The sequence below is a fragment of the Macrosteles quadrilineatus genome, unplaced genomic scaffold (genome assembly GCF_028750875.1).
Source record: "Macrosteles quadrilineatus isolate MER2022 unplaced genomic scaffold, UCM_ALF_1.0 Scaffold_7__1_contigs__length_78375512, whole genome shotgun sequence".
NCBI lineage: Eukaryota > Metazoa > Arthropoda > Insecta > Hemiptera > Cicadellidae > Macrosteles > Macrosteles quadrilineatus.
The window spans coordinates 42330635-42557150 of record NW_026542600.1 but is presented as its reverse complement, the minus strand read 5'-3'; the positions used below and the strand labels follow the sequence as shown (position 1 = coordinate 42557150).

General features: G+C 34.9%; 5 protein-coding genes across 21 annotated transcripts in view; 2 read left to right on the top strand and 3 right to left on the bottom strand.

The window, feature by feature from the left end:
• Window positions 1-385: 385 nt before the first annotated feature.
• Window positions 386-141228, bottom strand: LOC128997791 (CLIP-associating protein 1-B). 14 transcript variants are annotated; one of them, XM_054423489.1, is made up of 36 exons: window positions 141116-141228; window positions 133861-134139; window positions 133159-133264; window positions 131275-131446; window positions 128371-128565; window positions 126940-126995; window positions 95157-95203; window positions 94235-94291; window positions 93016-93075; window positions 82872-82943; window positions 80320-80383; window positions 75572-75652; window positions 73386-73546; window positions 72149-72258; window positions 71158-71287; window positions 70110-70366; window positions 68640-68830; window positions 67453-67557; window positions 63517-63666; window positions 59600-59710; window positions 57838-58012; window positions 37060-37159; window positions 35020-35172; window positions 33226-33288; window positions 29550-29717; window positions 21882-22045; window positions 21039-21244; window positions 19358-19491; window positions 10078-10259; window positions 8554-8725; window positions 5773-5854; window positions 4545-4722; window positions 3627-3816; window positions 2852-3058; window positions 2275-2489; window positions 386-1223 (listed from the first exon to the last, which is right to left on the bottom strand). In XM_054423489.1, exons 2-35 carry the CDS (start codon window positions 134089-134091, stop codon window positions 2283-2285), a joined length of 4737 nt encoding a protein of 1578 aa, XP_054279464.1. In that variant the 5' UTR covers window positions 134092-134139; window positions 141116-141228; the 3' UTR covers window positions 386-1223; window positions 2275-2282. The 14 variants fall into 14 exon arrangements, with proteins under 14 accessions (XP_054279464.1, XP_054279463.1, XP_054279466.1 ...); XM_054423488.1 differs by lacking the exons at window positions 93016-93075; window positions 94235-94291 and adding exons at window positions 85564-85623; window positions 87891-87950; XM_054423491.1 differs by lacking the exon at window positions 93016-93075.
• Window positions 141229-145721: 4493 nt separating this feature from the next.
• Window positions 145722-167674, bottom strand: LOC128998224 (ataxin-7-like protein 1). Its single transcript, XM_054424260.1, has 10 exons — window positions 167240-167674; window positions 161652-161720; window positions 160393-160461; window positions 158147-158251; window positions 157527-157747; window positions 155229-155450; window positions 154406-154567; window positions 153250-153531; window positions 151648-152689; window positions 145722-150255 (listed from the first exon to the last, which is right to left on the bottom strand). The coding sequence occupies exons 1-9, from the start codon at window positions 167322-167324 to the stop codon at window positions 152006-152008; spliced, it is 1899 nt and encodes a 632-aa protein (XP_054280235.1). The 5' UTR covers window positions 167325-167674; the 3' UTR covers window positions 145722-150255; window positions 151648-152005.
• A 6716-nt stretch (window positions 167675-174390) lies between these two features.
• LOC128997977 (O-glucosyltransferase rumi homolog) lies at window positions 174391-187161 on the top strand. 2 transcript variants are annotated; one of them, XM_054423855.1, is made up of 6 exons: window positions 174391-174990; window positions 179840-179996; window positions 181890-182091; window positions 182966-183247; window positions 184258-184490; window positions 184818-187161. In XM_054423855.1, exons 1-6 carry the CDS (start codon window positions 174855-174857, stop codon window positions 185005-185007), a joined length of 1200 nt encoding a protein of 399 aa, XP_054279830.1. In that variant the 5' UTR covers window positions 174391-174854; the 3' UTR covers window positions 185008-187161. The 2 variants fall into 2 exon arrangements, with proteins under 2 accessions (XP_054279830.1, XP_054279831.1); XM_054423856.1 differs by lacking the exons at window positions 174391-174990; window positions 179840-179996 and adding an exon at window positions 175603-175696.
• A 7553-nt stretch (window positions 187162-194714) lies between these two features.
• LOC128998007 (solute carrier family 35 member G1) lies at window positions 194715-207544 on the bottom strand. Of its 2 annotated transcripts, none has more exons than XM_054423929.1 (2): window positions 207261-207544; window positions 194715-203375 (listed from the first exon to the last, which is right to left on the bottom strand). In XM_054423929.1, the coding sequence occupies exon 2, from the start codon at window positions 203162-203164 to the stop codon at window positions 202112-202114; it is 1053 nt and encodes a 350-aa protein (XP_054279904.1). In that variant the 5' UTR covers window positions 203165-203375; window positions 207261-207544; the 3' UTR covers window positions 194715-202111. The 2 variants fall into 2 exon arrangements, with proteins under 2 accessions (XP_054279904.1, XP_054279903.1); XM_054423928.1 differs by having other exon boundaries at window positions 207378-207544.
• An 8816-nt stretch (window positions 207545-216360) lies between these two features.
• LOC128998351 (putative ankyrin repeat protein RF_0381) overlaps window positions 216361-226516 on the top strand; it is an 11443-nt gene continuing 1287 nt past the window's right edge. The window contains exons 1-3 of one of the 2 annotated variants that reach the window (XM_054424454.1): window positions 216361-216516; window positions 220850-220954; window positions 225310-226516. The exon at window positions 225310-226516 is cut by the window's right edge and continues 1287 nt beyond it. In XM_054424454.1, the coding sequence (XP_054280429.1) occupies window positions 220933-220954; window positions 225310-226516 (1229 nt within the window). In that variant the 5' untranslated portion in view covers window positions 216361-216516; window positions 220850-220932. The remainder of the gene's footprint in view (window positions 216517-220849; window positions 220955-225309) is intronic. The other variant, XM_054424455.1, reaches the window with a different exon arrangement.

Genomic DNA, 226516 nt, shown 5'->3' with positions numbered 1-226516 from the left:
GTCAAGGTCAATGTAAATGTCATGGTTGATTCTAACAAAGAGGTGTGTTTCTGTCAAAAACATTCTAAGCAAGGAATTTGATACATATTAACTTGTTTCCCAATTGAAGATAGGTTAAATGTGTGTTAGAAACTTATTGTTCAAATATTTTCCTGCCTTTAGAAAAATGACAGCAATAGGGAAATATTTGAGACCTGATGTCAAGCGCATTATGTTGCTATCTATAAAACTTGTGACACTTTTTTTAAACCACTGGATCATAGTAAATTACCTGTGCAGTGAGCTTGTAATATTAAGACTCCTGCATGACCTTTGAAGGAAATTGACAAATCAGATAGAGGAATTAGGAAATGGAAAAATAAATAATAAATGCCATTTTCTTTGGTTCAAATTAACAGAATCGCATTTTATTTATATGAAGATTTTATATTATAAAAAATACAAAATGCCTTGTTAGAATATTGTTACATAGAGCAGAACGGTTAAATCTCAGTAATAGACTAAAACTCAGGTAGAGTGGCATCGTGGAGCCTTCAAAGATGCAGTGAGTGTTGGCAACACTTGAAAAACTCCTAACAAAACTAGTAGGTAATAGTACAAAATAGGAAATCAAATGCATCTAAAAATATCGATAAGATAAAACAAATCACATATTTAAACCTATCCTAATCTTACACTACGTAAGGTATGTCAGAACGAGTGATGTAAAAAACCGAAGAAGGATTAAACTTTATTGTTTTCATGCTGAGAAAGCCGTTCTCTTTGCCACTCTGATAACAAAAAACAACAAGAAATTGAATTAAACAATTTACATTCAACAGCTTGTTCGAAGGAACGTGTTAAACTACTGGCGACTTAGTAAAGACTCGAATATCTTAAAGATAAATATTTTTGTTACATTTTCACAGTATTATTATGTACAAGTTAACATTAACATAATTTGGCTTAGTTTTGTACAAGGATAAAGCTTAACGATTTAACACCATATCTCTTGCAGGCTAGCTCTCTGACATAATACAAACATGGCACGCACTCTGGTCACGCTAGCACCGTTTTATCTACATTTTGATTTATTATTTGTTACGATACATGGATAAATATCAAAGCTTGCTAATAAATTATTTAAACAAATTCAGCTTTTAGTGTTAAATATCGTTAAATACTTTTAATAGCGTAAAAAATACATATGAAATGATGTTCGTCCAGTGCTACTCATCTCATACCTGAAAAGAATACATATATTAAAATCATGTTTAACTGTACCCTTTTTATTTTATAACCCAGTATTATACAGCTACTCCAAAGAACATTAGTTTAGTTAAAAAAAGATCCAGTGCATTGCGAGATTCAATTTAACTTGGACAAAGCTTCAGGAAGATGGCTCCACTTTTGATTGATGTGTAATAAGTTTACGCTACCTGAGGCAAGAGGAACACAGTAGCTAGGCCCATAAAATTTTATTTGGAATTCCTAACAAAATACCTTTTTAAGGGAAATTGACAAACTGTTACCAAAAATTTTAGTTTTGTTTCAAGGTGTTAGTTTGAAGGTTTATGTCATGGTGGTTTAGAGAATGGTTAAATTATGGGTTTTCTATGAAAAAATTACTGTTTAAAGTGTTATAAAGAGTTATCATTTAATATACTTACTTATTAATTTTACCTCCAAATTGATGAAATCATGCTATTAGATAGTGGGGCTTATATTACTCATGTTTTAGCATTTGAAGGGATGGTTAACTTATTTGTGTTACTAGCTTATGGAGGATAGTTGGCTTACACATATTATTAGCTGGCAGGGGTACGATTGACTTACAGTAGACTCCCTCTTATCCGGACACCTTTTCACCGGACTACACTCGGTGAAAATGACATCTCTTTAACCGGACAATTTTTATCAGCACATCGGTTTAACCAAACTAGATCGGCAGTGGGCGGTACTAAAACGACTGTTCTCATGGGAAAGATTTGAGACCAGTGATCACGTGACTAAATACAATGCTCTCCTAAATTTAAGTCAAATATTTGGGTTAGTTTTCAAGCGATTCCCGTGGTGTGCACATGTATCGTTAGTCGCGTTCATACAGTGTGTACAGTAATCATTATTGGCTTATACATTATGCATTCAAACGGTTCGTTTTAACGAGTTTTTGGGGATGTTGTTTAACCGGAAAAACCGTTATCTGGACTGGTCTCGGTCCCGAGGAGTCCGGATAAGAAGGAGTCTACTGTACTCATATCACTATCTAGAGGGGGGGGGGGATTATTTACTTACGCATGTTATTAGCTGGTGGGAGGATGGTTGCGAGGCGACGTTGGGGCAGATGATCCTTGTTGGGAGCGCCGAATGTACAAATGTAACAGTTTCAGCTTGCTGCCATTTAAAGCTGCCAAGTGTGGTTTCAATCCCTCCTCGCCTATGGCAGAGTGAAGGGACACCATACAGAACACCGCAGACTTGCGAACCGAACTCTCCTGGTTGTCGTATGACTGTCAACAATTTTATTAGGTTAAAAGTGTTAAGCCAAGTGTTAAGCCTTCCAGTCTCAAGCATATTTCTAATTTGCATTCACATGTTGTTCAAAGAATATTTAATGAAGAGAGCCAAATAAGAACCAATCTTTTACCACTATTCAATGTCAGAAACAGAAATGTTAATCATTGTCAAAAAATAAACTCAAATGTATAAAAAAATATAATAAACTAACTTAAATGCTCCAGATACTTATCAATAACCAAACTAAAAGAATACTTAGTTTTGTTCATTAGAAAATCTACTAGAGTTATGCATTTAGAAGTTATTTACAGAAGCAATAAAGTTTGAATTTTATTTACTCCAGATTTATCTGTACCTGCAAAAGGCCAGGCATGAAGTCAGGAAGATGGGCCATGATGGGATCCCGACCGCAAGCGTCTACCAGTTTGGTCAACATCTTGATGGCTGCCAAATTGAGAGGGTACTCTCCCGTTTGGATGAGTGGAGTCAAGACTCGAATGACAGCATCAGCTGGTAATGTGGTGGCAATCATATTGGCACACGTCTCTCCACTTCGAACAACCTGTTACAAAATAAATGTACTGTCAAATATTTGCCTTCAAAACAGAAGTCAAACCCACATCAGGCCAAACCCCGAAATACCAGCGGAATGTCAAAAGGGAGCATGATTGTTACATCTTCGAACATTAACACATTTTAAGCTATACTATCTTGAGATGACGGATAGTATCTAGAGATGATCCTTATTACTAAGTAAATACATTTGTAATACATGTGTGTCTAACAAGGCTGTATAAATTATAATGCAGCTAAACAGACCTTTCTTTCTATTTTGTTGTGTCTTGGCTATGCTTTCTTAATTTATGTATTTTCCTAAGGGCCTGGTCGGAAGAAGTATTCACTGTCAGCATCATTTTATTGTAGGATTTACATTAATCTAGCTCATGTTTATTAATTTTTAAATCTATCACGCTAGTTTGTTCCAATTGATAAAAAGTTTAGAATTATGAATTTCTTAGGATATGTTTACATGCTGAGAGACTTTTTTGTAAATCATAACCAGAATCAGAATCGAGAAAACTGGAACCAATACATTACTAGTTTTTAAAGAGAGGAATAGCTCACAGTACCTCTTTGCTATTATCCTTATAGCAGTTAAGGACCTTCAGAATGACAAGTTCGGTGAAGTGAGTAAAGCTTTCAGTGATGGCTCTTTTCTTGAGCAGTTCTGTGAAAGCGTTCAAAGTGAGGATCTTGGATTGAACATCTCTGTTGTTGGTTTCCAGGGTCAAGTTGCCCAGAAGAATCCTCAGAATCGGCCTAAAATCAGAAAAAAATAATTTTGTACAACAAACACTCAAGGCTAACTTGCAGTCAAATATGATTTGTCTTTGCTGATTCTTACGTGAATGATCAAATTCTGGCCTACCTTGACAAAACTATTGCTATTTCATCATTTACAATCACTTCATAGGTTTTTTTAAATACACATTCCATCATTTACTTTTATTTATAATTTACACACTACGTTTCATTTGAGTTGATTTTCCTTCTCCCAAAAAACCAAACAGTAATGATGCTGTAATTTTTTTATCTGCTTTCTGGTGCCCAATGGCAAAATTGTTCTTATAGTGGTGAACAGAGGGGAGGGGGAGGTTTGCAGCGGGAGGGGGGTTCTTATAAGAGGGGGGGTGGAGGATATGGTAGTTAAATTGTATGTAACTAAACTAGGCCTATTTGTAACTAGTTGTAGCATTGTTAAGCTGCTTTATATTACCTTCATGGCGGGTTTTGTCAGAAGTTAACAATAAGGAAATTGGAAACCTATCATATAATAGTAGCCAACCAAACCGTGACTTGGAGGTGTTTAATAAATGGTAAATACATATACCTGGATGTGGAATAGATGCTTAGAGAGCCGTGACATGCGTAAGGGGGGGGGGTCTCTCACATCATTGGTACACAATCCTAACACTACTAATTAAGTTAGTTTTTTGTCATCAATAGTTTTTAATCTACAAGATTTATCTGATAGTCAAGAAGATTACCTGAAGTTGTCCTGTAACGCTTTGACTGAGCTGTCTCGTATCAGTCGAGTCAGCTGAGTCAGAGATGCTCTCTTCTCAGCATCAGACAAAATAGAAACGTTCTCTCCATTGTCACAGTCAGGCTGCGTAAGAGAGTCCACAACCTTGCGCAGAGCTTCATCCTCATTCATCACACCTCCTATAGAACCAGCAAATTTAATTAGTCAATTCATTAGAGCCTAACCTAGGTTATAGGCTTGAATGATTGAGTACCAAGTCAGAAAATTAAGTTTTATTCTTGTGATCCCAGAAAGCATACCTGCAAAGATTGTGCAACCACTGAAAATTGTCATGTCATCACGATCACAGGAAAACGATCCATGATGTCACCACAATTACAGGAAACGTTCACGATCACATATTATAGTCATGACATGATGACTTTGTGATTAGGGACGGATGGATGCCAAATGATAATTCTTAACTTCACTGATTCTTGGCCTTAAACCAAAACCAAGAACCAATCGCCAAAGTCGGTACTGATTTTAAATAAATATTTCAAGATAGAGAATCTAGTACAGGAGGTAGGTATTATGGATAATTGATATACATGCATGTAGATTAACTATGTATTAAGTTTTCCCATTACAAGAGTTTTATAACCTTAAGATATACTTTTACTACATTATTATTCTTAAACTTAAACTCTTCTTACACTTAAAATGTCAGACAAATAAAGTTTATAACCAAAGTTTTGTAATCTGAAACGGCCTTCTCAGATTTCATTTTGGCAAAAGAGGTTCTCGCTCAATAAAAAATGCATTTATTTTTGACATCCTGCTGTTAAAGAAAATTTTACATGTCACTATAAAACAATGGTCAAAGACCGCCTGCTTGGTTGGCCTGTACATTGCATTAAATAATAAATATCTCCTTATCGTAAAAATTATAAAAATAATGATAATAGCTTAGTATTTAGAGTTGGATCTAGAGGTGCAGAACAGTTTGAAGCTAAGTTTACATCGTCTCACATATGTAGTACTTCCATCAGTAATTAGACAATTTTAAAAATATTTTCTACAAATACAACGATTTAAATATTTAAATAACCCTAGTATCTAAATGTTCTTCAAAGAAATACAACTTATTGACCTGTCCCTTTTGTTTAAGTACACTAAAAACCCTGAAAAAAATACTGGTGTAATTTTTGCATAGTTTTTTAAAGTTTGAGATAAATCTGCTTTCTCACCTTCGGATTGAGCGTTGTCAGCCGCATCAACACAGTCCCTCACAGTCAGGACTCGATTGGTGAGGGTAGTAGACGTGGTACTCTGAACACACAACAACAGTGTGACGTATGGTTATTATCTATTAATTATTTATTTAAATCACAATCTAGACAATCCTACTTAGTTAGGTATGCAACCGAACGCTTCTAGAAGATAAACAAGGTAACTAAAAACTAGGGATGGGCGGATCCAAGAAAATGTCGGTACACACTGTCATAAGGGCGGGTTAAAAAACTTAATTAACAGAATGCCAATTTAAATCATACTGTTTAAAATTAAATTGGTAATGTTTAAAGGTTAATATATCTTATTATATAGAGTAATCTCCAGTTGAGCCCATAATCCCTAATTTTTTGGGGACACTAAAACTTTTCAAAATCTTAAATAAAATGAAACTATGTGCTAAGTTCCCACAACCACCAAAAGGGTATCTGTGTATAATTTTACTATAGTTCGATCGTGAGTATGCTATATCGTGGTTTTTGCGTGCAGCATCCAATTTATTTATGCCTGGATCACCCCTTGCTTATCTCTTCCTTTAATTCGTTCCAGGTCCACAGTACTGATAGCCGGGTAAGTGAAGTTCTACAGGTAAAATACCCTGTGTCTGTGTACAAGAAGACTATATTGTGTTCTAACAAATTAGATGGGGGAGTCTTGACTTTTTATTCACCCTGTATGTACACAGAAAATCTTGTACACAGACACAGGGTATTTTACCTGTAGAATTTCACATACCCAGCTATCAGTACTGTGGACCTGGAACGAATTAAAGGAAGAGATAAGCAAGGGGTGATCCAGGCATAAATAAATTGGATGCTGCACGCAAAAACCACGATATAGCATACTCAAGATCGAAGGTAGGGATGTGTCGAATCAGGATCTCGAATCCACCGAATCTTAAGAAAAGATTGGGATTCGAGAATAATTTTTTTTTAGAATAGAATTATGAGGCATATAGGCCTAATGTGACATTGACTAACCATAGAGGTTATTGACGTTGTAATATACAGTGACGTGACATTGACTAACCATAGAGGTTATTGACATTGTAATATACAGTACTGTGACATTGAGTAAAACATCGGGACAAAATTGGTCTTTTATTGAACCTGTGTGGTGAGTGTACTCAGTATACATGGATACAGACAGCTTTGTGTTAGTAAAAAAATCGGGAAAAAATCGGTCTTGTACATGGATACAGACAGCTTTGTGTTAGTAAAAAATCTAAAAAATCGGATCCATCAAAACCGGATCCAGCCCAAGATCCGGAATTTTTTGGATCCGATCGGTTGCCGGTTCTAGCTCGGATCCGGCGGATCCGGTAGTCCGATATCCGACCCGAGTCACATATATCCGGTAGTCCGAGTATATGTATATGAAACAAAATATATAGTAGATACTAGGGATGGACGGGTCCCGAAATTTCGGGAATTTTTCGGGAAAAAAATATTCCCGATTATCGGGACGGGATTACATTTGACTCGGGAATTTTTTGGGACGGGATTTGGTCCGATCGTCGGCGATTTTTCCGCTTCGCGAGTGCCGATAACGCCGTTATTGTGAGCGATACGTCCGCGAACGCAGGAGACGAAGTCATACCGACAATCGCGCCGTGAACACGGAGTCCTACCGACTATCGCGCCGTGACCGCGGAGTCATATCGACGATCGTGCCGTGACCACGAGTCCTACCGACGATCGCGCCGTGACCGCGAGTCATACCGACGATCGCGCCGTGACTGCGAATCATACCGACGATCGCGCCGTGACCGCGAGTCATGACGATCGCGCCGTGACCGCGGAGTCATGCTGACGATCGAGCCGTGACCGCGAGTCATACCGACGATCATGCCGTGACCGCGAGTCATACCGACGATAACACCGTGACCGCGGAGTCATACCGACGATCGCGCCGTGACCGCGAGTCATGACGATCGCGCCGTGACCGGGGAGTCATGCTGACGATCGAGCCGTGGTCGCGAGTCATACCGAAGATCATGCCGTGACTGCGAGTCATACCGACGATAACCCCGTGACCGCGGAGTCATACCGACGATAACCCCGTGACCGCGGAGTCATACCCATGATCGCGCCGTGACCGCGAGTCATGACGACGATCAGGCCGTTACCGTGAGTCATACAGACGATCACCCCGTGACCCGCGAGTCACAAGTTACTATAGGTACCTGTAAATTGTTACCCATTTTTTGGTTTTTATAGATCAGTGCCACAAATGGTAAAAATTGATTTCGTATGTCTTTTTTGGTAACTGAAATACAGTACTTTCTTTTTATTCACAGAAAAAAATCCCGTCCCGTCCCGTCCCGAAAATCGGGAAGGAAATAAAAATCCCGTCCCGTCCCAAACTAAAAATTCAATCCCGTCCATCCCTAGTAGATACCTAGTTATTTTTTATCAATTCAAACAAACAATGTGACCATCAATCACCTCATTATTTTCAAGAGACAGGCAGAGTTGAGCACTGTCACAAACAACTATTGACAACTGTTGTGAGGTGACCAACGGCAGTTGAAACTGACCACATTGCTCACATCGGAAACTAACATCATAAACCAATTTGAATTTATTTATTAAGCAATATCGGAAACAATATACAAGGTTTGCCATGTAATCCTTGTTGTTTTATTGTCTGCACTAACAGGATAACGAAAAAAATTATAAACTATACGGAGTGTGTATACAAAAACAATCCATAAACTCTCAGCATTGTAGACTTACAGAGGAGTTTGACTGAAGTGAAAGCTCGTCCATAGCTTCTTCTAAAGCTTCAGTACCGGAAAGTTGACTGATTCCCGAGTCTTTGGATGTTGTGTTGTCTTTGTCCGGAGGTTTGTCCATACCCGTCTCATAAGTGTAGTTCTGGATCTCAGCTGTTGTCTTGCGTAATGACCTTTAAATAATTTGTTGTGTCACTGGCTTTGAAATGCATATGTTTACCAGAATTTTAAGCTAAGATTAGAACACTGAAAAATTACCTAAGCCCAAACATAAATCGTAAATTGTGTACATTTATTATTTAGAGCATTGGTATTTTATCATATGCAGTATCAGAAACAACATTTTGGAACAATACACTAAAGTTGGGTAACCTGAGAGCCACAACTCCGTCTATTAATGAAATACAAACATTTTTACATTAAAATTAAATATTCAAAACTAATTAAAAATTGATGCTTTTTGTTAAATAAAAGTGATAACTTGGTGGATAGTTGAGACAATGGGTCAAGTGCTGTTTAATACTTTTGGTCTGGGTAATCTTCAAATCGAGCTCAAAATAAAATATATTAAACTTCTAGGTAGTTTATATGAATTTTATTTTTATATTGAATGAATTATGATTTTAAATGTTTGGCCTTAAAACGACAAGAGATTTTAAATATAATTTCATCCATAACCTTACAAATTTTTTCAATTTCATCTTTGAAAAATAAGATAATAATTAGAGATCTTCATATTGAATTAAAGTCTGTAAATGTACCTATCAACAATTTCAATACCTACATTACATCTATTGTAACTATGATAACAATGAGAAAAATTAATTTGGAAAACAACTGACTGGACACGCATCCACTAAAGAAAAACACTCATGATTCTTTATTCTGGTACCTTTCCAAACCTTCGCAGAGCCTACCCAAATCTTTTCTTCTATGTTGAGTAACTACAGACCAATAAAACAGAAAGGAAGAACCATTACACTAAAAGCGGACGTAATAAGAATAAAGGGTGCATAACTGTTCTAGGAAACCTAGTTTTCTGGATAAGCAATGGTTGTATATAAAAATCACTATTAGGGAATATTATGTATTTAATCAAAGTTTGATGCCTACACACTGCAGTCAGAAGATGAAAATCAGATTGTCAAAACAACCTGATGTAGACAACTAAGGTGTCATATGTAGACGACTTATTATAGCTGAACCTATTATGCCCTAAAGGCATTGTATATTACTGATTTTCTCTTTTTCAATCCAAATAACCCAAAATCTGGTTGAGGGATGTCTGATTAAGCAGGGTTCAGCTGTAGGCATGACTTAGCATGATGCAGAGAGAATGAAATTAAGAGAGGTCACTTTCAAACAAAACTGGTCAGTTTGCACATGAGTTTTAGTGTGAAACACGCCTGCATTTAAATTTTACAGCGCTAGAATAGTTTTTTTTTATTGAGTAAACATTAAACAGTTTTGAAAAGTGTATGAGCGAACATGGATTTTTTTGGTGAGAGAAAAGTCCTTTACTCACTTATAGATCTCTTCTGGATTGAGTTCAGTCTCGGGAGGAATGGAGCGTGTTAGGTGTCGCTGAGGTCCTGGGGAAGCCATACGAGCAGAGGGTGAAGGAGGTGAACTGTTCACCGTTGAGTTACCTGGGCTAGATACACTACTCCTACGAACTCGGCCCTTCAGCAAAGAGCCAGCTGCCTCCTGCAACAAACAAAACAAAGTGCTCTGTAGTACTGGTCTGGTTATGTACTTAGATGACATGTTATTAGCAACACGTAACCAGATTTGTATAGGTGGAGTCGCCACCAGCTTGTCCATAGTTTTTACCTGGGCCAATATTGATTGTGAATTAATCTGCATCTACAGAAGTCCCTCCTCGTCCCTAGTTACATTTAACGACGGTCTTCAAACATTTCTTAGTATGACAAACAAAAAGTCACTTAAAATTTTTGCCGGTGATATTAACTGTGACATTCGTAATCCATGTTTAAATTCACAAGAGGAACGATATCTTGACTTGCTTTATGAATTCAGATTCATTCCTTGTATAGATAAAATTACTCGTCCAGTTAGTGATACATGTATCGACCATTATTTTATAAAACTGCCAAACAGGCTGAGTGTCAACACTTCGGTTTTACAAACTTACATTACAGATCATTTTATTGTTTCTCTTGAACTAAAAAATAATACAGGTATTAGTAAGGGCAACGAGTTTACATACAAGAATACTAATTGGTAAAATATAACAGAAACTTTGAAATCTCAAAATTGGTAATAAGTTTTAACTTCAAACGACTTAGATGCAGCAACTATAAGTTTTAATTTGATTTCTCAAAATATCATAGAAACAAAACACGTCCCAACACATATTAAGAGCTAAAACGGCTAAATTAAAACCATGGATTACAAATGGTCTTCTTACTTCTATCCGCAATCGGGATAAATTAAGTAAGAGAGTTAAGCAAAACCCATTTAACACACAGCTTTGTGCTAGATAAAAATATTTATAACGGTATATGTCAGATACCGTAACTCATTGAAATCCTTACTAAAACGTGCAAAAAATGATTATTATAGAAATAAATCAGACAAGTCTCAGGGAAATCCACGAAAATTCTGGGAAATTGTTAATGATGTAGCGGGGCGTCCTGCTGGAAAGTCTAAATTTCCCAATGGGGGATACTGCCCCCACCAACGATATTAAACACATTTGTGATACTTTCAACGAATACTATGCCTCTATTGGATCTTAGCTAGCCGGAGTGCTGCAGCCCGCCAGCCCCTTGGAGGTCGATGACGCTGACCACGCCACCGATTCCCAGTTCTTGCTAAGGCCTGTCACTGTTGAGGAGCTTTTAAAAGTTATAAAAGGTATTAGAGGCAACTCTGCACCGGGATGGGATGACATTCCCTCAAAATTTATAAAAAATAATGTAGACTCTCTCATTTTACCAATATTATACATAATTAACCTTAGTATAAGGGAAGGGAAGTTCCCAGAGGTGTTTAAAGTTGCAAAAGTCATACCTGTTTATAAGTCTGACCAAAAAAACCTAACAATAAATTACAGAACAATTTCATTAATTTGCACAGTGTCTAAAATTCTTGAAAAATGTGTAAAACTTCAGCTATCAGATTACCTTGAACAAGAGAAAATTATGTGTGACGTGCAGTATGGATTTAGACGGAACCGCAGTACATCACACTCATTATTTGATATAACCAAATTTATTTCTGAAGAAATAAATAACAAGAAGCGTGTATTGATAACATTCCTAGATTTGGCTAAAGCATTTGATTTCATTAACACACAATATCTAATTTCTAAATTGAGACTAGTTGGCATCGGTGGTCATTCATTAAACTGGTTTATCAGTTATTTAGAAAACCATTTACAATATGTGTCCATCAACAGTGTTGATAGTGATAAAACTAGCATTGACTATGGAGTGGTCCAAGGTAGTAAACTCGGGCCCCTCCTATTCTTGATATATATTAATAACCTTTCAAAAGTCAGAATTAAAGGGAAATTTTTTTTGTTTGCTGATGGCACGGCCATGGTATTGTCTGGACGCACGTGGGACGAGGCATATGAACACGCATCTACAGACATTTATAAAATTAAACACTGGTTAGACTCTTAACATAAGTAAAACAAAAAGTTTACCAATATTTTTAAGAGTGAAAGTGACCCTAGCCCGAGGCAACTATTTCTTCATACCTGCGGCGACTTTCGGTCAGCGGCTTGTACTTGTGACGTCGATAGAGCGGGTAGAGAAGTACACTTACCAAGGAATTATAATTGATCAAAAATTTAGTTGGGCTCACCACATTCATTATATCAAACAACGACTTAGAAAGCTCATATATGCATTTTCTCAACTTGCTGGAGTGCTGACCACGGAATACTGTTGTAGGACCTACTATGCCTACGTGCAGTCTTTGCTTCAATATGGTATATTGGCGTGGGGCGGTGTCTCGGCCTCTATGCTTGAACCTCTGGCTGTTGTGCAGAGGTCATTAATCAAAACCGTCCTAAGCAAACCATCGAGATATCCAACAGAGGATCTGTACTCAGATTTTCGTGTTCATGATATACAACAGTTATTTGTAAAAACTCTTTTAGTCTTTATTAGGTCAAACAAAAACATAATTTTTACCAATTCGCAGCATAACTATTCTACAAGACATTGAATCAACTTTGGTTACCAATTTCCTAGATTTAATATAACCTCGCTAAAAAGTAACCAATTTTTTATCGCCCATATCTTATATCGCAATCTTCCGCCACAAATCCTGCAGTATGAGGAGAGCAGTGTCCCGGTGTACAAAAGAAAGGTGAGTACTTGGCTTGCCAGCATTGGCCGGACGGCTACGGAGGTGCTGATAAAATCCCATATAATTAGGCTCATTAGAAAAAAAACCTAAACATGTTAGTAATCTGCTGAGACCCTGGCATTGTAGCTACATCTTTCAGTTGCTTATTTTAATCTTTGGTTACATTAGGAAATTCTACTCTAAATTAATTTTGTGTTATTGTGTCCTAATTTTGTACATATTAACTTTTAAATTATGTTTTTATTTAATATTTACTTATTTTTAAGGAATTAGTCACCCAGTAAATTGTTATATGTACATGGTTTAATTAGACAAATAAAATTATTGTATATCCACAATGTAACAAATATTGTTTATAGCAGATTTAGAACTCTTTTTCCGCACACGGGCTTATGCCTATGCGAAAAAATATATTTCTTTTAGGGGTCTGCGGTGCACCGAAAAAGTCGTACAGTACAAGCTTAATTACCGTCATGGGGTACAGCCTATTATAATAATAAATTACTTTCAGTTTACTATCGTAATAAATTACTTTCAGTTTACTATCGTAGGACAGTTGGTTTCCAGCACATAAAAGTCTTATCAGATGTTTGTTTCAGTTCGGTACAGCCTATTATAATAATAAATTACTTTCAGTTTACTATCGTAGTCAACGACAGTTGGTTCCCAGCACATAAAAGTTTTATCAGATGTTTGTTTAGATCTTCATAATTTATTACTAGGGTGATGATGCAATAAAAACCCCATTAGCAGTCCCAAATCCATTAACATTTTATCACGACAATAATTGTTGTTTTCAAGTACTTCCAGGAACTGTTGAGTTTTAACACTTTTATTTCTTTACGACTTTCTCCAATTCTATTTTATCATAAAAATAATAGTTTTATGAGGACTGTTAAATGTTATCTCTAACTCAGTCAGTATTTTCATGATATTCAATTTGCCGCTGGCCATTGCCTACTGCCATAAAACTGTTTATGGCTACATATTAAACTTGTAACTAATCTACAATCTTATTTTATAAGTTTAAATATTTATTATAGATATTTTATTTTTCTATTGACGAAACCACAAGCATAGTTGTTGTTGTTTGCATAATCTTTTTCATTATTCAAGCCTACTCGATCTCAAATTATGTCATTGCATGTTCTGTATTTTGTCTTATATTGTTAGATGTGGCTGTTATGTGGCCTTATACTGATAAGGCTTAAATGTTTTTTAGTTTCCTGTATTTTTTTTGTGTTGAAGGTACTTTATGCAATCTAAATCTTATGAACTAGATACTGTAGTTATTTTGCTACCCTCATTGTAACCTGATCAATTTATATATAGGCCCTCCTAAATAATTAGGTCCAGGCCTAGGTCTTTTGATTCTTTGGAAGAGCTTTAAAATATACTAAGAAAATTGGATTGAGCCTGAGATAAACTAATGATTGATATGATTGATATTGTGGACGTTAACTTTGTAAATGAAAAGACAATAATCTTACTCTGAGATAATCCAAATTTTAGTTTCAGAAAAAAACTTTGCAAGAGTTGTATCCATATTATAACTAGTTTTGAAGCTGATAAAAAAAGATGCTCTTTGCCATTACTTCATCATAACCTCCAGTGAACAGCTGGCAACTACACTGTCATCGTACTGAATGCTTTTATATGTTTTTAAAATTGTGACATTGTGTTGGTTGGAAATAATTTACCAGTTGTATGAAATTATCTTGTCAATAAATGTTTCAAACATGTTTATTCCTAAAAAAACTCTTATCCTATTTTTAAAACCACTTTTATCATGGCTATTCAAAGTATCTCAGAGTAAAATAGGTAAAGCCTTTATCTTAACTGTGAATTTTCTTGACACAATCCTCGTAGAAGTAAAAGGTTTTGTTTCAATAATGTGTGGTACAGTAATTGTTGTTAGAAAACCATGAATGTAGGATACTATCCATTTTCATAGTTATGTCAATGTATTAAAGTTAAAAATAATGGTTTGAATACAGTTCTGAGCAGAAAACCGCAAAAATACGGGTAGCTGCAAACCGTACCGATTTTGTACCGAGAACCGAGGTACAAAATATTGTACCGTACCGAACCGTACCGACCTTAAATTTTCTGTACCACAGACCCCTAATTTCTTTATAATTTATATCTGTGTATTGTATTGTTTAAATTCTGGAAATAAACCATTTGACTTTGACTTTGAGTTGAACTTTGCTAGTCATTATGGGTTTCCTTCACAAAAATGATGAACACCCAAAATTCATCATGAAGAATAATGTAGGCATAGAGCATAAAATGCTCCTCGTTAAGTTGGCTAAATTCTACATAATTATGCCGCTTAAGTTCTCAGATTAGGAAAAATAAATATAACAAGTCACAATAATCTATGAATTGAATAATTTTTGAAAAGAAAATTCTTGAACCATTTTAATTGAGAAAACGTAAAATCATCGGGAGCGTTTCATAAGGTCCAAATTTCACAAAGTCCAACGTTTAAAATATTAAATAAACAGAGCGTTTCACAAGGTCCAAATTTCATAAAGTCCAAAACTATAACATTCAAATAATCACCGTTTCATAATGTCCAAATTTCACAAAGTCCAACGTTAATATATCAAATAAACAGAGCGTTTCACAAGGTCCAACGGTACAGTCTGGGCCAGAAGTCTCTACAGTGGTTGCCCCAGTCAGATAGCAGGCACCGTCCGCCGGCGCTCAACTACTGATTACTGACGTGCATTTATTGATTGAAGAACACTTATCTGTGTGACTGATCTATGTGTTAACACATTAATGTGCAAATCAAATTTACATTTTTAATAGCTTTAATTCAAGCTTTCAGCTGAGTTTCTTAACTGTTCCGTCTCTCAATTAAAAATCCATTACAAATATCGGAAGAGATCATTTTACCGATGAAAAAATTTGAAACGTATAACTATGTTTTTTAAGTATATTTTCTAATTCGTATTATCATAGATTATCCTTTAATCTATGGTATTATTTAAGTTCGAATCATATGGTTAGTAAATTGTTGTATTTCGTGTTTTGTTAAGTGTTTTTAATAAAGTGTTACGACGGAATTTATTGAAACTGTGAGTGTAAGGGAAAGCCAAGTTTGCATTATAATGGATGTTCTTATCGGATATATCAAGAAAACAAACTTATGGAGAATTAAAAAAACTGTTGTGGTTTGCTTGCTTATGAATATACTTTGATCAAATTTGGAAATGCTTTTACTTTATACTAAACTATTACCATAAAAAAATACCCTCCCTGTTGCAACAAACCTAAGTACGGTACTTGTTAAACTAATGCTATTTAAATAGGGAATAAATATGATCATTTAAAGGGGATATTCTAGTGTAAATCAAATAATGGAAATAGAAATTCTATTAGTCTGCAGGTTTGCTGCAGAGGGGGGTAAATACCACTACTTTACACTCTTTACAACGTATCTACGGACCCACAATGATGTTTTGTGACGCGCGGCAACAACACTAGATCGTGTAGTGCCTACATACCGAACCACGGCAACCTCTGCAGCGACTTCTGGCCGAGACTGTACCGTTGGACCTTGTGAAACGCTCTGTTTATTTGATATTTTAACATTGGACTTTGTGAAATTTGGACATTGTGAAACGGTGATTATTTGAATGTTATAGTTTTGGACCTTATGAAATTTGGACCTTGTGAAACGCTCTGTTTATTAATATTTTAACTGTTGGATCTTATGAAATTTGGACTTTATGAACCTCACCCAAATCATCCAAAAATAAGATTTATAATCAACTTACTATCACCAGTGTCACGGAATTTTTTTAAAATAATAAACACACAAGTTTGGAGCTCTACAGAAAAGTAACTAAGCTACTTAAAAAAACACGGAGTACAATAACATTTCCATCGTCTTATTCTATGTACTCCTATGAAAATAAATATTTTTTAGCTTGTTTAAAAAAAAGTGTTATGATAGTCGGATTGTAAAAGAGCGTAGTTGTAAGGGTTTTGAAAACCATATTTTCACTTTGAAAATTTGTAAATCAACAGTCAGAACTTAATTTAACTTTAACACAACATAGATACATCCATTATAAATTAATTTTTATGTCTTCAGAAGTTTTGCTTTGCCCAAAAAGTTGTTGTTATTTAGGTAGGCCTAAAGTAACTTTTCTTAAAAATGGAAAAAAAATTAAAAAAGTGTTTTGAAGGGAATTGTTTTAGTTAAATTGGAATATTCAAAATGCTACGCCATATTAGTTTCATATTTTATTATTAATATCAAATTAATGTACTCCGTGATTTTCTAAGTAATTTAGTTAATTTGCTGCAGAGCTCTAAACTCAAGTATCTAAACTTTTTCCACGACTTCATGTTGTGTTGTTTATTCCGAATCACGTTGACAATAATATTGTAAAAAGGTTAAAATACCTGGAACAGAGGAATCACGAGGCAGTTACAGGTATTTTAACCTTTTTACAATATTATTTTTCCACGACAGTAATCAAGAATTTTAATCTATAAATAATTTTTAAGAATCTAATATACAGGATAAGTCACTACTGTATGCATTAATTCTAACAGCTTATGCTACTCATTAAAAGGAAAAAAAAAGTATATAAACCCTGGTCTGACCTTTAACCGTTAAGCTGTTATGGCGTAATTTGTGATTTTTTCAAATAACATGACTTTTCACTGTTAATTTGACGTTATAAGCCAAACCCACATTTGAAAGATATTAAAACTGTTATCATTTGAAAGAGGGTTAGATTTACTGCAAATTAAACACAATACCAAAGTAACAACTCTTCATAGCAGGTTCGCAAATAGCTTTAAATGTAAAATTTACTTTTATTAACATTTCCGTTCAAATTTTATAGCTAAAGAAAATAAAGTCAGTAAAATGTTTGATATTCTAATATTCAATTAACTAAAAAACTTCCTTATTTATCTATCTTTAAAATGATGTATTAACATTAGGGGGTTATGTAGGGAAAAAATGCAGCTATTTGTTAAAAACGTCATGAAGGCGCAGCATTTTTTATTTTTTATTTTTTTTGGTCGCTGAGTGAGTCTATCACACACAACGATCAGTATTGAGGTTGGTTCAGTCTCAGTGAGTAGTGTAGGCATACTCACCCTCAATGCTCAATGGTTTATTTGAACAGCACAAGTGATTTTGTACAAGTACAAGTTGAACAGTACTGTATTATAAAAACGTCTCGTAAATCTACTCTTATAGAATTCAGTTTTCAAAATTGTTGTACAACTTAAGATCTACAGTTATACTGGACTGATTTTATTAATCAATGGGTCGTTAGAAAGCTCACTTCCTAAAAATGTGTTCCATCTTAGAAATACATTAAAAACGGTGTTTTCAAATTTTTATTTGGAGGCAACTTTTGGCTGCCTTTATATATTATTTTAAAGAAATGCAGTATAGTAATTTGTAACAAATTCTATTCCCTTTCAGAATGTCACTTTTCACTCAGGTCTATTTCCTCACCGTTTAAAAGTTATTTGCAAAAAAGCTTTTAAGCAACCTCTGAATTTAAGTGGTGATTCAGTTTTATATCTACTAATCGAATTCAGTGATTTAATTAAGTTACCGTATGGATTCAGTATTGAACTCTTGAAGGGCCATTTTAAACTCAAACAACATTTAACACGAAAGCTACGGTATACGGAATACCCTTTACCACAGAGAAATAATCAAAATTACTTCTCTGTGCCTGTTTGGAATAGGAATGTGTGTAGACAGTCCAGTCAAGTACCGGGCGAGTTAAACAAATCAACAACTGGGCCGAATAACTCGTCTGACATACTCGACCCGTGTAAACCAGGCTTAACTGTTACTGTATTGTTGCAGTGTATAAACTGTTGTTCAACTGATGAACCCTGTTTTAATTCGTGGGCAGCGCCGCTCTTATCAGCTCACCGAACAATTGTCCAGCCATACAATGTCTCGTGCATGTGCGAAATATAAGGTTAGCTTACATGCTCTGAGACTTCTGCTGCAGTTCAACAAGAAACCACCTCCCTTTTATAGAGTAAAACTCTATATTTAATTGAGGGAGGGCATTTACAGGAAAATCCTAATTGGATTCTTTATAATGCCTAAATTTCAAATTCATCGGATGAGTTTAAAGGTTAGTAGTTCCAAAAGTAAAAGTGTTGAACTATTTCAATTGCAAAAGATCTAGGTAATATTTACCATGCTGTTAGAAATTTATCAGTTATTTAATGTCATGTAAATCAATAACTAAATCCAGTAGGGGTTGTCCAATTAAATCAAATTGGGATAATTGGGTCTAGCAGGTTATAAGACCTCAGTTGGGGAACTGGATGGCATTGGTTATGGTTCATATATTACCGCACAAATGTTGTACTACTCAACGGTGAATAAATAGCTTGACTCTTGAAACAATAAAACATGTTAAGTATCCACTTTTCTCCAAGATTACCTGATACTCCTGGGGTAGCTTGGCCAGTCGCATGGTAACTGGTCCTGGGTTTAGGTTGAACAGGGCCAGGATGGCCTCTTGAGCAGCCCGTCGAAGTTCGTTTCCGTGCTTTAGACCGTCTGCAATGGTCCATCCTTGAAAACATAAACTAAGTCAATGGCATGAAACAGATTGGCTGAAAAATGATAATACTTATGGTAGTTAAAAATCACCATTCACAATAAGGTTGTTTATAATATTGATTTTGATTCCTCGATATTTTTCTTTCTTAGGTTTACTATAAGAAAATATATATAAAAAATCAGATAAGGCTTGATTTCTTTAGAAGTAGGGACTTTTGAGAATCTTTAGGGTTTTTATGATGTTAAGTAAAAACCTTGTGGCATTTTGACAATAGATCATTTAGAAAAAAAACCAAAGGTCCATACAAACATCCTCTTCTTTTTTAAAGATTTAAGCAGTTGGGTCCACCAAACTCATTAAAAAAAGTACTTGTGCGGTTTTACCTCGGTCAACTAACTAATTTGGAGTCATCACACAGTTATAGAACAAGTGGGACTTAAGAGGACTTCGTGAACTTCCCGTCATAGAAAATATAAATCCTATCCTTTATATACCTATGCCTTCTTCAGTCATCACACTTTAAAAAAATCAATCTCTTTTGATTGAGAGTGAATAAACTGTTACACTAACAAAATGACTACAACAAAAGTTTGATCAAAATTAGAGGTGTGCGGATATCCGAAAAGTCGGGTCGGATTTGGTTCGGTTCAGATATTCGTATCCGAACCGAGCCCAAATTTGATATCCGACACCATCCGGGATATATCCGTTATATATCCGATGGACAGAAAACTAAATCTTCATAACCATCATTAGTTTCCCGGGACAAAATTACAGCAATACGTTTCCAACAACGTAACAGCAAACGACAAAGAAGCCGTATGATGCAATACCGATATCTAGTTTGGTCGTTATCAGCTGTTTTGCTTTACGATTAGATTCATCTGGAACAAACAGACATAAAGCAGAAAAGAACTACCATGGTCAAATGAAAGTCAACTCGTGCTTGTCTCCTGATACTAGGGGCGCTGGTAATAGTTTTTTTTACAGTACTGTTTTAAAGTATAAAAATCTAGCCTAGTTCTGTGCTGTTACGTAAACAATAGATTTAATCTTTAATGTTTCCCGAAAAAAAAGTCAGAATAGAAACAATAGAAAGGCAACACAATAGAAGGGTGGGAGGGGTTGGGCAATGACTTGCCCAGCTTGCACTACTTCCCTAAACCTAAAGGACTGGCAAGTGGTATTCCAATCACAGGACAAGATACGTTGTTTTTCGGGTATTCATTGCCCGGTTTGACTTTGGATTGTCTTATTGTGTAGAAACTTTGAATAATCAAAAATTAAATTAGAACTAACCACGATTATTTAGCATTGATTGTGTATATTAAATGATTAAATGATAGGGACCAGGGGAAACATACAAACTTTTGTCATGCCACATCGAACTATCCGAATCCGAAAATATCCGAATCCCAACCTCCCGATATCCGATCCGATCTGAACCGAGCCTCAACTATCCGATCCGAATCCAATCCGAAATGAAATTTCACTATCCGCACACCTCTAATCGAAATCAAGCCAAGTTCAAAATAACTAAGCCTGCTAGTTACCGTACCGATCATCTTATGAAGGGCGGAATGCAGAGAATCCTTTGAGTAGCTTGGTGAGCTCGGTGGGAAAACAGTCTGAGGGTCACATATGGCTGCAAGCTTTGTCAAGTAGTTCAGAGCCGCAGTCTTGACCTTTGGCCCTGGCGTTTGCGTAGGATCCGTCAAAAACCTCAGGACCGACGACATCTGGAGCTCAGGTGGGAAGGACTCCCTGCAACGTGCCAAAAACAATTTAATATATTCCTCTTTTTATTAAAATACATAACTTCATACTGCCATGCAATTAGAGAGATTGCCTGATGGAATTTTAAGTTGTCTTGAATTCTGTGAGTGACATAATATTTCACTGAAGGTACAAAATAGGACAAGTTTCAACATATTTTTAAAACAACAATGATAGAAATATTTATTTCAGCGAAAAAACCTACTCTTCTTCAGGTGAATGACTTGGCTGACTTAATTGTTGTCTCTGAAGCTGAGGGTTATTATTTGTTTGTGTTCTATAGGTATTTAAAATCAAGTTAGATCATTAAAGAGGAAAATTTGTATTTGTATAAGCAGTGATCACCAGGATATCTGACAAAACTGCAGGTTAGCGTTCTTTTAAATTTGACAGTAATGTAAATCCTGAAGATTTAAGATTTTGGAGCTGAAAGTAGTTGCTTAAAAATTAGTTGGAATTATGAAAAAAATATCGTTAAACAAGTATTTATACCATTTTAAGCTTTTTTTGTTATTCTTCCCTTTTTAGTCTAAAAAAAGGTCTGGTACCTATATAGGTACGGACAAGAGGGAGTCTGCTAAAAGTTTAAACATAAAATGACCATTACACTAAAAGTGTACACTACCTGATCACATCCAAACTCTTGATGATTTTGTTCTGGATGGAGCCCAAAAGATCGCCCCCGAGTTTATTGAGCAGTCTCGTCAAAAGCACATACAACCAAGAGTTCAAGTCTGCTCTATGCATCAAGATCAGTTCATTGAGTGTGTCCAGGAATAAGCTAAACACCTGAAACAATGAATGTAGGCATTGTTGTAGCTTGTTGGATGCACTTTTCAAAGAGAATATATTGACTAAAAATTATAAAAACCATATAGCAGAAAATATAAGTTTATTACAAGAAACACAAGGCATGTTAGGCAACAATTTTCATGTTTTTCTTTAGGTATGGGTATTCTACACAGGATATGTTTGGGAAACTAGAGGTATGAGGATGGTAATCAAAAGTATTTTGTCTAGTTGAGCAGTAAAACCAGCTAATCTTTGATCCCTAACACTAATGTCGTATATAGATCTGTAAGGCTGTAATAACTTTATGAGGTTTTTGATTGTTTATAGTAGAACCTCGATTAACCATCACTCTCTGTTATTTGTCTTTATATGTGATATTATTTCATTGTACGAACATTAAACAAGTAAAACATACAAAATAACAGTTCTGTATTACTGTATTACTCTTGTATTATATTATTCTGTATTACTCTTGTATGTAAGTAATTTAAATATGAATATGTATTATTCACTACTTAAATACAGTATACTTACTGTACAGGTTTATAACAGGATTTCTGTTATCCGTCTATTCACCTTAAGTCCCGAGGGTGACGGTTAATAGTGGTTCTACTCTACTAAAAGGCACTATCCTTCGGCAAAAGTAGAAACTCTCAAAACCATTTTTACTACTTGCCATCTCGACGTTTTTGCAAAAGCTCTTTGAAATATTTTAGTTTTGGATGCATTGCACGACGTCCAAGTGCCACGACGTCCAATAATATTTATTCAGTGCCACGACGTCCAAAACATAATTTTTGAGTTGTTGCACGACGTCCAAGTGCCACGACGTCCAAAAGTACAGTAACTGCCAAAAATATAGCCTTTCTACAAGCTTTGGACATCGTGGCACTTGGACGTCGTGAAACAGCATACTATAGGATTGTAAAAAAGTAACATTTGCACGACATCCAAAGTCGCTGCCAGTTGCACGACGTCCAATATAGCTCAGCGCTGTTGCACGACGTCCAAGCTTCTTCATGATGACCGGTTACGATGACCGGCTACTTGTCGAACAGTGTTCTCTCGTGTAAAATACTTATAGAACCTTTATTAGTTATATATACATGGGTATATGTTCTTGTTCAGAAATATATATACTATGAATATTTGTACCATTAATTGAAACATCATAAAGTAAAAAAAACATAAAAAGAAAAAATAAACAAGGCAACAGTTGGAAAACTATAAGGTTTACATGGTTTGAAAAATTATGACATTTTGTTAACAACCGATAAACTTCATTATGTTTGGAGTAAGCTTTTAAATAGTTATTTTTTCAAGACTAGATGAATGTACATTGATCAACATGAATAGAATGCCTTTTTCGAACTGTTTTTTAGGCTTCAATTAAATGTTCTTATGTCGCAAATATGTATATTAATAGTATTCCCTTAACATTGACTTAATTTTATTTCAATAAATTTTGTGTTTGTGTTTTGCTACACCACTGCAACAAAAAAAAAAAATTAAATTTATTTAATTTAAATTGCAACCAATGAGAATATCATATATAAGTTGTACACGGGGTTCTTTTGTTTCCCCAAATCAAAAATACAACGCACGTGAATTGAAAATGTTATAGGTTTTAATAGTACTGCAGCAAATCGAATATCAATAAAGTTAACGTATAACAATAAATTTGCATATTCCTAGATTATAATTGAATGTGTTTACGAAGGAACACCACAACCTCAAAATTGGACATTACATTATATTTACTCAAGATTTATTGTTTTCATATAGCACAGTTGATGTTGCCAACTAGCGTGGGAGCGGAAGTGCTGATAAAGGCTGGTTCTCGGAAAAGTAATAAACTTGTAGTTTGAATGAAACATTTTATTTTTATTTTGTACAGGCGTACAGGATTCATGGGATCCTCAGCATCAAGTACAAACCACATACAAACTGCAAAATGTGTGTCGAAGGTCTGATTAGACCTTCCGAGATTTAGACCTTCAGCAACTGATCCGTTTTTTACCTTAATTTAATTTATTCTTTTTCATCTTGTGCTTCATGTAACATACATAGACTAGAGGGCCGCTCATGCCCTTGACAAATAAATTAACATTTTGGCACAAATACAAATCAATATTGTCATTAGACAAGAATTAAAAAATAAAATTTATAAACAAAACCTACCACGGCATATTCTTGAAAAAGTATGCCTACAAACCTACGATAAGCATGTTTGTTATTATTATACTTAACCTACAAATGCTATGACTTAGGGCATACCTGCTTTCCTAGATAAAATATCCGAACTAATTGCGAGTGCAACGTGAACTTAGAAAAAGACTAGTAAGAATTTACAACTGTGAATTTCTCAGAATTGATTGACAGTTCAGACGAACTTATGGCCACAGACTACGGAAACCTACAGTATTATTGTATTAGTATACTGTATTTGTATTATTGTGTTACTAGCAGAGTACCCGTCCTTCGTACGGGGTTGGCATATAAGTATAAATGCTTATTGCAGTTATGGGAAAGGACACAATTTAAAAAAAAGTTGGTCTTTTAATTTATACGGTATCCTATAGTGTAGCACACATCTACCATATTCCTGATGTTCTACCACTGCACCTAAACCATGGAAAAAAGTTAAGTTCCATTGTGTACCACAACTTTTTTTTTTCTAGTTGGTTCAAATTAGCTGTGGTCATTAATGCAAACAACATAATAGTGCTGCACCCTGTTTGGCAAGCCTTATAACTTTTTAATGCTGTTTAATATCATAGAACCAACTTGTAAAATTTCTTTAAATTAATTTCTTTAAATATGAATACTCATAAGGTTAACATGAGAAAGTCCAGAGCCAGAGCCACCGGGGCGGAGACTGAAAGAGTTTTTGAGGTAAGAATATGTTAATCGGGGCTGTCATCTATCATCATACCAAATTTCAACCTTGTCGGTTTAGTATTTTTCGCGTTTGCTTGTCACAAACATCCATCCATCCATCCATACATCCATGGTTTGCACTGTAAACATAAAGCTATCACAATAGTTCCAAATTGACAAATAGAAAAAATAGGAAAATATAAATAAATATGGAAAATAGGATAATTTTCTAACATATTTTAGTGAAATTATATAATCAGGCAAATGGAAATTCAGTCTATAGATTTGCTGTGGCAGGAGGATTATATTACGGTTTACACAAAAATAAATCAAAACATAAACCTCATAACACTCAGGAAAAGGGCCTGGGTTGATAGGGCAACGATTATAGAATCTTAATTATTTCCTATATCCATGATGAATGATTTCTTTTAAAACAAATTATTCCCAGTAAAATATTATTACAGCATTTCACAAAAATAGAACAGACTCAGTATAATAGATCATGAACATAAACAAATAAAGTAGCTGAAAGAATCATATACTAATTAAATTACATTAACATATGGTTTGACAGCTACTGTACTTAAGTAATGTAAAATAATGTTTACATTCGGGCTAGTAACATCATTATTTTAAATTTATAATCTTTACCCTCTCTGTTCTAATATTCGTGCATTATTTAATATGTTTGAACCAGCTGTGTGGAATTGTGAAATCAAAATTCATTTGAAAGTTAGTTCTGGTTGTTTACATTTTTAAATTTAAATTAGGTGAACCGACATATTGACCCTCTGATCCTCAAAAAATACCAGACCTTCTTGATTTTTTCGTTACGAAAGGTGTATCCCGAGATTGTGTGACAATCGAGCAATCTCTGGACCTTTCCTCAGACCACTCACCTGTAATTTTAACGATCGCTTCAACTGTTATATTCAAACCTATTCCACCACATTTATGTAACAAAAATACAGATTGGAATTATTTTCGTGAATTAATGGATCAAAATTTAAAGATTTCTGTGTGTTTGAAGAGCGAAGAAGATTTGAATCTTGCTGTTGAACATTTCAACAAAACAGTTCAAGACTCCGCTTGGAGAGCAACTCCAGACCAGAATAAACTTAATATAAAATCAGGAATAAGCTATCCAATTGAAATTAATAGGAAAATTGCCAAAAAACACCGACTCCGTAGAATATGGCAAAACTCTAGAGATCAGACGGATAAAAGAAATCTAAACAGGGCCACTCAACAACTAAAAAGGTTACTGTTTAAATTAAACAATGACAGATTTCAAGATTTCACATCAAACCTTTCTCCATCTGTAGCTAGTGACTACTCCCTTTGGAAAGTTACAAAAAACTTAAAACGTCCACAAATTTGCATTCCACCTATTCTAAAAGAAGACGGTTCTTGGGCCAAAAACAACATCGAGAAAGCAGATGTCTTTGCTTCATACTTCAAAGAAGTGTTCAAGCCATATAATATAAATTCAAACGTTGAACAAGAAATTTTGGAATTTCTCGATTCTCCAAATCAACTTGATTTACCGATAAAATTGTTTACACCATCTGAAGTAGCTAAAGTAATAAAAGACAATTTAAACGGCAAAAAGCCCCCGGTTATGATCTGATAACAGGTAAAGTATTGAAAGAACTGCCTAGAAAAGGAATAGTATTCCTTACAGTACTTTTCAATGCAGTTTTACGCCTCGAATACTTCCCAATACAGTGGAAGGTTTCACAAATTGTTGTTATTCCGAAAACTGGTAAACCTTTAAATCAAGCATCCTCGTATCGGCCTATATCTCTTCTTCCCGTGGTTTCAAAAGTTTTTTAAAAACTTTTTTTTAAAAGACTCCAAATTATAATTGACGAAAAAGAATTGTTGCCTTCCCATCAGTTTGGATTCTGCCGAAAGCATTCCACCATTGAGCAAGTGCATAGAATAGTGAATGTAATCAAGGTAGATCTTGAAAATAAACGTTTTTGTTCGTCTGCTTTATTGGACGTAGCCCAGGCGTTTGATCAAGTCTGGCACACAGGACTATTGTTCAAAATTAAAACTTTGCTGCCCCATACACACTATGGAGTGTTGAAATCGTATTTGTCCAAACATTTTTTCAAATTAAATATCAAGATGTAGTTACAGATGTGCATGAAATTGAATCAGGTGTACCACAAGGCAGTGTTCTTCGACATATTTTGTATATATTGTTCATGTATGACCTTCCAAGTACTCAGGGTATTACAGTTGCAACATTTGCAGACGACACTGCTTTTTTGTCATCAAATCAGGATCCTATTCTAACATCATCAAACCTTCAGGCTGCATTAGACAATTTGTCTCAGTGGCTACAGAATTGGAAAATTAAAGTAAATGAAACAAAATCCGTTCAAGTTACATTTACTATGTCTACAAGAACTTGCCCCCCAGTAACATTGAATAATGTAATGCTTCCACAATCCAACGAAGTTAAGTACCTTGGTATGCATGGCTTACATGGCATTCACACATTTGGAACAAACGACTTATTTAAATTTAAAACAAACAAACTAAATTGGCTTATTGGTCGAAATTCAAAATTATCTGTTGAAAATAAATAACTTTTATACAAAATTATATTGAAACCTATTTGGACCTAGGGTATCCAACTCTGGGGAACCACTTCAAACTCGAACATAGAAATAGTTCAACGATTTCAATCTAAAACACTAAGACAGATTTTACCAGCACCTTGGTTTGTCACAAATAAAGTTATTCATCAAGATACAAAATTACCCTATGTTAGAGAAGAAATAAAAAAACGAAGTGAAAAATATCAAAGAAATCCATCCAAATAGTGAAGCTACATATAGGCTCAAAAGAGTTAATCCAATAGACATTCCAAATCGTTTTAGTTAAATTTTTTTAAAGTTTTTGTATGTTAGTGCACTTGATGGAGTGTATCTAACCCATGTTAAAATGGTCATGAAATTTACTTACTGTTCTAGTATAGAACAGATTGTAAATAAATACTTGTAAAAAAAAAAAAAATTGTAGGTTAGCTCTTGTTACCATGGATACCATCAATCAATATTTTAAAATCTCTCACCTCAAATTTTTGAAAGCCCACGGAGCAGAGCCCTAGGACAATAACGAAGAGGGAATAGTTGTATAATATGTATCCTCGGAGCTGTAGCTTCATTTGCGTGCAATTTGAGCCCAGTCGGTTCAGTACTTTTTGAGATTATCTCATACAAACACACAGACACACATACACCACCTCTTCTTTATAATAGTATAGATAGATAGATAGATAGATTACTATTATATTATAGTATTATATATTGTCTGTGCTATGGCTAAAATACGTTTTTATTACTGCATCAGCTGGAGACACTCTCTGAATATCTGCTTCAACCATTTGTTGTCAAACATTGATCTCGTAAAATAGTGAAATTATTTTTCGTATGCACTAATAGAGCAAGGTTTGTACTAAAAGAAAACCTTGTTTTAGTTTAAAAAATATATGTTTCACAGGAAACATTTTTAACCATTGTAGTAACACCATTATAGCTTAAAAAGTTGACAAGTGATAGTTCACATAATATTTAGCACATTTGACGGATAAACCTTTTTTGAATTCGTCATATTATAAGTGTATAAAAATTCATATATCTGTGTATCAATATCTACTTATCTCATTTCTGTTCAATGGAAGTTATGCAATTTCAATGATACCGGTACTTAAATGGGAAGTCTTACAACTGTTATAAAACTGTTCATACATTTTATCTTACGAGTAAATTCGCTACCAATTGATATAGTACGACAATTCTATTATACTGCAGTACTTAGAATTCTACCACTACTCACTTTAAACCTACCATATTTACTTTTGGGCTAGTGATTAATTTATTGTATTAATCATACAATATAATGAATAGTTTAGTCATTTATTTATCTCGTTTCTATGACATAGCTCTATTTTGTAGAAATCAATTATGCAATCATAACAACAGAAATACTGCATCATTACATTTTACGGTGACATAGTATTTATTTTACATATAAAAAATTTAAGCTAATGCAATAATTAGTTCAATTAGAACCATTGAATATTGAATAATTTAAACATTAATCGAAGACAAAGCGGTTGACAACTTTCAAACAGTTGACTAAGGCCTAGTTGCCTTCAATAATTGCAATGCGAACTGTATGCACTGAGGTCGGCAAACAGTGTTCACAGTGTGCAGGCACTTTGGACGTCGTGGCACTTGGACGTCGTGCAACAGTCAAATATTGATTGGACGTCGTGGCACTTGGACGTCGCAGAGGCTTTGGACGTGGTGCAAATAATACTTTTTTACAATTCTACAGTGCGCTGTTTCACGTCGTCCAAGTGCCACGACGTCCAAAGCTTGTAGAAAGACTATATTTTTGGCAGTTACTGTACTTTTGGACGTCGTGGCACTTGGACGTCGTGCAACAACTCAAAAATGATGTTTTGGACGTCGTGGCACTGAAAAAATATTATTGGACGTCGTGGCACTTGGACGTCGTGCAACACTCCCTTAGTTTTTTATGCATTAGCAAAATGTGAAAATGCAGCCACTGTTTAAAACTTAGGCTATTTTACCTTGGTATGAGAGTCCATAAACATTCTAGTAAAGCAGTCTGTTATTCGTTTGAGCTCCGTGGCATTCAAGGAACTGCCGGCCTGCAAATATGCCTGAAGACCGACCAAACCTTCCTTTCGATCCGTCCATTGTGTGCTTTCACAATTAGCGATTATCTCACTTATATCCTGAAACAATCAATCACAAGAATAATACATATTGCTCTCTATAACCAACGTTGCTGGGGGAAAAACTCCAATTCAAACTTCTAAATTGAGGAGAGAGTTTCTTATAGATAAAAAAAAAATAATAATTTGATACAGTTTTTTACTGTTTTGGTAATTTGTTATACATTGGGGACCAGGACTGCAGAATAACCAGAAACAGAATAGAGGTGATAAAAAATCAATAACTTATGGGTTGGGATAGAAAAATTTAAAATTTGAATTAAATTTTGATTATCAACACATGATGGACGTAAATACTTTGATATTTACAGAAATTACCGTCTTTGGGAACAAGATAATTGTAAACATAAAAGTTCTACAATGTAGCCTATCCAACAATAGATCTGTACAGTAGAACTTAGCGAACACAAAGAGACAAGGGTAGAAAATGGAAGTTACCACGCAAAACCAACATTAGCAAGTTTAAATTGGGAAGTAAAACTCTACAAAGCTTCTTGTAATCAAAGACTTATTAGTTAGCTGATCAGTGTTTTTATGACAAGGAATTTTTATGATAGGAACAAGAGGAAATCACTCAGCCAATCTTCACAAATATTTTTTTCTCAACATTAACCCAAAATGATTGTTTCTGTTAATTTGTGAGTTATGGCTTCCCAGAACGGCACAAAACTTAGATAAAATCCATTGGTGACTAGACGGGGATCGAACTCGGGACCTCAGGGACTGAAGTCCCACGCTCTAACCACTACGCCAGCTTGCTCCCCAGCCCCCAGAGCAATAGATTATTAGCAATAGAAGTGGTAATAAATTAAACTTTGGTTGGATTAGGTTAGGTTAGTATAGAGTTAGAGAAACCTAACCTAACCTAACCACATTCCACTAGTGGTAGTGAATTAACGGAAAAGATCCATGATTTAGTCTCAAAATGAATAAAAATATTTTTTTATATTTAATAAGATAGTTTTAGGATAGTCCTATATTAGCCATTACAAAGACTATATTGATTTGATAAGGCAAATTTGTTACTAATGTTAGTTTAAGTATAAAATTAATTATTAGTGAATTATAACTTATGATTGAAATGGTCAGGTTTCAATCCATTCATTTCTGATGTTTAACACATTAGCTACCAACTATACTCATCCCTCAGTTACAGAGAAGTGTGACAGTCGGCAGGGAACGTGCTAACACATTAGCTACCAACTATACTCATCCCTCAGTTACAGAGAAGTGTGACAGTCGGCAGGGAACGTGTTAACACATTAGCTACCAACTATACTCATCCCTCAGTTACAGAGTAGTGTGATGGTCGGTAGGGAACGTGTTAACACATTAGCTACCAACTATACTCATCCCTCAGTTACAGAGAAGTGTGACGGTCGGTAGGGAACGTGTTAAAATGTTATTTTTACTTATCAAAAAACATAACATCATCCCCTACCCGCTGTTTCCTTCCTCCCCCCTTACCACATACTGTTATATCTTTTGAATCAGAGATTACTACACAAGTTGGCCATGCTTCGCCACTGTTCAGTATAACAACATGCAAAAATAAGTTACACAAGTTAAGTACAAACAATAAACAGGCAATGATACAAAAATAAGAACTACTTAAGTGCACAAGCATACAAACTAGGACTTTCTACAAAGCACAAGCAAAAATTAGAGTGAATTTTAAGTACGTACAACACAGTTGAAAATGGTGCATCTGGATTACTAGTGTTTTATTGTTGAGGCGCTAAAAAAATGTACTTAAAGAAATATTCAGGGTGAATCCCATAAGGTGTCTAGTATTGATTTCAGACAACTCGTTGGTACTACAATGAGTAAATGAAAATTTTCCCACTAAGCCAATCCTAAGGAATAAATTATTAAATGTTTTTTTTTAACTAGATGCACCAGAAATAAAGATCCAGTAGTTTGGATGTCAAAATTGTCATAGTAAACTAATTAATTATAAATAATTATAATCACATTCACTCTGTCTAAATGTATATATCGCCCACCCTCATTGTTATTGTGATGTTATTGTTTTGTTTACACTGCATCAATAGCAAAGATGTATTTTTTTTTTTATTGTAACTCATATTTCAAACTTAGCATTAAACATATTATTAACATTAACATTAATAATGTGTTTGTAATGTGGGCAATTGACTGTTCTGAGAGCCCTTTTCAGAACAGATAGTTCTCAACAGGGCAACAGGAGAATTCGTAGCATAACCGAGTTTCCCTGTACTGAGAACCCTCTTCAAAACAACAGAGAATTTGTTGCAGAACCGAGTTTCCTTGTACTGAGAACCCTCTTCAAAACAATATAGATTTGTAGCAGAACCGAGTTTCCCTGCACTAAGAACCCTCTTAAAAAAAACGGAGAATTTGTTGCGGAACCGAGTTTCCTTGTACTGAGAACCCTCTTCAAAACAATATAGATTTGTAGCAGAACCTAGTTTCCCTGTACTGAGAACCCTCTTCAAAAAAACTGAGAATTTGTTGCAGAACCTAGTTTCCCTGTACTGAGAACCATCTTCAAAACAACAGAGAATTTGTTGCAGAACCGAGTTTCCCTGCACTGAGAACCCTCTAAAAAAAAAACGGAGAATTTGTTGCAGAACCTAGTTTCCCTGTACTGAGAACCATCTTCAAAACAACAGAGAATTTGTTGCAGAACCGAGTTTCCCTGCACTGAGAACCATCTTCAAAATAATGTAGATTTTTACCATAACCGGGTTTCCCTGTACTGAGTACCCTCTTCAAAACAACGGAGAATTTGTTGCAGAACTGAGTTTGTCTGTATTGAGAACCCACTTCAAAACAATGTAGATTTGTGGCAGAACCGAGTTTCCCAGGTTGTTTCACAATCCTGTGAGTAGGAGGATGATGGCCAATTTCATTCCATACTAAGGTTGGACTAAGATTTGTTTCAATTTTTGTCTCAAATGCAGCTTTAACAATCTTCTCAATTTCTTTTCTTTTAATGTGTTCCATAAAATCTGAGAGTGGTTGAGAATGCTGCAGTTTTTCTAAAACAGGATGTTTAATCAAATGCTATCTTCACTTTGCCTTGATCTTTAGTGACCTGCACTTAGTAAACAATGTGTTTTTAGATTTAGAAAAGGGATATTCTTAATTCTTTACAATTTTCTAGTTTACACTTATTTTATGAGTTATCGCTAACTATCCTCATACCTATTATTTTGAGCATTTAATTAACTTTATATAGGTCCAATGCTAAAACACTTTAAAATAGAATAAACAAATATAATTATTTGTCTTGAAATTATATTACAGAATTCAGCATTCATTCATTTAATATTTCAAACACTGAATGTTTAAAACAAGGAGAATGTTTGCTCAATGCAGTATTGGACACCATAGTGGAGATAAGTTTTGTCAACAGTGAATTGTTCAAGTATTAAAGCGGATGATAGGCATGGCTGTTAGAATTACAAGGAGCAGAAGAAGCAGATTTGCTTGCTTGAGTAAGCAAGTAGGTTGACAGACTTACCTTGGTCCCTGATTCCCACACGTCTCTGTATAACCTCTGCTGTGATCCACTCCACGAGTACGACTAACAACAGATTATGTTAGTGACGACATTTACGTGCAACACACTAACAAACCATGCACTCACATCTAATAACTATGGAAACTTCAATGTTTTATTGCCATTCTATTTAGTTTAGTGTTACAATTTGACGAGATGCAATAATCTATAGAGTACTCGTATTTTTTATTTAAGGCACAGACGAGGCAAGGTTAGGTTAGCTAACTCCATTTTTTACCTAAACCTAATACAAACTGACTCAATAAATTCAAATTTTGCATTACCTAATGTAACCTAGTCCAACCTCACCTACAATCAGTGTCTGATTTAACACTAGGTCGACTAAAAGGGGCCACAGCGATTTGTACAAAACAATGTTTTAAGAAGCAATTTTTAATTTTTATTTACTATAGTTAGTGATTTGCTGCGATTGTAGTGACGATAATAATGTCCCCATGATCACTGGAGTATTGATTACCATTCTGCCACGATTGCGGTTGACTATGATGATGTCTCCGTGATACCGGAGATGTTCCGATCTAAACAGCCTTTTACTTTATTTTCAGATTTTTGTATAAATTTAGTATTAAAATTGTTTTTTCTATTCAAGATGCAATAAACAATAATGACAATAAACAATTATGTTGTATTTATTAATCTTGTAGTACCTATATTTAAAAAACTGTGATTTATAATGTAATTTTTAACTACACAAAGTCAACTAAATATTGTAAACTATATTTTTTTAATATTAGTGTTTAAGTCTGCTCTAATTTTTATAAATTAAGTACTACACTACGTTCAAACTTGAAGATCTTCAAACTAAAACTCACCTACTCAACAAATCTAAAAGGAATCATGAATGCAAGTTTTTGTATAAAACAAGGTGTCTGTTTTTTTAGGGAGGGTCGGGTCTCAAATTTTCAAGAAATTTGTCAGATTAAAAAAATCTTGTTAGTTCAAGCGCAATTGACTTTTCTCCGAGACTTTTTCTTTTATAAAAAAAAAAATGTAGAACACCTTTGCAAGGGAAATGCAGTATACGCACTCTTATATTGCGGTTTTGCAGAGACTTGCTGAAGGCTTTTTTTTCTTCTCAAAAATCGGTAAAATCGGTTTATCTGGTAATTTGTTTATCCATTATGACCCTGGTCCTGTGTATACTGGATATAATAGGTTTTACTGTATGATATAAATATCAATATCAGAAGTAACATCGTACAAGCTACTACAATTTCCTACTAAACTTCCTGTAAGCTTATCTTATTTTGTACACTCTTTTTGTATCAACCTTAGTAATGAATAATTAGTTATTGTACTTTTGTTGGATTAACTAACAATAACAATACAAGATGGGGTTATAAAATAAAGATCAAAGGAACTAAAAATGTAAGAACTCCTTTGTCACTTCTTTTTCGTATCCACGGGAAAATAGTGCTTTTGTGAATTTATGAATGCATGGAATGCAGTAAGGGGTCCATTATCATTAATTTTATATTTTAATTAATCTCAACAACCTATATTTCAATGATAATTGTACTGTTTGTTCATTTAAAACTACTTACATGCTGTTTATCTTGTCAGACAAGAATATTTATATACTCTTTGTCATAAAAATATATGTTTTAACTCTTATATAACCAAAACAGAATGTTTCTAGCAGTTGATATATTTATAGCTAATTGATTTGTTCAAACATTTTGAAATCCTGTAACAGCCAACAAAGAAACAAATATGTACAAAAGAGTCACTTACATCTGAAGTGCGTCTGTAAGAGTCAAACGATCGCTCAGAACACAAACTGGAAGCGTCACTGTCGTCGCTGTGGTCTTCAAAAGGGCGATAACTGGTTTTACGAGGTGACATTTTGTGAGCCAAGCCATCACCGCCTGCTTCAGTGTCGTACAACTGCAATATATATATATGACTTTTAGCTCAGCCAATTAAAATAGTTTCAAATTACTAGATAGACCAGGCCGGGGTTGGGGTTGAGTATGCAAAATTATTCGGACGCACTTTCTCTTTTGATTGTTGTTAAGGACACTTTGGACAGTAAGAAAACGCATGTTGCCACGATCGGCGTTGGTCGAGTACCAATATGGCTGCCATCCAATATGGCGGACCACCTGACTTGACCTTGATCGAGAAAAATACAAATAACTCCATCCTTTTTTGACCGATTTTGATAATTCTTTTATTTTTGAAAAGAAGAAGAAATTTTCTTTAAGAGTCTTCAGTACACTTATGGTTATTTCTCGTTTAAAAAGTGATAAATTAGATTTTAATAAAGATTTTACTTTTAAAAAGGATTAAATATACATTGAGGTGATTATATTTGAGTTTTTACTGACGAAATATGTCCAAACTCAACCTGTAGCTGCTTGGGTAACAAAAACGTAATTATCCTTTATCATTTAATAACCAAAATCTAATAATTTGTAATTTAATAATCCATATATTATTAATGCTATTAATTTACAACAAAACACAATTGGAGAAGGTACGTTTTTAAAAAGAGCAATGCAAGAAAAACTTTATGTAACGATTGGGTAAACCGATTTTTTAGGGTAATTCGACCCTGCTGAGTACAAATCTGCGTGTTGCCAAAGCGAAATTTGAACCGGAAGTGCGGTATCCAAGATGGCGGCCAGACCCTGTTTGCCCCATTACTCTTTTGTTATTTGGCCTAAAATATTGGTCAACATAAAGGTTTTTCTTCTGATGCCAAATGGATTGAAACACTCATTATATACTTCATACGATTGTGTAGGACCTAGGTTCTAACATCAGCTGCCAAAACTTCTGTCCTTGGAAGAGAACAAGAAATATGAGAAAAAGGCCATCTAAGAGAAAATAAATTGTTTATTGCAATATTTAAAAGAAGATATGAACAAAATAAATGAACCATTTAAAAGGGTCAAACATTGTCGAGAACGGTAGCACATTTTACATTCTTATTCTCATTTTTACATTCTATGTTTTCTATATTTGCTTGGTATTCCTATATCAATTCTTATCCAATAAATTCAGGGTTTTATGTTTCCGGCTGCCCAGAGTAGGTTAGCTTTATTATAGCAAACTTTTTGCTAATTTGTTCTTACTTTGTTGCTCTGTCATTTTGTACTGATTCTTTGAAATCAAATTAGACTAAGGGGATTTTTTACAAATTTATTTATTATAACTGGTTTTTATGTTTGTAGCGTATAATACAACTGGTGAAATAATTCAAAAATAGCAACCTCTTTGTGAAACACCTGTATGTTTACATTTAATTATTGGTCACTTTGGATTTTTTAACTACTTCCCTTGACTCTTGATAAATAATATTAATTTACAGTAAAATACCAATTTTGAAAATGTTGAATGATTTAAAAGCACATACCGGTAATAATTAGTCTACACAACATTTTTGGGATCCTCCCACTCACCCACTTGTAGCAGAGCTGAAATTTCTAGCCCAAGGAATTGTAAAAAAAAGTACGGCACACCATCAAAATATCTTTTCGGAAAAAAAAATTGGGGGATAATGTGTCACTTAGAACTTCAGATTTATTAGTTTTGAAATAATGACAATTGTCTGGGATTGCTAGTATCTCAATTTAACTACAGAATTGTAATAGATAAAATTTCTTATAACATAATCATGGTTATAGGTCTTGCTAAACGTGATGTTAGGCAGAATTCTACTTACCTCTGATTCAATTTAACTACAGAATTGTAATAGATAAAATTTCTTATAACATAATCATGGTTATAGGTCTTGCTAAACGTGATGTTAGGCAGAATTCTACTTACCTCTGATAGCAATGAATTCTCAGCCTCTAGACTTTGCACCAACATTTTTTGAGCCATAACTGGACGATTAGTGGGCTGAATTGGTGGTCTATGTGTACCTCTGAAAAACAAACTTATTGTCAGGTTTAAACAAGTTATTCTTAATTTTTGTTGTTTTTGCCTCCTGATCACAATATCTATCTATATATTAATAGGCAAGCATGTTTCTTTAAAACCTTTTTTCTCAGCTCGTGTGAATCGTAGGGAAAATCTACGCATACCGTTGGAAAGCTATTTTCCTGTAGGTGTGCAGAATCCCTTTATAAATTTAAATAGGCTCAAAGATAAGCACAAAAAATGAGTTTAAAAATTTGAAAAAATTAACATGGATCTTATGCGTTGCTATGCTGGTTACGAAATAACAACGAAATATAAACAGAAAATCAAAACAAATGGAGGAAACTCCAATCACATGTTTTATTTACAGTGTGGGGTGAAAATAGATAAGTGAGTACATTACATATTTTTGGTCGAGTTTCGACCACTGGACGACCTCTCGTATAAATTATTACTAGAGGTTAAAATACCTTATAATCCGTCAGTGTGATCAAAAAGTCACCGATGAAAGGCGACCGGTTTCAACCCATCAAAGGGGTCATATCAGGCGTTGAATGGACACATAATTACACCGAAGAGGTTGTCATAAAGTCAATAAATACAAAACAAAGAACAGTTAAAACACTTGAACACATTTTTACAAAAACACGTGTGGCCACAAATTGACTGCACGGCGGACGGTATGTGCACATTAAGTTACAAGTCCAGACTGTCGTCACTGCTGTCTTGTCCATCTGTCATCCCCGTCCCCTTCTTCCAGCTCTTATCAGGTCCTTTCCGTGTTGTTATCATTCTTTCAATACCGACTGCTGTTTTATATGATGAATTGCTTTCAAAAGATGCTTTTTAGTTCAAAATGTGTTGAGGATTTTTCTTGCCAGCTTTGTAGATCGCAAGAAAAATCCTTTATTATATGAAACAGCAGTCGGCATTAAAAGAATGATAACAACACGGAAAGGACCTGATAAGAGCTGGAAGAAGGGGACGGGGATGACAGATGGACAAGACAGCAGTGACGACAGTCTGGACTTGTAACTCAATGTGCACATACCGTCCGCCGCGCAGTCATTTTGTGGCCACACGTGTTTTTGTAAAAATGTGTTTAAGTGTTTTAACTGTTCTTTGTCTTGTGTTTATTGACTTTATGACGACCTCTTCGGAGTAATTTTGTGTCCATTCAACGCCTGATATGACCCCTTTGATGGGTTGAAACCGGTCGCCTTTCATCGGTGACTTTTTGATCACACTGACGGATTATAAGGTATTTTAACCTCTAGTAACAAGTTATTCTCTTGACCAGTGTTTGTAAGAGACTAGCCGGAACTTTGTATCACCTAAGAATATTAGAAGTTATCATACCATCAGATCCACTATCGTGGTATATCTAGTTTTATTTTTAAAGGAGGCAATATTGCTTAACCCATTGGGGAAGGAATTAATCCGCTACCTGCAGCACCCTCTGGCGGCAATTAATTTTACCAAATTTGTAGACTTTTACTCTAACTGCTATAGAAAGAAAACCTTAGGTAATAAATTAATAATTCTTTCACCATTTTGTTCACAGTAAAATTGTCTACAGAAAAGTGTTAATTGGATAGTCAAAGTTCTAAACTAAAAAAATATATATATAAAGATTATAAAAATAAAAATTTTAAAAACAATATTTTGAAAGTGAACTTGATATACAAATTCCAAGATGAATCCAGACACCAAATAACACTACTATTATAAAGGTCAATCGATTCCCTACGTAGAAAAATCAAAAGTTGTGTACTTTTATAAGTAATAACATTTAAAAAAAATTGTTTGTTTACCTTACCGCAGATGATTTTTGGTGATATGTGGTTTCCATAGCAACACAAAATTGTTTTTTATTCGCTAAAATAATGAGTAAATACGCAAATCAAGAAGCAAGATATTTATAAACATTATAATAGTAAGAAGAAACAAAAAGAGCAAAAAATAATAATAACTAAATAACAAATGGCGCTGCCTAGCGGTGACACGAGCAGCTCTCGTAAGTCGGCCTCCGGGCCTGCAGCGGCCGTACGAGTAACGCTCGTAAGTCGGCGCCAATGGGTTAAGGGATCAGGTTATTACTCAGTTGGTATGAAAATAATTCTAAACCTACTAAACCCACTTGAATATTTGCTGATGTAGGACCCTTTCAGCATTGTAAGCCTTTTTAGGAATTTCGCAATTTAAATATAACAAACGAGTATATTTGTAATTGTAACTGTCTCAGCAGCATTACGGCTAAAGTTTATGAATACCAAAATGTAAGTTCTTGGAAATCCTTATGTAACTATAAAAGTACTAATCCCCATGTCCTGAGATACTTAAATCTATACCCTCCTTAAATATACTTTCAGAAGGAAATCAAGAGTTAGACAACCTACTTAGTAAATAAGATTCTTACCAAGACTTCCATTAAGATATGTCACTTACCCTATTATAACTATAGTATGTTAGGAATGACCCCCACTTTCAGACATTGATTTATGATCATGGCTAGGGGATATGTACAATTTCACTAAGAACTATTGTGGTCATCCTATAAATATCCTGGCTATTTTTTTAATGTGTTAACCAAGAAACCTCAAACTAGGGAGAGGAGGGGATGAAGCTTGTAGAATGAACCGGTGTTTGTTTCGTGTTCTTATTAACTGTATATGTTTTAGGTCTAATCTTGGAATTTTACGGAGTAATTTGTACCCACGGATAGCTGTAGAGATTCTCAGTGCAGAATCGACTTTAATCCGATGAACAGTAAGATATTTAATAGTTTTATGGCATTTCCTGTTTAATGTTCTGGTCGCCACCTCATCTACATTCCAGTGCAAAGGCCAGGCTAGTACCATTGTTCAATTCACATGCTGATAAGACCATTGTTATCTGCTGCGGCCACGCCAACCAAGACTCTGACCTCCATGATGTCCATAAACCCTAGCTACATCCAGATCTGCGTCACCGACTATCTCGCAGGGAGCAGTGTGCTTGACACCCTTGTTATCAAGCTGGTCGACAAGATAAGGGTGGTGGTCGAGTTGCACCGCCATGTCAGCCACTAATGAAGAACTGGAGAGTTTGCACAGCAAGGTGATTGAACTTTGGGACACTCTGCAGGGCGTGGAGGCAAGGCTGGAGAAGAAGACAGATAAGCTGGAGCAATACCAGCGACACAACAACATAAGGATATTCAGCGTCGGCAGATTGCAAGATCTGCAGAGATAACCGAGGCCAACTTGTGCAGATCGTACAGAGTCAGGAGAGAGTCTGGACTAGCACCCAACGGGAGAAGACGACAACCCCCTATCTTTGTCTGATTCACAAGCTACCGGGAGCCTCGGCAAGTGTTTGACATTTAGAAGAATCTGAAGGGAACTAGGATCACCATTAAGGCTAGGAAAAATTCATTTAGTAGGCTATTTTAAACATGATTAATAAATTGACAGCTATTTTTAAATTCTTTTCAATAGGTGAAGTAGTTTATTTTTAATTAATTTTTTTATTTGACTTTCAAAAAGGGGCCAAAGAATTTGTTTGTTTAGTTTAATTACATTATTTCGTTAAGAGCCTAATATGAACATGTTTATTAGCATTGTATTTCACTATGTTGGTTACGACTGAATATAGATATAAGTTGAATGTGATTATTTTTTTTTTTATATAAGCTTTCATGACTGTAGAATGAGTGTGAATGAGCCTGTTACAGCTACGCCAGTGCGCGTCCTCCGCCCCTCGCCACGGGTTTCCGCTGTAGGTCCAGGATACCAGACCAGCCGCCCCCCCTGCCTATTCCTCCTACCACGCCTGATAATGCGTAGATCCTCTCTGAAAAGCTCGCTCCTTGCACCAAATAGTTCAAAGCCGAGCACATTAATGTTCAATCATTGAAAAGCTCAGAGCGATTTTTAGGTTTCAAAATCATTCCTCTTTTTTAAACATGTTTAAAACCAAGTATTTTATCCGAATTTGTTGCACTGCAGGGCTATTCTCTTTTCAGAAATGACTGGTTGGGCAAGACCGGTGGCAGAGTGTTACCATTTATGATAACATGCTAGTTCTATAAGAGTTTTATATGCAGCAGTTAACAAATGATCAATTTAAGCAAAACAATCAGCTTACAGCGTAAAATATTGTAGATTATATTTCATAAATTGTAAAAGATCCAAATGGACTATACAGACACATGAAATAATATTTAACTAAGCATATAATTAATTTCTACTCTTACTACACTTTCGGCAACACTGGTCCATATTCTTCATGCTTGGCTCCCATAGGGTGGGGTCCTCATCGGTAGTTAGTGAGTTCCGCTAAGGGACCGAGTTACCCAGTTTTGTACTCGGACGAAGACGAAACTCACTAATCCAGTTTTAGAGCAGGTTAGCAGGTTCCAGAGTGAGTCAATTCCGAAAATGAACAAGTTAGTGGGTTTCGCACAACAACCAATTTTGGAAATAGGGAATTGGGAGCTAGAAAATTTTCCATACAAAATATTTAACATACAAGTTATGACAAGTTCTCATAAAATGGCATTGAATCTACAAAGTGAGGTCAGATAAGTTTTGTTTCACATATACAGGGTGTCCCGGCAATCTCTACCAACTTTTTCATGGATTATTCCTGGACTATGGTCAAAATATCATGTTCAAAAACTCATAAGTTACTTTTATAGGCTGCCCGTTTTTTTTACAAAAACCTTTATATTCAAGAACGGCTTGTTATAAAAAAAATTAATTTATTCTATGACCTTATTTACCTTAAGAAATAAAAATAATTAAAGGAAAAAAATATTTGTTTATAGTGTTTATTTTCAAAATGGCAGCCGCTTAAAAATGTTAAACGTAAATATATCAAAAACTGCATACGAAAATTAATCAAATCACCTATTATGTTTTTTAAAGATAATTCAATTACAAATCTTATGATTCAAAAACTAAGAAAATTAATTCATAAACAAGGGAGAAAACTTATTTTTAAGAAAATGTGATCACGTCAATATTATACTAACTGTTACTATTTAAAACCACTATTAGTGAGCCACGTCAATCAGCTGGTTTATGCTTATTTACAATAATAGACATAAATCTTGAGTAACATTCACATATGTAATTAGAATGTTAGTGTTCTAAATACATATCTATTTAGAACGTTATACAAGTAGATGTATGTCATACTTACTGTACATTCAGAAGAATTTTGATCTTCTTTGTGGACAGTAGCATTTACATGCATACAACACAAGGAGCAAATACAATTTTCGAATTTTCCATACCGAATACATAACTTAACAATCTATGAAAAAGGTCCCAGTTACATGGGTATGAACGAAGTTACTCAATAATCTACCTGCAAACATTAAAACCCAAATCCTTTCAAAGAGGTTTAAGAATAATTATCTTTTAAACCAAGGATTTTACTCTGTAAGTGACTTTTTACAAAATTAAGCAGTATTGTTATAAATAACTGTTATATGTTTTAGATTCAGACAAAAATGTTATGTAACTGTTTTTAAGGTTAAGATTTAATTGACAATGTAATTGCTATGTACAAATGTGTTATGTGTCAATATTTAAAGTGAATTAGAATTTGTATAAGATATTGTACAACTAAATACTATTTTGTATGGTAATATATTATGTCTAAATATTTGTTGTGCACTTGTTTTTTTTTTACACAGACATCACTTTGAAAACACTTTTTGTGTCCAGGATAACCCAAAACGGATATTTCCACCAAAACTAAAAAACTTTGACAAAAACAATACTTTCACCTTATATAGAGGGAAAGTAAAAATACAAAAATACTTAACTACTGCAAAACACAATGACACATGAAAGAAATTTTACCATTAAGTTTTATTAAAGAGTTAAAGAAGAGTTAAAAAACAAGAATAGCAGAACTTTCAGACTACATTGGAGTACATGGTTTATAATTAAATCAATTATTAACTTCAAAGGGTTTTGTTCAATGGAGCCTTTTTTGAAGATTTGTTTGTTTTGATTGAAACTGCTTTCGTCGATTTTGCAGGAGCTGAAAAATGTAAAAAAATAATTGGCATGGTTAGAAAAAAAAATGTTGGCAAATATTTAATATGTCTACACTGGGATATGATGTAATTTTTAGATGTCTACTTTTTCACGCTGAATCCAAAAATGCAATCAGTTTTTGTTGGAGGGATTCCTAAGTGGTTGTAAAACGAGGGTTAAAATTACCAATCTAAGGTTCAATTAGCGGTACTGATGGTAATCTGGACGGGTTCGTATGTGGGCTGAGGACTGAGTGAGGAGAGCAAACAGCTGTTTATACTCGACTTAATGTGGAATGAAATAAATTTGTTTTAAAATTAAAACTAAATAATCAGCTCTTATTTAGGCATGTGGGGAAGGTAGGTCGGGTTTTAAGTGGATTCATGACTGTATTAAGTGTTCTTGCATTTTTGATGTTGTCATTTCATTTTGTTTCACCCAATATTTCAATTGTGCAAAAACAGTCTGGATGTAAAGTAAATTAATAAGTTGGTTCATTATAACCTAAACTTTACCTTCCTAATCTAACCTAACTTCAAAACACTTAATACAGTCACGAATCCGCCTAAAACCCGACCTATCTTCCTCGCATGTCTTTTCTGTCATTAAATGGAATTTTTGAAAATTAAGAGTTAGGTTAGGTTAGATTGGATTAGATTAGCTGAGCTTTAATATAAAAGGGATTCAATAATAACTTCTTTACTGCAGAATGTCTTAGGCTAAAGAAAATATTGTCACCAAGCATGGAATCTCTCATTGTTGTGGTTTCCTTATTACACATGTAATATCATTTATTAGTTGCTGATACATGAAATTATGCACTATGGCACGTTAGTTAACAGACGTTGATGATTGAAATGAGGATGGTCATGTTGTTATTGAAGTGGCAGATACATAGCTTCTATTACTTTTATTTAACGAGAATAAATTATTCAATTTTTTATAATTAATGTCGTACACATGTTTATGTATCGTAGTTGGGTTACTGTATTTTCTAACGGCATAAAAGTCATTTTGCTTTTACAAATGGACTCGTCCAAACCACAAATATCGGAATAACTCAACTAAACTGAAGCTTGGTATTAATTATTCAATTGTACGGCCACTTAGGAATCTCTCTGAAAAAAAATGATTGCATTTGTAGATTCAGCCTGATAAAAACTTTAAGTAGACATATAATAATTACATCATGTCCCAGTATAGGCATATTAAATAATTACCAAAATATTTGTAAGATAACTTACTGAACTGAAAATCTTCATTTTTTAGAGTAGTATCTTTTAAATTATAGCCTAGAATTTGTTTTGCACATAATGTTAAATCAATAATGTTTTTATCCCCAGTTATTGTTGATTGTCTAAGCCTTAAAATAAAATATGCATAACGATTTGCTTATCTATATAAATTGATTTAAGGTGAAATAGAACTGTAATTTGTACAAATCCATTTAAGAACAAAATATAATTACAATTTCAGTCTACCTATATATTTTAATATCAAAGCCAAAATTGTTTGTAAAATTGTTATTTTATAGTAGTTATAGTAGGCCTACTTATGGATACAGGGCGTTTCAAAATGAAGAGCAGATTTTGCATGATCATCACTTGAGACCTATTAATCGACCAAGATGAATTATAAAACAGCATTGGATGGTAAAGTAAAAACTATTTGATCCCTCTCAGCTGATTTTCTGCAATTTTCGAACACAAATTTTATTATTTTCATAAAAATCTTGTAATTAAAAAAATACAACTCCTTGAGAAAAATCATTTTGTGTTTCAAAGCCTCCTAAACGCAAGATTTTTGAATTACATAGGAAGTTCATGGAATTTGGTTGTGAGTGCAAAACAGCACCAGACATCTGATTAACCTGTTGAAAAGACAAGCAAATAAACAAAATTTTGTGATAGGAAATAATAACATGCGATCAGCTGATACAACGCCATCCGATTGATGGTTTCACTGATTGATAGTTTTAAATTTCAAATTCTTTATCAACTCTTATCTGTTGTAGTACAATGTACATAGATAGGAGTTCTGTTAATACTTATTATGATAAAACTAATTTCAACTAAAATTTTCAAAAGTAATACTAATAAAAAGTAATAACATAGATCAAGCAATAAACAAGTCAAGTAATAAACATAGATTTTGCACTTTCATTTTGAAACACCCTGTGTATAAACATTTAAAGAAATTTAACTTGTGTTTGATTAAAATGGTTTTTATTGTCTAGGGATATCAAAACAAAAAGAAAATCAGTCCCAGGTTTCGGTCTTACCAAGCCACCTACGGAGTTATTACGGTAATAACTTATTCCTTACAGGGGAAATTCGCTTAGGAAAAACTAAGTGATATTATTTACCTGAATTATTTTCCCATTTCCTCATGTTTAATTATACACTACAAAGTCAAAATTCTTGCAGGTAAATACTACTATATGAATTTAGAATCTAGTAAATTTTTAAGAATAAAAATAACCTCATGTAGTTAATTGACTTTTTTTATATTGCATCAACCTATATACAAAATAAGAGTTGTGGGGCTTTCTCCCTAGGCTAAAAGATAAGTGATGTCCTCATGTGTTTTATTGTTATACTTTTCATTTCACTCTAATTTTGAATAATTAGATTAACTAGTACAGTTAAATTATTTGTAACCTTTGTTTTCATTTGCATAGGATAAAACCAATATTATTGAATATGGAAGTTTAAGAATTAGTAATTTAGTAAAAATTTATACTTTCTGACCCAACCTGATTTTGGGCCGAGACTTGGCTGTAGAAAATTGAGTATACCACAACCCGACTTGACCAAACATGTATTGCCCACCCATAAATAGAGTTTGATAAACTGGAATGTAAGTTATATTAAGTTAACAGAACCTAATTAAAGTTTTTAAGTTACCAGTTTTCTGTAAAAACAATCCATGGATCCTTTTGACAGAAAGCAGTTAACCTGAATTAGTCCATTCATACGATCCAAAAGCCATATCCATCTCAAAATTCTTCCAGTAAAAAAATTTCTTTTTAAACAATATAACCAAAGTATGTTTTATCTATTATCTGACAACATAGATATTTCGATAGCTAACCATAATTATAAATTAATTAATCGTCGAATCCAACTTGAACTGAAATTGGTGAATAAGTTCTTACCTACGAGTTGTCTAGTATGATATATCTCAAAACAACCGTCCGGGTGCAGGTACGGTTTGTCAGGGCAAGACCGACACAGATATATCACTGTGGAGCCACACATATGACATGGCTCCATTTTGCTGGCTCTCGCCATCCAGTGTTGTTTACCATCCAACCGGGACGGTGGCTGGACGGGGCTCAGTTTCTTGCCAGGAATGTTAGTCCTGGGTAGTGGTATAGGAGGAGTAGGAGAAGGTTCTAAGGTTGGTTCAGGTTCACTTCTACAATAAAAAAAAATCAAACTAATAGCATTTATACAAGTTTGCAGAAAATGAGAGTGTGATTGAAGTATAGTAAACTGATAGAGTATACTGGTCTTTGGCACATGAATACAGTCTACATACAACAGGTAAACAATGCAGAGTAAATATGTTTAAAAATGAGTACAGTCGAACCTCGTTTGTACGAACCTCGATAAAATCAATTCCTCGATAAGGCGAATTTTTTTAAATCCCCTTTAAACTTTCATATAGGTCAATGCTAAAAACACCTCTATACAACGTAGTAATTAAGTTAAAAACCTCCATAAAACGAATTTGTTTGTGATATGGGCTAGGACCGATTAACCTCTATACAACGAATATTCTTGGTACAAAACCTCTACAAGACGAACGTGGCCTCTATAAGACGAATTTCTCATAATCTTAACCTCCATAGTACGTAGTTTTCAAAACAAATAGAAGCTTGTCTCAACATGAAACCCCCACCCATCCCTCCTCCTTCCTCAGTCATTGTTTGGTGAAACATTGGAGCGAGGAGAAACCTCTATAAGAAGAATAACAGCAGCATTAAACCTCGATAAAACGAACCTCTTTATTAAGAATACCTCTATAGTAAGAAGTTTTCCCGTACCCCTTGAAATTCGTCTTATAGAGGTTCAACTGTATTGTTGATCTTATAAGACAAATTGGTTGATTCATGACCTATAAAACATTCTTGGTATAAAAACTGTTTTTAATAAGTTATAATCTGTTGATTCAAGATTTTTTATTTGCAATTAAAAAAATACAATTATAAGAGAAACCATCAAAAAAACAACAGATAGGTATAAAATTATTCAGTATAATCAATATCAACAATCAATCAATCAACTAGAATCGTCAACAAGTTAAATACTATGTTTAACCATATTTCTCTTAAATTCTAATCTATATATTAATTTGAAACTGTTTTTCTTTGTCACAGCTATTTTGAGAGAACGGCTGGGCGTAGAAACTTGGTAGAGGTGTCTAAAGAAAGGTCTTGGTCTGTAGATGAGCCATCAAAAGAGAAACATGGTGAATTCCCTTGGGGCTCTGCCCCAGTAGCCTTTGAATTCCCATCCAATGTTATTCTTATGGAGGAAAACGGGGTTTTTGTCACAGCTAATTTGAGAGAACGGCTGGGCGTAGAAACTTGGTAGGGGTCTTTAAAGAAAGGTCTTGGTCGGTAGATGAGCCATCAAAAGAGGAACAAGGTCAATTCCCTTGGGGCTCTGCCCCAGAAGCCTTTAAAGTTGCCTCTTCAGATTTGTTTACATTACGACCATATGCATAATTCTACACTACTTTTTAATGAAACAGCTGTTAATATTTAAATTGTGATTTACTAAATTTGTCAAAATTGAGTATTTGCAGTGGTTTTTTTCTGATTTTAAAATCGATTTTCTTCTGAATCGTGCCATGTTTTGCAATATAATGTTCTATTACCAAATCAGTGGAAAATCCTAATATCACAGTAACTCTTAAAATTATTTCTTATGGAGTTAACTTATATCTATTGTATGGGTTGGTTTCTGTCTTTTTTACCACTTCTTGGAGATTACACGTAGACGATATTCTTTGGCGTATTGAATCTGTAGTAGACGATACTTGGTTGGTGTAATTTTTATAATTACAATCAGGGATGGACGGGTCCCGAAATTTCGGGAATTTTTCGGGAAAAAAATATTCCCGATTATCGGGACGGGATTACATTTGACTCGGGAATTTTTCGGGACGGGATTTGGTCCGATCGGCGATTTTTCCGCTTCGCGAGTGCCGATAACGCCGTTATTGCGAGCGATAGGTCCGCGAACGCAGGAGACGAAGTCATACCGACGATCGCGCCGTGACCGCGGAGTACTACCGACGATCGCGCCGTGACCGGGAGTCATGACGACGATCGCGCCGTGACCGCGAGTCATGACGACGATCGCGCCGTGACCGCGAGTCATGACGACGATCGCGCCGTGACCGCGAGTCATGACGACGATCGCGCCGTGACCGCGGAGTCATGCTGACGATCGAGCCGTGATCGCGAGTCATACCGACGATCGCGCCGTGACCGCAAGTCATACCGACGATCGCGCCGTGACCGCAAGTCATGACGGCGATCGCGCTGTGACCGCGAGTCATACCGACGATCGAGCCGTGATCGCGAGTCATATCGACGATCTCGCCGTGACCGCGAGTCATACCGACGATAACCCCGTGACCGCGGAGTCATACCGACGATCGCGCCGTGACCGCGAGTCATACCGACGATCGCGCCATGACCGCGAGTCATGATGACGATCGCGCTGTGACCGCGAGTCATACCGACGATCGCGCCGTGACCGCGAGTCATACCGACGATCGCGCCGTGACCGCGAGTCATGATGACGATCGCGCTGTGACCGCGAGTCATACCGACGATCGCGCCGTGACCGCAAGTCATACCGACGATAACCTCGTGCTTGCGGAGTCATACCGACGATCGCGCCGTGACCGCGAGTCATGATGACGATCGCGTTGTGACCGCGAGTCATACCGACGATCGCGCCGTGATCGCGAGTCATGACGACGATCTCGCCGTGACCGTGAGTCATACAGACGATCACTCCGTGACCCGCGAGTCACAGGTTACTATAGGTTACCCATTTTTTGGTTTTTATAGATCAGTGCCACAAATGGTAAAAATTGATTTCGTATGTCTTTTTTTGGTAACTGCAATACAGTACTTTCCTATTATGTACAGAAAAAAATCCCGTCCCGTCCCGTCCCGAAAATCGGGAAGGAAATAAAAATCCCGTCCCGTCCCGTCCCGAACTAAAAATTCAATCCCGTCCATCCCTAATTACAATGGAAAAAAGTGAGAAATACTGGACAATTTGATATACTAAAAATAAAACTGAATTAACACTGTGCTACAATTATTATCTTGAGCAATAATTGAAAGAGCCGATTTGCAAACAATGGAAACAGGAAAGTCATAGAACACAACCAAGTACAGTAGAAGAAATAGAAATAATATTTGGTTTTTTTTTCATTTATAATCGTTATTATAGACAACCTAATGCGGCTATGAGTGGGGAAAATTTGTAGAAAACATTAAAAAACAAGGCCAGCTTTTGAAAAATGATAAGATATTTAAAAAAAAATTTGATTATATCTAACTGCTGTGTACATCTTGAGTATTTCCATAATCTTTGAGTCGACTCTTATGAAGTCATCGGAAATTATGACTGTTATTCGTTTTAAAATAACGCCTGTAATGCTTCGCAATTGCTCGAATTCGAGCAACAGGTACACTAGTGTTAATAAATTTAGTTTAAACGTTTTTCAGACATGATCACCGCACACCTAGCGCACTAAACATTCACAGCTCACAAGGGAAAACAACAAAATACTCGACTTGAGGTAAAACAATGGATAATCAGTAATACATTAAAGACCGCAATGAATAAACACGCTAATGATCTGTCGAAGATAAAAACATTGTGAAAAATGGAAGTTAGTTGCGTAGGGGTTTTAATTGTTCTAGTCTGAATTGTTGTTTCCTCCAAAACATCCGTTCTGGCAAATTCCTGTTTCATATAGATATTGTACTGTAGAGTCATGTTATCAAAGTTGACTTCTTAAAACAACTTGTCATATAGGTCTGAGTTTCCTCGTGATTTGGATGAAAGGTGTCTTAAAGAGGTTGTTTTAATTGTAATAGTCATAATATAGAAATTAATTTAACATAGGGTGTTATGGATTTTTCGATGGGATTTGAAAAGTGCACTTGGAATCGAGGTTGTCGGGTCACTTAGGGTCGTGTAAACAAATTTCTTCTGTATATGCAAATAAATTGTAATAGCGTTGGCCTCTAGAGACATCAAAAGGTGAAAGTAAATTGGTCCCAGGTTTAGATCTTACCATGAGGCCAACGGTAATAGCTACTTCCCTAAATTCGTGAAAATATCTACTTACTAAAACCTATGCAATACAGTTCTAAATTCACTAACAGACATGTAATGAATATTTAATGGTCACTTATAAAACATTTGTACAATGATATAGCCAAACACAATTTTGTGTTAAGCTTAGCCTAGGCCAACTAAAATTCTCTACTAGTGGCAGGAGGTACAACTTGCACAACCAGGTGTTTCACTTGACCTCTGGCTGCTTGAAATACCAAATTGATGCATAATTTTCTGTTGCACATTATTACTCTTAATGGTTAAATTAATCTTGGTTAAATTAATCTTTAAAGGACTTGATCAAAAGTATTGTCTTTGAAAAAGTGTTTAACGAGGCAGAGTTTATAAAAAAAATTACAGCTAGCAGCAAAAATGAGACTATAGAATTGGCTAACTCTGGAACGTGCCTAATTATTTCAGGTGAGCGGAATTGGCAAACCATACCACTCTATAACCCATTCACTTATGATTTTTTTTTTACCCGCCTAGGCCAAAACAAACGAATTTGTTGTGGCTAGTTTCATTCATTTCTGATTTAATTTTTTTTCAGGCAACATTTACTATTTATATGCAAGATATTATTATTTTCTTATTCAAAATTAAATGTAGATTCAAAATATATAAATATTTCCCAAAAAAATATAACTATAATTTTTTATTATACCATATAAAAATAAAATAAAAAAATTAAAAAATTAAAAAAAACTTTTTTATTGGTAATTTTTAGCTACATAGGGCTCATATATGTTTTGGAACTAGTCTATAATACTGTATGACACTTATAAAAACTCACCAAATGTCAAGCAAAGTTCATTTTGGTGTGGTATGCCTTGAAACACTCTGGCATGTGAAGTGCGACAAGGCAGAGCTCACACTCCCATCGGCTGTCACTGCGCTTTCCCTGGGCACTACACACCTTACATCTTCTTGAAGGTGTTTGTTTGACTTCATTTGGAGGAATAGGCCTAGGAAAATGTCCCCAAGTTGCTGCCTGGAGCCTCAGAGGTGTTTCTGAGTTGGATGATCGTCCTCTTCGATTGTACGGTGGCAGTTGTCGCGACTCAAACATTTGCTTGACAAACCTCTCCTTGAACTCACTGAACCCCAATTTTTTTCTGGTTAATTTTTTGAACACTACATAAGAGTTAAAAAGGCCAATGTCCATTATGTAAAAGAAGATCTTCTTGTATCCCTTAGCATACCTCCTCATACTAGGAAACGACGCTAATTGCTGATCCTCGCGGTCAATTCCACCCATTGAACGATTATAGTAGATCACTGGTTCTGGCTTTGTTATAATTTCTTGGGTAACTCTGTCTTTCTTGCCAGTTGATCTTTTGTCAGCTTTTTGATGAAAGGTAGACAAAATGCAAACTTGCTTCTTGTCCTGCCACCTTACTGCTAACATATCGTGGCTATAGGCTGTCTCGTAGTCGCCCAACTTAAGTTTACCCTCTTTGAAGCTCTCTGGCATGTTTGATCTCCACCAGTTAGCTGTTCCAATTACATTGAAACCTATTTGCTTAAGTCTATAGAAGAGAAGAGGTGAGGAGTACCAATTATCAATTGTCAGAGTATGTCCTTTTCCTGCCAAATCTTTTGTCATTTCAACGACTATCGCCTCACTCGTTAACAGCTTTTCCTCCTGTGTAGAATCCCCACTTCCTTCTTCAACCGGTACATTTTCTTTGACTTCAGCTCCAGTATAGATCTTAAATTTAGAACAATAACCACTTCCAGATTCACAACACTTGTAAAACTTTATGCCAAATCTGGCTCTCTTCTTGGGATTAAATTGGACATAGCCCAACCTCCCTCGGAACTTCATAAGACTCTCATCGACAGCTATGTTTTCATCAGGTATGTACAGATGGGAAAACTTCCTGTTCATGTACTCAATAACGTACCTTAACTTCCACAGTTTATCATTCACAGGTTTCCTATTATTGTCTGTAAGGTGGAAAAATGTGGACAGTAGCAAAAAACGGCGGAATGGCATCACTTTACGAAAAAAAGGGGTCTCAGTTACAGCATTAGGCGACCAGTATGATTGTATGGTTCTTTTTTTTACAAGCGACATAAGGACACACAGTGTATAAAAACAAGCCATCTCATCTGCAGTTGTGTCAAACCATTCTGAGTATATAGTTTTTCCTACCCCGCCTGCTTCGTTCTTTTTCTTAATTGTTTCTTTGGCATAATTATTAGTCTCTGTTGCAACATGTTGCCAAAAGTCATTATCAAGAAACGCATTGAAAACATCTAATTCAGAGGGAGCTGAGCCTAAACTTCTAGCCAAACTTGCTCTAACACCAGGACAACCAGTAAAAGGGATTTTATTTATTATATTACTTTCTATGGTACTGGTCCACTGCCAACCCTCCTTTTTCTTCTTTTTTGGTGGAGCTGTATCGTTACTAGTTTGAGTTTTGGACCTTTTAGTAGGCTTAGATGGTTGTGAAATAGCTTTTTTTCCTATAGGCCTACCTCTTCCTCTAGACCTGCCCCTAACAGGTTTACTTTTAGGCCTAGGGTCAGGAAAGCTAGGGTCGTCAGCTTCCTCACTCGGTGTAGGTGAGAGGGCAGGCACGATTGAAGATGCAAGCTGGTCAAATAATTCAGGCCTAATAGGCAAATCTAAATCAGATTGGACATTTGGAGGGGTCATAGGCCTATGCCTGCCACTATCTATATCATTTATAGGCCTAGAGTCAGGGAAACCAGGGTCGTCAGCTTCCTCACTCGGTGTAGGCGAGAGAGAAGGCGCGCTCATACTACCGCGGTATAACCGATCAAGAAACTGGACTGATTTAGGCAATTCTTCATCACGTGATGGAGAAGATACATGCTGATCAAATATTTCAGGCCTACTAGACAAATCTGAATTATATTGGACAGTAAGGGCATCTGGAGGGGTCATAGGCCTAGCATAGCTGCAAGAAGGCTGTTCAAGCAACAACTGGTCACTTTCTAATGGCCTAGGCCTAACACAATTAGTATTATGTTCTGGGGAAACTGTGGTCTCATAATCAATAGGCGTATTAGACTTATTACTCACTTGAATTCTGCTCCCTTCCAAATCATCATCATCACTCCAACCACTCTCCTCAAACAAGTCACAATCACTGTCACTGTCACAATCCCCTATAAGTTTTATGATGTCACTTTCATCTAACTCTTTTCCACATTCATCCACGAATACCAAGTTATTTTGAAGACTCATCGTATTATACAAAAGCTTTTCAATTGAATAATATAGTAAAACAAGATACTGTAGCTCAATCTTTATCACGACGAAGTGAAACACGACATGATAGGCCTAATAACTCAGTCATTATAACGACGAAAAAGTAAAATACTGATAAAAACTTACACTAAGTAAATTCTATAACTTATTTTATAAGATAACTACACTTTTCAATAAAATAATAAAGTAAAACAAGGCTCTAACACAATGTTTACATCGTCGAAGTAAACACAACAACGTATCAGCTGTGAAACCAGAGTAGACGTCGTCAGCTGCTAAGTTGCACCATTTCAACTTCAGTTTTTTTGCCGATTGGACTGGACTGAGATGACGAAAATATAACCAAAAGAAAGCCTGGAAATCATAGAACAAGAAGCATATGCGATCTATTGGATTTCTGGGGAACTAACTCGGCACAAACAGGTTTTAATAGCGGACGGCGATTCGCCGTCGCTTCACACAATGGCTAACGGGAGCGCGACGGCGGATCGCCGTCGTTGTAAGCGAAGGGGATAATAGCCTAATCCCAAAATTTGATTACTGCGACAGAACTCACAAACTCAGAAACTGGTTGCTCTGGCCATGCCCACTGAACTGAGCGTTGCCAACCTTGTAGGACAATATTATCATATACTGTCACATGACGAAATGATAGCAGTGGTTATGAAGACTTCATGTAATTTTTGAAGGGTAATATTTTCTAGACGTAATTGTCAAATTGGAATTATTCGAAATGGCTATTTATATAATATTTTAAAAGATATTAAATAAAATAGGTGTGTTAGTGTAACAGTAAAACATAATTATACTCTCCCTTTTCTAAGTAATTTGATTGATTACGTCTAACTGTACAACAGCAGTTAAATTATTATAGTTTCTAGCTCAAATATCTGCCAGTGTTGAACATTTGACTAACATTGAGAAAAGAATCACTCAACTAGGAACACAAAACTTATATAATGTTGAACAAAAAAAAAACACGAATAAGTTCTCTAATACAATTCTTAAATTAACTATTAATATTGTAATAGTTCTGTAGTTACTAACAATAATATTACAGCTGGTGACAAATCAGCTGGCACTTGGCCTAGCGCGGGCAGTTTAGGTGTGGGGGGGGGGGGTGGAAGTAAGGAAAAGGCTGGACTGCAAATATATTCTGCTGAATCTACGGGGTTGACTCCCCGTATTTCACGTACTGAGCGCCTTCAGGAGGTCACGAGGACAGTCAACACAACCCGCATGATGGCATATGATGTTTTTGATCTAGATGCTAGTACAGGGTGTATACTACATTCTGGATAAAAAATTCATGGACAGTTCCCGTACATTTAAGGACCTTTGTCGGTAAGATTACAGAATAATATTCCTGATTTGTCAAACTGTATTAATCTTGTTCTTCATTTTAGTTGTTCCAGAAAGAAAAGTAAATAATAATAGACAAGAATTAAATTTAAAAATAGAAACTTATTGTTTAGTAAACAAACATATACTTTAGGTACAGCTTTTATGGTGTAACAGAAAAACGCAATCATTGTCTCCTGCAATAGCGACAAAATCCTAAATATCTCCATTGGTCACAGAAACATCATAACATAGCTTATCCGATCCAGGCGGATTAATTTGGCATTATTCGTCCTGGCATAACATTAGGTTCTCGACTACTTTAAAAAAAAAATTTGTAATGCATAATGAATATATTATTGTAACTCGGTTCTAGGTACTAAATCGGTATGGTAAGCGGCTACCAGTAAGCACAGAGTACGATTATTGTCTTTTCATCTGCAAAGTTAATATCGACACATAGCTATCATTAGTTTATCTTAGGCTCAATTACATTTTCTTAGTATATTTTACAGCACTTTCAAAGAATCAAAATACCCAGGCCTAGGCCTAATTATTTAGGAGGGCCTATATAAACTGAGTAACAAACAATGAGGTTAATATCAGTAAAGTCACTACAATATCATCATTCTAGTTCATAAGATTTAGATTGCCCTTAAAGCATACAATAAATACACAATAAATAAATATGGGAAATAAAAAAATTGAGACCTGACCGCCAACAATGTACAAAGATACAGAAAATGCAATGGCATAATTTGAAACCAAGTAGGCCTACGTAGTGATCAAAATTTAATGCAAACAACAATGCTTTTGGTTTTGTCAATTGAAAGATAAAATATCCATAAAAAAGGGTTTAACTTACAAAATAAGACTGTAGATTAGTTACATGTTTTATATGAAACCATAAATAGTATTATGGCACTAGGCAATGGCCAGCGGCAAATTGAAGTACAAGTAAGAAGTGAAATTTAACAGCCATTATAAAACTATTATTTCCATGATAAAATATGTTTGGGATCTAATAATGATTACTCTAGTAATAAATAAATACTTGTAAAGGAATAAAAGTGATTCAACTTTTATGAGCTAAGCTACTACTGAGTCAACAGTTCTTGGAAGTACTTGACTTGACACTTGATTGTCGTGATAAAATATTAATGGGTTTGAGACTGCTAATGGGGTTTTTATTGCATAATTACTCTAGTAATAAATTATCAAAATGTAAACAAACATCTGATAAACCTTTTATGTGCTCCTAACCAACTAGCGATTGATAAAATTATGGCCCATTAAAATTTAAGGACATAGTCTGGCATTTAAGGACATTAAAATTCATTGTTGTAGCCCCGGAACTGTAATATATAAAATATCTGGTTTTACATTACCTTTATCAGTTCCAAAAGTAACTTTCGTCAAGTGTGTGTTACATGTTTCGGCGAGCTGCCATTGTCAAACACTTCACCCTTACTCACAAAAAATAGCTGCTTACAATCGTATGATTCACAGATTGTTAAACGTCCCTCTAAATTCGTGTAATGCATAATGAATATATTATTGTAACTCGGTTCTAGGTACTAAATCGGTATGGTAAGCGGCTACCAGTAAGCACAGAGTACGATTATTGTCTTTTCATCTGCAAAGTTAATATCGACACATAGCTATCATTAGTTTATTAGTTTATTTATTAGTTTATTTAGCAACCCCTTGCTAAAACGTGTACCGGCAATGTTACGTATTCATGATAGGCCTATCAAACTACATTTTTATTGTTTTTATGTCGTACGTGTCGTGTATGTTGTATGTCGTGTAATGTGTTGTGAAAACGAAGCTATTCAAGCGGATCTACATCTTCCTGTATTGAAGTGTTTGACAATGGCAGCTCGCCGAAACATGTAACACACACGTTGACGAAAGTTACTTTTGGAACTGATAAAGGTAATGTAAAACCAGATATTTTATTTAAGGACAATTCCCTGTACATTTCATGGCCAGTAAAAAATTAAGTACAATTCCCGGTTTTCCCGGTTGGTAGACACCCTGTAGTAGCAATCGGTCAAGTGCCGGCTTAGGTGTCACGAGCTGTACCTAGGTTTCATGAAAGTTTTTGATTCATTAGTTGGCCTATTGTTAATTTGATTTCACTGGGTATTTAGAATTAACCACACAAACCATTTCCATACTTGTTTGAGAGAGATTTTCTACTAGCATTTAGTTAAAAGTAAAGTAATGGGTGCGTTGGGACAACCCCTTGCTAGACTGGCTTTAGATAGCCACATTTGACTGTTCTCTCAATTTTCACATGCTGAAATACCCCCATTATTATGTCGAGTGTGTCAAATCCTCATACTGTAAATCCCACTGATACCCCTTGTGTCTTAGTCTCATTCGTAGTGGAAACAGATACCATTGTATGTGAATGGTTTTGAAAAATGTTTAAATAATATTAGTTTAATTCATGTAAAATTTAATAAATGTTTATTATAAAACTTTGAATGCTGCAAAATTATATTAATAAAAATTCAGATGATTATTGTTCAGTGTTGCCCAACATTCCCACTTATCCAACCTTGCCGTAGCCAAAAGGTTGTCTGTTGGGTTAGGACATGTTAGACTCTCCATATTTGTGGTTTGTAAACATGGCGCTTTCCACATGTAAAAAAAAAATTGTAATTACCTTTTAGCAGAAATTCCAGTAAGAGACGACTTGGAACCAAAACGGTTTGGGCTTGTCTCTCGGCTTGCTCCCTGACTCCTAGGAGTTTGAGGTCTTCGGTCTATCAGCTGTGGGACATATCCGGAGTTGTAGGGCTGATACCCCCTAGATGATGGTGATCCAGATCGGCTGGATGCTGTTGAACCAACCACAGATAATTAACTCACAATATTAATAAACAAAACAAAAACTAAAACTTTTAAAGTAAATAATAATAAAAACCTCTACTTAAAAACAGGTTTGTTTTAGTGAGAGAGACAGCGTATAGTTCATAAGAGATTGCAAACAATGGCAGCGCTAACGATTCAGAGGCTTCTTAAAAAAATGAGGCCCCATATAAGCTATGTATATATAAATCGCCGTTATGATTATTACACATGTTTTATTCTTTAATGGAATGGGAATTAAAAAAAAAAAAACAGTTTTACATACATATTAATGGTGTAAAATTCGGACAGTCAGAATGCAAGTACAGTAGGACTCATATCCGACTACAAAGAGACCAGGCCATAGCCTGAACAGTCAAAACGTCGGATATTGAAAGAAGCACATCTTGCGGCCTCGGCAACACTGATGATTGTTTCCCGCGATCACAGCAACACCCATTAGGCCCAGCGCACACGGTGTGACTGTTTTACATTAACTGTTGCAAACCAGTTGCGTCTGGAACCAGTTTGCAACTGAAACAAAACTTCTGTCCGCACACGGTGTGTCTGTTTTACAACTACAGTTGCGTCTATTAGGCAATCAGTGGAGTGCAAATATAGTGCAGTTACGTTGTTTTAAGGCCTTAAGTGCGCTTACTACGTCGGGATCAAACGCAGAAGACGTTATTAGCTATTATCAATACCGAAGACAGTGAAGGGTACTGAGAGAGCAATGGGTTCACTCTTATTTGAGCAAGAATGTTAGTACTAGGCTGTTTGTAGCAGCTAGAGCTAGTCGTATAGGAAATTATAAACACTAAAAACATTATACGGCCGTCAAAATTCCACCAAAATACCACCAAACACCTCAAAAACACCCCGTGGTCTCGTGCAACTGAAGTCTGCAACGCAACTGCAACGTCGGGCCCACGGTTGCATGTGACTGGTTTCAAACATTTTTGGAAATCGCAAACAACCAGTTGCGTCGTGTGCGCCTCCCCATTGCAATACATTGCCGAGGTCACAAAACAGTTGCACGTGCAACTGGTTTGCAACGACAGTTGTAAAACAGTCACACCGTGTGCGCTGGGCCTTAGCATATCTTGCAGTCTTGATGACACTAGTAATCGTCAGTCTTCAGTTGTCAGTTGTCAGATTACTTATGTTGCACAATCGTAGCCACAAAAAAAATTTACTTGTTAACCTGAACAACAATTTACTAAGAGAGTGAAATGAATAATTTTACCCCACCATTTCAGATGAGGCCCCTAGTGGTAGGTCGTGGACATCTTCTTGTGTCCTCTCAACCATTGAAAAATAAAATGGTTGGCTCAAAATTTGTTTTAAAAAAATATTTGAATAAACATTCTAAACAAAATTTTTAATTACATTTTTTACAACAGAATACCAGCAGCAGTAACAAAAATGGCATTAAGTTTTTCTGCTTTTTAAAAGATGTTATTAATTCCAATGAAGTTTCAACAGCTAATGTAATGTATTAAAATGGTTTAGTTTTTTTGGAAAAGCAACTTTATCTCAAAATTGAGGATTGAAAGATAGTAGTACGAGGTACTTACGTTGGCTTTGAGTGACATTCGCTCGACTGCGAGTACGACCTAGGCGCTCGGTTACAAAACCGCCAGACGCTGGTCCCGAAGTCGTGTTGGTACTAGTTTTCTTTGGACGAGCTGAAAAAAACAAGACACAAATACTACAGTACCATTTTTTAGTCATTGTGAGTGTAATCTGTGAGTACCATTTCACATGGTAATTTCAAAGACTAACAAAATGTGAGTCTAGTGTTTGAAAACCAGGCCCAGTTCAAATGCAGCTCCCTGCCGCAGGCAGAAATGGTATAGAATGTAAGAATGATGAATGCTATTTTTTTATAGTTTTTTTGTCTCTTAACCTTTCATTTTCCTGTCCACATAGGCCTCAGGCTGGTGCGTGGACCGTATCCAGCAAAGCAAGGGGTGAGCCAGTACATTAAAAGAGTTGAACTGTACTGATAAAATGTAGTGGCAGGTACCAGCATCCGAACTCATGACATCGCTGCCTTGGATCCAAAGTAAGTTGCGCTACCGACTTACCTACTAACTAAGTACTACTCTACCGACTAAGTAATATGTAGATCACCTTAGACTGTTAATAATCAGACTGAAAAAACAAAAATGGACAGTTCTCAAACGCAAGGACTACCTCTGAATGAATTAAAGATCTCTCTTCAATAAAATCGAAAAAATTTTTGTCAACTGAACAATAAATAAAAACACACACACGGACATTAAAAGGCCTAACATTAAAAAGACAGTAAAACAAGAAATAATACATATCTACTTTCTTTCAACTACAACTAGACTAATGTCAACAATATATTGTGAAAATCCTGCATTTACCAAACCACTTATTCAATTTAAATACATTAGATGAATTCAATATTTACAGGTCCCTTAAATTTGAGGAACATTATTATTATCAACAAGATTTTATTTACATCAGATTATATTTATGATTTGGAATTAAGATTCTAATGGTTCGGATGGATGTGTATGAAATCATCAACTGATAAAAACAAAGAAACAACGCCATCATTGATGATTGGGAGTCTATACATAACTTCCGCCTGATCAGATCACATTGTATACCACACATTAACCGTATTATTTCTTGTTTTCTTGTCTCTTAAATGTTTGTCTGTGCATAAACGATTGTTCATGTTGACAACCTATAGATAAAGCAACAAGCATAGACATCCTGTACTGACTTGAATATGACTTGGATGTCAGTTGAATCAAGTCACAGTTGTAAAATTCTGGATTGCATAATTGCAGGTATTTACACCAATGTTTAGTATTTAAAGGTAATTAGGTAGCTAAAATTCAATATAATGAATTTAATAGCTTTTATTTACCTGAATCATCTCCTAGTTGCAAAAAAACAGATAACCATTACAATATAAAAGCATTAACTGATTAACAATAATACCTGTTTTTAAGCATGTATAAAATAAGAAAACAAATTTCTATGATACTTAATTTTAAATATTGTTTTAATTTATTAATGGAGATAGAAATATAAAGTTTGTAAACATCATTTTCTTTTACAGTAACAATTTTTCTTCCAACTTTCTAGAAAAAAAATTTAAATCTATTGAACCGACTGGGAGTTGACCAACCAATGGTTAAGTGATGTTATGGATGGTAAGGAGGTAGGAGAGGAGAGGACCTCACCTTGACTGACAGTACGTTCAGAGTGCACACCGATTCAGATTTTCGGCGGCAGGAATGGCACTTGCATTCAAATGGTAGTAGCCATAGTGGCTGCCAGTTGCCGAGCCCGCGTGCAGGCATCTGCTTACCGGAATTAATTCTTCATTCTGGTTTCAAATTCCGATTCAGATATTGCTCATACACATACTATTTAATTAAATAAATTTAGTTTTTAGAGTAGAATATTTAATTTTTCATCCTACCTTTTAGGGTTACCACTAAACACTCTTTGGGAAAGATTCTTTGTTTACGTAGGTTACACTAGTTTCTTACAATACAATGTTCAATTTTAATAATGAGTTTCGGGCTTTATTCAACAATATAGAAAGAACCGTGCTCTATTATTTCTAGCTAAGGGAAATGAGATATACTATCATGAACACCATTTATCACTGGCTGAAACTTCACAACAGTTTCAGACGCTATAATTTTACATGTTAATTCCTCATCTGACAATTTCATAACTACGATTGACTAGCTAACCGAGTAGTACCAGCGGCGTATTTCCTGCTTCCACCGTGGCCACCCACAAAATATCTGACTTAGATTAAATATGCGCCGAAAATATGAATTAGATTCTGAATCTGTATGTCGTGCACTCTGGACGTACCGTGAGCTATAAGGTGCACACCATTACGTTGCATTGCAATGCAACATAGCGCGGTTTTTCAATGCCAGTTTTTCTGCAAATCAATAACATTCAGAAACAACACGCAGGAATTTAAAACCCAATTGCCATTCATTAATTGTTGGAAAATATTGAATTAACCGTGATATTTTGTCATTTATTATATTGCTGCAATGTTCGTTAGAGATTCTAAATATTTAACCCCAAACTTATTTGGAGATAGATGCTGGTCCAATTTTTGAACAAGTTAGACCTGTCCCTTTAGCAGTGAGAGATAAAGTAGGCAATGAATCAGATCATTGTACAAAGAATGGTGTACTTGAAGAAATAAAATATTTAGAAACCAAATGTACACAGCCTCAGTTTTCGGTTACTGGAGTCTCTTGTTCACCAGTGAGATGTGTTCTGAATGCTGAGATCCAGCCAGCAAAATCAGTGCAGGCTATATCCATGCTTCACAGCCAAATCTTGTACGACACTGACAGTAAACTCTCAGTAAGAATGTACCTGATAGGCCTCCTGAGCTGCTCCTGCAATGAGCATTGGTATCGCCGTACACAAAAATTCCTTGCGAGATGTCACCAAAAATCTCTCTAACATCTCTTTCTAATGGAGTTTACAACAGATAGAGCTGAGGAAGAAAGACTGGGAAAGAACTTTGGCAAGTGAAATAGGTGGTCGAGTTTTTAAGAATGACGCTGACCAGCTATAGATCAAACCTTTTTTTACAACCCGAGGAAGGAGCTTAACTCAACAGAGAGGTGGAGGGTATAATGGATTAGTTTAGGAATAAATCGGAGAGGTGGAGGGTATAATGGATCAGCTTATGAATAAATGTTATTGTTTTGTTTTAGCTTGTTAATAGTTTGTGTTTTATGATAAAATGTAAAATGTTGTCGTTCTTAATTTCATGAATATATATAGATCAAAAGGCTTGTATATTTAGTCTCTAAATGAGTTTAATGAATTCTAGTATCAGCGTTAGGTCTTATACTTAAAGAATCAACCCATCCAAGACTAGATATAATTCTAAGAAGGAATATTATTTTGTACAACGTGTAAAAATGACAAATAGATAATGTGCACAAGAAATTATTTGGTCACAATTTTCTTTAAAAGATTGTCAAAATGTGTTTTAGGGTTAAAAGCTCATTAATTACTTGATGAAATGCTAAGGAATAATGTTTCTAAACACAGTCATCCTTAAAAAAATTTTTAAACTGTTTTTGTTGAAATTTATAAGCTCTAATTTTTGTTGGTATCACATGTTTTGGTAATTTACTGTTTGTTCACATTGTTAAATTTGATGTTATTTATTTTTTAGTAACCAGCTTGTTGTACGTTTCCATTTAAAATTTGTTGACATTTAATGAATAGTTTAGAGTTAGTTTTATGAATATAAGTTTTACAGAGGTAAACATGCAATTCCTTTTAAACTGAATAAGACTTATTCCGATTAAACATGCAATCAACTGAGGCAATACCCAGATTAATAAAACCAACCTATTAATAATTCTTTCGACTCTCTATCATAGTTATATTTCTATCATGCAAAACCGTGTTTTGTTTACAAGCTCAGGAACCTGACACCACTTACGTAGTGATGCGCCAGAGCCCACCTTCTGGCGAGCCAATTGCGCATACTGCTGGCGTGCATTGGCCCTTTGTACGGCGTGCAGGTCTATAGCGCTGTTGGACCTATTAGTATGAACAGTCCCCGAATGTGATGGTTGTACTCGGGGGATTTCTGAAATCATACACAGCGATCTCAACCTCTATACATTCTAATAAGTTGTGACAGTTAATTCCCAACCTTAACAAAGACACATAATTTAACAACAACCGGAATGGTTCGACCATGAATGAATGATATGGGATTCTATAACTCTTGAGACACAAATTATGATTTACCATGTGTTTTTTTAATAATGAACTATGGAATAAGTGTATCTGATTTAGCTGTCCAAGCAAAAAAATCTTTGAAGAAGCTATCAAGCTATAGCTAGATCCCTAAAGGAACAAACTGGAAACCATTTTTAGTGGTGGACGAGAAGTGGCTTTTTCAGTCGAGTAAAGTCAAGTCGACCACAAAAACATTGTTAGTTTATCGTTTTTAAATATTAGCCTAGTCATATTTTCATGAAACGAATGTGATGAGATCCAAACAAAATCCGCTTCCACTATGTTTTTTATATAGTGATATAATCAATTAGTATTTTTAACTAAAAAATGTCAGAGTTTATATTTGATACTGTACCAAGAATTATTTTCATAGAAATGCGATTAAAGATACAGGAGCAATTGATAGAAGTAGTAAAAAGTCATATATTGGTACAGTAATGTTTTATAGTTTTTAGTAGAATAACCTGTTTGAATTACAGTTATCAGTAAAATGAGAAAGATTAGCTAGAAAATGCATTAGCTCAAGTAAAATGATATAGCTTTTACTCACAAACTTAAAGGTCAATATTTACATATTTGGACTAGACTGCCACATACAGAGGCTTTTTTTAAGATTTAGAAAATAAAGCCTTAAAACTTTTGGGGATAAATATTGATTCAAAATTAAACTCGGGATCCCATATAGAACATGTATGTAAAAAAATATCCAAGGTTAGTTATCTTATCTGGAAACTAAGTGATTTTGTTTCTGTACCTTAGAATGGCTTATTTTGGACTTCTGGAATCACACATAACCTACGGTCTCCTCTTATGGGGATACTCACTGTTTGTGAGTATTTTATATTTGTATATTTAAAATTAAAAATTAAAATTAAAGTTTGTATTTTTTTTTCATTAATGCACATCAAAATGAATTTACAAGAATTTGTAACAAAAGAGAGCCTACACAACCACAACACAAGAGGAAAGGTGAGACTTGATATTCCAATGCACAGATTAGCCAAAACTGGGTCATCTAAACAAATTCACTGCATTAGATTTTTTAATAAACTTTCTTCAAATGCTAGAACTGCACTAGTCAATGTTTTCAATGTTTTCAAGAAGAAAATTCATGATTGGCTATTAAAAAATCTGTTTTATTGTTTAACTGAGTTTTTAGAGTGTCCTGTGATCCTAGATTAATTTGTAGATAGAATTGACCAAGAAATGTTGTTGTTATTGTCAGTTATATAGGTTTATGATTGTAATATGTGTAGATGTTCTTTTCCTTTACTATTATGATAGATTTAGCCTATATTGTATGACGAAGCCTATTTCATGTAATATAATCAATGGTGAATCAAGATTTCTGATTTCTATATTGCCCCTCAATACATTTTTGAATTAGAATGTTTCTAATCAGTATCCAACTCTGACAGCAGTATCAAAACTATCATTAACATCAAAATGAATTATGAGTTTAAGAAAAAATAAAATTCTTACATATCTCTTTTCTCAAAATTGAGGGAATAGCCTACAGTTAGACAAATAAAATTGGATAACCACTAAATGAGATTCTCATGTCTCAAGGTTACCCTCAACATATCATTAGTTTATCTTAAGCTCAAATACATTTTCATAATATATTGGACAGTTCTTTCAAAAAATCAAATGGTCCAGGTAACACCAAAAGATGGTCAAAAAACACCTGCATAATCTTTAATAAAATCTTAACCTACCAATTAAGGGGCTTGAATTTTAGAGCACTTGGAGCTGTTCAACTTGACATTAAAACTTGATTACACTACACATCAGTACTGAGTACGGCTAGAAGAAGGTATTTTATTCTTTAAAGTATTTATGAGGTAGCCATCAATCAAGTTTCTTCTGATGGTGTTTTACTATTATTATTTTTATTATTTTAACTATTAATACTTTATTAAAAATATTTGTTCTTTAGTTTGAGACATATAGATTTGAAAATTTGTTCACTATTCTCCGGTCAGTTTTATTGATGTTTTGTGGTGATTTTAATAAATAAATAAACAGAAGATAGCAGTAAGCTGTTAAGAACAAGTCTGTTTTTTTGATGAATGAGTGACTGTTTAACTGTTCTTAACTATTTTGTCCGTTCCTTACTTCAATTTAACAATTAATTGCAAAGCATAGCAAGTACAGCAGAAGCTAGAGGCAGATACACTCACAGATGAATTTTAGAGGTTGCACTTCTTTCCAAAGCAGATTACTTAAATAATTATAAAGATCATAAAAAACAACAACAAAAAACCTATGACAAACAACACAAATCAAAGTAAACAAACAAAGGACACTAAAAGTGATTTCAGAGGAGGAAAGAAAACCACCTTCTGATTAGATGAAAAAGTAAAAACAGAAGACAAGAAGAAAAGAATTCAAAGTAAGGACAACCTATCTGGGAGGTAGTCGCGACTTGTCTTCCACCAAATTACATGTATAGTTACTGTCTGGTCGATCAGTTTTCAATGTTTCGTTTGGTTTATTTTTTATGTCCCGTGTTATAGGTATAGTTCAAAACGTCTAATGAACTCCACCATGATAATATATACACACCAAAGGTTACACTCTGCGTAGCAGGGAATATCTGGAGTCGTTAACTACCACCAATCGCTATGACAGTATCCAGGTAAATGACACTTTTATTAGTTAATTAAGATGACACATAGGACATTCCATCATGATACTGTCTCAGTTTTTGGCCATGTTAAAACCGTTATTCCTCATCATGCAGACCACATCACACTGAGTCTGTGGTACTGTACTGTGGTTAAGCGTACCTTCATTTGTAGTTTTTTGCTTGATTTTTACACAAAACCCACATTGCAGCAAACCTGCAAGAAATCTAATTTGTAGTTTTTTGTATTTAGTTTTTATTAAAATGGGTCCAATTAAGAGTAGTTTTAAACTGCGTCGGTTTCTAGGGACCATTAAAAATTAAACAGTTTTAGACCTTACTGTAAACAATACTGTATAAGCTACTTTCCTATGGAATCCACTAAAACATCATGAAATTTAATAGACCAGTGTAATTGGACTTAGCTGCTAAGGGTGTGAGGGTGTGCAATTTTACAAACAACTAGAGGGATCCAAAGGGATAAGTTCATGCAAGGGATGTTTAAATAACCTCTGGCGGACTTATAAAAAAAATACATTATTTTAAATATAATATACCAAAAAATTGCTAATTTAGTGTTTCTTGTTTTTTTTTTTTTTTTTTTTTTTTACGAACAGCTATGTGAGCCTTACGATTGATTTAATTTACAATAGCAATGTCCTTCTCTTTGCCCCTCCCCTCTTATGCTAGATTCTCACAATTCATCTTTTGAAGCAAATATGTTTTATTCAACCATTTGACTAGATTTTAAACTTTTCAACATTTGACACAATATAGTAGTAAAATAAGAATTGGGAAAATAGCTGATTGATTTAAATTTATACTGCAGTTTTCATGTATTTTACAGCATTGAAAAAGTTGTTAAATATGTGAGTGTACAGAGGTAATAAACCAATAAAAAAAATGAATACATAACAATTCCTGATCTCAATAAATTTAAAACCAGTTTTGACTGTTTACACATCTAGGAACAGCTTCGGGTAGGAGGGGGGGTGGGGGTACCTGAGACATAAGTTCGCCTGAGCACAGGAATGGCTGATCCCGAGGATCGACGGAGCGCAGTGGGAGTCCCTCCCCCACCACTCAGGTCCTCCACACTTCCGCTGCCTTAGTACGCACACACACACACACATACATCATGTTAAACAAGTTAACTTACTTTACTGTCTCACAGATAAAGACAAACTGTTGATTTCACTACCAATGTTAATGTCTCTGAATCATACAAAAAAGAGGGTAAAATAACTGCCGCAGCCATACAAAAACATATCAATTACGCTACATTTTACTGAAATAAAAATTTGTTACATCAAAAGTCTTATTTTCCAATTGCATATCAAGTAAACTAAGGCTATGTATAGCGAAAATATCAATAAGAATTGACCACCACAACCAAAGATAGCAAATAGCAACCAAACACATCACATAAGTAAGTAAAACACAAGCCCACTCAGTTAAATGTAATACCCAAGCTGCGCTCAAGCTCAAGTCAAGTTTATCACAGCTCAAGTGCCAAGATTTACTGAGGAAAAAGGGTGACATAGTTTTCATGTTCTAATTCATTTCTCAGTGTGTTTATTACCTCTCTAGCAAGAAAGGTGTTGGATTACATTTCAACATTTGCCACTTAGCACATTCAACATGAGCATTACAGAATGAAGTAGAAAGAGTTTAAAGAGAGACTTCTATGATCCAAAGTTTTGTATGTGCACTATTTGTAATTTGAAGTAAGGTAATGAAAACATTTATAATTACCAGGTCCAGATAGTAAAGCGAGATACCAGAAAATTTCACATGGTTTGGTAATTGTAATTATTGGTTTTGGGAGAACATTATTTTTAAATCCGATCTTGAAGTAATAGTTAGGTTCAAATACATTATTAAGAATAGAAGGTGTTAATTAATAAATTACAGGTCCTAAAAAAATTTTCGGCACAAACAGCTAGAAAAACACAAATTCAACAATGTGTCAGTGCCAAATAGAGCCCTGCCAGACGGCCACTTTTAGGGTCTAGTAAGGTAAGCTAGAGCAACCAAAATCAATATAAATATTGATAAGATAATCACAGAGCAGTGCAGGCTTAGTAGCCTAATGGTTTGTATTAGATTGAGCACCAGAAAGGGTAACAGACTACGGAAGAAACAATTACAATACTGTAGTACCTATGCTGCTGTATGAAGTTACTTACCCAGAGATGGCTGTCGAGGTAGAGTAGGAGTTCTTTGACTAAGGGGTTGTCGTATCTTGGATACTGTTTGAGTTTGTGGTTCCTCACTTCCACCCTGGGCTGCCATCACCTGTTTCTTTAGCATTATGTCCATGTTGCTCAGTAGAAGTTCACCTTGCTCCGGGAAGTGGTTGTAGAAAGCCCAGAAAGCCCTACACCAAATCAAACATTAGCAAAATTCATCATGATTCTGCACTTGACCTTATCTCGCTCAGGGCGGGAGATTCAATAGTTTAAAAAAAATTTCAAACACACAGCGAAGTGCTACAGAGCTGCAAATGGTGTCATTCTGTTCACAAATGATGCCAGTAAGTGGTAAGGAGTCTCATTGCGGCGTACAAAAGAACTTCAGATTTATACGCAAAAACGGCCCTTACTCTTAAAACCACCCTCGTACAAAAAAATTCAACTATGCTGCCAGAGTCAGACGTAGATAAACATTTCTACTAAACTAATATCAATTATAATTAGTACCAATCTCGATGTTCCTTGGTGGCTGTCAAAGAGAGCAGTTTTAATATTACGAAAAATTAACATTTACCAAGGACCCTTAAAACCATTTTGGAAAGACTTTTACATGCAGAATATGAAGACTTGCTTGTAGGCCAGTCCTTAACAAGTGTTGTGCAATTCTATTAGCAACCCACTTTTCTTTCACTTGGCCTCCCTGTTATGTTTAATGGGTTATATAAATTATTTCATTGGGGTGTAGGCACATGACCGAGGCTGTAATCCTCTTAATCATGGTCGGTTGACCTGTCAGTTTTAGGTTGGTGTCGAATGCTTCCGCATCATACCGTGCATAGCCGAACTGTTCACGGCAAATTGTTAGCTCTATCACCGTCGCTGTGAAAACGTATCGTTTGTAGGTTAAATTTAAATTTAATTTAACTGTCATAACCTAACCAAACTAACCAAACTTGCTGATAATGAAAAATCGAATGAAGGTTTACTAATAAAAAATAGTTCTGTTCATAAAATAAAATTACAAATGCCTAACATTTAATTTTATAATTTTTTTATTATAAAATTAAACTATCATAACCTAACCAAACTAACCAAACTTGCTGATAATTAAAAAAAAAACCGAATAAAAAATAATCGAAAAATAGTTTTGGTCATAAAGTTATAAATTATAACAAAAGATGTACAGTTAGGAAGTAATCGCATTCTAAGCGAAATCTTTGACAAAAAGTTAACGCCTCCGGTGGGTTTCAGAATTCTCGATTCCCCACCCCTCCTCCGGTGACCACTGCCCTCAGGCCATAAATCAGGGGATTAACCCAAACAAAGATCTGGGACGCTGTCCGTCTCCCATTTCTTTGTCATACTTTTTCAATAATTTCTGATTAGCCGACACCTAAACAAACTACCCACATTATTTATCTGAGTAACCAATAACCAATAATTGTTTCAGCCTGAGAAACTTACTTTCTAGCAGCCATTCGGCCCTCTGGAGGACCGTCGTGCATTCCTTTCTTAATACCCTCTTGAAGGTTTGCGATCTGGTGCTCCAAGCGGTGGACTGGCCAATGTTGCAGGATGACCACGAGACATTCTGCCCCAACAGTCCTGAACTCTTTAGACTTGCTGCTTATCATTTGATTCACTAGTGTGCTGATCAGTCTGGTGTGATTTACGTGCATAAAGATAAACTTCAAGGTCACTGTTGAGCATGTTGATACCACCTACAAACAGTCAACTCTCAATTTAATACCCACTTATATATGTACATAACCAACTTATACATATGTAGAAAAAATTAATGTTATGATTAATCAGTAAAATGGGTAAAAAAGTGATATCTCGAATTTAAAGCTCCAACATGGTGCCAATACAGCACTATGAGTAGAGTTGTTTGGTTTAATATACATTTTTACAAGTAAAAAATTTAAAAAAATATGCCTTCTGATCAGAAGACTAAAAATATACACAAGTTATCATAAGTTTTTTTTGTATTTGTGGAAGTAATACTAGACAACAAAGGAGTTTTAGTTTAATAGTTTGCAAAAGGTAAGAATACCACCAATATTCTACGTAGGATAGGGATGAGTTCAACCCCTACAATTGATTCTTAATTTCATTGTTAAGGAAAAAAATTATAAGGATTATAGATCAAGATTTTATTACAAGTCTAATTAATTACACTAATTGTGATCATTGTTATCCTACACTGATAAAACCGAAAAATCCATAAAACCCACGACAGCAGCACTAATCAACGTGCAATTATCACCTACCTAATTTGACAAATGCGACAATGAAAAACATATTTAATTTTATATCAAATCACTTTTTTTAATTCATTGTGGTAACCTCCTATTATTTAGTTTTTTATATATGTTGAAAAAAATTATTCTTTTTTACTTTTCTTTTAACATTGACAGAGAAATATCGTTTAACTGAATAGCTGTCTTGAGTTTATATTTAAACCGACCTATCCCTGATTTAATACTCCTTTTACAATCTACAACCATACCTTTGCCGAACTTATCACATTAGTCATTAGCACAGGTAGAAGCATGTCCAATGTATGGCTGTCTGTCTTGTTTTTCAGCATTTTACAAACATAGGATAGGGTGAGACACGTTTCTCTCACAACTTGCGATCTAAACACACAAATAAGTCAATTATTGAACTAGCAATATAAACTTACATGAATGTGACATTGGTTCTACAACTAACTGGTCATTTTAACGTAATATAATATAAATATGACTTTATAATTTACTTTACATATCGTGGAATGTATTCAAGATTTTAAATATTAGATACTTAAAAGTAAGTTAAAAGATAATAATGCTTAAACTTAAAAAAGGTCAACTTGCAAATTTTAGTCTTACATTGAAACCAACTCCTATGACACTACTACTATCACCTAGAAAGTACACTAGAGTCTGGCTTACCTGAACCCCGCTCATCCAAACATGTGATTAGTCGACCAAGAAACCACAGAAACCGAAAGGTTTAGGCCTATGTTAATTTTGATTGCCATGAAATGTCCATGAATTGTAAGGGTATCTTATTTGGAATTGGGAAAATGTAAATAATCGTCTATGGCTGAGCATTCTTTAATTAATATAATTTTGTTGGTTCTTTTTGAGTTCTAAGAGAAACAAGATTGCAGGAGATGATAACAGGAGTTGTGATTGTGAAGTTAGTAGTATGATATAAGTTTGGTTATGATATAATAAGTATAGTGTGGATAGTTTACTTGTATTTTTCATTATCTCCAGGCCCAAGCCTATGTTACCTTGCACGTAGCCAAACATAAGGCTAGCATGTGGACTTAGGTGTAACCTACATGTTGGATGTAATTAGGTAGATCCTAGTGTTTGCATACTAGCGTGACATTTTTAATCCCCTTCCCCATCCTGTTCATTATTTTTATTTTCCACAATAATGGTACAATTGTATTATAAACCATGTTAAGAAGTATTAGTTAATAAATTTAAACAAAAAATGCATACCTCAAGTCTTTTAAACAGTTCATGAATAGTGTTCCTATATTTTTGAAGAAAGGTATAATGTTATCTTCAAACCCTTCATCATGCAGAATCAAGGATCGGAACTTCTTTAGCTGCAAAAAACAAGGTTAAAATAATTTTACATCCAAGTTCGAAGGACTATATTTAGTTTTGAAATCTGGACAAAATTTAGTGTTCTACTGACTACATACAGCCGTAACACTTTTATTCATGAATAGCATCTAATGAAGTCATCATTGACAACAATTCAAGGAATAAAAAAGATTTAACTAAGCCACTGGATTTTTTTACAATTTCACTATAATTTTTTACACAATGATTTAAAAATTCACATTTAGATGTGGGATAGACCTCCCATTACACAACACTCATACCCCAAGCACCTCTTTTTTGGCAATTTACTTGTGTTAATATCACATTTCTATCACTTTGTATGATGTCAATGAGATTAAAAAATATTTAAGGATCTCTAAAGAAAAGAGGATTTGAAATTGACAACTAGTGAAATAATGTTGATATTTCAACTACGATCATGATAATAATTATGTTCATGATCAAAACCATACAGTAGAACCCCTCATATCCGGCCTTGGTTTTACCGGTCCTCTGTTTATCCGGCCCCTTCCAGGAAGCCAATATCAAAATTTTTTTCTCACAGCTTACAGACATTTAGATGCAGCCACTAGTCTTGTGACTGCTCAAGTCATAAAATAAATTGTTCTCATTATTTATCTGTTTGTTTATACATTTATTTGCTGAGTCACTATACTCAGTTGAGCTAGTAGGCCTAACCTCTGATCAGTTGGTTGATTATTTCCAAAGTGGGGTTAGTACAGTACAGTATGAGTACATTAATTTTTGTATTTCACAAAATGGTTAAGAATGTTGCGTAGAAATGCATGTACCATTTAAGTCCTAATGATCTTTAAGTACAATTTATTATCATTTTTACCTCCATTTAATTTGAAAAGAGGATTTGAAATTGACAACTAGTGAAATAATGTTGATATTTCAACTACGATCATGATAATAATTATGTTCATGATCAAAACCATACAGTACATACAAATAAGAAATATCAAGCCTAAATCGAAATCCAATATATATTATTAACATCTACATTCGTTTGAATAGAATAGATTACAGATTAATATTTTATGAGTTTAAATAATTCTAAAAACAATACAAAACTTATAGACAAAAAATTGGTTTGACTCACAGCTTCTAGTTTCTTCTCCCAGTATTCTGTTCCAGTTTTTAAATCATCCTGTATCTTTTTGGCAACCGAATCAAACTCGCGAACGGACATCAAGTGAATCGGGGGAACATCTTCAAAGGCACTGTTGAACCACTCTTCATCAGCATCTACACCAGCCTTTCCTGCAAATAAAAACGTTGGATTGTAAATTAAAATTTGCATAACATTTAATTAATAACTGTATACCTGTTAGTGGCAGAGTTCTCCAGTATAGAAATGATTCTTCTTACTTAGGACGCTGTTTCGTTTTCGAAATAGGTGGAAACCTTCAGATAATAATGAGATCCAAACCACCGGGTTTTGCATTATATTAAATGCTAAAAGCCATTGGTGACCAGGAACTGTAAGCTGGTCCTTAAAGAAATAAGTCCTGCACTCTAACCACTAAACTGACCAAACCAGTGGTGCGTCACTTAAACAATACCGGTAACGTATAACGTAATATACAAATTTTATGACCAGCTGATTCCAAGGAAAACTCTTTTTTTGTTATATTGAGGGCTAACAAATCTAGGACTTTCCGATAGGGATGGTCAAGTCTCGAAATTTCGGGAAATTTTCGGGAAATTTTAAATCTCGTTACACGAGACGAGATTTCTTTTTGGCCGAGATTTTTATCGAGACGAGAATAAAAAAAAAAAAAAAATTAAAACGCCTGCAGAAAGTCAATGCAATACCCGCAATACAGGAGCGTGTTGTAGTTGCGTTTCCTTTGCGAAGGCGTTCTTATTTAATTAATTCTTCAAAAATGTAGGCTAAATATTACTTTAATTATTTTAATAACATTTGAGAAGTTTTGTTAAGTGTTAGCAGTGTGAGGAATGTTTTATTACTATAAAAAAGTCAAAACAAGTAACTATTTTATAAAAATTAATATTTTATTTTATGATTTATTTTATTTTAGGATAAGTTGAACTCTATCCTAACTGATATCACTATGTTTCCTAATCGTAGGCATTTTTAATAATTTAGGTGTGATTAATAAAAAATGTTATGCTGATGTTTTTTAATAAAAGATAGTAAATATCCTTGCCTATTATCATTATTTTTGTATTTAAACAGTCATCTAACAATGTTACAAAATCAGGTAAAAATTCCGAACGTGCATTTCTTGTTGTGTATGAGAAGGGAAATCCCGTCTCGATCTCGTCTCGAAATTTTATGAGAAATAAAAAATCTCGTCTCGTCTCGTCTCGAACTAAAAATCCAATCTCGTCCATCCCTACTTTCCGATTAACTTATAAAAATTTTACTAATCATTTATTAGCCTGAGGGTTTTTCTGAATTTCCAATTGTTGTTTTAACATAGGCCTACATATTTCTTTGTCCTGCATAAAGTATCATCTACATCAGAGTATCTCAAACATATAAAACCATTTAGATTTGATGACAGTTAGTGCTTGATAATCCAAAAATGGATAGCCTGACACAATAACTAATCTCTCACTGTGCTAAATGAGTCATCGTCTTCCGTATAATGTATATAAAGTTCAGGAATTTTATTTGGTTTAATTTTAGTATTAAAAACATTACTATTTTGGAAATTAACACTGTAAATAATATGAACCCCTAAAGTTTAAGATATTAGTTGATTTTTTAAGCTTGTGGATGAAATATAGTATAGTTTGAGGTTAAAAGCATTTTTTGAAATGGGACTTCCGTCATCTGTACTATACACATCTGATTTTCAAGAATAATCTTGTATTATTTTTTGGACTGTACAAAAACCCTTTCCCTATTCCCACCAAATCCCGTTCCCACGGTCCGATCATGCTGGTTTGCGAGCTCGATCAAATAAATGTGGGTTTACATGTTTGTACCAAATTTCATTGAAATCGGATGATTTTTGCTTTAGTTATAGTGCTAACAGACCCACAAATATGAATCTGAACGGATGGTGTTTTTGGCCTCTGGGGACATCAAAACTAAAACGCAAATCGGTGCCGGGTCCAGGTATTACAGTGAGATTTACGGTAATAGCTTATTCCCTATATGGGAAATTCGCTGAAATTGAGCCAAAAAAGGCCCAATTGTATGGATCCATTTGTCTCCTAGTCGCTTTGCTCAGTTACCTTCTTTTTACTATCTGTCACGTTCTGCTTGTCCCAATGAACAAATAAACTACTATAACAAGATCAAAAATTTACCTGAGTGAAGTGCATAAGCAGCACCTTCTCCTAACTTTGAAGCTTTTAGACCGGTTGGTCGGGCAGACAGCTTAGGCATCGCTAGAACATATTATATCAGAGTTTATTTAGATACAATTGTGCATTATAGTCTCCAGATATACAGTGCTGCTTTTACATATCACTGTCTAACATTACACCCCAGATAATGTACTTTTATTATCAACAGTTTTGAACCATTTAATTATTTGTCGACAACATTGCATTTGATAACGATTCACCTAAAAGAATACAGAGAATCGTTATTGTTTAACCTTTCTAGCAGTTCAAATGCAAAAACAAAGATGGAAACAGTCCAAAGGTGTGCATCGTTTGTGCTACATGTTGTTTGTGAATGTACTTATACCTAATTATGTAACAGTAACAGTAGGTTAAGAGTTCATTCTTATTGTAAACAATCTGTAAAACGAGTAGCATTCTCAAATTCAAAAAACTCCATTCAATTTAAAACCTAAATTTAAACAACTACTTTTTTAAATTTTCAATGTACTGAACAATAAATAACTTAAAGACCTACAATGAAATATTTTCAAAGGGATTGACAGCCGTAATTATTGTTATTAATTAGTCATTTCAAGAGTGGGCAATGGGCAAGGCTTAAGAGAAAAAAAAAACTTGAATAATTTCTTCGCACCATAGTACAGTGACTAATACAGTGACCTTTTCTCCCCGACAGTTGGTTTGGATGACTCGGACATTCAGATTAGCAGGACTCCAGTATAAAGACATTTCTAAATAGCACTATTCAGTGAATGATCTCAATGTACAGTAGACTACCTCTTATCCAGACACCTTTTAACTGGACGTTGGTTTAACCGGACTACACTTGACAGAAATGACATCTCTTTAACCGGACAATTTTATCAGCAAATCGGTTTAACCGGACTAGATCGGCAGGAAGTGGGCGGTACTGAAACGACTATTCTCGTGGGACCAGTGACCATTTGTCTAAATACAATGCTCTCCTAAATTTAAGTCAAATACTGTATACAGTATGCATTTAAACGGTCCGTTTAAACGATTTTTTGGAGACGTTGGTTTAACCGGAAAACCCGTTATCCGGACTGGTCTTGGTCCTGAAGAGTACGGATGAGAGGGAGTCTACTGTAGACCTGTAGTGGCTCTTAGAGATGGCGTAAATTATTGTGCATGTTTATGTGTTATCATCGAGGGCTTGTCAGGAATTACTCTTGTGTACGCATATGGAAGCTTTTTATCACCAAAAAGTAGAATTTCTCCTCTTTTCCCAAAACGCAAGGACGGTCATAGCATGGTGACTTTTTACCTAACAATCAGTTTTACACAAATTGGATAAGGGAGAAAATTTTTACTTCGGATTTTGAGGATATGGTCTAATTGTACTTATACCTTTTATAGAATTAAAAAGTTTTTCATCTGTGTGAAAATAATTAGGACCAAAAGATGTTTTCAAGACTCTTTTGTTTCTCTTTAAACGTACAGGAAATTTCACAACACTAACTGCAACCCCTTGCAAAGAGGTAGGTGGTAAATATTTGGTTCATCAAATTGTCATACATTTGAGTAAAATAGTTATCATAATTGAACGGCTCCCCGGAAAAACGTTCCAAGCGCCATAATTAGAGTTTGCAGGTTTTTGATAGAAAAACGTTCCTTGTGCTTTTGTCTATCAAGTGGTGACATCTTTTGGCCGATTTTATAACTAAAACATTGAATTATGGGTAGGGGAATTTGGCACTCCCTGGAAGAACGTTCCTTGTGCAGCGTATTGGGCAGACAAGACCATGTCTTCACCGGTGTCAGGCCTTATTAAACAATTAAATAGAGGCAAAAAACTAAAGTTAAACATAGATTTTTGGAAGAAGAAAGTTAAAAAGAGTCATAGAAATAGCGGGAAAGAGTAAAAAAACTACAAAAATGAAGTAGTGCCTGAAAAAGTACCTATTTCTGAAGTAATTGGAAAAACGTTACTTGTGCTACAATGCACACTACAGTTGAACACTATAACGTTTGTGATACAGAATATCTACCAGGACATAGGAATTTAATTTCCATTTCTAAATACTTATTATTAGTAAATTACAACCTAGCTGTTGTTAATTTACTGTTTACTGTCTTATATGTTGTTTTTGTTAAGTGAATGGGCTGATTTTTTTAAGGATTTGTCACGATCCTGCACACACAACGGCTGCAAGACTATACCTTTTGTGACTGACTATACTGTTGACTATACTGTACCAAGATAATACTTTTACTTTCTCCCCCTATACCATAGTATATGGAGAAAGTATTGTTTTCGTCAAAATTTTCGAGTTTGAGTTTTGAGTAGATATATTCGTTTTGGGTCCCCCTGGACCCAAAAAAGTGGTTTTCGAAGTGATGTCTGTGTGTGTGTGTGTCTGTGTGTCTGGATGTGTACAGAGCTAGAGACTACAACTGTGGTCCGATTTCGATTAAATTTGGTATGTAGGTTCTAATCCATGGTATCTCCAGGCGTTTTTTTAATTTTTTTGAAATTTTGATTTTTAATGGGGATTTTCCCATAAAAACCCATAAAAACCCGGAAAAATCGGATTTTCTCAAAAATGGCCCGAACGATTTTGATAAAAATTTAGTATGTTGTAGCCCTTTAAAATCTGAACTAAATGGTACAAATCCCATTTCTGTAAAAATTACGGTTCAAAAGTTATGGTAAATTATGTTATTTTCCCATAAAAACGCCATAAAATAACGAAAAATAGGATTTTAGACAAAAATCTGGTTTTGATTTAACAAAGTATGTTATGGTCCTTACAATTTTGATAGTTTTTTCATTTTTTAGAAATTTTTTTCTAATGGGGATTTTTCCATAAAACCCCATAAAATAACGGAAAAATAGTATTTTCCCAAAAATGGCCCGAACGATTTTGATAAAAATTTAGTATGTTATAGTCCTTTATATTCTGAAAAAAAATGGTACAAATCCCATCTCTGTAAAAATTACGGTTCAAAAGTTATTGTAAATTATGTTATTTACCCATAAAAACCCCATAAAATAACGGAAAATCAGATTTTCCCAAAATTGGCTCGAACGATTTTGATAAAAATTTAGTATGTTATAGTCCTTTAAATTCTGAAGAAAATTGTATAAATCCCATTTCCGTATATTTACTCTCACCGCTTACACATGATAAAGGTTGTTGACAAACTTATGGGAGAAAGTATGTGTCAGAATGCTGATACCGTTTATTTTTTACAAGATTTTGTGTGTTCTTTTAGTTAAATGATGTGCAATATTGTAAAATTAAAAGTCCCAAGCACACAAATAATATCAACTTAATACAAAGGCTAGGGGTTATGTACGTTTCATTAACAAGATAGTGTGTATTCTTTTAGTAAAATAAGATTCAATATTGTAAAATAATCTTTCACTTGCAGTTTGAGAATTTCTGTACCTAAGCAATAAAAATAATGAATTATTGCAGCTATTAAAACTTCATTCTTTACAAAACGTTTCAAACGCCAGTATTGTAGAGTGCTATTTTTCAGTAGAAAAACGTTGCTTGTGCATATCAACTATGCCCAAGCAACGCTTTTCCACTACATTTACACTTAAAATGTCAAAAGCTTAATAATTTGTTTTTTTACTTGAAAAAAAAATCCTTATAACATTGTTTTGACTAGACCTATCAAGTAGAATCTAAACAAATAAAAAAATAATCTTTAAAAAATTACTCTCTTAAAGTTTTTTTTAGTTTTTGTAAAGTTTACAAAACGGCGCATGGAACGTTTTTCCAGGGAGCCATTCAATTATAGAAAATTTCTATTCTTATAATAATTACAATGATATGAATTTTAACCTAATAAATGTTAGTTATGACTTAGTTGGGTTGCTGACATGCCAGAACTGATCGACAGAACTGATCGACAGAACTGATCGACAGAACTGATCGATTTAGTTATGTACTGTATCGTTACTTAGAAAAACAAGAGACAAAATTTAGTTACCAACACACAAGGTAAAATGTTAATAAAAAGGTTGGATTTGTTCATGTTGGATTAGCTTTGCAGGATACAGAGTGGTTAATAAATGTTAACACTATTTTGTATGTTGAAAGGATTGGATTTATAGCTCAGAATGTTGATTTTACTATGCCTTTATTTAACTACGCTATTGAATAAATATTATACAAAAATATTGTTTACTATGATTCTAGGTATATTTAAAAGCCTAAATATTTTTTATTGAAGTAATTGTTATTGAACTTATGTTAACAGTCAAAATTAAATTTGGCAAAACATATAAGCCTACACATTTTGTGTAGGCCTACAAATTATCAATAAACCTGGGTATTTATCTATCTGATTCCATTTGTTAGAGAATTGTTGATTTGCTGTTAGCATTAACCAAAAATAAACAGAATTCCTAACACATTTTAGTATCTAAAATTTGTGTTTACTTGGTATTGAACCAATGGTGAATTCAGAACTAATGTACCAAGTTACAACTTGATTATTCAACTAACAAACCACTGTAAAAACCCTCTCAACATTTTTCATTGTTAGATAATGTAGGTTATTCACATATAAAAAGATCAACATGAAATAAAATCAAGATCAGATCACAATACAAATAGCTCATCATCACGCCACAATAAAACTTACGCTCAGTAGAATGGTCAACAGATTCATTTTTATACTGAAACAATAAATAGATATTGAATTAGTAAATAAATAGGAAAAAGCTTTACCTGATGCAATTTTTCTCTTAACCTCTTTGGGCTTTACTGACTCTACAGCTGTCTTCGGAGTTGTCTGCAACACAGTTTTTATAGAGTGAGAAGCATGTGAAGACACGATACATGGAAGAAAATAATACAAACATTGTGGCAATAAATGGGGAAGTAAACATTGTAGACATACATGTACAGTTTACTGTATCAAACATGACACAATTGAGTATTTTGACAGAAAGTGTTGAACCAACACATTTTGTTTTAATATCAATGGGGCTAGACCAGAAAACATTGAACAAGACATAGAGGTACAAGATTTTTGAACTCTTAGCATATCTGTTTTAGTTTATGAATTTATTTCACAACAAAAGTCAAAGAAAACAATTACGGATGTCAAAAATTCATTCTCTTGCCAATCATGTGTTATTTATAGGGACCGTTGTATGTTATTGTGTATTGATGGAGCTCTTAACAAGAGAACAAAATTCAAGAATTGCAGTGTTTTTATTATTATTATCATGATCAATATAGTGAGCAGCTGGTTTCAAGGATATAAAAGCATTTTGCTTTTCAGTCAGTTCACCAAGAATCCTCATTTTCACATGGGAGACTATCATGTAACTAGAATGTGAAGTTTAATTAGTTGCAAAAGTGTTCTGCTACTAGTGCTGCTTTTATATTAAACTTCACTATTGATAAGATTGTTAAAGTTTCTAGCTCATTTGCTGGATGCCAACATCCTAATTAGTGATGTACCTCAGTACCACCTTTTTTGGGGAAAGGGGCGATACTTCGGTAGTAACATGACGCGGACATAGACAAGATAAGCGATATTACTTCTTTTGTCTGGACGCAGGTCTTGTATTCATCGGGCGAATTTCAGGCACTATAATTGTAAATCAATCCCTGGGTACGGTAATCAGTTATTTTGCTTGTCACAAACACTATAAATGACAGAATTAGACGACTTTGTGTATTCAACATAAAATGTAAATTTTTGCAACTCTTTTTCATAAAGTGTATTATATAGTTTGGTACCAAAAGTAGAGTTGAAAACCGATTTTTGTGAGGAATCATTACTGGTTCCAACTACTGTATGTTGTACCAACATATCACTAATCAAATTATATGCAAGGTTTTACTATTGAATGAAGTAAAAACTTTAAAACTACGTTGTATTCCTGGCATCCTTAACCCTATCAACAACTTTTGAAGAAACAAGACAAAAACTACAACTAACAAGACGTGCAAGATGCAAGGTGCTTCTTCCCTCGTAATCCAGATATTTAAATATCATGCATCTATAAAGATTTGACATATTTTCAAGCAGCCAAATATTAATAATGAATAGAATAGCAAGATTGTAGACAACCAAATCCTAACTTAACATTTGCATAGCAAGCCACAATATAAATATATCAAAAGATCTTTACTTACTGTGCTTTCTAGGGACTGACCTCTTGCAGATCATCGAGTGACCATTTTTTAAAGAAGCAGTTACCAACGAATACAAAATTAAAGTTATACTATTAGTGCTACTTATTAGTCTATCAGGTACCTATTGATTTTTATTAATGACTTGATTCCCTAGTCTCAATAAAAATCAAAAAAGTTATCTGTGCACTGCTTATGATGTTAAGAGTTGCTCCAAGAGTTTCTGAACTAAATTTACTATTTTATGAAATAATCCAATGTAACAAACAATGTAGAACCATACTGTATACAGTATGATCTGCTCTTTAGATTATACAAGTTATCTGGTTGAATAATTTGTCTGTTGTTTACAATCTCAAATAATTTACAGTTAAAAAAGTAAATTTTAAGAACTCTACAATAGCTGAAGAGGATATGAACTAAAAATATATTGTGATATTTAAATTATACAAACAAGTAGCTTGATTGTTGGTTGTAGCAAATCATCTAAAGAGTTTTTTGGGATGCAGATAATCTAAGGCTTAATAGCTTTTTGTCTTTTTCAGGTTAGGTTAGTATTAGCTTAAGACATATACCATCTTCAACTACAGTTAATATTTAAACCAAAATGCAATAAAAAATATTATCAAGACCATTAAAAAGTTATGTTAACGCTAATTCCTTGTTGTCTTACATCCTGGTAGACAAGATTATAGCTACAAACTATTAGAAATTATGACCAAGACCAAGAGAGAATAAGTCGCATTTCTGCTAAACTAATCATATCTTGAACCCTTCTACAGCAGATCCCCTCTAGTCTATCAGGTCATCCCATGGTCAGATAATCTTAGGAGCAAAAGAGAGGTTAGGGGAAGCAATAAACTTAATTTCATAGCGGTAAACAAATCATTAAACACGTTAAAAAAAGTATTTATTCTACAAATAAAATCCAAAAAAGCAAGCGACTAATTTCAGGGCATGTGCAACCCACAGTCGGATATTTCAGTAGTCCTATAGTTGTGTATAACTGTAATTTGATCGCACTTTAAACTGAAAATGAACATGTTTTGACCAATCTTCGGCGGAGTTATCTAATAAATTTATTGATGATGACCTTATAACTAATAGAATAAAAGAAATAAACAAAAACTCACATCCTTGGGTGGCGCAGATTTTACGGGTATTAGTGCTCTTGGAGGCAAAATACTCGATTTCAGTTTCTGTTTCTAAATAAGAAGAATGAAATGTACATTATTAGTTTATGATGATAGATTATGGATGATGATGATGTTGATGAAAATCATCAAGGCATTGAGAGTGATAGACAAAACTTATATACAGGGTGTTGAAAAAGTCTTAAACACACCCAAAAATGAATTAAACGGTGTAAGATAAAATTTTACAACTTCAATATATCATTATATGAAGACTTTTATAGCTTTTTGCAAGAAATCAAAATTTTGCCCCCCTCCCCCTTTAACCCATTGGCGCCGACTTACGAGTGTTACTCGTACGGCCGCTGCAGACCCGCGGCCAACTTACGAGTGCCACTCTTGTCACCGCTACGCTGCGCCACTATTTATTTAATTATTATTATTTCCCCCCCTTTTTGTTTCTTCTTACTTTTATCATGTTTTTAAATATCTTGCTTCTTGATTTGCGTATTTACTCATTTATTTTATCGAATAACAAACAATTTTGTGTTGCCATGGAAACCAGATATCACAAAAAATCAGCTGTGGTAAGGAAAACAAACAAAAAATTGTCTACGTTATTACTTATAAAAGTACACAATTTGATTTTTCTAAGTAGGGAATCAATTGAACTTCATAATAGTAGTGCTATTTGGTGTCTGGATTAATCTTGGAATTTGTAAATCAAGTTTACTTTCAAAAAATTGTTTTTAAAATTTTTATTTTTATAATCTTTATACTTTGAATGGCTGCCATTTTCAACTCGGTTATCCATTTTAGTTCAATTTGCGGCATTGTATTCTACTAAGACCTTTAAAAATGAGGGGTCAGAACATGGGTCTTTACATTTGAAAATGTTTAGTTTCCCCTATCTACCCTTAAATGAGGAGGGGACAAAATTTGGATTTTTTGTAAAAAGCTAGAAAAGTCATCATATAATGATATATTGAAGTTGCAACATTTTATCTTACGTCGTTTAATTTATATTTGGGTGTGTGAAGATTTTTTCAACACCCTGTATTAATTTATTATTATTAGTTATAAATATCAAAATAGCTGAAAGTATATTTAATTTGTGGATAATTTTTCTTCACTGTCTGTGACTAACTATTAACTTGCTGATGAACTGGCAGCAAAGTGAATATTAATACTGTAATTATAATGAAGCCATACAAACTTAATAGTAGTTTACGCAACGATTGCGTTAAGTGAGTCTTTACGACACGAGTAGAAAATTTAGGCGAGTGCCTTAAGAACTTCTACGAGTGTCGTAAAGACTATTAACGCGAGTTGCGTACACTACTTTACCTACGACCGTTTTTAATTACTATCAATCTGGATTTAATTACTAACAATTACTACTGATAACTTTTTAGAGAGGTTATGTTTTCGTGTATTGTCATTGCCACTGAAAGTGATGCAACGACTTGTTGTATAATCAGCTGATTTCCTGTAATTACGTGTTTGTTAAACTTCGTTAAATATTACATTGCTAGCAGCATTCTTACCACAAATAATATTGTATCAGGTACAATTCGGCAAATATTTCATTTATTTTTGGACTTCCACAAACTTAATTAAGAATACGCGAGTATCAACATGAACAAGTCGGATCAACAATTAAATTGGTCAACTGATCAGCTGATCAGCTGATTAGTTGACGTTCGAAGCATTACAATTTTAATTCTTTTCTCTCAATACTTGAACCTCATTGGTCCGTTACCTGTGTGGATATGAGAAAACTATGCGGATATGAAATGAAACTATGCGGATATGAAAGTAAACAGCTGTAAAGTGAAACTTTTCAATTCTAAGAACTGGACTGAAATGGCTACTTTAAAAAACGGTCGTAGGTAAAAATAATTAATTGGATCTAAAACCAAAGAATATACATGAATATATAATTGAAACTATTGTGATTAGGGATTCTGTATTTAAACAAATTATTAAAAACTTAGTACCGTAGTGCACTAAATATTATTTATATATTTTTTATTATTCTTTTTATTTAATTGTAGGTTATAATACATATAGTTACATATACATTTAATACATATACATATACATAGTTATATATACATATAATACATAATACCTACAGTTATGTTATAATTCAAATTAATTATCGTATTTATTTAGTGATGAAGACTGCATTAAAATTACCTAAGTGTCGAAACAAGTTGTTGAATAAAATTTAGTTTATAAAGGGTACCAAGTTTGTAAAAAAGTAACAATATACATACATAAATACATTTATATATCGAAAGAGTAACATGACAAGCAAGTAGAATAATAATCTATCACATATTAACACGTTTTACAAAGTTAGTTTCTCAACAGATTTTCCAAATCCTGACATGAACATATAGTTGTAGACATTTTTTTAAGTTTTTAGAATTTAGCTCATTTATAAAAAAAAAAAACTTAACACAAAAAACATTCCTAATCAAATTTGAATTTAAAGGGGGGGTTAAAGATTGACATTTCATGAGTTGATTTAATGTATAAGATCTAATAAATATAGGTTAGATTAAGTTTAAAATTTCTGGGTTTAATTTATTGCATAAGATCTAATAAATATAGGTTGGAACTTTCATAAGGGGACTTTCATAAATAAAAAATTTGTTTAAAAAAACAAATAAAAAACACTCACAGGTTTTTTAAAAGTACCAGAAGCCTCGTCCTTGTTTTCAGGTGATGTAATATTTTTCTGCTGTATGACAAAAATACTCAAGTAACTACATATTGATAGTTGATGATGATAAGCTTAGAGATAATGTACATATCAATGGATGATCTTTAATTTATTATAGCGACAAAACGTTGGAATACATATGCAATATATATATACAGTAGAACCTCGATGAAGATGAGGGTGATTTTCAAATCCCCTTGAAATTATTTTACCCCTAATCACATGTTATTGCAAACCTCGATAAGAAGTCAACCTTGATAACAAGTCTTTTTTTATGATCCCTGTGAGAGTCGTGTTATCAAGGTTCTACTGTCTAACCTTGATATAACGAGCCTTAATATGACGAATTCATTGATATAACGATTTTTTTTTAACCCCTAGAACCCTCCATAAGACGCAACGTATATCTTACTTCTATATAACGGACAAACCATATCAAAAACCTTGATTTAACGAGATTTTGTCAATCCCGACTAAAATAAGACATCTCAATATAGGGAATGTAACCTCTACTAAACAAATTTTTGCGCCTTTCCCTCGATATAACAAACCCTAATCCCCATTAATTTTTTTTTAATAAAAAATTAATGTGTTTCGATAGATGATAGGTGGATTAGAGTAAGCTATGATTTTATAGGATACAGTTTGTAAACTGAACCAAGGTTAATGACTTAAAATGTGGCGGCTTGATGGCGGAATATCAATGATTCTGTAGTTTTATACTTTGTTGATTACAAATGTAAATTGAGACATTATTAGAAATTTTTATTTACACAGTAACGTGTTACAGTGTTTTATGGGTTAGTCATTTTTTATACCATGTTGGATCAACCGTTATTTTCCTCTCCAATTTCCCCTCCAACTTATTATTCCGGATAATCGAGGTTCTACTTTACAATGACAATACTATACTGTAAAGAATTGTAGCCTATGCTACTTAATTGTGTTTTAATGAGGTCAAATATCGATCTCTAAATTAACTGATGTTGTTTCTGAACCTCGACTTAGTGAAATTACTGCAAACCTAACCTCAATATAACAAACCTCGTTTTAACAAAATCCTTGATATAACGAATATTAAGATCTGTTCAGTCACTTCAGATTTGTTATACAGAGGTTGGATTGTACTAGTGCACATTTATTGTGTATTTTTAAAATCTAGCTCATTTTTAGAAAAAGTAACTTAGGCTAAATCAATCAAAAAGTTTTTTGCCCTAATAAAATTTCAACCAGAAAAATGGGGAATACATATTTGTTGATTAAAATTTGTTGGTTTGATTTATTGTATAAGATCAAATAAATATAGATTGGAACCTTCTTAACCCTTTCAGTGCTATGAAACGATATATCGTTGTTTTAAAAAATCTCTAAGGGATATAGAGAGGAAGGTTATTTAAAAAAAAAAATAGCAAAACGGCCATTGGTGACCTCCATGTTCATAGGATACACTAACAACTACTTAGCTAAAAGATTCGCCCAATCCGATGATTTCGAGGTGTATGTCTAAACCAAGGATTATGAACACCTCACTATGCCCCAGTGGTTGTAGTATATCACTACAAACACACAGGTCACCAATTATTTGCCACACAGGACGGGATTCGAACCCGAGCAGACGAATGCCACTGGCCAAGTGACACACGCCCTAGCCTTCTCGGCTATCTGTGCTTGAAGACTGAGGAGTCAAAAACCGGTATTTAAGCTGTCGCCACCAATTGCGAACAGGTAGCGCTACAGATGGTTCTTCAATGCGTTACTAGGTAGCAGCAGCAGTTAGTCACGGACTATTTAGATGAAATCTTTTAGTTTAAACACAACAGTGATCATAAATGTGTTCCTGAGACTTTGCTGCAAAACATTAGTTTCCCTAAAATGGCTATATTACGATAACATCGTCCAAATAAATCAAGGTTAAATTCAATATTAAATTGTAAACTATATGTCTTTTGATTTTATGAGATTTTGGTTTCAAATAATGCTATCAGAACATAAAAATTTATAGGAAAACCAGAAAAATTACAACAAAAACAAAGTTTTATATAATGTTTACTACAAATACCGGGATTTATCTTTCTTATATATTTTCTTATTGTGTTATTATTCAAAATTAGCCTAATTAATAAAATAGTGACAACATGACAGTTAAAATTCAACAACAGGTAATGGAATTAAAAGGCAAACAAAAAAGTCTTACAAAATATGAATTATTGGCCTAGCACTGAAAGGGTTATTGGCATCATAAATCAATTATTCGTAAATAAAATTACAAATAAAAAAACACTCACAGGTTTTTTAGTAGTACCAGAAGCCTCATCCTTGTTTTCGGGTGACGTAATATTTTCCTGCTGTATGACAAAAATACTCAAGTAACTACATATTGATAGTTGATGATGATAAGCTTTGTGATAATGTACATATCAATGGATGATCTTTAATTTATTATAGCGACAAAACGTTGAAATACATATGCAATATATATACAGTAGAACCTCGATGAAGAAGACGGTGATTTTCAAATCCCCTTGAAATTATTTTACCCCTAATCACATGTTATTGCAAACCTCGATAAGAAGTCAACCTCGATAACAAGTCTTTTTTTATGATCCCTGTGAGAGTCGTGTTATCAAGGTTCTACTGTCTAACCTTGATATAACGGGTCGCCGGAATTTTATCCCCCTGGAATCTTACCCCCTGGGCAAAGCTGATGTCACTTTGACGTAGTAACCTGAGTGGCCAAAAGTTTGTTCGCGGCCGGAATTTTACCCCCGCGGATTTGGAAGTCTAATGAAAATAGTCAGAGCGTGATTAATTAGATTAGCGATAAAAACCGGAATTTTACCCCCTGTCCATATAACTAACGTTTAGGCAACTGAAGATGTACGGGCCGGATTTTTACCCACCGGAATTTTACCCCCGGAATTTTACCCCCCGGAATTTTACCCCCGGAATATTACCCCCTGGCTGATTTTAGAAATTGAATGATTGATTTTCTTATTTCTTTTTTTAATTAATTGTAAACATTTCATTATTTAGTAGCCTATCTTTATTTATTTAATTATTTTGTAATCTCAACTAAGTAAACAGAATTCGCTGTTTTATTTTGATCATATTAACCAACAGTTGGCTTCAAAGATCGAATCCTGACACTCGAATCTCAAAATTAATATTAAAACCCTGTTCGATTAGTTAATGTTACATATAAATTAAGATAGGCTACTTAATAATAAAATGTTTACCATTAAATTAAAACTGAATGACGATAATTAATCATTCTCACTAATTTATATCTGGTCAGGAGGTAAAATTCCGGGGGGTAAAAATCCGGGCCGTACATTCTAGGTTTTTATAATTTGATGTGTTCTGATTAAACTCACAACCGTGAAAATATATGTTTAATTCCGCGTTTAATCCATCGAGCTGATGTCGCGAAACTCAAAAGTTCGCGGCCGGAATTTTACCCCCTGGTTTGTGACGTCACGTTTGCCCAGGGGGTAAAATTCCAGGGGGATAAAAATCAGCTACCCCGATATAACGAGCCTTAATATGACGAATTCATTGATATAACGATTTTTTTAAACCCCTAGAATCCTCCATAAGACGCAACGTATATCTTACTTCTATATAACGGACAAACCATATCAAAAACCTTGATTTAACGAGATTTTGTCAATTCCGGCTAAAATAAGACATCTCAATATAGCGAATGTAGCCTCTACTAAACAAATTTTTGCGCCTTTCCCTCGATATAACAAACCCTAATCCCCATTTTTAATAAAAAATTAATGTGTTTCGATAGATTATAGGTGGGTTAGAGTAAGCTGTGATTTTAAAGGATACGGTTTGTAAACTGAACCAAGGTTAATGACTTAAAATGTGGCGGCTTGATGGCGGAATATCAATGATTCTGTAGTTTTATACTTTGTTGATTACAAATGTAAATTGAGACATTATTAGAAATTTTTATTTGCACAGTAACGTATTACAGTGTTTTATGGGTTAGTCATTTTTTATACCATGTTGGATCAACCGTTATTTTCCTCTCCAATTTCCCCTCCAACTTATTATTCCGGATAATCGAGGTTCTACTTTACAATGACAATACTATACTGTAAAGAATTGTAGCCTATGCTACTTAATTGTGTTTTAATGAGGTCAAATATCGATCTCTAAATTAACTGATGTTGTTTCTGAACCTCGACTTAGTGAAATTACTGCAAACCTAACCTCAATATAACAAACCTCGTTTTAACAAAATCCTTGATATAACGAATATTAAGATCTGTTCAGTCACTTCAGATTCGTTATACAGAGGTTGGATTGTACTAGTGCACATTTATTGTCAATTTTTATTAAATCTAGCTCATTTTTAGAAAAAAGTAACTTAGGCTAAATCAAACAAAAAGTTTTTTGCCCTAATAAAATGTTAACTAGAAAAATGGGGAATACATATTTGTTGATTAAAATTTGTTGGTTTGATTTATTGTATAAGATCAAATAAATATAGATTGGAACCTTCTTAAGGGCATCATAAATCAATTATTTGTAAAAAAAAAATACAAATAAAAAAACACTCACAGGTTTTTTAGTAGTACCAAAAGCCTCATCCTTGTTTTCGGGTGACGTAATATTTTCCTGCTGTATGACAAAAATAATCAAGTAACTACATATTGATAGTTGATGATGATAAGCTTTGTGATAATGTACATATCAATGGATGATCTTTAATTTATTATAGCGACAAAACGTTGAAATACATATGCAATATATATACAGTAGAACCTCGATAAAGAAGACGGTGATTTTCAAATCCCCTTGAAATTATTTTACCCCTAATCACATGTTATTGCAAACCTCGATAAGAAGTCAACCTTGATAACAAGTCTTTTTTTATGATCCCTGTGAGAGTCGTGTTATCAAGATTCTACTGTCTAACCTTGATATAACGAGCCTTAATATGACGAATTCATTGATATAACGATTTTTTTTAAACCCCTAGAACCCTCTGTAAGACGCAACGTATATCTTACTTCTATATAACGGACAAACCATATCAAAAACCTTGAATTAACGAGATTTTGTCAATCCCAGCTAAAATAAGACATCTCAATATAGCGAATGTAGCCTCTACTAAACCAATTTTTGCGCCTTTCCCATGATATAACAAACCCTAATCCCCATTATTTTTTTTTTAATAAAAAATTAATGTGTTTCGATAGATTATAGGTGGGTTAGAGTAAGCTGTGATTTTAAAGGATACGGTTTGTAAACTGAACCAAGGTTAATGACTTAAAATGTGGCGGCTTGATGGCGGAATATCAATGATTCTGTAGTTTTATACTTTGTTGATTACAAATGTAAATTGAGACATTATTAGAAATTTTTATTTGCACAGTAACGTATTACAGTGTTTTTATGGGTTAGTCATTTTTTATACCATGTTGGATCAACCATTATTTTCCTCTCCATTTTCCCCTCCAATTTATTATTCCGGATAATCGAGGTTCTACTTTACAATGACAATACTATACTGTAAAGAATTGTAGCCTATGCTACTTAATTGTGTTTTAATGAGGTCAAATATCGATCTCTAAATTAACTGATGTTGTTTCTGAACCTCGACTTAGTGAAATTACTGCAAACCTAACCTCAATATAACAAACCTCGTTTTAACAAAATCCTTGATATAACGAATATTAAGATCTGTTCAGTCACTTCAGATTCGTTATACAGAGGTTGGATTGTACTAGTGCACATTTATTGTCAATTTTTATTAAATCTAGCTCATTTTTAGAAAAAAGTAACTTAGGCTAAATCAAACAAAAAGTTTTTTGCCCTAATAAAATGTTAACTAGAAAAATGGGGAATACATATTTGTTGATTAAAATTTGTTGGTTTGATTTATTGTATAAGATCAAATAAATATAGATTGGAACCTTCTTAAGGGCATCATAAATCAATTATTTGTAAAAAAAAAATACAAATAAAAAACACTCACAGGTTTTTTAGTAGTACCAAAAGCCTCATCCTTGTTTTCGGGTGACGTAATATTTTCCTGCTGTATGACAAAAATAATCAAGTAACTACATATTGATAGTTGATGATGATAAGCTTTGTGATAATGTACATATCAATGGATGATCTTTAATTTATTATAGCGACAAAACGTTGAAATACATATGCAATATATATACAGTAGAACCTCGATGAAGAAGACGGTGATTTTCAAATCCCCTTGAAATTATTTTACCCCTAATCACATGTTATTGCAAACCTCGATAAGAAGTCAACCTTGATAACAAGTCTTTTTTTATGATCCCTGTGAGAGTCGTGTTATCAAGATTCTACTGTCTAACCTTGATATAACGAGCCTTAATATGACGAATTCATTGATATAACGATTTTTTTTAAACCCCTAGAACCCTCTGTAAGACGCAACGTATATCTTACTTCTATATAACGGACAAACCATATCAAAAACCTTGAATTAACGAGATTTTGTCAATCCCAGCTAAAATAAGACATCTCAATATAGCGAATGTAGCCTCTACTAAACCAATTTTTGCGCCTTTCCCATGATATAACAAACCCTAATCCCCATTTTTTTTTTTTTAATAAAAAATTAATGTGTTTCGATAGATTATAGGTGGGTTAGAGTAAGCTGTGATTTTAAAGGATACGGTTTGTAAACTGAACCAAGGTTAATGACTTAAAATGTGGCGGCTTGATGGCGGAATATCAATGATTCTGTAGTTTTATACTTTGTTTATTACAAATGTAAATTGAGACATTATTAGAAATTTTTATTTGCACAGTAACGTATTACAGTGTTTTTATGGGTTAGTCATTTTTTATACCATGTTGGATCAACCATTATTTTCCTCTCCATTTTCCCCTCCAATTTATTATTCCGGATAATCGAGGTTCTACTTTACAATGACAATACTATACTGTAAAGAATTGTAGCCTATGCTACTTAATTGTGTTTTAATGAGGTCAAATATCGATCTCTAAATTAACTGATGTTGTTTCTGAACCTCGACTTAGTGAAATTACTGCAAACCTAACCTCAATATAACAAACCTCGTTTTAACAAAATCCTTGATATAACGAATATTAAGATCTGTTCAGTCACTTCAGATTCGTAATACAGAGGTTGGATTGTACTAGTGCACATTTATTGTGAATTTTTAAAATCTAGCTCATTTTTAGAAAAAGTAACTTAGGCTAAATCAAACAAAAAGTTTTTTGCCCTAATAAAATTTCAACCAGAAAAATGGGGGATACATATTTGTTGATTAAAATTTGTTGGTTTGATTTATTGTATAAGATCAAATAAAAATAGATTGGAACCTTCTTAAGGGCATCATAAATCAATTATTTGTAAAAAAAATACAAATAAAAAACACTCACAGGTTTTTTAGTAGTACCAGAAGCCTCATCATTGTTTTCAGGTGACGTACTATTTTTCTGCTGTATGACAAAAATACTCAAGTAACTACATATTGATAGTTGATCATAAGCTTCATGATAATGTACATATCAATGGATGATATAACCAACCTAGATATAACGAATTCCTTCATATAACGAATTGTTTTAAATCCCCTAGAACCCTCCATAAGAGAAGATGCAATGTATATTTTACCTCTACATAATAACCTAGGTTGGAGTGTACTGCTGCACATTTTTTTGTGAATTTTAAAAATCTAGCTCATTTTTAGAAAAAGTGACTTAACCCAAACAAACAATTTTTGTGCTAATCAAATTTCAACTAGAGAAATGGGGATTACATATTTGTTGATAGAAATTTGTTGGTTTAATTTATTGTTTAATTTATTTATAGGTTGGAATAAGTCTTAATATTAAATGAGTAAGGTGCGTTTCCCCCATCACCAACATTATACCTTCTAATGTGTCAGTACCTGAGTATGGTCCTTTACAAAATTTACGTAACATTAACATCCAGATTGTAAAAAGTTATTTACAATACCTCGGCTGGACACGATGGATAGTAATAAACTTTTTTCATTTACGACTATGAACTTTAGTATAATCTATTAACGTCGCAATGCTTTTCATTTTGTTCAGTTTTGGATTTGCTTATAAAATGAGAACGGCCAACATTTCTCTCAACTGTTGGACTTGTCTTTAAAGAAAATTTACGACCGATACTTTTGAAATTACCTGTTTCCAATTCTTATACTGCAATTACAGATACACCCATAAAATAATGTATGCGGCTGTTCAAAATATTTATGTGACCAAAATGTTTTAACAATATGAACATGTCAAATAAAGCATTTCAACATTGCACAACATAGTACAATTTAAATTTGGTTATTTGTCAATGTTAACGATACGATACCAAAAACCAAGAATCGATTTTGGCCAGCAACCGGTACGGGTACCCGAACTGACTTTGGAAAAGTGGTACCGACACACTAGTATTATTAGTAAACAGAAAGATTATAGACCAACCAGACCACTACTACCAATATCTCTCCCTCTCTAAACACACTCACACACACATATATGTTCTTTCTTGTAATAGCCTAAATACAAGAATAAACTTGCTTAAGGAAATCATAAATCAAATATTTGTAAAAAAAAAACTAATAAAAAAACTCACAGGTTTGGTTGTACCGGAAGCCTCGTTCTTCTTTTGCTCTGGTGTTTTATTTTTCTGCTGTATGAGAAAAATGTTAAGTATAGGGCTACTACATATTATTGTCATGAAAATGATGATAATGGCATAGGCCTATGAATGGATTGGGTTTAATTTATTATAGCAAAAAAAGTTTATTTGCATATGCAATATATATATATGATTATGATATTATGATGAGTCAGCAACAAAATACATTGGATCTGGAGTGAGTAGCAATACATCCAACCGCAGATGGACATTAAGTCGCTCAATTAATTGTAGGATTTAAAATTTTTTTTTTTTAAGTTTTGTTTCAAAGTGTGTGGAATTTATTTATATACACGTATCCTGCATATTATCGACACACATTTGAAAAAAAGTTTCATTTTTGTACCGGTACAGACATTGATACATTGTATCGATACATACTTATCGGAACCTAAGCAAAAAGCTGGCGGACTTTATCACCGATCCATTGTCAAAAAATTAAAAATAATGCCAAACAAAAACATATGTTTCTTGTAAATGTAAGACCACTTTCCATACCTAATTAAAGAAGGTTATCTTAAAAATTTAGAGTAAGAAAAAAAACTCAAGATGCATTGGCCAATTATTGATACTGTAGTGTCATATTCCATCATAAAATATCATGCATAATAGAGCCAGAGGTGAAGGTTTACAAGTATAACGTATGATATATCTATAAGTATAATATAGTAGAACTAACTTGATTAATAGAATAAGAATATTTGGTTATAAATATGGCCAAGCTTGCAAAATCAAATTAAGGGTTAGTATTAAACCAAATGTTAAAATTGTGCATTAAAAAGTGTAACAGAAAACACCATGCAAAACTCACAATGGATACACATACAATTAAATAACATGACATGAATTTACTTACAAGGGAGAGATCTGGTTCATCTTGTTCTTCTGCTGGAGCAGGGGTTCCTGAAACAGAGCATAAAGGTTTACAAGAACATCTTTAATGATTATTGGGGATGAGGCACTATGCTGGAATTAGGATGATTCTGTCTTGATTGTGGCAAATTATTTATTTTTTTTTTTTTGTCCCAAGACGCTAAGCACGAGCCTGGGATTGTTTTTCACATTACTTGACCTAGGGGTTGCGGCATTATCTTTTAGATCAAATCCATTGGTGATTTGGCGGGATTTGAACCCGGAACCCCAGGGACCGAAGTCCCGTGATCTAACCACTATACTAGCTCGCTCCCCGGAACATTATATTAAAACCACAATTATTTGATTTTGTGAGATTCTGTACAAGTAAATGATACTGGGAAAACTACAAAAACAAATACCGATTTTGAACCAAATCAATATTTTTATTGATCATTGTTCTGGGAATGTTCCAACTCATAAAGAGTTCTCCTTACCTGGGAGGTGTATATTTTTGGTGTTCTACGTGTAGGTAAAACTAGGCTAAATACAAAGCTAAAAGCAATGTGATTGACAGGTTTTGAACCCAAGCCTCCAACCCTATTTCACTAACCCACTAGACCTCTTCCTACCTTTACATCCTAGGATGCTAGGTTCTAGCCCAGAACTGTTTTACACATTACTTCAGGCTAGTCCTAGAGGGTCGCGGCATTCTCACAAAGAAAAATCCATTGGTGATTGGCGGGATTTTGACTCGGGACCTTGGTCTCAGAGGCCTCGAGCTCTGCCAATAGACCAGCTCCCCCTACCAACTAACTTTTTTGTAGAGCTTAAAAAAAGTATATTGATATTAGTATATTGAAGCGCTGTTGTATGCCTAGCGGTCACGGAGAAAATTCAAAAATAGTGTAGTTTAAAATTCCCATGTTATTCTTATAGAGAAAATGAAAACTGTCGTAGTTTACTTGTTTATGGATATAAATTGATAAAATTTGGCAAATTTATTTATTTCATCTTATAGTATGGTCAAAAAACACGTTTTACCTTCCCCGTAGCAGCAAACCTAAGCACTCGTTAATTCTAATGTTATTTAAATTGGGAATAAATATCTTTATTTATGGATATATTTAGTAAAAATATAATCGGACAAGTAGAAATTCGCTTAGTCTGCAGGTTTGCTGCGGCCGGGGTATTAATAATTTAAACAATAATAACAAATGTGTACTTTTGAACCATTGACGTCATTCATTTATGTGTATGACGATGCATACCATTTCTGTTCTAATATGCATTCAACATCCCAAGAAGTAATGTTTCGGTACCATAAGTCAATTTCGGTACCACCGGTTTTTGGGCAAAATAATATTACCGAGATCCGATGTTGAAATGTTTGCCTATTGGTGGCGCGTTCTATTGATGGTTACGCGCACAAGCATCACACGAATTGCGGGCGCGTCGACAGACATTGTGAAAATAAAAGTGAAAGTGGAGTTAGTGCCAAGGGGTGGTGTGGCACAGGCAGATACGTAAATCCATTCCTGGGTGCCTGATCGACTTTTATTGTTTATTTAATAACACAGTGAAGGCAAAGGAGAGGAAATTTTCGGAACAGGATGGGGCAGACATGCCAGTAATTGGAGAGCCTAGGACTCAACATGGGGTAAGACTGAGAGTGAAACGGGGAAACTAATTAAATGGTATTGTTACAACTGATTGTGGGATAGTACAGTAGCTGCAGGTACGCCGAGAAGCTAGGATGCCTTTCTCGATTGTTTTCTCAACTAATTGCCACTGGCCTTGATGCTGGAAACTCCCAGCTGCATAACTAGGAGCGTTTCTTAATCACAGGAAACTGCAAGGGCGTGAAGCGAGTAGAAACTAGAGAGGAAACCAGTAAAGGATGATACAACGATGAATTAACGACGTTAGTCAAATAGTTCGTGTTACATACAGTAAATATCCTCTTTTGCATAGGAATTGGTAAGATTCAATTAGAAAATAAATATATACGAGCGGTTTGTCCGTCATACGTACAGGAATCGATCAGTCTATTAAAACTGTATATAGTTATATCAATATGTATATTCCTAATTCAAGCTTAGTTTAAGCAGTTCAAAATGTATTGTTAAGAAAAAGCTTCCAAGATAAATTAAAACTTGTGATCGTTGATACTTTCCCAACCTTTCCTCAAAAAGTCGAGTAGTAAAGCAATTTTCATAAGCTTTCTTTTGAAGACTCGTGAGCTTCGTATACAGCAATGGTTATAGAATATTACTTAATTCTTATAATCAATGACAAAATCACAGAGTAAATAAACTAACCTCATAGTTCTATAGAATATTTTTATATTCAACCAGCTGTTAGTTATAACAAATTATATTGCACTTAGATGTTCTAATTTATTTTTTAAACAGTCTTTAAAATCCTTAGTTTGTTTACCATGTATATTTAAATTATCCCTCATATTCTAACCGAATAAATTAACGTATCAATGATTATAGCATTACACATAGTATAAATAAGTCAACATACATATGTCATTACATTTTCATCAAAATTCATGTTTTCGACTATATTTCTTAGACAATAATAGGTTTTTTACATACCTCCGTCAAATAGTCCGACAAATGATATTGCTCAACAGCTTACATGTTTCGTTGCGAAGGCAACATTTTCAAAGCTTGCAACTCGTCAAAAGCACATTTAAAACATTGACCTATTTGTAATTTAAAACATTTAAATGTGCTTTTGACGAGTTGCAAGCTTTGAAAATGTGGTCTTCGCAACGAAACATGTAAGCTGTTGAGCAATATCATTTGTCGGACTATTTGACGGAGGTATGTAAAAAACCTATTATTGTCTATTTCATTTTCATCCTAATGCTGAATTTGTGTTAAAAACTTTGAATGTTTACAGCTGTTACGTTAAGCAAATGGTATTATACCAAAAGCTAGAGTAGAATGTTAGCGTCGGCTGCTAGACTTTTTCAAATTTGAAACTTAATTTCTAAAAAACTGAAACCCTAAACTTAAATTATGGCTTCGACATTCCCTAGTTCTCAAAATTATCTTTCTCTCAACACAAAAATCATGAAAATCCGCCAAGTAGTTGATTCAGAATCGTGAAATAAAAACGCAACGATTGCGTAAAGATAGTGTTAACGACACGAGTAGAAAATTTAAGACTAGTCTACTAGACTAACCCCCGCCCGATCACGTCGTGTCCCGTTACCGCTATCGTATTATCTTTCGTTTTTAACCTTAAATGTTCGTTTCTATGTTCGTGTACGTGTGCGTGTTAAATGTATTTATTTATTACGAATTGACGACCTTCAAATGAAGCAAGAAGACATCTGTACTGGCCCGACGATGACTCCTATGTGAGTCGAAACCGGTTGCATTTTAGCAACACGTTGATCACATAGATGCAGGTATTTACACCATTATTTAGTGATAAGATAAGATTTGGTATAATACAATTAGGTTTTCGAGTCGGAGGGTTTTAATGCATATCGAGTACATATCGAGTCTTGTTAGGCATAAACACGTGTGCGTGAATTGAGTTTAATAATCAAACCAAGGGATTTATGACGATTCTGCATTACATTACAAAAACGTTGTCATTGTATTTGGTGAAATACTGTTCTCGAACTAACGTATTTATATGTATTATTATATACGCTAGGTTTTTTATTTGGCTAATGTTCATTTCGTTAATCTAGCCCAATAAATGACTTATCACTTACTTATTGTTCAACCACTAGTCCCATAAACATCTGCCGATTCTAAATTCGGAACTGACGCCGTAATCGGTGTTCATGCAGAAACTAATAAAACAACTCCGGACAACTAACTTTTACCGTACACAACGCCAACGTTGACATAATAGTCCAGTCATTTTAGGGTTAATTCCATAAACGTGAAAACTTTGAATATGTGTTGTAGTACTAGTACCCAGTAATAACATAATATCAAACATCAACATTCGTGCATGCTGTGCTACAAATGGCGGTCGATTGTCACTTTTTTGATCATATTTCACAATCTGTTAAAAATACAGAACTTTTGTTAGCACTAAGTTAAAGAGCACAAAAAATACATATTTGTTGCTTAGTCTACAGGTATGCTGCGGCGGGGTATTGTTTATATATTACACTACACTTGAATCAGCACATTACTGTAGTTACCAACAGTTATTGGGGACGCGGTTTATTCTGTAGTTAACTTAGTTATAAGCCAACATCATTTTTAGCCGGGTGACTCTGTGGTTCCGATTCACCAAGTTGCATTAGCTTAAGTATTATAATTGGTGGTACTTTTGTATTAAGAACATTTCTGTATTTCCAACGGTTTGTGAAATATGGTCAAATAAGTAAAAATCGACCACCATTTTCCAAGATGGCGGCCGTAGCACAGCATGCACGAATGTTGATTTTTAATATGTTGTTACTGGGTACTAGTAGTGCACTGTACAAAGTTTCACCATTTAGGGAATTATTTCCAGGTAGACGGGTATTTTTCCCTTAAATGAATTAACTATGAATCTCGATCGACGGTATTTGAGGTAGAGCTCTTCACGTGATATTACGGCGGAGATCAGATCGCTGCATCATAGATTATCAAACCCCACTGGTCACTAATTGACAGAGAAGGCAGAGAAAGTGATGCGTACAGGTAGGTATGTGTAATTGTTACTTCATTCTGCTTTCTTTTCCCGTCGACATAAATCTGAACGTCTTTCCGTCTTACGGTCTTTCCCACCATATCCTTTGCTGGTCTTCGCTATGTTTAACAGTACAAGATCAGGTTTCGCTGGCACCATCGTTTGGATAGTTATAACAAATCTTTATAGATAATTGAATGAATGGATAATATCTTTATTCCAACAACGTATTTACAGAAATTGTACACAAATATTTAAAGGAAAAAGACATAAGTGAATTTAAAAGAATAAAAATAATTAACCTTTGCATTACATCTATGTTTAACAAAGCATACATATTTTTAAAGGAATAAGCCGACATGGGCAGCGAGCCTGTGCGTCAACTGAAGTTGCGTCCAAACATAACTTTATTTTATCAAATTAATACGAAAGCTAAATAAATAAATAACAGAAGATATGAGGTGAAAATATGATCCAAATGGAGTTACAAGAATTGAGATAAATAACTATGTGAAAAAATATTAAATTAAATATTAATATAAACAACCTTAAAATAAAATCCGTGAACAAACCTGTCGTTTTTGTAGTAAATTAAATATTTGATAACTCTGCGGCGAATATATTTAAATACGTTGACCGATCAAACTGAAAATAAAACCTAAAATCAAGAGTTTAATTTATAAAAAACGTAGTATGTACTTAACCCGGAAATTTCGAGTGTAAGACAGTCTGCCAAGAGTGATTCTGAGGAACCAACCCTCGGCCGCAAACAATAGGGCACGTGGATAGTTCTGAGTCTGTTCTCCTTGAAACATTCCCTATAGGTTATTTAAAATATTTTGTAGGTAAGAGGGAAAGGGGAGGGGTAAAAAGGGTGCGTGACACAGCCAGCTGGACAAAAATTACGAATAAGATAGGACAACTTCCAAGAAAGGCCCCCAGAAAGTTTTTTAAATGTATTTAATTGCATACTCAGCCAACGAAATAATAAATTAATGTTTAATTGCTATCAGTATTTTACACTTGAAATTTTTCTTAATTCTTCTAAATAGGCACACTAGTGTCGAGTTCGATAACTGCTTTACGATAGTTTTAAAGGCAACGATAGTTACTAGAATATACGATAGTTTTAGAAGAGAGAATTCTCTTCTATGACAGCGCGTTGCCATGAATCATGGTTAAATTGTGTACTTCTCCGAGTACAATTAGTTACTAACATTAGTTCTTTTTAGAAAATCACTACCAAATATTGTATTGAATAGGCATTTGCATATTTTTGAATCTTGAATTTTGAAACAATACGAGCTTTATTTAGGGCAGATATTCACAACCCGTTGTCACTTCCTGAGTCGTAAATGCTTAAGTTTAGAGTAGTCCTCTATAGGTCTCGCCACCCTAAGTTGAGGCAGCCCAGACGGACGGGCAGGGTCATTATCGGCCGGTTCCGCCCGACCCTTTTTAATCCGCTTAGTGACACTTCCGTGAACGCTCTAGTTCCATAATTGTCATTAACAAAGTTAAAAACCGATGTATAAATTTAGTCTTTTACATTACTAACGTCGATTTAACAAACATTCCCGTTTTTGTCCCATCAAAATCGGACAATGTTTACGGTTTGTGAGCTATAAACAAAAAACAAAGTAGTGTAGATCTCAAAATCCAAAAACCCCATCAAAACTACTGTATTTCCTATCATACCACAGATTAGTAGAAAACTCTTTATATTTGCCTACTCTTTATTCAGTAATCATACAAACCACCTGATGTTTGGCAAAGATCCTCTCTCATGGACAATGTTTCCACGACAGCGTATGAATCGCATAGTGAGTTTCAGTTGTGAGGCCAAGCCATTTGGCCAACAATCGAATAAGCCTTGTTTGTTAAACGATTGTATTTAAACTATCTACTCATAAACTTTCAAACGCCACTTCGAGCCCTGTTACGAGATTCACAGCCGCGTTTCGATTTGTTTTAGGCTTATAATTTAGAAATTTCGATCTCACCAGCATATTTCTTTAAAATTTGTCCACTAAAATAAATTACTAATAAATATGATGAATACATATTCACGTCATCAATCCTAGTCGTCTTTCGGGATGACTAGTTTCGAGGCGTGCTGCCCCTTTGTCAAATCTTCTGTCTTCATCATGGTGTTAAAGCAGTAGTAGGCAGTTCCACATATAGTTCACATACACATACACGCAGTTCCACACGAGACATTTAACATTTAAGAATTCGTGGCCGGCCTAAACAAACTACACTAACGTCACGTGGACCGGTACACTGAACTGATACAAGTTATCCGATACCCTGGATATGTCGAACTAATTAATTATTATTAGTAATTTATATCGATTCAGGAGGCAAAAACACATGAGTAGATGGTTAATAAATGTTAGTTGCTAGGAAAGGACTTCAAAATATTGAATGCAATTTTTGTGACGCTATATTTGTTTAGCCCAGGATTGAGTTATAAATTTAGGGTCACTCTAAAAGTTGTTGCCTTTATAAATTCTAAATATCTCAACAAATACACCGAAATGTATAAGAAATCATATCGATTGATAAAGTAATGCGGGATTTTCTTTAGAAGGCAGGAAAATCTTCAAACTGTATTTTCGGTCTTAGCCTATGTTTCCAACGTTACTGGGATTGTTTTGTAAGACAGAATGATTGGATTTATTTTTTCAATCTTTTGCGCCCAAACCATGAAGGGTCAAGGACTAATCTCCTATGTGTTACGTGAACCGAATTTAAGTGACATTGGCGTTGACATCGGACACTAGGTCTATACGGTTTCGCAATGCAAAAACTCGCCTTGAGCTCAGCGAGGCGTGAGGAGTGCGCTCTCGCTTATATCATGAAATATCGGATGGGTGGGAAAGCTGGACGGTAAAAAGTCGGCTCACACTGCCAGTGAGAAATAACGAAAACGGCCTGAAGTTTCATGTATTCGATAACAATCTCAGTTGTTGACTAAACTGCACAGGAGAACGAGAGGGCTCGTCGTTCAGGATAGCTAATCAGCTTTTTTACCTACAGGACACCCTGTATATTTATATCCGTGAACACGATAACTCAACTAATGTTGGTATACATGCATATAACATTTTGAACGAATAGTGTTTTGGCCTCTGGGTACATCAAAATTGTAAAGTAAATCGGTCCCGGGTCTAGGTATTTGCGTTCCACCTACAATAACTACATATGGGAAAACTCGCAATTTATGTATTTTTATTGCATTTTCTGTTCCTGGACCTAATATATTCCAAGTAAATAGTGGTTTAATTGTTTATTTGTTTTTAACTATCCAAATCCAACATGGAAATAAAATAAGTCACATTGAAGCCAGCACTAAACAGTTATTGCATTGAATATGGTTTATAAGCTTGCCATTAATTCAGAAGAGTTTTTGGAATAGTATGGTATGGAAAAACAGGTCTACTTATACGGTGCAAATTTTAAAGCCCGCTCACTCATATCTTTCAGGCATAAACTTATTCCATCCCATCCCATGTTATCCTTATGGATTTTAAATATTGATGGGAAATAACATTTGGCGAAATTATTTATTTCATACTTCGATATTTATATTTCAATAAAAAAATCAATACCTTTACTGTAGCAGCAAACCAAATAACAGTTAAACCCAAAGTTGTTTAAAAGTCTAAAGAAATTTTGTTGTACAAATCTAATGAGCCAAATCGGAAATCGCTTAGTGCGCGGGTTTGCTGCGGCGCGGCGGGGGGTATCTATTCCGTGTGCGCCAGGACGGTGTTAAACACATTCAATGTTAAATACATATTGTTTGAGCAGGTGTAGCCAATTGACGTTAGAACTCAATTAAACCACACACTGCCACAATTCCATAGCGAACGTCATTAGAAACTAGGGGGAACTTGTGGGATTTCGGACAAAAATTAAGTTGCAATTTCCCTTCATTTTGACTATTTCAATAGAAAAGAAGTAATAAATACCCAAAATACCCACACCACTGGAAACCAAACGAATTCCGATTTACCTAGCTAAATTTCCACTAAAATATTCCATTAAAATAGTGAGATTTATTTTCTATTTATTATAATGTATACTTATTTTTGCTGGTATAGGGAAAGGGGTGGAGTGTGGTTTTTATTGAAATGTTGATAGCCCAGTATGACATTAATAAATTTGACAATTTTGATTAAAATATATCTATAAGCAAGCAAACTACAACCGTTTATTTGTTTTGCATAAGAATAACGAGAATTTTTAATTTAAATTTTTTTCTCCGTAAACTTTAGGCATACAACAACACGAGATAGTAAATTATTTATTTTTTCAAGCTCTGCTAAAAGGTTTAGAAATAAATTCCTAAATTCAATGATTTTAGAAAAAAAGGGAAAATCAATTTTACCCCACACTTAATATTAATAAATAAACGGGAGTTTAGTACGATATTCCCAAAGTCCGATTATTGTAGTTCACAAACTTGTTCGAAAAAACTTATGTTTCCACGTCTGTACCAAGTTTCATCAAAATTGGATCATTTTATTAATTTGAATAGGTGTTTTTTTTTTTTTGCCTTTGGGGACCACAAAAAAATCGGTCCCGGGTCCTGATATTACCATGAGAAATACGGTAATGACGTATTTCCTATATGGAAAATTCGCTAAAACATATTCTTATCAAGGTTTAATTCAATGTATTCAAATAAAAACTTATCTCTATTTGGGCTAAAAAACGACAACATCTAAAGATTAAAAGTTACTAGTCAGAGCTCGACACCGAAACTCCAAGAGATTTGTAAAACGGTCGGTCAAAGCAAATGGAATAAAACAATTTTACCTAAGTTACTTATGTAGTAGAATAGATGCTATTTACAAACAAAATCCTGCGAGGGCACTTAATAAAATTGTACAAACAACGATTTAGTTTATAGATTTAACATAAATAAAATAGGCTACTGTTCCAAAACGCATGAACAAAAGATGGTGTGAAAATCGAGGAATAAAGTATTACTCAACACAACGTTGCATCACTGCCAAGTAACGATATAAATGATTTATTGGCGTAAAAACTAACTGACAGTTCATGACAATCGTCAAAACAATAACAATCAAGTCACTTGGCCAAAGAAGCGGATGACAACAGCACGACCAGACCAAATGTGGAATTAACTACACGTTTTGAAAGGAAATAGGTAAGACATTTCAATGACAATAGGGAGCCACACAATCGTCTGCATCTACATGAAAGGCTGGTGATTTTGTATTTGTGTTTTGGTTGCGTCGTTAGATTTGAGGTGGAGTTCCAATGCGTTGATGTAATGTATACTGTACACGAGTTGGTAAAATATTTGACCTCAACCTAAAATCAGAATATAAAAGTTCATCGAACACAATTTAACTACCTATCTTCTAGATAGTCCCAAGAAATGAGTAAAGAATTTCATTGGAACTGAATAAAAGTTAACACTGAAATCGGCGATGGATTTGTGAAAAGAGTCAAATCTGTGATTGTTCAGTTTATTTGGGTCGTTAATATTAATTTTACAAAAATTAAAAAAGCTGTCAGGGAAATTGCAATGGTTTTTAGTATTTTATCACCGAATCACCCAGTATTGTTTTTAATTTCTAAATTGAAAAAAAATTTAAAGACTAAGCTATTTAACAAAACAATTAACTAATCTGTCCCAAGGTTCGATTGTAGTCCGGTTGTAAGTAGATCTCATTAGTAGTTAGGTACAAGAAAGAGGTCGACTGGTCGGGGACTTCAATGGGTCACACGGCCACGTTCAGCGACTATTACATGGTCCAAGTAAACCTTTCTTTAGGCGTTGCAGGTGAAACACTTAATCAAAGACTTGATTGGAGTTTTCAATAAATAATAAACCAACTTTACGTTGCCTACGCTGGACAACTTGAACACCTGACTGACCACCCAAAAGAGGCCGGGTCTTAGGAGTTTAAATTGTGTTGATTGTTTGACGTATTATCTCTCTTCAACATTTCCAGTACAGGTTTTTAAATTCCTAGATCAGTAGGAAAGATAATCACAATGAATCAGAATCAGAATTCTTTATTCATATTGTATGTACATAAATGAATAGTGTCAAATGCCAATGTCAGACTACAACTAATTTTATTTCACTCTAGAGAAAAGTTGAAATTGCATACAGTCTTATTGTTTATTTTTTCCAGCAGAGCACCTCAACCTTTTTTAGTCTTTTACATTGAAAAAAACTCTTCAAATTAATAATAACTCTTTTGCAGCAGGAGCAGATGGTTCCTAATTAGTTTACTGAAATTAGTTTGGTTTATTTTACTTTTTAATTTGGTAGGAAATGGTTTAAAAATGTTGATCCCATAAAGGATTATTTTTTATCGTAGAGGATGAGATTATGTTTTAATAAATTTATATCCTTATTATTTCTAGTATCATGTGAACGGACATTTTTCGAATTTCCCAACTTTGTAGTTGATTTTTAACACACATAAACATTCTAGTTATTGGTCATGTACAGTCTAAATATGTAGTTTTAAAAATTTATCTTTCACATTTATTCGTTTGTCCAAGTATAGCATGATACTATAGCCTTTTTTGGAGTTTCATAACTGTGTCTAAATTTTTTTGGACGTTCCTACATAGATTGCCAGACCATAAGACAAATGGAAATATCTATGCGCAAAATATTGATTTTAGAGTGTCCAGTCTACATAATAGTGACATACGCCTCAAAACATATAACCCTGAAGAAATTTTTTGTGTTATGAATTGTGTGATTTGCGTTTACGTAAATCACTAAAATTTAGTATGCTTAAGATCTTATATTTTTTTATTTCCAACTAAGATGTATGGAAGTATATATGTAATGGGTTACAATATCTATGTCTACAAATTCCGTTCCTCCGGATATGTTCGATGAACTGCTAAAGCATTATGGTAACTGTATGTGCAACTCGAGTGCAAAGTGCAATCACCTCACTCGAGAAACCATTCCTCACGAGCCGTTTCTCTCGAGTGAGGCAATTGCTAAACTAGTTGCTCAAATAACTATTTCTGATAATAAGTTATAGTACAGGATGAAATAAAGACATTTGCAAAATCCGATCAAATATATAGTTATGAATAACCAAACTACAACAGTTTTCTTTTTCTACATAAGAACAACATGGTAATTTTAAACGTAGTTTTTTTCGTTGCCGTCAATCGTACAACAATGGTTCAATCTACAAAATTGTTTTTAGGTCTACACAATGGCTCTATGTAGGTTCATGCCAAATTTCATAATATCGGATCAAAAGTACTCGAGTTACCGTTGCCATAGACCGTTGCTCACTGACACATATATACTAATAATTGCAGCAAATGGTGTTTTTGACTTTTGGGGGCACCAAAATGAAAAATTAAATCGGCCCCGGGTCTACTATCATGAGGCCTACGGTAATAGCTACTTCCCTTAAGGGAAATTCGCCAATATAATGTATTTAAACTCACTTAAGTTACGTAATTCCGAGGTAAACCACGTCAAAACACATGGATAATTCATCAAAATACCATACAACAAACAATAATCCCGACCAAAAGCCAAAAGAACGAAAATTTTTAAATTCCGAACCAAACTCTTATGTTACGGGATTTGTTTACATTCGACACGATGACGTCATCTGTTATTGTGGTAATTATCCCATCCAATAGGATGATCGGTTTTAATGGATTCTCTGGGTATCGCAAGAGGATCCGCCAGGTGGAATGAGGGGGGGTCAGGGACGATTCAATGACGTAACCCACACCTTTAACTCCCCCCCCCCCGTCATGACATCTATCATTCCTCGTTACGGTGAGCAGGTAGCTTCGCGCTAACATAAAGATCCGCCACTATGCAGGACTTTAACAAAAAAATCAATTCTAAGATAGTTTGGATAAAGGTAAAAAAATATACAGGTGAAAATTAATTTTTCCTACAGTCGCCAGACAAAGTTGGCTTCCTTGCACTGTTTATAATACAGAAAGATGCTAATTGCTGCATTAACTTACTTTGTCGCAAGGTTTATACTTTGGCGCACATCAGAATTCCAACCAAACAACACAAAATAGCGTGGTTTTATTATGCACATCCACTTAAAAATAATAATAGTATGATCAGCTGATTGACTATTATAACTACGATTTAACCTGTCATTTCGCGTTTATAGTTTATATTATATTTTCCTACAGTCACCCGACAAAGTTGGCTTCCTTGTACTGTTTATAGGGCAGAAAGCTGCTAATTGCTGCATATTTATACTTTGCCGTACGGTTTATACTTTGCCGTACGGTTTATACTTTGCCGCACATCAGGATTCCAACGAAACAACACAAAACAGCGTGGTTCTAGTATGCACGTAATCCGTGTACGCTTGGAAATAGGTTGGCAACACTTAAAGATAATAATACTATGAGCAGCTGATTGACTATTATAACTACGATTTAACCTGTCATTTCGTGTTTATAGTTTCGGTATTTCTGAACTTTCTGGACTTTTCTTTTAAACGTTTTTAAAACATTCCTACGATCTTAATAAACAAGAAAATACCTTTTCCTACAATTACCTAACAATGTACATGTTCTCTCACTGATTTGAGAAAGCAAAGTGGCCAATTCGCTCATCAGTGAGACAATGTTAACATTGTCTCACTCTAATTACTTTGTCTCACTCCAGATTTGCAACGTGAAGGCACGGAATAGTGAGCGCGTAACATGCAGGCAACGTCGTATGCGCGCGAAATACGTTGGCAGCACTGGCTGTAAATCAGCTGGTCAGCTGTTGTACTGTTGTATTTGTAACTTCACATTAAATGTAATATTATATTAAAAGTTCACTTCTGTGAAAAATAAGGTTATGTTTCTTCACAAATTTATTTGTTTTATGGTAACTGTAGGAAAAGTATAACGTGCAACTCGAGTGCAAAGTACAATTGCCTCACTCGAGAAACCATTCCTCACTCGCCTACGGCTCGTGAGTAAGGGTTTCTCTCGAGTGAGTCAATTGCTCACTTTTCTCACTAGTCTAGTTGCACAAATAACTATTAAAGCATTCTTTTAGATGCGGAAACCACTTCAAATTACAAAAACATACGGAACTATTTTCTCAAAACGCGGAGCATATTTCTTGCCGAGGAAAATAGCGGAGTGATACGGACCGCGGGTACTACTTTCTCTAGGGCACCATTTGTGTTGCCAGCTGAACCTAAAAACGTGTTGTATAGTGTTTGAAAGACTAATTATTTATATGCTTTATAGTGACTGTAGGAAAAATATAATGTGTAACACGAGTGAAAAAGGCCTTTGCTGCACTCGAGATCATTCCGCATTACTCTAGTGTGCAGCAAAGTGCCACTTTCACCACTAGTTACACAAATAACTATTTCGTTCAACGCTTGGTTTGAACAACTTGAAGTGAAGTATTTGAAAGATGAATTATAAGTGGGCCTAACATGTTTAAAAGTAATGAACTCGGTGAAAGTGATTGTGAATATAATGGTAGACCAGAAGTATGATAATAATAGTATAAATCTTTGTTATACTGTAAGTAGCAACTGGTAAAAATGTCATAACCTTACACCTAACAGTTCAAAAGTTATAAAAGATTATACGTATAAAAACGCGAAAAAGTCTATGTTCGGAAAACGATATGCAAAGTTGCTAAACATCTTACTTATGCTCAAAAACCTCCTGCTCCGCTAAAACTGCAATAAAGTAAAAATAAAAAGAATATGTGAAAAAGGTGTCAGAATTATCTTAGATTTGGTTATGTTCTAAAATACATATACTTAAAAAAAATCAAATATAAAAAAAAACAAAAGACAGTACAACACAGCTACTGCTACACACAGCTACTAATTATCAAAACAAATAAACGGCATCAGCAAACTGACACATACTTTCTCCCATAACATTGTAAAAATAAGGTTATGGGTAAGCTGTGAGAGTAACTATGATATTCCATAGGGATAAATCACTAAAGTTGTAATAACTTTTGAACCGTAATTGTTACAACAATGGGGGTTGCACAATTTTTGTTTAGAATTATAAGGACTATAACATATTAATTTTAATCCAAACGGATTTCTATGGGGGTTTTATGGAAAATAACATAAGTTACAATTACTTTTGAACCGTACTTTTTACGGAAATGGGATCTGTACCATTTTGTTCAAAATTTTAAGGACCATAACATACTAATTTTAATCAAAACCGGCCATTTTTCCAAAATCCAATTTTTAGTTTTTATGGGGTTTTATGGGAAAATAATATAAGTTACAATAACTTTGGAACCGTAATTTGTACGGAGATTGAATTTGTACCATTTTGTTCAACATGTAAAGGACTAGGCTATAACATGCTAAACTTTTATCAAAATTACTCGGGCCGTTTTCGAGAAAATATTATTTTTCCATAATTTTATGGGTTTTTATGGAAAAATCATACTGTAATTAAAATAAAAATTTTGAAAAAATGAAAATAACACCTGGATATATAATGGATTAGTACCTACGTACAAAATTTCATCAAAATCGGACGACAGGTGTGGTCTGTAGCTCTGTACACATCCACACACACACAATCACTTCGAAAACCACTTTTTTGGGTTCAGGGGGACTCAAAACGGATACATCCACTCAAACTCGAAATTTTTTACTAAAACAATACTTTCTCCATATACTATGTATAAGGGGGTAAGTGACCCAAAACGGATGTATCCACTCAAAACTCAAACTCGAAAATGTTGAAGTAAACAATACTTCCTCCATATACTATTTATAGGGGGATAAAGTAACAATGAATAGTTGAATAGTTTTTACAAGTAACGTTTTTTCACGCATCGAAAACTCAATCGCTGATAACTAGCTTGTAAACTATCCTTAGCAAAACATTCTTAAATTAATCAGCTGATTAGTAAACCCCACTATACAGGGTGTTTTTTTAAGTGTGTCACCATTAGGATCTCAGTAACTAATGATTTTACAGCAAACTTTAAATGGGGAACATTCCCTTGTTTTTAAAGAGGTTCAAAAATAGTTAAATCAACCTAATATGGCGGTCAACTTTGATATTTCTTATGGAACACCCTATATTTTATCATGTTTTCGGATAGAACATGCAATTTAAAAACTTGTCTTCTTTTTTCTTTTTTCTTGACATTTTTCGATAAACCCACTCGTTTAGGAGTTACAGCCGATGGAAAAATGACTTCCGGTGTACATTTTACATCATGTAGCTCCTAAACAAGTAGGTTTATAGCGAAGATGCGAAGAGTAAATAAGTCAAATAAGTCTTAAAATTGCATCCACATTCCAAAAAAATCATAAAATTCGTTAAAAATATTAATTCTATTATTTAAAAAATGGCGGCCATTTTCCAAAATGGTGGCAAACTTGAAAAGTAGAAAACTGGGTATTTTATGGTCTTTATGGAATTTGTATGCAATTTTAAGACTTATTTGACTTATTTACTCGTCGCATTTTTGCTATAAACCTACTTGTTTAGGAGCTACATGATGTAAAATGTACACCGGAAGTCATTTTTCCATAGGCTGTAACTCCTAAACGAGTGGGTTTATCGAAAAAAAATTCAAGAACAAAAAGTTTTTAAATATCGTGTTCTATCCGAAAACATGATAAAATATAGGGTGTTCCATAAAAAATTTCAAAGTTGACCACCATATTGGAAAATGGCGGCCATTTACAAAAATGTTATTTAATTATTTTTGAACCTCTTTAAAAACAAGGGAATGTTCCCCATTTAAAGTTTGCTGTAAAATCATTAGTTACTGAGATCCCAATGGTGGCACACTTAAAAAAACACCCTGTATAAGTAAAACTGTTTTAGTGTCAATTAACAAAGTAATTTCTTTACACTTCCAAAACTAATAATTTGTAGAATATATGTAAGATTACAAACGAGCACAGCATTAAATTTAAGGGTTTATACATTAGAAAGTAAGTTATTGTATACAAGGGAGCGTAATGGATTACATATTTTGGAACGAAGGGAGATCTGTAAGCAAAATTGAAAATGCCAAAATGAATGTGGTATAAAAATGTGGTTTGTGACAACGTGTGGGAGCAATGCGTTAAAAATTGACTCGGGGGCGTGTGGAATATTTGCCGAGGCACATCTTGGGACATGAACACATATAATAGGATAAAGGTAGGTCCTACGTATTGAGAGTGGATTCTACCTGGTCTCCGATGAACGTCACAGTGGCAGCCCTTGATTCTACCTCCAGGATGTTTGATCACATTGTCGTACTTGAGTATCCACATGAGATCCGATCCCCACAGTGACTCCATCCCATTACACAATACAGTACTTAACACTTACACTTTGAGGTAGATGAGGATTAGTTCCGCCTCAAAACACGCCCTTGTGGTTAAATACAGAACTAGTTCATCATTTACTTTGGATACTGCAGGTAGACTATCATCCTAATGTGAAATGTCAAGTACCTTTTAGTTTACGTCCTAAGCAGTGATTGAATGACGGTTAATTAATTTTAGCTCAATATCTTGAGATTTACCATTCTTCGGTCGTAATACCAAAATATAAGTATTAATTTACGAATATATATAATGCAAAACACATCATACAAGACCGAACCGTACTTCAAATCATTAATCAGCTGATCCGTAAGGATTACTAATAGGAGTATGTTTAATCCGTTATATAGGTTTGAAGATTTTTAATGCTGAAGATTGACGATTAATAAAAGATTGAATGGATCTTTTCAGATGTATTTAAGACTGCAAAGTCAATTAATAGTGTATAAAAATAGTAAATACAATCAGTAGAGTCGAACATCTTTCTGTAACACGAGTATTTTATAAAATGTCCTCAACTGTAAGGATTTGTTTTAGTAAATCATCATTGCTAGAAAGACAAGGCAAGAAAGGGAGCAAAATTAAGTGCTATAAAAAATAACATATATTATTTACTGTTTACGAAATTGTTCTTTAAAATTTAAACTACTTGAATCCCATAAGAAGAGACAGATGTGCAATGAAACTCACGCCTATTACACCGATTTCTACATCCCATCTTTCAAAACTAGTGTTGGCGAAAATTGGCCTAACAGTGAAGCTACGAGGCTAATTAAGAATGCCATCTCCATACAATGGTTAATCCTCCATCCTCGCATGTGGGTGAAAGGGACTCTCCTCGTCATAACGTAGTTTATTGGGTGATTTAGGGGGTGGGGGAAATTATGGCTTCGGTAAGCAGTCGTTGCTTTATGTGCGGTTTGGGTTAGGCACTTAATTATATCTGCGAACCAAACAAACAGCAAATATCTTTGAAGACTAAAAGTTGTGACTTTTCAAAACCACCTTACGAACTTTTATGATTTTGTTAGCATCCAATAAAAATCAGTTAGGTGATTCATTCCAGTGAAAAATTACAGACTAGGGTGAAATTAATTAGGTTGTTTCCTAAACTTCATAAGTTTACTCCTATGGCAAAATATTCAGAACACGTAAAGAGTATAGAGCAGGCCTATACATTGTTGTTTATTTTATTAGTGAAGCAATCTTGGTTCGTACCAAAAACGACACGGGACGTATAACGCAGGTATCGTAACATGTGGCAACACTTTTATCTCGATTTGAGGTTCTGCAATGTTTGAAGTGATAACTGAAATGAGCCGTCCTTGTTTATTTGCTGCAAACCTTTTCAACATTCGAGAAAGGCTAAAATATCCAAAAGGTTCTTGGCCGATTGAGCATACAATGAAATTTACGCAAGACAAAATTTTAAAATTGGCAAAAATTGTATAGTTTTGTTTAGAGAGTCGGTAAGCTTCAACTTTTTATTCCAGGGACTTCTACATGAGCAATTTGTTAAAATCACTTAATTACCATGTTTATGGGTGGCGTACGAGTCAGCGAGCACAGAATATTGACAATACTATCTTGAGAATTAATTTCACGTTGCCAAATTTATATATAATTATTTATAATTAAATATAAGATACAGTCAGCTGCTATTTGTGCAAATTACTTTTCGTAAGGTTTATTATAGTCTTTTAAATTTACAGTTCTACTCCATACTAAAACTTTTACCATTGAAAAAATACAAAAATTGAAAAAAAATATATTTGCCTGAGTCTTTTACAAACTTCTTCAACAAGTTTCTTTTGATATTTCAATTTTAAGAAGCATATTTATTCATGGATGGGATAAATCAATGCAACATTAACCTGAAGATGTGTTTATAAACACGAAACAGCTGTAGTCAAACAACTACAATCGAGGATCACTTGACGGATACAGGTAATTTAAACCTTTTGTAGTAAAAATCAATGATCCAGAGGCTATACCTTAAAAATTAAATTTGTAAGTATCGTAGAACTAATTTCTTCAGAACAAACTCGAAGTTTGTATTTTATCAAGTAATGTATAGTTGTAACGGCCTTAGAAACTTTATTTGATTTGGAATCAACTGTTCGAATAATTAAATTATTGTTTTAATCTTAAGCGGTATGTCTTACTTACTCGTATGCAATAGGGCCAGGTATATCATTGAATACTTTAAGTTATGTATTGAAACATGTCCTTATCACATGGTCAACAGCTATTGGCGATTTGAGTGATTCGAACCCATAACTCTAGTACAGAGGTCTCGCGTTCGAATTAGTATACCAGCCGCACATAAGTACAAAATTTATCGTTGTTAAATCAATAGTTCGATTTTAAAGCACACGCTCTTTTAAAATAATCTAGTACTTTCTGGACAAGGAACATAGTTGGACTGAAAACAAATGGATTTCAATAAGTAAAAAATGATAAATATTTGATAATTAATTAAGTCATCCGACGACTAACTTCCAAATAGTAATTGGTTAGTATTGGCCTTAATGTGAACGGAGGCAATTGGCCGACCTACAATATGTATAGGCATTGATTAAACATACTCCCTTATAAGTTTGTTATAATGACCTTAGAGTAAAAGGCTCACTGTAAAATAACCAATTTATCGTATTTTGTCACATTAAAAACTCGACCTGTTGTTGCATTGGGTCAAAATCCCAATGTGTCAGATACGTTTTAGCACTGACTTTATCACCTAAATTGTTAAAAGAATTTGTTGGATTTTCTTATGCAGCAAACCGACCCCTAAACGTTCATTTTTATAGGCATACTGGGTATCAATTTAAAGCTATGTGCCTTTTGCGAGTTTAAATGATATCCAGTGAATGGCTCTTCGTCCTATAGGTTATTAAAATTTCAGAGTCTGTGCTGATTCTGGTGTCAATCATCTGAACTTTTTCAAGTTTACATTTGCTTACATCAAAACAGATGGCCACGATACAATTTTGTTTACATCCATACGAAAATTGGGTTATCGTAACAGTTTGTGATGTTTTAGTGAATTCAAAGTAAAACTAGTTTGACTTGGGATTTTGTCATACTGAAACTGCAAACGGTACAAGTGTAAATTATTTGACCTTATGCACATTTGAATTCCAGCAACACTCCCTAAAACAAGAGCAAACATCTATTCGACATCGGAACACTGGAACATTTAAATGTACACAAACACACGTCCTAACACGCTTCATACTTCACAATAAGATGATGAGTCTAGTTGCAGTAGGCAATTGTATAGGCACATCGATAAAAAATGTATAAGTCTAATGTATGTTATAATTTACATATTTTCGAGTTTTGTGTTGTTTAGACGTACAACTTAAAAACTCCGACCTGTACAAATGCCTTCATAGGCGACAGCACTACAATAACATCGCCATCTTATGCCATACCAATGTATACAATCAAAACAAAATTCTGACTTAGAATGTAAATGTTTTACAAAACTTCGAATAACATTTGATTGTTGAAGTTACAAGTTTAAATCCTGACGAAATTAACAATGAGTCACACAATGGACTTCGGATGATTATCCATTAATATTTCTCATGTTTAATATGTAAATCAACGAACAAGTAAGAAAATGTTTACACGATCAAACGGTAAGATACCAAGTTTAAAAGTAAAAAAATACAATATAAGCGAACATAAAGCTATTTTATTTCACCCAAAACCGTACACTAAACACTAAGAAACTTTAAAACTCAGTTTAGTGGCTAATTATTACACCCATTCCTACCGTGAGATTTTAAGGTACATTGAGAAAAAAACATTAAATTAATTGCACTAAAATACGTCGATCACTCCAAAATACTCTCATCTAAACATAAGACCACTTCTGAAAAACTATCAGATCGACGAATGATAAGAGATACGGACGAACAGACCGAGGACGACAGAAACCGAACGCGGACCCGAGTCTCACCGCGACTGAGCCCGAGACCAGACTAGAGAAGATAATGGCGGGGGGGGGAGCTGATAGGAGATAGGAGCGGGGATTTGTAGGGGAATCTCTCCCATATTTGGGTATTTATCGGGTTCCACTAGTTTCTCCTTTTATCAGCAGGCTAGCCATTCATGAACTCAAATTTTTCATGTAGTGTGGTACAGGATATTTGAAATCGATCCCGTTCCTACAAGTCCGAAATTGTATAAAATCATGTATTTATAGTATTTAAGATATCTAGCGAATTTCCCAAATAGGTAATACACTTACTATTACCGTAGGTCTTATGGTAAGACGTAGACCCGGGTCAAATTTAGCCTACTTCTTTGTTTAGATGTCTTCAGAGGCCAAAATGCTATCAGTTCAAATTCAGATGTACAATGAATAAATGTATATATTGGGGTGTGCGTGTCTGTCTGTTAGCACGATAGTTCCAGTAAAAATCATTCTATTTGGACAAAATTTGGCACTAACTTGTGAACCTATGTTGTTTGAATTGTTACATCATGGGGCTATGGGGATGGGGTTTAATGGAGTAAAACTGGTTTATTAAAATTTTGTCTCTTAAAACATACATGTTTGCAAATTCTTTTCAAATCATTTTGTAGAGCATAAAAACAAATAATAAAACACTCATATACCAGAATCCCATCTAATATTGTACTGGACCCAATATAGATTTTAAAATTGTTTAGGTTAGCCGGAAATGCAGTAATTGCGTCTACAAAATAACAAGATGTACTTTTACTACTATGAGTGGCTTGTGGTTTATACTGCTTCCAATCACGAGAACGCCGTGATCGTCTCCTGCGATACAACATCGCGATACTTTCCCGTGATGGTCTTCAGCGGTCGTAAAAATATCCGTTTTTATCCAACACGATCGCTGCAACACCCGTGATCACCTCTCGTGATTTTGTTCTACTACATTGTGGGCCACGACATGAAACGTCCACGACGAAGAGGAGAAAAACGTGTTGGAAGAAGCTCGTTGGCAATAATAAAACACACCTCTTGTCCTTTTTGTTTTCAGGAATGAACAAACAAACAAGGCTAACGCACCCAACTTTCCTCGTTGAATGGTTTCCTGACGTCCTGGAAAACAGGAATTGTACTTAATTTTCGATGGCCAAGAAGGTGTCGCAAGTGAATAATGGGAGAGGGGAATCTTATATTTTCAAAAGACACTAATAAAATGAGCTAATAATCGTCATTTGTACCATTTCGCGATCTCGACCATAATCACGACGATGCCATGAAATTAAAAGATTTTCCGTGAACATGATACATGTATGGAAAATTTGAGTAAACTAAAACATTAAAATTGTATACAATATAATACATATTTTTTGCTGCAACACTTCATGCATAGAAAAGAAAAACGTGCTCGAGGAAGTCACCACGATCGTAAGAAATTTTCAAGAATGTTGGCAGTGATCGCGGTAAATCATCACACATGTTGCCGAGACTAATGGAAATCGTCACAGTTCTGCAATCTACGGCGATTGCGGGAAATCATCAAGAATGTTGCCATGATCGCGTGGGAAGCTCTTGGCACGGCGTTGCTACAATTCTGACGTTAGTAACTGTTTATAAAGGCAATCGTAAGTTCGGAACTGATTCAAAATAAGCTAAATATCAGCGAGAACCGATTTTAAGGTATTGGCTTCTAATGGTATCTCTTATTGGCTCACTAGTGGGATTTTGTATACTCGGTATAACATGTGTGTACTGGTAGCTAATTTAAAAACATTATGTCCCGTCATGCGGGTTGCATCAACTGTCATCGCGACTCATATGAAGGGGCTCAAGTACATAATACAAGCGAAGTCAACCCCGTGAGGCAGCGGAAATGTTTGCAGTCCGGTCTTTTCCCTAATCCCTACCACCGTCCACCACTCTCCTCCCGCCTACACTGCCCGCGTTGCTAGTGCTAGGCCAAGTGCCAGAGATGTCACGAGCTCACGAGCTGCAGTCTTGTGGATTGTTGGGGAAGTGTTGATAATGCCTGATTCCGGTTGTGTGGGTTTTATGTCGATTCAAAAATCTTATATTGTCATCCTTCGTCTAACGTGACGTACGAAATATTTGTTTTGTTTTCTTCAAATTCGTGACAGAATGGGAAGGTGGTGGTTAAATTTTTGCACCATTTTGTATGCTCCCTCTCCTGACCTCACTATTAACTTAATAACGTGTGACAGGAAAACTTACTTTAGTATTTATGGTATTACTTTCATAAGAAATAAAAATACACGGTTGGTATCACTATTTTACTAAGGACCCAACATCAAATTACTTTGAAAGCTAGTACCTAACAAAATTAAAAGTAATGCCCCATCAACTTAAACTACTCATGCGATTTTTACCAAACATTTGTTTATTTAGCTAAATTAGGCAATTCTAAGCACTTTTTACCTCTGGCCATTATGGGGCATACCCCCAATTTGTGTTTTATGGTTGCCGTGTGTTCAGCCGTCAGCTTTTAATCACTTCTAACACTTAGGCTACTTATTTAAATAAATAAGTACTAAGTGTTAGAAGTGCCTATAACAGCTAGCCAAATTGAACCCAACCTAACCTGACCAAACTTCTTTAACATTGGCAAATTCCTATTGCTGTCAGAAAAGACATGTTTTTTAAATATCTTGTATGAAATGTTAAATGTGTTATTTGCAAGCATTTTTGAAATTGTATTTGCAGTGTCTTACCCAGTGTTTTTATTGTACTAAACAGTCTGTATGTAATATAAACTTACAACTCGGTTCATTATAACCTAAACTTTACCTACCTAAGCTAACCCAACTACAAAACACTTAATACAGCCCCAAATTCGCATAAAGGACGATGACCTACCATACTAACATGCTACCATTAAATAAGCCTACATTCAAACGCAAATTTTGGGGTAATGTTTGATGTATTTTTTATGATGTGAACATGATTATCAAAAATAGTTAATCAAAACGGGTAGCCTACATAGGCTTAGTTATTAATAATGTCTTATAAAATTCAAATAGTAGGTTAGTTAATTATAATTTCTATAAATTATATATCATTCAAGAAATAGTGTTTTGCATTTAAAAAAAATTGGTCTTACCATGCACCACCTAAAGTAATAAATAGCTTCTTTCCTATAGAGGAAATTTGATAAAAGGAGTAAGGGGTATGGTGTCATTTGTTTTATAAAGGTGCTGGTGCACACCCACAAGTGCAACCTGAATCATTGTGTATATCAGATATCAATTTCTGTCTGGACATAATGTGATAAGGATTTATTCATAGTTAGTGTCAGAGCAATATACAGTTATGATGGATTATTAAAAGTTAGTCATAAAGAACAAGTTAAATTTGCCGTTTAAGTAACATTCTTTAATATTTACCAATATTAAGCATCTCCTCTTGTTAACATGTACAAACTCTTGTTAACGTTTCAATTTTTTTTTTATATTTAGATATATTAGAATCTTTAGTTCATAACCCTATCAAGTCACACAACTGGGGATAGCCCAACTCCGCGCGGTGGCCACATCTAATCTCTACGCTACCTTCTGGGACTCTTGAATGAGATATTAAGTATTTAATATCAAATACTCTATATAACAGGTGTCCCAAAAGTAATGTTACAATTTTATTTGTTCATAACTACTTTCTTCATATGACAGGTTAGATTAGGTTACATTAATAATTATTTATTGAAGACTTTGGAACATATAAAGTCACTGTCACTCTTTCTCGCGACCTTACTTAACACTGCGCAGAGTTGGACATGTGCCACGACCACGAGGGACCCGAAGTGACCACCGCGTGAAGTTGGACAGTGGGTTTTGACAGATTTCTGACCACCGTGCGGATTTGGGATAAGCCCACACGACTACGGTTTAGACTTTCCCTTGTAAAACACGCCAAAGAGAGAAGAAGACTAACATCTATAAGTCAGATTATTTAATTGACCATTAGACTAGTCTTTGATGAACTACAACATTCAATATAGATGATCTATTTACAAATAGATCCCTAAGACCTTAACAACAAGACTACTGTAAATTAGACATTCCAATCCCCTGTAATAGTTGAATACAGTGTTAGAATTAAATACCCCCGCAGCAGCAAACCAGCAGACTAAGCGAATTTCCATTTTCCTGATTATATTTTCACTCAAAAATATCCTTAAAAATTTCAAGAGTTATTCCCTATTTAAATAACGTTAAGTTTAATGAGTACTTAGTTTTGCTGCTACAGGGAAGGTAACCATGTATTTTGAATATGTATATTGAAATTATTATTGCTTAGTACATGAAATAAATAAATTTCCAAATTTGATCCAAATACATTCATAAACAAGCAAACTACATCAGTTTTAGTCTCAAATAAAAATATGGGAATTTTTTCTCTTTTTTTCTCTGTAACCTTTCTTTAAATCATACAACAATGCTTCAATGTACAGTACAAAATTGTTTGTTTTTTAACCTTAAATAGAAATTAGACATTCCCGTGTTTTAAGGGTAAAAATTGGAACTTGAAAAATTTCTAACCCCCCCCCCCCCCCCAAACACTCGGTTTTCATCACCCGATATTGCTGGTTTGCAAACTACATTAATTTACTAATTATTCTCAATCAGAATAAAAAATTCACGATTTTGAAATTTGTCTCCACAAAGTATTCATCAACGCTTGAACACGCTAAATTATTTATTTGTATAAGCTCTACAAAATGGTATGGAAACAAATTGCATAATGTTATGTTTCGTGGGATCAGAAATGGGGAAACCCAATTTTTACCCCATAATTCTTACTACATTCCCATAGTCCGATCAGGCCGGTTCAAACACTCGTTTTAATAAACATAGGTTTACAAGTTTCTAACAATTTTTATAAAAATAGGATGTTTCTTGCTCAAGTTAACGTGCTAATGGACACACGCACATATATATTATAGAGACATCAAAACGAAACAGCAAAGCGGTCCTGGGTCTAGGTCTTACCATGAAACCTACGGTAATCACTTATTTCAATTATTTCCTTTAGGGAAAATTTGCTAAAAATAATTTGGTACAATTGAGCTACTGAAACAATGGGCATCTACATTACTGTTTATTTTCGTATACACCATGACAAACTTAAATGGGGATGTACTGCTGACTTGACTATAGCATCGTTCATATCTCCTAAAAGAAATAAATAACTTTACTGTAGCAAACGCTAGGGCAGGTTCATTCCACCATGTTATTTTTTTTTTTTTTTTTGAAAAAACAGCTTTTCCAAACCTATACACATACACATATAATCCCAACACTATTGTCCACAGACATTTTTTTTATTAATTAATTGTTTTGCTTCCCCTTTTCTTTCCACTATACCTCAGTGCACCTATCTTTACAGCATTTATATTGAGCGTTTCTGTAAAATAATTTAAAATTTAAATTATAGACCTACTAAATAATTTTCATTCAAATGTCTTAAACTATACTGCAAAAAAAATCACCAACAAAATGTTGATAACATTAGTAAAAAAGTTTATCATTTCAAATATCAAATAAGACAGGATTTTTAATGTTCAACTAATTGAAGGGCAACATACCTTATGTATGGAGTGTGAACGTGAGGTATTACAATGACCACTACAATGAAGCAACTAAGTGATTATGTGTTGTGGGTAGGCTCAATCACTAGCCCCAATCTATCTAACTACTTCTGACTGTGGCATCATTCAGACACTGCTCACAACACAATCATCACTCAAAAAAGATCTTAAAGTTACACTTCTCCTTACTGAATTTGTTTTAAAGTTTTATGTTACAATTTCTGATGTAGTAATATTTATCAATCGTAAGATGTCCTGTTACTATCAGTGCTTAGTCACAAGAAGATATGAAACTATGATTTTTACAATAATTCTTACACGGTGTGGCATTTGGTAGAATTGCATACTTCTACACTGCCTGTAGAAATACAAGAGGTTATTAAAAAATATACATAACATACAATGATTGGAGTGTCCAATCAAAATTGATGGCCACTTACCATTATTTATTATGGTGAATCTCACCTGTATAGGAAAGCAGCTATTACCTTAGGTAGCATGGTAAAATGTCGACCCAAGACTACTTTTTCACTTTTATGCTTGATTCCTTCAAATTTATATACAGGGTGATCAACTCAAGGAGGTCACCATTGGGATATCGGAAACGGTAAGAATTAGAGAAAACTTTAAATGGGGCATCCATTAAATGAGGCAACTTTAAATGACATTCCTTTATTTTTTGTGGCAGTTAAAAATAAGATTATAGTTTTTTGAAATTCAGCCACCATTTTCCAAAATGGCGGCCAGCTTTGAAATTTCTTATGGAACACACTATATTATGTTTTTGGATAGAACAGGCAATTTAAAAACTTTTTTATCCTTGACATTTTTCCTATAAACACACTCGTTTAGGAGTTACAGCCTATTTAAACATATATGACTTCCGGTGTACATTTTACATCATGTAGCTCCTAAACAAGTAGGTTTATAGCGTAGCGAAAATCCGAAGAGTAAATAAGTCTTAAAAATGCATCCACATTCCAAAAAGTTAAAGATATTAATTCTATTATTATGGATACTTTCCATGCACAGACCCATAGCCTATGTGGACAGGCAAATATAAGGTTTAAACAGGCCGCCAACCTCTTTTAATAAAAAAAAAACTTTCAATATCGGTTTTGAATATATGAATTAATTAATTAAAATATGTAACTAGAAACTTGAAATGAAATGTAAACTCGATTGTGAATTAAATACTTGCGAATGTAAATACATCCGAGACGACCGAATGTTGGTGTTTGACTGATCTGTGCCACTCACACCCCCGAAGCCCAGGGGTGGGGATGACACTCGTCGTTTTGGCGTAACACATACTGTTCCAACATATATAGCATACTCTTTGTTTTTTTTTCGGAACCCACCTGGCACAAAAATTATGTTTTATCCAAGTTTACCAACCACTATTTTATTAACTAAACTCTGTTAAATATAAAGAAAATGTTATGAGTGTTACGTGATCGTTAAACGAAGATTTTCATTGATTTTTACATTGATTCTCACTACCAATTTATTGGTCACAAGACTAAGCATAACGCTGCGATCCTCGTCATGAACATTGGTTCGGCTATTTTTTTAAACAATATACTACTACCTCACTCGGTTTTCACTCATTATTCCTTGGCCTTACACATCACAAATCTGGCAATAAATTTCAATAGGTTTTTAATTTTTTGCCAACAAAAATCTGATCACACCACACACTTCATAACTGGCGGATTTACAATTGTAGCGCTCATTCCAAAACTCCATTGCATACAAGACACGATGCTCTACCACAAGCTATACTCTAGCTACCACGGCTTGTTGCCCACCTAGTGTAGGAACACTCTGATGCCAAGATGGTGTTCCTAGCCCTGCCACTGCCGCGCCAGGCCAAAACGTCTCACTTCCTGGATAACCCTCGTAATATTTAGGTGTATTTGTGATTGAGATTAATAAAAGAATATTGTTATGGTTTACATGTTGTATCCAAAAAGAAAATACTTTTTGACAAAAATATGTCTATGTACGGATCCACACAGTGTGTGTAAATAGGTTAAGTATAGGGTATAGATTGTAAATAGGGTTGAAATAGGTTGAGGTGATGTGTTTTAAAAAGGTATGGTGATCGCTTTAGGGTGATAAAGAAAAGTTCTTAAACTTTAGTAGAATGTTACAGCTGTCTGAGTTTAACTCTGAACAATGAACATACTATACAATCCAGCTACTAGGAGGTCACGAATTGTGGATATTTATAGGGATGCACTGTGGATGCGATGCTCCCTGGTGTGGAGTAACGTCCGCACTAGTGAGTACTACGATAATCCGCAGTACTATCCTGATAATTAGACCAATTCGAAAATTACAAGGAAAAAATGTGGTTCGGATTCCACTATAAACTGTAGGTCCCTTAGTTGCCATTAGCTGTATGGTAATTAACAACTGTGTCTAAGGAACATGTCGGCCTTAGTCACTAACAAGACTACAAGATCGCGCCACTCATCCTACACTCATCCTTCACTCATATTTGGGTTAAAATACACACATAGTGGCGTCCCCATCTTAAATAACTGATAATTGATAATTGATAATTGATACCTCTTGCTTCTGTTTTTACAATATGACTATGGAATTGTTCCATTGGTATGTCCTAAAACACTTGGCACCCCAAAAAAAGAGTATAATACTTAGCCAAACTAATCAAGTACAGTACTCCATGTTAATTTCTTCCTCCATTTCATAGAAACAAATTCAATTATAAACCACAGTCAATAAGAGAACTGGATATCCAACTGTGCTTAAACACTAATACATTACACTCCCGATTAACCGAAGTTGCAGGGACCAAGACTTAAAGGTCTTCACAAGACTACCTCGGTAACCAAGAATCTCGGATAACACATAGGTTGCATAGATTTTGAGATTAGTGGTTACGGTCCACGTTGGGAAGTCAAGGATAGTTGCAAAATATAAGATTCAACAATACATAGGAAACAAAAAATTATCAAATGGAATTTTCATGCATAATTTGCTTAGATAGAGTGTTTTAAAGAAAATAACACTAACATGCTCATCACTTCTTCAATCGTCTTGACAAGCTTCAAACTCACTATTGTTAGAATTATGCGGATCCATAAATACACCACAGTACTTTAAAGTTTAAACAAAACATTAAGGTGGATTTTTCTAGTGAAAAGCATACAATTACATTTTGTTTGAACTGAGCTATAACCTGACACAATCATGTCTACATTAAAACGTTGTAGGCCTAATGACAATGACAAAGACTGACACTGCCAAAAACTGCCCAGCTTGCTAACGGTTGGCGTCCAGCATATATTATCCAGGGAGGGGGCCCATGGGGGCCAGGCCCCCTCAAAGTTTATTGATATCTATATTTAGGCTTATATTAGGGATGTGTTGATACTTGATACCAATTCTCCATACCACCGATACTTGGACATTGGTATTGGTATCGACAATTGATTATCAATAGTGGATTCCGATTTTTCGAAGATCGCCCGATGGGAAAATTACCGCTTTTGCTGCGATTGTGCAAGACAACGATGATGTTTCTGTGATCGCGGGAGACAATGATGATTTCTACACGGCCGCACGTGATGATCATAATTTTGCCGCGATCGTGGAATACTGTGATGATGCGTTACCGTGGGGAAAATTCAGGATTTTGCCTAGACCGCGGGAGACGATGTCTACACAACCGCGGGGGCGATTAAGATGTCTGCGAAGATGACAATTATGTCCACACGGCCGCGGGAGATGATCAGAATTTTGCTTCAATCGTGGAAGACTACAATAATTTCCACATAACCATGGGATACTAGAGATGTTTGTGATTTTGCCGCGATTGTTGGAGACTTCAAATAGTTTTTCATAACCGCGGGAGACGATGATGGTGTTTCCGTGCATGAGGAAGATATTCAGGATATTGCAGTGATCTCAGAAAACGACGATAATGTCTCCACCACCACGGGAGATGATCACGAAATTACCTCGAGTTTGCCTTGATCAGATATCTCAGAGTGGCACACCTCTAGTATTTTTTTGTTAGATCTTTTTTACCTTTGATGTGGTAGTTATTTTATGTGATAAATGGGAACTTAAACTTAAATTGCCTAGTTAGAATTTTTCATTGCTGCATTAATTTTTTCTTTACTTGAATAACAACCTGTTCTACAAAAATACTTTATGGAAGGACATAAAGCTTGAATTTAATTGTGTACTAAAAGATAGAGCTTTCATTCAAAGATTATAAGTGGAAACCTCTTTTTTAAATAGTAACATAATAAATACAATAGCAAACAAATATAGATGTGCAATCCTTGGCATATTCACACAAGTTTTAGGGATTTGGGCTGATGTTTTATGTTCTTACTCAATAATGCCCTGGACGTTGAAGCGAGCCAAAATAAATAAATAAAAACTATACATTATTATGACTGACCAGTTATGGACACCAACTAATTCGTCCCCATACAATCAAGTTTCTACAGAATGTTAAAACCACAAGTGACCATTGAACCACTGCATTGATAAGGCTATAATGTTCCTGCTGAGGGATGCTTGCAACTACAGTCGATCTTCGTTACTACGAACCTCAGTAAAACAAATTCCTCGATAAGACACATTTGGTTTAATCCCCTTGTAACTTTCATAAAGGTCAATGCTAAAAACACCTCTACACAACGTAGTAATTAGGTTAAAAACCTCCATAAGACAAATTTGTTTGTGGCATGGGCTACGACTGATTAACCTCTATACAACGAATATTCTTAGCACAAAACCTCTAAAAGACAAATGTGACCTCTATGAGACGAATTTCTCATAATCTTAACCTCCATAGTACGTAGTTTTCAAAACAAACAGGAGCTTGTCTCAACATGAAACCCTCGACCATCCCTCTTCCTTCCTCAGTCATTGTTTGGCACATGAGGAGAAACCTCTATAAGACGAATAACTGCAGTATTAAACCTCGATAAAATGAACCTCTTTGTTAAAAATACACCAATAATAAAATTGTTCCCCTACCCCTTGAAATTTGTCTTATGGAAGTTCTTCTGTATTTCTTTTTAAAGAAAATGGGAGCGTTTCACTAAAATTGAAGGAAGGAGTACAGCAACAACCAACACACTAATGATCTGCTAAACTACCATATAACCACAAAGCAATCTAGGGTTGAAATAGATAAGATCTAAAGATGCAAACATACCTTGCAAAGTCTCAACTTCAGAATTGAGTCGAATTTCTTGTAATATACCTTGAGCCCTGGGAAAAGAGATTGAGTGAGGATCTTATTAAAAAAAGTCATTCAGAGAGGGTGTTATAAATATGTATTCAGACTTATTAGGCTAACATCACAGAAATCTAATATCACAGTTAAAAACTAGACTGGTAAATTAAAAACATAGAAAACAATACAGAATTGGACACAAAGTGTAAAATCATTAATTAAGGGAATAGAATTTTTTTTAAACTAACAGTTGAGAAAGGAAAATAATACTAAACAGCAAGCTACTAAACCAAACAGATAACTAAGGCCCCTATTACACGAGGTAGCCTGGCGACGTCGCCAGCGACCAAACTGGCTACTCAGCTTGTCATGGGGCATTGATTCTTATGTATGTTATTACACGAGGGTAGCCAGCGACGCAGCCACACTTTGGCGACCGACTGGCTACCGAGCCCCGTCGCCACTGCGGTAGCCACTGGCTACCCATATTGGCGACGCTGCGTTGTAGCATATGGAGCTTATTACACTAGGTCGCCAGTATCACGTCGCCACTCGGTTATTTCATATCACGGGGGTACTTGCACACTGTTGTGTTGCGTTCTGTTGTGTTGTGAGTGTGTGAATTGTTCACTTCAGTTGATAAAATGTCTATATCATCCTTTATGACTCGAAGAAACTGGATTGTGACATACGAAAATAATTGAAACATTTTTTATTGTCCGCACAGAGCTCATCAAAAAGGGTGTAATATAACCCTTTTGATTCTCTTGCACTAAGCATTGGATGAACGTACGTTTTTCTCTTCCTTTGCCTCCTTTTCTTCAGAAGTAACAGAAGGAGAAGATACTTATAATCACTCATTATTCACTGTAAACACCGCTCATAACAAGTACAAGTGCAAGACAAGCACTCACAACAACGGCGCCACGGCGGTAAAATTCTGGCTACTCAACTGGTTATAGGTTTGGTGGCCAGTGCGTCGCCAGCTACTGCCGCTGGCGACGTCGCCAGGCTACCTCGTGTAATAGGGGCCTAACTGAATCTACAAAATTGCATGACCAATATAGTTATTGGCGCAATCTTTGCACACTTTCAGAGATTAAGGTATTCATCTTTCATATAAATAAAAGTACAATCTCAATTCATAAAGATGTGCACATTTGCATCAACTATATACTCGACTGACTGACGACACTTTTTCTGACTTCATTAATTAATATTTGACTTCAACACGCAAGAACCACAAGGTGACAGAGCACACTCCCTATATACAATACATGTAGGATCTGAATTTACATATAGCTCACACTATCTTAAATGTAATCATCTATTCAAATTGTTCTTGAAAAGTTTAATGAAGTAGCCTTTAAACTAAGTAGATTTGACAATTTTGTATCTTGTATGACTTACCTTTTTTCCTGTGCTGTTGTTAAATGGGGCATTTCATTTTCTATAACTTCGATGACACAATTTTTGCCTAGCCTTCCAGTCAGATTCATAATAACATTAGTACATTCCTTCTTCAACGAATTGTCTACGACTAGTTGTGTTTTTAATACCTCCAACATCATTTGTCTGCTCACTGGCTTATCCTTTTGGGGGTACCTGATAAAAAAAGAGAGTTGTTAGCAAACAATATAACAAGAAAATTAAAAAAATAGATAATGTAAACTCTTACCTTAGCAATCCTTATTATGGTTGTCCGATATTAATTTCGAACCCGTAGGTCCATCTTCAGTCCGAAGTTTAAGTAGACCAAATGCTTATTATAAAATCTACCCGATGGACTTCGTAGAAATGTTGACATTTAACACGAACACGATACACATTACAATTGACATAAATAATATACGGAATTTAGGGATAAAAACCATGGTTTTATAAAACAGTGGGATAACCTCACTTCAGTCAGGGAACACGCTGCCGGCAGAACTGTCAAAATAGTCAGGATTGTGGGTTGAGGTTATGTTGAGGATGATGGACATTTGACTACGGAATGAAAAAACATAGTCTTGGATGTATTTGGATTGATGCGGCTAGGTGTTTGATTGATTATTTGTTTTCAGAAGTGTATCAAAAATTATCTTTGCTGAGAAATTACGTTGGTCATTGAGGACTTCAGACGGGTTGGATTTAGTATTACTGTATATATGGAATTGTTCAATTATGTCCAACTTATTGCTTTTTGGGCCTTTATGTAGGATTTCTAGGTCTTGGTCTGTGGTCGAATATGAGTGCATATGATTTATAAGATGCTCATCATATTGTATTGGAATTTCTGGGAAGGTGTTCTTTGTATCGGGTTTTGAAGCTACGGCCTTTTTGGCCAATATAATACTTTGGGCAAGTGGCACACTTGAGTTTATATATCCCCGAAGCTTCATAATCGTTTACTCACTGCTATGCTTTGGTTTGTTGAGGATCTGGGTTAGGCTGTAAAATGTTAATAGTAGGCTTATAGCATAATATAAAATAAATAAATTTGATCAATATACATCCATAAACAAGCAAATACCGTACTAAAGTTGACTTACTATTTCTCCATCGGACTAATATGGGAGTTTAATATTTTCTTTAGCCTACTTTTTCTGTAACATTTAATTGTGCAACAACGCTTCAATGTACACAATTATTTCTTGTTTTCATTGGCTCTAAATGTTTACTGCAATTAAAATTTGGAATTTTTATGTATTAAGAGTAAAAATTTGACAAAACCATATTTTGAAAATCTGTTAATGTTCCTATTACCCGATTGTACAGACTGAATAAAAAGTTTATCCAGACCTATACGTGCATGCCAAATTTTATGAAAATAGGTCAAAATTGCTTGAGTTCTCGCTTCCATATATACAGGCCCTATATATATATATATAAAGATTTGAACGAATAGTGTTTTTGGTCCCTGTGGACATAAAAATGAAAAAGTAAGTCAGTCCTGAGTCTAGGTTTAACCATACCGTCTACAGTAATAATTTCTTCCCCATGAAATTAAATATTCCTTTATTATCACAATACATTTCAAATTTTCAGCAATGCTGATGAAACAGGTGACATTGTCCATTATTAAAACTATATTTACAATTCATTCCTACAAACTAAATAAATGTAATAGAAAATTTTTTAACTGTGATTAAAATATTCAGAAATAGATTCAAACTGCTTTTGTAAGAAATACATTTTAAACTTGTTTTTGAATTTTGAAATATTGTTAATTTCTCTGAATTTGGTAGGTAGACTGGGATTGTAAAGCCTGAGACCCATATAAAATGGTTATCTTTCATACAGACAGAGACGATGTCTTTGATATTTCAAATTTTTTTTCAAACAAGTAGGATATTGATGGATGAATTGGTTGTTGTCATATGATTGGTAGTTACTTTTTAAAGAAACCATCATTTTAAATATATATAAAGAAGGTATTATTAATTTATCATATTTTTTTAATAGGTTTAAATTATGCTCTTTTTGGTGCAAAAGATGGGATTCTTAAATACTTCTTTTGTTTTTTAAAAACTGTGTCGGCATATGAAGTTGAGTCCCATAGTTCAATTCAATACCGCATGATGGAATAAAACATTGCATAATATACAGTAAGTTTAGTTTTCAGATCAATTATATTCCTTAAAACATACATTTGAGAACAGGCTGTATTCAGCCTCTTTACTATCATGTCTATGTGTGGTTTCCAGGTTAAATTTCTATCAATAATTAAGCCTAAGAACTTTGTATGTTCAACAAAAGGTAAAGTATCGCTTTGGTAGCGTAATTAAAAATTTTGATTCCCTCTATTTTGGATTGTTTGAAATAATATAACCTGTGTTTTAGAACTATTGAGTTGCAGCCCATTTACTGTAAACCAACTGGACAAATCTATGAGAGAGCGGTTGAATTCTAATTTAAGATTGGGTATATCTTTTGCTTTAACTATGGCTGTAGTGTCATCTGCATATAATATGAGGCTAGAAGACACATTTTGAGGTACATCATTCACAAAAATTAAAAATAGTAAAGGACCTAATATCGAACCTTGTGGGACACCACATTTAACTTCGTGCCAATTCGAGATAAACTTTTTGCCGTTTTTTTAAATTGATGTTCTTTGTTTCCTGTTAGTTAAATAAGAATCAATCCAATAGGGGAAATTCTCTAAAAAGATGCCATCTATTAATTAAAATAGTCCCTAAGAGAGGTATTTCAACAAAGGTGTTTTGTGCTTATGCCTACTAAAAATTGAAGTTGAATGGAGGATATGCGTCTCATGCAAGGGCTCTATAGAAGTTGATTAGATGATAACTGATTTCACTGTTTACTTACAGAGTGAACATGTCTTCTATGAGCCTTTCTGTCTCAAAAGCCAAGTCTCTATTTTTATTATTGAGATAAGGCAAAAGTTTCTCAAGCAGTTGAGTCGGAGTGTGCGCATTGACCTCGATTAATTTGAGGAAATATGTCTTCACTTTTTCACGGACCCCTTCCTTAGAGTCACCTGAAAAGAAATTAAAACATTTTAAATACAACTTTAACATTTACATATATTTTTTTATTGTCCTTGACTTTGTAAATTATTGTTAATTAAATAAACATTAAGTAAACATCTGGTCTAAATTAGCCTATGGACTTTTTTCCCACTGAATTAAAAGCTACGTAATCTACTGAATTTCCAAAATGACTCGAGTATGCCTGACAATAGTGTTGGATGTCGAGTGATATATTATGTCTAGGGTTAGAGGCCCTGTGCAATGTGCACACAGCAAGTAGATCGGTCATCAGTGTTTAGTTAACACCAGAGTTTGCGGCAATTAACTATGTAGAGTATATTTGTAGATGCTTTTGAATAGTGAGCCAGACAAACTCTTTTTTAGATATAAGTCGACAATCTACACATGCCTCAAAAATTTTAAGTAGCATTAGAAAGCACAGCCTCTGCTAAATTACTTGAGTCGCACCTCTGTCAATGGGTGGTTTTGGATATACTTACATTTGTATGTCCCCAACAGTATATATTTAGTTTGAAATCTTATGTTAGTTCAATCTTAGAAAAAAAAATTAAAGAAAGAAAAAGGAATTTTAGACCTCAACCTTACTCTTGATATTTAACAATAAATTCACCTAATACAGGGTGTTTATAAAAGAATGCCGGGATTTTAAACGGCCGTTGCTCGGGGACTATTCAAGATAATTAAATGATTTAAACGTCAAATTGAAGGGGAAAGAACAACGTTTTTCTCATACTTTAATACAAATTCGGATAAATTGAATAAAATTCAGATTTTCATCAATCTTATATGAACGTAAAACTGGCAAAGTCTGCAGGCTTAGAGCAATCAGTGGGTTTATATGATGTCTGAATATTTTTAGACACAAAGACTATATCTTTTACAGATTACATCACAAAGTGTTGATTTAGGTATGTTCAACTGAAGACATTGTTGGCCAATTGACTTTTTGGGGCTTCTGATGCAGAATTGTCGGATTTCTTCGACTATGTCATCACTTGTTTTAAGCCGGCCAGGTGAATGTCCTTTCAAAACATTATGGTGCCACAAAACTCATTAATCCAGTGTCAAATTTCTTCATCATCAGGTAGATTTTTTAATTTAGTTTATTTTAGCAGTTGATTATAAACTCTGTGAACCACAGATTACACTCTGTGCCTTCTGTTGCGCAGTAAACATTGCACTGGCGACAGGTGTGTGAGACACATTAGCGGCCTACCATCCTGCACCTGTTTTGCCCATTCCAAGGTCAAAGTTTCCTCCCTCGCTACATGGGAAACAAAACTTAGTTGGTTTAGCTTCAATTTTACATATAAAACGTTTAGTTACCTTGAATAGTATCCAAGCAATTACCATTTAAAATCCCGGCATTATTTTATGATTGAAGTCTTTGTCCTTGACCGATACTGTCACACAGATTGTGTCACAGTTGATACGAGTTGACAACAAAACATATATTATTTACCGATTTGCAATATGCACATTTTAATGTGACATAAAATAAAAATGTAAAAGTATAAAAACTGCCAGAACTGCTACTTGTTAAATTAGCTTGGGGAGACTGCAAAGAAGTTTGTACGGAACTCAACAGATTGAGAATCCAAATATTGTGGTTGATTTAACTTCAGATATAAAAATGTTATTGGTGGCATATAAAATGTAGATACCGTTTTAGATGAAAATCAATTGTACCGGTACTTACCAAGTCTATTCACTAGAATAGGAAAAACTCCGCCACTGTAGACTTTGTATTTAGCTTGCATTACTTCAGCTACAATCATCAAGGCATCCAGGCCATATTGGGATATCTGTGGGAATTGAATTTGGTTCAATTAAAATATTATTTGCGTGAATCACTGAGCTCGAATATACAATAAGCGCGGATGAACTCATTCTTTACTTATTCCGCCCCATATCAGGCCCAGCACATTGAACTGGGCGATATTTCACAGTTAACTACCTACAGGCCTACTCGATATTTTTAAAACAAACCCCTTTCTGCATGTAGGAAAAATCTGGACCCTTCCCATAAATTGGGAAGGAAATAAAAATCCTATCCCGTCCCAAACTAAAAATTCATACCCATCTAGATACATAACAAGTAGAAAAACAGACTAAGATTGTTTTGTGCAATAAAATTACTACTACAATGAATAGGATGTAAACACCTTTAGACGGGTTTAGTTCATTACGTCTATTTTACATTGCCCTAGTGGGTTATTGCCAAGCCTAAAGGTCTAATAAGACACATTAGCCTACACAAATTGTTGAATAAAAATAATGCGTGTTCTAAAGAAACAAAAAATCAAATATAGGGAAACTAGTTCTGTTCAGACGGAAATTAAATCCTATGATTTTCATTTAAAAACATTTGTAGTATAGGTAAAAGATCAAATAAACTTACCTTGGGGTTTGGAAAGCTGACCCACAGCTTAGCCAGACTTTCGATGAAGACAGCTATGTCTTGGTTTCCAAGAATAACCCCAGGGTTGTCAGCAAGAAACTTAATCATCAATGGCCCCTGATCGTTTTTGTAGGAGAATGTCGGCCTGCCTGGTTCTTCTAAGAAACTATTCATTTTCAAACAGAGTTCGGCCATCAACTCATCTCTTCTTTTCTGCTCAGCATTAGCCATGATTATTATGATGTTACTTCAATTTAGTTTGGAAATTGTTAACATCTCCTGAAACATGAATTTAAAAAATCAGCAGTGAGGCTAGGCCTACGTAAAAAATACTATCTTGCATGTAACCTTAGGCCTATCGTAGAATATGTCACCATGAAGACCAGATGCTCTGTTGAAACACAAGAAATGTTTAGGTAGGCTAAAGTAAAACTCACTTCTATCTTAGGAAAATACAATACCTTAATGTTAGAGTATACCGATAATTACAATATTGTACTAGGCCTATATTGAACTTACCAGTTCCAAACCAGTTGCCTATTCTTTCGATTGTTCTCTTACCCAGTCAGCCAGAACAAAATTAAATGATAAAAAGAGTTTGATAGGTTTAATAACTCAAATTGAATTGTTAGAAATGCCAATCGAAAGAAAATTTAAATTAAATTATTACACAGGTACCGGTACCTATAAAATATCAGCGCACTAATTATCAGCATATACAATTTAAATGAACTTGATGGCTTTGAACTTAATGATAGGCCTAAAAGATTTATTACTGCATCATCGTAGGATATCACTTGGGATCGTTCAGCAGCAAGTTAGTATCTCAAACATTGAAATTGCCTTAACTTAGGACCTGCTTACAACACCTGCTTATTATGACAAGTGCTTTGATATCATGCCAAATGTGTGGTCCCTAAGGCATAACTGTTGCAAACTGAAGCCAAACAGCTATAAACTTAGTTGATTGTTAACAAAATCAGCCAGAGTAAATTGTTTGCCAACCACTCAACGTAAAACAGTCTACATGCTAACAAAACTCAATAAATACAGCCAACATAATATGGCTCAACAATCCTGTTGGAAAAAATACAGAAAGCCCAGTATGAGGCTGGACCTGACCTCAGTTTCACTACGTATGGGTTATCTCAACCTAAGTTCATCTTCAACTGTACCCGGCCTAAATATTAGTCCATCTCAATTTATAAATTGAAACATATTCTAAACAATATTGTACTTAACATCTGATTTATAATCATATAATGACACTTTTGAGTCTGCTAATCTATAGGCTACTTCCATTGACTATTGGATACTGAAGTAGACATCCCATCTATATGGAACAGCTATAGCCATTTTTTTTACAAAAAAAGAAATGTAGTTGTGAGAGGCAGTCACAGAATGTGCTAGTGTTTGAAATTCTATTTTCTACATTATTTTCTGTTGCTGACTAAGTTGATGGGTCATAACCGTTGCTATAGCTCTCGATAAGTGAATTCTATGAGTTTGACTCATTAATAAAAGTTTATATATTTGAAAAAATTAGTTATTTAGAGCAGCACAATCTGTCGGTGGCTCACATCAACTAAGACAATTTTTATTTAAAATCTGGTGACAAATTTTACATGGGGATGGAACGTCTAGTTGTAATAGTCAAAGCTACTACCCTCTAAGGATATACAAGCCTTGGCTTTTTTCAGAGGTCGGCAGCCTGTTTTACCTTGCATTTGCTCGTCCACATGGGCCACTGAGTGTGGAACATATCCAGCAAGGAGTGAGCTGATACAGTTCAAGGGTGGACTGTACAGACATATATCGCCTATAAGGGCCCTTTCACACGAGGCCATAGGTGGCGAGCTTAAACTTTGTTTTAAATGGGAGCGTTCAGAGCAGTCATCAACAGTTGAAACTGTCAGTCCACGCATGGAGACAAACGTACTTGTGCTAGTTTTTGAATGGTTTTCTGTTGATCTGTTTATTTGTTTATTGTTTGATTATAAACAAATCTGTGAGTAGAAGATAAATAAGAAGTAGGTTGCAGCAAAAAAGAAAGAACAGATTTAGGGAATACTTAATTAATGAATACTGTAGAGGTTTAAAAATTTCTTTTGGGCTTTTACCCAATATGATGTAAATAATTTGATAAGCTAGAATAAAATAAGTAGGCCTATGTATTTTAGTGTGACTTCATGATATCCATCGAGATAAGTTTGTAATACATACTTAACATAAGCATGCAAAATTTTAACAAAATGTAAGCCTATATAAATAAACAAATAAGTAAGGCTTAGCAGTGTCATCCTCCATAAGAATAAGATGGGAATTTTAAATTTTCAGTTGGTATTTTTTTTATCCTCCATAACTGTTAAGCATTCAACGATTCAATAAACTAAATTATTTGTTAAGGCTCTACAAAATTGCTTACAGTCGGGGCCAAGAAAGTTTGCAGTTGGCGGCAGCCAATCACAAGACAAGGCTAGTGCGACGTCGCCATATCGCCCGTTGACAACACTAATTAAAATACTAATCAATATTTTCAAATCAGCTGGTATTATTAGTTTTGGCAACACCACACTGTCCTCATTGGCTCCTTCGAAGTCACGTGGTACATAGGTTCCTGCCTCAACTGCAAACTTTCATGGTCCCGACTTTAGAAAGAAATTGCAAAATATACATTTTGAGGGTCGATTTGAGAAAAAACCAATTTTACCCCATTAAAACATGCATTTAAGTCTGTTTTCATTGTAGGATCATGCTGATTTGAAAACTCGGTGGAATAACTTAAATGTAGGTTTACACTATTGTTTCAAATTTGTCAAAATTGGCTCGAGTTACTGTGCTACGCACACTCACACATTAGTATGAGATCGACCAGATGGCGTTTTTGGTTTCTGGGTGACATAAAAATAAAAAAGGTTATTGGTCCCGGGTCTAGGTCTTAAACCATGAGTCCTACTCCTATATCAACTAAAAACCGTCTAACCGTCTCAGTCAGGAATTGGCTAACTCCGGAACCCGCTAACTCGATTTTGTCTCGCGGCGGAATTCACTAACTCTGGAAGTATAAAAAAAAAATAGAATATGAAAAATATTCAAAATTTAGTTTAATTGGTACTAAATAATTAAACCTCTACGAAATTAAGCTAAAATACACGCAAGTTCTTAAACACGGAAAACAGATTAAATTGTAATGTCGTAATAAACCAAAACCATTAATTAATACAGTCATCAACCATCATAACTTTCATAACTAATTCATAGATTTTAAATTAAATGTTCGTCGTTGAACCGTCCAACTTACGTGTACAAATATGATGACATAGACTAAGTTTTTATCTAGGCCTAATAGTTTGAACCAAAGCATTGTAGGCCTACTAGTAAATAGTTGCCTAATTCTAAAATGTGTTGAATTTTTTAGCAATAATGTTACATGTTTTAAAACCGTTTTTAGATTGTACACCTAAGCACCACTAGTAAAAAATAGGAGAAGATATAATATTCATATAATAAAACGTGACAGGGTTATTTTAATTCACGATTCTTAATAAACGATTTTCCTGATTTGAGTGTTGTGTTTATTGCTTTCACAATCGATATAAACTATACCAAGCTGTTAAAACGCGATACTGATTCTTCTAAAAGGGGTATACTTTTTAATAATCTCAAGAAAACATAGTACCGGTACAAAAAGAACTTAAATTTTAATCAGACATAACTATTCCAGACCAACTCTTTAACAATCAATCAAAAGGAAAACACTAATTGCAAAATGTGAACAAATAAAACATCTGATGAATTAAATTAATATATAAATAATCATCTAGAGACAGTCATTTTCAACACCAAGCCATTGCTCGGTTCACCGTTCCCCAGTACTGAGCTACACAATAGACAATAGCTTTGTTTTTGGATAAGATCAAGTAATTTTAGCTATGGCCACCATTCATAAGAATTGTAACAAACAAAAACGCCTGGGTCCATTTAGAACCAGCCTGGAGAAAAACTCAAGACTTTTAAAAAGTAGGCCTACTGAATGACGTAAAACTAATATTAATTCAACAAAATTAAGAGGATGACCCGGGTTCTACACTAATAGCCTACGATAAAAGAAATTTACAAGTTGTATTTATGCATAGACTAACTTTTAATGTAATCCATGAATACATTAGGCCTACCACTTTATAATGTATTGATAAATATTTACAGTAGAACCTCTTTAATCCGAACTACTTGGGACCAGGGGTAGTTCGGACTATTGAATAGTTTGGATTACAGAACATTGTTGTTTTTACATAACAATAGCTAAAACATGGCTAAAATTGATCAAAATTATTTTGGGGTATGTGAAAAAATGTTTTATAAAGTAAAATACAGTGTTTATTTGTTTATTTAATAAAGTAGTAAACATGGTGAATAAACAGTACTGTACATTAAATACAGTATACAATAAAGAACTGCTGTACTGTGTATAAAGTACGGCAATGAGGGGTTCGGATTAGAGGGCGTTCGGATTACGGGGGTTCGGATTAAAGAGGTTCTACTGTATTTTAATTCAATAGCTCTATTTAAAAATACATTACCACTACAATGCAATTCTGTAATGACGTTTAACGTGTAAATTTTAGTATGATTTATGATTTAAGGTTACAAGCCCAGTATATAAAATACAAACTCAATAATTTTATTTGCAGAAGTTCACAAAATGGTATTTATTCGAATAAAAGAAACAAATGGCGGACTACGAAAATAGATATTTCATAACATGTAACAGATCCAAATTAAATGTGCATTTTTATCTTTTTGCATACCAATAAGCTACTATTTAAGTAAGAAACCCACATATAAAACATACTACCTTATATTAGTAGGCTACATTTCTCATCCTTATGGATCATCTGAAGACAGTTGTATTGTTAGTTCTGTCCGGAGCACTGTCTTTAGAGGTCGTGTTTTGTTTACAATTGTTTCTTGTTTTCAGTAATTTAAAACCTCGTTTAACCAAATAAAACGTTCTAATCACAACTAATAACACGTCCCCTAGTTATATAACCAAACAGTAAAGAACAAATCATGAAGTTAACTAAAATAATAGAAACACAATTTTGTCGACACTAGCGATCAGTGTCACCGGACATGAACTAGACACGAAAAACGAGCTTCAAAGTTTACAATGGGATGTAAAGTTTACTTGTGTTGGTTAGTCTATGGTAAGACTATAATGCATTTTCCATCCTAATAATCATAAGAATAATGTTAAACATACTTCTAAATACAGGGTGTTTTTAAAAGAATGCCGGGATTTCAAAAGGTCGTTGCTCGGGGACTATTCAAGATAATTAAACAATTTAAGCGTCAAATTGAAGGGAAAAGAATAAAGTTTTTTTCACATTCTTTCATACATTTCGGAATGATTTTATAAAATTCAGATTTTTATTTTCAGATTTTATATGAGCGTAAAACTGGCAAAGTCCTTATGCTTAGGGCGATCGGGGGGTTTATCTGATGTCTTAACTGAATCTTTTTCTACACAAAAACTCTATCTTTAATACATATATAACATCATAAAGTGACCAACTTAGGTTTCTTAAACTAAAGACTTCGTCGGGCAATCGACTTTTTCGGGCATCTGATGCAGAATTGTCGGATTTCTTTGACTATGTCATCGTTTGTTTTTAGCTGGCCAGGTGAATGACTTTTCAAAACACTTCGGTGCCACGAAACTCATTAAACCAGCTTCAAGTTTCTTTATCATCAAATAGATTTAAATTTAGCTTAATTTAGCAATAGATACAAACTCTGCGAATTACAAATTACAATCTGTGCCTTCTGTTGCGCCGTAAACGTCGTACTGGCGACTGGCGTCAGTCGTATGAGTCACAATAGCGGCCTATCACCCCGCACCTGTTTTACGCATGCCAAGGTCAAAGTTTCCTCCCTTGCTACGTACGGAAAACAAAACTTAGTTACTTTAGCTTCAATTTGACGTATAAAACGTTTAGTTACCTTGAATAGTATCCAAGCAATTACTATTTAAAATCACGGCATTCTTTTAAAAACACCCTGTATATTTATTTTATCGACTACGTTGCTCTTACTCCTAATTAATCGTAGGATACGACATTATGGTACCGATACGATATAGGTCCTACACTTTCGGCAACACTGGCCAAAAATATTCGTGCCTGGCTCCCATTGGACGGTCCGCGAGGCTTCTGATTGGAAGTTAGCGAGTTCCGCCGAGGGACCGAGTTAGCGACTTCCGTACGAGGACGGAATTCGCTAACCCGGCTCTAGAGCGGGTTAGCGGGTTCCGGAGTTAGCCAATTCCGCGGACCCGGGAAATTTCCTAAAAGCAAACTTACTGAATCTTATGAATAGACCTAACTGTTGTAAGTTACATGAGGATTCCAATTCAGTTGCAATTCTATAGACAGGCCTAGGCTACAGTAATAAATTGTTTAAGATACGGTATCTATAGGCCTAAAGTGTTAAATGTAACTATCTAGTTTCTTGGGCGAAATGTTGAAATCCTACTCCATCATATTATCGAACATAATACAGTACTATCGAATCAACCGATAACTCAGTTAAACTCAAGGGCAAGTCATTGATGGCAAAGAGAAAAAGGAGAGGGCCAAAAACGGAACTTCTTGAGGGACTCTTACAGTTAGAGGACAGGGCGGAGGGCCATAAGATGTTGCATATGCAAACTAAACTGCCTGCCTCTGGTCAGTTTGAGTACGCTCTAAACAGAAGTTTCCAGTTTTAAACTAGCCTAGTTGTTACGCTTACTTTTACGCTTATCTTTCCTGAAAAAGTAATGTAAGTTAGGCCTACTGTTAAAAGTAATGTTGATGCTGTGGGACTGTTTATTTTGTATGCTAAAAATTAGAGGGAAACCGGTTGTTTTAAAAAAACACATCCAAGCCTAGGCCCACTGTACATTATTTGGACAAGGTACAGTAGGGCCTATGTAGGGTATTAAACCTACCAATCTCGCTATTAAAGTTTAGTATAGACTACAATTGATAGACTGAACTATTTAATGGATGGTTGTTTCAAGAAATCCGAACACATTTGTACCGTAAGTTTGTTATTTTAACCTTAACCGTAATTTAAAACTTCGTGTAGGTGTACCTTACACTAATTGGAAGACCTAGTAGACCCCTACTAGTTGCTGCATCTGTCAAATATGAGTATTCAAAATATGATACTAATATAATTTAAGCGTGATATCCAAATAAATAAATCTTACCTAAATTATAATATACACTTAACAAGTCAGCATACTTCGTAAAAGGTTGAAACTAAATATTCTCAACACATATCGCTTGACAAAAGTGAGGATTTTTGTCCACAACAATATATATGATGATACCCAATTCCCAAACTAAACTACTATTTCAATTCCAGTTTCTATCCAATGCCAGTGTTCCTTTTCCAATGCTGCCGAATACAGAAAAACCAGTGTGACCAATGTGAAATTGTCATATCCTATACCTCCATAGTATACACATATAATATATGTGATATATAGTAAATATGTAGTTTCTATAAACGCATTGTTACAACAGACCTTATTATTCAACATAAAATTTCGTAATTCTTTTAGCGAATTTCCCTAAAAAGAAAGAAGAAAGAAGCTATATTACCGTATGTAAAATGGCGTGAGACATACCTTGGACCCAACCTATTTACTTTTTCTATCTAAAAATACCCCCGCCACAGCAAACCTGCAGACTAAGCGAATTTCCATTTGCCTGATTGTAAACTAAAATGTCTCCTTAAAAATATCACATTTATTCCCTAGTAACATTAGTTTAACAACATTAATAACATTACTATCGTGCTGACAGACTTAAAATATCTAAGAATGTGGACGGATGATGTTTTTGGCCTCTATGACCCTTCAAAATGAACAAGTAAATCGGTCCCGGGTCCAGGTCTTACCACGAGACCTACGGTAATAGCTAATAGCCTATACCTTTGAATAGGAAATTCGCCAAACAAACTGATCGAATTAACAACTTATACTGAAACAATAGAAACAAATTAATAGGCATCATTAAACTATTATTCATCCAAACCAGCGTGATCTTCCAGAGACCACCCATATATAACTAATTTTTGTTTCAATGCAAAGCACAAGAAAATTCACAACCGAATGTTATAAATGCAACACTAGTTACATCATTTCAGGAGTCAGTTTGTAGAACTAAGGCACAGAGATAACAGCCTAATAAGAAAAACAAGATCAAATTTTCAACCAATAAATCGAGGAGTTCCCCAAGGTTCAGTTATGGGTCCGGTACTGTTTATTCTTTTTACCAACGATTTGCCGCAACAAATAGGAGACGCCTGCCTTACTCTTATGTATGCTGATGACACAACCTTAGTGTTTAATGAACCACTAGCTGAAAATCTAGAAGTAAAATCCTATGTGTCACTCAGTATGGCCTACCAATACTGCTATAACAATGATCTCGCAGTAAACACGTCTAAAACAACTCAAATAGCTTTTGGCCGTAAATCTCAAGAAGTGCCACGACTCCCAGATGTAGAAGTGGAAGATGAAGCTAAGTTTTTGGGCATCACACTCGACAAGAATTTAACCTGGACCCCTCATGTGGACAATATATGTAAAAAATTAAGTTCAACCATCTATGCTCTTAAACATATAAAAAATGCAACAGATGACATGACAACAAAAGTAGCATACTTTGCACTTTTCGAGTCGCATATGAGATATGGACTTGTAGCATGGGGTGGAACCTCTGCCACTAACATGCAAAGAGTTCTCAGAAAACAAAAAAAGGCAGTCAGAATAACTGCAGGACTCCACAGACTCGACAGCTGCAGGGAAGCATTCAGGTCACTCAAAGTACTTACCCTTGTAGCACTCTACATCCAGGAAGTTGTGTTATTTGCAGTAAGAAATAACCCTACAAGGCGTGGCGAAATGCACCAACACAACCTGAGAAACACCATGCAGTACAACCTTCCACAACATCGCACGACACAGTTTGAAAAGAAACCTTCATACGCAGGAATGAAAATCTACAACAGGCTACCTCCAGATCTAAGAAGCAAGTCAGAAGATGACCTCAAACCAGCTTTGCATCAATGGCTCATTAATCGACCTTTCTATTCCTTAGAAGAATACCGTCAACAGGTCTTTGACTAAACAACACCTCAACCAAACATTTAGAAAAAATTGTAAATTGACGCTACTACTATTCTTAATGAATGTGTAAATAAAGATTATTTGTCTATTGTCTATTGTCTATTGTCTATTTATTTCTAATTTAATCATCATTATTTAAATACGCCCAAATTAAAGATACTTTTATTGTGAACTCAACTAGGCATATATGACTATTTATTTTTCTTTTGCATATGATTGACTAAATAGATATAAAACAGAATACAAAAAAATAAAATTTACAATAATAAATAAAAGAAACGTCTTATAACACTTAAAACATATATCTTGAATGGCGTCCCTACTTACGCCATTCAAGATTCTTGTCATTCGCCTATTAGGTCTGATGATGATTGGAGTGTCCAATCGAAATCGATCACCACTTACCATCTTTTTTGTATATTTACCGTCTTGTGAGTAACAGTAGTATAAGCGTAAATATATGTTTTAAGTGTTATAAGACGTTTCTTTTATTTACTTTCCGTAAATTTAATAACACGTACAATGCTGATCAAGAAGTTATTTAATAATAAATATACAAGAATAATAATCTGATTCACAAAAAAACATAGCTATGATTTTGGTTTTTATTGTAAAACAAAACAGTGCACTAAGGGAACAGAAAATATAAAGGCTAGGTAACTACCATTAGAAACTATTTGGTAATTTCCTGAGCCGTCCATATATTAATCACGCTTAAGATTAAGACGGAAATAGCTAGATCATTTCCTGAATCGTCTGTATGCTATTACTCTAGTGATTCAAAGAATTGGCTGCAATACATTTTGTTTAACTTAATATCTCAACAATAAGAATTCTATTCTAGGAAGGTCACTATCCCATCAGTCGCCCTCTCAGTAACGGAAGCATTCCCCCCCCCCCAACCCAAAGCCATTGCCCTTTGCACCCCTCCCCCATCGGGGCACCAACGTCATCCTCCTCTCTTACCCACGGGTCAGGTATTTTTGGGGAGATCGGTATTCTTGGGGGGAATGCTATAGTTAGTGTGCGAACTGAAGCTTAATGAAGCGTAAAAGGGTTCTACTGCTGATTAGGGCCAGGGGTCGCCAGCTCTCCGTTTCCCGATGAAAAGACACTGATCCCAGGATTTCTTATTCAAAACTGACCGGAATCTCGGGATTGAGACCCCTAATCAGCTGCTGAAATCCAGGCTGAGAGCAACCATCGAAGGATCTTTCTCTCCAGCAGCACGGCTTTCAAAAGGGACATTCAATTTTTCTACAGTTACAGAAGTGGTCAGTGATATCTAGTAAGCTAAAACGAGCCATCATACCAAGTCAATTTGGCCGCTGGTGACGCTGACACTAAAAATATCTTCAATTCTGCTTGCTGAGTGGATATGTTAGAGGTCTTGCAGCAGAACTTCAGTGTACAAGACTACCTCTTAGTCGTTGTGCAGGACTACCAGAAGGACTATCATCTGTTGTTTGAGACTCATGAGGGGAGAAAATTCAAAATAGAAATAGGTTACTGCCAGTGCGACACAGGGGTCGATCCTTGGCCTGTTGAATGTCCTATACGACGGTCTGCTCCCCCTAAACATGCATAGAGATGTTTAGTTGCTGTCAAAACAGTGTGAACTCTGGAGTTGACCCTGATGCACACGGATCAAGTGATGATTAGATTGATCAATGGATCACGAGTCACATACTCATTACGGTGGTCACCATAGTGAGATTATCATGCTCACTCAAAAACTAATCCCCACATTGTTCCCTATGAATTTCAAGAAATAGAGGGACAGAAGCAGCAGCAAGGTATTTAGGATTGATTGTAAGCTCAGCTACTGATGAGAACATATGAGAGGGTCTTATCTATCTTGTATAAGTGCAATAAAAAAACATGTTCTTGTCCTGTGTTTATGGGATTAAAATAAGTAATGGACTCACATGGTTATATATTACAGTAGGGTTTGTATAGACTAGAGAGTACAGTAGACTCCCTTTTATTCGGACTCCACAGGACCGAGGCCAGTCTGGATAACAGGTTTTCCGGTTAAACCGACATCCCCAAAAACTTTTTATGTAACCCAAATATTTGACTTAAATTTAGGAGAGCATTGTTTTTAGACACGTGATCATTGGTCTCAAATCTTTCCCTCGAGAACAGTCGTTTCAGTACCGCCCACTTCCTGCCGGTCTAATCCGGTTAAACCGATGTACTGATAAAAATTGTCCGGTTAAAGAGATGCCATTTCCGCCAAGTGTAGTCCGGTTAAACCGATGTCCGGTTAAAAGGTGTCCAGATTAGAGGGAGTCTACTGTAAACTTTTTTAGCATGTATTACAAGTAATTTTGAGCAGCCCATACTGTGGGTTGTCTTTCACATGTCAGTGACTTATTAAGCTGCTGCTTTAGCAATGTTTATGATATTACTACATCATCTATGACACTGTTTTCTTGCTGGTTCTAATTCATTTTAAATTAAATTACTTTTGAAGTACAGTATGTAACTTCTGCCTACTTCTCTAGCCATTGAGCAATATAGCTTATATTAGTTAAAGCACGCAGCTACTTTTTATCTTAGGATCTCAGTTTAAAGCAATCGAAACTCATGTATTGTATATTATATCACTTTTATAATCTCTATAAATAAACCATGACCACTCAATTGGATGAATAAAACAAAGATTCCCACTTCACAACAATTTATTAATTTTGTAGTCTACTTCAAATTAAAGTTATTTAATCCACAAATATTTGTGATTCAACTGGACAAAAGTTACAAGTATTTTTCAAACATAGAGCAGGTTATATCATATTGAACAAATCGTATTGAATCATTATGTATATTGGAAACCTGATCATTAAATAGCTCAGGGAATTTGTTGATACAGTACAGCCATAACACTTTTTACTAAATACAAGTTGTTGAATTCTGTGATTTTACAAAAAAAAATATCGACACACAGGATCACTTTGAAAATTTAATAAACACTTTCTAAACAAGTTATTTTTTTATTTAAACTAAAATTATGCAAGATATTCAATTTTATATAACATAATTACAAGGAAAATACTGTAACAATGACCTTTACATAGGAACCCTAAATAGTTGTATCAAAAATCTACAATTATCTTGATTTTATCTTATAAATTCATGAAAATAAGCAGGTCATGTTCACCATTCTTTAAACAAAGATGTATAGGAGCTGAGATTTTCAATCGAACCAAGCTTGAACAAATTTCAATCTCTATGATTTATTTGTGCAATTTTTTTTAAATAATGAAAGTGTTATAAAATAAGTTGATTGGTCACAATTCATTTCTAAATGCATTTGATTTAAGGTTGTAATGTAAAGGTAATCATACAATTTTTTTTTAGAATCTGGACTGAGGCTCTGGACTTTTTTGACTTTTGTCAAAGTACTCAAGTTTGAATATTTTATTTTATAAGTTAAGAAGCTTTCCATTAGATATACACTTCCTGTGCAGCTACTTTCTTTGTAAACACCAAAAAGGAAACCTTCAAATTTAAAGACCAGTACCTCAAATTACCTCTAATAAAATACCATATCGTTTGATAGGAAGCTAATAGTTTAGAATAATACTCCCGCCCCAGCAAACCTGCGGACTAAGCGAATTTCTACTTGTCTGATTATATTTTTACTAAAATATTTCTATAAAAACATGGTCCGATCATGCTGGTTCGCGAACTCGTTCAAATAAATGTATGTTTACATGTTTATTTCGAATTTCATCAAAATCGGATCATTTTTGCTCGTGTTATCGTGCTAACACACACACACACACATATATATATATATATATATATATATATATAAACGGATGATGTTTTTAGCCTCTGGAGACCTCAAAACAAAAAAGTAAATCGGTCCCGGGTCCAGGTCTTACCACGAGACCTACAGTAATAACTTGTTCCCTATATGGAAAATTCGCTAAAACAAAACCCAATAAGTTTAAACTAAACAAGTTTTTAGAGCACGTCTTATATGGTTACCAATGGAAAAGTAGTATTAGCTGTACCCGTAGTAATCGTAAATTTGCATTTATCACGATGTCACAAGACTCACAATAATTGCAATCCATAATCACTGCTCTATTTTGATAATGAACTAAGCAATTGCATTGAGCTTGAGAATTGTCCATAGAGGAATCTTCCCAGACACTTTATGCCATAGCGATTACATTGGGGAAGTAAAAGCTCAACTCGGCTTGACTTTTTTGACTTCGTGCCAAATCACTCAAGCTTTCAAAAATGACTATCCTTGGCTTAACTCGAACGCCCAACCCTACTTAAAAGGAAATTACACTGAACTCTGAATCGTGTTTTACAACTTAATTTTTATAAAACTAAATTAATTTGGCATCAAAGTTTTAAAATCTCATGACATGATGAATTTAAATTAATGATTTCCTGTTGATAAAAGGATTTTTATTTTGATATTTCACTGATTTTATAACACTTGTATAGCTTCTTCAATTAAAAAGTCAATATATATATAGCTTACTTACTATTCAATTAATTATTCTATTATTACTAGTTTATCTGGAAGATAAAAATCCACATTGAAATGATAATCTAAAATATTATTACTGTGTTGGTTTATTAACAGAGTTGAGCAGGAATATTATAGCATTACACTTTAATAATTCAATGCACAATATGAAAAAACTGACTTTTGAAAATAAGATTTTAAATGGTTTACGTAATTTGAATTCAGAGAATAAAACAAGTCCCAGGTATGTTCAATGGATTATAGAAATACCCCACCCCAGCAAACCTGCCAACAAAGCAAATTTCCATTCATCTGATTCTATTTTTACTAAAATATTTCCATAAACCCATTTCCATATTTATTTTATATTTAAATAACATTAGATTTAATTAATAGGCTTGCTGTTACGGTGAAGGGAAAAGTGTTTTTTGATCAAATTTCAACAGTATGGGATAAAATATATTAATTTGTCAAATTTCATTATAACATATCCATAAACAAGTTAAGTACAAAAGTTAAATGTACAGTTTTTTTTTTGTTTTTTTTTTAAATTTTCCCTAGCCTTTAATTGTCAACTATAACCTTTGCCTCCAAAACACCATTTTAGAACAACAAAAAAGGACTATCTTACTTTTAAACTGTAATTTCATTATTTTACAATGGTTACCACATCTTATAAAACCATCTTTAAAATTGAAAATTATTTGTATTCGTCCCAGGACTTTTTAGTGAACACACATTTGTATGTATTTTTGTTTTCAGTTTAAAGAAATGAAAAATTTAAAATTCATGTTAAAAAATGAAAAATTAGCTTTATCACTCAGTTTTCAACAAGAACTAATTAATCATCAATAAAAGTTAAATTTAAGAAAATTCAAAAGGTGGGATATTTCAATGTGAACTTGCGTTGACAAAATTTAAAAATATTTTTACAACCAAATTCAATATCACATAAAAGTAAATGACTATTTAAATTTATTATAAGAACTTATCCTTTAAAAGATGTGAGAGATTACCAAGAATAAATTGCAAAATTGAAATTAATAACAGACAGATGATTCCTGATCCGACAATAATTTTTGGAAATTACATTTAATAAGCGAGTTAAACTCAGAAAACACTCTTAGAAAGTAGGTTTGTATTTTAGCTTACTTCTACAGATTTACAAAATGGTAAAGAGAGTGCAATTACATTTGAGGCGAACTGTCCGCATTACAGCATATTTATAATATAAATTAATATTTTACAAAACTTATTTTACAAGGAATCGTTGGCTGGCCATAGGCAGCGTAAAACAATTATACAAATATACTACAAAATAAACATATGAAACAATTTACAACACAAGAGAAGAGTTGAGCTCGTCTTTACAACACATTTACAGTATAATTATGTACACACTAAGCATGTAAGTAGTATATTTGCTACTCCACTAATCTAGGTTCACACCTTTTGCCCGTCTACCAACAAAAATATCCTCGAGAAGGAGGATTTGATTAATGAATATATTTTAAAACTAATGCATTTCCACCAACAACCAGTGAGAAATAAACTAACCGTAAGTCTGAACTGAAACCAGAACACTCATATCACAATTAACAAACATCAACTTAAGCTTTTGACTTGATCGAATTACTCTAGTTTTAATATTTTATGCCTGAATAATATTCATCGGATGAATAAAAATGTCAAATCCAATAAACTTGAATCAAACAAATGATTAATTACAAAAGTTCTTTGGATAGAAAGATTTTTTATATAAATATAATAATCAATAAATAGTCAACATATAATCAAACAAATCAACAGAGGTAGGATGAAATATTAAATTTACCAACTTTACTAGTTTCATACTCCTAAACTTTAAAAACACATTAACAACAAATTCACTAACTTATGATGGATGAACATTTTTTCCACTTATAAAAAAGTGATTACACAAATTCATAATAACAGTGACATTATCAAGTTACATTATGAAAAACAATCATAATTATAAAATATTACTTACGACTATTGTTTTACTTAAGGCATAGAATGTCTCACGGTTACAAAATGGTAGTCCTAAACTCTAAATGCCCTGCTCTATACATAACATAGATAAATAAACAAATAGAAACAAACAAGTTGACAAAAAACATTATGATGTAGTACGTGAACCAGTATTGACTAGTAAATGGAAAGCACAAGTGATTATCATAAATTAAGAAATGCATAAGGAAAAAACGCTGAATTTCCCTCTAGACACAAAAATAAATGTAAAAATGAATACAATAAATCCTTAACAACTATGAGGTTAGATTGCACTTTGAACAATGACACCAAAACGATCAACGCTTTGACTACATCTGCCTCAAAAGCCTTCAAATTGTGATTTCAAACCACTTTAAGTTCCAAAGTGTACACAGTTTTTATAATTGGACAGTTAAAATGTTTGTTAATAAGCATGTTGTTAAAAATTATACAATTTATTGTTTTTAAAACCTTTTACTATACACATTTTTTATGTTGTACATAATTAGGGTTGATTATTCAGTAATTAAAAAAATAGAAACCGATTGACTACCAAGTAGTTACACAAATAACAAATTATTGCAACTAAATCTATGACTAAATTAAATTAAAATTGGTGATCAATAAATTAAGATTCTAAAACAATGTTTGCCAGATTTTGCAGCCCAAGCAAGAATTTCCACTTCCACTTCTTATGAATCTGAAAAATCAAATACCATTTTAATTGAAAAATTATGAACATACTCCTCTCAACTAAAGATACCTGTAAGTTATTTATACTATAGTTATCTACAATACCTATTACTTCAGGCAACCTTTAATAATTACATTATTTGGCCAACGTTTTATGAGAGTAAGAAGTACCCAAATATTTTATATGTTTTTTTTTTATAAAAAGGACAAACTAAGGAAGTTTTTCATCTATCTAGGGCTGTTATATGCATGCAACTTTAAGTTACATTTTGATACAGCAATTCTATTAGATTTGGTTAGATTTAGAATAGGCAAGCCAACATTTGTTCATTAACTTGAGTACCAAAGTAGTAGGAACTTGAGTATTTTAGTAGGTTATAAGTCTTTCCTGATTGCTTTTTAACAATTAAATTGAATTAAATAAGTAACTTTACCGTCATAAAATTAAATGTTCAACTCTAGAACTCAAAAGAAAATCTTTAACATTAAAATAAGTTAATAACAAACAAAATAAATAATAATACATCAATGCCATTTTTTATTCCGTTGTACATTTGAGTTCAAATTTGTGGCATTGTATTTTACTTATAAAGACCTTTAATTAGATGTGCATATCAACTTATAACTTATGGCATATGCTTAGATTAAAGATTTTCCTTCTGGCTCCTAGAGGGCCGTCCCCCTGAGGAGGTAGCGTATTACTGAATATTGTCTAAAAATTAATGTTATTATGTCCAGTTTTTGAAGGGAAAAAGCAACTTGGCTTTAGAATTTGTTAAGGAGAAAGGAAGGATACACAGCTAACTCACCTGAATTTAGAGTCCCAGGAGGTTAATGGAACACAAAAAAGTTACACAATTTAACTTGCTAATGTTTTTTAAGCTAATAATTTAAACAATTAAATTGTGTTACTTTTTTGTGTTCAATTGTGTTCAACCTCCTGGCACTCTTAATTCAGGTGAGTTAGTTGTGTATCCTTCCTTTCTCCTTAACAAATATTATTATGTCCAGTAACTTTGTTCCAAGTTTTGTAGCTCTAACGTTATTATTATTTTTTTAATATTTATCTATCCAGGTCTTTTTTGCCACCTGTATGCAGTTTCCAACCAAAATGTTGTATCATCAACTGTCCCCAAAGAATTAGCAGGTACTAAATTCATACGCTAATTATTTTATATTTATTTATAGTTTGGAAACAGGTCTTATTCAGTGATTTTACAGTTTTGCCTATATATCATTCACCAATCAAAATGTTTATCAACAATTATCAGCGTAAAATTGACAGAATTGCTAAATCTTACTGTTATTCTGTAGGTGAATTTTCATGGTTTATTTTGTGAGTAAAAATCTTCCTGTTATAAGAAAGTATCTTAAGTAATATGTAACTCAATTTCATTACCTTTAACATTAGTTCCCCAAAACTTGGGCTTGGTCAACTCAAAATCTCCTATTAACTTTAACAAATTTATTGAAGTTACTAATAATTTTTATAGAAAAGTTGTATAGTATATTTTAATAACTTAAGATAATATGCTCACTTTAATACTATTTTTTAAGAAATAATAAAGCTAAGATATATTGTCAGTTACATAGTATGCTTAAAATAAAAGGAAAATGTATAATTATTTAGCTTAAAAACTTGTAAAACAGATGTTAATTAAGAAAATTTTTAAAATTCAATGGTTATAACAAAAATACTGATGGATAAATCCCTTATTAGTGTAGATGAGGACCAGAAAAGAAAAGAAAAGAAAAAATCATTCGAATATTTCAAATCTTACACCCATTTTTCGTACATCTGTTTCGCTAAATATTTTGTTAGCATTGTTCAACTTAGGAGTTTCTCCCAAGCCCAAAGGTTTTGGTTCAGACTCGTGCTTGCCATTGACCACTGCCCGAACGTAAGGTGCTGAAGTCTTGGTGACCGTAGGTTGAAGACCATTCTTGGAATGATTGGACAGCACAGTGCTTACTACTGGAGGTGTCTTCTTTTTTATTTTCTTGTTTTGGATTTTCGATGTTGAAACGTCGGTTGACCGTTTGAGCACATTGCCGAGGATGTTTGGCAAATGAAACGTCGGTTCAGTGGGCGCAATCAATCGATTCTGAGTATTCGGGTACTGTCTCGAGAGTACAGACTTTAAATTGTTTATTTGTAAATTGTTTAAAGTCGACTCTTTTGTCAAACACACTTTCTTGTTGGGTCTGTTGGGCTTATCTGCCTTTGTCCGTTTCTTCTGCAAGGCGGCTCGCGAACTCACGTGGTTCAACATGTTACTGAGGGAGGAGGACTGCGAGTACAGATCTCCTCGATGCGCTGACATGTAGATACCGTTTCCAGCTCGTTGTAAACATGATTCTAAACCTTGTCTAGCTATCTGCATACGCCTGTTCGAGTACACCAGGCCGCCGATCTTATGAGTGGAGAACATTGAGGTAACCTATTGTAAAACAAAAATTAATAAATAATCAGTATTGACTCACTCCTACTTTTTGAATATAATCATTGTATGTAAAAAAGTAACAATGTATTCATATCTATACCTGTATCAGTGCTCAATTTACAGGGGAACGCAGCAGAACGGAGTTCCAGTACCTCTCTTTCAGAAAGATCAAAATATTGGCATAAATAGGTACTAATCACACTAAATAGGTAAATTATAGTTGCGGCCCCTCATTTTTTACAAATCGAGCACTGCCTGTAACGGTTCAACAATGGAAGATTTTGCTTTTTAAACTTTTAGAGTAATCTTCAATTGCCAACTTTTGGCACCACTGAAAATTCTTGATTTGGCTCTTGTCATTCTGTCATTAAAATGTCCAAGTATAGTTATCCTAAGCTATTTTTGTAACTTGTACTGGTTTACATTGCTATAATTTAGAATTGTTAACCAGACACGAACTAACTTTTGCCATTGTAATTCAGTGCTCCTTGGCAGAGCCTTGTACCATGTATAGATAGAAAGAAATAATTTTACCTAGGATATATGAATTGACTTACTCCTAGAGCACGGGGATGGTTGTGTGTGTATGTGATAGTGTCAGTTTGCGCAGCCGAGGTAGGAGGTGCAGTCACAGGGGCTGTTGGCTGTTGGTGAAGAATCCTGGCATGTGAACTCAGCACCAGACTAGAGGGGATGGCTGACAGATAAGTCGGATTAGACGATGTCATGTCGAAAGTCATCTCAGGGAGTCTTTGTACCACTGTTGTTGTTACAGGCTCCACTATACTTATCTTCTCAATCTTGGTAGGTTTCGGCTCCAGCACCGGCAATGCACTTGGCTGTAAATATACGAATAGGCCTATATTATCAAAATTTTGCTTGAATAAAAAGTAAGTATTACTTAAATTTATGCCTTTATCAACCCAATAAAATATACCAATTAAATTGCCTTCATTGATCAAGCGTTTCTTTTCGACAAACCCTTGTTGGCAGTACTGGATTATCGAGTGTTAGATTTATAAGGTTGATGATAGTATAAAAGGATTTGTTCATGCAGACTATCTAAGAAAATGTTTAGCTAAATCAGATAAGATAATAGGCCTACCACTAAATTTCCTAAGGAAAATTTCCTAGCCTAGACAAACATCAACTACAACCCTGAAAACTCCGGAAAAGATAACTTCTCCTGAGGTGATTAACAGAAAACTAAAGACCAGATAAAAACCGAGGTTTTATGACACATGACTCAAGTCATACCAGGTTCCAGTGTTTTTAAAGAGCTCGGAAACCACCAATTAAAGTACACACTGTTAGACAAAGAAGAAATCCTTCCAAATTTATTTTGCTAACGTTTTGTGTTATTATTTGGTAGAGGAGTTGAGTTGTTACAAGGAAGACATTTATTTTGTTATAATATTTTAAACTTATTTTATTTAAGCCAAGAAGTCATAAATTAGTTTTTAATATAAGACAATAAGCCCAGCCATTACATCTGAGGACAAAGACGATATTGGCAGTCTACTAAGTTCCTATCGTGTCCGCTTCATAAATTAAAATTAATGTTGTGTTTTTACGTTTCATATCTAGTCCAGTGTAAATACTCAAATAGACCTATATGTTTAAATTTAAATTTGCTAAATAGTAAATACAGTTTCTTTCGTGTCTTCTTACAGAGACTATCTACATTAAATATAAATTAAATAACTTAATTACTTGAGCAGCTGGAGGTGTTAGAGTTACAGATGCGTTCTGTTGTTCTAAGTTCTTTTTCTTCGCTTGGATGAGCGCTTCTTTGGCCTGGCGATGGTCTGCGAGTAATTGATCGAACGGCTTACTCCGACCCGTGACTGCCCGCCGCAAGCTCATTGGATGAGACTGTAGAACGTAAAGAAATGTCATATTATTTTAAGAACAAACAAAAAATGTAAGGTAAAATATTCTCTAAGAGACTTTAAAAGAATAAGAAAATTTTACAACAACAATTTAAACTCTCGTCAACTAAAAAAGCAAATCGGACAGTTTTATATAATTTGTACTCTTATACACAAAAACATCTGCTGCCTCGAAATCAATATCCGTGTTTTCACCCTAGACGTTTCCATTCTTTGGCCCAAAAAATACATTTTCCAATTAGAAAAAGGAATAGTTATTGATTTTCATATAGTTTAAGATACCTAATTACCTGTTTTATACCTTTTTTAGTAACAGGATTCACAACCCCCTAAAAAAAAACCCTTAGTAAAAAAGGGTTTAGCGATTTGAATTTTAAGACTCAATTTTTTAAGTGTTGGTTTTGGCTTTGGAATTGAAAATCTCTATTTGGACCATTTCTACTAGATACATAATTTTAGTTATTTTAACTTTAAACCTTACAGCTTTTCTAATGTTTTAAATTGTTGAGGATGTAATAAAATTAATCGTTGTAAAACTATTTCAGTTTTAACTCTTGCGAAGATTTGTGACTTTGTCGATTTTGATATATGTGTATTTTGTGAAGACCTAGTAAAATCTGTGAGTTTACAATGACTAACGTTACCTTGCAAGTCAAGGACCAAGTACAAGGTTTCATTGTCTCAGCAGTAACAACCCCACAGTGCTTGTCAGGATCATACTCCCTCTCTTTGATGGGAGCATGTTTGCGGGGGGGACGGCGGGGGGCTTTGGCAACAACGGGGGCCACAGTAGTCACAGCAGGGGCTGCAGCAATAGGAGCTCCAGATAGGGGCGTCAACGCCACAATAGGCTGTAAGCTCTCACCCTGAGGAAAATAAAATCACATGTAAGTAAATTTCAAGAGTTTTTAAGTTTCACGATTCTTCAAATACACACACTAAGATTAGAAGATTGGAAACCTTCTTTATTGTAGAAACATATTTAAGATCAAGGCCCTACATTATTTAGATAGCTGGGCATCCATTAGTTACATTGTAACTTGCTAACAATTTATTGTGGGTACAAGGGAGATAAATAGACTCATGGGTACACGGGTGATCTTCCCATTCTGCTCTCCCAGTAGTGATGTGCAATTGTGAGATATTCCAGTTTTCAATGGTTGTGTTTCAAATCAATTTCATTTTCATTCTAAAATAACACTTTGCCAATCAAATCTGTTTTGATGTTTTTGGGCAGTTAACAAATAATTGTAAATTAAAATAAGGAGAACGAATGATTCAATTCGATATTATTATAATTATTATTATAAAAAAATATGTATATTTATTCTTCCACCGTAATCTCATTTAAATAGAATAATGTTGAACATTGTATTTTAGAATTTTTTCACACAACTTGCAAATCATTAAGTTACATGGTAAACTATTTTGTAAGCAATATTTTCATCATGCTATAGGAGAATAAAGTGTGGTTATTATATTATATAACGACAGGTATATGAATGAGGCAAAAACTTATCAAATTAATGTTTTCAAATACATTTAAAGTGTAATGTTTTGTGCGCTTTTTCTTCAATAAAAAAATGAATGAAAGAATAACAATTTAGATGTTTTTACATGGTGTAGTAGCCTCTGGATCACTAAAGTTAAGCTTAATGGTTTATATAACCTTGCTTCGATGTTTTTGTCACACCTGATGATGGACTCAAGAAGACAGAATCTATAGTAGTGTAATACTCCAAAGGACCACTTGACCAAGCAAGGTAATATAAACCATATAGCTTGGATATTTTTATCTTTACATGGCCTTTAACCCGTGCAATGTGGTTGCCTGATGGCCAGCTGCAGCCAGTGGCGCGAACAGCTAATGTGCTGTGTGGATGAGTGACGTGGAACGTTTAAATTTAGTTTCATCCAAATGAGAGGCATATACTGTGTCCCAGTCGTTGTGGACATAGTTTTACAAGAACCCAACCAGATAGCAGCACTAAACAATACTGCTAGCCGGCCCTCAGTATTGCTAAATGAAGGGAAGGAGCAGGGTTGAAGTACCCGGATACACCATAGAAAAATACTGCAAAAAGTGGTCAAGCACAATTTTAAGGTTAGGTTCCTTCCACAATGCTACAGTACATTCATTATCACTATTCTATTGCATGTCATTAGATCCAAGCCTAAACCACACGCTATAATAAATTTTGTAACAATCCCTACCACCTATAAAATAGTTGGATCTGAAAACGAATTGTACCAGATTGAAGTATAACACTGGCACAATAAGTGGCAAACGAAACAACGTCTCACGGCAGTGGCTAACCACGCATTGAAACAACAGTTTGTACATGACGCTTTGACGAGTATAGGCCTATTCGACGCGCGCCACTGGAAAGCGCTATAAGTGACGAGATTACTTATCATGCGCAGTGAACGTGTTATATTATTATTTTCCTGTGTTATATTAAGCAAAGCCATTTGGTTATTTTATCGTCATGTGATTATAATCTAAGTTGTAAGTTTATTAACAATTACCTTAATTGGTCAACAAAACATCAAATTAAGGTTTTGTGGATGTATTATTTATAGAACTCTAAGGCAGTTTAAAAAAAGGGATAAACAGTGTATAAATAATTTTTTGATAATAGTTAACTTTTACATACACCAACAACTTTTGACTCGATATAATTTTTTTAGGTCAACAGCCAAAGTGATACAGTTTATAATGGGGAGTGCATGAGCAGCGGCGGCTTCTGCCAACGTAGAGTGGACAAGTGCTGGACCGCATGTCCAACAATGAACCAGCAATCCATGAGTTTTATATTGTTGACGTATCCTTAATTATCATCTCGCTTGCCAAAAATAAACTTTAAACAAAGAATGCTTGTAATGTTCTCTGAGAATGAAAATAAAATTGTTTTCTATCGCCATAATAGAAAATAACAAACCTTTGAAGAACCAGCTTCAGCAATGGGTGTCTCGAGTGTAAGAGAGACAGGAAGACTTGGAGGTGGGTTAACCACTCCTTCTCTTCCTTTACTGTCTTTATTCATTGTCTTTTTCGAGCTTGACTTCACTTTTGTTTTGATTTTGACTTTTTCTGTGGCTACTACATCAGTAGGGGGTTGGGCTGGTGGGTTTTCACTCGGTCTATTTGAGTGTCTTGTTTCTGTAAAAAATATTGTTAAAGTAAGATGCCATAATGACAAATGTTTCCATTAACATTGTGGATTGTTGAATTTTAGATCTGAGAGTGTAAGTAAATTACAGGATATGTACAGCATATAAACACTGTCTAGGCTCACTAAAGGAATGATTGCAATTTTTCTACAAGCAAAGTTACGCTTAAGCTATCTTATTTTATTGTTGGATTTCTTGTGTTGGGATGGTTTGAAAAATATTGATATCTAGGCTAATATTATTAAGAAACATTTTTTTTTTTTTTATAGCATAAAGTTTCTACATTAAGAACACTTTTAATTAATTACATATTAAAGTAATGCACTCAATACAATTTCAAAGGTAATCAAATGTTTCAAGGAAGATATTGCTCGACAAAAATTCTTACCATAGTGGGACAGTAGAGCTTGAGGTTTCACCAGAAGATTACAAGAGTCACACATGATTACGGTAAAGGGATCTCTCTCCGGACACAGCCCATACGTCTTCATATCTGAAGAGCAAGAATACAAGTTACAAGGAAAGCCAGCACAGCTGGAGAAATAGGTGACACTAAGAATTTTAACAAGAAATGTATATGGAACTGCAGTCATAGTTCTTTCAAACTAATGCCACTTATCCTAAAAATGTTATTATGTTAAAATGTTAAAAAGGCTATGTTCATGAAGTTTTCAAATTTAATCTTAAACAAGTAAACTTTTTTCTGCACATTTTTGTCGGTGTAATCAGTGATAGGCCTACAACTGTCCTGTCAATATTGTGTTATCAAACGTCCAACTTAGCCTATGAGTAGGTAATTGTAAAATATGTCTCTACTAGCAAACCCTATCAAAGAAAATTTAAATTTAATTTTAATTAAATTAAATTTTGCTCAAGAAAATTTAAATTAAAAAGCTAAATGTTTTATCTGGTAACAATAATTTTTTAATAAGCATTACGAATATGACCTGCAAATTCAATGTATTTTTATTGAATCTATTCATATAAATAAATAAATAATACCTTTACTGAAAGCGATCTTCGGTAAAAACTGGTTTTCAAGACAACTCAAGTCATAAACAATACAATTCCATACAATAATTGAATTACAAACAGTACAAGATTGGTAAGTGGAACTAAACTAGCTTTATTTTGGCCTTAAACAACTTTTTATGTTTCTTAGGAGGGTATTGTATGCCTAGGGTCCAAAGTATGAGAACCCTTTTTTACCTACGTCTCACACCGCACTCTTGGCATTTCAAGCAAGCCATCGTGGCTAGTACAGCGTAACGTGGTATTTGGCTTTTTAACCTACATAGATTTAGTACCTATTTTTAAAAAAATACTTAAAAAAAATGTTTAAAAGTAAACATTTCAGAATATATATTAAAGGCAAGATTATAAGTTTTAATAAAAAACATTTCACTACGATCAGAAGATTTCAGACAAGGCATATATGATATAAAATTATGATGGCCATATTGTAAACAATTTCTATTGGTGTTTACAAAATGAATATGATTTTTTTAAACTTGGTATTTAATGCCAGTGTGTTATTTTCATTAACAATGGTTTTCAAATGCTAAAGATGACAAATGATTATGAAATATTTAATCTTCAATAACATTTAAATCCATGTGTGTAGCCCCTGAGCTGTTGGACATAATATAATAATGTAAGACTATATTACTTACATATGACAATTCAGGACATATTTCAGTGTTAAAACACCATCGTCAGCTCCAGGTACATATGTAGAGTTGATCAGTAGTTAACATCGTCAGAAGATAAACACATTACAAACACGAATACTGTAATTACATTAAACAATTAAAGATTTTAGAAACAGGCCTGTTCTAACAAAGCATAGCCAATAGCTAGTCTGTCCCTTGCTACCTGTGCGGTCGGTCATCTTTTGTTAGAACAGGCCTGTTTCTAAAATGTTTAAACATCGATCAGTTAAACATTTAATTGTTTTATGTATTTATTCGTGCCATTTCGTACTGTGTTTATCTTCTGATGATGTTAACTACTGATCAACTCTACATACCGTACCTACGTACCTGAAGTTGACGATGGTGTTTTAACACCGAAAAATGTCCTGAATTGACATATTTTATTGAGCTGTGACGGGATTAAGTAAGTAATTTAGTCTTAAATTTAATAACATATTCTGTAATAGGCAATTTGAATTCTATATTTAGTTTTGTGTTCATTTAGCACTCTTAGGGATCGCAGCTTTCAATTAATAACCTTACTTACTTCTATAGTAAAAAAAGTGTCCATCACCACTAGTACAGCTCGTGACATCTAAGCTGGCACTTGGCCGATCGCTACTAGTACCTACTTCAAAAACATTATGTTCCGTCATGCGGGTTGCATCAACTGTCCTCGCGACCCATATGAAGGCGCTCAAGTACATAACACAAGGGGAGTCTACCCCGTGAGGCAGCGGAAATGTTTGCAGTCCGGTCTTTTACCTACCTCCACCCTCCTCCCGCCAACACTGCCCGCGCTAGGCCAAGTGCCAGCTTAGGTGTCACGAGCTGTAAATGCTAACACCTTCATTGTACTTTCATATAAATTCTAGGGACTGTTGTATAACTAATTTTATAAAGATAAAAATTATAAAAAAATTTTATTTATAACGCATACCTTCTTTTGGTAATTTCATTACGTAGCCTTTGTTTGTTCCAACAGGCGTCGATTCAGGTGGTTTTTCAGCTGCAAAATTACACTTGTTAGAATAATAGTATTGAGCATGTATCATTCTATGTTTGTCTAATAACAAAACTATATGAAAGTTACAAAACAGTTGGTAGGTTTTTTTTCTTAGTATATGTATTGTTACTTTGAAAGTTAACTACAGTCAAGATGTTGTATTGTAATTGGCCATATATTACTCCTACAATCACGAAAACACTGTGATTGTCTCCCGCGATTACAGCAACATTGTGATTACTTCCCAATCACAGCAACACTGTTCTTGTTTATCTACCATCAATCAATCAATCAATCTTTATTTGCCATAAGGATACATTTACATATCATTGACAAAGTCTATTTGCAGTTTTCAAACCAAGTCTTAACTAAACAACAAAATACTCTAACAGGCCAAATATTACAATTAACATTCAACTCCATTCACATTCTTAACTGAAGTTAAAACCAAACTAAAGGACGATTTCTCCCAGTTTAAAATAATAATATAATAATAAAATATTAAAATATAATAATACCGTGATCTTAACAGCATAAGTGACCTTTTCCCATGATTGTATATATCTATTACATGTACCCATGTTATATGCCAAGATATACTGGAAGCCGACCACGACTTACCAGACAGTATGCCTCTTCACACCATCCATAAAGCCTATAATAGTTTTGCCCACCAACTATTGTCCATTCCCCTCAACACCACTGATATACATTGTTAATACATTGTATAATACATTGTTGTTTCCAACGGTTACAAACCCTCTTTCATTTATAAACTCATCATTAAACATACGAACATAACCGGGCCGATCTTGGATGGAGAGAATAAAAAAAATATATGGCGTTGCTCTTAACAACACCTTAAGAAGCATTCTCCAACCATTTAATTAACTCCAACCACAACTATAATAAATATAAATAATAATCTCAATGTCATCCATTTATGCAACAAAGGAAAATACATGGACACGTTACAAGAATTTGAAATATATCGTGCTTCCAAAAAACAGCCTGAAAATGTCCTAAATAAAAAAATTGTCATTCCAATCAAATATTATTTACAATACGTGTAGGCCTAATTTAAATTTCTGTATAACAAATACTTAATATCTCAATTATTTGTTGTGATATTCAAATTATTTGAGTGGTTTAGTATGTTTTAATAATTTAAATTATTTTAAACAAACCCATACCTTCTTTTGGCAATTTTAGAACACAGCCCTTGTTCTTTTCCGTTGATATCAGTTCGGGCGGTTTGTCGGCTGTAAAATAAAACAAATAAGAAAAATTACAAACATTTCCAGTTTAAGATTTACCATTACCTATCCTTGACTAATAATTATCTTTCAGTTGGATCTTGTCAAATGCTTCACTTAAAACTACTTTCAAAAATACTATTTTATTAGGTTTTTTAATATTAGGTTTTTTTAATGGCATGAGTAGTTGGCCCAGCTTGGTCCGAGTAATTTAAGTGGCAACCACTGTGAAGATAAAGGTCAGAATGCAAACGTCATGTATTTTATGAAAACAGAATCATTTTTTTTCTTTCAAAAATCGTTACTTTTCATGTTTACACAAGTAAATGTTTCCTAGAATTTAGGAATCCCAGTTGTTATGAAATTGTGTTTAAGTACAGAATACTGGACACCAAAAGATATTTGAATACATTTTTTAAATAAACTTGTCTGATGCTATCGCAAGTTTGTTGAGGATTGTTATGGCATCATGTAACAGTAAAACGCTACACTTTTATGTTGTAAGGTTTACTCTAGTTTAATAATTGTGGATGTGTCTATCCAGAAATAATGAGCATTCATCCCAAATTCATAGTACATGGTCACAATTGAAAATGTAGAGGCTGGGTACCATGAGCAATCCCATCTCCCTGAAATCATTTCTACATAATCTCTGGCCCAAAATTTACAAATTATCTTCATTGCCTTTTTCTATGGTTTGAATTTCTCATTTCAACTTGAAGATAGCACCCCACAAGCTACCCCACAAGAAGAGAAGAAATGAGAGAGTAGGTTAGACAAAAATATGCCATAAAAAGACACAATTTGTGCAAAGTTTTGCAAGGTTACGTAAGAAAAAATTCCATTATGTAATCTTGGCACAAATGTAACAACTCGGTTTTGTGGGGGTTTTAAGGGGGAGAAATTGTTTTTTCCCATAAAAAAATTAATTTCTCTCTAACCCACTTTGAGGAGCTTAAAAAATCAAATAACTTGGTATATTGAAGTGTTTTGTATTAGTTAAGCAGGAATATTAATTTTAAAATCCCATATTATTCTTGTGGAGTATAAGTAAACTGTTGTAGTTTGTTTGTTTATGGTATATATTTTTATTAAACTTGGTAAATTTATTTATTTTATACTAAGCATTTAATATTTTATGAAAAACACACTTTATTACCCCCCTTGTAGCAGCAAACCTAGGTACTTGTTAAACCTAATGATATTTAAGTAGATTTAAGTGAAAATCAAATCAGGCATATGGAAATTCGCTTAGTCTGCAGGTTTGCTGCAACAGGTATTTTTGGCCCAGCACTTTTCACAAAGGGTCAAACAGTGCCTAGAAATACGAAAAATGTTTTGTTCCAAGTATTATATCAAGGCTCATGGTATTGGAATGTTTTTTAATATAGGTTGTTTTTAGCAGAATGAATATAATTTAGCTATGCCAAAATGTATAATTGTATTTATGAGAAATTTTCATTTCAAAAAAGGTTATATTTCATGAACTACAAGGTAGTTGGTTGTAATATGGATTATGTGTTTTTGTAACCTGAATATTGACTTTACTCCGGTAGGTTGATCCTATAAGATTATACCTTACCTTTGAAATGATTCTACGTAAGCTTGATAAAACATTTTGAGAGTCTCATTGTAAAAATATTCCCTTAGATGCACAAATGGATTTAAGTTTATTTTATGATTGATTCAGATGCACATCCCAATTTATTGATTCATCTTTGTAAACATCCAGGAATTTATGAGGTTGAGCCAAATTCAGGGAGACAACTTTGTTTCCATTGTTTGTGATTAAAATTGTATTGTTTGCATTTTTTCAGGATTAAGTTTCAATCCTTTACTCAAGAACAACTCCATTGCTTAAGAACCAACTCTCCATATCGTCAACCACATTTTAAAAGAAAAAAAAATACCAAGGTACTATTATTAATTAGACTATCAAAGCAGTACTGCCATTAGCAAAAATAATTACTTCCTGATCAATTGCTTTAGGGAGGTCATTAATGTAAATTAGACAGAATACTGAGCCTAAGATAACCTTGGGGCACACCGATAGGTTTTTCCCACAATGAAAAGTGCTTCATGTTATCCAATGTGATTACAGTTCTTTCTTTCCTATTATAAAGAAAGGTAAGAACACAATAGAGAGAGACAACTTCTACAGATCCCATAATAACTCAGCTTGAGCTGAAGAACTGAGTGAGCCTCAAAGCCTTGGACAGGTCACAGAAAACACCAGCTATAGCCTAAGACCTATTAAAAGCCTGTGTAACTTAATAAGTACAGTAGTACAAATGTGTTAGCATTTATTGTGTTATACAAGTCTTTTAGACCTGTAGGACTTAACAAAGCAGAGTACTTCAAAATTTAAAACCCACAATAGGCATTTTCAATTTCAGGAAAATCGGTTCTATAGGATTCAAGTGCAGGTCTACCAGGATTCGACTAGCTTCTTCTTGTGCTACCAAGGCTTGTATGTTGAAGTGAGAAGAGTTACCCCAAATCACTAAGGTGTGACTCTAAAAGTTGGGTGGAAAATAGTTCTGGCTGTGTCCATATAACTGATGTTCTTCGTTTGTCTAGTAACAGAGGCTGATCTTGTTGACTAGTTGGTATATATAGTTCAGGTCAGTTTACTATCAATTATGAATCCCAAGTAGTTTGCTTGAGTTTATTAGAGTTAGCCTTCAACCATCTAAACCTGCTGTGGATACGCTGAACATTGAAAGTTATTGTCACACACTTAACTGAAGAAATTGACCGCTAGTTAGGCTGCACATATTGTATTACGAACAGACACTAACAAAAAATACTATTAAAGTTACAACAAAGTTATAAAGTTACAGATTAGCTGCCAATTACTGAAAAAAAAACTATTAATATTCCAGATAGTTATTAAGTAGAGAATGCCTCAATATTGAACTTAAATACAATTACAGTATATCCCATGCCTCTGTTACGTTAATAAATCTCGGGTGCTGTGTTTCCAACCAACAAAAGAAAACTTTGTTTAATGGATCGATAAAATCCTATTCTATCCCGCTTTTCAATGCAATGAAAGATCCTGTTTTATCCCACTTAAAATCAATGAAAGATCCTTTTATGTACTGGACACTTTGTAATTAAAAAAAATTCCATCTCGAGTGATCTATAGTAATCTTCTTGTCATCAAAAATGCAACATTGTTTCTCATCCGCAGATTTAAACTAACAATTTAAAAAAATAAAAAACTGGGGTTAAATAATTCTAAAACAATTAAAAGTAGGCCTATTGGTTTTGTTTGATGTAATACAAGCAGGATTTGAATTTACTAAGGTTTAATTTCCCAATGAATGGGTACAAACCAGTACTAAAATGATTACGGCTTAGTCACAATATTAAAAAGAAACAACAAAAAAGACAGTAAAATAAGAATAGCACTAAACTTACAGTAAATGGATATTCAAAAGAAGTTTAGTATAAAGTTAATAACGTTACCCACTTTCAAGAACTTTTTAATTAAGTTACCTTTTGGAGTTTATTCAATAAGTTACTGTGGACTTGAAGAACACGAGGAAACCAACAAAATAAAAGGTAACCTATTTATATAGGCTATAGTAAAGAGTGAAACTGACAGACAAGTGACAGCAGGCTGATTCCTGTTTATCATGAGTGGGTTTCTTGCTTGTAGGCAGGGTCACATGTCCTACCCACTTTAGTGTGATAGTATAAGTCACATTAGTATTTATGAACTTAAGCTACAGTAAATGCAATTAAAAAAAAACTTTATATTTATTCGGCTAAATTTGGCAATTATAAGCCCAAAATTCACATTTTTAGGTTGCCTTAATTAAGCATGTGAGGATGGTAGGTCAGCCTTTTTGCGAATTTGGCGCTGTATTACGTGTTTTGAAGTAAGAGTAGATTAGGAAGGTAGAGTTTAGGTTATATGAGGAACAGAATTGTTAGTTTATGTTACCTCCACTTTGTTTGTACAATTAAAACACTAGGTAAGACACTGCAAAATACTATGCAGTGTTTTTTGGGGTGAAAACAAGCCCCAAAAGTGCCTAGGGAAAAAAGTGATTTAGCCTGATTCAACCAAATAAGAACAAAATATTTTTTTAAATCTCATGAGTAGTTTGAGTTTATAACCGTTGCAATTAGTTCATAGTATATAACCAATAAAAATAAGGGTAGTTTTACCCAAACTACAAGTTTAGCTGATGTATTTTACATTGTGTGATTGTATTTTGATATGTAGCCTAACGGAATTGGGGCCACAATATTATAGCATTATATTAAAAAAGTATTGTTTGTATTAAAGCCTGTTTCATTTAGTCAATCAAAACTGTAAAACTAAAATTTAATAGGGCCCAAGTCAACTGTGAACAAAACTATTATCTCAGAACAATAGGCTACTACAGTTGACCATACTTAATAATTATTAGGGTCTAGTTATAATTTGTTATAAGATGGTAATTATAGCCCTAAAATCATAGTATGAATTTAGTAATAAGTTACCACAATAAAACCCCTTATAACTGAACCCAGTTCAATCAAAAATTGGACTTAAAAAAACCGTAGTAAAAATTCATCAATCGGAAAAGTACAGGCAACGACAGCACTAACTTAAGGCGTAGGTAGGGTAATTGGCCAAGCTTAGCCAATGACATTTAATGGGGCAGGCGAGAACATGGATCTCTTACCGTTCGACAAAATTCAGAAAACTGTCGCTTATTGGAAGATACAGTTTAAGTTATACAGTTGTTGAATTTAAGATTATTGTAACTTACTAATTAAAATACGATAGGTAACTTAAACAAACTACACTGTTAAAAAACGTCTTTGAACTGAAATAGCGTTTGAATTTCAACCATTTACCAGCTCTAAAAATAGGCTATCCGAAATGGCTTTTTACAATTTATTTCAGTTAACCCTAGAAAGTTATCGTCATACAGCATGATGCTAAGGGTATCAATATGTAAATTTGACATACATAGGAATTGCTTAGGGGCCTAGTAAGGTATTGTCATGTTACAGTGTGACGCTAAGGGTATCACTTTGTAAACTTGACGTACTGCCAGCCATTTTACTTTACACAAGCCGACCATTATACTATACACAAAGGGTATTGGCACGTAAGTTTGACGTATACGTCCCAAGAAACTGACTAGCAAGGGCATAAAAGAAACACACTACGCCCCAACCAAAGCAACCATCACAAGGCAAATGACTGCTGGAAGAAGGTTAGCGTCAGATGAGAGGGTGGGGGGTGAGACGCTAAAATTAAATTCGCCCTACGTCAAATTTACCTGCAATACCAATCTAGGGTAAAATGGGGGGTTTATTAACTTATATAGCATAATAGGAATATGGCCAGAACTGGCATAACCTTTTTACCAAATTTGACATCAAATTTAGCTTATTTATTACTGACTAAAATGAGCCTAAAATTATAACAACCTTAAAGAGAATGTTGAAATTGCTAAAAGTTAATTTTGGTTTTTATTAGTATAACTAAAAAATTATACTAAAATAAATCTTACCAATAGGGGACGTTCGCCCAAGAGCATTTGTCCACGACTCCCATGGTAATCCTTGAAATTTACTAGGACTTAAAAGACTTGACATGTTGAAATTATAAAGTTTACAGATTATATTTACACTGGAAAATAGTTAAACACTCGGTTATATGCTGTAAATAATTATGAAAATTCATTTTCATAAAAGAAAGGTTGTATTCTGACTGACATAGGCTAAGTACAATTTAATTTCTTCGGGTGTCGTCTGGAGAATTAACTTAATCTTCAAAACAAATTTATTTCACAGGGACAGATTTATGGTGACATAAAATTGATTTAATCCTCAAATATTACTTTAACTGACTATTACCACTATAGACAGTTAAGTAGAAACACACTGTAACATCAAAATACAACTTTTTGTTGTCCAACCCTCTGAACAGCCACTACTGCAGCCCCATTTTGACATTGTCGATAAGATCGCATCCATTTTCCATTTTCTGCAACATATATGCCACAGCCACCGATGAACAAATCTTCTCGTCTTTAGAAATTAGTAGTAGCCACTGAAGAATACTATATCTTATGTTAAAATATGCCACATTTCCATGTCAAAAGTCTAAAATACGGAATAAAAATACTAAAACTTGCGTCCAATAAAAATTCATTAAAACGACCAAGATTACTAAGCTTAGTAGTCACTTGGATGCGTATAATTTACGTGACTATTCTATTTTTAATACTGTACATATATTAATACTATGGATATATTGGCATATAATTGCAACATTGGCGAATATAGCAGTGTTATTCACAAGGCTAAGAGGCTCGTCAAATAGTTCTATCAGTGAGTACAACCACGGCCACCTTTAACTCAAGGCCGCGGCCTGGTAGAATTGGCAACGCCGCAAGTAGAGTTGTTTAGTGTCAGACGTCCCATTAAATAACATATAGCAAATAGGTGACATCGGCTCATTAATTCTCACTTTATCGATTTAAATTTAAACTTATGAACATAAATTTAATAAAATATTGAAAATAAAACTTACAGAATTGAAAACCAAAACAATATGATTTGAAAATCTATATCTGTACATTTAAAGCGGAGTCAATATTTTCACAGTCCAGTAACCAAGCTTTCGTAAATACACAAATACCATTTATTAGCTGCTTCCAAACAAAACAACCCTACTTACGACGTTGCCACTTCGAAGGCCGCAGCCTGGAGTTAAAGCCGGCCATGGTACAATGGCCTACTAAATAGATACTGGCGAAGCGTTTTAAGCGAATTTAGCTATTACCGTAGGTGGCATGGTAAGACTTGGACATGGGACCAATATCCTTTTCAATATACCTATTTCGTACTATTTAGATCCTAAAGCAACGAAATAGTACCCCTCCCGTAACAGAGTTATTAATTAATCAAAGATTCCGGACCGGTGACATGATAAACCGGCCATGCTTGAATTTGACCCTCATCATATATATACCATAATTTAGTACCTAACTTATATATTTATTACTATTTTGTACTCCATAAAAAATGTACTTTAAGGTAAGCTGTGAAATTTATTAAAATATTAAAAATAATACATGGAATTGAAAACCAAAACAATATTTAAACTATAAATCCATTTTTGTACATTTAAAGTTAAGTCAATATTTTCATAGCCCAGTAACCAAGCTTTCGTAACCTTAAAAAAATACACAAATACCATTAGCTGCCTCCAAACAAAAAACTGTTACAACACTTCTTGCGATGTTGTCACTTCGATTCGAAATCCGCGGTCTGGAGTTAAAGGTGGCCGTGACTTACTTAGCCCAGGCATGTCGTAATCTGTAGTTATGAGCTATGTTACTATTTAGTATTTAGTAGCTATTTTGTTTTAACTACACTATCAAGGAGGTAGTTGAGATAGTGCGGAGTGGGAGGACCACAAATACTGGTCGCACCACGTGGTTCTCCTCGTTACTCTTGACATTAAGAAAGCGTTCAACTAAGCCAGGAGCTATATCTGCGGGCGTTTGAGCATGCATACGTTTCACGTACTGAGAATGATCAAGCCCTAAGGTTTCGGACCGTGTCTTGCTTTTTGACACCACTGAAAGTCAGCATCGGTCTCCATCACTTCTGGAGCTGTACAGTAATCGAGCCTAGGATCCGATCTATGGAAAAATGTCTTACGACAGTCTGCTAAGACTTGAAATGCCCGATGAGACCCGCCTTGTAGGTTACGCTGACGACGTCGCTAGTCTATTTGCAGGCAGACACGTTAAAGAGACAGAGCTAAAACTCGGTTAAGTGATGTTTAGTGTCAACGAATGAATGTAGGACCACGGCTTGTCGCTGGTGGTCAGAAATACCGATATGTCTTTCAATACTTTAATACTTTTTCAATACTTTTCAATGAAATGGCGACCATACAAAGTAGGTATTTTAAGCCAAGTATGAATGGATATGAATGTAGGATGAGTGGCGCGATCTTGTAGTCTTGTTAGTGACTAAGGCCGACATATTCCTTAGACACAGCTGTTAATTAATAGCCTACACAGCTAATGGCAACTAAGGGACCTACAGTTTATAGTGGAATCCGAACCACATTTTTGCCTTTGGTTTATACGAATTGGTCTAATTATCAGGATAGTACTGCGGATAGTAGTACTCACCCGTGCGGACGTTAATCCACACCAGGGAGTATCGCATCCACAGTGCATGCCTATAAATATCCACAATTCGTGACCTCCTAGTAGCTGGATTACAGGACGACGCCACCCGTCCCAGTCAAGCAGATAAAGCGAATCGTTGACAAAGCCGCTACGGGAGTAGTAGCTGATGGCCCTTAATACGCTAATGCCAAAGGTTGGTGGTCCCCACTCCTGCAAACACAGCCTACTGATGTCATCTGTCCAATCAGTGCTCTTGTATGGTGCTGAGGTTTGAGCCGATGTGTTGAAGAGGCTTGTTTTCTGTGGCCGGCTTTCCCACGTTCCGCGTTGAGGTGACTTGTGATTTGAGACCTGAAGTTGGCAAAGAGACGGTTGCCACAGGAGAACGCAATCGCAGTTTCAATAGCTGGTAGAGCGAATGGGACGCCAACGCTAGATGACTTGGATATCCAGGCTCATTCTCAGCATCCGATCACGGGTGGAATGGGATCATAGTGAGATCAGGTAATCGTGGCCCAGTATTTGTTGGGCCATGGGTACTTCCGTGCCTTTTTGAATGGAGAAGGCCACCAGCTCCGACTGTCTGTACTGTCCCGGCATAGCAGAAATGGCCGAGCATACCTTCTTCTTTTGCGATAGGTGCCAAGGTGCCATATCCACCATAGGCCTCTTTGATCTCTGAAATTTGTGTCGACATCACTCCCAATAACATCATTGGAGCTATTCTCCAGACTCCCAGAGAGATGGCGCCTTAAACGGTGTCAAGCAGTTCACCAAGGCCATACTTTGAGCTAAGAAAGTAGATCTCCTTCGGCATTAGCCTTCGGAAGAAAATAAGAAGGAAAGTCCCAATGGAATAGTTAAAAATGCTGAGCCCAAAGTAATGTGCTGAACTGTTCCAGGTTAGTGTCCTTAGAGATGAGGTTTTTTTAGCCGGCAGTCCGGGGACTTTTAGCCCAGCACTGCTGAGAGGACATTGAATCTCTCAGTGTGCGAAAACGCATTTTAACCTCATCCCCCCAGAAAAAAAAACAAAAACACATTACAACGCGATCATTGTATCCATCCATAAACATGTTACCGAATCTGGACCCGATAGCCTACTTAACATAAAAGACTTCAATAACTCCATAATTTTTAAGACCATGTACGAAATAGAAACTATCCGATTTAGCAACCCCACAGAAATTAGACAACGTCGCAGATACAACATTCTGGGAAATCCACACCTCTGTCAGTCTAACAACGTTCCCGGCACAAGCAAACTCCTCGCGCTCGCAACACACGCCCGCCGCGCCGCGAGTGCAAACGCTACGATGTGTTTCTCAACCAGAAACATGCAGCACAACTATGGGACCCGCAGAGCTTATGAACCGGTACAGTGACTATCGTGTATATAAACTGTATATATATTAGAATGTAAGTGTAGGATAATGAACTCTGAAGATGCCACAACCTGTGGCGAAATGCGCATCAGACATCAAAAAACTACAAGAACTTCAAGGCAACAAGTCCATCATCACCCGACGACTTGAATGACTACTTTTCTGGTATAGCTGATAATATAATCTCTGACCTACCTCTGTTACAGCCTAACTCAGTTGACTACCTCTCAGACCTAACCCCAACTGTCACCCTTAGAAACTGAAAAAAGGTGAGTGAGAATGATCTGACTAAAATAGTACACAAACTTTAAAGATTCTTTTAGTCAGTATATAGATAGAGTTTCTAGTCATATTCTTAAATCCGTATTTAAATCGATTGCTGCCCCTCTTGCTTATTTAGTCAACAGTTTGGCTAAAGGTGTTTTTCCCGAAAACTTGAAGTTAGCTAAAACCATTCCCATTTACAAGAAGGGTGACCCGGCACAGCCCGCTATTTTTCGGCCGATATCAATTCTTCCTGTTTTCTCTAAGGTTCTGGAGTCAGTAATGAAACAGCAACTGGTGGCCTATTTCGAGAACAACAACCTGTTCAACAATTCCCAACATGGGTTAAGGGCTGGAAGATCCACAACCTCTGCACTCCTTAGCCTAGTCAAGAACATCTCTGATGCCTTTGAATCTAATGACTCCGTCCATCTCAGTCTTTGTGATCTTAGCAAGGCATTCGACGTGGTCTCTTATGATATCCTTCTTGCCAAGCTTGGCAAATATGGTGTCACTGGAGTAGTCCACAAATCATTAGTCAGCTACTTAGGAAACAGGAAACAAATTGTTTCGCTGCAGGGAGCCTCCTCTAGTATCAGGCAAATACACCACGGCGTGCCCCAAGGATCGATTCTGGGCCCTGTCCTGTTGGTCATAATGATAAATGATCTGTCCCTTAACAGGCGAACGCTGCTCTTTGCAGACGACACAACACTACTGACCAGGCACGGCAACCTGAACAACCTGAGAACCGAGGCAGCATTTCTGCTGGATGAAGCCAAAGAATGGTTCGTTTTGAATCGCCTTAAAATCAATGACGATAAAACACAATCCATCACGTGTACCCTCAAACAGGGCATCGAAGACTAGGCGTTCAAACTGCTAGGATTCTGGATCGATTCCAAACTCAACTGGAACCTCCATGTGGAGAAAGTATGCGTCAGGCTAAGCAGAATATTATATCTGATCAGGAAACTTAAGCATGAGATCACACGTCCCTACCTAGTCATAAAGTATCATGCGTTATTCCATAACCACATAAATTATGGACTGGTGGTATGGGGCCATAGCCACGCGACCCAGAGTGTGCTGTTGCTGCAGAAGAAGGCGCTAAGACTAATAACATCCTCTGGCCCTACGGACCACTGTTAGTAGGCCTCTTTTTAAAGAACTTGGCATTCTATCAGTTTTCAGCCAGTATGTGCTAAACACCCTAGACCTTTTGAGAGAAAATATAAACAACTTCTCAACCAGAAACATGCAGCACAACTATGGGACCCGCAGAGCTTATTACCTGGATGCACCCCGTTGTCGACTTAGCCACACGCTTAATTTATACCCATCTCTAGCGATAAAATTATTCAATACGCTACCGACAACCATCCGGACCCTAGAACCAAAACAGTTTAAGTCTGCACTTCGCCAGAGCCTAGTCAGTAGGCCCCTGTACTCGATCAAGGAAATGATTGACGATAACAACTTGAATTTCCAAAAGTCCGAGTCACATCCGTCAGTCCAGTTTAAATTGTATATATATATGTTTATAGTGTTTTATAAGTTTACTCTTTTTTTACGCAATCTATCCAACTTTGGTCAAGGATGAAGGAATCAAGTATTCAAGTAAGTAAGTATTCAAGTAACAAAAACCAAAAAGGTAATTCCATAAATATCGTTCAACTGGTAATAGCTATGGACATCTTAGAATACCTCAACCAACAAAACCCCCCGATATTAAAAATATTGTTGTCCCAGCTATCTAAACTAACCAACCTTCTAAAACCAAGCATGAAAGTATGAGTGGCCACAGCAATAATAGCTTGTATTTAATTTCTACTGTTTAATTTTGAGTATTGCTCAGCTCTCTTCTTGATTATTTATATTACCATTGTTTGCTTTATATAAGTTACTCTGATTACCTTTGCTACTGTCTGCTTGCTAATTCACTTCCATGTCTGCACTTTATAAATTAATGTATTGTTTGTAAAATGGTGTTTACTGTTGAAAATAAATAAATAAACAAATAAATAAATAAATGAATGAATAAATAAATAAATAAATAAATAAATAGATAAATAAATAATTAAATAAATAACATTTTGTTTGAGTTAAGCCTCCTAATCACTGATCAATACGTGTATTGGTTAAATCACCTGCGGTCAAGTGATTCTTTTGACCAATAACTAATTATGGTACCGATCGCCCGCCAGACTCAACGTCCATGTCACCCACCGCTCGACCGATCGGTACCGTAATAGTTATTGGCCATTTTTCGTGTTATGTGTTAAGTGTTTTAAGTGTTGTAAAACTGTTATTCTCATAAAAAAACGACGTGTTTACAAGAACGAAATGACAATGACGACGTCCGCCTGAAGATGATCCCGTGAGGATCGAAACCGGTCGCCTTTCAAGGTCAAAAGGATCACTTGACTGCAGGTAATTTCACCAGTACACGTAAATAAATAAATAAATAAATATTAAAAGAATATGGATGAGAACTATTGTTTTATTCGAACAGGTTACAGCGAAACCTCTTGGAAAGTTATCCACGCCACTAATAAGTTGGAAAATGAAAAATTGAAAAACCTTTTTTAACACATTGACAGATAAATTATCATTATACATATATATATATATATATATAAGTTGTAAATAACAAAAACAATAACCAGAGATAATCAGTAAAACTCAAAAAAGACACATGACAATTTGAAAAATTAATCAAAGGTTCTTATTTACTTCATGGTCGTAAATCAAAGTCAGCTTTACATCAACCAAAAAAAAACAAAAAAAAACACATCGGTCCAGCTGTACTAGTACTGCTGACTGCAGACTGCACAACGTCAACTTTTGTTTTGAATATTGATGTTTGTGTTGATGGTTTGTGGTTTGTTCGTTTGTTATTGTTGTTATGTTTAGGTTAGTTTAGTTCTAGTTGGTTAGGTTGGTTTATTTGAATTTGTTTGGACTCTTGGAGCTTTATCATCGTGCCATGCCTGGCTAAACTTACATCAATATTATGTAATTGACCTACTGTCACTGTTTGTTTTCTTTAGACCTGTGTGCTTGAATTTTAATGAGTTAAGATTAATTATATTATATTATTCTCAAATGAACACTTGATGAATGTACAAAAAAGTGACGAGTGCGACTGAGATGACCTGTGTAGCATTGTTACTGACTAAGGAAAGTTGTTTCTTTGCCAGGACCATTTATGAAGAGCATAGGACTTCTGAATTAAATTTTGAACCATCAAAAGGCAACTGACTTTTCTCAGGGGCGAATCGAACAGCCCTATTAAATGTTATTAATTGGCTACTGTCACTATGATGATAAGGCCTAATTTGATTTATATGAGTATTTTCTTTCAAACTTTTCTTCATCAGCTATCTTTTTTCAACAGTAGAGAATGTGATGGATCCTGTGAAAATTCCTCAATCCAAAGATCCATGTACAGTAAAGGCAAGTATCTTATGCTCTTAAATTTGAAACCTTCAAAACACTTTCTAATAAAATGCGATAGTATATTATGTTACTAGTCTGGAAAATAGGTGTTTACCGGGCGAGTATGGTTCCTCGAGTGCGGGATTACCAGAGTATCAGAGTATGGTTTTCAAATTTTGGACGAGTGACAAACAATATTTGTTGCCATACTAACTTACTCCAAACTAACCGAACAACATAAAAACTGTAAGGATAAAAATTGTTATATTCCCACTGACTGAAGGAAATGACAATCACTAAACTCATAACTTCTAAGAGAGGTTATGTTTTAGTTGATAACCGCTCATTGTTAATTATAACCAGCTGGTGTCCGGTATAAATTCATTAAAGTCCAGTATGGAATCCCATTTTATTAAGCAGTTGGCAAACAGCTGTTTTCCAGATTAAATCCTTGCGTAGAAAGTCAGTGTAGGCCTAGTGTGTCAAAATACCTATTTGTTACTGTATAAACTTACTGCAGCAAAATAAGCTGTCTTGAATAGAGTTGTAATCAGATATTTACGTTGTTATTGTTTTATTTGTTGCATTGTTTTTCTAGTTGTTTTTGGATTTATATTTCCTGTTACTTATGTTGCTTTTGAAATGTTAGATTCGGATTTAAGTTTGTTGCATGCATACCAACTACCAACATGAAGCGAAAAATGACAGTTGTGGGTCATTACCAGTATGTATCCATATTATAAATTGGTATAAATTAAAAAATACATGGGATGCAAGGCTAAATAAGTTCTTGTACTCCTTAGGGTGAAAAAGAATCAGCTTCTGTCTAGGAAATAACCTGTAGACCTACATATTTACAACACCAACATTAACCCTTTTTTGACATTTAGACAAATTTTTTGAGGTTAAATTTATTGCTGTCTTGAGCCTAGTCCTAACATGGAGACTGAGTCGGCCGACTGTCTGCCGACTGTGCGCGGACAGTCGGCACACAGTTTCAGATAGGTACAAGTTTCCGATGTGTTTTTCGTCCACACTAGCCAGTCAGTGTTTCCATGTTTGTTGGTATGGTGACCGAGGAGGACGTAATTATATCCTTTGCGGGCTTCATTTTTCTGAGCCATGGGCCTAATGAATCTAGGAAGAGACTATGATGGACTCAACATTTTCTTAAACGAGGTTCGTACGATGGTCGCAATCTTCTATCAGACCTTCATATTAGGTGGAGGATTTAGGAACTTCACGAGGTTGACTTCTAAAGATTTTGAAATTTTGCTGTGCTTTGTTGGTCTTAAGATTTTAAACTTGAAGAGATAAACAATTCAATAAAATGTCATATAATGATATAAATCATTGAAAACTAATTCCAAAACTTTCAAGAAACTCAATCCAGCTCTTTTATTACCCCCCAAAAATCGTAATATTACCGCTTTGCAGTCTACTAAATGGGCTGAATGTTGAACACCTTCGGCTTGTATCCAGTCTCCTTTCTTTGTGACAAAAGTTTTGTCTCTTGTCTCCGTGTTTCCCATTCGAACGGGAAACAGAAAACACTGCATTTTGTCTCCAGAAACACCGAAATTTGTCTGCCGACAGTCGGCCGACATACTGGAGACAAAATAGCAACATTCTAGAGACAGTCGGCAGACAATGTTTCCGCAGACAAATCACCATGTGTGGACAGGGGAATTGGAAGAGTAATAGAAACTAGTCTACTTTTAACTAACAATAACAGCAGCTGTAGTTATGCAGTAGCAAAACAAGACAGAAATAATATTTGAGGACTAATAACTTATGAAAGTACCGGTAGCCTAAACTTTAAAAAAATGTACAAAATAATTTTCTTACAGCTGATGTTCTTGACTCTAGCCGATTCTTTACTACCCTAGAAGTAAGAGCTTGTGTGTACGCCGAAAAGAGGTGCTGCTTTAACACACTCACTCCCGTGTGGGGAGAAGACTTACATACAGGGGAGTGTGACGGCTGGGACTGAACCTGTTAACACACTCACTCCCGTGTATAGAGAAGCCGTACATACAGAGGAGTGTGACGGCCGTGACTGAACCTGTTAACACACTCACTCCCGTGTAGAGAGAAGCCGTACATACAGAGGAGTGTGACGGCTGTGACTGAACCTGTTAACACACTCACTCCCGTGTGGTGAGAAGCCTTACATACAGGGGAATGTGACGGCTGGGACTGAACCTGTTAACACACTCACTCCCGTGTGGTGAGAAGCCTTACATACAGAGGAGTGTGACGGCTGGGACTGAACCTGTTAACACACTTACTCCCGTGTGGTGAGAAGCCTTACAGACAGGGGAGTGTGACGGCTGGGACTGAACCTGTTAACACACTCACTCCCGTGTGGTGAGAAGCCTTACATACAGGGGAGTGTGACGGCTGGGACTGAACCTGTTAACACACTCACTCCCGTGTGGTGAGAAGCCTTACATACAGGGGAGTGTGACGGCTGGGACTGAACCTGTTAACACACTCACTCCCGTGTGGTGAGAAGCCTTACATACAGGGGAGTGTGACGGCTGGGACTGAAGCTGTTAAGGCATAATTTAATTTGTGAACAGAATGACACCATTTGCAGCTATTTAGCTGACATTTAGGCTACTCTTCGTTGTGTGTTCTAATTTAATTTAATTTGTGTGTTCTAATTCCCGCAGGGGGCTCACGCTTGCGTGGGTATGTGGCCTAGCGACCACGCGGACCCTAGCTCTTGCCACCCCAGAGGGGAGGTAATTACCCGGTGTTTGAACCGGCACTTCAGGTAGGCCACAGTTATGGACGACTGGGCAAGCCAGCCTCTTTGGGTTGTACCCAAAGTGAGAGTCCCCAGTGACATTTCCTCCATTCAGGGTGGTGGGGTGTTCAGCTCTGCGAGACTTCGGTCTCCCACCTGCCTGTGGCTGTGGTTGTGACTTGAGCTCTTTGGGCTTGTCCTGCCTGTTGTGTACGACTGAACTTTTGTGAGGCATATCCTCGGCTCTGGAAGTAGCCTCGTCCTGGGAGGTGAAAAACAGGGCAAGTTTAGCCCCCAAAGGGGAGGTAACTGCTCGGTGTCGGAATCGGCATTTCAAGTAGGTCATAGTTATGGACGACTGGGCAAGCCAGCCTCTTTGGGTTTACCCAAAGTGAGAGTCCCCAGTGACATTCCCCCATCCAGGTTGTGGGGGGTGTTCAGCTCTGCAAGAGGTGGAAGTGTGCCACCAATCTATCACCTGCCTGTAGCTATGATCTTTTGGGCTTCGGCCCGCTTGTTGATGTGCGACTGGCATTCAGTGTGGCAAATCCTCGACTTTGGAAGTAGCCTTCCTGGAGGTGAAAAAGGACGGACGAGTACCCGTCAGCTCTCGGGGACACTCTAGGGGAACGTAACTTTCCGCAGTGTGAGGGCAACGGCTGGGCGCACTCCATCAGCCAATCCCTGTCTCTGAGACCGGAAGGTATGGTTATCTAGAGTGTGGGGGGTTCTCCCTGGAACCTCAATTGAGCAAAGGGTGTCGCCACCTTTGGTGGATAGGTTCATCCGGGTGGGACCCACTTCTATTCCTGCCTCCTTTTGGGAAACCCTGATGGCCTGGCAGTGATGTTGGGCTTGATGGGCAAACGAAGTAGATCGGGTGCTGGGTTCTAGCCCGCTGGGGGTGTTCAGGGATCTATCGTCTTGGTCGCCTCTGGTTTCCCAGCAACTGGGTAAGGCCTCGATCGGGTAGTGGTGTAAATAGGTGGTTGGGGTTCCCCCAATCAGCTTGCTGGTGGTCCCCTTCTTCCTGGCTTTGATGGCGGGTTCTGCCTGTCAGGGATTGGATAGGTCCCGAGTGTTGCTTGCACTAAATGTGTCAGGGCATTCCACTATGGTCCTTCTGGGTTTCGTACCTGGGGGAACCCAGGTGGAGTGACGCTTAAACAAGTAGCCGGTATCCCTGGTTAGGATTGAGGGGCAACCCTCTCTCCGAAGGGTTGCTTCGGCAGCCGGTAAGCCTGATGACCTTAAGTCATCCTCCCATGGTGTGCCAAAGGTCGGTGCGTATGCTTCGGCCTACATCATGGGGCTCGGGTATGTTTAATTATAGGTACCGGGTTTGCAGTCAGGGAGCTTCTGGCTCTTATGACAAAACGAAATGGAATGGAAATGGAATGTGTGTTCTAATATTTGTTTTAATTATTGACTCCCCCACCGCTTCCCAGATAAGGTCAGTGATAGGTTTTTTATAAAAGAAAATATACTTACCCGATGCCGGTATTCATTACCAGATAACTGAATGTGACTTTAATGTAATTAGTGAGGCTAAAGTGCTGAAATGGGTAATGGAGTTTAAAAATGGCCATGAAACCCATTTTCGTTATTGTTCCTTTGTGAGAAGTCTGGGTACCCACCAAAAACACAATTTCTTCTGAAATGAACATTTTCACAACCATTTTTAAACTCCCTATCTCATTTCTGCACTTTCCCTCTATCATTGCATTAGGGTCATTCACTCTTCCATCATCTGGCGATAAATATCAAATCAAGATATCGGATATTGGTCAGCAAGAGATGTGTTTCTTGTGGTCATAAACGTATCACTGACCTTATCTCACAGGTGATGGGAGATTCAATCATTTTTTAGAAAATCCTAAAAACACACAGCGGAGTGTACATTGTACAAGTCAGCTACAGAGTTGCAAATTGTGTCATTCTGTTCACAAATGATGCAAATAAGCGGCGTGGAGCCTCTTTGCAGTGTGCACACGAACGACAAGTTTGGCCATATACAAAAATGGCCCTTGGATAAAAAACAACCCTCGTAATTTGATATTGTTCTCAAACCAAACTATTGGTCTTTTAACAAAATGTGCAATCATTTTCCAGAAAACAATGAAATTCTGAGCTCAATACAGAAATCATTAAAGGAATACATTCCATGTATACACACCAATTGTACCTGCTACATAGACACAATAATTAAAGATTTATCAACATTCAAGAAAGGTATAACTGAAGCAATGTTAAAAAATGCCAGAAACAAGTAAGTATTTCTAGATCATCCGAGCAGTTTAGAAATAAACCAGGAAATTGTCATCATCGATTTATGCTAGCTTTCTCGAATTGACAATGAAATTAAAGGTCCTTTATTTCGGCCACCCTAACCTTTCTTAGACTTAACATGTAGTACATATGTCATAGAAATAGTATTCGCACTAGATCAAAATTAAAATAACAAACTTACACGGGTAGTCAGCGATTTTCAAGCGCAATAAACAATTCTAGGTCAAACCACTTGTGGCCATAAGCTTAAATTAAATATTTTTAGTGCCTTTATCGAATTTGGGTTGACTTTTTAAAATTTTTTATGGAAAAAAGGGAGATTGGTTCAAAGGTAGTTAATAAGCCTATGCAATGTTTTTTGTGTATTTGGTTAGTTTGAATCCAGTTTTTGTTACTAAAAAATTTTAACCCTTTGTTTGTAGCACCAGTTACATTCATTTATACACTTGAACACAGATTCTAGTTTATCCTACACACAGATCTGCAAATCAGTTGGCACTCTAGACAGAGACCTTAAAGTCACTTTGTCTAGGTCATTTATTAAAAAAGATGGCTATCATACCAATTACAGGCATGCTTTTTAAGTAAGTACTGTTTTGCCACACCGTGGATCCCTATCCTACATCAGTTGCCTACGCACTGACACCATTACAGCCTGATTCTTCCTTGTTTACGTTTTGTACTGAGTGTTTAAGATGCCTCCGATAATCGTGAGTCTCGCCGACTGTGAAGTATGGGATGTTCAATTTCTTAGTGGTAAAGGCCTAAAAGCAATCATTATTCATATTGAGATCTGTGCAGTTTACAGAAAAAACATTACAAGTGATGTATAGGTAAGAAATTGGGTAAATGGGTGCACAAAATGTTCATTATGAACAACAAAGTGGGCGTCCTCCGTTGTTAATGAATTTTTGGTGCAGTAAACAGACAATTAGGTGAGTGCAAACATACTCTTTACAATTTCCTCCTTGCTGAATGACTTTCCTAATGTTTCTTGTAGTGTTATGTCATTTTGACCGAGCACTTAAATGACTGAAAATTGTGTTCATGTTGGGTACCGAAAATGTTGACGGATGTGCACAAAACCAAAATGTTTAGGCAGTGCATTGACTTTCCTTGAGCGGTACCACAACGACGGTGATGATTACTTTAGGCAAATTGTTACGGGCGATAAAACATGGTTGGCCTACATCACACCAGAATCAAAGCAACAGTCCATGGAATGGTGGCATTCAGATTCACCCAGAAACGTGAAGTTTAACCAAATGATTTCTGCCAGGAAAATCTTGTGCTTAGTTTTTTGGGACAGAAAAGGAGTACCGTAGGCCATTGCTTGTGGAATCTTTGCCTCCTAATGAAACAATCAATGACGCAGCCTACTATGAGACAATTTAGAACAAGATACGTGGCAAGTTGAGCAATGGCATAGTTTTACTGACAATGCCCAGCCTCATGTGGCTAATCAGACCAAAGATCTCATCACATTTTTTCGATGGTAAACTCTTAATCAACCTTCAAACAGCCCAGATTTGGCTCCCAGTGACTACCATCTGTTCCTGCACTTGTAGAGACTGGGAGTTCAGCGTCTTCAAGACAAAGTCAAAACAGTTGTGATACAGTCTTTCATGTAAAAATAAAATTACTGAGATATCTTAGCCCATCTTTTCTTAATTTCAAAACAGTACTTACTTAAAAAAAAAACATGCCTTGTATAAAATTTTTAAATAATACTCTAAACTATTTTGATATCCAATTGGTCTTTATTGCCTTTTTAGTGAACTCACTCCCAGTCTGCCACCCTAATTATTTTGTTGTAATGCCACTGATTTTGTTATTAGAGTCAAAACTTTATGTTGATATGTGGCTGTTGTAGAGGAACAACTTATAAAGTGATTGGGGGAAAGGTATATCGTGATGCAGACTGCGCTTTTCCATCACGATGCGCAGGGGTTGAGCACTACTTGCTCAAATTGAGCCCCAAGCTGCCAGATCTCCAATTGGTGCTCAACACACGCGACTGGCCTCAAATATCACGCTTCCAGACTCCGACTCTTCCCGTTTTTTCCTTTAGCAAGGTAAATTCCTTTAAATATTTGATAACTGTTTTCACTTCTTCAAAAAGAATATCATACAGTCCTTAACTCTTCACCTTGCACAGTTTGCGGTCAAATGGCAAATATTGCCAATGTAGTATATAAATACCATCACCGCAAAAAACGTGCAGACAAAGGAAATATCCATTTTGCCTTAAAGAGTTAAAGTGTTTGTTACTGAATTATTTCCTGCAAATCATTTCCATGCAAATGATCACATTGTCACACCTGTAAACAGTATGAAAATAGCACATTTCTGCTCTAGAGTGGGAATGGATCATTCTCTTCTAAATCACTAATTCACTCATGGAGCCAGTACGCTAACAACCGCTAAGCAAATAACATAACCTAAATAAAAGACATTTTGTATACAAATATAAAGTTAATCTGAATGTTATGATATTTTAATTATGGTGGTAGGACAAATCTTGTGTGTATTACGAGAATAAACAGTCATTGCCACTCGAGAACTGTAGATGGCTGCACAAAGCTTTCCTAATGCACAAGCACAAATATCTCTTTTCAACTCATGATCTCTAACAATAAAGGAGTTTTTCCAACCATGACAAATAAACCAAGCATTACCACTGGTTTGAGTTTTGGCAGAAATATGTAACCTTAAAGTAACATATTTTTCTTTTGTTCAACGGATAGTCACTGATAAAACAAAATACCTCTCATCTTGAAACTGTTTAACTCGTAATCAAGGCTAGACTTCTGGATAAGGGATCATTCCATTGTAATCTCAGGAACAAACACTATTTTGACTTTTCACCTGACTCATCGAGATTCTACCTGGTTTTCATTGTATTTATCTAAAAAAAACTAATATTTGATTTCAAAATTATTTGTACAGACCAAAGACGACTACTGGGATATTATGTATCCTGCATGGTCATTCTGGGAGGGAGGACCTGCGATAAAGCTGTATCCCCGAGGCCTTGGTCGCTGGGATAAGCATCGCCAATCACTAGATTACTCTAGGAAGAGATGGCCGTGGCGTGACAAACAAGAGGTTGCATTCTTCCGAGGCTCGCGTACAAACAGTGAGCGGGACACGTTGGTGCTGTTGTCTCGTGAGATGCCAGAATTGATTGATGCTGCATACACAAAAAATCAGGCTTGGAAGTCTGATAAGGTAAATTACTAAATTGTTCTTGATAACATACCCTTATTCTTCATATTTAATATCCACTTTAGATATTCACAAGGTGATGACGCACGTTTTCCGATTTCTCACTCGATCTTTGCTGCGCAACTTGTTTTTCACTTGCAATGCAGTTTCTAACGTAGACATTTTCTTGGATGCCTAACACTTTGAATATGAGCCCCTCAATGTGATAGCCTTTTTTTGGATTACATATCTTCATCTTCTTTAAATTTTGTTATGATATTTCAATTTGTGTTATGTTCCATAACTTCCATTTGGTTCCGTTAAATAGAAACATATTGATTTTGTAATGACAATTAGACACGAGGTCAATACTAATATGAGATACATTCTGATTTTACAATAGGATATAAAGTCAACTTGCTATATCCAAAGTCAATGGCTTAAGCTTCTTTAAAACTAAATTACTTGTAATTTGTGTAGTATTCCTATAACGTCTACCACGTTCTATTAGTTAAATATTATATTTTGTGTATTTATGTTCAGGTCTTTATTCTTTATAAAACCATCAGTAGTGTTACACCTCGCATCGCAATGTCTACAAAATATCCACAGTCAGTGGTTTCAGCTTTTTGAAACTTGTTGTTTGACCATATGTTTCGGTATTTAGTTAAAAATACTTTTAACCGCTAGCGAGGTAGTTGTACCAGGCAAATGCATCCTACTCAAATGATATCTCCCATTGGAGCCGCCTCCATTGACTATGCCAAGTGAGTCGTCTGACAGCGAACAAGAGTTTTCTAGTAGTAGTATTGATCTAACTTTTTATGACGGCCAATGCAACTGCCGAGCAGATAGCTTGTCTACTTAGTAAATACTTGTATTTATTTATTAACTTTAAAAATCAGTCATGTTGACTAAAGTCAAAGTAGTTTGACAACCCACAAAGAAAGAAATTCTTAAAATTAATTGCTGTTTCTTATGATTGTTGGTTATTGAATTTTAATGGAATCTATTAACTGTTCTCTTTAAATCAGGATACATTGTTTGCGGCTCCTGCGGAAGAAGTTTCTCTGGAAGACCACTGCAAGTACAAGTACTTGTTCAATTTCCGAGGAGTGGCTGCCAGTTTCCGCTTCAAGTACTTGTTTTTGTGCAACTCGTTAGTGTTTCACGTTGGAGACGAGTGGCTAGAGTTCTTCTACCCAGCTCTCAAACCTTGGGTTCATTACATCCCTGTGAAAAGTAATGCATCCAAATATGAACTAAGGTGAATCAATCATTTTATTACATAAATTAGTTTTAGTGTTACACACTCAATTAATGAATAGGTTCTATGTGTGATGTGACAGGTTTTTTTTTATAAACTTCCAAAAACAAGATCAAGGGAAAGAATAAGTCTTTTAATTCAACACCCTCCGAGCCCCTTATATGTAGTATTGCCGTGGAACTTCTGTACTACAAAACTCATCCAATGAAAGTATTTCTTACATAATTATAACTAATTAACTAATCATTATCAACCTGTAAATAGATCACACTGTGTGTGTGTTTTGCTAAGTATATAAGATTATTCTGTGTTTGTTGTTTTTGACAGGAAACTGTTGGAGTTTTTCAAGGAACATGACGATCTCGCTCAAGAAATAGCTCAAAGAGGGAGAGACTTTGTTTGGGACCATCTGCGGAACAAGGAAATCATCTGCTACTGGAGACAGCTGCTAAAGCAGTACGCCAAACTTTTAAAATTTAGACCCCAGCTTGAGGGCAATGAAATTGAAATACAATAAAGCTTCTATAGCAAACCTTTTAGAGGATGATTAAAAAAAACAGAACACAATCAACCACTTTGCACATTATTATTGATCAGAGCTTTGATGACATGAGCAAATTTTGAACACCCTTGAATGTCCTATATTGGAATTCCTGTTCCTTAATATTTAATAACAAGTCTTTAATATTCAATAATACATAATAAATAAATACACTTCTTTATAAATATTGTTCCATTAAGCAATCCAATATAAGATATTGAAGGGTGTATACAATTTGCACTTATCAAAGCCTTGTTAAATTATAATATGCAGAAAGATTTTGTATATTTGTTCCTTAGGTCGAACAATAAAAAAACTTTGTATTAACATAGTCTAAAATGCATGGTTTTTCTGTCTGACTGTCTGTTTAGACATCAAAATGAATACATGAGTGGTGACAAATCTGCACATATGATCAAATTTCTATTTTTATCAATTATGGAGGCCATCTAAAGTTGTATGTCTTAAATATCTTTAAAGTAAGTAATTCCACTAAAACCGTCAAGACAATATTTTGTTTTCAGGCAATTTCATGACTAATCCAGCGATGGCTTTAATTTTAATTTGTGCAGATCGGTTCATAAACAGCTAAGATGATTTTTCTGAGAACATACATCACCCAGACCGCCATGTACCTTACAGGCGTGGTACTATTTTATCACCACTTATGTACTGAGTTTGAAGTCAAATGCGGAAGGGGTTAAAAGATAATTGATACAATATTTGTAAAAATCACATATTCAGACAGACAGGAAACCAGGCATTTTAGACCCATTTTAGGCATTTTAGACGTTTGGAGCAAATTTCCCATAAAGGGAAAAACCTTTTCCTGTAGGTTTCATAATAGGACCTGTACTCGGTAATGATTTACTTTTTGTTTTGATATCACCAGAGCCCAAAAACACCGTCCGTTCAAATGTATGTATAGGTGTGTGTCCGTTAGCTGAATAACACAAGTGAAAATCATCTGATTTTGATTAAATTGACGTGTGAACCTAAGTTTATTCTAACAGGTTTGCGAACCAGCATGATTGTTAGAACCAGCCATTGGACTATGGCAACAATGTTTTCTGGGGGGTTATATGGGGTAAATATTGGTTTTCCCAATTTTTTACCCTAAAAACGTAAGATGTGTGATTTCTTTCCAAACCATGTTGTAGAGCTAAAAAAAAAAAAAAAATAGTTAAGTATAATGAAGCAATGTTGTAGGCCTACTTTTGATGGTTATGGAGAAATCTAAAATAAAACTTAATTTTAAAATTATCATTTTGTTTTTGTGGATAAACTGTTGTAGGCTTTGCTTGTTTATGAATATATTTTGATTGAATTTGTAAAATATATTTATTTCATACCAATCTTAAATATACATTTCAATATTTCATTAAAAACACACCTAACTATCTTCCTTGTAACAGCAAATCTAAGTATTCGTTAAACCTAGTATTTTTAAATAGGAAACAATTCCTATAAGTTTATGAAATATATTACTGGAAAGCCAATCAGGCAGATGGAAATTCGCTTAGCATGCAAGTTTGCTGCTGCGTCGCTATTTTTTTAAATTGTCCTTGTTACCTAAGGAACAAAATAATGTACTATATAAAATCCTTCCAGGAGAGTGTATGTTCCTTGTATAGTGTTTAATGGGGATTCCTTAATGAAAAGGTTGTAATTAATTATATTTCAAATTTTGAATATGTGTACGCTAATTTCATTGTTTTATTTATAATTGTTTGTAAAATGATTAAAACTGTTGATTTTTATCAGGCATGGATAGGCTGTTAATGTTGGTTGGGTTGCATCAGTTTTACTGAAAAAAGCTGACATAAAACGTCAAAGCTGACATAAAAAGTCTCTGGTTTTAGTTGTTCAATAATTAATTTGATTGTGATCTCTGTAGTTGGTTAGGAGCCTCTAAAATGTTTTTCAGCTGTTTGTTTATGGCTTTCATAATTTATTACTAGGGTAATAATGCAATTACAATCGCATTAATATTACATTATTACAATAATAATTTGGTAATTTGTTTGGCACTCATGATTGAATGAGTAGTACCAAGTACTCCTTAGAGTCCAGTAGTTGAGCTGATAAAAGTGTTATTTCTTTGTATACTTTGTTAGGGGAGGGCGGGGTAATACCGTACACTTAAGCATTATTGTTTTATATATTTAATTCTAAAGCTTCTATGAAATTGACGATTATCACATTTTAAAGGAATGGTAATTTGTTACAATTTCCTTGGTTCAAAATTGGAATATCAAATTAACTTTGAGTGTTAATCTAACTTTACTAAACCCTTACAATGTGCGGTATTGCCCCGAGTGCCGGGGCAATACCGCACGCAAGTTAGGGGCAATACCGCCCTGTGCGGTATTGCCCCATCATGATTAACATTACTAGTGAGGCAGCAGAAAAAATATAGAACATTTAGTTTAACGTTTTATTTAACTACACAAATAAGTAAACACATACTGTAGCATTTCTAATTACATTAAAATAAAATCAATCTCTGTTTAGAGCGCTTAGGGAATTGTACAGCATGAAAACTAAAAGGAAAACTGTTTTATGACAACATACAATTATTGTACTGCAGTTAAATCTAACAAGAGCAAAATACAACAAAGACACATAGCCTAAACACAAAAAAAGAGTATTGTTTTATAAGCTTAAAATGAAATAGAATCATGGCTCAAGATATCGTCTTTGGAATTTAAAAAATGAAAAGTTAATGAGCTTTTGTGTTGCCGTTATCTTATGCAGGTCAGTTTTTGCAAAAGTCACAAACGAAATTTTCTGCTGTGTCATATCCACTACATTCAGCATGTACCCAGCCACTGCAAAAAACACACCTGAACCACAGTTCCTTGTTTTTTCCAAATTCACCACAAAGTAAGCAGACAGAGTCTTTATCAGTGTTGGATCTTTTCATCGGAGTTCCCCTGAAGTCAGCAGGATCAATGTCATCAATCTCTTCATCGTTACAAAGTTTCTTAGGATCCAAATGATCATCTTCTGATGATGACTCGAAAGAGATGTTGCGACGGCATTTCTTTTTATCGACGTGTTGATGGCCGACCTTTGACGCATACTTCCGTGGTTTGCTTTTACCTTTGACCTTAAACTTAGATTTACCTAATGCTAGTGAATTTGCTTTGTTTTCTTTCTTTTGTAGCTTTTCTTTTTTCACGACTGCAGCCTTCTCCAATTTATCTTTATTGGGGGTCAAAGTGAAAATGGTCGAATGTTGTTTTCTGCCGCTTTTCTTCGGTTCAAGAAGAACAGGTAGTGGAGAAATATCTTTAAAAGGCAAAGCAATTGTTGGCTGGTTTTCCGGGTCCTCCTCTTCGTCGTCAAGGTCAAAAGCAGTTTCTGCAGGCCTACTAGAAGTTGTCGGGATGGAGAAGTCGGTAGCTCTATCAATTGTGGCAGCATCATCTTCTTCTATGACAGGACAACCAAAATTAGGTTCTTCTTCCTGGTGTAGTTGGACAAAGTCGTCTTCAGTAAATTTTGTAGGATCGAACGGATATATTCCAGTTTTAGAGAACCCAGAGACGCCCTTTTCTATGTTGGCAATTCTTGAGTAGGCTTTTGTGAAGATCGGACAAATGTCATAAGGTGTTATTTTCTGATAAGGGTTTGTTCTCATGAAGTTGTCACATTCTTGATTAAAAGCAGCTTTTAAGCTACTGAAGATGGTTACATCTAAGGGCTGTAGTCGATGTGAACAATGTGGTGGTAATGTAACAACAACTATCCCATTGTTCTTACAAAAGTTGTAAGCCTCTAACGTAACATGACTTGTGTGGTTGTCCATGATCAAGAGTACAGTATTATCCTTCGACGACTTTGTAAACTCAGCAAAATGCTTCAACCATCTCGGAAAAAGATCCTCTGTCATCCAACCATTTTTAGTGCATTGGTACACAGAATTTGGCGGTCCTCCTCTTTCCAGTGCAGGTGTCATCCTTTGCCGGGGGAAAATAAACATTGGAGGAACATAGGTTCCACTTGCACTGACCGCACAGCATACTGTTATGTTTTTTCCTCTCTCCCAACTAGTTGCAGATCCGACTTGTTTGGCTCCTTTAGGCGCTAAAATCTTTCCCGGTTTCTGTACCGTGGAAATTCCAGTTTCGTCAAAGTTATATATCCTTGACGCATCAAATTTGTGAATCTCCATCATAGAAGATAGGTTGGAGAAAAACAGCTTAACCTCATTCGAATTAAATGCTGAGATGCGGTTAAGACTCGTGGCCTCTGGCTTTCTCACACTAATCGATGAATTTCTTCTAAGAAATCCAATTAACCAATCCGGACCTGCCATTTTTGTTGACTTATTAAATGTGTGTTGAATTTCATTTGCTTCAGCATACTCAAAAACCAATCTTCTAAGTTCTACGGCAGATATTCCATAAAACGTCTTTGCCAATAACAATACGTGTTTGGCAATGTCTTCTTCTTGCTCTTTGGTGAACACTGGTTTTCTGCCTAGGTTCACCTTAGTGCAATCACCACTTTTTAATCTATCTCTCAGAGTAGAAAGTGGAATTTCATACCTCTTTGATACCTCTCGTTGTGACATACCATTTTCCCTCACATCATTTATGGCACAGCTCATTTCGTGTTCACCCCATCCGTCCCCCCTCTCGGTTGTCCTCTTTCTTTTTCGCACCATCTGTAAAAAAAACAATAAAGTTGTATTTCAAACTATATTTAAATTAAATTATGTGATAAGGCAATACTTGGCATGGCTGGAATATCATTAATTCAAAAGAACTTCATATATACACCTTAAATATCAATACTTGAATGCTTAGGATGCCAATAAATAATCTTTTTATAACATAGGTCAATATTGTAAAACATGGGGCAATACCGTACACCTCGTGCCTTGTGCGGTATTGCCCCATACTAAGTGCACGGCATTGCCCCAAAACGACATGACACAGCATTTTAAAAACCTAACCTCTAATAAGAACTCGTAAGGACTTGAGTTTGGTACTAAAAAATAGCCAATAATATGGTCTATTCAAAACTACATGTTTAAAAATAGTCACTAATATTATGCATTACTTACCTCAGTTCCAGTAAATATCTCAAATAAGAAGAAAATCAGCCAAAACACAAAAATCTTTCGTCACATTAACGTGAGTAGTGGTAGAAGCGTCGCGAACGGCTCAATCTGTTTCAAATCGTCACCGCTAGGAGCAGCACTTCATAGTACTCGCTCCAACCACCAGGGGACAAGAAAATAAGGTGAACGGTATTGCCCCGCTGCACGGTATTACCCCGGTCTCCCCTAATTTTCTTACTACTTCCTTTATTTATTACTAGGGTAACTATGCAATCCCTAACCATTATCATTTTATCATGGAAATAATAGTTTTATGACTATTAAATTTTCTTCTGATTCATCAGTATTTTTGTCATGAATTCATTTTCCACTGCCTACTGCCCAAACTGTTTTGATGGTTTCTCTGTAGCATTGCTTATTGGATACTGAAGTAGACATCCCATCTATATAGGATATCCATATGGACAAGCTGTCATCAACTTTATATTGAAAAAGAACATAGTTGTGTGAACCAGACACAGATTTTCCTTTATTTTTAGAAAAAGCTTCGCAAAAAGTTTAATTATGTAATTCTTACATGTTAATTATTTAAATACCAATATTACTTTAACATTACGGTAAAGTTTAAACAAATAGCAATTTATAAAAGATAAATTCATTATTAATGTTTCTATTTGGTGGTTTTGAAATTTGTTAGGTTTTGGCTGTAGTTCAACAATATCAACTAGAAAATTTGGGTAATCGTGTAGTTTATATATACAAAATGCACACACAAATAAGAAAACTTATTCCTGACAGTAAATTTTAACATTTATTTCAAGGTAATAAAGGACCCATCCTTTAAAGAATTTCAAACAGGAATTAGTTGTAATATGATGTGTTAATTTAATGTTTTCATTCAAGATCACAAAAGTCTTAGGAATCGTTAAAATCTAGCTATCAACCGCCGGGAATGTCTTGTCGCCTCCATTTCCAAGACCCTGAACACGCCTATGCCCGGGTCAGTCTCGTACGATACTTTTCACCACACTACCAGGGACAAATATACAGGATAAGAAAAACACAAACCACCCTGCTTGCCAGATGGAGACCTTAATTTACAGATGACCCCATGGGCGACACAGGGGGGGGGGGTAAGCTTGCACCCCCTGGCTATTCAATATAGGAAATAAATTTAATAGTTAGAATAAATTTCTTAACTACTTTTATTAATTCAAAATTTAAATAAGTAAATTGCATAATGGTCATTACACAAATTGGTTTTAAAACACCATACTAACTAAACAATTTCAGGGGGGAGGTCCTTGGACACCGTGGATTTGTGTTATCTTTTTGCACCCCCTTGTTCTAAATCCTGCGGGCGCCTATGGATGTCCCTTGTATTTTGTGTCTTCATTTACCGATATGACCAAGCAAAATAATTGTTCTACCCTGTTTCCTAACAAAGGTCTGGCTCTGACCGATTGTTTTTGTGAATTCTACTTGTTAAATGACTAATTGGTACTAAGTAAAGAATATTTTATAATGTTGTGTTTACTTTAATTTATCTATAACAAATTGAAAGTAAAATTAACAAAGGCATAATCCAGCACAAGTGAGAGGCCTATGTAAACAGAAATATACAAGGTTAAAAAAGGCTACCAACATCTTAAAATAAAAAGCTACACAGCTTTTATTCCTGGTTTATTAAATTATCTGAAAGTACAAAAAATATGTCAAATAACACTTGTAATGATATAGTTACACTTATACTGTTGACTTTCAAGACGGTAAATACATATAAAAGATGTTAAGTGGTGACAATAGACAAACTCTTTATTGAAATATTCCTAGAGAACATTCATGCGTCAGGTACAACTATTACAGTCACTTGCAAGTACAATTAGCATCTTTTTTTAATTTTTTATTTATTTTTTTATAGTAGCTTATTGTTTAGGAATTCATCCTCTGAGTAGAACGGCCGGTCCATAAGCCATGTTGTCAGGTGCTTCTTGAGCAGATTGGGTTGTTCTCTCTTAAGGTGCTCTGGTAAGTACAGAGCACCTTTGTAGGATGGTTTCTGCTTCTACAGACTCAGGTGGTGTTGTGGGAGGGAAACATTGGCGGCATGTCGTGTGTTGTGATGGTGTATGTCTCTGTGTCTTGGCTGGACTGTTTTAGTGGTTTGGATAATGACTTCTCTTATGTGGAGTGAAATTGATGTGAGAGTTTTAAGGTTCTTGAAGGCTTCTCGGCAACTGTCTCTGTAGCTTAGGTCGGCATGGCATCTAATTGCTCTTTTTTGCTTTAAGAGTACTCTTTCCAGGTTGCCTTTTGATGTTTCACCCCAAGTCGCAATGCCATATCTGAGGTGGGACTCGAATAGAGCAAAATATGCAACTTTGGGTACTTCTGGGCTGCAAGCTTGCTTGATCCTACGTATGATGTAGAGACTTGAACTGAACTTAGCTTTTTGCAGAGTTGGTCTATGTGGGGTTTCCATGATAGCTTAGAGTCAATTATGATCCCTAGGTATTTTGTGTTTGTAGTCCCGGTATTGTATTGTCTGAGTTGTTGCGTTTGGTGGTGAAAGTCATTTGAACGGGTTTGCTTTTGTTTAGAACTAGGTCGTTGGAGGCACAGTATTGCTTTGTTCTCTGGAGTTGTGTGATGGTTTTCTCTTCCAGATTTTCCATGGTTATGTCTGTAAATGTGAGAACCGTGTCATCTGCGTACATGGTGGTGTGTCCATCTTCCCCAATCCAACTAGGTAGGTCATTTGTGAGAAGGAGGAAGAGGACTGGGCCAAGTACTGATCCTTGGGGTACATCTACAGCTTTGGATTGGGCCTTATACAGTACTTTGTGTTGTTCTTTATGTAGGCTATTTCCACAAGCTGTTTCCGGTTACTAATGTAGCTTTCAAACCATTCTGCTGCTCTTCCTCTCACACCTAGTTTCCAGCTTGAGTAGAAGAAGTTCATTGTTTAGGCAGTCAAAAGCTTTACTAAAATCTAGGAAGAGGCTTGTTGAGGAGCTGCCTTCTTCTAGTTGGTCTAGTATGTGCTCCGTCAGTTGTATTAAGGCTGTGGCTGTGTGATCGATTTTAATTGGAGTGTTCAATCGAAATTGATCACCACTTGCTATACCTTATATGTATTTACCGTCTTGAGAGTCAACAGTATAAGTGTAAGTATAGACTATTATTACAAGAGTTTTTTGACATATTTTTTTACTTTCAGGAACATTTATAAATATAAAATAATTGTGGGCTCTATTAATCTCACAATCACCTGTCTATACTTCAATAATTTTCAATGAAATGTCGACCATACAAAGTAGGTATTTTTAGCCAAGTATGAATGGAGATGAGTGGCGTGATCTTGTAGTCTTGTTAGTGACTAAAGCCGACATATTCCTTTGACACAGCTGTTAATTAATTGCCCATTCAGCTAATGGCAACGAAGGGACCTACAGTTTAGTGGAATCCAAACCACATTTTTGCCTTGGTATTAACGAATTTGTCTAATTATCAGGATAGTACTGCAGATAGTCGTCGTTCTTTCTAATGCGGAAGTTAATCCACACCAGGTAGTATCATATCCACAGTGCATGCCTATAAATATCCACAATTTGTGACCTTCTGGTAGCTGGTCCTTAGACCCTTTGTCAGTGGAACTAAACAATCAATCAAAGGAGTTAGCAAATATGATAAAAAGACATTAAATTCTTCAACCATTGCTACTACAGCCTTATGTCACCTTTGTCCTCCACTAAAATCCTCCTCATCTTTTAACACTCATTGTAGTCAGATCTGCCTTTACTCTGTCTTGCCGTCTGTGTAGTATTGTATTTCTTTCTGATATTATAGAATTAATAGTACTAATAAAATTTGTTTTACTTACCATCAGTGGTGAAGCGTGAGGCCATCTACAGATTCACCAATGACTAAACAATCCGCAGATAAAAGAAAAATTTTACTTAATAAAAAAAGTAAATATTACCTAAATGGACTAAGCGATATACCGGGCGATTCAAAATGAAATGAATAGCCTGGTTTTCACGCTTTATAACTTTTATACTATTAAACTTACTGCTATAAAACGCACATAAAATTAAAAAGCAACTCAAAGAGTTTATGTCTTCCAAAGACACATTATTTAACAAAATCGATCCAGTGGAGCTGTAGATTTAATTGTTCAAAGTTAAAAAGTAATCTCCAACTTTTTTCACCAATAAAAGTTTGAGGTTGCTTGAAGTTTTTGGAAATAACTTTTAAATGGTGAGGAAATCGACCAAAGTGGAAGGAAAAATCAGGTACCATAAATTGTGTGCTATTCCCATGTATTTGACTCTGTAAACTGTAGTGAGTACGCCGAGACAACCCCTGTCTGTACTTGGTAGATCTTAAGAGTCAAGGGCTTTTTCGGTTGTTTTGGTGTGCTGTTACCAAACAGTTGTCCACTTCTCATACCTGCATACCTCTCTGCAACCCCCTTATTCCTAAGTCCTAGTGCAAACTAAGGAAATGTCCCACCCCTTGATATGATATTTTTAAACTTATTACACAAAATCTTACGTAAAGGTAGTTTTTTTTTTAGAGGTAATGAAATAATAAAGTACACAAGAAAGAAAAGTCAACACAATTTATTCTTTCACTTTTTGGCTTAAAATACAAGAAATGACTAAGTAATTAAAAGTAAGTAAACAATAGCTTCACAAGGATTGAACCCTACCCTGTTCATATATTTTCTGAGATCTAAAATGTATTCCGTGGCATCACAAAAAATACACACATCTTTTAGTACCTCAAAAACAAAAGTTACATACATCATACGCTGATGAGTAAATAAAAACATTGTGACGTCAAATAAAATAAAAAAATACAGTTCCCTGCATAGAAACAAAGATCAACAAACAAAAGAGTTCTGACGTTACTTATTCATGATTAATCTTTAGCTTTACATACTGATTTGAGACTGCTTCTGTAGCAAAATACCCAATCTCTGCCATCTTTTACCCTAATACTTTAACACTAACTGTCTTAAACATAATTACATTCAAACAGTGACATTTTACTGGTCCCAGGAGATACAATAGATCCACACCATTTCAAATTTCAGGTATGAGTTTAATGTGCTTTGAACAAAAGGAGGTTTAAATTGATTTAGAATAAATACCATTTCAACTATATAAGTTTGTTGACAGTCCTACTACATACTGATAAAACATATTCACTTGTATATCAGCAGGAGATAATTTTAAAGATATTTTATATATATATACATCAGACCGGTTTAAGTTGAGTATTAACTATTCTTTTGCAATGTATAAAATACAAAACTAAAATCTACTTTATTTTGAGAGTGTTTTTCATTATAATATCTTTTGTCAGCCTTAAAGTAAATTAAAAAATAAATATGACCAATTTAATAATACAACAATAATGTTAAAACTGATTTAAAAAGTCTTTTAAAACCCTTTTGACTCTCGTTTTAGGGCTCCGCCTCCATGCCCTAGGTTTAATTTATCATACAAGATCATTAAGCCAACCAGTATTTTAACCTCAAATTATACTAATAATGAGAAAAAAAATTAAAAATAAAATGTTTCTTATTTTTTGTTTTTTTGTTCTGGAAGCTAACGTGAAACGATTGCGAAACGGGCGGCAAGTGAGTGGAGGGTTAAACAAACTTATTCCTCTAGCAACAATTTATTCAGTATTTTGTAAAATTTGATCTGGCTGCATACTTTGAGATGAAAGAACAGCAGGGAAGAAATTGGTTGAAGAGTTAAGCAGCCCAATATGAAAACATCTCCAGCATGTCACATTCTGTCTATTTGAAAGGACCGCAACTCAGACTGGCTTCTCAGTCCATCTCTCAAATTTCCATGACGACGCTCTGTTAGGACTTCCTGCCCTAAAGAGACAAGAGGTTTCAAAGACACACATTGAACAAAGAGTTTTTTTCTGTAAATAATATGAATGTTTTTAATAATATCTTATCCCAAGAGAATTGGATCTCTGTATACATGGCTAAAGTAGGAGATAAGTTTAAATTGTTTAATAGTATTTTCCAATATAACTTTGATTTAGTGTTTCCTAAAAAGAGGGTGAAAAAATATTTGAATAAAAGTAAATTTAATTGGATAAACCAGGATTTATTAACAGAACAAAAAGATATTGTTGAGCTTACAAAACAAGCAAAACTGTCTGGTAATGTAGAAATGATGAATCATTGTAAACTCTTAAATGCAAATTATAAAAGTAGATGATCAAGGCAAAGAAAACTTTTTACGACCAACTCATAAATAAATCAGTGTCATCTAGTGGTCATGACGAAGTACCCTTAAAACTAATAAAATTCATAGGGAAATCACTGTTAAAACCACTTGTGCATTTTAATAAACAGTTCATTAATAACCGGTATTTTCCTTGACTGCTTAAAAATATCTAGAGTATAATGCCCATTTACAAAAAAGGTGAAAGGGATTAAAATCGGTAATTATCGCCCTGTATCAGTTTTCCCATCTATATCAAAGATATACAAACGTGTAATGTATGATCGATTGGTTGAAATGAAATGAAATTAAATGAAAATGCTTCTTTATTGAGGCGAACCTAATTGGTTGATCATCTTCATAATACTAATATATTTGACGATCAACAGCATGGTTTTCGTAAGGGTAAATCTACTACTACTGCTCTTTTAAATTTTTCAGAAACTGTTGTTGATGCTGTTGACAAAGGAAATAACGTAGTTGGTATTTTTATGGATTTATCAAAAGCATTCGATAGCATATCTCACGAAGTTCTTTTACATAAATTAAAAGCTTTAGGTATTTTTAACACTACTTTAAATTGGTTTAGGTCATATCTTTCAGAAAGAATGCAATAGGCCTATGTAGAAATAATGTAAAAAAAAAAAATACACTAACCAGTTATAGATCAGAAAATTTAACTATTAAACATGGAGTTCTTTAAGGCTCCGTTCTGGGAGCCTTTATTATTTCTGTGTTATGTCCAAGGAATGCCTTCAATTAAAAAAAAATATTTCAGGAACAGAAAGTCCGTTAGTACTATATGCTGATGATGCAAACTTGATAACCACTGCTAAATCTTACCTTGACCTTGAAAAAACGTGTCAAGAGCAATAAAAAATTATTAAAAATTGTTTATACAAAACAATTTATTTCTTAACAGTAATAAAACTAATCAAATTATATTTTCTAGAAAAAAAAAAAATGCTCGAGAAATAGATATTTTAGTGGGGGGAAGTAAAATAGAATCAATTCAGATTTTTAGGAGTTGAAGTTGACAATAATCTTAGTTGGGACCAACATACACTAAAATTGGCTAACAAAATTGCAACGGGTATATATGTTCTTAGAAAAATGTCTTTGTTATGTAATCTTGACACTTTAAAAACTATTTATTTCGCACATATCCACTCTCACATATCTTATAGTGTAGTTGTTTATGGTGGTACAAGTAAAGGCAACTTAGATACAATCTTGATATTTCAGAAGGAAGCTTTGAGAATTATATTAAATCTAGAAGACGAAATATCAGTAAAAAATAAATTTTCCGAGCTTAATATTTTGACAGTTTATGACCAATAATTCCTTGAATGTATATCCTAATGTGTGTTAGAAATAAATATAATGAATTAGATCAGCGCAGTAGTATTCATTCTCATAATACTAGACATAAGAATAATTTAAACTTAACCCAGCATAGGCTTAGTTTTTTTAATTAAAAAGCAAAATTAATAACCATAACTTAAAGCATCTGGTTAAAAATTATTTGTTAAAAAAAGCTGTTATTCAAAGGAAGAATTTTTTGTTTCTAGTTGATTCTTTGAGATGCTCAGAGGTATACGAGTATATGTAAATGTATATACTTTATGTCTTCATGTAATTTAACTTAGCATGTAAAATGTTTAAGTATTGTTATTTTTTTCAGAAAGTTAAATCTAGTAAGTTGTGGATTATTTCAATTAATTTTTAAATAGCTTTGAGAGAGCTTTGATGTAGTTTACCATAAGATTATCATTATTTTACCTTATTGTGACACTATTTACGTATGTATATACAAGATAAATAAATAAATAAATTTGACTATGACTATGACTATATGTCAGCAATGGACAACAGTCCAAGGGACCACTGGTCATGAGAAATATGTTCAAATTTCCTCAGTCCGCAAATGAATCACACGTTTTGCACCCACTGTATTCTTTGCATATCTCCCTTATTAACGACATTGTCATAAAGTGGGAGGCAATATTGACCTGCATAAGACAAAGCTTAAAGATAAGAGGAACAAGGGATGGTGACTGTTCAGCATCCTCGACACGGGAAATGGCTCTTTGAAAAATAAATACTGATTTGCCCTGCAATTGAAAGTCTACAATCAAAATGTACACCAAGGACTATGGCAGTATGTTGATCAATGAGTGGAGTACCACAAAGTGGCGGAAAACACAGAACTTTGCTGGCAGGAAGTTTCAGTATAGAATATTTGCTTGTGTTGAAGCAGATGCCAAGTAGGATCAAGTATGAATAAACAAGTCTGGATGGAGTTTGCATTAAGAAACGTTTGCCTGGTGAGTAGTAATGTGGCATTGTCAGTTTACGAGAATAGCTGGCAGTGCTTCAACTCCTTCCCCTGTAAGTAGAAGAGGTTTAACTAGACTGGCACTGCCATGCGGTACACAATAGTTTTTTCTGTTGATGATGAAAAATCACCTCCCACTCTCGCCTTTGGACTCCTACCAAACAAATAGAAATGGAGACATAGCAAAACTTGTGGGCCAAATTTGAAAACCTCATCATGGCTAGCAGCAAGCTGTGGTTGATGGAAACAGCTTGGGAGGAAACAAACAGTTATTATAAATCACATTTCTTTTGCTGGATTTTGATTCTAATGAAAATTAATCAGCATACAGGTTAAGTTAATAAGTTTAGATAAACCAAGAGAAGACTTTAAAGAAAAGTTTGTCATCTAAGTAAATAATAGTCTTATTGTGAATGGTATAGGGTTATCACATTTACTGACTAAACACAAAGGATAAATATTATATTCTATGTTAAAACAATTGTCAAGTTTAAAACGACTTTTAAAAATTCACCAACTCTTGCACTGTTGTAGAACACTGGGCTTTCTTTATCCAACCAAAAACTGAGGTAAAACTCTTGTGCAAAACTTTTTAAATTGTGTTTATTTAGCTTATTATACTTTTTAAAAGTATCAGGCTAATTAACAGTTTCTAGATTAAACATGAATGGAAATATTCAGTACATTCAACTTGATACTGATAAAAATTCTGAAATAAATATAGCAATAACAAAATAACAAATAAAACAATAAACTAACAAAACTTTGGTAAAACAATGAAAGATATACATTAAAACACTGTTTATGTCATTCTACGCAACTACATAGAATTAATTAATATCAAATTTTAAATTTGAATCTGACTAGCTTAAGATAGGAACATAAAAGTAAAAGTAGTCTTTCACAGTATAATTAGAATAAATATTTCGAGACATAAAGGTTTATGTTACCTTTGTTACTGTTGAGTCAATCCATCGTAGTATATATCAACTACAACTGTTTTATGCAGCGGAAAATGGTGCGAAGCACAACGAATTGTTCCGACACTAACACAGGTGATATAAACCTTTATTTGTTAACCATCAAGGATCCAACCCATCATTAAATTGGTAACTGATTTGAGTACAGAAGAAAAAAAAGTCAATACTCAATACAAATAAAACAGGTAAAAAAACAAGCACAATCTTAACACATTCACTTGTTACCAGATAAATTTGTTAATTATTAACGTTTTATTTCCGTATTATTTTTAGATGAAATCGTTTCCTGCTGTTGAACCTTGATAAGAAGACCCTTGGCAGTAACTGTCACGTTTAAATATAATTGATTTTGTATTACCTTTAATTACACGATACTACAAACCTAGATAAGAATTCAACTCTGATAACACGTCTTATTTTATCATCCCGATGAGAGACCTATTATTCAGGTTCTACTGTATTAGCATTCATTAGGTTAACTTATCCTTGAAATAAGGATCTTGTTTCATACTATGTCAATGAAAGTATGTATACAATAACTAAACACAGTGCTTGATATCCATAGGTTAAGGTATTGGAACTGAAATATATTGGGAGCCCTGACAAAAATCATTCACTATACCTTTGAGACCCTCCCCTTCATAAGCAATTGTGATATTGTACAATTCAAAAACTATAGTATAAAGATATTGTACAAAACAGCAAATATTATGCAGTATCAGTATATTCAGGATGTTTTTTAATGCAACCTAAATTACAAGTAGGCTACCGAAAGACATAGTATAAGGACAAAATAGCTAAAATGAAACCGATACAGTACCAAATTATGAGCTCAGCTGAAATGCATTTTCACATAGTAGTCTAAAAGGTATTCTTATTGGAAATTTACTGATAGTGAGCATTAACAAGGAAATTTTCACAAGCTCAGTGATTAGGTATAACAGAAGAATGCATTAAAAGTAAATTGTTAGTTTAAGCCAAGAAAGGTTTGAAATTATGTTACCAGGTGTGGTTCCAGTATCTGATAAATAAACTAATTATAGATTTAAGAAAACCAGATCTGTTGAAAAAAACGTAGACCTTCAATACATACTTTTTGAGCTTGCAAAAACACAACGTTCAGTCCTATTCACAATAAATTCCTAAATAACAAATAACAAATAATCCTATATAATAATAATAATAATAATCCTAAATAACAATAAATAACAAACCATATAGGCTAGGTAAAAATTCAACAATGCATATCAGCTGATCGGCAATGAAGTGAAAGGTACACCAACTTATGAGCTTGTTCAACCCTTAAACAGTGTCTCTCGGTACTGGTTATTTGGGTTGTGTCTATAAAACAACCTCTTTTTAACAAAATTTGGCTGGGAATAGTTTTGAAGTTTAAAATATATTCCCTAGAAGAAGAGATATGGAAGGCCTTCTACCATATTTTTCTCCACGTTACTGGCTGGATTAAGGGCCCCCAAATATGAGTGTACGAAATTCTTACAAGGGATGGAGGAGCTTGCCAGTAGTTTGTAGATTACCGGACTCCAACAACTTAGCGGTTTCTAGGATGCTTGGGCAAAACAAAAAGCCCTTGTGATTGAAGTGTCTATAGACCTCATCCCACCTCTTTTTGGGAATATAACCAGTACCAGTAGTGAAAGTGTGTTTTGTTTATTATAAGAGTTAACTTAATGTTTACTATTACATAGTTTGCAAAAATATTCTCATAGAGAGGATAAGTTAACCTAGTGAATCGAAAAACAAGTTATCACACATCAAGCTCATCTGTATGAAGTGAACATAGGAATAATAATAGGCGACTACAAAAAGGGGTGGGGTATAGGGAAGGTTGTGTATTGGAAGTCATTTTTTATAAGATTAAATGTTCTTTTCTAAGTTGAATTCTCATTAGGCAAAGTACAGTCTTCGGCCAATACACTTTCTTCAATACTGTAGTGCTGTAACTTTACCCCGTAATAAATTAGTGAGAAAATAATAAGACACATTAAAACATCGTTAAAGGGGTTTTGTCTTTTTGGGTTAAGCTTAAGACTAAAAACATTCAAACAATAATTTCAGTTTGAATATACAAACCAAAATATCATAAGTAAACAAATTAACATAAAAATAAAAACCCTATTGTTGAATAGGGTTTTTAGATAGATCTACAAAAAAATACTAAATATGAGTAGGCCTAACTTAATTTATAATAAGTCATATTTATAAGCGTACCATTACCAAAAATTCAGATATTCATAGTTGATAAGTTAAAGTAGCTAAATTCCTCCTAAAGGTAGATCCACTTAGCTATGAAAGCCCTGCAAAAGTATGTTTGTATTGTTTTGTTTATTTTTCTTTTGTTCTTGAATGATTAAATCTATACACTAAAAGTGCCAAAATTCTAGAGGAAAATGTTTGTAGGTAGATTTTACTTCAAAAAGATTGCAAGCTTCCTCTTGAGTGGGGAGTTCTCAGGTAATGATATCACCCATTTCCTCAGCCCAGTCAACATCACTGAGCTGGTGACTAGAAAAGCTCCTGCCAAGCTGTAGACGTTTGGGATTTCTTGGAAAAAGAGCACCTGCCAAATAAAAGCAAATACTATATCAGCAGATCTTGCGATAGCAACTGGCCCTGCTTGCTCTAATTGGAGAGACATAGTCAGAAGTATCTGTCCACCGAAACTAAATAAAGCTAAGGCCACGACTAGAACTCTTTCCATACCACATTGGGGCCAGCACAACGCCCCTAGCACCCATGTGACACCTACAGTCTGGATAAGGGCGAAGGCACCGAAATTAGCCATGATTACTGAGAAATGTAGTCCTTTGAGAGCTCGAAGGAGAACATAAACGTTGGCGCCAAAGAGTGTAGCTGAGAAAGCGGCGACAGCTGCCCAGAGATCGGTAGTGACAGTAGGAGGTTCCTCAGAGGCCAAAGACGGTATATGAGCTCCAAACATGAACGGTGGACGAGTAATCAGTATGACTCCTATCAAGGTCAAAAGAATGGTAACCACATTAAAAAGACCACAAGGCTCTTTAAGAAATATGCGGGCGAAGATAGCAACAAAGACTGGAACACTAAAAACTATAACAGAAGAATCTGCAAGAGGCATATGTCTAAAAGCATAAAAGCTAAGCATAAGTCCTGTTGTGCCGACAAAGGATCTGAGAAGAAGCATTAAACGTTTACCGGATGGATAAGGGTTCTCGTTCCTCCAGATTACAATCGGTATTGCTGGTAAAAGGACACCCACGAATCTGCAAGCAGCAAGTTCCATAGGATGAACATTCGTCAGCCATTTTACTATTACAGAACAAAGAGAAAAGAATAAAGACGATATACAGGCAAGCATTAGGCCGAGATAGGGGTAAGAGCTGCATTTGTTAGTCCTCTGCACAACTTCAGTCTCTTCATCACGGAGGTCTTCATCCAACAGGCGCATTTCCAAATGGTCATCTACATCATTGTTATTCATTTTTATGGTACAATATGTTCAAACCGAAAACTTTGTCCTCTATTTACCTGTGCACATGTCAACCACTCAACAACTCATTTCTTCATTGCCTTCATACTTTTTTATTTAACTTACAATCATGTTAGTTTGTAAATAACTACGATTGGCCACTTTTCAATTCCAGGAAATCTTGAAACACCAGCAATGGGAATATCATGGATCAGATGATAACCTGAAATTATATTTGAGTATTAGTAAGTTATCTAAGTCCGTTAGCAATTTGCTTTTATGTCTTAGTCTTTATGTATGAACCAGCTCCTCTCAATAGTGAATTCTTAAAGTTACAATTTTCACTTTTAAGTGTAAGGAACGCTTATGACTTGGAGATAATTTGCTTCTTTCAAAATAGAACAATATCAGGGTATTTGTGATAATCTATTTTGCAAATTAGACCGGTGTATCACACATGTGTGCCAACCACAGCTTGATGTCACATATTTTTGACTTCTATTTATTGATACAAAACAGTTTCTGACTGGCAGCTAGTCTATTTGAGCTGCTTTATAACTGCATATCGGGCTACACGCATGTTTATCACACATATATGTCATGAGGATTGGGGGTGGGACTTTTTCAGCCTGCCGAAGCAAACCCCATTTCCATTTGTCTGAATGAACTTTCACTAAAATATTTCGTTATACATGTCAGATTTAGGCTATTCTTTATTTAGATAAAGAGGTTTAACTAGTTAGGCTGAGCAAACTTAGGTTTGCTACTACAGGGAGGGCAAAGTGTGATTTTGGTATAATGTTAATTATTTTAGTATGATATAATAAATTTATTCGCCAAATTTGATCAAAATCACTGTAGTAGTAGAGCGAGAACGGGTGGGAACATATATTATAAAATCAATCCTATATATTAGTCAGTTCTTAGACAATGGTGAGCATTCCCACACTGGACATTTCACGACTAGACTACACCACTGACCAAAATAGATCCATAAGCAAGCAAACTACAATAGCTTGTAACAGTGTATTCTACACCTGTTACAGTTTTTTGTTTTCTGACGAGGGTAGACGTCAAGTCAGTAGCTTACAGTAGTACCCAGACACTCGCTCTCTCTCTAATCTCCCACAAAGCTCTGTCCTATGACAGCCAGAGTAGAGACGGGATAAGTGGTGGAGTGGCGAGTAGAAACAAAAGTATAGGGTTCCCAGAGACCCTCCTTCAAAAAAGAGGACAATCATGACTCGCATCTTAATCTTTTTAAAATTTAGAATTACTTTTATGCGTTTTAAGGGATTTTAAAAAAGTTTTTAGGCTATTTTAGATAGGCACTAGAACTTTCAGCAATTTTGATTTTTTTTTTTTACTGAATATTGTCTGACAATTCCTAAGAAACATGGCCTATATTGTAAGTTTTCGAAATTTTAAACTAAAATTTTGGATTTGCTTGCCAATTCTTTGCTATCACTAAAATATTTACTTTTAATTTTAATTCAGGCATGCTTATGCAATGCTAATGACAAAATTTGGCAACTTAGGCTTTTAACTCTAACACTTTTGTCTAGATTACCGGTACTGGATCCCCCCTCACTTAATATCAAATTACTGGATTAGAAATATGTTTTGCAAGACTAGGAGCCTTTAAACAATACATTTTGAAGTTTAGTGGTACTATCCATGGACTCAGAATTCTGGTGATGTTTTACTACAGCGTGAAATGCAGTTTCTTCAGCAACACGAGCAAGATTAGGCCTATAGAATTTAAAGTCATAATTAAAGAACAAAACTGTCAATTTCGGAAAATGATGCAACTGCTTAAAGGTTGGAGTTGTGTTGATTTTTTTTAGAACAGGTAAACTTTTTTCGCAATTAATCCCTTTCTTAACTTGACTGAAAATACACATTTTTTTCGGCAATAGGCTATGAACGTTCAAGAATGATAAAACAAGAAGTAAAATTATTTTAATTCAGGCCTAAGCGTGTAGGAGTGTAGGCCTAAACGTAATCAGAAAGCAGACGAGGAGTTAGCTGTAGTTAGATAGTCGCTGGTCTGGGTCTGGGTGGTCCAGTCTAACCTTGATATAACGAACCTCGATATAACGAATTCCTTGATATAACGAACTTTTTTAAATCCCCTAGAACTCTCCGTAAGACACAATGTATATTTTACCTCTACATAACGAACAATCCATATCAACGACCTTGATTTAACAAATTTTTCATGTTCCTGGCTAAAATAAGACACCTCAATATAACGAATTTATCATTGTCAGAATCTCTACATAGCGAATTTAACCTCTACTTAACGAATTGTCTGCGTCTTTCCCTCGATACAACGAACCCCCCACCACCATTATTGCTTTTGAAAACTCTGTTTCTTCATCAAATGAAATGGAAAGGTGACGTCAACGCTTGCGCTAATATTCGTCTGCTCCATTTTACACATCCCTGTCTGCTGTCGTCGTTGCGCACTATGTTTACAACTAAGAGAACTGATTTCATTCACTGAGGACTGATGACGACGTAATGTGTAGTAAGCTGTGATTGGGTGATAAGTAAATGTGGTGAATTGTACAATTTTTGGATGAAGAGAAACCTTAGAAAGAAAAATAATAGAAGATCAAGGCAAAGAAAAAGAATAGCAACATCGTTATCTTAACATTCCATTAACGAGTGTTTTATTATCTTTAAGTTGGCTATGATTATACACTTTTATAACGACTTAGCCTATCTAATATTTTCATTATTTTCAATATGGTTTGTACTAAGTTCATGATTATTACAGTACATTCCTCCATTGTGATTGTAGCCTACCACCGGCCTGTCGCGAGCAGTAGCTTACAAAACTCTCTAATGTTTTGTTTTGTTCTTTACGTGGTTTATTACTATGCAATACAGTGTTTGGCTAGGTTTTAGGTGGGTTGGAGCAAGCAGTAAGCTGTGATTTTAAACTTACAGTTTGTAACCTGTACCACAGAAAACGTACTACTATAACCCCTGTACCAAGGTCAATGACTATAAATGTCATGATTGCGCAATATTAAAAATCCCTTCCCTTTAGTATCCTGGATAATCGAGGTTCTACTTTACAATGTAAACGCTGTACACTGTAAAGTATTGTAGCCTAGACTACTTTAATTGTGTTTTAATCAGGTCCAATCCCGACCTATAATAGACTGATGCTGGTTCTGAACCTCGACTTAGCGAAATTCCTGCAAACCTAACCTCTATATAACGAACCTCATTTTAACGAAATCCTTGATATAACGAATATTCGGTTCGGTCCCTTCAGATTCGTTATACTGAGGTTGGACTGTAATAAGCAGAGACAGAGACAGCTGGGTTAATTTTGCCAACAGTCTTTAGCTTTAAACACAAAATTTCACCCAAAAAGGAAACAAAACTTCTAAATATAATATATCATTACAGTGACACAATATTTTAATGCCTAAGTTAGTTTCCAATTTCATCCTCATCCTGGGCGATTGATGATTAGCACCAATTACTAATACTAACTTAAGCCTACTATGCGTTCAGGAACAAGTTTATTATTTTTTTGTCTAAATCCCGGACAATTTAAGGTGTTGAAAAAATCCCCCCCGACGTTTTTTATGTGCCCAAAAAGAGGACGTGTCCGGTGAAATGAGGACGTCTGGGATCCCTACGCAATTAGAGAAGTTAAGTCGAGTATAAACAGCTGTTTGCTCTCCTAAGTCCACAAAAGGACCCGTACAGACCACCATATTACCATCAGTAGGTACTGCTTAATTAATTTTAGATTCGTAATTTTAACCTTCGCTTTACAACCACTTAGGAATCCCTCCAGGCAAAAAATGATTGCATTTACGAATTCAGTGAAAAAAAAAACTGTAGCCTAAGTAGAAATATCAAAATCATTGTAGCTATACGGAATAATTTCCGGGCTGGGTAACAAAATAAAACTATATAAAGTGACTTTTAAGGCAACTAATTTGGCAAACATCAAAATCTAAAAATAGGCCTAGCCTAGTCTACTTCATGAAATTGTGGATGCAAAGTTTCTGAGCAGTAACTATTGTGAAACATTGTATTATTATGAAAATTAACTTTTAAAAGATTATTAAGTCACCTGCGTTATAGAGGTAAATCAAGGATGACACATTTCAATTCCACATTAAAAGCAACTTCACATTAATTTCATTGCGCACTTAATTTACTATTATGAGTAGTGTAAAGTAATACTAACTTCTTGGGTGGTTATTAGTATTGGAATATGCAGTTTTCCTAATACTAATATTAAGTACAGATACAATACGAATAATTGAATACTTTCAACACTATATATTTCTTGCGTTTGTGTGTAAGTGATGTGTTATTGTGTATGTGTAGTGTAGGCTGTCGCTACTCGCTAGTGTCACTCACTGACACTGTACAAAGACAAAGTACAAGCTACAAGCAGAGCAGCCGACAAACTAACGGACAGCTGCTCTGCTCCCTGCTGACTTATTATTTCATCTCCTCTTATTATTTTCTAACGGCTTCAAAAATCTGACTTGCTTTTACATCCATGAAGCTGCATTGTATTCGCTTGATTCATCGCAAAGTCAACCCTAACCCCTCCGGCCAACCATTGATAAAGGTTAGGGCACCTATATAATATATGTATATATAATTCTATTGGGAGACAACATAGACATTGGTGGTGATATATCGACCACCAGCTATATTTATAAATACAATAAATACCTACGTACTTTAAAACTTGTAGACTAGGTTATTAATTGATATGACTTATCGTTATTTCAAAAATTTTGTATACCAGATATAGTTGATTTTAGCTTATATGTTGTTGTTGACCTTTTTTTACTCTTAATAAATAATTTATGTTTCATGTATTATTGGCATTTATTGGTTTATATTTTTTGCAATAAACTTAGTCTATTACCGTAGGTGGCACGGTAAGACCTAGGCCCGGGACCGATTTACTTTTTCATTTTGATGTCCCCGGAGGCCAAAAACACCATTTGTTAAAATGTTTATATATGTGTATATATATATTTTATATATGTATATATAGCCAATAGATATATATAACGAAAACATTACCATACTAGACATTATTAACAAAGGAACCAAAATGAACATAAAAGAAAATTTTCACATATATAAACACTACAAAGAAGATAGAGACAACATCTTAAATATAGTACACACACAACCCCTAATCCTATATTTAACAAAATTATAAGTGTTAGAAAAACGAACAACAACTAACCATTCAATCACATGCTAACAATAGTTATTTGTGCAACTAGTGAGAAAAGTGAGCAATTGACTCACTCGAGAGAAATCCTTACTCACGAGCCGTAGGCGAGTGAGGAATGGTTTCTCGAGTGAGGCAATTGTACCATTGACTATATATACCTACAGATATTAGGTACACCTGTAGGTATATATAGTCAATGATTGTACTTTGAACTCGAGTTGCACATTATACTTGGTAATTATATCGACCTCCGGACCTCACGCGAAATTAAAAATTTTTTTTTTCAAAATGGTCGGAATTTCACGCTGATTTCAAAAATGATTGTCGTTTTTTGCGGAAACGTCCCTTTTTCCCGGAAAATGGGGAAAACGGGAAAAAATCTTTTTTGCTCAAAACCCATGTCGTGGGTACTCAAATTGTGTGGAATTTCCTCCTGAACAAGAATATGTAATTTTTATTACGATCGGACCACTATTAAGTAAAATATCACCAGAAAAGTGGGCCATATTTAAATAACAAAGGTTAGGTCAGGTTACTTTAGGTTAGGTTAGGTTACTTTAACTTAGGTTAGGTTAGGTCAGGTTACTTTAGGTTAGGTTAGGTTAGTTTAGGTTAGGTTAAGTTTGGTTAGGTTAGGTTAGGTTAAGTTAGGTTAGGTTAGGTTAAGTTAGGTTCGGTTGGGATAGTTTACATAGTTACAATACTCATCTTATTGATAAACTATTCTAACCTAACCTAACCTTTTAGGTTAGATTAGGTTGGGTTAGGTTACTTTAGGTTAGGTTAGGTTACTTTAGGTTAGGTTAGGTTAGGTTAGGTTAAGTTAGGTTAGGTTCGGTTGGGTTAGTTTACATAGTTACAATACTCATGTTATTGATAAACTATTCTAACCTAACCTAACCTAACCTAAAGTAACCTTACGATCGGACCACTATTAAGTAAAATATCACCAGAAAAGTGGGCCATATTTAAATAACAAAGGTTAGGTCAGGTTACTTTAGTTAGGTTAGGTTACTTTAGGTTAGGTTGGGTTAGTTTAGGTTAGGTTAAGTTTGGTTAGGTTAAGTTAGGTTAGGTTAAGTTAGGTTAGGTTAGGTTAAATTATCAATAACATGAGTATTGTAAATATGTAAACTAACCCAACCAAACCTAACCTAACTTAACCTAACCTAACCTAACTTAACCTAACCTAACCTAACCAAACTTAACCTAACCTAAACTAACTTAACCTAACATAAAGTTGTTAGGTTAGGTTAGGTTACTTTAGGTTAGGTTAGGTTACTTTAGGTTAGGTCAGTTTATCAATAACATGAGTATTTTAACTATGTAAACTAACCTAACCGAACCTAACCTAACTTAACCTAACCTAACCTAACCAAACTTAACCTAACCTAACTTAACCTAACCTAACCTAACCTAACTTAACCTAACATTACCTAACCTAACAACTTCGGTTGGGTTACTTAAGGTTAGGTTAGGTTAGGTTACTTTAGGTTAGGTTAGGTTAGGTTAGGTTACTTTAGGTTAGGTTAGGTTAGGTTAGAATAGTTTATCAATAACATGAGTATTGTAACTATGTAAACTAACCCAACCGAACCTAACCTAACTTAACCTAACCTAACCTAACCTAAAGTAACCTAACCTAACCTAAAGTAACCTAACCTAACCTAAAAGGTTAGGTTAGGTTAGAATAGTTTATCAATAACATGACTATTGTAACTATGTAAACTATCCCAACCGAACCTAACTTAACCTAACCTAACCTAACTTAACCTAACCTAACCAAACTTAACCTAACCTAAACTAACCTAACCTAACCTAAAGTAACCTGACCTAACCTAACCTAAGTTAAAGTAACCTAACCTAACCTAAAGTAACCTGACCTAACCTTTGTTATTTAAATATGGCCCACTTTTCTGGTGATATTTTACTTAATAGTGGTCCGATCGTAATAAAAATTACATATTCTTGTTCAGGAGGAAATTCCACACAATTTGAGTACCCACGACATGGGTTTTGAGCAAAAAAGATTTTTTCCCGTTTTCCCCATTTTCCGGGAAAAAGGGACGTTTCCGCAAAAAACGACAATCATTTTTGAAATCAGCGTGAAATTTCGACCATTTTGAAAAAAAAAATTTTTAATTTCGCGTGAGGTCCGGAGGTCGATATAATTACCTTATACTTTTCCTACAGTTACCATAAAACAAATAAATTGGTGAAGAAACATAACCTATTTTTACACAGAAGTGAACTTTTAATATAACAATTGTGAAGTGACAAATACAACAGTACAACAGCTGACCAGCTGATTTACAGCCAGTGCTGCCAACGTATTTCGCGCGCATACGGCGTTGCCTGCATGTTACGTGCTCACTATTTCGTGCCTTCATGTTGAAAATCTGGAGTGAGACAAAGTAATTAGAGTGAGACAATGTTAACATTGTCTCACTGATGAGTGAATTGGCCACTTTGCTTTCTCACATCAGTGAGAGAACATGTACATTGTTAGGTAACTGTAGGAAAAGTTAACAGCTGTATATATTCATAACATAATATTTTTGTTTGAAATTAGGTTAACACTTGAAGATGTCATTATAGTCGAAAAATGTTGTGCGATTTTATTAAATAAAAAAGAAGGAAAAAGGGTACTCATGTTATTTTATATATTATTTATTAATATATATATATATATATCCGTGAACACAACTTGAGTAATTTTTTGTCCCATTTTGATGAAACTTGGTTTTAAAGTGTAAGGCAGGATAAACTTTAATGAGTTTGCGAACCAGCATGATCGGACCATGGGAACGGGGTTTTACGGGGGGTTTAATGGGGTAAAATTGGTTTTTCTAATTTTTGACCCTCTAAACAGAAAATTTCCCAATTTCTCTCCAGACCTTTTTAAAGAGCTTAAAAAAACAAAAAAATTAGTACATCAAAGTGTTTTTGTACAATTATTATTGGTTACGGAGAATTTCAAAAAAATATTATTTTGTAATTCCCATGTTATTCTTATGGAGAATATTGCTAAATGTTGTAGTTTGCTAATTTATGGATATATTTTGATCAAACTTGGTAAACTTATTTATTTTATACTAAGTTATTAATATTTTACTAAAAAGCACACTTTTTTACCCTCCCTCTAGCAGCAAGCCTATATACTCCTAAAACCTAATGTTAATTAAATATGTTAAATTGAAAATCAATTCAAGCAACTGGAAATTCGCTTAGTCAGCAGGTTTGCTGCGGCGGGGGTATTTTGTCTTAAGTCTGTGGCCAGACGTATTCACGATTAATTAAGTTATATTGATTTATATCTGTATAAAATGGAAGCGTTTTTATTTGGGTGCGGCTCATATTTCAGAGTTTGGTATTTATGAAGTTAGACTACTCATGTGAATTTTACAACGTTGGATTTATTTTACTAAAATAGGTAATTCTACGCGCTTTTTCCTCTAAATCAACAAGGGCCGGTTTCACACGAGCCACAAACGTGCCACAATCGTCGGCAGAAACGCGCCACTTGCAGCGCTCAATCGCGTGGGACCTTTCAGACGGCAAAAGCATGATTCCGCGATTTCCATCAGTTTATCGCCATTTCATACCGCACCTCCCTGAAATAAACCAAAACACCAGTCCGCTTGGAAAAACTACGAGTGCAGTTCAGTGCTACAATGGACGATGAAGAAGATTTATTTTTTATAATGCTTCTTCGTGCGGTACGACGTCATAGAGTAATTATTTGAGTAATCTTTACATTCTTGTACCCACAACACTGGCCTACACCCTACTTTTACGATAAAACGGTCTGTGTCAAAGTCAGATATGATGTGAAATAAAAATTCGAAACAATACAGGGTGACTGGTTGTTTTGACTGTCTGAGTGGCAATAACCAGCCACAAACGCCAAAATTGTCGAGAACAGAGCCACTGCATGCGATTGCAGCGCGTTCTAGCGCCAAACGCGAAAAGACGCCACTTCGTGTGAAAGGCACGCCGCGTTCCTATGTTAAGTGAATGGGGCTATCCTTTTTTGCGTCAGCCAGCGATTCTCGCGCCACAAGCGCGCCACAACTGTCAGAAGCAGCGTTTCGCGATTGTCGGGCGTTTTGTGGCTCGTCTGAAACCGGCCTAAAGGAACACGGTTTAATGGAGGAAAAGAACACATATTTCTGTACAATAGTCACTAACTAATAAGACATTTCCTAGTGTAGTTATTTACTTGATGATGTCCCACTAGCATCGCTCCTGCAACGTGGTCGTCAAAATGGGTATTAAACACAATAATAGGCCTAATTGAACAGATCTTCTACTTTAAAATAGGCTGCTTCACATAAATATTCCTTTAACATCTTCTTGCATTTATTGATATTTTGCTCTTGAATAATGTTCCTTGGTAGCGAGTTGTAGATCTTGACACTACTAAAATATTGGCTCTTGCAGGCCAAAGTTGAGTTAACTTGAGGTACATGTACTTGATTAGCTCTTCTCGTGTTGTACTGATGGACCAGATTGTTTGTGAAAAAGATGTCCGGATTATTCCTCACCAATATGGCAGATTCTAAATTAAATAGTGATGGGAGGGTTAAAATTCCAAGGTCCTTGAACAGGGGCCTACTGTGAGCAAGACGATGAGCACCACACATTCTCCTAATAATTTGTTTCTGGAGGAGAAAGATCCTATTGGCCATGGTACTATACCTCCCCAGAACACTATTCCATAAGATATTATACTGTGAAAACATCCATAATAAACTTTTAACTAAATGTCAGTCTGGACCAATTTCTGGAGCCTAGTAATTAAATTGATTACAGATCTTAATCTTGAAGCTATTGAATTAATATGTTCATCCCACTTGAGATTTTCTGTTATGTGCAGGCCAAGATATTTTACTTTTTCATGGGAAGTGAGTGCGACCCCATCTAGCAGAGGAGCTGGTTCAGGTTTTTTCCTATTGTAAAATTCCATAAATGAAATGCTTTATTTTCCATTAGGCAAGAAATGCAATAGGCATCGTCAGAACAAATAACAATATACAATTTTCATAAAAATTAGAACTAAAATGCAAAAATCACACAGCAAACAAAACCAAAAACAAACCATGCACAAAACTACTGTCAAGACAAAACAAAACAATCTGTTACTTACGTACATAGGAAAAACTCTCTCACAGTCTCCTTGGGAATGTCGAAGAAATCGCTGGTTTTATAGAGTGGGAAAGCCAATAAAAGTGCCCGGAGATTGTTTTTGAATTTTCTGTTGGTTTGGTTCCAAGCTGTACAAGAAATGTGGTTAAGAAGCCTTATGCTTAACTGACTGGAATTTCTTTTTGTTTTGCTTAACCTAACATAAGGTACATCAATATTGTTCTTATTTCTGGTATTGTACATATGATAATCACCCCTACGACTAAGTGACTGGAGATCATTTTTTACATACACAACTGAAACAAAAACATACAAACTACATACAGTCATGATTTCCTCATTTACAAAGAGAGGTCTGCAAGGGGCATCATACTCAGCGTTTGCTAGGATTCTTACAGCTCTTTTTTGTATTAGCAATACCTCATTAATTTCAGCAGACCCACCCCAGAGTCTGAGTCCATACAAAAGAACTCCTTGAAAAAAAGCTACATAGGCTTTTTTTAAACAGTTTTTATTTAGACAACTACTTAGACTTCTCAAAAGGAAGATAACTCTGGAAAGTTTACTGCAAACCAAGGTTATATGAGGGCTCCAAGTCAGTTTTGTATCAATGCAAATACCCAGGAGCTTAACAGAGGTCACATCTTGTTTAATGTTTTTCAGCGTAAAGACCAAAGATTGTGTTTTGGTTTCATTGAGAGACAAAAAGTTAGCATGGAACCAAACCGAGGCCTGTACAAGGGATTGCTCCATGAGTTCCTCAAGATTTTGAAAATTTTTTGAGCTATGAACCAGTGTAGTGTCATCTGCATAACAGACCACACCACCTTCAACATGACTGGGCAAATCATTCATCATTATTATAAATAGCAGAGGCCCGAGGACAGACCCCTGCGGAACACCATGTTAACTGTAACCTAATACATAAGGTTTGTCTTTCAGAGTTCAAGATCAAGCAGTTTTCGTTACACAGTTTTGCATCTCAATTAAACTAGATTGAGTATCTTCAATAAGACTGACACGATCAGAGTTACAGATTAGCATAGATAAAACATACTCCCTTAGTAGATTTCTCATCCTTATGGAACAGCTGAAGACAATTTTATTGTTAGTTCATGTACGGTTTATGTAGAGGTCGTGTTTTGTTTACAATTTGTTTCCCGTTATTACAGCCATTTAAAACCTCGTTTAATCAAATAATACGATCTAATCATAAACAATAACTTGTCCCCTAGTTATATAACCAAACAGTAAAGCACAAATCAAGAAATTAACCCTAAAATAATGGAAACAAAGTTTCATCGACACTGGCGCCTTTGTGTCACGTACATGAACTAGACACGAAAAACGTGCTTCAAAATTTACAATGGGATGAGAAGTCTACTTGTGTTGGTTAGTCTATGAGATTAGGTGACATACATCGTCAGCAAAAAGCCACACATTTCCAGATGCTATGGAGCCAGATAGGTCATTAACATAGAGCAAGAACAATAGGGGCCCTAGGTTTGATCCCTGTGGAACACCCACATTCATGGCAGGGGATGGAGCCGACTTATATGTGCGTAGAGTATTGTCATTCCCCAAATGCTTGAGTGATACGACCAAGTGGCGGTCTCTTAAATACGAGAAAATCCAATGCAGAGGTCTTCCTGCAATTCCCAGGGAAAGTAGTTTACGAAGCAGGACACTATGGTTTAGCAGGTCAAAAACCTTGGTCATGTCATAAAATAGGCATAAAAGGCTCTCAGATAGATCCAGGTGGTTATAGATGTTCCTCAGGTGAGGACAAAGACAGCATCAGATGTAGACATATGTTTTCGGAACCCAAACTGACTCTCAGTCAATATATTATTAAATTCTATAAACCTAAGGAATCTCTTCAAAAAAATTATTTCAAATACTTTTCCTATACATGGTTGAACCGAAATCGGGCTATAACTATTAACAGTAAGTGGATCAGCCTTTTTATATACAGGTACTACTTTAGAAGTTTTTAACTTTGTTGGAAAACAGCCAGTTTCAAAGGATTTATTTATTAAATTTGCGAGGGCTTCAATAAAATTTTCATTACAAAGCTTGAGAAGGCTGCATGGTATCTCATCAACACCTGAACTTTTCTTGGGTCCCAGTGAATTTACCACCTCCCTCACCTCAGCAGCAATAGTATGTGTGAGAAAAAAAGCGTCCCTCAGCTAAGTCAACAGGGAGCTCAGGAGCACAATTGCCATTTGCCAATCTAGAAATTTCCTCAAAAAAGAACTCACAAAAGTGATTTACAATGGTTTGGGAGTTTGTCACAACAACATTATCAATTTTCAAGCTTAAGTTAGTACAGTATGTGTTTCACAATCTTCATCACAAAGTGCACGGACCACAGCCCATGACTCCTTACTAGTATTTTTTGAGTTTAGAATTCTATTACCAAAATAAGACTTTTTTGTCTGAGTAACAAGAGACGAATGCTGCCGTTTGGCCCTTCTGTAGGCCCTCTTAACATCTTCTGAACAACCCTCAGTACATCAGTTGTTATGAGACATTGACTGTAACTGTAGTTAGTGTCCATAATCAACGGAGGCATTATTATATGACACTACTACTTGCAACAGGAACTAGGGCAACTACTTGACACTTTTAGTGTACATAGAGGCTACCTGCTCCATTGAACATTGAACCAAAGCCTGCGAAGCAAACAGCAAAGCAGGGGGAAAATGTTTACTTTACTTTACTTTTACTTACATTGAGGTTATACTATACTAGTAACTTAACTTCTAGGTAAGTTAACGTTAACAGGTTGTAAGTACACTGTACAGGTTAAGTTGTATTTAATATGGTTAACAGCTTTGGTTATGTAATTTTTGGTTCGGTATCACACCGATAAATGTATAATAATGTCAAAAACCAAAGTCGACAAGAATTAAAAAGGCAAGGCTTTTATTTGTGGACGTGGCTTACCTAAAACTTTATTGAAGAGGTAAGGTTACCAGGCTTATTTCTACTTGGTATGTCTATCTTCTTCATACTGGTAGGGTAGGTTTAAAAACAAAGTTTACGGGTACAGTTTCTTAACTGGGCTATGCTAATATCTATTGAAACTATGAATTGAAAATATTGATTAATAGTTGATATTTTTAAATATATCATAAAATTAAACTATCATAACCTTTACGATGTAGTTTTACTACAGAAATGTTCGGTTTTTAGCGAATTTCCCTATAGGGAAGTAGCTATTACCGTAGGTGGCACGGTAAGACCTAGACCCGGGACCGATTTACTTTTTCATTTTGATGTCCCCAGAGGCCAAAAACACCATTCGTTCAAATTTTTATATATCCCTAGCGCTGGCAAACGCCGGATATACGGCGCGAACGGCCGCGGCCGAAATGGCAACGCCGGATATACGGCGCCAATGCAGGTGTTACGGTAGGCCTATAGATTTTTTTTTTTTTAGTTTTGTTTGCTTTTTAGGGCTACTTTTGTAATAAATAAGTTAAATAATTCAAACCAGAGTACCCTGGAATTATATATTATGTAAGGTGTACGGTTTTGTACATGACCTGGGTTGGATGATTATTTGGTACTAGCGCGGGGGTACGATCAACATAATAATAGGGCTATCAAACAAAATATACAAAGTAAGCTATATAAACTATATATTTTTGGAATCAGCACAAAATTTACTACAATTTTACAATTTACCTTATGATTATAAGTCTAACCTGCACTTAGCTACACGACGGAATATAAAACATTTTATAAAAAAATTAATAATGCCTAAAATTCTGAAAAACTAAAAAAAAAGTTTTTGGTGGTAACCATGTAAACCACCTATATTATTGTTCTTTGTTTTATTCTGAACAAAATGATATATAATAACCCATAGTTATGTTGCTATTTCTAATTTTTATGATGGTTTAAAAATGATATTACTTAGTTAATAAAATCCCTATGCCAGTACAGCGTTACACTACTGCCAGCTCTAGGGATATGTATATATATATAGACATATATATATATACGTCCGTGAACGCGATAACTTGAGTAATTTTTGTCCGATTTTGATGAAATTTGGTTTAAAGGTGTAAAGCGGGATAAACTTGAATGAGTTCGCGAACCAGCACGATCGGACCATGGGAACGGGGTTTTATGGGGAGTTTTATAGGGTAAAAATTAGTTTTTCTCACTTTTGACCCTCAAAACACAAAATTTCCCGATTTCTCTTTAGACCTTTTTTAAGAGCTTAAAAAAACAAATAATTTAGTATATAAAAGTATTTTTGTTCTATTATTAGTAACGGAGAAAATTAAAAAAATTGTAAATTTAAAATTCCCATGTTATTCTTATGGAGAATATTGTCAAATGTTGTAGTTTGCTTGTTTATGGATATATTTTGATCAAACTTGGCAAATTTATTTATTTTGTACTAAGCTATAAATATTTTACTCAAAAACACACTTTATTAGTTTCCTTGTAGCAGCAAACCTAGGTACTCGTCAAACCTAATGTTATTAAAATATATTTAACTGAAAATCAATTCAGACAAATGGAAATTCGCTTAGTCGGCAGGTTTGCTGCGGCAGGGGTATTAATTAATTGCAATGCGAATATTATGTATAATATTTTGCTTGTTGTATATTTTTGTTGTTATAATTATTATGATTTATTTTTTAATGATTCATCGTATCAATGTCTCTTGTACAGAGTGAGGCAGTGAAACGGCACGATTTTGAAAAATCACAAATAATTCATTTAGTCGAAAAGGATAGTTGTTTTGGCATAAATCTTAAGTAAATAAGTGGAAATTAATGTTTCACCTTAAAAATACAAATTTTTCTTAATACAGTGTCAGTAAAATGGCGTCCTTGGTTTTTGCACACATTGTTAAATTTTGAGACGAAATCCACCAATGACGTTTTTTAGAGTTTGCAAAGCCTCTGCAATCGTTTTGTAGTGCTTTGGCGTGCTAGTAGTGGCTTCAAAATTATATATCCAAAGGAGGATAGCTTTCCTTGATGGCTCGGGAACCCGTGGCGATAGACTGAGCTCACAACGGAAAGTGCTCTGAGTACAAACCACACTATCCACGTTTTTATAATATGCCTTTACAGCAAACAGACGTTGTGCACTCGTCCAACGCTCCATGCCTAATGAAATTTTCACTTGTCTAGACGCCTAAGGTCATTTCCCCCGAACTCTTAATAGCCCCCAATTCCTCGTCAGCCAGTGTCGGAATCATGCCGTTTCACTGCCTCACCCTGTATTTATGTTAGTCTGTAACTATTTATTTTGCTTGTTCATGTATAATTATTTTGTAAGTACATGAATCCTAATTAAAAAAATAATTAGCCTATTTTGATTTATTTTGAAATGATTCATTGTATCAATGTCTCTTGTATTTATGTTAGTCTGTAACTATAAATTAAATGTGTATTTTCAAAATTTAAATGGCTTACGTACTAAATTGGTAGATTTAAAGAATGCTTTGGCTTGTAATATTTATGATGTTTTATTATTGTGTGAAACAAACCTATCTTCAGACATTTCTAGCTCTGAATTACAGTCAGCCAACAACTTCACAATATATCGCAGAGATAGAAATATCCATTCAAGCAATAAGACGTCTGGAGGTGGAGTGTTGGTGGCTGTTAAATCACCTCCAATCACATGAAATCATACATGATTCAACTATCAAGAATATATTTGTTTCTTTACCATACCATAAATTCATACTAAATCGTGTTTATATCCCGCCAGGTCAGCCTATCTCCACTTATATTACCTATTGTGATTCTATAGACGTGATAGCTTCTTCTTCACCTTCATCCTCCTTTATTCTGGCTGGCAACTTCAACATTCCCTCTTACGAACATTGCCTGTGTGTGTACCACTTACGATCCAGCTAAGAGGGATCTTCTCGGAAATGAAGAGTGCCATTCCTTGGATCAATTGAACCACGTAAGAAACTTCAGACAAGTGACTTTAGACTTGATTTTTAGCAACATTAAGTCAGTCATTGTCTATCCTGCAGAAGATCCCCTTGTTCCAGCCGACCGACATCACCCTCCACTATCTTTCTCACTGTCTACTAGACGAGGACCTTCACCTACTGATTATGTTACTTGCCCAAATCTACGTAAATGTAACCTACTAGCTGTCTTAGAAATTCTATCAACAGTGGATTTAGGCCTATACTCTTTACTCAATCAATCCAGTATCCATGGGAGCTTCAAGAATATGGTTTCCATACTAGGAGATATCTGCATCGCATGTAGTCCTTTAAAACGGATTGGATCTTCGCCCTTTCCCAAATGGTTTTCTAAGGAGCCTATTAATATGGTGATATAGAAGAAAATAGCACACAAGCGTTATAAACTAACATTCAATCCAGTGGACTACTCACACTTCAGCGATTTGCGTGAGGCTTGTAGGATTCTCAGTCGTGCATGTTACAAAAGTTATCTGAACCATGTGGAGACCTCAATTCCACATAACCAAACCGCTTTTGGAGCTTTGTTCGTTCCTCTGGTGGAGCGCCTGGGATTCCATCCAGAGTCTCTCTGGGTGACCGCTCTTCGGAGGATCTGCAGGAGAGGGCAGACATGTTCTCAGAGTATTTTTCGACGGTGTTCTCACAGCCTGTAGTCTCATCTCCATCCTTTGACTTCAGTACTTCATCCTCCTTGGCACGGATTTCTTTCTCTATGCCCGAGGTGTTGAACGCTCTCCAACAACAAGACACTAAGAAGGGTGCTGGTCCAGATAACATAACACCAGCTTTTCTCAAATTTTTCAGTGAGACTCTGGCAGGGCCCCTGACTATTTTCTTTAATCTATCCCTTCAGCAAGGAATATTTCCTGATATCCTCAAAATTGGACACATCGTTCCCATTTTGAAAAGTGGTGATCCATCAAAGGTTGAAAATTACCGCCCTATTACAATTCTCTCATCCTCGTCTTCCTGTGGTAAAGCTATCTCTCTATTCTCTGTGATATAGGCCTAAATATTTTTATATTTCAGAATAGGTCCTCTTTTATTATGTCTTTTCCAAATTAATTTGTTCTCTTAGCCATTCTTTCATCATATACGGTCCTAGTCTTTTCATATGTTTTTCTAATACCCTGTTGTTCATTAACACTTAGACTGTTGTCTATTATCTTGGTTTCTGATTACCTACCTGTGAAGAAACTATTTATTAAATCATCTGATCTTCTAAACATTAAACATATGATTAATTAATAACACCACACTACCTATCTAAAAACTATTAAAATTCTTTGTCCGTTCCTAATTCACTTTATAATTGCAGGATGAACTACTCTATAAGAGAATATTTCAGGAGGGATTTCAAAGCTTCAAACTAACTTAGGCTACGTTTCTCTCAAAATCTGCATGAAGAAAAGTTTGTGTGAATGTATGTTTAACTTATAAATGTGTTTGGTTTGCATTTAAAAACATTTTACAATAAAACTAAAAGATTACAATGACAGCTTCTCATACTAGGCCTATACAGTGTGTAAATTAAGTCTTGAAACAAATCTGTATTTTTAAATCCGAAATAGATAGAAATATTCTCTTTGTAGCATTGATTTTTAAAAAAGGTTCCGCAATTTTTTACACCAAAAAAATAGTTTAACCCCCCTAACAGGGTAGGGGGTAGGTGACTTATTTTTTCAAATAGCAACCCCTATTGAGTGACCCCTCATTTTGAAGGATAGTTTTTAATCTCTGTATAGTTTTAAAAATATAGTTTTTAATACTTTAAAATATAAACAGATGCTTTATCATCTTGATAAATGTTGCCAAAATTTGGTTTAGCCTACCAAATAAAAATGAATTTGTCACAAGTAGAAACAATAGTGGTTAAAAATAGATACAACTAACCGTGCTATATTGCAAATTTAAACATTCTTGCCACAAAAACTGATTGCACGAATAATATTATAGGTTAACAAATGTGTTACCTTTGTCCATCTTAAGACTTTTAATAGTAATAGGTACAGTAGACTCCCTCTTATCCGGATACCTTTTAACCGGATATCAGTTTAACCGGACATCGGTTTAACCGGACTACCCTCGGTGGAAATGACATCTCTTAAACCGTACAATTTTTATCAGCACATTGGTTTAACCGGAATAGATCGACAGGAAGTGGACGGTACTGAAATGACTGTTCTCGTGGGAAAGATTGAGACCAGTGACCACGTGTCTAAATACAATGCTCTCCTAAATTTAAGTTGAATATCACAGTAAACGGTCCATTTTAACGAGTTTTTGGTTATTATTATTTTAACTCGGACGTCGGTTTAACCGGAAAACCGTTATCCGGACTGGCCTCGGTCCCGAGGAGTCCAGATAAGAGGGAGTCTACTGTAGTAGTAACTCAAAGTTCCGTCCATGAGTTTTGCCATGTCTGTCATGCAGCCCTAGTCGGTTTGTCCCGCAGCTTAATGTGGCCGGCCTACCATTTATTAAAATGTTTTCTGTATTATAAATGAGAACTTATGTGTTAACATGAGTTTATTAATTCATAAAGACGTATGTCAGATTCATGGACTAATTTAGATTTAAAAAAGGGTCTTATGACCCAAAACTAGTCATCCTTAGACTTCTATTAAAAGACTGAAGAGGCATAAAGGTACGTAACCTATTGTAATATTATTCATATTGTAAAATAATTAATGAGAAAAATTATTAACATATACATTGACAAAGTTACTATATTATTTATATTGAATTTAATACAAAAATACAACTTTATTTGAGCTACCTTTAACATAAATAAAACAATTAGCACGTTAGCATGTTTAATTTTTAACATTCATTGTATTTTTTCATAACATTGGTGTCTAGGTCTCTAATGCAGTTTTATGTTTCATTAAACATAACATTCCATAAAAGTTGTTCATATCTCTGTATTTCAAGGTTGTATTATTCTTGACGGAGAAATTTTTCTATTACTTTTGGGAAAGTTGATAGCAGTGAAATCAGACGATAGTTTTTAAGTTTAGTGAGGAAGCCTTTTTTATATTTTGGGTAGATTTTTGCTATATTTAAGACCGATGGAAACTGTCCTAGATGGAATGATAGGTTGATGATGTTGACCAACGGAGTGGCCTCCATAGCACAATGTTTCAAAACTTTTGATATGGAATTTCATCTTACTCCACATGACAACCACATGTGACTAAGGGTGATTACCGGCTAGAATAGTACCGTACAAAGTTAAGAATACAACGTTTTAGATGTGAACTAGGTCTCTTGGCCGCAACTGGAGCGAGCAGCCTTAATGAACGAGCAGCATTTGTGTAACCAATTACGCATTTCTTATTGTGAAAAAGTCAGATTCATCTTTTTGGTTATTTTAGAAAATCATTCTCAAAATACTAATTGGCATAGAGTGGGAGGAAAAGTAAAATTTTTTCAGGTGTAAGAATTTTGATAAAACGGAAGTTAACGTCTGACATCTTGGCCATTACCTAACAGGGGGTCTCTAATTCCCCAACTTCTACCTCCTCTCCTAACCAGACCAGTTTCCTTCTGGTTCGACACATATTGTTGAAACCAGTTGTCAGCAGAACAATCAGGCCACACATTCCATGCCACAAACCATCGAACATGATTACTTACTTACTTACTTGATACTTGTGTCCTTACTCCTTGACAGACAATGTCGGATAGACTGCGTCAGTGGCATATTAACATACTATTTACACATTATTTAAAAACTAATATTCACAAACTTCTTGCATAAAAAAACACTTTAAAAAAGTAATTTTTGTTATTTGGCTGTTATTTGGCTGTGGCGATTTTATTCCTAACCTACTGGAGTGCTGTTTTCATCTAACTTTTAGTGGCACCTCCTTCAATTCCTCTAATGAGTAGAGGGGTCTATTAACCAGATGGCCGTGCAGTACTAACCTGAACTTCGCACTGTCCAACTCTCTCACTTTTTTTGGCAGCGTATTAAAGATCTTGATAGCTGAGCGAGGGTAGCTTTTGATGGAGTGGCTAAGCCTACACCGCGGCAGATCAAGGTCTTGGGCTTTACGAGTGTTATGGCTATGCTGGTTTTCCCTCATTTCAAAACGGTGAAGGTTATATTTCAGGAGTAGCAGGCTGCTTAGGACATATTGGCTGTGCACTGTTAGTATCCCTAACTCCATGAAGAGAGGCCGGCAGTGTTCGTCAATGTCTGAGGATGTTATAATTCTTACAGCTTTCTTCTGTAAGAGGAGAATGTCCTGAGTTAGTGGTGCGTGTCCCCTCATTGCTATGCCATAGGTGACATGGCTATGGAAAAGTGCATAATACACATTTAGTAGATAGGTCGTTGAGATGACGTAACGAAGCTTTCTTAAAAGACATAGTACTCTCGAAAGTTTAGTACATACCTTATCTATGTGTGTATTCCAACTTAGCCTGGGGTCCAGCCAAAACCCAAGAAGTTTCACGGCCTCGTCTTTATGCAGATCAAGCTTCAGGGTGCACAGCAGCGATTGAGTTTGTCTTCATTCAGTTTGAAACGGTTCATGTTGAACCAGTCTTTGGCCCGTTCCAGTAGGTGGTCAGCCTCCGTCCGAACCTGTCCAATATCCTTCCCTTGTGATATGAGGGTGGTGTCATCTGCAAATAACATGGTGGATCCATCAAGCCACAGGTCGTTTATCATCAAGGTAAAGAGGATTGGGCCTAGCACTGAGCCCTGAGGTACTCCGTGTGGGACGTCTCTAATACAAGAGGAAGCACCATTCAGGGAGACAACCTGCTTGCGGTCGGCCAGGTAGCATGACAAGGTGTCAAGGACAGCACCTCCAACTCCATACTTTCTTAGCTTCGCTATGAGCAGATCATGACCCACGAAGTCCTTGCTCAGATCGCAAAGTTTCAGAAGGACTGACTCGCTTTGTTCAAAGGCTTCGGTGATTTTCTCAACAAGGAACATCAATGCAGTGGTCGTTGAGCGTCCGCGCCTAAAACAGTGTTGCGCCGATTTGCGCAACACAATACATACATACCAAATACTTTATAAAACTTATCACAAACCCAATTAAAATAGCTCTAGCCAAATAGTCCATTGCTCTGTTGCCAATAGCAATGGCTAAAATTTACTGTAACCATAATCTAAGTTACTTTCCAGAATATTCCAAAATTCATCATGAACGAATCACAGACTGTCATTATCAATGGCAGGCTGCCTAAGGAATTGTCTCTCCGGTAAGGAATAAGCATCGTAGACGCACACTTAGTCAAAGTAAGGATAGGTAAAAAGTAGCAAAATGCCTGATTTGAGCTGTAACCCATTACAAATCTACCTGTCGCATTATCTCTTACTTTTAGCTCTTATTGTTTATTTAACACTTTAAAACCTTAGCCCATTCGTTTCAACTTTCAAACCTTAGGGGCATTCGTTTTTTAATCTCACCTGTGATTGCTAGTGTCCTTATAGTGGCACTTGTCACATCCGGCTTACGGTGGCTTGGTAGCTAGGCTGGCTAAGGCGTTGCACTGACCAGTGTTGAGTTCTCAAGGGCCACCCTTAAATAAACGGTGTCTGGCTTAGTTGGAAGTTGACAGCATCATTGGGTTTAATAGGGATTGCATACTACAGCTGTTTTGCTTCTTTTTTCATTAGTATAGAGGAGGAGGACACAGATTCTTTTTTTTTCTATTTTGTCTAAATATAGCAAATATTGAACAGTTGTTCAAAAAGTATATTGTAAATAGGCCTAGTTACTATTATTTACTAAATTTATGCTTTTGTTCCAGATATATGTTTTAACAAGAGGCACAAAATGGATAATGCTATGCAAGTATTCTTTGAAGCAATTCGAAAAGGTCAAACAGACATTGTCCATGACTGTTTGCGGAACAATGATGATCTGCTTTCCGCTGTTGATGCAGAAGGTTTGACTCCTTTTCAACTAGCTTTCTTACATGATAATGCTGAAATATTGGATTTACTACTATCCAAAGCTGCACCAAAAACTTCTTGGCAAACCCCTCTTCATACAGCTCTAGAAAATAACAATCCCCAACAATTAGAATTTTTCTTGGCCTTATCTCCTTCAGTTATTAACGTACAAGATTTAAATGGTAACTCTCCCTTACACATTGCCGTTATGAAAAACAATTGTAAAGCATTAGAAGAACTTATCCGTAAAGGAGCGATCATTGACTTACCTAACAGTCAAGGCCAGACTGCCTTACACCTTGCAGTGGAAGAGGGATGCGTCCCTGTGATTGATGAACTTTTGCGTCTCGGAGCCAATATAAATATAAATAACAAAGAAGGAAAATCACCTTTACATATAGCAGTTTCTAAAAAAGTTCTTTCCGTTGTTGCCAAACTTGTACAGTCAGGGGCAGATTTAGAAGCAAGAGACAACCTTGGGAACACTCTCATGCACTACTCAGTAGTCTGTGGGTCGTTAGAAGTCTCAAAATATCTTCATCGTGCAGGTTCTCTGGCCAGCACCAACTACAGACAACAAACTCTCATGCATTTCGTGTTGGAAAAACTTGAATATCAAAATTGTTTGGACATTATCCATTGGCTCTTCTTAATTGATGTTGACATAACAGCGCAAGACGACAGAGGAGAAACTGTCTTTCACTATGTGTCCAGGAAAGGTAACGTTAAATACCTAAGGTGTCTGAGGTGTTTAAGAAATGATGTAATTGAGTTTGAAAAACTAATGAAGGTACAAAATGCAGAAGGGAAGACTGCTCTTCATTTGGCTGCAGAGTACAACTGGCCCTTGTTTAACTGGATTTTGAGAGACATATCTGACTTGGATATAAAAGATTTCAAAGGTGTCACTCCATTTGAACTTTTCACTGCAGAATATGATAGACTTTTTAGTGACATGCCTTTGGTACACTATTGTATTAACTTTCGATTGTTTCAAATTTTAAAACTGGTTCTGGATAAAAAAAAAGACATTGAAAGGAAATTTAAAGGTGAAACTCCACT

What these genes read in the sequence shown, in the direction of transcription:
- LOC128997791 (XM_054423488.1), bottom strand. Translation starts at nt 134,091, where the DNA reads ATGGCTAATGCTGAGCAGAAAAGAAGAGATGAGTTGATGGCCGAACTC. An exon ending in TGAAGTTGAGACTTTGCAAG is followed by an intron (nt 95,204 to 126,939) that starts GTATGTTTGCAT and finishes GCTCTGTTTCAG; the next exon opens with GAACCCCTGCTCCAGCAGAA. An exon ending in ATGTGATAAGTTCGGCAAAG is followed by an intron (nt 70,367 to 71,157) that starts GTATGGTTGTAG and finishes GACTGTTTGTAG; the next exon opens with GTGGTATCAACATGCTCAAC.
- LOC128998224 (XM_054424260.1), bottom strand. Translation starts at nt 167,324, where the DNA reads ATGTCAAGTCTTTTAAGTCCTAGTAAATTTCAAGGATTACCATGGGAG. An exon ending in TCTAAAATTGCCAAAAGAAG is followed by an intron (nt 160,462 to 161,651) that starts GTATGGGTTTGT and finishes GTAATTTTGCAG; the next exon opens with CTGAAAAACCACCTGAATCG. An exon ending in TAACACCTCCAGCTGCTCAA is followed by an intron (nt 153,532 to 154,405) that starts GTAATTAAGTTA and finishes GTATATTTACAG; the next exon opens with CCAAGTGCATTGCCGGTGCT.
- LOC128997977 (XM_054423855.1), top strand. Translation starts at nt 174,855, where the DNA reads ATGATGATAAGGCCTAATTTGATTTATATGAGTATTTTCTTTCAAACT. An exon ending in CCGTTTTTTCCTTTAGCAAG is followed by an intron (nt 182,092 to 182,965) that starts GTAAATTCCTTT and finishes TTATTTGTACAG; the next exon opens with ACCAAAGACGACTACTGGGA. An exon ending in GCATCCAAATATGAACTAAG is followed by an intron (nt 184,491 to 184,817) that starts GTGAATCAATCA and finishes TGTTTTTGACAG; the next exon opens with GAAACTGTTGGAGTTTTTCA.
- LOC128998007 (XM_054423929.1), bottom strand. Translation starts at nt 203,164, where the DNA reads ATGAATAACAATGATGTAGATGACCATTTGGAAATGCGCCTGTTGGAT.